A 217,014-nucleotide genomic window follows, 5' to 3' on the forward strand; every position below is an offset into this window, starting at 1 on the left:
AAGTTTGTAAACACTGAAAGCAGTTGAAGAGTAAGAGTTGAGTGCAGTTGAAATGTTAGTGGATGTAATTTGATTTAATATATATCCTATGTGTTTTACTAATCATAAAGTAATTACAAATGTCAAAAGTATTTCCCTTTGAATTGTGGTGGAGTAGAAACACTCGGGTGAAGTGGGCTCCTAGAGCGCATGTTCTTGGTTACTTTCCACCACTGGAAATAAACAATAATAACTGCTGTGATTGGCTGATTGAGCCGAAACACTTCATTGATAGAAGCTCTTTCCCTGTCCAGCAGGACGGCTTGCAGTGGATTTTCAGAGTAAAGCTGCTCCGGGGCCCAGTGGGCGCAGCGGGATGCCGGTGCCGTGCCGTTGTCCCGGTGTTTTTACGCCCCCTTCCTTTTGGTTTCGCCCAAACTGGCCTGAGCAGCGGCTCCTCAGCCTTTATCCCTCTGCTGCTGCTGCTGCTGCTGATGCGGGTGAGGAGGAGGAGGAGGAGGATGCTCTGCAGCGCTGAATGAACCCGCAGTCAGTGGCCGCTGCGGGACGGCTGCGCGATGAACGCATCGGCTCTTTACAGTCAAATGCCGGGAATAACGATGATTATGGATATCTTCTGTTTTCTGTGCATACTGCCGGCGGCGTGGGCTGTCGAAGGTAAGCCGCCGTTTAACCCTAGCTGCCTGGATGGTGGATGTGTGAGGACGCGGAGAGCTCCGTCATTAATGTAAAAGCACAGACTGCATGAGGACTCGCTGGAGGCAGTGTGGTGGCGCTGATGTAGCTCTGGTGAAGCTCCCGGGACTGTGGGACACTGCAGACACGTTAGTAGGGGAGGCTGGAATGAATCGGCTCCTCTGGCTTTATTTGACATCATTAAAGGGAATATTCACCAGTTCAGACGCGCTGTCTCCACTGGCCTGAACACGGCGGGTTATTCTTATTATTCTTATTGTTTTAGCTCTCCGTATTGCTGTTGCTCACTGAACGCCTCTGCAACATGTGTGCTCGTGCACTGTATTACATATGAAACAGGTGTATGTAACTAATTTTAGGGAACGGCACATGAAGTCCGTGTATGCAGCTCTGTAACTGAGTCTGGTGCTCACCAGGATGAAGACAGGGCAAGCTGGAGAATTGATGCTTATTTAACATATCTGTGGATGGTAATCTGCATAACCTCCATTTTTAAAACGATTATGAAATGAAATGTATTATTTAACCTCTTCAGCCTTCCTGACCTGCTGTGGGTCAGCCAGACTTGTTCACACCACAGAACTTGATCTTAAATTCTAGTTTCCAAAGATCCAAAACATGTCAGATGTTTATATAATGATACACAACACTAGAATATTTCCATTTGATGGTGCAGCCATGAAAAACTTCAGGCAGTGGAAACATTATGTAACTCCAGGAAGATACAAATGTGTAGATGTGATGATGGAAACAACCTGAAAGCTTCCTTAAAGGTGATGTTGAGAGGCTAACTATGTGAAGCGGGAGATATTAGACTCAGATGCGTGTGAAGCACCAGAATAAGTCTCAAATCATCGGCTGGATATGCACCGTATAATATCAATATATAATATCAAGTGAAATATTAAAGCAATTCAAACTGGACTTAGAGCTACTACTATATATATATATTGAGTTGCATTGTGGGAAATGTAGGATACAGTGTTTTGGTACTTGACCCACACTAGGGACTGAAAGTCAGGACCTGTGCTGCTGTTGGAATTTCTTTCTGGAGTCTGTCCTAAACTCATGGGAGACCTCGTGATGCTGCAGGGAACTGAGGGTTTAAAAAAGGGGGAAGACCAGGTGTGGACATGTCTGTCACACCGGACATACGTTAACCGGCTCTGCGTCGGTGAACACGCACGGGTCAGAGCTGAATAATAATAACTTTAATAATAAATAAGACTTGACACAGCTGGTAGTGCTGGTTTCGTTCAGAACTGAACTTCATGCATTTACTTTCAGTGACACTTTATCGTCTTACAGAAAATAAAACAATTAAAACATAAAAAAGGAAATGCCTGAATTCGAAGCACAGTTAGGAACTTAAAGCAGGAGTCTGGACGGTTACGTGATTCACAGCTTCTCTCTCAGGCTGGAAGCCAAGTTGTTTATTTGCCATCATCAGGAGGCCGCCGCAGTGATGATGAATCGCTGGAGGGCTGGAAAGTTTTCTCAATCTTTCACAGCCAATGAGTGTCATTTCACAGCCGTGTGGAAGCAGTTAAATGTGCTCATATGCCTGAAACTAGTTCCTGTCACATCGTCATCCTCAAAACTGATCCGCAGTCATCTCCCATCAGCAACGTCTGGTCTGGGTCTAGTTCCAGCGAAGTGAAATCTTCTAACTTTGTGTCAGCGCTTTGTGCTTGTCTCTTTGCTGTTTCAACGTGACACAAAGCAGCTCCATAAAGAAAGGCTTTTCCCAGTTTGGTGTGAAAGAACCTGACTGGCCTGCACAGAGTCCTGACCCCCGCACCTGAAAACTGTGACACACCCAGCAGGAGGTGGCTCTTTACAACAGAGACAGTTTGGGTCGAAATGCTTCTCTTCCAGATTGAGTTGGCTAACATGGAGGTTTGTTTCCAGCCTGTCCGATCGGCTGCCTGCCTGTGTTTCAGACAGGATAAACAGCTAACCTGTCGGAAGGGTTCGTCCTCGCTTTGCTCTGCGGCCATCTTCCCTTCACTGCTTTCACTGCCACGTCACGGGTCATCCAGCCGCCTCTATAGGCGCCGCTCTCCATTCATTGGCTCACCCTGCCTAGTTTTACCTGGCAGGGCACATCTGCAGCAGCGGAGCACAGATGTTTCCATCGTCACCCTCTGCTGTTCACCCAGCGGAGCATCACGCGTCCTCGCTGCCTCGCCGCTGGAGTTGTATTGCACATAATTGCAATGTCTTGTACCAGCCCGTGTTGTTGCTGCCATTCACACATCGCTGTCTGTCCTGGCGGCGCTCGCACAGAGACGGTGCTTCCTTCACCACAGGAAGCCTCGTGATTGGATACAGCACATGGTGCTGAGAGGAAACACTCATCAGCCGGCAGCAGGAACATGAGCCGCTGGATAATTTAGGCCCATTGAATTCCTATTGTGGGGCGGCCCCACTGTTTTTCATTCAAGTTATGACATTATACTATTTTTTCTTATCTTATTTATTTTAGTATTTGAGATTGTTTATGATCAGGGTATCTGCACGTTTTAAGAACAAATTTAATGATTTAAGACCTTTAAATACCTCTAAAAGGATAAAATACCAATACTGTCACAAGAAATCGACAAACTACAGTATACGCACTTACTGAGTTTCATTGAATGTATTGAATGCACATCAGCTACCTTCTCATTAACGAAAATAAAACTGATGAATGGTGGCTGAAGGCTTTGCCAGAGCGGCAGTGGTGGTTTTCATGTCCTTTAAGTGAAAGTACTGATACCACACTGTGAAAATACGCCAGCATTCAGAACTTTACTTAGTTAAAGTGTGTGTTTATAATCAGCTAAATGTACTTACAGTGTGACAGTGAGAGTCGTCCCTGTGCAGTAAAACGCTTCCTGTCAGTGTTTTATTATATCTGATGTTTCTGGATTCATATTCCTGCTGCATTCATGTGTGTGTTGCATTTTACTGCTGCAGATGTTTCAGGCTGAGCTCATTTTAACTGCTTTATATCCTGTTGGGCAGTTTAATCTGCAGCAATGCATCATGGTCTATAAGATCATCACGTGTTTGCAGCGTCACCGTCCTGTGAGAACCACGTATCTCTGAAAAGTCTTCCTGAGCTCAGAGAAACAGCCTGTTTCCAGCTGATCCGAGGGGGGGTTAAAGAGTTTATTCAGCTTCAGGAGGAGGAGAGTTTCCTCAGCACGTGAAGGAAACTCTTCATCCTTCAGCTCGTCACAAACACCTGGAGATACGGGGTTTCCACAGGACAGGAAGGGGATGAAACACTGTGATCTGTAAAGTAACTGAAGCCGTCAAATGCAGTGGAGTGAAAAGTGCAATATTTGTCTGAGATGTAACGTTAGCAGAGTAGAAAGCGGCATGAAAATAAAAGACTCAAGTGAAGTAGAAGTACCTCGAATTTGTAGTTAAGTACAGTACCTGAGTGAACTGAGACTCTCTCCTGAGCACGGTGTTAGCTGCAGCGGTGACGTCAGGACGAGTGTCTCCGTACGTTACTCTAATGCTCCGAGGTCTGAGGTTACAAGAATCGCAACATCTGGACCTGAGAAAGAACCCAGCTAACGCCAGCTGCCCCCTCCACACTGCGCTGAACAGGACAGTCAGTAGGGTTAAACCTCTAATGGCTGATAATCTAAACAGTCTGATGTCTCCTAGCAACGCTGGCTCTCAGCTGTCAGTCAGCCGATGTCACGCAGAGGGAGAAGGACTACACGCTGTTTTCACAAATATGTCTTTCGAATATTAGAATCATTATAAGTGATAGTTCTTTACACAACAAGTGAAGGGAGTTCACATTTCATTATTCAGCCTGACATTTGTCCTCGTTCGTTGCCTGGAGAGAAGCCAGCTCGGCCTCGGTGGCCTTTGCTGACATTTCTCAGAGGAGGTCAGTTATCTAAGCCAATCAATATTCGGGAGTCGGGAGCAGCTCAGCGCTCTTCAGCCTCTGGGCGCGGTGATAGAAACACGAGCATTCGAACAGCCATGACCCAGTTCTTCTCTGGCCGATGGCCGCTTCACCAAACTTTTGGGAATTTGAACTTAATAAGTGGAAGTGTGTTAGCATGGCGGAGAGCCACAGCAGTGTGCAGCTAGCAGCCAGTCGCATTTAACCTACAGTACGTAGCTTTATGTGTTAACTGTGTCTAGTTACCTTTCAGTTCAGAGATAATGACCACATGCCATCTATTGTTGTGTTTTTTCAAACATGGAAGCAGTTTCATGTTATATACAGAGCAACACAAACACTTGCTTATTTACTGGCCACTCTATGTCAAAGTCTAACAGGCATCTTTTCCGTTTGCTCCCAGAGGATCGACCCGTTCGTTCCCCACAACATTATTTGGAAAATGAGCTGAAAAATACACAGAGATTCGGGGGAAGAATTAGAAACCACCCAACTGTAGTCACACCACGACCTGCTTCTGGCGGCGTTACATTTCCCCAAAGGTAAAAGGCTCGAGCACTTCAGTGCAGTCTCCCCAACAAGACTCCGAGACTGTGAAGCCACTGAAGCATAACTTTTAGTAAAGCATAAAGCCACTGAAGCATGTTCTGTTTCCTCGGGAGATCAGTAGATTTAGTCCATGTGACATCTGCTCAATCAATTTCTGCACCGACTGCGTTGTCCAGCAGTCCGAGGCCATGACAGAGAAATGTTATCAGAAGTTAACAGCAGAGGAAACGTAGTGTCGGTGTGATGTGAGTTTCTACAAGCTTTTTCCATTACGTTTCATTTCAACTCAAGGTAGAAAAACAGTCCTGTAGACTCCACCGCTGCTTTCTTTTTAAATGATGGGGACAAGGAAGACATTATTCATTTACAGTCGAAGAAACTATAAAAGCAGGTTGCACACAGGATTCGTCTCTCACGCAGCGCGTCCTCGTCTTTCCTTACAGGAGGGATGTTTATTAGCAGGTAATATTACCTGAAACACTCATTTGATTACACACTCCCAACTCAAGGTCCACTTACTAGCTTTTTCCAGAGTTCCCACACTGTCTTCGTCAGTGGATGTTTGCTCAGTTGTCATGGAGATGGATCTGTCGACATGCGAGCTCAGCAGCTGTTATGATTTCATCCATAATGTTTTCCAGACTCGTCGTCCGTGTTGTTAGTTAAGCTTCAAATATCATTCTTGGTCTTGGAAAATGATTTTGCCAAAACAGTCCCAACTCAAGGTCCACATTTTTCCAGAGCTTTCACCTGTATCACACAGTCTTCATTAGCAGATGGAGTTTTGAATGAACTTTCATGCTTTAATGTGGAGGATAAGACAATAATGTGGCCACGACGCGATGCCGTCCTAACATGTGACACAGGAAGTGATCGTGATGATGAACAGTCTGAGACACGTCGAGCGGGGAGGAAGAGTGATTACAGTAACATATGGCGAGTGTTCACTGTGTTCAAATAGACCAATCCTCTAAAAAGGTGTCACTGTGTCACCTGACTGCACGGCAAGAGCTGATTCAGCTTCATGGTCATTTCAGAGGATGTAGGTTGTTTCTTATGTTTACGTTAATACTTTGTCCAAACTCAATCCAAGAAGCTGGACGGACAGAAACGGACGAGTCAGAAAGGTTTTCTTACCGGAGAGCTCTCAGCTCCAGCTTCCTGTTTCTCACACTGCATGGTAAACCCATGGAGGCCAGCAGGCACACGCTACAGTATCCGTTTGAAGGTGCCGGAGAGGAAAGTACAGCACCGACCGCCTTACGGTCTCCTCAGGGCTGAACGCCCGTCTGGACAAACAGAACTGGCATTATTTTCACTCGAGTCCAGGCCTCAGGTGGCAGACCAGGAGAGAAAGGAAGAATGTCGAGTGTGAGTGGATTCACCTGTTAGGAGACCCTAAAATACGTCCAACCCGTGTGCTTTGTGTACAACAGGACTCTGGTCCTCTGGTCTGGTCTGGAGACGTCTCTGTTATAATAATGTCTTCCACCAGTCCGCTGCTCTTCTGTCACTGAGCTGTCAGCTCCCCACAGAGACCCGAACGTCCTCAGAGTGTCTTTACCGACCAGTTCAGACGGACACGAGTGTAGAAAGATACGACTTTCATAGTAGCATGTAACATTATGCAAGAATATTTCACTTCTAGTATATTTCATTTATTTCAATCACATTTAGGTGGATTGTCATATTTCAGACGTTTTGAGTTATATCACAATCTATTCGCACTATGAGCAACTGGAACCGAACAGGATGAAGAATAATGCGTTTGTCCAGCTGGACTTGGTCTCTTTTCGACCTGCGTGGTCTTGAATTCAGACCTGGTGCATTTACCCACACGGGTTGTGTCACTTAGTTTGAGGCAGTAAGACACAACTTTATTTAAGAATATGCACCATGTGATCACAATATACTGTGAACTACAACGCAGGGCCACAAGATTAATATCTAATATGTGTCAGTTATCCAGAATATCCAGAAATGGAGAAAGTAGCAGAGTGGATGTTTTTTTCCATTAGAGGAAGCCGCTCCTCCCGAGATGACTGGGCGCAGGATGTTCAGCATCTTTAATGTTTGATAGCTGTCTAACCTCCAAAAAACAAATTACAAACATTTCAAAAACAATAAAGCACAACTTTCCTAATTTTAGATTTATAAGAAATCAAATGAGTACAGATGCAGCAGAACTGATATTGTCACATTTTTCATACTGTAACACAACCTGGTCTCAGACAAGCGGGACATTAATGCAACCACTTCATCGTCTGCATAAGCAAGCACTGAAAATCATGGATAAGAAACTGACGCTCATCATTACTGTAATAGTTCAATGCTTCTGTTGTTGTGTTTATTATATAAGCTCCTTCACAGCCTCGAGCCAGCTACGTGTTCTTACAAACTGTTTAAGGTTGTGGTGCTAGACTAAGAGCTTCCTCTCCTCTGTTACGTTACATTTCTGCAACATTTGGGCGAACCGGTCTCAGTTAAGGCCGCCGGACGTGGACCTCTTGGCCGCTGAGTATCAGAGAGGGCAGCATGTTTTCAAACATGGGAAATGTAGTTTGAACACACTGAAGGACAGTCAGGTCACTGTTTGGTTGGTCATTTGTTGCACTGCTGAACTGGCTGCTGTTGATGGTGTTGAGTGCCGATAGATTTGTTCTTCTGTTTCGGCGTGGCTGTTATTTTTGTTTCCTATGTTTTTATATGGTCTGTTTCTCCACCCAGAGACTACAGATGAAAATGAGCTTTTAGCTACAGATATCTGGTACAATACATGTATTGTGCATTGTCCCCAAGATTTGATATTGTATGGAGGTGGCACAAATATCTCATTAATCAAGTTACATTCTACCAGTGGGAAGTAAACACGGGGCTTTCAGGCCCCTGTCTCGTCCTGTGTTAGAGAACGAGACCAGTGAGCGTGTGATGGCAGACTGTGTGTGAATATGAATCAGATCTAAACCTACTATAACATCAGAACTTAAACATTACAGGTCAAGTAAAATAATGTGTAATTAGGAAGAAGGAATAAGAATACAGCAGTCTGAAAGCTGGTGCAGAAAGCAGCATGGCGGCCGGCGCTGTGACATAAAACAAAGTGAATTCCGCTGATGTATCCCTGTGGGTTTAATCCAGCGCGGCGGACAGAGCGTGGCGCAGCCTACAAGGATTATGTGTGCTGGACTTGGCCCACTCTCTCCTCCTCTTTGCCCTACTTTTCATTGAATCATGCAGAGAAAGGCAGAACAAGAGCGCTCTCTCTATATATACTGCAGGAATGCAGGGACAGATGGAGCCAGTGGGAAGGGGAGGGAGCCATTATTGGACAGAGTGAACACTGCATGCAGTGTGAGATGAGAGCAACATCCAACACGGTTTACTGAAATATAAATTCCATCCCTGAAGAAGAAGAAGTGATAAAGATGAAACAGTAAGGATCATGAAGTGTTGGTGCTCTGAGCTCCGGCTTCATGTCGCTAGTGTTCAGTAGTTCCTTCATGTCAAGTCATTTCCAGCAGCATATTGTGTCCAGTCAGTCATGTTCAAACTGCAGAGACTGAGGCGCTGCCATGACGAGTGTCTAGTCACGAAAGGAGGGCAACATATACTAATGCACCCCCGCCCTCGCCAGCCCACGCTGTCCCCATTTCCCTGCTCCAGCTCCCATCAGCAGCTCCAGCCAATCGCAGCATGCCTGCATTTTAGATGCACAACTGCAGCGCTGCTCTTCATTATTAACAAATATATCAACCTGTCTTCCAAGCTCCCCTCGCTCCCCTCGCTGCGATCGTGACACATTTTACGTTCAACACAAACGTGACCTGCGATGTACAGCCAACAGAAGAAGAACCTGTATTTCTGCATCTGTAGTTTGTATCGATCAATGAATATTTTGTAAAAAGATCAGTATCAATATTTATTGAATCAGTCTACCCATATACACTGGAATATCGCAATACACAAATATATACACACACTGCATGCAAGTACAAATACATACCGTACATATATTAACCCAATGCACAGTATATACAGATTGTACCTGTGAATGACTGTTTGTACAATATTGTCCCGGTAGCAGACAACACCAGTTAATGTAAATCCTGAAATCATTGGGTTTTTTAGATATCAGAGTCCTTATTGTGTCATTTTACTTTGGAAAAATGACATTCTTGTATGTTTTGTACATTTATTTTAGTTTATTTGAAGATAGGGCTAGGTATAGAACCTCAGTACTTTTTTCGTACCTCCTGAAATGTGTCTAAAGAAAGCTGGACGTCGAATGTCGGGTCAGATTCAGAACTGTGTGTTCTCCCAACAGACCAGATTCAAAGCTGCATTGTTTTTGGTTTTTTGGCCACTTTTGGGCAAAAGTCTTCAACGAGCTGTAACAAACATCTGGCTCTTTAGCTGCTAGATGCTCCACTATGTTCAGCAGCTGCTCTCTGCCTGCGTCTGGCTGCTGTCTGCTGCTCAGCAGGTCTGTTCAGCGGCTTCTTACAGAAAACGACGCTGTGCGAGCTGAGAGGGAACCAGAACAGGAAAGTCGTGGGCTGTAAAACTGAAACGATGAGCTGAAAGAGGCTAAAAGGCTCCGTAGAGCTGAGGGGAACTGCAGAGTCGGTGCTCACTACGAGGAACCCCTTTCACATTATGGACGCGTGTTTTGGTATCAATACCAAAACTCAAGTTCTGCTCCCATTAATAAAAGGTGTCGCTGTGAGTCACGACTAGAGAAAGATGCCAGCGTGTGTGTCATTTGAAAATGTCTCAGAAACAGACGACCGATGTAGAAAAACACGAGAATAAAACTCTGTTCTCTGTGAGAGAATGATGTTTTAACTCATGCAATCATCTGATCAAAGTGTCTCAGTGCTGGAGCACAGAGACACTTTCTGCTCTTCGGCCTCCTCTGTCCCTCCTGCTTCCTTCTTGGCTGAGTCTGTGGGAATTGGTTTTGGGTCAGTGCTCGTGGCCTCTTTATGCCTGTTTAGCGGCGGCTCTGACACCTGGCTCGCCGCTCCCTCCCAGCTCCTCATTAATCGCTGCTGATACTAACGGGAAGCGAGCAGCCGGAAAAATGGGCCATTTGGATGCAACAGTGGCTGCTCGCATTTCAGCCTGACTCTGAAAACCAGTACAAGACTGACATTAGTAATATAAAGCTAGAATCTTTGTGTTGACACCAAATTTGTACGTTTGTTAGGTGCGATAATACTGCAGCCCTCATGTTACCTTTCTTTGGTAAAGAAAACATTTGCACACATGTATGATTTTTATGTTGAATATAACCTGATATGGTGCCAAGTTATATATATATATATATATATATATATATATATATATATATATATATTAGTGATAACATATTTCAGGACTTGATGATGATTTATTATTCTCTAGTCAGTCGTTATCTATGTTAATATGTTACCGCACTTTATTTGTACCATTGCCTGTTTCAAACCTCTTTTGTGGAGCAGTCCAGACTCGAGAGTCTCCTATGTGCTGACAACCAAGCAGACTCTGTATTTACCTTTCATTATCCTTGATTTAATCCGGGAGGTTTCACTAAGAGCCCGACTGTCTGCAGCAGACAGAGCTGAGCTCACAGGGACCGCCACAGTCCCATCTGAGCCCCTCTGGGGAAGTCAGGGTTAAGGACTGTGCTCAGGGGTCCCACAGTACCTCAGTGATGTCATGAGGGAGGGGCACTTTCCCCGCCCAGCGGCCTTCTGGTCACAAGCCCACGTCTCTAACCTGCCGCGCTGTGAACACATTTCTCAGTTTAGTGTAAGACATTCAACACTTCACCCGTTGTACGCATGAAGATCAGTGTACTCGTCGTGAGGAGCAGTGCTGCCATAATAATATATGTAATGCCTTCATTATATCATCACGGTTATCTAAGCTTGGACATGGGGACCTGCAGCATGTTTCATACGGCTAGTTTGTTTGAAGTGTCTGAATGTCAGCGCCTCCTCCTGTGTCTCTGTGGTCTGGACGCGATGACTCGTACAAACGGAGATAACTTCAGGACACGTTCACGCGGTCTCAAATACTTTCGTTACGTCGCACTCGAGTGTTCAGAAGTAGCTGTGTGAAGAATGACCTGACCAGTCGTTGTTTGGGATGTTTGAGAGGCTGATATGGAACATACTGAGGTCTCTTCCAGGCCGAGAGGCTCTAACAGAAAGATTCTTTTCTGTTGCATTATGGGAAGTGTAGGATCCAGTGTGGGCTAAATGTCTCTGCTGCTTCTTTTTTAATCTCTCCCTTGTGAGTCGAGTCCGTCAGTTTTCTGGAAGTAGAATACTAAATCACTGAAGTGCCTCTCTTAAGGTTTGTTCAGTAGGAAAACTCATGACGCTATGCAAATGTTTACTCTTAAAGGGCGAACATTAGATAGATCATAGCTATAGAGAGATAATTAGAAGAATGCTGCAGTTCTGCTTCTGCCCTTTGCTGGCTAAAGAAAGCAGCATGTCTGAGTGTTCAGTGAATTCCTTCTGCTCTGTTTGTAGGCCAATAGCTGCTTTTATGCATAGACTCATTGAAGTGGGCTAATTGTGTGTGTGTGAGCGTGTGCAGGTGTGTGTATACGGAGTGGATCATACAAGCACCACAATAAACAACAATCACTTAAAAGTCTTTTGTAATGAGATTTGGGAACATGGAGGCAGGCAGTGAGGAGCTGTGATTCAAGGATATATAATATAAACCGTTTCTGACTTCCCTCAAAGCCACTGAAAAGGAAGCGTTACTCAGCAGCAGACTGTCAGGACGATGTGAATAATTGAATATGCGTTGGAGTCCTAGCGCCATGGTTTCTCCTCTCCGTGGCGGGGGGAGGACACGAGATCATGGACCAGATGTCTGCAGGCAGGCAGAGGGGCTGTCAGGGTGCTGTGGTATTTAGCAGGCGCTCAGAATACCATCAGCACGCTGTTTAAAAGCCGCGAGGCGCCGTGTTGCTGTCAGGAGCCGGTGACATGATAAGATACGATCCAGGAAGTCCAGTTTGAGTAACAGAGTCACGAGTTTGAAACCGGTTTAACCGCTCAGGTAAACGTCGGCTGTGTTGTTTCACACAGTTCTGATTCCCTCAGTGAAGTAGTGAAAAGTGAAGCAGGTGCACAGAGTCAACAGGCAACCTGTCCTGGATCTCCACTGTTTTTGATCCACTACAAATCTGTCTGACATCAAATGTCTCTTTCTCTCTCTGCGTCTTTTTCCTGCACACAGGAGAATATATACTATACTATATATACTGGGTGTCTGGCTGCTGTTTATTATCATTAATAAACTTATTAGAACTAAATGATCCGCTTGTCTTCGGAAAAAGTCAGAAGGTTTTCCTGAAATGGCAAAGTGCAGCTCTGATTAATCACTCATTCATTTTATTATAATTTATTTATAATTAATTATTCATGAGCCATCTCATCTCGTAGTTACTAGATGACAGCATTAATAATTGCTTGGTTTAATAACTAGCCTTGGCTGTGTGATCTCTGTCTCCCAGAGGCTTCACGTTTGATTAAGGTTGAATCATTTCTTGATGGTCGTTATTTAGACCAAGTGAGCTGCTTTAAAGACAAGTGATGCCAATCAAAAGGTAGACAAACCCTCAGAAAGGCCTGCTGTGGTATTACTTTAATAGGCCTGAGGTCGCTCTCCCTTTGTGTGACTGAAGATTCAGCTCTGAATTAATCTCAGACAATAATAAATATATTAAATATATTATTCTCAAAAGAACAAGAACAGAAATAGTTTGGATTCTGTCAGATGTAATGGGAGGCCTGCTGTTTTGTGTTACAACACAGTTACTTTGTAAGTAAAATGGGATTTTATTGTTTAATTTGTGAAATTTCATCTTAAAAGCAAGTTATCAGCTCTTTCTAGTGCTGTTGCAGGCTCAGAGTGACACAATGACAGCAGAAAGCAACAACGGGGTTTTTGGAAATTGTGCTCTTAATCTGCCATAAAGATCAACACACAGTATGTCACTGCACTGGGAAATGATTTGGCTAATTTCTATAAATATGTTCTGGTTCTGGTTCTCTAACGTAAACATATATAACTAACATATTTTAATTACTGAAATTATAAACATGAGTTGCCAGTGCAGTAGGAAAAATGATAACTAATAAATACTCTGGATATAAAATCTAAATTTTTTTCTAACTCTGACCTTTTCCTTTGTGTCTTGTGCAGAAGTACTAATGGATTCAACAACAGCAACAGCAGAACTGGGCTGGACCATCCACCCGTCACAGGGGGTGAGTGGAGCAAACCAAGTGTGTGAAACATGCAGCCAGTACACAAACGTTCTGTTGCAGTGTGACAGCAGCTTTTAAAACACTGTCTCTCGCCTCCAGGATGACTCGATTCCTCCATCTTTAATCTCCAGCTTGCATCTGGCTTTTTTAAAAATATATGTGTGTGCGTGATCTATATGTACATAAACAATCAATGTTAAGGCGGCACTGGATGTTTAAATGTTTGTTTACCTGACCTCTTGTGGGTCATACACATGATGACTGGAATTAGAGGGACGTTTTTATAGCTTAAGGTGTGTTCAGACAAAATGTAAAGCAAGTTTCAGCCTCGTGTTGTTCATGCATTCATTCATGTTTGTGCAGCCTGTGTTTATTCGCTCCAAACAGCCAGTGTACCAACTGTACAGACGTTAGCTGTAAGCTAGCTAGCAACTGACACACCAGTCATGTGTGAGTGTGTGTGTGTGAGTGTGTGAGTGTGTGTGTGTGTGTGTGTGTGAGTGTGAGTGTGTGTGTGTGTGTGTGTGTGTGTGTGTGAGAGAGAGAGTTTCATGTTGAAACACTGAACTCATGCAGACGTGCCTTTGACTCAGTTTACACTGCCTTCAGCAAATTTGCATCTTTCACACCCACTTGTGCCTTTCCATTGACTTTGTATGCAGTTGCACCTTGTCAAAAATCGTCTACCTGTTCTGTCTGAGCACACCTTCAGGGAGCAGGTATGGGTGGATACAAACAACAGCCAACATTGGTTTCTTTTAACCATTACCACAACTTTTTCCTAACCTTAACCAAGAACTTTTCTTTGCCTAAACTTAACCACCTCTGGGTGTGTTCACAGGTGTTCTTTGGTGCACCTGTAACCACACCCAACAGTGATGTCACGGTGTACTGACGCACCCTGGGTGAAGGTGGGAAGTTAAACCACTGGAGCTGCTAACTTGCTCTTTAACCACAACACATAATGATCATATAGCTAGTTTTTGAAGGCAGTGATTGTTTTGTTTTTTATTTTGTTGTTTATGTTGCAGCACTGTAGTTTTTACTGTAGGATTTGTAGTTTTTGTACATTCGTTGTGTGTCACTGTATCAGTTGTTTTGTTTGTTGTCTGTCTTCTAGTGGGAAGAAGTTAGCGGCTATGATGAAAACATGAACACCATCCGAACATATCAGGTGTGCAATGTCTTCGACAGCAGCCAGAACAACTGGGTCCGCACTAAATACATCCGCCGCCGTGGTGCTCAGCGCATCCATGTTCAGATGAAGTTCTCAGTGCGCGACTGCAGTTCCATACCCAATGTTCCTGGCTCCTGCAAGGAGACATTCAACCTGTACTACTATGAGACTGACTCGGACACGGCCACTAAATCGTCCCCGCCCTGGATGGAGAACCCCTGGGTGAAAGTGGACACTATAGCGGCTGATGAGAGTTTCTCTCAGGTTGATCTCGGTGGCCGCATCATGAAGATCAACAGTGAAGTCCGGAGTTTTGGACCCGTTTCACGCAATGGCTTCTACCTCGCTTTCCAGGATTATGGCGCTTGCATGTCACTCATCGCCGTTCGAGTCTTCTACAGGAAATGCCCCAGTGTGATCCAGAATGGCGCCGTCTTTCCTGAGACTCTGTCTGGAGCAGAGAGCACCTCTCTGGTGGCAGCCAGAGGGGTGTGCGTTCCCAATGGGGAGGAGGTCGATGTACCCATCAAACTGTACTGTAACGGGGAAGGGGAGTGGATGGTACCCATCGGGCGCTGCATGTGCAAAGCCGGGTACGAGGCGGTGGAGAATGGTACAGTCTGCAGAGGTAAGGAGCCCGTTTAGCGTGACTTAAATTTTGTGTAGCAAGAGTTACGTTATGACATCACAGATATGCAAATTAGCGAGTGACGTAATCTCATGAATTCTTTTCGAGCAGACTTTAGCTACTTTCAGTTCAAAATAGTTGGCAACGTTGTGGGTATTTTCCGAGGTGTGCGATGGTTCTTATCCTGTGTCTGCCAGCTGTGCGCAGTTTCTGGTATTAAAGTCTTCTATCTGATCCGTATCATTAATCCTGATCAGGTCCTTCACTGTGTCTTGGCTGTGTGAGGACTTTACATGTGACCTGATCCTCTTTAACACACAGCGGAGGACAATACTCCGCTCGATGGTCTGCAGATGAAGGTCAAAGGATTTTCTAACTAAACACTCTCAAGCTCCCAGGACTGAATTATTCTTGTGGGATTAAGCTTTGAAGTTGACTCGCATGTGTCCAGTGACCCATGTGGTCCGGGTTGTGATCCTCAGTATAGCTCCATCTTTTTAAGAAGCGTGTGTTTCTAGACTTTGGCACTGACAATGACGACTGTTTTCATTTTCATCGTGCATTTTTAATTTAATGTCATTAAAGCCTTCTGAGGCTACCGGCCACGGTTGCCATCATTGATGTGTACAGTTACTATGGTTACAGGTGTTGTTCTCATCTATCACGAGGTTAGTGGAAAAGGTGCTGTTTTCCTGTTTCTACCAGACTTGGTGAGCAGGGACTTTAAATTTAAATATCCTATAAACATATATACATATATGAACATCAATAAATAGTACAAAGGGTATTTCTTTACTTTGTTTCTGGAGTACGGAAATGAGAAAGGGATGGTGTCAACTGGTAAATACACCATTCATTTCTTATTTTTGCTTAAGGTCATTCCCCATACTACTCTAGTCCACTGAGAGGAAGCATGTCAACCAGCCTTTCATCAGTCAGTACTTGTACTTGTCGTCTCCTCAGAAGTGTCCCTGTAATCTGAATCAGAAATACTCCATTGATCCCCGAGGGGAGCCTCTTTGTTCCAGCTGCTCACTGTCACGTCAGTGCACACAGGAAGAGAAGCACTGAGCAAATCAAACATAATAGTAATAAGTAATAGTGCAATAATGAGTCCTGTCAAGCTAAGTGTAGCTTATTGAGATGATTATGAGACGGTGGATATTGCACAGCAGTAGTTGAAGTATGAACGGTAACTACACTGAAGTCTCCCCAGCAGGCACACACATGAACACCCCCGTACTTTCCACTTGGTTCAGGCTGTCAGCATGTGGTTGTCTCAGAGGTGGGCTGGATGGTGATGTGGCCTGACAGTCCTCCTCATGTGATCAGGTGCCATAGTTTCACTGATGACCCTGGACGAAGGGCAAAACGATTGCTTGTAAATTTAACCATAACTCACCTGGGACACCAAGACCTTATAGGAGACATTTTGTGAAATAAAGCTCTGATTAACTGGACACAGACAGAAAAGTAAAAACAACAGTTCATGCTGGAAGTATTTCTTGGCGAACAGCAGCTGTGTGCAGCTTCCTGAAGTCTTGTCATCAGGTTTGGTTTCATTGTGTCTGTTCCAACATGTAACTCCCCCCTAAAAACCACAAACTGTGTACAGACTGAACAAACCAGATCCAGCATGTAACTCCCCCTAAAAACCACAAACTGTCATTTTGACATTTCTCTGAGTACAGACTGAACAAACCAGATCCAGCATGTAACTCCCCCTAAAAACCACAAACTGTCATTTTGACATTTCTCTGAGTACAGACTGAACAAACCAGATCCAGCATGTAACTCCCTGAGCTTTAGAGGTGCTGGGAGGTGTATTTTTGAACTTTGGACACAGCCAGGCTAGCTGTTTGCCCCTGCTTCCCGTCTTTATGCTAAGCTAGGCTAACCAAGTGCTGAACACACAGACATGATCCATCTGAAATCTGACTCTTAGAAAGAAAGGGAGTATGCATATTTCCCAACATGAACTATTCTCTTAAACCTTTGCCGTGTTATTGAGTGACCTAACGTCAGTCTTACAGTCCTGCCTCAGTCATCTGTGGGGAAAGAAACATAAATCTTTATGTTTATGTTCAACACATTAAAGCCCAGCTTCCCTTTAATGTCTCCTTAAGTAGCTGTAAGGTAACTCTGTCTTACAGTATCATATACTGTATATTCTGTATCATATCATCATCACACCCAAGACTCCAGCTGCAACAATCCATCAGATGGAAATATTTCTATAAGTCTTGTGTGTCATTTTATTCACATTTACCGAGAATTCATTCTGACAGATTTGGCATCTTCAGAAATAAATACATCTTTTAAATTTAAAATAAAGTTCTTATAATAAAGACGTTTGTACTGACTGAGAAGTAATGTAAAGTACCAAACAAGTGCCGAAAACAATCCAGGACAGCCAAGTCAGCCACGGACGCTGCAGGTCCAGCCTGCCGTGTGTCCTCTCTCTGCCACACCAAACAAACAAAATGATGATCTTATCTCATAACTATGACTTATTATAAGTTATTATGATATTGTTATTGACATGCGAGCAGATCAGAGGGCTTCCTTCCCGAATAACCCCAATGTTGACGTACGAATTGTTCTGCTTATCGTATTGTCACTCTTAGTGTCCAGAACATGAACCTGACATGCTCCTGCTTCATCATCCTCACTTACACAGCAACAGGACTTCTGATTGGTTATTCACTTCAGGCACAGAATACCACCCTAACAATAATAATAATGCCTTTCCAGTCGACTCACCGACTGCACCGATTGGCTGTATTGTATCTGCAGTTATATGGTTCCTCTCCCCTTTCCTGAATGGCTGTTTGTCTTTTGATCTATCGCCATTTGTTTGTAGGCATCTCTCTTTCTCTCGCTTGCTGTTGTTTGATCATATCTGTAATATATAAGTAAAGTGCCCGTCAGTTAGAGACCGTTTTCTCATCTTTCACTGTATATCTGTTTATTCACAGTTGTGTTGGGTTCAGCGATGGCTTGTCTTTATCTTTATTTACCTAGATGTCCTCATGCACAAAATACACTGAATCCAGTTATCAGTTTACAGTATATACACATTTACAGGGCAATACAATCCATTATTGCAGTAACCTTGCAATAAATCCTAACCTTTGAAGCTCATAATGTTCTGTTTTTTAATGCTGTGGTGGAGTTAATTCAGCTATAAGGTCGTTTTTAGGCCATATTCATTATCACATTTAAATTCACAGTCAGCATCTGCATTCATACGTTCACACAGAAGATAAAATGGAAAACACTGATGAAGTAGCGAAGCTTTCTTGCTTTCTCCTTTCTTTCTTTCGTGTCTTGTGTAATCGCTGACAGTCTCCACATGTTGAGACATGTTTTGCGACCCTGTGGACAGCAGAGCTGACAGCATCTGAAGGGGTCCCAGTACATGTCACTTCAATGAGCTGACCTTTGGGAGATGCAGACGTCAGGGCTATCATGACTAAATATATGCTCTGAGATGAAACAGTTTGTTCCAGATATGTGGAGCATAAAAACTGAACGCTGCTTCTCCAGGTTTAGTTTTGGCTCTGGGGACAGAAAGCAGACCTGATCCCAGACCACCTGAGAGGTCTGGATGGTTCATAACGTAGCAGAAGATCAGAAATGTACTTTGGCCCTGAACCATCCAGTGCTTTATAAACCAAGATGAAATCAATTCGTTGACAGACAGGAAGCCAGTGTAAAGACCTCAGAACTGGAGGGATGAGATCCACTTTCTTGGTCACAAGAGTCGGCTCCTCTAAATGTAACGTGGCTAGTAATATTTTGCATTAGCCATGTTGATTTTATTATTTGGGATGAAGTGGAGGGGAAACGCACACAAACACAGTTTACCCACCTTTTTCAAATGCAGCATAGGGTTCACTCACCTTTTTATGAGTTTACCTAACATTGGACAGTTTAGCCAGCGAACATTTATAATTTACCCGCCTTTTATTTTACTATTACATCCCCTCTGTCCTTTTGGCCAGTTACTGTTAATGTCTCTAATTTGCTGCCCCGCTCTCTCCCTCGCCCCACACAACAGCAGACTAACCCAGAATAGTCTCCTCCATTAGAGCCTCCATTATTTTATGTTTTGGAAATTATCATCTGTTGTGACCAATAAAGTAACAAATACCAAGTAACAAGTACCAATAATTATCCCCCATTTTAAAACATAGTCAGGCGCCCATGTATGGAGGCACTGACTGCCTGTCTAATTTTGTCAGTGAAGAAGGAGGCAAATTCATTGCAGGCCCTGGTGGATCGAAGTCCAGAGGCTCCCGACACAGCAGGGTTTGTTAGGCGACAGCAGCAAACAAGGCACGGGCATTATGTCAGAGAAGAAGGACCGCCTTGCATTTCTCAGTTCTAAATTATAAATGTGAAGTCTCTCTTTAGAGATGCCATAATGAACCTGGAGATTTGGTTTTCGTTCAGCACTCCAGAGTGGCATTTCTCCATGGAGATCTTTTCTTACCAGACAGCCGTCACCTTAGTGGCTGCAATGGCATCAATAACATTTGTAATGTTAGAAGTGAGATTATCTACAAGCTCATTGACTGAGACCCAAGAGAGGCCGGGTGTGGAAGAGAGAGCCTGAATAAATATATATTATATATATACCGTTTTCTGAACATTCGTGTGCATGGAGATAAAGAAAGAGCGAGCAACATCAGACACCACAGCCGTAGACCTGTTCAGACCGTTGGAGATGATGAAGTCCAGAGAGTGCCCCTTGTTGTGTGTGTGCTGAGTCAGTCCAGTTATCAAGAACACAGCACAGTTGTTTCGCCCCTCGGCCCTGGAGCTTGTCAACGGGGATGTTAAATCACCAACAATGACTACACAGTCAATACAGATCATAGACAGCAGCTCAGTAAAGTTTGCACAGCATGTTTGTGGCCTGTAGATATTTAGAAATATAGCTCGAGAAGAGGAATTCATCTGAAGAGCCACGTATTCAAAAGAAGCTACATTTTTACAAGACATCTTCTTGCATTGGAAGGAATCGTTAAACAAAATGGCAACTCCACCTCCTTTCTTATGCACTCTGGCTTCGCTCATAAAACTGAGGTTGGGAGGGGCAGACTGGATAAGATCAGCTGATTCACCATTCTTCTTCTATTACCCATAAAGACAGGAACTGAGAAAGAAACCATTTTTTTCTCTTGTATGGTGTACCATGCATTTTGTTCCTAAACTCACTCTTCTCATTTCTTCTTTATTTTTTCTGCCCTTCCTCTTTTCTCTGTGCACCTGCACATATCTCCATTACAGCTTGTGTATCAGGCTTCTTCAAGACTGCACAGGGAGACAACAGATGTCTGCAGTGCCCCATTAACAGCAGAACCACCAGCGAGGGAGCTACTAACTGTGTCTGTCGCAACGGCTACTACCGCACTGACTCCGACCCTCCACAGATGCCATGTACAAGTATGTACACCAACTGTCATGACAACACATTCACCGATAGCAAACAGCAAATCATTTGATTTGAGCGCCACCTGCAGAAACTTAAACTTCATCAGAAGAAAATCTGAGGGGAAAAAGAAATCCCAGTATTGGTTTCACGGTTTGCTTGACATGTGAGCTCTTCTCCAACACCACAGCAACGAGATGCCGAGTACCTTACAATGTCTTATTATTGTGCATGTATCGTACCATGTTAAGGGGATTAGCTAAACGACGTGTGTTAAAAATAAACCCAGAAGAGGCAGGCTGTAGTGAGGGAAAGTACAGGCAAATGAAGAATAATGAATTACTGTTGTGAACCTGCCCTACAATTACAAAAGCTTTTTGGAAGCACAGTACTAGTACAGTTTTCTTCTCTTCCAGCTGTTCCATCAGCTCCACAAAATGTCATCTCCATAGTGAATGAGACCTCTCTGAGGCTGGAGTGGAGCCCGCCACAGGAGGGCGGTGGCCGAGAAGATGTTGTCTACAACATCATATGCAAGAGCTGTGGTAGTGGGCGGGGCGGCTGCACCCGCTGTGGAGACAACGTGCAGTTTGTCCCACGTCAGCTGGGACTGACCGACACCCGTGTCCACATCAGCGACCTCCTGGCTCACACCCAGTACACCTTTGAAATACAAGCTGTCAACGGAGTGTCTGACCAGAGCCCTTATTCACCACAGTACACGTCTGTCAACATCACCACCAACCAGGCTGGTGAGGCTAGCCCATCGCTTTACATGCCATGACTTCACTTTAATGACGCCTCAATGATTTGATGAGCAAACATGAGTAGGTCCCATAGTTTCAGTCAGTATTTTCTCTACAGCCTCTAACTTTGCTTCCTCTTGTTTTGTTCTCAGCACCATCAACAGTGTCCATCATCCACCAGGTCAGCAGGACCCCTAACAGCATCACTCTGTCCTGGTCCCAGCCTGATCAGCCCAATGGAGTTATCCTGGACTATGAACTGCAGTACTACGAGAAGGTACATCAGTGCTGATGACGAAGAGTCAGTCACTAATCATGAACACAGGCTTCCTCAGTCTCCCACAGTGACTCATAGATACAGACTCCAGTGCTCTACTGACTCGGTTATAATGCTTTCAGGAATCACCTCAAACAGCATCAGTTTGATTATTTTCTGATTTCTGATGCTTGTGTTTCAGAACCAGGCAGAGTGGAATTCGTCTCTAACGAGGAGTCAGACCAACACTGCAGTAATACGAGGCTTGAAGCCCGGAACTATCTACGTCTTTCAGGTTCGGGCTCGGACTGTCGCTGGATTTGGACGCTTTAGTGGCAAAATGTACTTCCAAACCATGACTGAAGGTAGGGACGACAATCGGATTTACTGGCCAACTACATTTGGGGTTTCCCAACAGGTAATCGAGCCATGGATCAAGGCTGTATTTGAAAATGATTCACATTCTTTGGTTTTCTGTCTTTTGACCTGTAGAGGAATATAACTCCAGCATCCAGGAGAAGCTCCCCCTCATCATTGGTTCAGCTGCTGCAGGGGTAGTCTTCATCATTGCCATCATTGTCTTCATAATTGTCTGCCGCAGGTAAGCCAGTAATGTTATAGGCCAATAAACGATTTAATAATAACATGTGGAACACCATGTACTGTTGTACTGTACATGTACTAAACCACACACTAGTTGTGCCAAATGCAACAAAACATTACATGTAGTCAGTGAGTTAGTGATAAAATAGAAATACTGATGGATGAAGAGCTTCATTCGTATTACATGGTCTTCATCAGTGGATGGAGTTGCTCAGTTCATGGAGATGGATCTGTTGACATGTTTGTCCCCAGCAGGAGAAGTTCAGACAGGCCAGAGTCAGACTACACAGATAAACTCCAACATTACACCAGCGGTCACAGTAAGTAACACTTTCTCCTGCGGACAGTATGCTGTTGTCAGATAGATTGACAGCTGTTAACGCTGATGTTTCATGTGACAGGTTTTGGTTTGGGAGAGTATGTAAACACTGCAGGAACTCTATGTTTTTATAGCTCATGTTTGTGTGTGTATAGCTGTTGCTGTCTCTTCTATCTCTCTGTTGAAGTGTCACCAGGAATGAAGATCTACATCGACCCCTTCACATATGAAGACCCTAATGAAGCAGTCAGAGAGTTTGCCAAGGAGATTGATATTAACTGTGTCAAGATTGAACAAGTTATTGGTGCAGGTAAAGAAAAACAGTGCATGAAAGAGGACATGATGTCAGGTATCAGAGGAGGCAGGTGAGGACTGAACAGAGGTTTTCACAAGGGGACTTTTTACTGGACTTATTGGAAGTCTTCATCAGGGCTCTGAGGGTACTCAATGCCTGGTGCATCAGGACACGCCTTAGTCTAGTTTAGTTACTTTGAATTTCATTCTGGCTTTTAATGACTAAAGCACTAACTACAATGTTTAGATTACGTCATATGATTTGTTTAACTGTGCTTTTTTAAAACCTTCCACTGATGAACCGTCTTCCTGTCAGGAGAGTTTGGGGAGGTGTGCAGTGGAAACCTCCGACAGCCTGGGAAGAGAGAGATCCTGGTGGCAATCAAGACGCTGAAGGCGGGCTACACTGACCGCCAGAGGCGGGACTTCCTGAGCGAGGCATCCATCATGGGCCAGTTCGACCACCCCAACATCATCCATCTGGAGGGGGTGGTGACCAAGAGCAGCCCTGTGATGATCATCACTGAGTTCATGGAGAACGGATCCCTCGACTCATTCCTCAGGGTAAAGACACACTGGTTAATGACAACGTTGCCTCCCAGCCACTGATCATGATCTACTCGTGCATTGCACTGCATCTGCTGCAGTGAAACATCTTTTTCCAAAGCAAAGTAGACTAGAAAGGGAGTTTTGCATAGGTGTTGAATAAGCCCTGCTAGTGGTCCTTAGTGCCTATATTAAACCAGGAGCGGTTCTAGGGTCAGTGGAGATCATTTTAGTTCAGGAGCAGGACCACACCTCAAACACTCTGCTTCCTGTTTTATGTCCATAAACACCTTCCTGCCCAAAAAAACAGGTATGCACCTGTTTGTTCTTGTTTTCTGTGCATGCAACCTCACAACATTCATTTAGCTTGCAGCATTGTTTCTCCAGTAAACTAAGCTCCACCAACAAACTAACCTCCACCAACAAACTAAGCTCCACCAACAAACTAACCTCCACCAACAAACTAAGCTCCACCAACAAACTAACCTCCACCAACAAACTAAGCTCCACCAACAAACTAACCTCCACCAACAAACTAAGCTCCCACCAACAAACTAACCTCCACCAACAAACTAAGCTCCACCAACAAACTAACCTCCACCAACAAACTAAGCTCCCCACCAACAAACTAACCTCCACCAACAAACTAAGCTCCCACCAACAAACTAACCTCCACCAACAAACTAAGCTCCACCAACAAACTAACCTCCACCAACAAACTAAGCTCCACCAACAAACTAACCTCCACCAACAAACTAAGCTCCACCAACAAACTAACCTCCACCAACAAACTAAGCTCCACCAACAAACTAAGCTCCCACCAACAAACTAACCTCCACCAACAAACTAAGCTCCACCAACAAACTAAGCTCCCACCAACAAACTAAGCTCCACCAACAAACTAAGCTCCCACCAACAAACTAACCTCCACCAACAAACTAAGCTCCACCAACAAACTAAGCTCCCACCAACAAACTAACCTCCACCAACAAACTAAGCTCCACCAACAAACTAAGCTCCACCAACAAACTAACCTCCACCAACAAACTAAGCTCCCACCAACAAACTAACCTCCACCAACAAACTAAGCTCCCACCAACAAACTAACCTCCACCAACAAACTAAGCTCCACCAACAAACTAAGCTCCACCAACAAACTAACCTCCACCAACAAACTAAGCTCCACCAACAAACTAACCTCCACCAACAAACTAAGCTCCACCAACAAACTAACCTCCACCAACAAACTAAGCTCCACCAACAAACTAAGCTCCCACCAACAAACTAACCTCCACCAACAAACTAAGCTCCACCAACAAACTAAGCTCCCACCAACAAACTAAGCTCCACCAACAAACTAAGCTCCCACCAACAAACTAACCTCCACCAACAAACTAAGCTCCACCAACAAACTAAGCTCCCACCAACAAACTAACCTCCACCAACAAACTAAGCTCCCACCAACAAACTAAGCTCCACCAACAAACTAAGCTCCCACCAACAAACTAAGCTCCACCAACAAACTAAGCTCCCACCAACAAACTAACCTCCACCAACAAACTAAGCTCCACCAACAAACTAAGCTCCCACCAACAAACTAACCTCCACCAACAAACTAAGCTCCCACCAACAAACTAACCTCCACCAACAAACTAAGCTCCCACCAACAAACTAAGCTCCACCAACACTGGAATGTCTCAAATCTTCAACTGCCAGCCAAGGAGTCACAGATCACTTAATCAAAATCATGGGCTGCCAGCCATCATAAGTCTAGCAACTGTACATCCGCTCTGACGTTCAGCACCTGTGCAGTGGTCAGTTGTCTCTGTATCCTCCAGAAGGCTTTTAGAAGCCACGATAGAGCCTCATCCTGCTCCACCATTCCCATCTGCCAGTCACTACTCATACGTTTCATGATAAACATTTATTCGCAGCTCAGTGGACAGTGTGGTCCTTGCTCGTGAACTGAACAAACTAGAGTTGTCTTTAGTTTTCATTGCCTAAAATAGAGTGTGACTAGCAAAAATTAAATATCTAAAATGTGACTGAAACTAAAATGTTTTTGTCAAAAGACTATCAACATAAAAATTTAACTCTGAATACTGAATTCTGGATAACACTGCCGTAGCCAACGTCACTACTGCAGATCTGGCCTTTAGATTTTTATACGGTACATTTTCTCAGAGTAGTTTGACATAATAGTGGTCCAGGCAAAAAGCTCACTGAGTGTCCAAATTGGAAGTGGCAGCATGAATATGCTCAGTAAATTTCATGGCGATCTGCCCAGTACGTGTACAAGTGAAAAACTTGGTGCTGGAGGAAAGGTCATCTTACATAAATAATCACAGAAAATGTCCAGGCAATTTCAGTTTAGAGGAAAAAGAATTATTTCGTCTATGCAAAATTAAAATGTAAAGGTCAGTTTAAATGGAATTATCCATGAAAGAGTAGCTGTCAAATCCTGTCAAATGAATAACAACCAATGATGCGGACTACACATTAGACAGGAGAGAAATATCCGAGGAGCTCTGATCCCAAGCCAGCAAGGATCCATGTGGTTGATTAGTAGGAATGTGTTCACTCTACAGTCCTATTATCCAGCACAAGCAGTGTTCAGTCATCGTTCACTCATCACAAAAAACAAGCGCTCATTAGTTGTTGTTTTTCTTAAAGCAAAATGACGGGCAGTTCACTGTGATCCAGCTGGTGGGAATGCTGCGCGGCATCGCTGCAGGGATGAAGTACCTGGGCGACATGAACTACGTCCATCGAGACCTGGCAGCAAGGAACATCCTGGTCAACAGCAACCTGGTGTGCAAAGTGTCTGACTTCGGCCTGTCGCGCTTCCTTGAGGACGATACTTCAGACCCAACCTACACCAGCGCTCTGGTGAGTCTTCATCATAAACTGCGGGGGTCCCTCAAAAAGTGGCCCTGGCATAGCAGATATGGACTGATACGGAGCTGTAGAGGACCGCTGGACTGCTGACCCCCACCCACACCTCCCTCACCTGCAGGAGGAGGGAGAAATTAGCCACTACGGCCCACAAGCTAACAGTCCAGAGCGGGTTTATTTGATGGGCGGGAAGAGAAAAGAGGAGGATTTTAATATGAAAATGCCCCAGAATTTCCTTTTTGACACTTTTAAATGGTACTAAAAGTTCCTAGCATAGAGTTTCCTCTTAAGAGCAGCTGAGAGACACTTTTACTAAAGAACTGAGAGAACTCCTCAGCTAAGGGAAGGGACGAGGTCAACCTGTTTCTATGGATGACATCATTTTTGAGTGAAATTTGAATTATAAATCAAATGTTAAAAAAATACATTATGAATTAAATTACTGGAAGTTAAGAGGCAAAACAGGAAATGGAACAAACGAAAAAATGGGCGAGCCAATAGGTCAATAGGTTGCTTAATATGCATCAATAATGGAAAGACTCCTGTCTTTGTCTTTCTGTCCACTGTGCCACTGTCGACACTGTCCACACTTGGTTTTTCCAGGGAGGGAAGATTCCCATCCGGTGGACGGCTCCAGAGGCCATTCAGTACAGGAAGTTCACCTCGTCCAGTGACTGCTGGAGCTATGGCATAGTCATGTGGGAGGTGATGTCATATGGAGAGAGGCCCTACTGGGACATGAGCAATCAAGATGTGAGTAAAGCCCTGTCATAGACAGGCGATAAGCCTGTTTTTAATGATTTGCTCATAGAGTCTAATTCAGTCACATTCAATGGTAGTTTTTAAAGCCCCTGTGTGTGGAATCGTATGCGATTATTATAGAATTAGGTAGGGACATGTCCCTGCCAATATCCAGCGACTACTGAATTGTCCCTGGCAATCATTTTGATAAAAAAAATTAAATATAACCACTGTTGTCCGTCAGTGTCTAGTCAGTGTATTTGGTACACAAACGGTGAACAGTCAGCCGCAAATTAGTGAGAGAATAACATAAACCAAAAGAGTCTAGTCTAACTACGACGCAGTATTAGGGCCACAGTTTCGAGAATTAAGTCATAATGTTAAAAAGAGTTGTAATATTTCAAGGATAAAGTCTTAATAGAGTATGTTGCTCGGTCCGTCTTTCCTCTGAGCAGTAGGTCTGAGTCGCTGTCTCTGCGTCCCCCTCGCTCAGAGACAGACGCCTTTGCTCTGTTTGGGACCGTCTCACCACTCCAGGAAGCTTCCCACTGAAGCGGCTGGGAGCTGCACTTATCGGAGCTGCTGAAGTTAACATTAGTGTGGATTTGTGGTGAGATTTATGCCTGATCGCAAGGGTTTTCCACCTCCGATGAAGAGCAGCTTCTCTAAACTTTGTCTCATCCAGTACAGTCCCCAACGGGGCTCTGCGTCTGTCAGACGGTCTGAAGGGGAGCAATAACGTACAGAGTGTAGGGCAGGTCGATTTACTTTTTTAGTATAATGACTTTATTCTCATTAAATTATGACTTTATTCTCGAAATCACAGACATGTGGGATATATTTTGAATGTGCAGAACGTTTTGAACATGAGCAGAAACACGTGTGAGCTATTAAAGTCCAGGGGTTTATGAATGAATTCAAATGAATGAATTTATCATTGTCGTGAACAGGTGCCACATGAACATTTAAAGGTTACTTTAAAGGGGAGGGAAGAGTAAATCATGCCTACAGGTGTGTTGACTCAGCAGGGACGATATTAACTGAGAAAATACAGGAGAATAAATATTTGAAAGCACTACAGACTGCCTGAGAGCCGAACTGCATTATACTCCATTAGATTAGTCACCTGCCGCCTGACTTCTGTGTTTCCCTTTACATAAATGAAGACATTTGAACCATAGATTGATGCAGAAATTGGTCCAGAAAAATTCACCAGAACGCAGGAAATGAAGCTGGGGGTGGATCACCAAAAACCCAGTGACTCTTGTATGCATTGGTGACTAGCTGGCTTGCTACTACGACATGTAAAGAACTTTTGCCAGTCTCCCCCGGTCTCCAGTCCCAGACCTTCCTCTACCTCTACCTCACTACACAGAGTAGAAACCCCAACAAGCACATTTCCCAAAGTGTCAGTTTTGTCTAATATTAAAGTCACCATATGGCACAAGCTGTACTGTGGTTTATCGCAACAGTCAAACATTGGTTTCATTTCATTTGTGGTTTTGTTTGTGTGTCTTATCTGTTGAGTGTAGTTCTGTACTGAATCAGGTTCTAGCTATGTCCTGAGTCTCCCATCAGTTTTCATGTCAATTCTTGCAGGTTATCAATGCCATAGAGCAGGACTACAGGTTGCCGCCCCCTATGGACTGTCCTAGTGCACTGCATCAGCTGATGCTGGACTGCTGGCAGAAAGACCGCAACAACCGGCCCAAATTCAGCCAGATCGTCAGCACCCTGGACAAGATGATCCGCAACCCCAACAGTCTCAAGGCCATGACACCACTGTCATCAAGGTATGGCAGGAAAGACCTCCATCACTTCACACTGTGAATGAGCTACACCTGTCACAAGTCAGCTGTCTCACAGGCTGTTCTGCTTTTGTCTTCTTTCTGTCCACCAGTGTCCACTTACCTCTGCTGGATCGCAGCACTCCAGACTTCTCCTCTTTCAGCACGGTGGACGAGTGGCTGGACGCCATAAAGATGGGACAGTACAAGGAGAACTTTGCCAACGAAGGCTTCACCAGCTTTGATGTGGTGTCTCAGATGACCATGGAGTATGTTAGATACTTTTGTTGTATCCTCGCTGTAAAGAAGACAGATCGCACAAAGAGCGATGTGGTGATGATACTGATCATCATGTTAGTTAGTTCACTGTGAGTTAAAAGCTAATGCGGGTGCCAGGGCTCCTAGTTTGTAATAAAAAATAAATATCTAATAACTATCTATCTTAACAATAATAATAATAATAATCTTTTTTGACATATATTTGGCATATAACTAATGAAATTAACAAGTAATACAGGATTAGAACTTGGAAAATATATTTATTATTTCACTGTCTTACTGTACTTTTCAAAAATAACTGCTACACCTGCTTAAGATCATATTTAGATTCATTGACAGATAATTAAGAAGAGATAATGATGTTTTTACGTATTTACTACAAAGAGCGCTGTCCTTTATTGCCTTATCCTGGATTGAGGTTCGATACTGATACGTCTTTTTAGGAGACTGTTATCATTACGCACCAACTGTAATTCAAACTTAAGTTAAATATTTTCCCCCAAAACATGCCGATGAGCTTTGACAGTCAGCCCTGAGTAGAGTCTTCATTGTTTCCTTTCAGACTCAAACAACCTGCACCAATCACAGGGTTAGGGCAGCCTGTAAGTAGCCTGAGAGGCAAAACTAAGGGCAGAAAAGCTCCACGCCCACTCGCTGCAGCTCACATCGTGTTATAAAACACACAGAAATGTTCAATTAGACTCGGATTTCAGATCCAGAAAATAGGAAGGATTTCAAGTGTTAGTCTTGTGGTATACCGAGGTGGAACTGACACATGGCTTCTCTTCAGGGACATCCTCAGAGTGGGAGTGACGTTGGCTGGCCACCAGAAGAAGATCCTGAACAGCATCCAGTCCATGAGGGCCCAGATGAACCAGATCACTTCAGTGGAGGTGTGATCTCACAGACCAGGAGCACACAGGCTCTGCTTACTGTAGGGAACCCAGCAGCCACCAACCCTGCATTCTCCAGGAACCTCTGAGGAGGGCTGATGACCTGCACACAGACTGTGACTTCAATCCAACCTCAGCCTCCCCCTCCCCCCTCCCTCCCTCCGTCCAAACGCCATCCATCGGGCTGCAGCACAGCACAGATGTTTGGTAGTTGTCTTGTAGCTGCTGTATGTCCAGGTTAACAGTCATGAACCCAGTCTGCTCAGTCCACGTCTATTTAATGGGACACCTTGTTTTTTTAATGTATTCTAGTAAAAGATAAGACACCACACTTGGCTCCATCACCACCACCACCGAGTTAAAACATTCAGTAAGAAATCAGTTTGCAAAATTGGTCTTGCACTTTTTGACACACTGTTGAAAATGAAAATGAAAAACGTTGTTTTCAGTGGAGAATTTATTTACAAGTGCCACCTTTAGGTGCTCACTGACAGCGGGCTCTTCCTGCTAGCTCTGTCACACAGTGATGCTGGCCTTCTAGATTTTGCCTGGGAGGCAACAGGGCCCAGTGCCGGTGCTGGTTGTTTTAGTTTTCATCACATCAAACTCCATTTTTGGTTATTTTAATGGCACGCAGTTTTGCAGCAATATACACTAAACGTATTTGCAATCTGTAACTGCCTCTCTCTGTATTAGTTTTCATTGTTACTGGCAGAATCCACACAGGCCTACGCACAATGGATTGACAGGAAATGACCCACATACTACTTAAGGTGTCTGATGTGAAAGATAAAGTGCCATGAGTTTGCGAGAGGAAGCGTTGACTGTCTTCTTTAGTCCAGTTTGTTTGGCTGCACTGAAAGCGGATCCTGCTCTTCTTCTGTTGCGTTTCTGACAGAGTAGCTGCAGAAGGTGAGTTTGCTGCCATCAAGAGTTACATCTGGATACACCACAAGGTGCCGCCAAATCAACCAGAACTGAAATCTTAGTGATTATAGCTTTACCTAAACAAATGAACCATAGCCAAAATAGCCATTTGCAAACCTGGGTGCTGCCTGTGTCGGTGGTGGCAGGGCTGCTGTTGGAGGCAGCAGCAGTAAGAGCTCGCTCTTTGAAAGCACCTGATTTGGTTTTTGAGGTCAATAGAAGCAAACAATCTTTGCACTCTACTAAATACAAGCTAAAGTTGTAGGACTGGTTTCTGTTTGGTTCTCCAGCTGCACTCAGTCTGACTCCTGTTAACATTTCATCACTGTTCCTCACAGGGTTGTGTCGGGTTTGGCTCATTGTGTTTATTGGCTCCCAGACTGGGATGAAGTGAAGAGATTTGACCTTTAAAAGGACTCTTTAAAAGGTCACCACATATTTCAAAGCCTGTGCTGCCAGAAGCTGCAGATGTTGTTTTGAATGGTGAATGGACATCTGAGACACACGAAAGAACCACGTAGCTACTGTCAACCCACAGACACTAAAAATGGCCTCCTTAATGAATCCTGTGTGAGCTGGCCATAAAATGGCTTCTGATATTTTTAAAAGCCGATTGGTTAATATTCCTATTTTTTACACACATCTTTTTACCAAGAAAATAACATTTTTAACCTTGAAATACACTCGAGTCACCAGAAACGGACCGTATGTGAATGTTGGTTGGTCATTCACTGTGATTTGTGTTTTGGAGGTAAAGGTACTATGCTTCAGTGTGAAAACACACTCGTCATCTTGCCAATATCTTTATTAGTTTATACACTACCTGATTTTAAGAAAATATCCAATAGTGCCCCAAACTCCAACGTTCCCTCCCAGCTCAATTGTACCTGTGTTTTAAAACTTAACAGTTTATACAGACGTGCTTTACATTCACCAAAATATCTCATAATTAGAGAGATCCGTATCTCACCTAATGCTCAGTGTCAGGACAGATAACACTCACTGCACATTTATTACACTCAACAACAAAGCATAGTCTTCAGCATTTAGCTAAAGCTCTGTGTGTCCCTTCTTAACTGGGACTACCGGTTCCTCCTCCAACATCTGCTCCTAGGGCTACACTGATTAAACAGTCTACTGGTCTCATAATTACAAGATCTGTATCTGGGAATTATGACTGAAAAACTGTATCTTCTTCTTATTTTTTGTAAAAATGCGATCTCGTAATTATGACGTATAGATCTTTTCTCATTCAAAAAATGAGATGTAGGTTATTGTGGTCCCATCAGTGAAGAAGTGGCACACAGTGTATTAAAAAAAGAGACATATCTGTCCTCCACTTTCATACCAGATAATGTCTCCAATTTTTGTCTTTGGTGAATTTAATGTATTTCCACAAAGTTGAGTTTCAAAGCATCAGCAGTGAGCTAAAACTAAATTTCATTAATGTTAGGAGCAACTCCAAAAAGCATCACTACCCCGACCTCTATGGTTTGAAAAGTTCATGTATGTTGCACTTGTCAACGTAGCCACACAACTGGGTGTGGTCTGTTGTACTTGAGAACACATTCATCTTTGATGTATTGTTGCACTGAGGTACACTGTGCAGTGTTGTGCTGGACACAGTCTGGACAGATCCTGTAGGAACCACAATGTGCCAGCACGAGCAGGATTTTAAACCTAGAGGTAGTTACTCCAAACAAAAGCAGGTAATATAACTGTATTTTCATATATATATGTGTTATCTTGACACTTTTTTATTCATTGCTGGCCATGTTCAGACCAAATGATGTCGGTAGAATTCAACCCCTTTTCATTCATCTTTAAAGAGAAGAAATTATTTGCTATATTATATTAACAAATGCACATGTTTGGCAAATTGTTGTGCAATGCTACTAGGCACAGGCCCAGCGGGTCGGAGATGTGTGAAGAAGCTGTACAGTACAGGGAGGGAACAGCCTCAGTATTCAGAACAACGAGTCCGACAAACAACAAAATGCATAATTTGTCATTGCCTTCATTTTCTGATCTGATACCTCGATTAGCAGGACGACACTGTTTGTCAGTAGCTTCCAAAGCCATTACGAATCACTGTTACAACATCCACGTGACTGTCGGCCGCTGTGGCTAAGGTTTGATTGCTTGCTTAGGGGTTAGGGAAAGATTGTGGTATGTTTTTGGTTCGGGTGAGGGTTTGTGGCACAGTGTTATCCTACTTCCACCTTTCCTTCTGACAGACGAGAGTCATAATTCACAGCCATTAGCGCTGGAAACACAGGCTGTATTATGCATTCGAACAAACAGCTGACGCCGTCTTCTTCATGACCGCCTTCAGAATGAGTGTTTACCCTCTCAGGTTTCTGTAAGACGTTCAGGTCCTGGGCTGAAATATGGGCCCCCCCGACTCTGCCCTGATTATCTCTCCATGTGCATAATTCATTTATGGTTGAAAATGATCCAGCTGTATTGTGCCAACAGGTCAGAAACCACTCTGGGTGGGGCTTCTAAAGGGAACATGATTTTTAGACTTCACAGGAACAGTACCCTCTCAGAACTCTATTTTGTTGGTTTTTAAAAATGTGAATTTTGATAAAAGTGTGCTTTTTATAAATGTTATGCAGTTATGTCAATAATTTATACTTCACAGTACAGACAAGTGATTTCTCACCTTGGGTCATGTGATGTCTGAGTGATTCTTTTTTTGGTATTGGGACATTTGCCATGTTAAGCCTCTTCCTTCTACTGTACCAGCACAAAGCACAGGTTTACCCACTCACTGTTAAAGTCCTGTACATGAGTCCTCACACCTCAAAACCCATTGGACTTGTTTGTAAATGTTCAGAATGCGGGCGGTTCGTATGAGGTAGAGTTTTCCTCCCAGCTGACGCTTGATGTTTTGAAATTTAATGATATTTTAAAAATCGGGAGGGAATACATCTCTTCCTTTCATTCTTTACGCGCTAGTTCTTCTTTATCGTCCGCTCGCTAAATCACAGTTTTTGAGGTACCACAACAAAAACCAAGCTCTCACCTGAAATACAATGCAGGTTTGAACTTGTGTTATTGTTCATTTCATGTGTTTGTCACGCTAAAAGGCTGGATTACCAACTGGGCAAAGTGGGAAACTGCACTTTTACCTCCCTGCTCTGATTGTTACATTCAGGTGCACAGTGAGATCATAAACTGGAGTTGGAAGAAATGCACTGAACTGCTTTACTTGTACAATATTTGCTGGTGCATGTTTATGTTTGAACATATTCTCTATGTTTAGTGGCTCATCTCTACACAACACCACACTAACTGCACACTGTGGCTGTGCCCTGTGCTCTGTGTCAGACTTCCTGCAGTCACACAACTCGTTTGGACACTTTTAATGACTGCGGTGTAAAAAACAAAACAAAACAGGTGCTTCCATATCTCTCACTTTGAAGCTCTTCCAACAAATGCTTTTTTTCACATTCCCCTTTTTCCTTTGATATTTAATAAATGTTGTTCAGTCCCATTTTTCAATACCAGTCTGCATTATTTTGTCATACTATGTGTGACATTATTGTAACAATGGCCCTGTATGTTCTACAGACGCACAAAAACACTGTACTGTACCGTACATATGCATGGTATGCACATTTCAGTGTCTGACACGGCACATTCAGACTATGTGATAGCTGCTACAGTTCAAAATGACATTATTTGATGTGTTTCTGTTGGGAAATGTAGTTCTTTAAATTGCAATTCTTCAGAGAAAAACACAGTATGGCTCCAGTTCTTATTCTTCTTACTCTTAAATTATTCAAAGCCCATTTTTACGAATGTGGCAGTTCAGCGGCCAGGATTATAATATTTGTGCTCTTCCATTGGCATAAATTATATATAAGTGAGACACTATATTAGAAACACCCTCTCTTATTGTGGAAGAGTAGCTGAACTATGAGGCTTCCTGGATGAATGTCTGTCATCAACACGGGCTGAAGTGGGTTGCAGCAACAAATCAATTTGGAACAAGAAAGAAAGCAAAGTGAATATTTTTGTAGTTGTTTTATTTGTCAGATTTTCACACTGAACAACTGGATTATTCTGTGAAGAACATTATTATATTCTGTGGCAACTGAAAACACTGAATCTATCTGTTAACTATGTAGCAGTGAGAGACGATACTGCGAGACACATTCACTCATACCAGTGTTACGTTCCCTCCACCTGATGTTATGATGATGTTTATTAGTTTTTTTAGAGTCGAACTACAGAGTCTCTGCTGTGAGCACCGGCTGTCTCGTCTTTGTGTGTGGGGTCATTCACAAACGCAGAGAACAGAAAGGACCTCGCTCTAATATGACCTCTCTATGTACAGTTTAATGAGAACGTTCAATTGTTTTGTAATTGTTTCAGTGTGTGTGCGCCGTGCTCCGTCCATATGCTGGTCCATGTTTGAACTGCACTGCGGCAGCTCCTCAGTACTCACATGGAGCTGAAATGTTCCTGGTTCTGGTTCAGAAGTTTCATTTTCATTTTTCCTGTAAACAAGTTGGAAAAGTTAACACTCTGCACGTACTGGCTCTAAAGGAACATACGGAGAAAAGTACTTGTACTCTTTCTCTCTGAGAGTGAGATGTTCAGGTGGATCTCAATCAGGACGTGGTTAGCCTAGCTTAGCATAAAGACTGGAAGCAGGGGGAAACAGCTAGCCTGGCTCTGTTGGCTGTCAAAGCTCAAAGAACACACCAACGCCTCTAACGTTCACTAATGTTGTATCTCATGTGTTTGTAAGGGGGATTAATGTGCTCAGACTACTTCTCGATGAACAACAGTTTGTCCATCAGTCCAGTTCTTCTTCAGCGTCTCCGCTTAGAGTGCAGCTTTCCTGGTATGGCGACCGATTAGCACACGGTTTTGGTTTTGGTCTCTGTACAGACACGATGGTACAACATAAACAGATTAATGACAGGTGATATCAGTGTCGCCACGTACGTTGGCTGATAAGTAACAAGACGTTAAAGTACAGGCATGCCAAAGATAGTACTACTACTAGGACGTTCATGTTATGATATATCTTTAATATCAAACTGGTATTGGCCCAGTGACTCCAGTATCTGGGCTCCAGTACCGAACCTGGAACCCCCAGTGTGACGATAGGACTGCTGGAAGCTGCACAAAGTCACTGCGTCCGTCTGTTCGTCCAGAAATAGTTCATAGCAATAAACTTAAATTGAGCAAACTGAGATACGACATGTCTTTGGACGTGTTGGTGGATGTTTTTGATTGATTGATATCCATCCTCTCATCTCACTCTCTGAATACTGAAAATGTTGAAGTATTCCTTAAAGACACCGTGTATAATTTGAAAATGCCGAACTATGGCGCCCCCAGTGGTAGAATGAAAAAAGACACACTTCATTTTGAGGGAAGTCAATGAAATTCTGAACAACTGAAGTGAAATCAAATTCTTGATTTCCACAACCTCATATACAGCAGCTGTTTTAACTGTCAAAATGCTTTGGCCAATAATCAGATCCCCTGGAAAATGATAAGTGAATTAAATGAACTGTCAGAATCAAATATTTCAGCTTTATCCGGCACCTGTTCCCTTTACTTCCTTTCTGCCTGACCCGGGTGGCCCCGGAAACGTTTCTACTCTGTGTAGACGGGAGTTTCAAAGATACTCCTGGACCCTTTTTGGTCCAAAGCACATGGGACGCAGGGGTCAATGTTAGAGGGGTCGCCCACAGCCAAACACGCCTCTCTTCTCAGCCTTTACCACTGTGATGGACACTGTCGGACTTTTGTTTTTCTATTTTCTGTTTTTTCTGTATAAATGTATATTTGATGGTATACCTGTGAATGATGTATCAATTTGAATTATTTGTAATACTGTTATTGGTTTATTTTGTAAAAAACAAGAAAATGAAAAGTAAAGAAAGAAAGGAAAACACAACAAGCTGAGTTTTGTAGCAACTGTCTTCAATAAAAAACCAAACAATCAATGGTGACGTGCAGTGAACGCAGCATTTCATTCGCTGACATGAAATACATCATGATCCTTCTTTAATACCCCACAATACAAGATGGCATGTTCCATTCTACGCTATATATCTTCAAATAAATAAAGGCAATTCAAAACCGTCTGTAGAAGAACCGTCAGTGACTCTGTGGTTGTCACGCTGTGATGCAAACTGTGGACACAAGAGGGAAGTAGAGAACCTGCTAAGCTTCAGGAAGCCTGAAGCTGGAAGGACTAAAGAAATACACAGCACTGTACGTTTCGCATTATTATCTGTAAACGTTCAAAATGTGCTTCATTAAGCCTCCTTCTATGTGCTTCTTTAAAAATCTGTTTGTGTACTACTTCCATTTATCAGCCTGTCAAAGTCTTCTTCAGAATAACCAGGACTGTTTGGAAAAGAGCCTTTATTTGATGTTAATCGCTGCATTCAAGATTAATGATGGATTATTTAATACAGAATATAGGGTCAACAAAATGCATTTAATTAGAACTGTGAAGGTATCAAGTATGAGAGCTGATCACAGATCAATAACACAACTACTCGGTGACATCTGAGAGGTTTGTAGCCTCAAAACTAATTCATAACACAGGCGAGAACTGACGAAGTAAAACAACAAATAACCTTTACTCAGGTTTTACTCAAATCAAACATGTCGACTCCTCGAATTAAAAAACAATATTTATAAATAAATAAATGATATACATATTATATAACATCACAAACAACACAAAAAGACACAGACAAGCTCTGAGAAAATATATAGTACTATAATAATAACTTTCATTCAACTTTTCTGAATATTTTTAAATATTTTAAACTACAAACACTGTTTTCTTGCGTAATCTGTCGAATTACTTGATATACGACAGTACGCCGGGTTGAGTTTGTTCTAGTTTGGCACCATTTCAAATGTCCTCCTACCACGTGTCAAAATATGTGCACGAACCGGGCGAGCCGCTCTGTTTTCTGCCGTCATTTTTCAGATTCATCGGATAACGTTTTGAATCTCTTGTTTAACTGGATCGTGTGTCGGCAGTTTTAAGTCTATCTCATCATTGATCATTTGCTGGCTTCTTCAAACCGATTAACACATCATTTATAAAGGATTCGTTTTGTCCTAAAATAATAATTTGCTCCAAATACAATGCTGTTGTGAATATGATTATAATGTTACTATGGCAACACAACAACTTCAGGAGAGCAACTTCTCCACCGTCTGCATCTGTTTGTCTCAAAAGACATGTGCGTTACACTGCTGGGTGTGTCGAGTCCGCTTCAGTTTCTGCTCTGAGTTGTTTTCACACAGATATCTATAAATAGGAAATGCATTAGTGCAGTTGCATTGGGCCACATTGCATGATTGTGTTTGAAAACTGGAGGTTGTGTGTTTGATGAGAGGAAGCCCAGAAGGGAAGGATTTGGTTTGAGGTGGCCACGTTTGTGCCTGATGAAAACAAAGTTAGTTTGAAGAGACAAAAATCCAAAAAGCTCCCATTGGCATGCACTTTTGAGACGGCCCCTAACTTCAGCGCATCGGTTACCTGTCTGCTGTCACACCAGGTACCAGGCTTCAATATCTGAGAGGGGTGAGAGTAACACCTGTGGAACATCAGTCAAACTTCATCTACACTGCAACTAGTGGTGAAAACCGACGAGAAGATATTGAGAGTGAACCTTTCTGATTGTCTGAATATCGCTGCGCTCAGAAATCACCTGATTACTTTTGATGCAGAAGAAAACATCTGAAATCCTAAGAAGCCCCTTTTTGCAGGATTTCTAAACAGATTTACGGATGTCTGTCCTTGATGGAAATGGGACATCCTGACACCACTGTACGGACTGTAGCAAGGTGTTTATCATGTCTGTGTGTTCAGACTGAACTGAATTATGAATTATGACTCTGAGAAGTTCTGTTCTGTTTGTGGTAAATTGTTCTCAGTCGGGTGACAGGCAGGTGGAGGGAATGAACCGGAACTAGTCCGGGAGGTGGAGCGACGTAGAGAAGACGTAGTTGGCCTCACCTCTACACACAGCAGCAGCTCGGGAACCGAAGTCCTCTAGAGGGACGAGGCCGTCTTCAGGTTCAGGTTTATTTTTTGTTGTTCCATCAAGAGAAAATACGGCTAAACTTAAGTGTGTTGCTTTAAACTGGATGGACATTTGTACGTCATTATACACGCTGCCAGAGAAAACACTGATCACAATATGAAATACGGCAGTCGATGTATTCAAAGGGGAAATGAGATTCGAACAGCAGACAGGCTCAATTTCCTTCTGAGCAAACAAACCCTGAAATGTATGTGAGCAAGGAAGCAACTCCTCGTACTTGTAAAACTGAGGGGGGCCAATAGTTAGCAGGCATGGCCTGGTGTCAGGTGTGTGTGAGGAACAAGGAGACGCAGTGTGAGTCACGCTGCTGAGTGTGGTTCATGGAAACACACTACAGCAACAAACACACACGTCAAGTTACCGTTCCTTTTGTTATTACGCTGCAAAACCATTTAGAGACCTTATGGCCCAGGCACATCAGCACTTCAAAACACTGCTGCAAAATCAAGTCCTTTCAGAGGCCTCGCTGCGGTCAGCGGACCTGCAAAGTAAATCTATGCACTTCGCTGAAGGGCACCTGTCCGTGCATTAATAAACAATTTAATTGGTGCTGCTAGGGATTTTTGATTTGTGTGTCAAATCACCTGATAAAGGAAAGTCCTTTAAAAGTCTCCCATCCGCTCTGTGTTTCCTTTCTGAGCAGCTCGAGTTCAGCGGCGTTACGTCTGGAAACCAGGCCGATGAGAGCCGAGAGACTGAACCAAACAATAAATGTGGCCCTTACTTAGACCTTGAATGTTGTGCTGTGTAGGTTTGGTGACCCGCCTCCACGTGTGGTGTTGTGCTGATGCTGTGCTCTGAAAAACAAACTAGAATTTCTCAGAGAAAACCCGCATCACACTGGAGAGCCAGTACGATCACTGGGAGCTCCCAGCTCCCAGCTCCCAGCTCCCAGCTCCCAGCTCCCAGCTCCCAGCGGGGGAGGTGGGAGCTGGGAGGTGGGCCCTATGATGCTTGAGTGAATTGTTCACACTCTAGGACTTGACCCTTGACCCCATGAACGATTAGTAACATGGTTTGATTTGATTAAAACTCCTGTAAAAGTTACTCTGAGTAAATCTTTGTTGTTGTACTTTAGTAGTTGGTAGAAATGCATCACATGGTTTCAAATATTTCATTTTCCAGCTGAGCAGGTTCCCCTTTATGATCTCTCCTGTCTTTCACCTCTGTTGTCTTGGCAGACATAAATCAGTCCTCCACGTTCACACGCCAATCACTGGGCTTAAAATAGCGAACTTTGACGTGTTTACCCTGAGGGGGTTTCAGGTGCACTTACAGAAACCACTTAGTGCAAATGTCGTGCCACAAATACCTTCCTTGGTTTTATTTGTGACCATTTTTTAAATTACTATTTAAACATTTTCTAAATCAACAGAGCAGAGAAAGGGGCCAGTTACAAATACCACTAACAATAATCATAAAAATAACATGTACTGTGCTTTTAACCAGTTCCCCCCTGCTGTGGCTGGACCTGTGTTTCCTCTCACTCTGTCGAACTGGTTCTTCAGGTGCCTTCCTTATACAGAAGGCTGTTTTTAAAACATTCTTTTATTAATTAACTGCTTTCACATCCTTTTTTTAAAAACCTGTTTCTACCTCAGAGGAGTACAGGAAAGGGCCGAACCTAAATACTACTGCTACTAAAAATAACAAGTACTGTACACATAACTCACATCTGGAACATAAATCCAGAGTGTTTTTCATTCATATGCACCTACATGAGAAAAGACCAAATCAAACTCGTAAAATAAATGTTGTGTATGTAGCAGCGTTGGATATAAATGTCCTCTTGTGCCCGTGATAAGATCAGCTTTATTGATCCTCAGAGGAGAAATTCATGTGTTGCAGCAGCACAAGAACACAAATAAGTCCAGATAAATAGAGACACGTATTAAATAGATAATTAGAAGTATATGAAATAAAATAACCATAGAAATAAAAATATAAACTATTAAAGAGCAATTAAACTCAAGTATACAAGGCAAGCTGCACACATACAGTACAGTACCCACGAACAGTGTTGTACTTAAACTAATACTGCAGTACTGTCTCCTCTGTGAGGTGGCACAGTGGTGAGATGAGTAACAGCAAAGTATAGTACATGTTAGAGTAATATGATACCATCTACTGTAACAGCGTGAAGCAGATTAATATATATGATTAGGTAAAAATACTTTTCCTTTTCTCCTGATAGTATTTTCATTTTGAGATTACAGATTTAGATAATTGTATATCAGAACAGACAGATAAACAGGAATGGATAAACAAAATAGCAACGTATCATGCATCACTACCTTAAACCAAAGTAGCATTTCAGTCAGGTGCTCCCCCTGGTCTGGTCTCTTCCTGGCTCCTGGCTCCTGGCTCCTGTAGAAACATGGCGGTGCAACATGGCGGCCTCCGTGGAAGGGGACCCGCTCCCTCTGTAGATATAAAGGATTGATTCTAAGGTAACGAAAACACAATCCGACTTTGAACACTCGTACCAGCAAACCTGACTGGAAAAAGTAAGAGAGGTCATCGCACGCTTTGAAGAGGTATGTCCACGGGAAGAGCAACGTTCAGCAGCTGCACTGAAGATACGGAGCAGTAGCCCACGGTGAGATGCCGGCCAGGCAAGCAGCCAAGATCGGCTACCTTCCGGGCATCCTGCTTACTTCTAACCACCCAAACACCGGGGAGCAGCACCGTCAATGCAGCGGTGACTGACTTGTGCCAAAAGAGAGACCTGCAGTACCTCATCCAAGTGCTCTTGGCTGCCCTTCTTAACACGTGGATGACAGAAGATACAGCAGTGCATGTCTCCCTGTGCATGGAAGGAAGAGCACTGCAGATCCTAACGCCCTCCAGCAGGAAGACTGAAGCAGCTGGCCTACCATCGCGGAGGTGATGCAGCAGCGACTGCATTTATGCTGATGACCCAGAGAAGGGATAGACCCCTGCAGTTCTTTTTGTAATGATTGTGTTGAGAACGGTGTCATGTGACTTGCAATTCTGACTGCAGCCACTACAGCGACGCCACAACACAGCCCGCACTGACGGCTTGCTCGAGCCCGGCTATTAAACAGCAGTCACTGCCATTGGATTGACTTCAGTAGAGGTCGGCTTGGTGCAGTACAACCATGCTGTGCTGCCCTGCCTCTTCCCAATGTGTGACCTACTTTTCTTACACGATCGAGATCAAAGCGGGAGCACTTCGTGCATTTTGTCTTTTTCTCAGAGCAGAGACTTAGTGAGACTCTAGGGATATTCATGTAATATTTCATTTTTTCCTGACCTGACGTCGCTGGCAAACAGAAGATTGAGGGATTTAGGATTAGTAATCCATTGATTCTACACTGACGACACTGACATGCACATTCAAACCAATTTACTGTGAATAGCTAGATGAAATAGTGTCATTGAAACGTTTACATGTTTTATTTCAATTCACACAAGTTTACATGACGTTTCAGGTTTTTGTGTGTGGCAGCCTGCAGGACTGTTTCCCATAGGAAACTGCTTATTACAAAAGAAGCAGCAGTGTAAGATTCACTAGTGTTTATCGTACGAAATCATTTGATTGAGCAAACATTCAGGAGTTATACTTACACCAGTTATAAACGTGTTGTGGTTAAAGTACTCTGATATTAAGACTATACAGATGCACCCAAAAGTTATGTTTCCTCCAGCTAGACGAAGACAAAAATGGAGAGAAATAACAAGTGAATTAACAAAATAAAAATGACACAAAAAACTTTTTTTTTTCCTTTTATCTTTACAACTGTGGTGTTGCCTCTTTGTGATTGTGAACCAATTATCACAGGCCTGTGTGCATTTCAGTCCATCAGATGATATATATCCTTATCGGATAGTTTTTTTATTCCCAAATATGGATATTGATACCTGCCTCAAAAATCCAGTGTTGGTGCTCTAATACGTACAGCGTTGTAATAAACCCACAGCGTCTAAAATGGCCTTTTAACACTACGCTTCGTACGGGCAGTGTTTCATGTCGTGGCTGTTTATATCAGCCCCTGGTGTCTGATACGTGTGAATCAGCCGAGCGACGGCTTCACCTCCACAGTGACACTCCCGAGCTGTGTCTGCACATCCTGCTCCTGGTAAATGTTTTGGAACCGTTGCCATGGAGACAAGCTGCGAAACTACCTCTTTTCCATCCCCATCCAAGAACAAGGGGACTGAAGGAGGAGGCAGGGAGGACGGGGGGAAACGGCGGACTACGTAGGACGCTGCTGTTGGCTGTATTTCACAGCGTCACATGTGAGTCACAGATGGTGTTGGCATCCTCATCTTCACTTCTGCTCTGTCTGTGTGAAGAAGGAGCACTCACATCAAACCACACAGACAGGATTTCAGCTGGCTGTGGTTCTGCTCGACTGAGCCGGCTGATAACAGTTGGTTTACCTCGGTAGCTGACTAATGAGGCGTGGAGGGCTGTCCCTGCTAGTCTACACACACACACACACACACACGTTGCCCCACCACAAACCTCGCCCCCCTCGCCTCTGGTTCGTTAGCCTCTATTTACTTCTGTGTTAATCCTCTCCCCTTTCACAGCCCCCCTCCTGCCCTCCTCCCCTCCTCCCCGCTCTGTTGCACGCTCTCTCTCTTGCTCCTCCCCGCTCTTCCCTCAAAGCCAGCGGGCTTCCGTTCGGTCCAGACTGCTTGTTACATGATGTCCTGGAATGCAACGCTCCCTCGCTACTCCATGGCTTTTTGGGTTGTCCTTGTTTTGCAGTGCAGAGAGCGTGGAAGGATGCCAGCGCCACGCTGAACCTACATCGTCTGACCTCTCCTTCCCCTACCCCTCCTGTGATCTTAACCTGTGTATCCGTCCGTCTCCCTGACCTCCCCTCTCACCCCCTGCCGAGACCTCCTCACCCCCCTGTGTCCTGATTAATGCTGCCGCCCCCTCGACAATGTTACCATGCATTAACTGGCTGCAGCCTTTCCTTGCCTTGATCTCTTCCACCTTGCTTACGCGAGGCCACAACTGTCCATCCAGCTGTTTGTGTCCAGACCACCACACTGTGGACTGCACCGGCCAAGGGCTAACCAGAGTCCCGGACTCCATCCCTCTCGACGTTCGCCGTCTCCTGCTCTCCAACAACTTGATTCCCTGGATCCCCTCCGACTTCCTGGTCCTCTACAGCGATCTGGTCTACCTGGACCTGAGGAATAACTCCCTCTCCCAGCTGGAGCCAGGGACCCTGAGCACCTCTTCTAGATTAGTCTTCTTGGACCTGGGGAGCAACAACCTGACGGAAATCCCGTCCGGGACATTTGGGGAGTCCAGGAGTCTGATCAAACTGCGACTGGGGAACAACCCCTACCTAAACATGGTAGGCAGGGACGCTTTCATGGGGTTGACTTCTTTGAGGGAGCTGGAGCTGGAGAGGAATGGTCTCACAGAGCTGGACATCAGCGTCCTGGAATCCCTGCCCTCCCTCCGGATGCTGCGTCTGGAGGGCAACCCCTGGCTCTGCAACTGCCACTTTGCCAAACTATTTGTATGGCTGACAGAGAACCGCCACAAGCTCCCAAAGGGTAAGACATCAGCTGCTTAATGTACGGACTTGCAGTCTTTGCAGTCCCAGGCCAGAGCAGAGAAAATTCAATCAATTCCCTGAGATACATTTACTCTTAACATTTGATTCATCAGCTGCAGTGCGAACAAAGGAAATCCAACGAAAAACACATCAACACAAAAACAAAACTTGTTGGTTACAGTCTGAGAGCAGGCCTCCATCTTTGTACTCGGAGGTCCACTAAACACTATCTCTGTCGCACTGTTTGTTGGTCTCAAAATGGAAGTGAATTAGACGACAGTTACATCTTGTTTATCTGGTGCTGCAGTTGACGTTTTCTGGTATCATCAGTATCAGGGCAGGACATCAGTGCAGTTTACAGAGTGAACAAGATTTACCTCACTAGTAGTGTTTCTCAGACATACAAAGACTCAACTTACAAGATAAACACAGGATTAAACTTCCTGCATTTCACAGAAATATGTTGAAAAGTCCAACTCTTCCTAGTCAAGGCAAAAATACAAAACACTGACAACAAAAAGAGCCAATGCTCTTATTTTCTCTGGACTGAGAAATGAAAAGGTCCACGTTGCAGACATGAGTCTCAGTCTACCAGTTAAATGAATATATGAGCAAATATACCAGATTATCACAAGTCATTTGAGGTAAACACTGACTTCTCGTGGAAATATTCCTTCTTTTTTTTAAATTAATATTGCTCAAAGTCTCTGCAAGTCGTGTGAGTTACTCACACTGGAGCTCTCCAAATACTGACACATACTGTACTAAACTAGATTTAGTGCTCCTCTGCAAAGCCTCATCGACACCCTAACAGTTAACCTCTGAGGTGCGACTTCTATCGGATGTGCAGTAGATGTTTTTCCCAACAGTCACGTACGTGTGCGTGGCCACGTGGCAGAAACCACGCAGCCACAACGACATGATATTTTGGATATGTTCGGTATTTAAACATAAAGCAACTAGCTGGAAAACAATAAAATTACTTCGACTAGCTTTTATTGGAACTTTCAACTGTATGTCACAGCCTTCATCAGCAGTTGGAGTTTTCTCAGTTGTCATGATGAGACATTTTTGGTAAGAACTTTTAAATATTTTATATGCTAGTATAAAGTAGCATGATATTTAAACACACAGGTAAAGTACCTGAAAACTGTTCATAAGGACAATAGTTCAGTAAACATGCTTAGTTACTTTGAACCACTGGTAACATTCATGCAAACACTTAAATATACATACGTTATCTTAACACTTTGACACACAGTACAATAAAGCCTTTTAACATTGTCTGTTATCAACGTAGTGAAGGTGTTAGCAGGTCACGATTGATTTTGGTGTCAAAGCTCAGTCAGTTTACAGGGAAGTTCACCGACTCCCCCAAAAGTAACTCGTCATGGCCACTTTTGACTTTTAGGCCACTTAAATAGCAATGACTCGCTTCAGTGCGGTGACGGTGGGAATGAGACGCCCTGTTGGTTTCTAACTGGGCCGTCCTGGTTCTTGAGTTTTAAACAAGGATGAGTGAGAGAATCACAAGGCAACCTACAGACTGTAAACACAATCCCCTGCTGTTTGCATCGGCCGGGTCGAAGGTGAACGAGCATCCGGCCTTCTTCAGCACGTCTGATGCCACAACACTGACACCAGCTACCCGTGTCTAGACTCCTTCCTCACAGCGACAGCACACACACGCACACACACACACACACACGCACACACACACACACACACACGCACTGAGCCTCTTTCAGAGGACGCTGTCTTGCAGTCATTTTATATCTATGTGCACACATATCTTTGTTCATGTAATCCTGCAAAATATGCACGTGTGTAATTTGTGTGCACCTGAAAACGTACATTTGCACATTCCATCAAACACGTATTTCTGCATGTGTACACCTGTGCGTGTGTTTGTGAACGCACACTTTTGTGCATGTATGTCTGTGTGCGTTCTGTCCACGTGCACGTGGTGCCCATATGAATGGATATACATGTGTTCTTGTGCCTGTGTGTGTTCCTGCATATGTCTTTGTTCACATATCATTATGAATATATTCCAGTGGCTGTGCTCACGTACTAATGTCTGCACATTTATGATGTCCTATTTGTGTCCCTGTCTATGTGCAGTGTGTGTGTGTGTGTGTGTGTGTGTGTGTCTGCCTCCTGCATGTGTGTGTGAGCATGAGTCTGGCTGCCTGTTGTAACGCCACGTGACTGGACTATAACCAAGCGATGAGGTCACTGAGTCCCTTTTCATGTGGAAAACCCCTTCTGGTCTTACAGTGACTCACACACACATACATGCACACACACAAACATGTGCACGCACACGCATAAACACACACACACACACTTGACGGTGATGCGTAGTGACTCGTGGGTACAGCGGTGCTACAGAGGAATCAGGAGAAAATGGAAGCGCCGCCCTCCACACGGTGACACAGTGTTTTCAGGGTGTTGCACTAAACACTTTGTGTGTATTTGTTTGTATTGCCTGGTTTAGTAAAACAATGTTCATTAACCATGGCTTGCAGAAACTGTAACGAATACACATCTAAAATAAACATGTAATGTTTTGGTGCAGAGTTAATTACTATTTTTGATGTTTAGCCTTTGGGTTAAAATAGTTATATAATAATAATAAGAAGAAGAAGAAGAATATCTCCTGTGGTTCCTAGTATGTGGACACATTCTGGCCTGCAGCATAAATATCGTGTAAAGCTGGATTTCTATTGGTGCGTCAGGGGGTTAAAGCAAAAACAAAAAGTGTAACTTTGCTTTCGGGGGTATCACCATGGCTGGAACTGGGCAAAGCACACAGGGGCCCTGAGAGCTCTATGCTTACTAATATGCACCATTAAAGCACAATATCAAATAACACGAGTCCTTAAACCTGCATTCATTGATTGTTTGGCCACTTGGGTTCAGTGGAAACAAATTGTAAACTGATATTGTATCACCTTATAAAGTTAATATTGCTAACATGTTAGCAAACAGTTAACATCCAGCAGACACAAAGCAACATTAGCCGTTTGTTTGTGTCCACCTGATGAATGTAAGTCCAATATTCACTCTCTTCGTAGCTCTGGTTTGGTCTCCACCAGCTCCTGAGAAAAGCATCTGGCTCTGGGGGGAATGGGTGCCCAGCAGCCGGCTTTATTTTTGTAGCTTTGGCCTTTGGGTTACAGCGATGTCAGTGTGTTACCAGATCTCAGCAGTGACTTTAGTTATGGCTCGGGTTTTCTGCATGTCAAATGCTTTTGGGACTGTGATTGCAGATTGGTTCGGTAATTTGGACCTCTTCAATACAATATCATATACGTGCAGTTTGCTGTCTGCACTGTACTTAATGATACCTTAAAGGCAGCAGGGCACATACACAATGCACAAAGGGTGAAAGGTGGGGGGTTTGGTTGGGGGGTCAATAGTGAGGCACAGCAAACATTCCCATAATCATCGCATATCACAAAGTGAAATAAACAACGTAAGCATGATTACTTTGGGGAATTTAATGGTGCTATCAGTGGGTGAAATCATTGCTGAACTACAATTGAATTCATTTGCCAAAGGAAGCAGAAGCATAAATCAAACGTAAGAGTTGATTAAGTCACATCAAAGTGTCTATACTATAGACTGAGCACACAGATAGTCAACAAACAGAAAAACCATCACATGAAAATCTGCATCTCGTATTCATCACGCAGTGTTTTAATCAGAGCTTTGGAGGAGTATTTTTGAAATTTGGACAGAGCCAGGCTAGCTGTTTCCCTCTGCTTCCAGTCTTTATGCTAAGCTAGGCTAACCACATCCTGACTCCAGCTCTGTGCTGAACACACACAAGATCGATATCCATCAGAACATCTCACTCTCTGAAAGAAAGCACACAAGCATATTTCCCAAAATGTCTCATATAGTACGTATCATTGATTAACTTGGTTGGTGAGGCTTTTTAAACACTGCTCACAGCTGTTGGGTAAAAATATGAAATGTTACAAATTACAAGCTAGGCAGGCTGTTGATGAAGGCATGACTTTGAGAAAGTCCAGTGTCAGCTGGTTCACTTGTTTTCTCTCTGCCCAGGTATGGAGGGGATAGAGTGCTCCCTGCCTCTGGATGGGCGTCGTGTTCCCCTCAGTTTACTCTCTGAAGACAGTTTCCGGGAGTGCCGTGGTAGCCTCACCCTCACCGACTACCTCATCGTCATCTTCTCCGGCATCTCCGTCTCGGTGGCGGCCATCGTGGCCAGCTTCTTCCTCGCCTCCACAGTCCACTGCTTCCAGCGCCTCAGCAAAGGCAGCAAAGGAGACGAGGAGGAAGGGAACGACTGATGGGAGAAGGCAAAGGCGAAATGGATTAAATAAAACGCAAGTGTTTCATACAAAACTCTTGCCCAGAGGTCCTGTTGGTATCCCAGAGAAGGCTCGCCAAAGAGCCAGGAGAGATCGGTGGTGGGGACGGTGGAAAAGCCACACCAAGAAAGCTCCGAACACGTCAACTCCAAGATCACACTGAACTGAGAATCACAGACTGTTTTGGGAAACATCAGATAGGCTTGAATCACTGTGAGCAGGTATTGCATTAACTGAATGTAGCAATTTCTACTACTGACAGTACAGTACTGACTGTAGAGACGCTGGTCAGTGCAGAAGAGCTGTAGCATTTCTCAGCAATTACTAGTTAGTGAAAAATATCTGCAGCTCTCCTCATTAAGACGGGGACTGGGTAAATGTATTCTCATCCATTTAACAAAAAACACGCCGCTGCACCAGTCACAGTCCAAAGCAGCCGACGCAGCTGAGCTTTGCTGGGAAAGTAATTGTAGAAAATGGTTGACGTTTTAAGTCAGACGCTACCCAGATAGCAGGGAACTACGAAGACCTGGTTTGTGTCGGGTCCTCTGGTTTTCTACTGAGGGGGTCCACTGGTACAGCTGGGGGATAAGTGCCTTGCTCAACAGCATCTTGGTTGTTGAAAGACCAGTTGTCAGGATTTGAAAATGAGCTTTCTGAAATATTCATATTATTTAACACTTAGTTTTTATTCTACATGTTTTTATTGTATTTTATTCCAGTAATGCAACAAATGCTTCATTTTGCACCTCAACATATAAAACTGAACCTGGTAACTTTGCACACCGGCAGACCGAACTGCAGTCATTATCGGAGTCCATCGCAGTGCTGGTTCACAGGTGGTAGCAGATGTTCTTGGATTTGGCTTCTAAATGTAACAATTCCTTCGGCTATTGCAGACTTTCGATTAGTCCAGAGGCCTGATGTGATCTTTCCACTGCAGCTAACGGTAGCAGAGAATTTGGACTTTCCCTCCTCACAGAGCCTTACCCACAGAGCCTTCATGCACCGGTTTGCATTAAAGTCAAGCCCGCAGAAGGCAACTGTACGTTATACAGTATGAGTGTCCAACGTCTGTCCACTTTACATACTGTAGTTTTAACAAGCAACAGAAACTCATGCATTAGTTTTATTAACATTTACTGTCTTATTATTCACAAAGACTTCCGGACAGGCAGAGATTCCAGTGGCTGCGTTGGCACTAATCTTGATAGAGCCCAAATAAAGTTTCAACTGCCAGAGCTCAAGTTGGGTCCAGAGCTCACGGTCAGGAAGTACTTGGCTGTCTAGCTTCTATCTACATGCCCATCTGACCTCCTTGGCCTAAAAGCAGCAGTTCATGCCCCCTCTCATTGGGTTTTCTGAAGGCTTTCTGGTAGCCTGAGGGTACACGGACACATTTCTAAATTATGATACTTTATCTGACAAATGAGGTTATTATTTTGGAAGCTGGCTGCAGGGGTTTGCTCCCATTCAGACACCAGAGCGTTAGTGATGTGGGGTGATCAGGTCTGGCTCACAGATCCACATAGAGATGGCCTAACATACGTACACTGGCTGGAGCAAAGCAGCCTCCACCACGGCCAAAAGCTGAAGCCACAAGTGCCTTAACATGACTAACAGTCATCTGTATGTTGGCTTCAACAAATCTCCTCCAGAACTGAAATTAGTCTTTTAATAAAAGTCAGTATGTACATGTTAATAATTTCCTGATAATGTCCCAGGAAGTTTTAATGGACAGAACTACTGGAACTAATTATAGAGACGAGTTTCTTAGTTGTGTTGAGTTTATAAGCAGTAGTTGACTTCAGAAAGACAGCTTTGACCTCAGAGTTTCCAACATTGGCCCTGGTCTCAACAGCCACGCCGTTTCGTCTAATGCGTTTCTTGATAGAGATTTGATACAAGTGCTCCGCTATGCAGAAACAAAGGCTTGAGGGTCTCGTCAAAAAGTTGTGGGTGACATAACAAAGACATAACAAAGACACCACGTCTGTGTTTATTTGTATGGTGGCAGCAAGCATCACACCCTACACAGTGTTATATCTCCACGCATGTCATTATTTTGTATGTTGTCTTCATGAAACCTGTTGTTTCCATCTGATGACACGGAACATCCGACAGTCGCTCTCTGAATTGTCTGTGTCTCATCAGTCGTCCACATTTCCCCTCCGAACATGAACACGTGTTGACAAACTGTGGCTGTTAATCCACTGCTGCTTCGTCCGTTGTCTCGTCTGCACGCCAGGCTTCCTCACTGCCTGCTCACATTATCTCCCCTCTCGAAGGATATGAGGACGTGAACCTCTTCAAAATGACTGAAAGCAGTGGGACGCTGTAAGCGTCAGCACTGGTGTGTACTGGGGGTCGTGGATGGTAGAGCCTCTGTCAGACACACTGCGAGGCTGAGAGCGCCGTTACTTGGGGGCCACCTGGATTTGTAATCTCCAGTTTGAAGGGCTTCACGTGTTGTGATTCCCGAGGATGAACCAGGATCGTCGGGACGTTTCAGTGAGTGTGGGCGACAGAGGAACAGAAAAGAAGTAATAAAGATATTTTGCTTTGAAAAGTTCACTTTGTCTGTCTGATAAAAGCATCTGTGAGTAAAACTCTGAGGCCGTGGTCCTCTGTTGTTCTCTGACAAAACTAATGCACCAGCAGATTCCCTCGCTGACCTTCAGCTGCATCTTTCCGCGCAGAGGCTTTCGTTTTATTTTCATTTAGATTTAGGATTTTTACTGACTCGGGATCATCAGTACAAACAGCATACAGTAATAATGACACAACATTAATTACTTAAACAGAGGTGAAGGCTGAATGTAAATGACCTCAGACCCCCCCGGCATGAGGACTGAACCCTACTGTGACTGATAATATATATTATGTCATATATACAACTTACTTTATGGACGTGGTTGGTATGCACGGTAGAATTTTCGCCGACTACTAATGTTATATTCACATCAAACTGAGCACCGTCACATCGTAGGTGGATGAAAACCAACGTCTTGCTGTGAATGAAGCTTCAACAACCATTTAATCAGGCCATGTGCTATTAGCCTGAAGGCCATGAATAATTCTGAATTGCAATATTGCGTCTTGATAACTCATCCAGTGATTGGTGAAAGCATTTTTAGATTAAATATTGTTAGTATTGGACATATTTTCATTAATTCTTGTGACACTGATTCCTGGAGAGACAAACATCGAGTCCCAGCATCGTTTCATCTCTCGCAGCTCTGAGATTTGTCTCTACATTACATCATCACCACAGTCTGTCGGCTTCAGCTTCAAATCTGTACAAACGTAAAGAAAATCAACACGTAAAGTCCATTTCAGTGTGGAATTCCTCTGTGATGTTGTCTAAAGAAACATTTAACCCTTTCGTTCAGAAATAAGGGAAATAATTGTGTAAATAATGCAATAATAATGATCGTTTTGTTGCTGAGTAAAATTAGCACACAGACGACAACAGCCCAGTGACAAAACTAATCTAACGCACTCACCAGTCATTTCAAAACCTGCGAGCATTTCTGAAGGTAATGTTTGTGTTTACCGGAGTCGCCCACTGCGATGAAACTAAATGAAAGAACTACTGCAACAGGAAGCAACAACTGAAGAAACAATTGAAGAAAACAGATGTGTGCTCCAGTTTCCTGCGGGCTCCACCAATCACGGATCAAGATCTTCACGGTCCTTCTGGTAAACACTTTAGTACCGTGGCGTGTAAAGTGCACATTTTTTAGACTCATTTTAACTTTGGGGCATGCATTCGCCTTTCATTCATCGTGGTGATATTTGGATTACAGCAATAGAATTATTTTTGCCGTTTCATAACATATAAATCCTGCAAATTCCCAGTTCAGTTCTGAACCTGGAAAGACAACAACATGGCGCTCTCCAAGGCCCTCTCAGTGTTTTTCACTCTGAGTGATAGTTCTTAACTGGGTGATGTCTCTTTTATTATTATTTGTTATTTAGGTACGAGGTGCTGAGACATGTCAACCATGAGGGGCCAATATGATAATATCCTATTAATGATGCTAACTGTGCAACTACATTCAAACGCTTTGCCAGATCTGGAGCTCTTGGTGTAATTTCAAGACTCTGCGCCCATATGAATATGAATTTTTACTCAAAGCAGGGCCGTCTGCGTCCAGCGACCAGTGACCCATCACTGATCCCTGCCACAGCCGAGACGCTGCACATGAATATGCTGTTCTGGCATCAAGAAATAGTTCCAGCATGTAATTCTCCCTCAAAACAAACCAGATACAACATGTTAATCAGCGAATTTGAGCTTCGGACAGAGCCAGGCTAGCTGTTTCCGCCTGCTTCCAGTCTTTATGCTAAGCTAGGCTAACCACGTCCCGACTCCGGCTCCGTATTGGACACACAGACATGAGATGAGATCCTCACTCTCAGAGAGAAAGATAATATATGTGTTTCCCATAATGTGGAACTATTCCTTCAAGAAAAAGACGAGCTGTATGATGTATCGCACAGCACTGTTCATGTGCAACAACACAGTTATGACCTATCGCTCTGCTGCTTTCGTAAAACACAAATACTGTTCTCGTTCACTAATTCATTCGCTCATTCATTGGCTGTTAATGAAACTGCCTGCAGATGGTTTACAGTAAAGGTCTACCGGCACACAGGAGGGACGTTATGCCCTCTGGACTGCTGCTGGACTTATTATAAAACATATACAGTGTTAATCCTCTGAAGAAAGAGGATCTGTAATCACATCAAAGAATCTGTGCACATGTACCGTTTAGGGAGAGGCTTCGTTCCAGATGTGCTCTAAGTGAGCGTGCTGATGTCTGAGGCCGGACAGCAGAGCCACGTGTGCTGCCGAGTGAAACTGCAGCCTCTGGAAACAGCGCACAGACAAAGCGCCATGTCAGACTGAGGCGCCCAGCACAGGACAGCACAGGACAGCACAGGACAGCAGTGTGAGCGGAGGGGGGGGGGCGAAGCATTTGTATCCTCACTCTTCATCCTTAGTGCCCAGCTGGAAGGAGGCGATGATGAGAACGTTTCCAGGAAATGAGGATTTTCCCCTCCATCCCATTCGTTCTTATTGTCACCATGGTTACAGGTACCAAGGCGGAGTGAAAGAGTGACCGAGGGAGTGATTTCAGACGCAGACACACGTACTTTTTTCATTTAAAGGCCATGCAGTCGATACATTTACGCACTGCTGTGGTGAAATGGTAAATGTAGCGCATGACACAGTGAGCCGTGACTTTGGACTCAGGCACCTTCTGCAGGTCGGATGCTGAGTCACTGTTCAGCTGTCGCCCTGTCTCCCCAGCCACGCTAACAGCTCCGGGGACGGCTCGCAGAAACCAGCAGTCTACTTATAAGCATTTATGTCACAAGCAATGATGCTGTGTTACTGCATATACATACATATACATACATACATATATATATATATACATATATAGAGAGAGAGATTCAGAGCAGAGCTGCTTTAGTTGAACTGTTGGAGAGCCAGTCGATATTGTCACTGTCTGCAGACGAATGCAATAAACTCCTGTCACGATAAGATGAGAATCACCAGCGAAACATAAAAAGCAAGTGTATTTATAAAGCACCTTTCAGGAGCAGACGTCACAAAGTGCTTCACAATGAAAGAGAGTAACAGACGTGAATGCAGACATCGGAATAAGAAGAATAAAGATGAACTACGAACTAAAACGAAACAAAAGCAAGTCTGAACAAAGAGCTGCTTTTTAAAGGTGAGGTCCAACGTCTCCGTTTGTCCTTTAGTCTTGAGCCTGGAGCGAGGAACGCCCAACACACCCTGATCAGAGGAGCTCAGGGTCCTGACCACGCAAGGCTCTAAACCTGATCACAAGAATCTTGAACCGGATTCTGAATGTGATGGGAAGCCAGTGTAAAGAAATCTAAACATGAGACGTGAGACCTTTTGGAGGCAGCAGCAGAGCTAAAATGCAGTTCGAGGTTGAAACGTAATGTCATTGGATCCCATGTGAACCGGATTGTCACATAGCAGTCTTGGTGGCTGTGGGACCCCACATGCTGGACCATGAAAGAATCCAGGACAGGGCTGTTCTCAGGATGGTCGCTCTGATAAAAAAAATATGACATGGTTCTTAATACTTACAGTGCGGACACTGTGGTGTCTTCCAGCTTCACTGTTCACAGATAGCATCAGTCTGAAGCCAGCAGCAGGAAGCGTGACCTACTGACCTCCTCTTGTTTGTGTGGGCTGCGGTCCCTGCAGCCCCAGGCCCTGACGGTCCCCGCTACAGGTGGTGAACCAACCTGCACGTGTCCTGAAGAACCTGCCTGTCAGACAGTCTCTGGGCTTCAGCCTGCTGGGTGTGACATGTGACCAGATCAAGGGCCGGTGGTGTAGTCCAGTGGGATCGAGGTTTCTACCAGATGCCAGGGTTAGAATAGTAGTTTTTCAGAAAAGGGAGAGGGCTTAGTCATTCTCCTCTTAGCTTAAAGAGGGGTGCTTCATCACTGTCACCATAATATCTCAGTCTGGACCAAAGTGGTGGACTGACTGACGTTTCCGTCCCTAAACGCAGCTAGCTTTAAAGAAATCACATTATCGGCCAGATGATAAGCTCTTTATCAAGATAACTAATGTCAGGATTTCTATCACTGTGATATTCATGATGCCAGATGATGAACCACATCCATTGGGTACCAGCCTTCCATCCAGACTTACTCGTGTGCACGATAAATCACATAATGTTATAGGAAGTCAAGCATTTGTTCTTAGTGAACACCGCCTCTCTCCACGGCCGGAGCTCGTCTGCGCAGGCGGCTCATTACCGTGCTAACGGTTTTTGTTAGGCGGCGACCTCTGGTGGCCGCAGTAATTATGACGGGAACAAAGGAGGAAGTGTGGCGAGGTAGTATAAAGAGCTACAGTCACGGGTGGAGGCCTGGGTGGAGGCCTGGGTGGAGGCCTGGGTGGAGGCCTGGGTGGAGGCCTGGGTGGAGGCCTGGGTGGAGGCCTGGGTGGAGGCCTGGGGTCAAACACAGGACTTTCACGCAGGAGACAGCTGTTCGTGTCCCGTGTGAAACACGGCTACATAAGGTATAAACCTTTTCCTAAACCTAACCAAACTGCAACCGTTTCACACTGTTGTTACCATGACGACGAAAGGTCATATATGTCGTTTTGGGGAGTCACTGACAAACGACCTCTTCTGTCGCGTAGGTGCGAGGACGTGCTGCTCTCGCACGAGCTTAACGGGGCAAATGTTTTACTGTTGTGGCAGGACTTGTGTTGGTTCGGGGGGTTCGTCCACGTGCTGCTGCTGTGACATTAAAAAAGCTTTCTGAGCTCAACGTAACTTGAAATGTAGCAACTATAAATGAACGCCGTAACGCTGGACTCACTGAGCTCTGCCGGGTTTCCCTGCATGTGTCGCTGTGCGGCGGTTTCCTCCTGAGTGTGTGTGATTAGACTGAAAGTGAGTCCGTTCGGGTGTTGGTGGGTGTGCGGGGGCGGCATGCTGCGATGTGATGGCTCATCCAGAGGTAGATGTCTGATAGTGGATCTGTGAGGTGGAACAGATGGCCCCCCTTTCGCTGTGGGCCTGCCCTGGATTATGACATAAGAGCCAGCCAATGGGCTCGGGGGTTTAATAGTGTCAGCAGTAGTGTAGTGAAGGATTTACATCTGCCAGGACTGATGGGGGTGGGGGGCTGGAGTGTGACGCTCATGTTGTTGTGATGCTCTGTGTTTGCAACATGCAGTGGCAAAGGCCAAGGTTAGATACTAAACAGCAGAAACAGAAACAGGAAGAGTGAATGTTTAAAGGAGGGATCACTTTAAACGAACAAGCACGAATCCAGAGGCTGCGGTATTCTTGGGGTTCAAATTCATGTGTATGAATAAATATTAAAAGTAATACATTTTATAAGAGGGCCCTGGCTAACATGTAAGATTAATGGTGGTGGTGGGGGAGGGGGTATCCTGTCCCTCCCAGCTGATCGGACAGATGACACTGAGGTCTGGATGGATTAGTGTTCTCACTGCACTTAGCAGCGCTGATCAGCGGCAGAGAGGAAGCCAGGCCAGTAATCATACATGCAGCTTTGAAATCACGGTTTCATCCGAACCAGCGGCAGCGATGCATCGTTTTCTAGAGTCTGTGGAGATTCGCCTGAGAAACGCTGCAGCTGCGATCAACAATTACTGTTCGCAGCGTGTAGATGCGTCCTGAACGCAGTGTGAAAAGTGCCTTAAACTTCACAAACGACAACGGTTTTATCAAGTGTTTTTTATTTGTTTTCTTTTTTAATTTTAGCGTAGTAGAAAACGTTGCATTGTGTATCTGACGTTTCCTCTAGCGCCACCAGCAGGTCAAAGTGTTCACTCAGCCAGTAAAACATCTCGTTTAGGGATTTGCACTAAATTTTCGCGGCCCCCTGACGATGTAACCTGATCCAATGACCTTCTCTCTAGCGCCACCATCAGGCCGACATGTTAACGTGTCCAACGCTTAGGTTTGATGACGTTCCCATCAGCCTCGGCTGCACTCTGTGTTAGCACGCTAATGTTAGCATGCTAACACCCAAAACTAGCAAACTTGGTAAACATTATAGGCCACCTGCTAAACATTACCATGTCAACATCGTCATTGTGAGCATGTTAGCATGCTGACGTTAGCATTCAGCTCATAGCCGCGCAGAGCTGCTAGCATGAGTGCGTGCGTTTTCACGCTGGCAGTCCTTTTGTCTTTTGTTGCGCCGATCGCAACGTAGACAAAAGATATAGACACGATGCTTTCACACACTCAAAGCGTTTCTCCTACCACTGCCATGATGAAACCAAACTATCCTCTCTTCCCCATCGGACACTCAGGCGGAGGCAGCAGCACCGAGTGGATGTCGAGGCGCCATCTAAAGCTGGACAACACTGAGCACGTGTTCTTCGAGACCCGCCCCTCACCTCTACCGCCGCCTGAAATGTGCATCCAGAACAACCTGGTTCACAAAGATTTGCACCGGGGTCAGAATAAATCAGAGGTCTGTGAATGTTTCGTGAATCAGACTGAGAGTTTTATTTTTAACTATTCAGTTTTTACAGCAGCTCTGAGATATTATTAGGCCAGGTGAGACATCAGAACCTGTGGAGCTGGAGACAAAACCCAGCCCCTCGGACGTTCACCGTGTCCTCTGTCGGGTCGGGAACTGCAGCTGCAGCCACCTCACCGCCCGTCCTCTGAGTCCGCTTCACTCAACATCAAACAAAGCACTTCATGTTCATTTCTTCTGCTTCGGGCAGGAACTCTTCCTTAACTTGTTCGTGCACGACAAGCCGAATGGCCCGTCATCATTTTAACCATCGCACTGGATCCACTGCACATTGTTAGTGATGGAGGAGAGACAGTCTCTGTCTGGAATCACGCCAGCGATGGTGCCCTTACACGGTATGCATCTTAACCACTTGGCCCCCGGGACACCCCACCAGTGGTCTTTAAGCCATTTTGGGGGTAATGAATATTTCTGCTCAGCAAACACTGGAAATACCAAACAGATATTCCTTATTTTAGACGGCGCTCCTCTTATTGAAGCCACACAGCTGAGAAACGTTTCTGAGCCACTTCTCACCCATGTTGTTATTTTACACAGCTGCACCTTGTTATTGGGTCACATTAATATTCACCTCCACTGCAGATCTCTCTGTAATTTGGGTGAACTGACCCTTTAAGTGTTTGCTTTGCTTTTTACTGAATGTAATTAAGCAGCTTTGTGTCCTTGGGGTCACCAGTCCAGCATTTTGGGAGATATTTTTACATCTCAGGTGTCATCTCAGTGCAACAGCGCCCCTCTGCGGAGGAAACGGACACTCGCACTTCCACCTGCCGGAAGTGCTCGTGTTGTGTTTGCGGTCTCTGCGTTTTGTCCCGTGCCCGGCCGCGCACAAGAGTCGGATCACTCAGATGATAACTCAGTTGAAAGTACTGTTCGCAGCAGCTTAACTGCATCAGGGAGATGCGCTCACTGCTATCAGCTAGAAAAACATGCTTGTTTGATCCGTCGGCTGAGTGACAAAGCGCAGCAAAATACGACGCAACCCTGGTTTTGTAAATATCAGTAACACATTACATTACAGTGTTTTCAGCCGGCACAGTTCTCTGCACCAGTGCAGCTTTTAGGTGGTAAAAGCTAACAACAGAGCATTTAAATTCGCAGTTCAAAGTAAAAGTGTCCGTTTGTCCCGGTTCGTCCCGGTTTGTCCCGGTTTGTGTGAACGCAACACGAGAGGAATGGTTTGTTTTCGTCACGTGACCGGAAGTGTGTGTTGGAAGTTCAACGCCAGTAGGAAGTGTGTTTATTTACGATGCAGCGACACACAAGCCTGAAGTGTTGAAAAACAACATTGAGCTCTTTATTGTGGGAGCGGAGACTGTGTTTTCTATGAAAGCCAGCGCGGCTACTGTCCCCCGTGAGTCTGATCTATCGCCAGCTGGTTGTTTTTGGCTGTGAGGACTCAACCTTCGCATGCTAGTGCTAGCTCAGGGGCTAGCTAAGTTGGATCACAACCTTGCCCTGTCCGTCACCACAGCCCCGCGGAGTGTCGTGCTGCCTGCTGATGGTGCACAACTTTCGTTTTCACTTTGTCCTAGTTTAGCTAATGTCGACGCACGGCCTGGCAGTCCACGGTGTGCAGTTAATGTGACGCTAACTGTCCCGCAGTGTGTCCTTAGTTTGTTTTGACAGCCATGACCAGCCGCTGGCAGCGACAGGGACTCCGCAGGGCTGGGTCGATAAGTCCATGAGGAGCTACAGCGGTCGTCTTCGGCGGTGAGTCCGTAGCTCTGCTGGTGTATTACACTGCTAACAGCTAACTTTAGAGGAGTCCCTTAAAGTTACTGTCACTGTGCCAACGTCGGATAAGTGAAGGCAGCCTCGGATAAGCCTCTGCTGACTGCTCTGTTACTGGAGGAGGGCAGACTGGAGGTTTCATTAGGCAGTTGCTTTATTTCTTGTATGCCGAATTTATCTACAGACTAGCTATTCTTTATCGCCTTTAAAGTCGTACTGAAGCAGGTACGTACTTGTGTCTATGAACAAAGTATTATTTTAAAATGCTAGATTTTAGAATGGACTTCGGCAGACTCCTAAACAGGAGAGCAGAATGTATTTGCCTAAAGTTTACTGCCAGTATGAAACCCCTCTGTGTCAACAGATGAGTAAAATGAGTGTCCTGTGTTTATTAGACACTGACCCCCCCCCCCCCTGTGAGGGCTTTTACCTGGAGTAGCTCTCTTCATCCCTGAGCCACCAGGATGTTGGAGGGCCTTGTTGCCTGGGTGCTAAACACATACCTGGGAAAATATGTCAGCAACCTGAACACAGATCAGCTGTCCATCGCCCTTCTGAAAGGTAATTACACACCTGTCTGTTTTTCTGCTCACTTTTAATGGTTCTTTTACAAAGCATGCTGGATGTTCGAACGCCTCCTCCCCCTCCTCCTCCGTATGTATCAGCTTGCATAGACTTGACACTTTGGTTAAGTGATCCATCAAAATGAACTTGATTTCTGCTTTTATTGTTGTGAGGTGGTAATGACACATTAACTCAAGCTGAATTCTGTATGTAAAGACTTAAGGCTGCCACGTTCACTACGGCCGCACTACGAAGCTGTCTGTTTTGCTTTTCTTTGAGCTTCGACAGTTTAACAGTAGTTCAGAGCTGACACATGCCATAGTTCTGTGTCAGCTAGCTAAAGCTAAGTCAGTCTGATGCAGCAGCTCTGTAATAAATCCTCCTTCAGGAAGGTCGTAATGTTCAGCTTGTGCTGAAACTTGTTGCTGATTCGACTGTAGTTTGTGCTGCTGTTGAACTCTGCATGGGTTTGTCTGTTTCCTGTCGTTGCTCAGGCGCAGTGGAGCTGGAGAACCTCCCTCTGAGGAAAGATGCCCTCCGAGAGTTTGACCTGCCGTTTGAAGTCAAAGCAGGTGAGACACACGCACAACACGTACTGCATGTGAGCCTCATTAACCCTTTCTGATTGGCCCGTGTCATTTCCCTCAGATTACTGTGCAGGAGCTGTGCGCTGACGTTCATGTGCTTTGGGGGGTTTTCTGGAAGCAGGTGGATCTCAGTGATGAACTAAAACTTTACTAATGTGAACTAACATGACATCGAACTGCAATAGGGGGGCCATGATATCAGCAGCCAATATGGCGGGTACATGGAGGTTATTTTAATTAGCCTCCAGACTCCGCTGGTGTTGTTTGCACGTGTTGATGTAGTTTAATCCACCAGCAGCAGCGTCAGTGCGTTCTCTCCTTCAGTACAGACCGGCCCTCCCGTCGGGTGACGGGTGCTCTGCTGTAGCGACGGAGGAGCAGCATTCCTCGTGCATGCCTGCTTTCCTGCTGACGTGAAAGGAGTCCGAGGGAGGTTTGAGAGTGCTTCAGAAGGGAAAGTTTCATCGGTGCTAGAGACAAAGCAGGAGCCCTGATCTGTAACTGTTGGAGATCCATACGTTGTGGCTCTAGATGTAAGAGATCATATCTGCGTTTGGACTCACTTCACTCTTTGCCTTATTTATGCATGAATATTCTTTAGAAATTGTCCTTAAAGCTGCGTTATTGTTTAGGTTTCGGCTAGAAGAACAAATACGTCAGAACTATTATCACCTGATGCATTTTCTTTTTCCTCATTTGCACTAATTGTACATTGCCGGAGGATCCCAGGATACAGTTTATGACCATGTTCCAGCCCAAATGGATAAACAACACGGCCAAGTGAAGAAATAATAATCATTACCATATTATGACCGTACTGTAAGTTGTTCAGAGGGATTTTAGTATGAAAATCAACATGAAACTGTAAACGCGAGGAGGACATGCCCCCCCATCGCCAGTGGAAATCCCGCCCTCGTGTATACGGGGTGGTATGCCACCACACTAAATTTCTGTTATCCTGATTATTGTGAAAAACAACTTTTTTCCTGTTGTTCTTTATGTAGACAGCGGGCTCGGGACGTTAAAGGTTGAACTCCGTGTTGCACTTGCAGTCTTACAAGAGGCAGATTGAAAAAGAATCGTCCAATCGTCCATCCTTTTTTGTGCCTAGTATGTGTCAAACTCCAAAACAATGCCTACATTTCCCATAATCACAACCAGAGAACTGAAGCACTAGCAGTGAGTCACGGTTTAACACTAGGGCCGTAACTTAACGAGCAGTTTGGTCAACGCAACGCTTATCCATCACATCTGCGGGAGCTTTACAAAGAGCCTCTCGTTCGGCTCAGAAATACCTGATTTGCATCTTGTTTGAACAAAATGGCCGAACTGCTCTCAGCATAGTCCGAATTATATCTAAACAAAGTGTTTGACTGCAGCGTGATCGTCGTGTTGTCTTTCACCAGGCTTCATTGGAAAGATTACCCTCCAGATCCCTTTCTACCGGCCTCACAGCGACCCCTGGGTCATCTCCATGTCCCAGCTCAACCTCATCATCGGCCCCGCCCAGCTGCAGGAGTACGATGGAGAGAAGGAGCGAGAGGAGGAGAGAGAGCGCAAAAAACGCCTCCTCAAGGCTCTCGAAGACAGATTCAGAGTAGGTGGATCAGCACTACAGACTGTTAGTCCCACTGATGGGCTGCATTTAGTGTCCTGCTCTCTAATGAGCGTTACAGCCTCACAGGGCACGGCAGCAGCTACAGACACTTCTGTCTGTTGCTTATATTCTCCTCCACTAACTCGCACTCTTTGTCTTTAGAGCTGTTTGTTGTTGTTGACTGTGTGTGTGTGTGTGTTTCTGGATATATGATCGTTTGTGTTTGGCTCCTGCAGAGCGAGTGTGAACAGAGGGGAGAGTCTTACTGGTACTCTGCCACGGCCTCCGTGGTCACCAGGATTGTGGAAAACATCGAGGTAAGACATCCAACATTAGAAGCTGGAGCTGACACTATATCATGAACAGTATATATATATATATATATATATATATATATTCAGCAAAGTCATTTATTAAGCAAAACGATCTGATGAAGAACTGAGACATCAGGCTGAACTCTGATGTTCTGGTTTATGTGCAGCTGAATATCCAAGATGTGCATCTGAGATTTGAGGATGACTTCTCCAACCCGGAGAAACCCTTTTCCTTTGGGGTTTGCATCAACAACGTTTCTGCTCAGAACCCCTCCAAAGAGTCGGTAAGTGTTCACTCAGAGCGACTTTAAACTAATCACACTTTGGTCCTTTTCATTCGGGCTTTTAGTGGATCAGGAGAGTTTAAAGATCAGAGGTATCCATGAGAACAGGTGCTGCATTAGTTCATATAGCATGACATTGCATTCACCAGAGTAATAGTTAGTGTCTCGTGTTTACGAGATCCGTGTGTGGTAATAATCAGATCTTTGTGTTGTGATTGGCGGCCTCAGGGGAGTCAGGACTACCACGGGGCTTTGGTGTTGAGGCTAACGGGGATTTTCTTTGTCTTTGCAGGTCCAGAAGCTCCTCCGACAAAAGCAGCTGGAGATAGAAGACTTCAGCGTCTACTGGGATACAGAGTGTGAAATGCTGGGAAAGCTGCCCGTAAACCAGATCCAGGTCAGACACTGGGGACTCCGGCTGCCTCCCTGGAGTTTCCCATTTCACTTTTCCTTTAGACTTTTATCCTGAGCCGTGCAAACACCAGCATGCAGACGCTCCTGCTGCTGAGGACAGTGACTTGTTGATGTGACTGGTTGTTGTACTGCCAGGATATTTACTCATTAAATGAATTTACCCTCCTGACTTTAAGCAGTGTGAAAGAGTCATGATGTCAGTTCAGGTACATTTTAAATGAATGCCTAACCCTACTGATATGAAGCACAAAGTACAAGCTGCTTGCACTGCGAGACCTGTGGAACCTGCCAATTAGAAAGAATGATGTAATGTGATGATGCAAAACCAGACTAGATGTAGATGCATCGTCCGGTCAGACTCGGTCCAGTGGAAGAGGTAAAGGTCCACAGGAGTCTTCTGATGGTTTTGTAACTGTGCAGGAGGCGATGACCCAGTGTATGCAGAGCCGTGAGCATCAGTACATCTTTGAACCAGTGTGCGCCTCCGTGTTGCTCAGAAGAAACGCCTCCAAGGAGCCTCTGAGGTCCCGAAACACCCCACGGATTGAAGGCCAAGTTCAGCTGGAGCCCCTGTCCTTACGCCTGTCACAGGTCTGTATGAACACCTGACGGTAATATCTCTGACACGCTGAAATCCTCAGAGCTCAAAAGAAAAGACAAATGATCTTTTCACTCTTGATTTTGCATCTCTAAACATGTACCTATTTAAACTTTGCTTACTTTATATTTTAATACTTTAAACCATTTAACCTAGTAACGTAACAGCGTCTCTTCATTAGTGCGGGGGTTGTACACAGTTCCGGCTCTTTACAGCACGCTTTAATTTCACATTCCTGTGTTTTAGCCGGCAGATAACTGATTAGCTTAGTGACAGGAGCATGCGGGCCGAGCACTGACTGACTGTGTGTGTTGTCTCTTAGGTCCAGTACCAGCAGATCATGGCGTTCCTCAAAGAGCTGGACCGCCGGGAGAGAGAGATGCTTCACCGACAGTGGAGACCCAAAGTCCCCGTTTCTGGGAAGTAGGTGTATAGTTATAGCCAGCCGACTTTCTCACACTTGCAAACTTCTTTGGACACAAAAACCTGATTCTGACTCTCAAACAGAGTAAAACTGAATTATCCAACAATCTTATTTTTCACACTAGTCTTTTAGCCTCACGTGCACGCCACGACGTCATTTCACCACACACGTTGTTTGCGTAATAAACCTTTGAATCCCTGAGCCTGAAACTGTGATTTTCCCTGCAGCTGCCGTCAGTGGTGGATGTTTGCCATCCAGGCCAACCTGAGTGAAATCAGGGAGCTGCGGCGGCGAGGCAGCTGGGCAGCCTTTGCACTGCAGCGGGCGCGAGACGCCCAGACCTACACCAGCCTCTACTTCAGAAGGCTCAAAGGAGTCCCACTGAGTCCTCAGGAAGAGGTACTAGGCCGCCACACTAACCTCGTTATCCGGCTTTATTCCCTCATGTTTCCATAATGTCTGTAGTGCATTACAACTACACGAATATGCACCCAGCTACATGCGTTCTTCAGCTCTTTCACATGCTGTGAAATCACTGAAACGATGCTTGTGTTTGTCTTTGTCACCTAGACTGAGCTGGAGCGAGTGGAAGAGGAGCAGACGTTAGAGGAGCTGCAGAGTCTCCAAGAAATCGTCCACGACTGGTTTCGAAAGCAGGAAGAGATCGCAGAGGTAAGCTTAGATGATTCACACTGGTGCATAAAATGAGAAGTCCAACACATCAGTGGTCTTTGTGGGAGGAGAAATGCTCTTCTGCCTCAGGTTCAACTCCTGTTAACTACACTTTAAGATGACTTCTCACACTCGCGCCATCAAACTTTCATCGATCGACTAAGTGTGTCTTTGTTAGAGTTTCAGCGTGTGTTCTGCCTCCGTCTCCTCTTGCAGAATGTGCGAGAGCCCAGCAGCGACCCCCAGCCCTGTTCACCCCCGACATCCATCCCCAAGAGCGGGAGCTCGGGGATGATCCAGTACCTGCAGTCTTGGTTCCCGGGCTGGGGAGGCTGGTATGGAGATTCCCAGGACCCAGACAGGCCTGAAGAGCTCCTGCCAAGTCCGTCCTCCTGGGATATTCTAGGTGAGAGACTCACTCCTGTCTGGTGCCAGAAGATTGGTTACATTAGATTATTCTTGAAACTGGTGGAATAAGTCCAGACTCCTGTTTAATAAGTTAGATTTTTGTGTTTTGTATCGTCTGTAATGTTGGTTGAAGTGAAATCTTATAGACCCTGATGATATAATGCTGCTCCAGCAGAGACAGAGGACTTGTTCGACCCGTTGGAGGACTCTCACACTCTGAACACGTTCACCCGGCGAGATCACCTGTTTGCCCGGCTGGAGTTCTTACTTGAGAAGGGCGGAGTCACGCTCTTCCACCAGGACAGGAGGGGGGACGCGCTGCGCGAGAGCGGCGTCATCCAGCTGGAATTCTCAGGTACACAGAAGCAGCGTTTGGACAAACGTCTCAGGGTTCGTTTTGGGTCGAGTTCTTTGCAATGGTGCCGTCATCTTACTATATGTGGCGTCATACTTGTCAATCTTCGTCTGACTGTTTTGATAATCAGTGCAACATGAACTGTTGGCCGGAGAAAACAAGACATCGATGGACATTTATTTTCTATTTTCTGACTGTCCATTTAGAACGTTAATCAATTAACTGTAAAGATAATCAACAGATTAATTGATTACGAAACTAATTGCTGGTTGCAGCCCAAGAGATTTGTTTACAGGTGAAAAACAAATGAAGGGCTAGAGAGTCGTATATCATTGTCAACTCTCCTCTGTTGTTCAAGTTGTTTGTCCCATAAACAGACATAGTTGTTACGATAGAACATGAGCACTGCTGCCTTGCTTTAATTCACTGTTTCCACGTTTCCACAGGGGTGAAGGTGAGTGTGGAGTCTCTCCCTCGCTCCGAGTCCTCCCTGCTGTCTGTTAAGCTGGGCGGTTTGTTCCTGAGAGACTTGACTACTCAGGGCACCATCTTCCCTGTCCTGGTGTCTCCCAAAACGGTGAGCAGTGATGGACAGAGGTGGGCAGGGGCTTCATAATCTCTGCTCCTCAAGTACATGATATTTATATTATTTTCTACTGTGTATTGTATTGTGCTTCTCACGTCTCTAACATCTGTCACTTGTCGTAGGACAAAGTTGTTGTTGCTGTTAACCCGCCGTCCGGCCAGTCCAGCAGTACCTCTGGTAAGGTGTTTGTTTTCTCTTTGAGAAAAGACTTGATTTAATAATTTTAATTTAATACTTTCTCAATTCACACAACTTTAAATAACACTTTCTCTCAGCTTGTGACCATGTGATACTTTCAGTTCAGAAGTGGACTAATCTGGTTTTATATGGGCCATTATATAATTGAGTATAAATAAAGTTGTCTTTGTTTTTTGGCTTGTAAAAGTTTAGAGCGAGCCATGATGTTATCCTGTGTTGCTCTGTGTGTAATGACAAAGAAAAGGCTGATGATTTGTCTGACATTGATTTGAATTGGGGACTGATGATTGAAATCATCGACGGCAGTCCTAATCATCATTGTGTTCAGTCCATCCAAAATGTTCATATTGTGTGGTGTAATGACAATGCCAGCCTCTTGACTCTAGTCTTGCTGGATGTGGGAATAATGAGATTTTGGCGGCAGTGTGAATGGCATCGCACCGTACTCCCACCAGCTTGCACTTTGTCTCTTAACAGATACCATGTTTGTTTTGTGTTTGTGTTGTCAGGATGCAGTGCAGAGTGCTCTTCATCACCAGTGTTTGAGATGATTTATGAGCGTAACCCTGTGAGGTGTAAGTTTGAGAGAAGACTGGAAGTGAACACTAGTCCACTGAACATCATCTACAACCCACAAGCAATCAAAAAAGTGACTGAGTTCTTCTACAAAGGCAGAGTTCATACCTCAGGTAGGTACTGAAACTTGCTGCCCTTTTTTGGTGTGCATACATTTGTTACAATTTCATTGTAGGCAGACAACAGAGTTTTATAGAAATTTCAGTTACGAACAGGAACATTTACTGTTTCCTGTAAACATGTACTCCTTGATTTAAAAAAAAATAAATAAATAAAAATTTAAGACGTAAAGTTTACTTTGTTGTACATGTCTACCAACTGCGTCAGTGCTGTTGTTGAAAGTCAAATTATACAACTGATTTAAAGAAGTAAAAAAAACAAATTTAAGTAATTAAGAAAAATAAGGGATCAGTGAGCAACAATGCAGATAAAGAGAACTGATGAAGCAAGCCACAAAATGACAGTCCAGTCATGATCAACTTAATTAGATGATGGTCTAAACAGTCTAAACCCTCCTTCAATACGTGGCCTTTCCTGAGTTAATTAGTGCCTCTGCTCATTTTTCTTGAAGCTTAATATATCACAGACCCAGATAAACCTGTAAAACCTTTCTTTAATAGAATAACTAACAAAGCCTCTCTAAATGTGATAAAACAAATAACAAACATTATTAACAAATACATTTACTTGTGCGGTCTCCTCTCTGATTATAGAAGTCCATAAACTCTTTCACCATCACTTCAAAGAAATGCAACTCACAACATTACTCACTGAAGTTATTTGAAGCCACATAGTACTAGTATCATTTCTCATTTACTTCTGATACTTTTGAATACCAGCAGATTATTGTATTTTAAACATATGTCTTTGATACCCAGGTTTCGGCTATCAGTCAGAGCTGGAGCTGAGAGTGGCAGAGGCTGCCAGGAGGCAGTACAACAAGTTGAAGATGCAGACCAAGGCAGAGATCCGACAAACCATCGATCAGCTACTTGTGGGAGAGTTTATTGTAAGAGAGAGTCACTGGATGGTGTCATGAAATAATTGGTAGTTGAATCGTTTCTAAATACCACTGCTGTGTTTGCTTTGTAGGAAAACAGTAAGCGTTGGACCATGAAGTTGGACATCTGTGCACCCCAGGTGATTTTCCCAGATGACTTCCAGTCAGAGGACCCAATGCTAGTTGTTGTTGATTTAGGTAGAATTCTCCTCACAAACTCTCAAGGTAAAACAATCAACCATTTTACCAAACAAATAAAAAGGATATAGCCAAATATCCTCATTATTTTGCCTAATGAAGTTTCTAACTGAGCTCATACCTATTGTTATTCATTTTCTTTGAAGATGACACTAAGGCCAGCTCAAAAGCTACTCAACCTGAAAGGGAAGACATGAGTGATGATGAGTACCAGACACCCCTTGCCACCCCTCCGGAGTCTCCACCACCTGAACTAGACATGCCTTTGAAAGAACAGTTCAAAAGCACTGAACTTCCCAGCCTCAGATCCCCTGAAAGTACACAGGCCTACAGCAGAAAGCTTTACGAAAAATACTCCTTGTCCTTTAAGGACCTGCAGATAATGGTTGGTCGCTGTAAGGACAACTGGAAACATCTTCAAGAGAGTGAGGTAGGGCCTACTCATGTGGTGGAGAAGTTTAATGTGCTGCTGCAGCTTGAGCAGAGACTGCGCTACACATCAGACCCCCAGCTCCCTGGGGCCGTGCTGTCAGGAACCCTACCAGACCTCAAGGTCCATATCAACCTTGAGAAGATGACCGCCCTTAGGAGTTGTCTGGCAAGGCTAAGTTCATCTGAAGGGGACAAAAGCCAAGAGAGAAGCCCAAATATAAGGTCTCCTGACCCTCTTACCCTCCGCCATGACAAGATCTTTCAGAGGGAGGACAGCTCCTGGAAGCTGCAAGGTTCAGCCAAGAACCTGACCCAGAGTGTGATGACTTTAGAGCAGCACACACGGGAAGTCCTGGTAGAATCCCGTCTACTGTTAGCTGAATTCAACATTAACTATATGCAGCTTGGTGTAGAGAGTGATGGACGCTACATATCTGTTCTCAAGGTATTTGGCACAAATGCTAATTTTGTCAAGCGGCCTTACGATGCTGAAGTCTCTCTGACTGTCCACGGACTTCTGCTGGTGGACACCTTACAGACCTATGGCTCAGACTTTGACCTCCTTGTGGCTTCTCATAAGCATCTCAGTTTTGACATACCCACGGGCAGCCTCCGAGAGAGCCAGCCTTCGTCCCCTGTGTCATCTGATGGCAGGTCTCCCCAGCATCAGGGCCACCATACTGAGTCATCCTCTGGTATACTCATGGATAGACTCTCCCCCTTCAGTTCCTTTCTCAAAGACCAGGAGGCCCTGATTAAGCTTGAGTACCAGTTTGTGAGCTCAGACTGCCCCTCCATGAACCTGGACAGCTCCCTTCAGGTGACAAGCATGCAGGTCAATAACTTGGACATCATTCTCAACCCTGAGACCATGGTGGAGCTACTGAAGTTCCTCCAGAAGTCTTTCCCCAAAGAAGAAAGCACCTGGACGTCGTCAGCGCAACAACATACACCACAGCCTTATAGTGAGGAAGGGGAGGGGACATATCAGGCCACCTATGACCAGAACAAAGAGCTGACTGTGGAGATCCACCGCCTTAATCTGCTTCTCCTTCGGACCGTGTCCACTGGCACTGTCCTGGGTGCTGAGAAGAAAGGGTTGAAGATTGCCACTGCCAGCATCACTGGCACCAAGGTCAATGTGTCCATGGGCAGTCGGTTGGACATCAATGGTTCACTCGGGTCCATGCAGTTGGTGGACCTGACCCAGGAAGGAGGCCGAAGCCAGTTTGTGGTCAGCATTGGAAGTGTTGAGGACAGCTCCTCAACTCTCGGCGGATTAACATTCCTTGCTGACACAGGAGGTTCTCCCTCAGAAGCTTTAAATTTTCGCCTTATGGAGAAATCCCAAGGGGAGTGTTCCTTGCAACTTCAAATGGCATCCTTGCACTATAACCACTCGGCCAAGTTCCTGAAGGAGCTGAGTTTGTCTGCCAATGAGGTCGAAGACAATTTTCGCTCCATGCTGAAAAGTGCTGCCACCAAAGTGTCAACCGTTCTAGCCACCAAGACGGCGGAGTATAGCGGTATGGTTTCGCTCTTTGAGACACCCTCACGGAGAACTCGAACTCAGAGTCAGAGCTGGGCTTATCCATTTGAGGACGACGAGGATCTTCCTATGGAGGAACCTGAATCCACCCTAGACACATTCTTGGTGAAGCTGACCCTTAATATCAGCATTGAATCCCCAGTTGTGTCCATTCCCCGTAAACCCGGACACCCTGAGCTACTGGTTGGTCATCTGGGAAGCATAACAATCCAGAATTTTGTCACTGGGCAAGACTCTGAAGGGGGGAAGTTGCAGGTGTTGGTGAAGGATATTCGACTGTATTCACTCAACATGAGTCATTTGGTTTTGAAGAGGGCACCCAGAGGGGATAACGCTGGCATGTCACCATCTCACAATGGGAGCATCAATCAGGATGAACCACAGTTCACGCGTCATGACTTCTTTGAATCCCTCAGTCGCGGAAAAGGTGAGAATGTCACAAATTTTAAAGGGATAGTTGTATTCCGAATGCTTGATTCTGTGTAAATGGTAATGCAAGTAAAGCAAGCATACATTTTATGTGCAGTTTGTGACACAAGTTCACATTATTTATTTTCTTCATCAGCCTTCCATATATTGAAAGACACCACTATACAGTTCACCCTGGAGAAAGTTCCCGTCGACGAAGACACCCAATTTACCTTCCTGACCACAGAGGAGCCCTGCGAGAGCACAGGGTTACTGAGAGTTGAGGGCAAATTCGTCAACCCTGTCCAGGTAAACACTATATCAATACTGTCAATTCTAAAATAAAAGCCGGTATTCAAATAATACCATAGTCTCAAATACAGCAGTATTTATACTGTGGCCAGCTTGAACAAAGTAAGACCAGTCCCCAATAAAGGCCTTGTAAAAAAATATAGAGCGGGGATTAGCTTTACTATAATGGCTCACAAAGTAAATTCGGTAAACCAGTCCATCAGTACAACAACAGAGCCATGTCATACTCACCACTCTGCTGCTCACAGTTACTCTTTTTCATCAGAAATACTGTTTACTCATTCACTCATTAATTTCAGCCTCCTCTACTTTGCCATTATTTCCATAACTTTTAAATGACTGTCAATAAAGACACACATCCTGCAGAAGTTTCACAAAGGCTACCAGGAAAGAGATTATATGCATTGGGCTACTGGAAGGTTTTTAATGTGATCAGTGCAGGAAGTGTTGAGTTTAATTTAAGTTAACTTAACACAAAATGGAAAACAGTAAAGTAGAACAACTGGAATCATTTAGTAAGTGAAAACAGGTAATTTTAATTATTTTGGCTCAAAAGAGCTCATCTCAGCATTGTATGTGCGTGTACAGACTTAAATGAAATTTTAGACGTCATATTCACTGACTGGTTATTAATTGTATCAATATTTGGTGATAGGTGTTCCTGTGCAAGCCTGTGTATGAACAAGTCCTCCAGACACTGGACAATTTGTCCCTGATTGAGGAGCAACGTGTCACACCCAGCCAACCGCCCACACCCCCACCACCAACTCCTTCCTCCACCAGGCCTCACCGCTTTCCTGACCCCCAGGGAGGGCTGTTTGCAAGGGACCCTCCCCACATCAGCTTCTCCCACTCGTCACTTTCCTCTCCTTTGCCTCTACAGTCTCACAAACCCGCTCTTCACTCTTCCTCATTCACTCAGCTAAAAGTCACCTTACACGTGGCAGAACTGCAGGTCCAGCTCAGTGCTGACCTGACCCAGGGCTCTCAGGGCTTAGTCAGTCTGCGCTTCCAAGATCTGGAGGGAGACTTTACCAAAGACCACCCTCAGCTACTGGCAATCCAGCTGGCGCTGCGCTCGCTGCTAATGGAGGACCTCCTGGAGCAGAACCCTGAGTCTAAGTACAAACATTTGATGGTGTCTCGCGGAGCTCCCAAGCCATCCACTTTCAGTCCAAAGGAGTACCTTTCCCAAAGCTGTCCATCAGCATCCAATGCCCTGTACCCAGACATGCCCCGCTCACTGCCTGCCCACATGGAGGAGGCCCAGAACGTCTTCCAGCTCTACCAGAGGCATCCTAGCACCCCCTCAGCTAGCAGTCGCAAATCCAAGAGGGACCCAGAATGTCCCAGCACTCCACCTCCCTCTCCGACCCACCACACGCCCTCCCCTCAGCCACCCCCAGACTTTGACGACTCATTAGTTCATATCAATGTGCTGCTGGTGGACCAGAACCACCCGGAGTTCAAAACGCGCTATGGCAGTGTGGGACGAAGCGTAGATGTTGACTTTAACTGCCTGGACGTTTTGATCACACTACAGACCTGGGTGGTTATCCTGGACTTCTTTGGTATTGGCTCCACGGCCAATAATCATGCAGTGAGGGGGAACCCTATGTCACCTCAACCTGTGCCGGGACATCCTCTGTATGAGCCAGACATGAGTGAGGAGGAGACAACAGAGGCCGTCAACACTAGAGTGGACCTAAAGGTGGGTCAATGGTGGGAACGGCTGCAGTTACATGTTCGTGTACATTAGGAACAAATGTTGTTGTGGAATAAATAGTGTTATTACTATTAATAGCCACACTATGCCAGCTGCATTGCTGTAGGGATGACGATGTCGGTCTGTCAGATTGTCTGTCCATCCACCACATAGTTGTTTATGGTTCCCAGAGGATGAATGCTGCTGACTTTGGTGATCCTCTGACGTTTCGTCTAACACTACAGCAAGTGACAGGTTCACTGCTTCTGAGTGAAATATCTCAAAACATTTGGATAGATTCATGAAATATAGAACGGATATTCAAGATGGCCTAATTGACAATAGATTAATCCAGTGGTTCTCAAACTGGGGGGCGGGAATGACCAGGGGAAAAAATACAGAGTGGAACTGAGTTGAATGAACACGATTTATGTAGGGAAATAAAAATAAAAAAACAAGAGTTTGCTGACCTGAATCAATTCTTTTATTTCAATCCAATTCAACTGGGCTCTTTTTTTATTTGTTGCTCCCCCATTATTGTTAATGATTTATAAGAATTCAATCCGTTTACGTGTGGTGGGGGGCCTGAACTTTTTTTTTTTGGCTTCTGAGGGGGGGCATGACAGAAACAGTTTGAGAACCACTGGATTAATCAGTAAACTAATCAATATCCCAGTATATGACTGTGACTTCTTAAATGAAATTTACAAAAACAGCAGCTTAGTATCATTGGTGAAGAATTAGTATTTTATGCCACACCAAGCAGCATTTTAAATGTTCTGATTTGTGTTACGCTCCACTGCTGGGATGGACTGATGTGCTACACTGCACTTTAACAGTGAAACTAAGGTATAAATCGCAGCGCAACACAGTGCTGCTGTCTTTATTACTGTAGCTGCTTTATTTCACAGAGCCATTCTATATCATTTTCAGCTGATTATTATTGGATGGAAATACAACACCCAGTGTGATGGCTAACAACTTTTCTCTCTGTCGTAAGTGAATGCTTCGTGATTAAACCTGTCCATGTTTCATTTTTAGGTTCATGCTTTGTCTCTTGTACTGAACAAGAAACTCAACGAGCTTGCCAGAGCGAGTGTATCCAAATTATCTGCTCATCTGGAAATGTTGGGTGTGTATGAAAAACGTCAGATTCACCTAAGATATAAAACAAACCTTCCACACAACATAATGCTCTTTTACGTAACTGGGTTGACTTGTGAAAATGATGTGATGTTTAATGTTATCACATTATGTCTAATGTTTCAGACGGTGACTTGGCATTACAAGGCAGTTTAGGAAGTTTGTCCCTGAGTGACCTTACCCCACATGGTGATCTCTACCGAGAGCGCTTCACCACACGAGGAGGGGAGGCCCTTATTTTCAACATCCATAAGTATATATCACTAAAGTTCTTCCAACAGACAATTACCCTGCATGATACTGAAGAACTTGGAAGAAGTGGTGTTGTTTTAGTCACCTTTGTATTCTGGTCCATTCAGGTACGGCCTGCCTGATCCTTACCTGGAGCGGGAATGTGACATCAAGGTGTCTTTGCAGATGGCCTCAGTGCAGTACGTCCACACCCAGCGCTTCCAGGCCGAGGTGGTGGCCTTCATCCAACATTTCACCCAGCTGCAGGATGTCCTGGGCAGGCAGAGGGCTGCAATGGAGGGTCAGGCTGTAAGTACTTCACCATGATAGAGTCACATACTGTATAATATTTCTCCTTCCTGCTCAACTTATTGTCTAAATTGAATTTTCTCCTGCTCTTTCCTTATCTCTATCTACCCTTCTCTCGTCCCCTCCCTCCCCTCTGTCTCCTGTCTCTCCCTGCAGGTGCGGGATCATCCTCAGCGGGCATCCAGGGTTCTGCTGGACATTGAGGCCGGCGCCCCGGTTATTCTTATCCCAGAGAGCTCACGGTCGCCAAGGGTCATTGTGGCCAACCTCGGCCAGCTGAAGGTGCAGAACTGCTTCCTGCCAGCTGGGGCTTATGGGACTTTTTCCCTCCGAGACAAGGTAGAGAAACTCACCATGGCTCATGCCTTTTTCCCTTCTCTGGTGAGTCACGCTGCCCGTTCATCCACCCATGCAGTGCTCCCTGACCCTCCGTTCTCTGCCTCCCCTCGTCTCTAATTTCACTGTATTCATTTATGCATTTAATGGTATTACCCGAGTTTTAAGAATTCAGGATTACCTCATGCTACTTGGTTCTTGATACTACCATCATGCTAGCCTGACTCCTGAAAAAGCCATGGAAACCCTGCACTGATGATTTCTCATCATCTTATTATTTTAGTAACTGGCCTTATCATCTGAATCTGATCTGTAATGCTGAATGAATACAGTGTTGCCTGATGGTTTACTGAAGATTGTAAAGTATCTTTCCATAACTAAACCTTGTCAACGTCTTTAACTGTCTTTGGTTTTGTTTAAATGTAATGTTTTTAGAGAAACAGTCCAGCATTTTGGGTGCTATTCTACCTAGCATCGGAGGAAAAGATTTAGATTTAAATCCAGGGCCCCGTTATTCAAACGTGGCTTAACTAATCCAGGCTAATACGATGTTAGCCAGCTAAAACAAACCTTTTAAGTCTCATTTCAGCTGGCTAAAATGATCCTGTTCATTCTCATCCAGCTGGCTCGGTCCTCCCAAACAGTTTAAGCATTGATTTGTTAATCTTGAACAGCAGTGCACTTTTGAACTGAAATAAAGGCAACATGAGTAGAAAGTCGAACTTCAGAGCAGTGCTGATCGTATGATTGTAGTGGCTATAAGTGGCTCAGTGGCTCTTTTAAAGCTCATTTACCACCTTAAACATATTCTAAATATGAAATGAAACCTGACAAAATCTCTCATAAAGAATATTAAACTTCTGAGATTGAATTGTATGAAAATGTTCCAGGAAACTGAATTCAGTAATGATTTTACTTGGATAATTTACCTATAATTTATTAATCTTGCTCAGATGTTTTACATTTAACTGAAATAAATTCATTGTTTCAATGCAACTGTGTACAATTTATACTTATGATGCAACATTTTAAATGTGATTAAATGACAAATCCCCATCAAAAAACTTACTAAATTACATTTATGTTGCTTATAGTACCTCAAACTAAATTTGAAGTAGCTCTTTTTTAAAGTTCATCTTTACTCAAAATGTGTTTAGCTGATTGTTTCTTGATTTGGATGTTTTCACATTCATCTGCTGAAGGACGAAAGTCTGAGCTCACCTCAGTGTCGACGGACGATTTTGTGACAACTTGTTTAAGTCAGTTGTATTTCAATATGCAACGTACACAAGTGAGGTGTGGAAATTGAAGCCTCCAGTGCACAAACACTGAGAATGGACTTTATCTTGAAACGTCTCTAAGTGTACCAATCAGATCCGTTTTTACATCTTATATTTGATGATTTTTCAATACTTGACTTGTTCTTTTCCAAAATCAGAATTACATCAACATTTTTCTAATGGTGCCTATAATGGAAGAAGTTGTTTGTATCTGAAAATGATTTAATGTATAGAGTTGAACTTGTAAAGTCCTGGTCATGACCCAGCTAACTGTGAATAAGATACACTCTGCTGGTTTGTTCTGAAGGCAATGACCACATTTTCAGATACATTTTAAACCAGCTTTGAGGAAAATCCAGGCATCTGATCATCAGCAGTCAAATCAAGTTAACTCGGTCAGGTGTGAAGAACAGGGCCTGTTCACGTCATCAGTAGTTTGGGAGAATAGTGTATTTTGGAAGTAGAACACTAAATAAATTTCATATGCATCTTGTGTTTTTTGTGAAGAATTTTATACTGCATGCACATTCGTACAAGGATCCATCCCATTACAAGGTACACTGGCATGCTTTTGCTTTGGTGTGGGAAAGGGTTGTCACAATATCACAGTTTACCTTTCAATTTTCATCCTACAACAAGTATCAGAAACTATCCCAATAACACACTACAGCTGACAGATGACAGTACATGTCAAGGATTCCTTTGACATAGAAGTTATCACGTGTCACTCTTGAAAGCAGTTCTGAACTCTGTTAGAGCATTTGGTTTGGGGTGTAGATTCACCTGTGGAACCTCTGGTGAAACAGTTTCAGATGATCTGGTGTCACATTGCTTTAGTCGCAATGAAATATTGTCCAGCCCTGGTGTGCAGTTTGTCTGTTTGCGGTTGGTTATGTGATGAGCTGAGCTTTCTGCTGTTGCATGTATTGTTTAAAGGAATACACCAACTTAATACTCCAAGGTCCTTGATCATGTTTGTGTTGTACGATTTGATGTTTTAGATGCCAATGCCTTTTGAAAACACGTTGTTTAGAAAATGTCTTTAAATGAATTTGTAACTAAGATCCCCAGATACCCATCGTAAACCACTTTAAACGGTGAAGAAGAAGATGATAGAGAGTTAATGGGCATGAGTTTATCCTTGTAAAAATAATATTGACTTAGTTATATTAATAACTCTTGCACTGCTGAAACAGATGAGATTGGATTAGAAGTATTTAGAAGACGATCGTCTGCGTATAGTGAAGGTTTCTGAGTTGTTCCAGTCCCGTTAATGCGTTCAGACCCCTTCGACTCCCTAAACCACAACAGCTCAGTAGTGACGGGATGATAAAATGGGAGATGAGGGGCAGCTCTGCCTCGTTCCCATGGTAAAGAGGGAAGGAGCAGGATAACAACGTACCCGTATCCTGATACGATGATGCTCTATCAGACAGTGTCTTCGTAGATCTTTTAAAGAAGTATTACTCCTGGTGCATGATGTCAGTCACGCTTTCAGTTTTAAAAGTCAATCGTGTTTAAAATAATCTTAATGAGAACAGCGACTGGATCAGAAAACAAATCCCATAATACCACACACTAAGATTTTATCTCGTGACTGTCAACACCAAGTGGCCTGTACTTCATCTCTGTACATCTCGGCTGAATCAGTCATGACGACCAAATCAGAACTATAATGGCTCAACAATTGTAAATGTGTCCCTGCCTTAAGTCATGTACTATGTACACTGATCAGAGAACTTACTGGCAAAAGTTGGTGTATTGTTTTGATACAGTTTGATCTTGAAATAGTGTTGGCTGAAATTGACTTTGCTGTCATTCAGAATGTGTTTCCCAGTGTTTGACCCACTGAATCAGAATGTTCAAAAATACAACATTATAGTAATTTCTTTTTAAAAAGGTGGACTTATTGTTGAAGTTACAAACAGTGGAAAAGACAAACTGCTGTGTTGAATTATTCTTTCTGGCTTAGGAGATAATGGTACAATGTCATTGAGTTATTGGGTGAATTCAGTGAGCTTCACCTGTATCAAACAGTGGGAACATTGACAGAAACACCTGTTCTCCAACACTGTCATTAGCACAACTACATGCCGCAGCCCAAGGTTTAGCACTGTCCTCCACTGGTAAGAAGTGGAAAATGCTTTTAAGTGAAGAGGGAGTGGTAACGTCTTTCTAATAGATAAACAAAGTGTGGAAACTGAATCATTAGTATTTATTAAAACCATATCAGATGCTCTTTCTAAATGACGTGTTTATTTTGTGCTTTGGCCCCTTTAAAAAGTATCGTCTGCTTTTGTGTGAAATACATCGCTAACTGGACTTAATGTGTCTCTTCTGTTTCTTTTCTCTTGAAAAAGGAGCGTGTCCGGAGTGCAGCAGGGAGGAGTAGTGAGCAGGAGAAGCCGAGAGCCTCCCCTTCCAGCTCCTCCTCCACCTCCTCCTCCACAGGGTTCACCCTTGGCAGGCCACAGGCCCCAGACACAGGGAGGGCCCCTGAGGAGGATGGCCCTCACAGCTTAGGTTAGTATCGCTGCATGGTTTGAAAGAAAACCATTCAGTGCACCCGCAAGTCCTGAAAATGTGGACCTCAGTATGATATGAGGCTTTGAAGTTCACTTTGAACCCACTATGTTGCAGTTAAATGGTGTTTTCAGCTCTCAAGACTCACTTAACTAAATGAACCCAAGACTAAACGCAGTCTGGACTGATATGGTTCCAGAAAACGCCAGAACCTTTGTTGTGGCTTGTTGTCTCTCTATCACCTGTGTTGTTCTTTTCCCTCTCCACTGTACACTGTAATAAAAAGTCATCTTTAAAATAGCTGGTGTGTTTTTTCCCCATTAGAAGACCACGTGTGCCTGCTGGACTGCATTGCTCTGGACCTGCAGGAGGTGGATATCTTTGCTGCAGAGCGTCTGCCCTGTCAGCCCTGTCAGCCCTGGGACAGCGGTGGTAAACCTCCCGAGTCCTCAGACCTCATCTTTCCTTCGTACTCTGTCCGTCGCACCGGAGACAACCTGCTCAAAGACTGCTGCCGCCTCAAGCTTAAAGTGGAACGCAACCTGGACAAGTACGTCCCGCTTTTTGTTTTTATTGGTGACAAAACTTATGACCTTTTTATAAAGAGATCATGTTGAGGACTGTCCGATCAGTCTTTTTATAAGAAAAAGAATGATAGAAACTTTATACTTACACTTCATACTGTACAACAGTCAGTTTGCACTTGTTATTTCAATGTGTCACATACATATTCAGTCAACATTTAAATAAATAAAAGTACCAGCAGATATCCAATGTTAAAGGACTCGGATCGGGATATGGGTTAAAGAAAAACTTGATCAGGACATCTCTACGTAAATGAATTAAAATAATGCTGAAACAAACACAACATACATCTTGCATCTCCACTGCACCTGTAACACTACAGCGCTGAAACGACGGACCCGTGGATTACGTAATCGTTCACCCCTGCTGTACAAAAAACTGATACGATTAGGAATTAGGAAACTTTTCTTCACTTCACAGACCATATGTTTATTCAGCTGCATCAAGTAATTCTGACCACTAGGGGGCAGAAAGACTTCCAAACACTCTTACAACAATGTGACTTTTTGTTAAGCCATTGGCTTGTGCTTCATCAAACAGCTGCCTTGTTAGACACGCAGCAGAAACAGAGTCCTGTTTCCTAGCGCCTGTCAGATACAAGTCCAGTATTTAATGGCATTATTTGGCTCTGGTCTGGTCCTCCAGCTGTGGTCTCGTTGGCTTGCTACTTGTTTTTTAATACCATCGACTTCTGCGTTCCACTACTTGGCACAGACCTTTAGTACATCGGGCTTATTAGCATTGTGCCTCTTGTTTTAATGTTCTTGTTGGGGATGGCTTATGGAGAGCAGTTGTTCAGAAAGGGACTGGGCCTGGTTTGTTTTTCTGTAAGAAAGCAGTAGGTATGAAAGTACTCACGCTTGTGTTCACTGGCGTCATCAGGGAGCTGAGCCATGCAGTACCTGACATGTCCATCCACGGCAGCCTGTCGTCGGTACACTGCTCTCTGGACCTGGAGCACTACCAGCTGATCAGAGGGCTGCTGGAGAACAACCTGGGAGAGCCTGTTGAAGACTTCCTGCGACCCTACAACCTGCAGGACCCCAGCAGCTATGTGAGAAAGCAGGCAACCGCACGGACACTATGACCAACCAACAGTTTACTGCTGTGAATGATATCCTATAAATATGGCTTAGGCTTGCTGTAAATGACTTAAAATACTCTACAGAACATGCTGCTCATTGTCTGTCAAATTTAGATTTTTTTTTTTAATTTGCAGGGAAATTACAATTATGTTCTTGCCTGTTTTGTTTTTCAACTGCCAACACTGTGATATCAAACAGCTACATCTGCTATTTCCAACGTTTTGTTACAAACAAGCTGCAAAAGGATCCCACAGAGAGCTTATAGTTTACTGTATAATTAACAACTTGTAGGGTATTTTATGCCTCTGTCTCTTTTAATGATCATTTGTCTCGTTTATGATGAAATTGTCACCTTTTGTCATTTCCAAACAGCCCCCTATATGTTCTAGTTTATGAACTGCTGTTGTGTCTCTCTTCAGACGGTGTTAAGTGGAGATGTCTACACCAACTTGTCATTCCTGGTGGACATGATGGATGTCAGTCTGGAGCTCTTGGACAGCCCCAAACGCTCATTAGCAAGGTGGGCCGTTTCTGTCTTCTTACTGCCCGATAAATCTCCAAATCTATCGATATGTATATACATATGATGTGCTGTGAAAGCACCTAAGGTCACAAAATAACCACAGTTCACTTTTCTCACGGAAGTCCAGATGCTAGCATCGCAAATCAATATTGGCACGGAAATAATGCAAATGACCTCATCAAATTCATGAGGTCATAATGCCAGGACCGTGGCACTTTACAGTGTGAAGGCACCAAAGAGCTCACGGCCGTGAACTGTGTGTCTGAGCCAGATGAGCTGTTAAAGAGTAACTTTGATCTTTAACCATCTGAAGCTAAAATGCTACCGAACAGCTTCATCAAAGGAGTGTTCTTTTGTGCTGAATGCTGACAGAGAGTCAATATGGCCGAGGAATGAGACCGGCAGAACAAGTTCAGTATGTCACTGAGTTCATTTAATGATGCCAACATCATCACACGTGCAGCCAAAGCCACACACATATACGTAAAATAATCCATATTGCTGTCGATTCACATCTCGCCTGGCGCTGAGCCCGGAAGGTGCCGCGTCCTGACTAATGAGCTGTCAATCACATATCAAAGGCGATGCCCAAGAGGAGCAGTGGTCCATGTTTAGACCTGTTTCTGTCGCAGACGAAATGTTTCAAAACTGCTTAAAACTCGGACTTTGAGAAATGTTTCAACCAGGAAATAAAAACTACTGGAACGACATAGAAGAGTTATTGATCAATAACTCACCACCTCAATTAACAGCTATTCAGTACCAATGCATCATTTTAAGTATAAATCATGGGAAACGCCAAGAGAGTTTAAGGACACTAAACAGTCACTTTGACTAGAAAGTTGTCAGAAATTGTATTTCTCTGAGAGAGAAACTGCCACTAGTGTCTCTGGTTCAGTCTGACAGCCCTCACAGCTTATAGCTAGCTCATCTAAAACCTTTCATGGACCAGCTGCACATCGGATCACTATGTTGGGTCATAGTGGAGAGTTGTAAAATGTAAAATAGACATTTGTCTACAGGGAAGTTGCCATTTTAATATTATGTTTGGATTTCTCTTGCAAAGGTTTGACTTCATGAAATCCAAGTTGCTCTTTGAGAGTTTCTCCAATGGATCCAAGTCTGTCAACTTGGTGTCTCACTCCCTGCTGGCATATGACACTCGGTACCCCGAGCCCAATAAAAGCACTGGTGGAGCTGATGGGGCAAGGCCCAACGTCTTTGACTGCATCCTCCAGCCCTCCAAAACAGGCACCAACCGGGCGTCGCTGCAGCTGGAACTGCATTACAGGTATGTGGAACACTTCCAAACATAGGAAGAGATAGAGATTTTAGGTAGTGCTGGATCGTAAAGAGTTGTGTTCCACCTTCCTGCAGATCCACACGTGACTCCTCCTGCTTCACGGTGGTCCTCAACAACCTGAGGGTCTTTCTCATCTTCGACTGGCTCCAGCTGGTGCGAGACTTCCTGCGGGTACCGGTGGAGAAGGCGTCGAGTGGCGCTGAGCCACGTCAGCGCTGGCCCAGTAACACCAGCACTGACTCGGGCCCCACCACCAGCACCACCGGAGCCGTCATGCCAAAGACGGTCAAGAGCGGTGTGGTCACCAAGAGGTCCACGGTGCCCGTCACCCAGGACCGCTGCCTGGAGGTCAAGATCAACGTCACAGGTCAGAAAACACTGATCAGACAGTAACTGCTGAACGTTTTGGATTGTTTTTAATGCAATAAATAAAGTACTATAAACACATAGAGGCCACAAATCCCACTCTTGGTAACACTTGAGTAATTAGAAGTGACGCATCATTAAAACATAATAACAAAAGACAAGTGCTTCTATGTGGAAATCTAGTTAAAGTGTCACAGCGCAGCTGGAGTCCCAGATACATACACGTGGACCTCTGTGGCTACTGCTAATTTATTTATTGATCCCCGAGGGGAAACTCTTTCGTTACAGCAGCTCGCCTTTACGTCAGTGCGCACAGGAAGAGAAGTAATACTGCTGTTACTGCCATTAGTGGTACTACGGCTAATACTGCTACTGCTAATACTACGGCTAATACTGCTACTACTACTGCTGCTACTGCTGCTACTGCTGCTACTACTGCTACCACTACTACTGCTGCCGCCGCCGCTACTACTACCACTACACCGCCGCCGCCGCTGCCACCACCGCCACCGCTACCACCACCGCCGCCACCGCCGCCACCGCCAATACCACGGCCGCCACCGCACGCCACCGCCGCCACCGCCACCACCACCGCCACCACCGCCACCACCACCGCCGCCGCCGCCACCGCCACCACCACCACCGCCGCCGCCACCACCACCGCCACCACCACCACCACCACCGCCGCCACCGCCGCCACCGCCGCCACGGCCGCCACCGCGCCACGCCGCCACCGCCACCACCACCGCCGCCACCGCCACCACCACCGCCGCCACCGCCGCCACCGCCGCCACCGCCAACACCACCGCCACCGTTGCCACCGCCACCGCCAACACCGCCACCGCCAACACCACGGCCAACACCGCCACCACCACCGCCGCCACCGCCGCCACCGCTAACACCACCGCCGCCACCGCCAATACCACCGCCACCGTTGCCACCGCCACCGCCAACACCGCCACCGCCAATACCACGCCAACACCGCCACCACCACCGCCGCCACCGCCGCCACCGCCGCCGCCGCCACCACCGCCACCACCACCGCCGCCACCGCCGCCACCGCTGCCACCGCCAATACCACGCCAACACCGCCACCACCACCGCCGCCACCGCCGCCACCGCTGCCACCACCGCCGCCACCGCCGCCACCGCCGCCACCGCTAATACCACCGCCACTGTTGCCACCGCCACCGCTAATACCGCCACCGCTAATACCACGCCAATACTGCTACTACTACTGCTGCTACTGCTGCTACTGCTAATACTACTGCTGCTACTGCTGCTGCTAGTGTCCAACATATTTAATTTCAAGTGTTTTATTAAATATGCCAATGTCTTTGAGCTGTACCTTGACAAAATAAAATGTTGGCATAAATGTTCCTCTCCTGGATTTGTAGCTTATACTTGGACCTGCCCAGAATAAGTTAATATGGTGTAAGTGACGCAGGTCTTTAGATGAGCTCCTCAGTATGAACCTTAATGACCTGGCCTGTGTATTTCACTGAATTTTCCATTTAAAATGTTGCATTGTTATTCGGTCCTCAGGCACAGAGTTTGTGGTTGTGGAGGACTCGTCCTGTCTGGATACCAACGCCATCATTCTGAAAGGCACCACCGTCCTCACCTACAAACCCCGTCTGCTGGACAGACCCTTCTCTGGCAGCCTCGCAGGAATAGAGGTGACATCTCCCCCCGTCATAGCCCCGTGTCGCGGCCCAACATTACCGCTGAGACTACTAGTTCTACCACTGCTCATCTGTGAATCAAAGAATCCCAATCTCAAAGAGACTGCTCTATTAAATAGATGACGAATGAACTGAAATACTGCTGCTGCTGCTGTTGTTGCTCTAGTACTACTTGTACTTTTACTGCCATTGCAAATTCTATTATTGCAAGGGCACTAATTGTGTTACTGTTGCTACTGCTAAAACTGCTACAGGCACTGCCTTACAACTCCATCTCCGACCCTAATGTCCAGAACAGAGTACAGTGAAGCTCAGTACGTAGTGATACTTTTGTTTTGTTTAGTATGTAGCATGTACGCGGCGCATTAGTGCAGGAGTGCCACTAACTACTATCCCAGTATCCAGATCATACTTTTATTAGCGTTGGTTCAGAGGTATCTCGTCACCCCCAGGTGTTCTCGTGTCGGCTGGGCAGTGAGCAGGAGACGGCGCTGTCCATCATCGACCCGGTCAACATCCAGGTGGAGCTGTGTGGGAGCCCCACATACCAAAGCAGCTCAGGTCTACTGGACGCCTTCAATGTGGAGGACATCCCACCGCTGCTGGAGGTCAGGAGTTAGCGCTCAACCACAATAAGATATGCAACATGTAACTGGGGGAGGCACGGGGGTGCAGTGGTTAGCAGCAGGAGGGTTGACTCCAGCACACCGCGACCCTTCAAAGGATAAGCGGGTGTAGCTGATGGATGGATGGACGGAACGTGTAACTGTCACTGTGGGGAAGTGGAGGCACTGCAGAAACAAAAGAATAGCATATCAATGAGAATACTCCTCCAGCATGTCGTCCCCGTTATTGTCTCCAAATGTTTGACACTTTTGGTTTGACAAACAAACAACGTGTTCCTTCTGGTCCTAAATCCAACATCTGCCTGTGTGAAGACTCCATTTATGGTTTGGAGGCCAAACCATAAAATGAGCATTTTGAAACAGTTGTGAGCATGGCTCTTCAAAGAGTACTCCAGGGGTTTGGTATTTTACTTCCATAAAGTTGTTGGACTTACAGGAGACACATTTAAAAAGAATGACCTTTAGTCTCTAGTATGGGTAGTATACGCTGGCTCCTACAATTCCCATAATGCAACTCGATAGCTGAGACACCAGGTGATGTCTCTCAAGTCAGAGACAACTGTTTTCTCCACGTCACTAGTGAAGTGACTTTAATCGTGCATGTGATTCTCTCAGATTCAGTTTCCTGCTCTGGACATCCGTCTGTCCTACAACGACATTCAGCTCTTCTTGGCCATCGCCAAGTCCATCCCTACGGCCAGCGCTCCGCTGCCCTCTGACTCTGACACCGCCGCTGCACCCAGCACCGAGCCCGCTGCTACACCCAAAGAAAGCTTCAGGCAGAAGACCGAGGCCCTCATAGGTGCGTAGAGAGTGATTTTTAGTCTTCCACGGTCTAAATGCTTTTTCAGAAGCTTTTCTCTCGCAAAAAGAGAATCAAATTCAAGTTTTTTGGAACAATTATCATCAGTGTCCAAAAAACATCTTGAATTGTTTTCTTATGTAATATTGCTTAAAGTGGTCACGGCTACAGTTTAGTCCCAGAGATGGCATCCTGTTGTTCTGCGGCTGATTGCTGTTGTCAGAAAGCTGTTTATGGGGTTGTGTCGTGTCTCCACAGAGGGTCAGCTGACCCGTTTACAAGACCTCGGCTTCAGGAAAGATGACTGCAAAAGAGCCCTGATCCACTGTAAAGGTGAGGCAACCTGCCAGTACAACTCACAAAGTCTTGAGCATTATTTAATGGAGACCTATATAAAGACAGAGTAACGCGTCCCTCAGGCCAGCTGGACCAGGCTGCCACCTGGCTGCTGGAGAACGCTGAGAACATGGTGGGCCATCCCAGAGCCAGGGCGGACTCTGGCTCCAGCAGCCACTCGGCTCCTCTGTCTGGGGTGGAGGTGAAGGCGGAGAGCGTCTGCATCTGTTTGATCGATGACTGCCTGGACTGTGACATACCGCTGGCTGAGCTCACCTTCTCCAGTAAGTCTCCTTCACGTCACTGTAAGTGTATGTTTTTAAGATCTAGCTAAGCGTCAGTGACCACACTGAATGAACAACAGAGAGTGAAAAAGAGAAAGAAATAAGTCGAGGATGAAACATGTTGTATCTCAGCCTGACTGGGATGTTTGTTCTTGCAGGACTTTATGTGCTGCAGCGCATCGGTTCCACCCAGGAAGGCAAAGCCAGCTTCACGCTGTCTGGAGACTACTACAACAGAGAGCTGTCGGGTAATAACATTTAACATTGTAGTTTTCGGAGAACCATGAAGGGAGTTCAGCTCCGAGTTTGTTCACAGCTATCGAAACCTAAAACAGTATTTCTGTTAAATCTGAGTTTTGACATCAGTTTAAATGGCAACGTGTTGAAACTGTGGATAGAAATAATAAACAGTATTCTGACATTTATCCAGATGTGATGATGATATTATCCACGGATAGATTAGGATCAGTGATGGCTGATTTATCTGTCGTGTGTGTGTGTGTGTGTGTGTGTGCGTGTGTGCGTGTGTGTGTGCGTGTGTGTGCGCGTCAGGCTGGGAGCCCTTCATCGAGCCCTGGCCCTGCTTCCTGTCCTGGCAGCAGCAGGCCGCCGGCCGTCTCCACCCTCCACGTCTCAAGATGGGGATTCGAGCCAAGCAGAGACTGGACGTCAACGTCACTTCTGTCCTGTTGGGTGCGTGAAGGCCGGAACAGGCGTCTCTGCACATAAACAAACGTCCCACCGGCCAGAAATGTTGAACTTGTCGTTATCTGGTCCTTCCAGAACAATACAACACCACCAAGAGCTCCTGGATAGCTGACTACTGTAACGAGGAGGAGCAGACCCCCCAGTCTCCACCCCCCCAGCCCTGGATGGGCTCCTCGGTCGACCCACCCAGCTTTGGACAGAGTGAGTTCCAGCTACACACAGTACCACAAACAAATCACTGGGCAGTGAAGAACTTCTTCACACAAGTCCGTGTTGAATTGTTTGAATGGATGGCATCCTGGATAACACATTTAATTAAAAAAATCTGAATAAATAAGAAGAATAACCAGGTCACTGTTTCAGATATTTGAGCTTCATCTTTGTGCTAGCAGACTTCACCTTTACTAGCTCTTTGTAGTTGAAGATACCAGTGCTAATCAGAGCTAACATGCTAACGTGGCGACACAATCTGTGTGACATTTCCACTCTTGGAAATTTGCACAGTTAAACACACACTGAAGAAGTAAATTATAAGTCTGGTGATATTCTATATTTGTCTTCATGCACCGACTCAAACCAGCAGTGAAAGTGTGTGTGTGTGTGTGTGTGTGTGTGTGTGTGTGTGTGTGTGTGTGTGTGTGTGTGTGTGGGTGTGTGTGTGTGTGTGTGTGTGTGTGTGTGTGTGTGTGTGTGAGCTCCACTGCTGTTATTAAAACACATCAGCGAGCCGCTCTGTTGCACTGGGTGACAGAATCAGAATCAGAAATACTTTATTGATCCCCGTAGGGAAACTCTTTGTTGCTTCATCACCACGAACACACACACGCGGAAGTTTATTCTGACTCCGCCCCACACACACCGTCCTGCTGCCCCAAACACTCACTACAGCACCACATGTGGATTCATCCGCCGCTGGAAATAGTCCCCAACAGATGCTCTGTTTCCTCCTGTTGGTCTGATAAAAACTACAAAATGGCTGATCCTTTTTAAACATCAAACTATAAATCTGTGTTTTAAAGATTCACGTCTTCAGCAGGAGCCAATGGGCTCGCAGCTGAGAGCCGCAGACAGGAAGTCAGACAGTACTGAGAGACGCACCGACGTGTTGCTGGTTTGAGTCTGAACATGAGATTTGTTGACAATCAGAAAAATACAGAATACCACCAGCCTTGTCCCTAAAGTGCTGGTTTAGGACTGGTGGGGCTTTGGTTGGTGACTTGGTTGATGGGTTGCTTTATTCTGAAGAGTTGTAGGCAGAACAGGAAGTTCTAGCTGCTTTTCTCCAGACTTTTATAATGTTGGGTTTATTTTAGTAGTAGCTAAGTAAGCCAAGTGGCATCAATCAATCAAATGAACCACACAACCTGCCACTCATCAGCCAAGTTCTGCTGGCCCCTCAGTTGAACAGGAAGTGAGCGGACCCGCGCCGCGTCGGCTGCTGTTCTGAACACATGTAAAGAGAAGGGAGACGACTTGAAGTGAAGCGTGATTTGCCAACACAGAGTACAGAGTGAGGATGCTGAACCTCTAACCCTCTTGTGTGTTCCCTCTGCATGTGTCTCTGTAGTAACTGTCTCTCTCTGCTGTCAGGTGCTCCTCTTGCTCACCTTAGAACTAGGAGCACAGCCAGCTTGACCTGCCTCGAGCAGCAGATTCACTCCAGAGGTACAGTTCAGAGTTTAGTCGCCCAGACAGTCTCCTTCAGTATCAAAGCTCTCATTCAGTCATCATGAATTGTTCCTCACGGGTGCTTAGACACCTCGCAGTGCTGTGAGGCAATAAAGGATCAGATGTTTCCAGCAAGCTCTTCAAAAACGATCACAGTAGAAATCACAACTAATGTCAGTGCAGTGCTGTGGTAGGGGGGCCGGCCCTGTGGCTCAGGACCACGAACTCTCTCTCTCCCGGCATCTCTTCTACTGTTGCTATCGAAAGGTTTGAAATAGTTTTTTAAAGACATAAAAATGCAACTATATAAATGTAGAAAAAAGGTTCAAATTAAAAAAAGATGCATATTCATGTATTCACTAACTCGCAGGACGTCCTGCTCGAGGCTTTGCACTAGCTGTAGTTTACTGGAGCAGTTTCAAAGTTAAGAACCAGCTGGCCCAGCTCTCAGTGAACACACGCTGGGTTAGAAAGAGACTGGACCCTGTTCACTTAGACCTGCTGAACGATGACTGACTGTGTGTTCGGTGATGACTGCAGTATTTCAGATCAGGATTATCGCCTGTCCTGTCTCTCCTCCTCTTGCAGACCGGTTTAAGTTTCTTTTAGTATTTTTCTTTTAGTATTTTGCCTGAACAGCATGATGTGTTCGTCATTAGCTTCCCGCTGCATGAATCCGCTGTGACGGTCCACTTGACATCATGGCGCCGTAGTCTTCTGTGTTGCTGATGTCGCTCATTGTGCAGGCTGTAGTGCAGTCGCCCGTTAGTACATGTGATTGTCGTCTGTCAAACTTATCATCTGATCGCACTGTTCGGGCAGTTTCCGTGTGTCCAGTAGCTGTTATACTACTTTGAGTATATAAATAAAGTTTTGCCTAAATATAAAGTAAAGGGTTAGTCTGGACAACTACTGGACACAGGTCAAACTGTGTTTCTGTGCTCGATGGTAAGTTGGCCAAACAGTCGATGTGTTTGCAGGCTGCTTACATTTGTGTGTATTTGTTATTTTTGTTCAATAAGATCGTTTCCTGTGGTATATGATATGAACAGTAATAATACAGTAAGTATAGAGCAAAATGCTGCTTTCAGTGACCTCTAGGAAAATCCTTTTCTCTCTACAAATTGCTGTTTGTGTTTGTGTGCTTTTAGTTTCTAGCTGATTCCACATATTGATCTGTACACACTGTATGTCCATGTGTACAGCGATAGACCAAGCCAAGCCAATTATAACTGTTAGACTGTTATAATTGCACATTTACAAAAAGTTGATTTCATTTCTAAACACGTTGCCTTTTTAAAGGGGCGCTCCAGTGATTTCTATAAAGTTGGGGGCACATTAAATAAAGAGCTGTCATGACTTTTAGTCCCTAGTGTGGCTCAGGCTCCAGAAACTCTGGCTGACGGCCCTAAAAGCGTCTTTTCACACCCCCAGTTCATGATGTACTGAAGGCTTTCTGTTCAGTCTTCAGTTTGTTATCTCCGAGCAGAGATTAATAACATATATATTCTTGTGTCAGAGTCTCCAGAGCCACAGAACATACTTCACAGCTAGTTGTCCCTGTGACTACTAAGTTGATCTTTTTTGATTGATTGATGGAGTGCCCCTTTTTAAGGCGCCTGTGCCTCCGCTGCTTTTAGGTCTCAGCCCGAGAAGAAAGCAAGCGCATGACTGCTAGAACTGAACTAATGCTACTAAAGTCAGTCGTGAATAATGTAAAAGGCATGATTCGCTTTTCATCTCTGTTTCCAGCAGATGTCAAGCTGTCCAAGAGGAGGCAGCCATTCGTGCCGTACGCTCTGCGCAACCACACAGGCTGCACCATGTTGTTTGCCACTCTGACCACGACCCCCACGAGGTAGGTGGATCCATAACCGCCTACATGTACTACAAGCTGGAGATACAGCATGTTTGGCAGGATAGATAAATCACTAGAATACCAGGATCCAAACTGAAGGTGACTGACTTGGGCCAATCAGGAAGCCAGGTGTGTTTGTGTTGTTTGCTGCCATCTGGTGCCCCAGGCTCAAAGAGAACACTAGATGGCAGCATTAGCGTTAGCTTTAACCTGATGGTGCTGAATTTTCTCCACAGTTGGTATGACAGTACTGGGGGGCTTACTACATGTGCAAACCAACTTTGGTGACATATGAAAGATGTACTTGTGAGCTTAGAGCCAAGCTGTGTCATAATGCCACTTGGCACCAAGTTTGTTCATCTGGAGCACATGTGGTACGTGCATACATAATGTGCTATCATTTAAAGTCATATGGCCGAAAACAATATTTTATACAGTAATTATTTGAAATTTTGTGTGACAATACAGGAGGACAAACTGTATATGAAGTCAAATCTGGTGACGTTTGAACAGTGTCATCCTGATGCCGCATGTCTGATTGGTCGGTGCAGCTCGGCATTAAAATCATCCAAATGTCCAACGTAGATTCCTGGATCAGTGCTGCATGCTAATATGTTAGCACACACATGACGAATGTCTGTGCAACACTTATAGATATCTCAACAGCTACTGTGCACGCTGACATGAGATTGAAGGAATTGCGGCCGGCGTTATTGCACTTTATTCATTGTGTTTACTATATTTCAATGTTTGGGACATTTATGTTATTTGTAACATGGCTATATGGAAATAAATAGTGTTTTGAAGTAAAACTCCCAGTAAACAGTCAACAGTTAAACAGTAAACATGGAGACTGCCTGAGTATATCTTTATAAATTGTATCATAAATGTTGTATTTTAGTGTATTTTCATCAAGTTTACATTTGTAATGAAGGAGCAGAAGCCTTTCAGCTGCATTTAGATTTTGTACTAGGCGAGGATGAAAACCTTATTTTTTTTCTTTATTGCATCTCCATTTACTCTGGAATGGTAATAGAAATATGTTTGCTTACAGTGGATTCATATTCTTTAGCTTATGGTCTATCAAAGGAGACCAGATGTGCATATAGGCCTTCTGGTCAGGGAGCTGTTCCTGATTTATTTTGGCTAAGTTATTTTAGGATGTTTCTTCCTTGGTATATGGCTAGGGTTTAAGAGGTTTTTAAAGCTCTGAGTGTTTTTACAAGTAGCTCCTCGCATGAAGGTGTGTTGATAAAGTTAAATGAGACAGTTCTCCCCTGCAGACAGTTTCAACTTGTCTCCAGGTAAAGCTATTCACATGTTCCCCACAGGGTGGCGCTGTCTCACAGCAGCAGTGCGGACTCCATCTCAGATGTCCACGGTCCAGGAACTGACGACACTCACAACGTCAGCCAGTGGAGAGAGGTGCTGCCTGGGGAGGAGATTCCCTTTGAGTTTGAAGCCCGCGAGAAACTCCGCCACCGGTACAGATCTGATTCACTTTACGACACTGGTGACCGGCTTGGCCGTCATTCTTACTGGTTTAACTCTTGCTAGCAGCATTAATTCTACAACTAAGCTGATAAAAAAAAAACGTTGTTATCAAAACCAATAGGAGTGATGACCAAAACTATGAAAATGAATCGCATGTTTTAAAAAATATATCTATGTCTGTATCAGTAAAGCTGAACTCCACTGTGTCTGCGTGTCCATGTTACCTGTCAGAGTGGTGACACGCTCACATCGGCTCTGCTGCAGTTTATCATTGAACATGAACGCCAGCGATGTGGTCTTCAGCAGTCGTTCAGTGCTTGTTGTTAACTGTTGCTTCGTATATAGCATAAATGATGGTGTTATTATGCATCACTGATCTCTCAGACTCCTCCTCCTCCTCTGCAGACACACTCACGAGCTGAAGCTGCACCAGTTGCTGGTTCGGGTGTGTGGATGGGAGCAAGTCAAGCCGGTGTCTGTGGACAAAGTGGGCGTCTTCTTCCGCTACGCAGCTCCGGACAGAAACAACTCTTCCAACACTGTGAGCACAAGTCAGAAACTCATGCTGCTGATGTTTCTAACCTGCAGTTTGATGTTAAGCCTTTGTTTTTCTGCTTTACTCTTCCACAGGTTGGCAGTCCTATTAGCAGAACCAACATCATCCACCCACATGTTTATGTAAGTCTGGAAAGTCTAAATCAGAGAGCAGTCAGTGAAAGTAAGCATGTAGCCAGCTGCTCATGGTACACCAGGAAACGGAATAGGTTCAGGTTCAGGTTACTTTATTTGTACCCGCAGGTACATTTGGTTTGCAGTAGACAAGGAAGATGGAAAGTAAATATAATAATAATAATAACAAGAATAATAATAATAATAATAATAATATAAGTATACAAAACATTTTCAAGTGAAATCCGGTTTTCAGATAGTGGCCAGCATGAACACACAGAGGCTCGGTGTAATACTCTGAGGTGAGGTGGAATGACCTGGATTATCATAGTTTAGCACAAACTCAGCTAACGTACCACCGAGTCATGAGAGTCCACGATCAGGTCCACCGCTGTCAATGAAACTTCACATTTCCTGCAGATGTTTCAAATTAAATGCCAGAAAAGAGACAGATTTAGGAACTAAAGAGTATTTTCATTATCGATTAATCTGCAGATTCACACGGTTTATAAAACATTAGATTATGGGGGAAAAACAAACACAGTTCCTCAGAAAGTGCTTGTTTTGTCCAACCAACAGTCCAGAACCTAAAGATATTTAGGACAAGTAAACGCCGCAAATCTGAGACGATGGAACTAGGGAAAGTTTTTCGCTTGATAAACGTTAGATTCTCAAAATAGTTGCCGATTATTTTTCTGTTGACCGACTAATCGATTAATTGACTAATTGTTTCAGCTCTGGATGGATTGTGTCCTTTTAATATGAAACATCTGTGCAGCTGTGAGTTTCACTGACAGCAGCTTAACAGCAGTGAGACAACAGGTAAACATGGAGGAAACTTCCAACAGGAGCAGATCAGAAACATGGAGGCGTCTTACTAACACATGATGGCACATTAGAAATACAGGCCTGTCTCTAATAAGGATGTGAATAAAGGCCTGTCTCTAATAAGGATGATAATAAAGGCCTGTCTCTAATAAGGATGATAATAAAGGCCTGTCTCTAATAAGGAATCGAATAAAGGCCTGTCTCTAATAAGGATGATAAAGGTTGAGCGTCCTCAGCACTTCATGCTCGTTATGAATTCAAACCCGATGGTGACTTGTTGTTTTTGGCCCCTCAGTTCTCGGCCCTTCCTCCAGTCAGAGTGGTCTTCTCCATCACGATGGAGGGCAGCGCCAGGAAGGTCATCACGGTCCGCTCGGCCCTCATGGTGAAGAACCGGCTGGATGTTCCTATGGAGGTCAGACTGGACAGCCCCTCCGCCCCCGACAGTAAGACACTGCTCCGTTTTATTTCCATTTACTCAATTTCATTATCATATAAACCAAGATTTTTTTGTATTTTATTTTATATTCATGTTATTTTATCTCATTTTATATATTTTAGCTTATTTAGTGTTTTCTATTGTTTTATTTAATTTAATGAAATTTTCTTATTTAATTTCATTTATTTACTTATTTTACTATATTTAAACTTAATTAAATTAATTATATGAAATGTACATTATATTCAGTTTAATTAGGTTTAAATATATACAATTTAATTTGATCTTGTTTTATTTTATATACTTTATTTTATCTTTCTATTTAATTCTTTAATCACATCTTATGTATTTTATTTCATTGCATTTTGTCTATTTTATATATCACATAATATTAATAAAATTGAATATATTCTATTAAATTCCCTTAAAATGTTCATTTTTATATTATTGTATTACATTTAATTAAATTCAATTTATGTTATATAAAATGTAATGATAGATTTAATTATATTAAATTGTAAATACATATTTAAAATATTATAAATATTTTAATATAAATGTTTTGGGTTTTTGTCTTTTATTTTGTTTCATTTTTATTTTGTACATTTTATTTGATTTTATCTTTTTTATTTTGTGTAGTTTTTTTTTTATCCTTTTAATTGAATTGATCTTCTTTCGTGTCGTGTCATTTGAGTGAAGCCGACTGTGTCCCTGTGTTGACAGAACCAGTGGTGCTGCCTCCCATCCTGCCGGGCCAGGCCTTGGCGGTCCCCCTCCACCTGACGTCCTGGCGGCTGCAGGCTCGGCCCAAAGGCCTGGGCTTGTTCTTCTGTAAGGTCCCCATCCACTGGACCAGCGTGGAGCGGCCCGGAGAGATCAGCAGCAGTAAGAGGGAGTGTCAGTCAGCAGACTTTGACGACAACCTCAAGCGTAACTTCAGGTAAATGCAGTCAGTCAGACATCTTGTTCTCGGTTCTTGTCTTCCTCACATCTGGCTCCATTCCCCTCGTTTCTCGCAGGTTTTGTGTGGTCATCAAAAAGGAGAACTACCCAGACCAGCAGCCTGCCAAGAGGGTTTCTGGCGGTGCGAAGCAGATCTATCGACAGCCAGGCCACACCATCTACCTGCTGCCCACCATGGTGCTGGCCAACCTGCTGCCCTGTGACCTCAACTACTACATCAAAGGGTCGTCCATCAAAGGCTCCCTGAAGCCGGGGAAAGAGGCCGTGCTTCACGCTGCCGACACCTCGCAGAACATGGAGCTAGGTCAGGACTTCAGGACCGTCACTCACTGGCTGGCTGCTCTTCATTTCCTCAGCGTTGTCCTTGTTCTCACTCCTGGTGTTCTTGATGTGTGTCCTTCAGGGGTCCTGCTGGAGAACTTCCCTGTGTGCAAAGAGCTGCTGATCCCCCCCGGGACTCAGAACTATGTGGTACGCATGAGGCTGTATGACACCAACAAACAGCTGCTGTGCCTCACCATCCGCATCATCCTGCGGGCGCAGGGGGCGCTGAAGATCCTGATCTCTGCCCCCTACTGGCTCATCAACAAGACCGGTAATGTTTTCTTTGTTGTCCGGTTGTCTTTAAGAACAAGTTTCTTGTTATCATTCTCTAAAGCCATGTTCCTCCTCAGGTCTGCCGTTAATTTTCCGCCAGGACAACAGCAAAGCCGACGCAGCGGGCCAGTTTGAGGAGCACGAGTTGGCCCGAAGCCTCAGTCCGTTGCTGTTCTGCTACACTGACAAGGAGCAGCCTGCTATGTAAGTGTGTCAGAGACCAGACCACTCTGTAGTCCTGAGGACCTGCGTCTGGACTACACATAATGTCTTAGGTGTAGTGAGCGATGTTCTACCCGGCCGACATCCTCCTGGTGTTTTTATTCATCCGTCCTTTCATTCCTTCCTTCCCCGTCTGTCTTGATCCCAGGTGTACTATGCGGATCGGGAAAGGGATCCACCCAGACGGGGTTCCGGGCTGGTGCCAGGGCTTCTCCCTGGACGGAGGGAGTGGAGTCAGAGCAGTGAAGGTCATCCAGCACGGGAACAGGCCCGGCCTCATCTACAACCTAGGCAAGTTGGTACATTCACAATCAGCACAAAGCGATAGCACTAACTGAATCCTGGGACCGTGGGATACACAGGATCGGGATCAGGGCGGATCACTGCATTGAACTGGTGTTGGCTATATGAAGCCCGGAAACTCTACGCTAGAAATATTATGGCACAACCTTTGGGGATTATTTCTGTTGAGATTTAAGGACTGAGCCGTGACATCGATACAACAGCTTGCTTTGCTACGTAGTCCATGACAGCGTGTGTTCAGCATTGTCAGGTTAATTTTCCTGCATACATTAACTCATTTTGCAAAGACGTACGCAGTGAGAAGAAAACTGAGGTGAGCTGACTTGCAGTAGTCCATTACAATGTGTTCATGACCTCCTTGGAGGTTAATTTCATAACTCCCCTATGATTAAAACTAAGAGGTATGAGGTTTTTTTGTCTTTTGTCTTTGATCAGGAGTCCAGTAGTACTTTACTTTAATATTCTCCCTTCTTTCTGAAGGTCTGCTTGGCCATTATTAATAATCACTGAATCGATCGTCCTTTTTCTTGGGTGGACAGTTATTGGCACATAGATGACCTCTCAGCACTCCTTCACTTTCACACCAGGATTTCTTGATGCACGTAGCAAAGATCTGTACTGTGCGACAGACATCTTGACATTTCTTCTCCAGTGGTTGAGCTAAAATGTCTCTGTCTGTTGCTGCTGTCACAATATCAATAAAAATGTTTGTCAGGCGTTCATTGTTCCCTGTCTGATCAACACAGGCATCAGTGTGCGGAAAGGGAAAGGACGCTACAGGGACACTCACATAGTGACCTTTGCCCCACGCTACTTGCTGGACAACCGCTCGACACACAAACTGGCCTTCGCTCAGAGAGAGTTTGCAAGAGGAAAGGTGAGAAGTTAACTCAGAAATGAACTGTTCACCTAGTGGTGAAGCACACCTTATACAGTGATCGCAAACAAACGACCTTTGTTTCATACCTGTCTGCGTCTCTACTGAGATCTATCTAATAAAGAAAGAAACAAAGAAAAGAAAGAGATGAACTGTTCGTCCCTGTGGCCCAGTGGTCTAAAGCATTCAGTTCATTAATGAACACATGTGTCCCAGGGTACGGCCAACCCCGACGGGTACATCTCCACCCTGCCGGGCTCCAGCGTTGTCTTCCACTGGCCCCGTAACGACTACGACCAGCTGCTGTGTGTGCGCCTCATGGACACCCCCGACTGCACCTGGTCTGGAGGCTTCGAGGTCAACAAACCCAAGTCCTTTCACATCAACATGAGGTGAGCTACACACACATACACACTCTCCTGCACCAACACGTTATTTACTCAAACAATGCATCTGTTCAGATCCGTGTTTGCCTTCCTTTACAGATCAGAATGCATTTCAACTGGACAATATGTGCTTTATAACAATCAATATAAAACACACAAATCAAAATAAAAGTTAAAATAAAAATAAGCATCACACAGTAAAATCATTTTTATAAAAATGTGTCCTAAGAAGTGAGATAAAACAGGGGACTGATTGTGCAAGCCGGATCTCCTCTGGCAGGTTGTTCCAGAGTGTGGGGGCCCCGTCTGGTTTTCAGTCTAGACCTTGGGACAGCTAGCAACACCCTGCCAGAGGATCTCAGTCTGCGTCCTGGCTCGTAGGGAGGGCCAGCCCATGCCTGGCCTTAAAAGTACTTAAAAGATTTTTAAAATCAATCCTGAAATAAACAGGCAGCTAAAACAGGGGTGATATGGTCACGTTCTTTGGATTGAGTTAAAAGCCGAGCTGCAGCATTTTGGACTGACTGTAGGCGGTGGATTGATTTCTGACTGAGACAGGTACACAGGGAGTCACAGTAGTTGAGGCAGGAGGAGATCAAATCATGGAGGAGTTTCTGTGGTTGTAATAAAAGTCGTAATCTTGGCTATATTTCTCAAATTATAAAAACATGACTGAACAACTTTCAAGGATACAGGCTTATAGAAAAAATTGTCTCTAGATAACAGCGACAAAATTTAACACTGTTCATTATAAAGTTAAGTCCAGTTTGATTTTCTCATTTCATTTCTAAATGTTGTCTGTCTGTATACTGGATCTGCCCAACTGGTCCATCTGGATCATGAATGTGTCCATAGTTGACCTGCTCTTTGCACTGTGACACATGTGGGCGATCTGGGCGGTTTCTTCCCCGCTGTACCGAAAACAGATTCCACCGACTCGGGTCGGGTGGCCGCCGAGTGAAGTGAAGTATTTGACAGGTTTTAAGTGGATCTTGGTTTGAACAGGGACACGCTGGGGAACTGCTTCTTCCTGCGGACAGAGATCACCCTGAAGGGAGCCACGTACCAGATCTCCTTCACTGACACGGACCAGCTGCCTCCACCTTTCCGCATCGACAACATCTCTGAGGTAAGCCACTGCTGTGACAGCTTCAGCAGCACGAGCTGTTACTAACACTGATCACATCAGGAGGCCTGTGCCCGAATCACTGACTGGACTCTCCAGGTCTGTTGAAGATCCGTTGCCGGAGCCCGTCGCCCCCCTCTGTGTTTTTTAACGCCGTGCTGCTGTCCGCCAGTCAGACAAAAATAAAAGACCAAATAGAATAAACTGAATAGATTCCACTGTTTGAATCCCTTCAGGTGCCTATCCAGGTCTGGCAGCATGGCGTGGCTGACATTAGGCTGCACACTGAGGTGAAGGCGGGCTCGGTGCTGGACTACGCCTGCGACGAGCCCACATTGCCCCCCTACCTCACACTGATTGTGAAGGGAGCTGGATCCTCAGAGGTCACAGCCGACATGAACTTCTTCAGAGAATACAACAAGCTCTACTACGAGAACTTCATCTACATCGCAGCCACACACACCTTCTCACAGTACGGACCGGTGACACGACCGGCTAATAATCTTTTGATATCATTAAGCTTTGTGGTATAGAAAAGTTAAAGTGATAAAGGTAAGCAGCATCATTTTGTTGACGCAGGAATGTTGAGAGGAGACCTGTTGGGAAGAAGCGTCTGGTGAGCTGTGCTGAACTGGTTCTCGATGTGGACACCAAGACTCAGAGGGTCATCCTGAAAAAGAAGGTACTGTTTTTAGTTTAAAGCGACCCAGAATGAACAGACAGACTTTGGGTAAGATGATAAAAAGCACGTGTTTAAATATTAATACTAATAATAATTAATAATATGAGTTATTGTCATGCAAGATTGGAGGGGAAGAGGGGAAAAAGTAGTTCTGAGTTGATCATTTGATTGATTGTCGGTCGATTGCCGGAAAATTAGTCAACAACAATTTTCATAATTGATTCATTAAGATGAATAACGTCAAGCAAAACTGCCAAATATTCTCTGGTTCAAGTTTCCGTAATGTGAGCATGTGTTGCTGTCTGAATACTTGTTGGTCGGACAAAACAAGACTATGGATTGTTGACATTTTATCACTATTTTCGGGCATTTATTTATTTTTTTAATCGAAAAAAGTAAAAACGATTCTGAAAATGAAATAATGAAAACATTCATCAGTTGCAGCCCGTGAAAAGAGCACGGAGACAAAGTCCGTTAATGTGTAGTCCCGTGTGCTGCGATTGTTGTGCAGGAGCCGGGGAAGCGCTCCCAGCTGTGGAGGATGACGGGGAGTGGCATGCTGTGTCACGAAGGCTCGTCTCCACCGCAGAGCAAGCCGGCCCAGCCACGCCCACTGGACTCCTCTAAGGTGCTGGACATCGCCGGGCTGGCAGCCGTTAGCGACAACAGGTTTGTACTGTGTGCAGCGCTCGTGCTTCTGTAAGGCAACAGATTGTTTCTCTCAGGAGTCGCTTAGACTCTGGACCGTAAAGAGGAAGGTGGGATGTACGAGCTGTCTCTCTCTCTCCACCTGTTCCTCTCTCCAGTTTTGAGCCGTTGATGCTGAGGAGGCCGGACTCTCGCCGCAGCACCACCCAGACGTGGTACTTCAGCTCAGGCATGTTGACCTGCGGCCTCCCCCGGCTGGTGGTACAGGTGGGTACACCTAGCTCTGTCTATACGTCTGTGGTGTGGAGAGGAGCTCCTCTCCTCTGCTGCGGAGTTCAGAGTCCTGAGATTTTAGTGTTGGTTGACAGTTTCTTGATTTTCTCCAGTTGTATTTGTGATGTGGGACTTGTACCCTTCAGGTGAAGGGTGGGGTGGCAGGCCTGTATGATGGAGCAGAGGTGGTGCTGGGACCAGACTCGGGGCTGCTGGAGCCTGGCCCCGAGCAGCAGTTCATCAACCAGAAGATGAGACCTGGTTCTGGGGTGCTGTCGGTCCAGGTGCTGCCAGATGGACCCACACGTGTCCTGCAGGTGAGAACAAAACCAGTAAAACCCGAAAGGAATAATAATCTCTCAACACTGAGCAGCTCTTTAAGGCGTCTTGTTATATTTCACCTTTTTAACTCTTCTTTCTCGTTGCCTTGACCTCTCATAGAATTAATGGTGATAAAACACATAATGCTGCTTTTCAAAGGTTTGGCATATTTTACACATCACAGATATTTATCGCAACATACCTGGAAAATATCTTCTTGAGGCCTAAAAGCTGCTTGAGTTAGTGGCAGTTATTCCCAGTTTAGTCCATGCACCACGGCAAAGGCCCTCTGCCTGCCTGCGTTAGGCCTGTAGTCAGAGAGGCTCATGTATGTCTTTAATATACATTTGATTTTTGATCTGTCATTTCAGTAATATTTCCACAATGATTGTATTAAGTGAGCATCTAAATGTATGTAATGATCTAGGATGAGGGGCCTTTATTTGAAAATCAGGCTCTCCTGTGGAGGTTTTGTGGTTCGGTTCAGTTCTCATGTCTAAATGGATGATAACAAGTTGAATTTTAGCAAAATCTATCGGAGCCTGAAGCCTTTAAGTTAAAGGAAAGTCTCAAGTCCATGTGATGAAGCTAAAGTTCACCAGACGTTTCTCACAGAGATACAGACACCGGGAAGCCTGCGTAAACAACAAAGTCACATGGTGCAGGTTGCCATAGCAATACATAAACATGTCACACAGTGTAAATGTAACAGAGGAATCTCACAGAGAGAAACTGAAAACACTGCAGAGCAACTTCATCCAACAGGAAACTGTGCTGAATACACAGAGGATCAATACACTTGACCGGCTTCTGCATCACGTACAGCAACAACCCCACGAGTGACAAACGAGCTGTGTTTCACGAACCGTTAATTGGAGGCTGAAGCTGTTTAACTTCAGAATCAGAATCAGAAATACTTTATTGATCCCTGAAGGGAAACTCTTTGTTACAGTAGCTCGCCTTTACGTCAGTGCACACAGGAGAAGTACTAGAAAGCAATATGATACACTATAAAAACAGGTCAGAAATAAATTAATTATCATGTCGGTATAAGTATAAGATAAACTAAGTGTCGAGTACCAAGTGGGTTTACCGGTTGATGATGAAAGTACAGTATAAAATACAATGTAACTAATTATGTAATAAAAAATAGTAATAAGCGGGGGTGCATGTACTGTCGAAGAGTAATTGAGGTATATAGTATCAGTAACAATAAATAAGAAAAACTAACAAGGGAAAACTAATATTGCACGGGAGTAGTACACAGAATATTGCACAATTATTATTAATTATGGCGGAGATGTAATGCTCAATGTCCAGTTTAGTGACTGGAACCTAACTTGGACCCAGAGCTGCAGCTGTAGCAGTGAAACAGATGTTTCCCACGGCAGCGTCACACTGTATCACACACTGTATCACACACTGTATCACACACTGTATCACACACTGTATCACACACTGTATCACACACTGTATCACACACTGTTTGTTTTGGATCCAGTTCTGCTGAAATGCAAGTTTCATGGTTGGACCCTTGACAGACGTCAGGAAGACGCCTTCTCTCAACGCATCGCACATCAAACAGACGCCCACAGTGTGAAGCAATTACCAGCAACTCATGACATTACTAAGAGCTGCTGGCAACACCACCCACCGACAACTGTGCCATTAAATACTTGAGAATATATCTGTAATATACGGAAGCGTAATGCATTCACCTGAGAAAGAAATTTCTGCTCTGTTTTTCCGAATTAACGAGATAATTATCTCAAAATGCGAACGAGTTTGCTCGAATATTGGTAGGGACAATTCTGTCCTCCCAAAAGGACATGTCCCTACCGTCCATATGCAAACCTGCACCCTTGATGTTACCGAAAGACAGGAGTATCTCATTTCTCTTTGTTTGTTTGTTTGTTTGTTTGTTTGTAGATCAGTGACTTCAACCAGAGGAGGATGATCCGGAGCTCGCCCAGCACAGAGCAGGACCGGAGCAAAGAGGATGTGAAGAAGAGAGAGCCAGAGCAGGAGCTGGAGGTACCAGAAGCATTTTACAGGCACCGTTCACGTCTGGCAAAAAACTCATAATTACTACATGACACATTCATGAATCCCCACTCATTTGTGTCTCTATGAGAAACCTCTCCTGTGACGCCGCCCTTGCTTTCACTCACAGGTGTTGGTGAACTTGGAGGAGGGTCTGGGCGTGTCTCTGGTCAACAAGGTTCCCGAGGAGCTCGTGTTCACTACACTGTCTGGTATCGACGTCCACTTCATCCGCACTGCTACCAACGAGGTGCTGGAGCTCAGCATTCAGAACATCCAGGTGAGCTCAGCCATGAGAACATTCACAGTTCAAACTTTATTTCTATAACACCATCTCATACAAGAGCAGTTCGAGGTGCTGCACATGTTGATAAAACCACAAAACAGAAATATATACGCACTCTGTATTTCATTAGAGGACAGTGCAACGACACAGTGTCGTCGGCATAGCGATGTTTGCTGAATGGGGGTCCAGTGATGGGCCCCTGTGGGACCCCACACAGCCGTGTTTGTTGGAACCACTGAAGAACCGTGTCAGAAAGACCGTGTCAGTTCATCAGCACATCCATGTCTTCTTACTGCACGACTCATCATTCAGACCAGATGAAATGACTTTATAATGCATGGAACCGTTACATCCAGTCGAGACTGTGTTTAGTGTGAACGCTCATGTTGTGGTCGTCAGGTGGACAACCAGCTGCTAGGTACCACCCAGCCCGTGATGCTGTGTGTAACTCCCGGCTCCAGTGACAGCAGTGTCAGCGAGAGCGGCCCGGCGCTGCAGGTCAACGCGGTCAAGGTTCCCAGCAGCCTCATGCTCACCGATCTCTTCAAGGTCAGTTTCTGACACCGAATCACTGCTGGGTTACATTAAATCACTCTGTGCTACAGAAAATGTCACAAAGAGCACCAGATAATTCCTGGTCTCTTGTGCGTCTAGTGCTACTAGAGTCACGTGACTAACGATGTAACCGTGATGTGTTCACAGCACCTGATGGTGACGGCCCGACGCTTCACTGTCATCATCGAGGAGAAACTGCTGCTCAAGCTGCTCAGCTTCTTTGGATACGGGCAGACAGAAGCTGGTGGGTCTTTAGTTGAATGTCATTAATATTTGTGTGATGCTCTGAGTAAGCAGGTCGTTTTTGCCTAAAAGTACAAAAATAAATCCTAATTGTAATGAATGCAGAGCTGGAGAAGTTGGATGAAAACCTGCACGAGAAGCCCAGCGAGGACGCAGGACCTCCCAAACGTTACTACTTTGAGAACCTGAAGATCAGCCTCCCTCAGGTCAAGCTGAGTGTCTTCACCTCTCACAAGCTGCCTCCCGATCTCAAGGTAACACGGCAGGGTCTGGTTCTTTCTCTCATAAATCTGCACTTAGCGGACGCAGAGTGACGCCAACTTTGACAGAGAGCAACATGTCAGCTTTAGAAGGAGACAACAGACTGCTGTCAGACAGAAGAGGCTTCACACGTGCAGTTGGATTGTTTTAATCTCAAAGCAATAGTTAAGCATTTTGGGAAATTAATTTCTTTCTGAGAGTCAGATGTTCAGAAGGATCTCAGTCTCATGTCTGTGTGTTAATACGGAGCTGGAGTCAGGACGTGGTTAGCTTAGCTTAGCATAAAGACTGGAAGCAGGGGGAAACAGCTAGCTTGGCTCTGTCCAGAGTTCAATAATACACCTGCCAGCGCCTCTAAAGCTCTCCGACGAACACGCTGCATCTGTCTGTTTAATCTGGACACAAACAGAAATGTAAAAATGGCGGTGGTGATGGTTTTACGGGGAGTTGCGTGTTGAAGTGTTTCTTGGTGAACAGCTGGGTGCAGCGACTGCGTGCAGCTTCCTATAGTCTTGTCATCACAGTGAGGTTGCCAGGTTTGACTCACAGACTGTATCTGGCAACCTGCAGAGGCTGGAGATGCTGCACAGAAGTTCTGGGGGGGGGCGGGGATGGATAAACTGTTGTTCGTCAAGAAATAGTTCCAGCACGCAACTCCCCCTAAAACCACTCTCCTTCCTTTAATAGGACTCATCAAAGTCATTTGATTTCATACGATTTCAATTAACTTGTTAAACGTGATCATTAATATGTGGTTGCAGATATTCTGTTACGCTGAGAAACACAAGAACAACAATCTACTCATCATTAAAGAAAGCGGTATTTTTGAATGTGAAAAGAATTTACAATAGTTGAAAATGAAAACTTATATCTTACAACACATATGCATCATAGGATCGCTCACCCGTCGGAACAGATTCAAGGATTCGGCAGCATTTAAATCCTCTGCAGTAAAGTCAACATGAATATTCAAACTGTGGTAAACTTTAACTTCACAGAAAATAAAGATTCACAGACAGTCACTTCGTCTTAAATGAGCCGAACGTTGAGAGGCAGACAGGAGTGTTCATTCAAACTAAATGTCTGGACATTTTTAGGGCTCAAAGGATTGAAACACACTGAACTAATACGACTTGGTGGTTAAAAGAGATTTTTAAGATGCACCAGTTTTTAAGTTGCATTAAGTTGTCATGCTGCCACTTCCAGTTACCACACGATGTCACCCTGTTACTTCCTGTTCTTCACGTGGATGCGTTTTGTCACTACAGGTTCTGAAAGGCACCCTGGGCTTTCCTCTGGTTCGCTTTGAGGACGCTGTCATCAACATGTACCCGTTCACCAGAGTGCACCCCTACGAGACCCAGGAGATCATCATCAACGACATCCTCAAGCACTTCAGAGAGGTACGCTGGACACACGCTGTCAAGCATGTGTGGAAGTGCAGCTGTGAACCTATTGGCCACTCGCCACACCGCTTTCAAGAAAAGCTGGAGTAAAAACATGACAACGTGCCCGAACAGTTTCTGCAGATCCCTGATAACAATCCAACAAGTCTCTGTAATGTCTCTTGTGCTGCGGCCTGCTGCCCAGCTCTAAGAAACAAACTGTTCTTCATTTCCACTAAAATAGCTAAGATCAAACATGTCGGGCCCTTTTACTGATCTTTCTTCCCACATTGTCCTGTTTTCATCCCTAAGGCATCCTTTCACAAGCTGGACACGTTCATAGATTAGGAAACGTTTTACTGCAAAGTCCTGAATCATTAGGTGTTAAGGCATTGCCAAATATTCAGTCTTATTGCTGAGCAGCCGACCTGCATGCACTGCAGCGTTGGATCTGACCTAATACTGTATTTTACATCCTCCTCCAGAATGGCTCCAGTTAGAAAATCCTCCTGACATTGTAGTCCAGTCCTGTAGAATAAGAAGAGTTTAAGGAAACACTTTAATCATCATCTTGTCTTTTATATCTGGTCTAACCACGGCAACAACAGGACCTGAACAGCGACGCCACTTTATTATCTTTTCAGCAGTTAGAAGAAACATTTTCAATCCTCCAAAATCATGTTTAGGTTCTCGCTGGTCCGTAGTTTCGCCCACAGTGTGGACGTGTGGCAGGAGGACTGAGGAGGAGTGGGATGATATTCTTCTTCTAAGAGTTCATTCTTCATCCAGCGTTGTGGCTGTCCTCTTTCATTCACATGCCAGTCATCACAGTGTGAAGTCCTCCTTTCTACCGAAGTAACTCCAAATCATTTTTCCAGTGTTGTAGCATTTGTGACGTTGTTGGTCAGACGTCTTGTCGCTCCAAACCCGTTCCTTACGGATTAAAGACGTCATCCACCGTGTTTGAACCACTATGTTTTATTTTGAAAGGTTGAACTGTGTGTGTCGGTGTATATGAGCATATCTCTGAGCATGTCTGGCTAACGGTGGGTCCGCTGTTTCTTACCTGTCTGTTTGAACTGCTGCTGTCGCTGCTTCATGTGGAAATAGATGGAATGATGGCTGCATATTAAAAATGCCCAAAATCCTCAGCTGTAAAGGATATAAATGATGTAAAGTCGGCATATATTTAATAATATTTTTGCAAAGGAAAGATAATTCATTTCCACCAGCTATGAGCTGCTACATGGACAGGTATCACACGCGCAGGTGTGATGTGGTTTGTGTCGGATCGTGACCGTGTAGCGTTTCCTGTCTGTAGGAGCTGATCAGCCAGGCAGCTCAGATCCTGGGCTCTGTGGACTTCCTGGGAAACCCCATGGGCCTCCTGAACGACGTCACTGAGGGCGTGTCTGAGCTCATCAAGTACGGCAACGTGGGCGGCCTCATACGCAATGTGACCCACGGTGTGTCCAACTCTGCTGCCAAGGTATATCGTTCAGGTGTTGCTGTTAATGTGTCCGCCTGCTGAATTAACACGAGCTGTAAAGAAGCGCAGTGTGAACATCCTCCTGGTCTCTCTGTGTCAGTTTGCAGGGACACTGTCCGACGGGCTGGGGAAGACCATGGACAACCGGCACCAGAGTGAGCGAGAGTACATCAGATACCACGGAGCCACCAGCGGAGAGCACCTGGTAGCAGGGATCCATGGCCTGGCTCATGGTACGTCTGGGAAACATCTCTGTCTGCTTACAGTTACAGCTAGTGGGCAAAAGAATCACTTAGTGGGGGTCTAAACTGACACCTAGGGCCCCTGCACACCCAAACATCGCATTTTTGGGGGAGTTTTAAAAATCAGGCCAGGTATTTTTTCCGCACAGATACTATACATTTATTTGCCTGTTGAAATGTGAGGAGCAGCACTCTGAAGCCACTGCCGCTCTGCCTCAAATATAGAAAAAACAAACAAAGACAAGTTAATGAGATGCATGGTGGGAACCAAAAAGTTGTTTTAGTGCCATAAACTGTACAAACTGCAAAGGTAATGTGTGGAAAATGTTTAGCACCCCAAGAAAGAAACCTCCCTGTGAGCATCGAGTGGTCTGGTCAAGATAAACGTAGTGTCTAAGTATGTTTTGACGGCAAACAGCCGGAGGTTCAAACGTGCTAGCGTTACTTGTGTAAGGGGGGGGGCTTCTGTGCCTTTAATCCGTGCTGTCTGTTGATGGTCTGGGAGACACCTGCAAGCACTAACTCTACTGTCGTGTAATGTCATAAAGGTGGTGTGCTGTGTAGTTAAAAGCTTTGGAAATGCAAGAGAACAAGAACAAGTGCAGCACACAAATTCACCAGTAAAATGTCGTTTTACTGGTTTCCAGCAAGTTGCTTTATTTCAACATACTAAAATGTCTATGAATAAGCTCACATTGCTGTGAGTTCAAGGAGAGGAGGAAATCTGACCCAAAGCATCATGGGAAAACATGTCTGAAGTCTTACACAGTGTAATGTGCGGAGCTGCAGAACAGTGGCGTCAGTGGATCTCGCTGGATTCCAGCTGCGTCCGAGCTGCATGTTCGGGGATCGGTCAGATGCTCCACAGTGATCCCGCTGTGTGACCCGTTGCTGGTCTAAATCTGTAACTACAGCACGCGGTCCGGTAACTGCCGAACCTTAGATATCCTCGTGTACGCTCTAATGTTGGCAGAGCTGGGTTCAGGTACTGTGCACCTCTTAAAACGAAGGATCAGTCCCACATCCCCGGGAGGTTTTAAAGCTTTACTATCTGAAGGTTTCACTGATTATGGTAACAGTTTTAATGAATTACCTTGTTACTGTGTCTTTTGAATGCTCTTGTTCTCAATGAGACAGCCTGATTAAATAAAATAAAAGAAGCATCTGGACCCCTCAGTGATCCCAGTCTTCTCCCCCCCCAAAAGGTATCATCGGAGGCATGACGAGCATCATCACCTCCACAGTGGAAGGGGTGAAGACGGAGGGCGGAGTCAGCGGCTTCTTCTCGGGCCTGGGTAAAGGTCTGGTCGGCACTGTGACCAAACCGGTGGCTGGAGCTCTGGACTTTGCCTCGGAGACGGCCCAGACGGTCCGGGACATGGCTAGTCTCAGTAACCACAGGTCAGCTTCAGACTCCCGTCGAGGCGTTTCATGTCTGTGCTGCTAAATGTTGTCTGACGCGTCCACAGGGCAACACTTTACCTTAAGTCCCGTATTTACAATTTCTAAGCAGCAAACCTTTAATTTATAACTCACTATAATGTATTGTAAGCAGGTGTGTGTGTGTGTGTGTGTGTGTGTGTGTGTGTATTAATGTACAGTATTTGTCAACAATACTAATACTACTATAATACAAATACATACAAAGCTCTGATCCTGGTTCAGGTCCGTGTCCCACCTGATGTCAGGTTTAGTGGCTGTAATCAGTGTTTTTATAATAGCGATGTATGAGCTGACGATGTGAGAACAGCGTGTTGATGTTAGTGATGTAATGATGTAGTGATGTAGTGATGTAGTGATGTAATGATGTAATGATGTAGTGATGTAGTGATGTAGTGATGTAATGATGTAGTGATGTAGTGATGTAGTGATGTAATGATGTAGTGATGTAGTGATGTAGTGATGTAATGATGTAATGATGTAGTGATGTAGTGATGTAGTGATGTAATGATGTAATCACTGACGATGAACATTTTACAACTGTTTACATGTTCATTCAAAATGTTTCCTCATTACGTTGAGAAACATAGTTCTAATTATTTCAGGATAAAGTAACGTCTCAAAACACAAACTCATCGTGTCGACATGGACAGAAAAGTCAGAGCTCCGGACATTATATCGTGTTATTAACGCTTTATTACATGTTTATACACTGATTATAAATGCTAAATAGGGCCGACTTATAAAGTGTTAATAATACTTCAGAGTACTATCGACCTGACTGGTGCTTAAACAGGAAGTGTGTGTGTGTGTGTGTGTGTGCGTCCTGTGTCCGTCCTCTGTGTGTGTGTGTGTGTGTGTGTGTGTGTGTGTGTGTGTGTGTGTGTGTGTGTGTGTGTGCGTGTGTGCGTCCTGTGTGCGTCCTGTGTGTGTGTGTGTGTGTGTGCGCGTCCTGTGTGTGTGCGTCCTGTGTGTGTGTGTGTGTGTGCGTGCTGTGTGTGTCCTGTGTGTGTGTGTGTGTGTGTGCGTGCTGTGTGTGTGTGTGTGTGTGTGCGTCCTGTGTGTGTCCTGTGTGTGTGTGTGTGTGTGCGTGCTGTGTGTGTGTGTGTGTGTGTGTGTGCGTCCCGCAAAGCGTCCCTGTGTGCGTCCTGTGTGTGCGTCCTGTGTGTGCGTCCTGTGTGTGTGTGTGTGTGCGTCCTGTGTGTGTGTGTGTGTGTGTGTGTGTGTGTGTGTGTGTGTGTGCGTCCTGTGTGTGTGTGTGTGTGTGTGTGCGTCCTGTGTGTGCGTCCTGTGTGTGTGTGTGTGTGTGTGTGCGTCCTGTGTGTGTGCAGGCTCGGCGTGCAGCGGGTCAGGAAGCCTCGCTGCTGTAAGGGTCCTCAGGGTCTGCTGCCTCGCCACTCGAGCACCCAGGCCGACGGTCAGGAGCAGCTCTTCCGCCTGACGGACAGCATCCAGTCTGAGTTGTGAGTCTCGCTCGTTTCCACTCTGAGTCGAGCGCCCTGATGTCCTGCAGCTCCGTCACACTGACCCTCCACTGTTTCTCACACCAGCTTCATCGCCGTGGAGCCCATCGACAGCTACTGCGTCCTCATCTCCTCCAAAGCGGTCTACTTCCTGAAGCCGGGGGACTACGTGGACCGCGAGGCCATCTTCCTAGAGGTCAAGTACGACGACCTCTACCACTGCCTGGTCTCTAAGGATCACGGGAAGGTTTATGTGCAGCTCACCAAGAAGGCTGAGAGCACCAGCAGCGGTGTGGCCATGCCCGGCCCCTCCCACCAGAAACCCATGGTGAGACCCCCCTTTCACTGGCAGTCTCTGCAGGTCCATGTGTCCCACCCCCCTCTTCTTCTGTCTCTGTCTCTTTAAACACAGCACAGCTGAGTGGAGTTTAGGTTCTGCTACTAATTACTAAAAGCTAGTAATTTAGTTTCTGTAGTAGCTAATGGTGTAACGTCCTCTCTGCAGGTCCATGTGAAGAGTGAGAGTCTCGCCATCAAAATCTCTCAAGAAATCAACTACGCCAAGAGTCTGTACTACGAGCAGCAGCTCATGCTGCCTGCCACTGAGAACGAGGACTACTTACTGCTCGAGTCCTGATCAACAACCGTTACTAACTCTTCTTCGGTCCTTTTATTGACCTTCGTAGGCCTCCGTATTTTAAAGTGTTTGACAGACTGCAGTAAAGGGAAGAGTCAGACACGCCCGTGCACCTGGTTTAGTCACATGACCTGATGTTTGGCAAAGCACATACATGTAGGTGACATGAAACACATATGCAAGGCGGCGTTAGTGTGTATATGTAGAGACACACTGGTTCTGTGTTTACATGTCGGCTGATGGCCGCCGGAGTTCTTTATGTTTGTGAATAGACAGAAATGTAAATAGAGTATAATACGTACCAGTACAACAAAGCAGTGTACATACTGTATTAATTATGAAGTATGGAGAGTAACAACACAAGCTGATATAATGTGAAATGTAACAAACTGCCTTTACAACTCTATTTTGTGTATAAGAGACTATTAGTTTTTTGGGGGGGGTCCTGCAGCCCCCCTGCCTCACACACTGGAGCTGCCTGTCTCTCTGCCTTTTCCGGTCGCACCCCTCCAGGTCTGACGTGTCTACTTATCGTTAACGACCCTTTTTTTAATGAGCCTGGTGTTGTTTCTAACCGCAGTCGTCCTCTACAGGACGACGTGTCCTCTCTGAGCTGTGTGAGGCTCAGAGCTTTGGGTTTGGTGTCAGGTGAGATTTTCTTGAGCTGAGTTTGAGTTGTTGTGTGTTGAGAGGAGGAGTGGAGGTCAGGACAGGCCTGTCGGGGGGCGGGGAGCCTGTAAAATACCGTTCACATGGACACCGCTTCAAATAAAGCACCTGCAGCACTCTCTGCGTGGGACCTGTTATTTCCTCACAGGTGTGCACTGTTTCCTGTTTCCTGTCATTGCATACACACACCTGTCTGAGTCATGAGGTTAAAAAGCACCTGAGATTGTTTTGGGGGGGGGTTTAGCACCGACTGTTCATCAAAACTGCGTCTACAGAACGAGACAACGGCCATTTTCTGCAACATGTATCGAGCCGCAGGAAGGAGTTAGCGTGTTTCAAGTCTTTGGGCTTCCGGTATTTCAGACGCCTGAATAACGTCTGTGGGGAACACAAGCTTATGAGATTTTCAGTAAATGCCCCACTGGGGAATTTTGAAGCTTTTACATGTCTTAAAGAGGCGGTTGCTGACAAGTGGCTCGTGACCTCCGTTATTTAAATCATTTTCACTGACGTCGAGAACAAAACAGAATAAATACACAAAAAATAAATACCGAGAAAAGAAACAGCAACAGAACAGTTACAAACTGTTACATTCACGTGCGGAGTGGTTCGTAATCCTGGTTTTAAATTGACCTACAGGTACAAATGTGCTGAGTTTCAGTGTGTGTTGTAAAATGTTCCAAGTGTGTGTTCAGCACAGAAACCTGCTGCAGTTTCCACATCGAGCATCAACCAACCACTAGATGGAGTCAGATACTGACTGTGGGACCAGTTTAATAAGGAGGTGATATATTGTGGCAAGTTGTCTCATCAAGTAGAGACAAGATGCAGTGATGAGCAGAATAAATGTCACCGGTTGATAAATCTCAGGGCGGAGTGAAGAACTGAATCCAGAGGTTTAAGAGTGGAGGCAGAGGCGCGTCTATAGATAGCATCACCACAGTCCGAGTCAGACAAGAAGGCGGCCTCGGTTATCCGCTTCCTACTGAACTCGTAGCTTGTGTCAATGTGAAACTGAAATGAAGATCTTTGTACTCTGAAACCCTCTCGATACTTTCCATTCATAGTGGTAATAAACAAACTATCGTCCACAATATCTCTGGCTCTAGAGAATAACATGTATTTAGTCTTGCTTGCATTCAGGACTCATTTCAAATTAAAAAGTGCATCTTGCAATTTGTCAAAGACTTGTTGTAGTATCTCAGTGGCTGAGTGTGCAGAACTGTATCATCATTAGCAATACAGTTTGTTACGGATGTAATACTGTTTATATAAAGTGTGAACAAGACAGGACCCAACACTGCACCCTGTGGAACCCCCCTTTGGCAGGTAGTGCTGAAACCATTTACAGGACTTATAATCAAAACCAGTATCACGCAGACTCTGTAGGAGCGTAGCGTGGTCAACAGTGTCAGATGCTTCTGATAAATCAACAGAGGGCAGCACAATGTTTCCCTTCGTCAACAGCAGATACAATATAATGTTTAACCAAAGTAATAGCAGTGACAGTACCGTGTTGGGCTCTGAAACCAGGTCGGAGTGGACCGCACACCGAATTTCTTGAGAGGAAAGATGAGCTGATGATTAACTAATGACTCCAGGACTTTAGCGAGACAGGGCAGTTTGGAAACTGGCCGAAAGTTCTGAAGATCACTTTTATCACCACCCTCATGCAGTGGGACTACTGCAGGTTTCCAGACCTGAGGTTAAAGAGATTTGTAATTTGTTCAGCAATATTTGGGGCGCAGAGTTTTAAAAAGTAAGGGTGCAGTTTATCTTCCCAGCTGCTTTCCTGCAGTCGATATCTTGAAGTGCCTCCTTAACGACAGAGGAGGTGAAGGCCTGGAGGGTGCAGCAGATCCTGAGTACACCACATCAAACGGATATCCAGCAGCAGCGAAATGTGTGTTGAAAGCATGTCTTATTTATTTGGCAGTCATTAAACGCAACATGAGAGCTAATAGATATTGAGGATTTGTTTTATTTTTATTTACTTCTTTCCAACATTTTGACGGGTTTGTAAAAGAATCAGAGATTAATTCTGTGATAATTTGCTTCGGCCTTTCTCAGGGAGGATGTGCATTTATTTCGGAGTTGCCTAAAAGTCAGCCAATGGGCTGCTTCGCCAGTCCGCCGCGCTAGAGCCCGGGCTTTGTCCCTTGCCTTGAACACTGCTGCTTCTGTGGAGGACCAGGGGCTTGATCTCTCTTTAACCCTGAGCTTTTTAAAAGGTGCATGTTTATCAGTGATAGCAAGTAATGAATTTGTGAAATATTCCAATGCCAGAGGTTTGACGTATATTACCGTCAGCAAGGTTGTCAGGACATTAAACGTCATCACGCCGAACACGGAAACTCATCTAGTGCAGTACTATGAGTCTAGTACTCATTTCCCCAGCCGTGACCGCTAGCTGTCAGTGATAATAGATACGTGACTTTTTCCAATAATTTTGCAATCAACCTGCAATAATCGCTCCATGATAACGCAAGATCGCGCTGATCGACTGGTGGGGCAGCCTTCGTCTAGCGCCACCATCAGGTCGACATGTTAACGTGTCCGACACTTTGGTTTCTGACCTGCAGAGCTGCTGACGCTCCCATCAGCCTCAGCTGCGCTCTGTGCTTTGGGTTAATTAGCAAACATGCTAACACGCGGGACTAAATTAAGATGGTGAACATCAGCATATTAGCATTTTCACATGTTAGCATGCTGATGTTAGCATTTAGCTCATAGCACTGCTGTGCCTGAGTACAGCAAGAGAGTCCAACTGCCGACCTCTCACCTGTGGTGACCTCCAGCTCTGCCAGCCAATGGGAAGAGGGTACGGTCCCGACGCGTGAGTGTGAGAGAACATTAGATTACTACTTTTACAATGAATTCATTTTGGCTCAGAATGAGACGCTAACAGGATCTTCAGCTGTGAGTGAAATAAAAACACACAAAGAGTGAAATGTTCAGGTGTTACTGTGCAGACGTGAGGCCCCAGCCGGGCCCTTGGCCCCTTGACTCTCAGTTCAGTTCGGAAACAAATGTTTTACTAAGAATTATACACTCGAACAAACAGGTGAAGATGAAGGAGAGCTCCATCATTTAAACAAGGAAACACTGCCGGTAACGTCAACAACAGAGGGTGAAAGAAGCATTTTCAGGAATAATAGTTTGTGATGTGGTCTGCGGAGACCCTGTGGGAGGGGAGCAAAGACGGGACCCAAAGAAACCAGCTCAGTCAGCCTGGAGCTACAGGTGAGCAGCTTTAAGGTGTTGATTTCGGAGAAGTCACCAGATCCCACAGAATAACGGCCCCTTTTTGTAACTTTGCTTCTTGCAGTGTCCCATAAGGAGATGAAGTCTTATCTGGCCGGGTGTCTGCGGGCGAGCTGGCTGTGCAGACCGGCCTATCGGGACTACCATTCTCCAGTGCCGTTATTCCCTGGGATCTGGTGTGGACCCTGCAGACAGGTGAGCCTCAGTATGATGCAGTTAGAGCCTCTAACGTACTCATAATCAGTCCGAGCAGAGGAACCCCTCAGCAGCTCACAGAGTGACGGCGTGCTGTAGCATCTGGACCTGATGCTGCATCAGTATCTGTCCTGCTGCACCTTTAGTGTTGCGGCTGGGTGGAGGTTTAGCTACTGCCGGGGGGTCATTAAAGAGCAGGTGCCTCAGGTAGACGTGGGTGGTGGTGTGTGGAGGAGCAGCAGAGCCTCGGGTCACGTCAGCTCGCAGGTGAAGCTCAGCAGCAGCAACATGGAGGTTAATGTGAGGCAGCGCTGACTGACCGCTGCGTCGATGGCTGCACACAAACAAGACGGTTCATTCAGTCTTTACACATTACAGCTTAATTACACCTTAATTACACCTTAATTACACATTACACCATGACTGTGACATATTGACAGTAACTGTTTCAACTTCACATAACTTTTTAATTAAAGGATAAATCTATATTCTTTATTTGTATCATCAACAAATCTCATGTACGGAGCTGAAAATACAACAAATGCACTGTTTATACATATCATGAGTGACGTTTGATAAAAACTACTGTTTGAGGAAATCACTGAGACTTTGTATTTGTGAGGTGTTTGCATCGTTTGATCTGTAAACTTTGGGACTTTGCACCACTGATGTACATTATCAGCTTAGGCAGGCGGCATTATTACTTAAAGGTTCCCCTGGGAGGCGCTATGGAGCGACGTCTTCATGAGCGGCTCCCCGTTTTGTTTGTATGCTGCACGAACACGATTCGCATTCTGCTGGTGGTGTCACGCTGTTCCACTGATCTACAGTTTGTCGGCAGTAAATATTTATAAATATGATAATGCGCCTGACGTGGATGTAAATAACGCTGGATTAAAGCAATTTTAATGAATTAATGAATTACATTTTTTTAGAAACACTGAATGAAAACAGAAACTTTGTTTACAGAAACTGTTAATCTTGAGGCTGAGCTTTAACGCCTTTATTATTCTACGTAGGGTTCGTGGTCAACGTTAAGTCAGTCTTTTCCAAGAAGGCCGTACACCTGGTGGCCCAATCTGCAAAGGGTTTGTACAGCTTGGGGGAGGGCCATAGTTCAAATGCAGCCAATCAAAGTGGGAATCCAGTGACCAATAGGACGGCCCAGTAGACTTTCACTAAGGTGTAATGGGAATGTCTCACACACACACAGAAATGGTGCCTATTACTAAAATAGTTTCTGGTGGGAAAAAGTCTGCAAAGATCCCAAAGTCTGGCATCTCCTGCTGTTTCCTGTCCGGATTTGACTCATACACTGACAGCGAATCTGTAAGCGCAACTAGTTAAATCACCATGGTAACAGTCAAAAAGAGAAAAGGCTCTCCTTTAACCTCCATCCCAACTGAGACACTGCCATGGTAACTGACTTCATTGGATTCATGTGAAACGGCTCTGACGCTGACTGCAGAGTAATGTGTTCCTGCTGTATTAGAGAGAAGCACCATCCTTTCCACTGCAGCAGCCGTCAGCCGTCAGCCGTCAGCCATCAGCCTCGCTGCTGAGCAGACTGCAGGCCGTCAGAAGGAAAACAGCTGCTGAACTGAATCTACTGTTCGACTTCTATCTTGAGCTGCATGGCAACACGGTTCGAAGCTCTCTGATTGGATGTTTCCGTAAGTTGCTATGGACACAGTTTTTTACCTTTGACTTTGACTTGACTTTTCTTCAAGGAAGCATATTTTTTCCAACTTATTGTTTGTACTAATGGTTCAACCAGGAGAGATTCATGTCCAAAGTCTCTCGACTGATGTGAGTTGCAACAGTCTGGTTTTAGGTCTGAGCATAGCCTCCACCTAGCAGCTGATACTGGCCTTTGCTCCATGTTTGTCTTGCTTAAACTCACAGCAGCATTCAACACTATCAATCATAACATCACCTTCCTCAGCCCCCCCTCAAGGCTCGATCCTGGGTCCTATTGTTTTGTCTGTTTACATGCTTCCTCTTGGTCACATAATTAGTAGACATAATAAATCTTGTTATTTTTATGCAGATGATACACAGTTATATCTTCTGCTCTTCATTTTGATGCTGATTAACAAACCAAGCTCACAACCCCACTTACTACATACTACAGGCGAACGCAGTATGCAGCATGTACTTCTGCATACTGCTTTTCATAGTAACATTTTATTCAAATTGAATCTTGTGTAAGAACAATTCCCAACTGTGACTCGACTGCAGCCGATCTGTTACGAACGCATCGCTACATTTGTCCTACTAATGTTACTCATAACAACGCCATTAAAGTTAAGCCTGCTAAGCTAACGTTTGATATTACGAAGACAACAACATTGACCTCAGCGAGTTGTCAATAAGAAAACAACACGACATACAAACGTAAATCTAACGTTGAGTTATATTTTTTGTTTTTAGGGACAGAGCCGTTATATTCCTGTTTGTGCACCACTGACGCTGGGTGACCGGTTGTTGAGACTGTCTGGTTAAATAAAGATTACATTTTTGAAAAAAAAAAAACCCTTGTTGTGAGCGTTGCACCAGCACTTTGCATGGTGGGACACAGTACTTGAGGTAGACTGGTCTGATGCATACTGGAGATTTTTTCCGAATCAGTACGACATCCGGGTATTTTTGATATACTGTAGATTTTGCTTTTGGTTGCATGCTACATGCTACATGCTACATTCTGGCCAAATCAGTACGTACTGCTGGTATCGTAGGTGGTTTCGAATACAGCCTGTGTTTATTTTTACAGCAGCAGCTAGCTGGTTGATTCAGAATTACACTGTTGTTGCTTTAGCTAATAGGTGCTAACTGGCTAAATCTGGTTAGCAGTTGCTGAGCATGTGATTGGCTGAAATGAAACTTGACATGAAATAAAAGTGTTATTGGGAAAAATGCTACCATAAAATATAAACAGACTTTCAGCCATTTTGAAATAAAGGTTTAATTAAAGTTAAAGTTTATAAAAATGAAGAATGATGACATTTTATAGTAATTAGTTGAGTTTTAACAATTTCTTAAATTATTTCACAAATTGTTGTTTCATGTATATATTTTTACACAGTTTATTCATATGATTATTTATTTCATAATTATTTATTCAATATACTTACCAATAAAATGTTCCTTTTCTTTCTTCAGTCTTGGGTTGTCTGTAAAGACACACAAAATAAAAGACATTTACTGTGAGCGCAGCGAACAAGTGATGCACAGACGGCAGACTGACAGACTGACCAAACACGATGAGGCGGGTGTGTGTGTCCGTGGAGCCCAGAGGATTCTGGGCCGTGCAGCGGAACATGGACCCGTTGAGTTCAGCAGGAACTCTCTCCAGGATGAGTTCCCGACCATTGTGCTCCTCGCTGCCGTCCAGCAGACGCCCTCCGACCCTGGTCCAGGTGTAAATGGGCTCAGGGAAGACCTCGCTCTGTGGTCACACACACACACACACACACACACACACTGAACTAGAACAACAATCAATCTGCTGAGGAACAAGTGAGACAAGTTCTGATTTCATATCAGAAGCTTTTATAATGAAATCTTGCGTATTGTGGCACAGCCGTCTTACTTTGACTGATGAGATGTGTCATGTGTCTGAGTGTGAGATTTAACCTAACAAAGAGAATAATCAAGTGTTGCAATTGGTGACTTTTACTAAACATCACCCACATATCCAAGAAATGGACCTTGTAGTACAGAATGATGATTTTTATGCTTTTATGAGAGCATAAATGATGAACTGCAGCCTGAGGCTCTCAGACAGGGGCCTGTGGGCCTGGGGCTCTCAGACAGGGGCCTGTGGGCCTGAGGCTCTCAGACAGGGGCCTGTGGGCCTGGGGCTCTCAGACAGGGGCCTGTGGCCCTGAGGCTCTCAGACAGGGGCCTGTGGGCCTGAGGCTCTCAGACAGGGGCCTGTGGGCCTGGGGCTCTCAGACAGGGGCCTGTGGCCCTGAGGCTCTCAGACAGGGGCCTGTGGGCCTGGGGCTCTCAGACAGGGGCCTGTGGGCCTGGGGCTCTCAGACAGGGGCCTGTGGGCCTGGGGCTCTCAGACAGGGGCCTGTGGGCCTGAGGCTCTCAGACAGGGGCCTGTGGGCCTGAGGCTCTCAGACAGGGGCCTGTGGGCCTGGGGCTCAGGGGGACCAGCGCTCTGCAAACTGACTCTCAAACTACCAGGCAGATGGTGTCGGGAATCGAAAATGCGGGAGATACTTTATTGTAGAAGTCTGACTTTAAGACATTTGTGATTATTGTGCAGCTCTTTGGCCACAGGCAGCTTCTGTTGGGAAATACAGGTCAGAATAGTTCATTGAGCCATTTTTCTTTAAAAGCTGGAAGTCGGAATGGGAGGAGGAATGAAAGTAAAGTTGGTTTGAACTAACTCCAGCTCATCAGCTCCTCTGTTCTGCCGTTCACGAGGGAAACTGACTCCTACGTCAGTGAAGCTTCATCCTGCACTGCCTGATCAACTAACTGTTGATCTTGTTCAGACGTTATTAGTGATCAGCCACACCGACTCTGATAAGCTAACAACATATATATTATATCAAACTTCAAACTATCTACATGTATTTCGAGCTGCTTTAGCTGCTAGCTGTTCCTGGAACCGTGAGAACAGACAATCCCCTGGATTACCTCAATACTGAGGAAAAGTACTGAATTGAATTACTGTCGGGCAAAATCTGTAGTTGCTGTATGTGGAGCGTCTTTTCATAGATTAGATTGTATTTCTGTACGTTTGTTTCTTGAGCGGCTGAGACACTGATATCTCAGGTTAACCTCGTGAATATACAGGAATCTAATGTGCACTGATATCATGCACACAGTCCAGCAGGTCGGTGACGAGGTTTGTCACCAAAAATCTGCCTAATGTTTATGAACCGGGATCTTTCCAGGAAAGACCTGGAACCAGTGACAGGAAGAGCCTATCATCAGGAATATTCCAGGATTTCGGAAACAGATGTATTTGTTATGCAGGGAAATCATTTGCATCTAAATGTGTTGATAAACAGCATCATTATCATAACAGTGTTGATCCATCTAAAGTGTCCTTGGGTAAACCCCCCCGCCCCTCCAGGAGCTCTGCTGCAGGCTGCTGCCCCACTCCGCTCTCTTCACAAGGCAACAACACGTCTGTTTACACTGTGCAAACTGTGAATAACATCACATCTGCTCAGCTCTCAAGGTTAATGGAAAAACTCCGGAGAAGTGACGAGTGAGCCTCATGACGTGTTGAGTTTAGCACTCTGTGTTCCAGACAGACGTCCATCCAAACACACGTGTAGTAACATACAGTTCAGATGGGACCGAATGTCTCGTGCTTGATAATGTAAATACGACTGCACTCACACGTTGTAATATAACAGCACGTCACAAAGCCTTTTGTTTGAGAGCTTTAACATTGTCCATGCTTCCAACAGCTCCACTGTGTCACATGACAAACTCAAAGTGGACAGACAGGAACTGAAACCAATTGCTGCCTGGAAGGAAGGAACTCAATTCAAAAACTTGTGGTACGCTTTGAAAACTGGCCTTTTTTATTCTGTCCACGTCTTTGACGCTGTCCCCCACCCGCTGGTGACATTGTTTGCATTTCACAGAGCTTCCCCTGTTCAAAGAGGCACTTTGTTGGACACTCACTGCAGAAGGTCCCAGCTGGAAGCCCTGGACAGTGATCCGCACCGTGTCTCCCACCTTGGCCTTACCGGGACTCATGGACAGCTTGGGTCCTCTGGGAGCAGCTGATAGAAAAGTAAAATACCACGTTGGACTGTTGTACAGTAAGACAACACTCAGCTCTCAGATGTCTGAATGATAAAGTCATAATAGTACATTGGTTACCTAACTGTGGCTGCCCACATTTCCAGGATGTACTCACTTTCTGTTTATTGTTCTCAGTTCACTTTGAATGAATGAAAGCAGTGACTTGCGCCAGTTCATTCTTCGTAGCCCTGAATTCGTCCTCCAACAAATGTGATTGTGTGACGTTTGAATCTGAACAGCTCTCATTATACATCTCATTAGCTCTTAACTGTGTCAGGACTCCTGGGGTGCGTCTGACTTGAATTGATGCTGCGTTGAAAAAGGGAACTGACTGACCCTAAACCCCGCCCCTTTCCTTCACTGGTCCAATCACAAGAACTCAGACAACCTTTCTGGAGAAGTACGTCCCCAAATTAATGCCAGGAGGTTGAGTCTTATTCAGTATATTGCTTTGGTAAATCTACAGTTGTACAGATGTGTAACTTTAGAGTTTAGAGAACATTGTGCATCTTTTGGGCTGCAGGAGTGCAAAGCACGCTAACAGGTGCTTCGGTATCCTGCAGTATGTTGTAGGCTACATTTATCTAATGACTTGTGAAATTTTACTCACCCTGATAATTATGTTGTACTTGTGTTGTACTTTTACAGTAAATACAAAAAAACTGCCAACATGTAATTATGTTGTACAATGACAGTAGCAGAAATTAAGTGATGATTAAAGTATTTAAATCAATATGCAAAACAATTATTAACACTAACTAATGAACAATGAGTCTCTCACCGTGTGGGCAGATTTTCCAGGGACCTCTACAATCGGCAAGGTGAGGGTCACATGACTGTCCGGTGTAGCCGAGCAAGCACTACTGCCACCGAGCTAATATGGGGAGTTTATCTATGTTCCCAGGGTCCTAAGTTCCCTAACCCCCTAACCCTAGAACTGGGGAACATAGGACCCTTTGTCATGTTCCCATTATGTGCCACATCAATCTGGGAAACAACTAGCATATTCTGCCGGTCTTGCGTCAAAGTCCCCTTCTTAGTTAGGTCTTAGTTTATGGTTATGGTTAGGCATCGCAGAGATAACTGGTTGGGGCTGCGGATCATTAAATGTTTTCAAAATCTGATTAAGTTATGTTTGCATGAATATTCATGAAGGATATCATGTTATATTACATGTTATATTGATAAACAAGCGATGCCCCTTTTTCCCTTTGCTGAAGAGAACTGAACTGATTATCGTCTTAGAGTACAAGCTAGTAGATAAGAAAGCAAGGCTACCGAAAAGTGGGCTACTGACACCTTTGGAAGTTTCCATCTGTCACATCACAGCAGTCCCTCGAGGGTCTCTCGTACCGTCTGATACTAGAACAAGAACAAACCTAGCGGCCCTCGAGGCTCGCAAGCAGTATCGTATCCTATGCAACTTGAGTTTATTGGGAGCAAAGGGTGCATGAGGGCTTGTACGGCAACAGCAAGGCATGATGGGAAAATGTGTCATTCACCACCGTTACAGTAAGCTACACTTTTTCACAATACTGGAGTGAGTTTGTACGAGCGTTTAAGGTCTTAATGCTTCCATCTCAGTAGCTGGCAGTTAGCTTGGTGATATATTAAGCCAAGTCAGCAGGAGGTGAGAGGTTTTGTCAGGTAGTAAGTAGTAAGCACCAGGTCTGCACTCAGACACATGAACACATTTGAAGTAAAAGGATTTGGTTCTCTTCTGTATTCATATAAAACCTGACCTTACAACCAGATGATCTGAGTCACTGGATTCAGAGAGGACTCTGTGTCCTGCATGTTAGCCCAGCCAGAGTGTGTTGGTGCGTGACTCACTCAGTGTGACCTCGGCCTGCATGGGCATGGACAGAGCTGGGTGGTTGACCTCACAGCTGAACAGGGCCTCGTTGTCCAGCTGGGGGTTGAGGCTCCAGGTCAGCATGGCTCTCACCTCCATGGTGCCATCACCTGCCGCCTGCTGCTGGTGCTGGAAGTAGTAGAGCGGGTCGCTGCTCTGGACCCACCGGGGAAACTCGCGGCTCACCACCGTCTCGGGGATCACCTCGGTGGTTGGCTCGGGGTCCGACTCGGACACTTGCTCTTGGCCCTGTTCGGGGCCGTCTTGGCCCAGCCGAGCCAGCTTCCCGTCTTGTTCCAGCAGGGACAGGGACTTCTGGAGTTTGGTGTCGTCGAGGTCTCGACTGGTGAGAACCTGGGAGCTCCAGAGCCCCGCCTGGCTCCTGGCCCCGCTTTTTTTTTTACCTGGGCCCTTGCTTTGGTCTCCCTCTGAGGGGGAAGACTGGGCACTTGGCACCACATCAATAAGCTCACCATCCCGCTTGAAGTACACCTGAGAGGCAGGGACAAAGGCAGGTGAGCGCAACAGGAACAGCGGAAGTATTTCAAATCAAAACCCCTGCCGAAGGGGCAGGACAAGCATTTCCTGAGTCAAATACTTTGTCACAATAATAGCTGGTTAAAGGAGATGCTAAGACGTCAACGATGGTGTTCAACAGGAACGTGTGGTTGTAACACATGGTGGGTATCAGTGTCGCTGTTCCTCATTTCTCATGTTGGAAAACATCAGTTATGATCAGAGCCAGTGTTCCCACCAACCATGTATGTAAAACATGATTATATTTTATGCTTAACATTTTTATTACATTGTAAGTAGATTTTACATTATGTGTTTCTACACAACCTCTGGCCCACTTCAAGGTCATCTAAAACAAATTATATATATATATATATACTTAATCTCTAATACTACAGCTGTAGTCGTGCCGTACATGCTGCTGTATTTATAGATATGTGTGCATCAGTGGGAAGCTTACAGCTGGATGCTGCTGTGTTTATCTTGTTTATTGCTCAGAGTACGTGGTCATGTGACCCGGGAGATTTGTGTCTGCCATCATCACTACAATAACCCAGTGTGAGGCAGAGGTGACCTTGGTTAAACAAAGAGAGCTGTTGAACAGCACGTCCAGTTCAGTAGATAAACACAGAAATTGGAAAATCGAAAATTAAATAAAGTGGTGTTCTATCACGGTTATGATTTCATGTAGTATTGCTCCTCTTCATCTTGCTGATGTGTTTGTCTCATTCAGGACATGTGAAGCCACTCTTCACTGGACTTTTACTGTTTCACATATGCAGCTGTCCTCTAATCCCCTGAGATCAATCCCCAATACATTTTCTAAAGAGGTCATTGCTTTAAACATTTCAAATCCAGCGGTGCTCCCGATTTCATTCTACAGTGAAAGTACCGGCATCCTCTTTTACTGCATCAGGATTTGTTTGCCAGGATCATAAACGGACGGAAGGTTCACGAAGCTTTCCTTCATAGCACACAAAGCACTGACGCAAATTCGATTATGGAGACTGAGTCCTTGAAGAGAGATAAAGATTAAAAAGGCTCCATCTCACCATGGGAGCTGGCTTTGCTCCTGTAACAATGCAAACCAGAGTGAAGTTCTGGGCCTCGTAGCGGCTGAAAGGAGCCGGGCTGTTGGCTGCTACCACAGAGATAGACTTGGGAGGTACTGCAGAGAAAATACAAAGAAGACTGAGCCACTCAAACATGGACATGCTTTCCAGTCATTGAAAGAAAATATATATACAATACAAGTTATGAGGTCTGTGAAAATCTGGGTTAAGTGATGAGTCAGTGTGCTGGTGATGAAGCTGAGCAAGTGTGAACATTTCAAATCAATCTTTTCATTTTGGGATATACGCTGATTCTCTTTCTTTCTGAGAGTCAGATGTTCAGATGGATCTCAGTCTGTGTGTTCAGTACAGAGCTGGAGTCAGGACGTGGTTAGCCTAGCTTAGCATAAAGACTGGAAGCAGGGGGCAAACAGCTAGCCTGGCTCTGTCCAAAGTTCAAAAATGCACCTACCAGCACCTCTGAAGCTCAGGGAGTTACATGTTGTTTAACTTGTTGAAGTGTAAAAACAACAGTTTGTGGTTTTAAGGGGAGTCACGTGCTGGAACTATTTTGTTTATCCATCCACCCAGCACTTCTTCTCCAGCTACAGCGCAGGTTATCAGATACAGTCAGTCAGCACGGGTTTTGGATTTGGTCCAAACCTGACAACCAAACTGTGACGACAAGAAGCTGCACGCGGTCACTGCACCCAGCTGCTGTTCACCAAGAAATACTTCCAGCATGTAACCACAAACTTTCATTTCTACATTTCTGTTCATATGTTAAACCATCACGAGACACCGTGTTGATCAGTGAGCTTCAGAGGTGTTGCTAGGTGTGTTTTTAGCCATGCTAGTGTTGTTAACAGCTGCATGGATTGCCATGAAATTTGGTTCAGACATTCATGGTCTTTAGAGGATCGATCCTGTGTACTTTGGTGATCCTCTGACTTTTCCTCTAGCACCACTGGCAGGCTTAAATGGTTGGCTTTAGTATATGAATGGATTGCCATGAAATCTGTTAGATATATCCACGGTGCCCACAGGACCAATCCTAACGAGCCTGGTGATCCTCTGAAGTTACCGTCTTTATTCAAATTCATGAGACAACCCCAGAAATGAATACTTACCAATGACAGAGAGGATGATGCTGCCGGAGGCTAGAATCACTTTGTCTCTGGAGCTCCTGTCATAGATCCCCACATGGCACTCGTAGAGACCGTCGTCCTCCATCTGGACCTCAGGAAGCCTGTTCATTCACACAGTAACAAAGATTACAGGACGTTTTTTCAACTATATCTTTCATTTATCTCCGGTTCTTGAGATTAAGGATCCCACTACCAATACACCTCCACCGTCAAACGAAAGAATGCTACAGGTGTGAACGTCCCCCCAAACGTCTCTGTGTTTCAAAGGATACGAGTTATTAGAAGAACAACTTGTCCAGTGGTAGGAGCCCGTCTTACCGCACAGTTGACTGGTAGACCAGGTCCTCCCATCTGCGGTTGTCCTCCATGTGGGAGTAGCTGGTGTTGAACATGGCATCATAGGTGAAAATCTTCTGCTTGGCACTGCCTCCTTCAATCACCTGAGAGGAGAAAGAACATTGTTGTATTCATTATCCAAGCTGGCGGCGTGGCCCTCTGGGCTGGGACCGTCGGTCAGTCTGTCAGTCCTCCACTGTTGTAATAACTTTGTTGACCCTCTGGCTTTTTATCTCGCGGCGTCATCTGGTCAAAACTTCACTTTGTCCAACACTTCGGTTTATGAATAAAAACCTAAAGCACGCTCTACAAAGGTTTTCTCTCTTTGTGGTTTGCTTCTGCTCGTGTCAGAGGCGTGTCCCCGGCCCGGCCCGCCACGCCTTTAGACTTTACACTGCGATGCAAATACAGCTTTTAAAATTCATGAACTAAAAGTGAAGTAAGTGACTGTTGTTGCAGCCGGAGACGATTCTTTTGTAACGGGGGTCTACGGGGAAAACGCTTCATGTTACTGCAGTCCAGCAGCGAGGCCGACTCAGCCAGCTCACTTTCTACAGTTTAGTGATAGTTATGGCTGCAACTAGCGATTAACATGCAGATTATTGATTTGATTAATTAAGAAATCTTTTGATCTATGAAAATGTCAGAAAAGTGAAAAGTAGATTTAGACCAAGTAGACGTCTTCAGATAACCTGTTTTGAAGAAACTGTCTGTCAACAGTAATAGTTTACTCACTAATTAGTTTTTTTAATAAAAACAAACTTATAATTCCCGGCTTTTTGAGGCCCCTCCCCATGTTGGGGCCCCCGAGCTCTTTACCCCTCACTATGACCCCCCTACTCTTCACACTCACTTGGTTTATATACGGTTTGGTTTTGGGCTGAGACATGTGGACATACTTCAGGTTAAAGTCAACGTTTTCTTTGCGATCCTTTAGACTTATTTGAGATAATGAACAGTTTCGCATGATGCTGCAGATGTCATCCAGTTCTGGTCCTGGAGACTTCATAAATATCTTCTTTTTAGTAATTTGTGCACACTAATCATTAAATTTGGTGCAAATTATTCATTGAGAGCAGAAATGGTTAATCATGCTCACAAATGAATTGTTTTCCTTCATGACAGCTCCGCAGATTATCAACATAGTTGGTGAACATGCTGAACACTTCCTGCTAAACATCATTGTGTTAGCATCGTCATTAGCATGCACGTTAGCATGCTTATCCTGTGAGTGCAGCCTCACCGCTGGCGTGACGTTACCCATCGAGGAGAACACATGCAGATGTTGCTGTGCTGGAAATCTAAATCTACAGAACATCTAACACACGGGGCCGGTGGTTCTTCAGAACAGGAGAAGGAGAAACCCACTGAGCTGTACGACTAAACATGAACATTTTCACTGAGGCAGACGATGACATACACATGCAGACAGAAGCTGGCAAACAGCTGCATGAAGTTCACCTGTGTGCTCACCCGAAACCACACAATCTCCCGGAGGTTTCCGTCTGTTTGGAAGTTGCACTTGAGTGTGACTGTGTCTCCAATGACAGCGGGAGGAAGAGGCTCGATGGAAACGGTTAAATAACCTGCCAAAGAGAGAAGAATGGAGAGGAAATGACATTCAGCTTTATTCCTGCACACACTGACGTCTTTTGCAGGAGGTCAACAGAAAATGAACACTTTGCAATATGTAAAGTGTTGCAGCAGCACCTCTCTCACCCCTCTCACCCTGCAGAAGCTGAACCAAACGCAGCGAGTCATTGTCACGGGTTGTTCTGAGTTCATGGAGCTAGATTTGGGCTCTGCTCTGGAGCAGACACTAAATCCAAGTTCGAATCCAAAAATAGAGGATCACAAACTGAAGTGAAAAACTACGTGTGTGTTTGGACTCGCTGGAGGTTGATTTGGGCCTCTGGCTGGCCGGTGCCAGCAGTCACCTGCAGCCAACATGAAGGTGGAAGAAACGACAATATCAGCAACATTTCTTCCAGTGTTGTCTGTCCCACTGCCAGCTCCATCACTTCTTTACCGTAGTGTAACACACAGTGTAGTCCTGCTGCTGCCTGTTCACTGTTAGTCCAGTTAGTGAAATACAGCGGAAACACAAGGAAGAACCTGGAACCAGGCTCAGGTCATGTGACAGGATGTTAAACTGATGAAGGGCTCAGCACAGTCTCATCATGAAGGACTGCTGCATTTTCACGCTGACTGTGTAACACAGAGACGCAGCTCAAGGCGAGAGGAAAGCATAACGCGTGAAGCTGTGGACAGTGAGGAGGACAAACGTTACAAAGAGAGCCGCTGCACGACGAGGGAGCATCCAGAAGGCTGAACAGGACGCGTCTGCTGAAAGACTGATCCAGCGGGGGGGCGCTCGTTACTAAGCCAAACTTTGCTCTTTTAAACTGAATTTTGGTGAAATGTGTATAAAAAACGATTCTCGAGACATTTAGAATATTTCCATTTGATGGAGTAGTGCAGCCATAAAACTTTGAATATTTAATTCAGTGTAAAGTCATATAGCTCCAAGGAAGAGCTGCAACATCATACCGAATATAAATGATCCAGTCAGGGGGGAATAAAAAGACTCTGACAACCGTAAAGATACTTAGGAGCAAACAAAAAGGGAGAAACTGGGCTTTACAAGTTCACTCCGATGTGTTCTTTTATCTGCGTAGTCGTACAATAATGACACAATCAAAACTTTCAGCAAATAAAAGCGTAGCTTGCTGTGTTTACAGCAGCAGTGCAGTTTTTGGTACAGTGCTCCAGATTTCTTTCCTGACACTTGAATATTTAATATGGACTCGATCCCTCAGAGAGGATTCAGTTTAGCAGGAACGTACAGCTGCTGCTGCGGTGCTTTAGGACACTGTTAGATTCTGCTTCATACGCTAATCCCCGGGGGCCGCCGTCTTTACAGCGGGCTGAGAGTTATGTGTTGCTGTGCTGCGGCCGGTGGGATTATTAATGCAAGAGTCTTCAGCGGCACATGACGTAATAAACACACGCCGCGTTCGTTACGTGAAGAACGCCACTGCACGTGTTCGTACAGGTACATGTGATCTGGGAACAAACATTTCACACGTGGGCCCGTGCTTTTTGGACGTGTTGCACTTTCATATAGACGCGTTTGACTTTATGTGTTTTTGTGATAAATGCACATTTGATTGGCACATTGTTAGATTCTGTATGTTCACATTGTGAAAACACAACTTAAACTGTAATATCGCACGTTATATCAAATGGGTTTCAAATGTGATAAATGGGATTTTCAGATTCCTCCCTTATGAAATGTTAGTCTTTGCATACAGAATCGATGAATTCACATAAAGGCATCAGTGTCTTTTGGACATTTCACAGTCGCAGTGTCGTTTTCAGATATTTCACATGTGAAAACATCCGTTTCATATGTCGGCAAATGAAACATTATTTCACATAAAGACTTCTAATATTTCACATGTGAAAAGATGAATTTCACATGTGCTTTCATGTGTGAAGGACTGAAACAAAGCCTGATGTAGTCTCGGTGTGTGTGTGTGTGTGTGTGTGTGTGTGTGTGTGTGTGTGTGTGTGTGTGTAGGCGGCGGCGGCCCCCTGACTGGGACCAAAGGCACCTTGCAGTGCAGCCGCCTGGCGGTGCCTGGCGGTGCCTGGCGGTGCCTGGCGGTGCCTGGCGGTGCCTGGCGGTGCCTGGAGGAGCAGCGGTGCCCTCTGCCATCACAGTCCGCCTCACCTCCACTACACCCGCCGGCACTGCGTGACGTCAGCCTGCCTACAGATTATTTTTCCCATGTTTTTCCTCTTAATCCTCCCTCCAGCTTTTCATCCAAAGAGCCAGCCATTCGCCAAGCTGCGGTCTCTCCACACACAAACAATGTGGCAGAGAGATTAACGCGTATCAGAATAACGCTGAAATGAAAAACAAAAAAAACAGAACTTGCACATGATAACTGATCCATAATGTCCTCTGTAAACACCAATCATTTAACTGAGGGAAATCATATTTTGGAATGAGATTAGGGTTAGTGAAATGAGATATCGAGGAGTGATATCACCGCTCAGCTGTGTTGGGATGCGGACTGTGGCTGCTTTTGCCCTACTTCAACGTGACAAACATAGAAAGGACAATTCAGCAGCTTAGCCTGTGCAGAGGGCCGTGCGCTGTACAGCGCCTGATATTCCTTGATATTCGTGTGTTGTCCTTGCTGGAGGAGATAAAGCTGGCTGATCCAGCCAAGGCGCCCCTCTTTGTAAAATCTTCCCAGTATAGAAGGCAGAGCGTCTGTCCTGCTGTCAGATGAAAGACTCCGAGCACTCAAACACATCAGCAGCAAGTTGAAAGACTCCGAGAAGTGTTGGACTGCCGCTGCGCTGTGCGTTAGGAACGCAGGACGGCAGGAGAAACAAAAGCTGCTTCGAATGGAAACACAGGAGGTTCGCCTCGTGTCAATACTCTGATCACAGAGCTCGCTCCCACATTCAGGGCAACCACATCTGTCCTCTGGCCAACAAGATGCCAAACTTCAGGCCAAAGCCAGAACTCACATGTGACGTCCTTTCATCCTCCCAACATAAGAACGAAAAAAGAAACGTCGCTGAGCGGACACACGGTGCAGCTGACATGTTAGTATTAGATAAGAGTTTCTATCGTTCCACGTTTCGTTTGTGATGAACACAGCCGACGAGGACTGGACGGACAGAAATGCACATTACTAATAAGATCAGGTCAAAAGAAAAGTTTAACGCAGCTCAGAACAAAGCCCTTTGATTCAGAAGGCGTGGGGATGTTAGAGGATCATTATGGATTTGAAAGGGTGGAGAAGAATAATAAATCATCCCCAACTGAAAATGAACTGGAGCAAATAATGTGGCTCAGTGTGGATTAATCAGAGTGTTTTAGAATTAGAATTAAACTTCAGTCGCAGTGAAATAAAGTCAAAAGCTCGGCCTGTAGTGACGACGGCAAAGATGTATTCAGAATGTATATTTTTCATCGTCAAACTAAACTTTTTGGCTTCTGTTTGCAGTTTTTCTTCTTATTGTGGTTGCAGAAGTCTGGCCCGGCTGAGGACGCCCCCCCTGGATCCCGACCCTGAGCTCCACATCGAGGCTCTGCGGTTCAGGGGGAAGAAGATTCATTCGTAATCCAAAATCTAGACAGAGGCTCCCAAGACAGGAAATCTGTGAGTTCTGCTGCAGGATTAGCATGCGTGCAGTTTGAGGTTTGAACCGCCGCGAGCGTTTAATCATTATAAAGTACAGATTACCTTGTGCAATATGGGTCAGAGTCAGACAACGGGCTTTTATCCCCGAGAGCAACAGTCTGCAAACAGCGTTAGGTAACTTATCAGCCCTCTGCCGCGCTCAGGCCGCGACTCAGTGCACTTTGACTGTCACCAGCAGAGAGACTGTGGGACCTGGACTCTCAGCCGGTCTGCAGTCTGCAGGTTTTCTCACGGTGTCTGTCTGTCCTACAGTGTTTAAGGTCAGGCAGCCGTGGTGGTCCTGGGTTAGTTTTGTGTAAGCTGAAAGACTCATTAGGGTTAGAGAGTTCTGGATCATGATTACGGCGAACGTTCGGAGCAGCTTCTTCATGGTCCATGAGCTAAAGTTAGTCAAAAACCCTAATCACACAGTGAACCTGCAGCTGTTGTGGCCCCTGGAGGTCTGGGCCCCTGGAGCAGTTACAGTAATCCAGCCTCAGTCTCGAATATGAAGATCTACACGCAGAGACTTAAAACTTTCATGTGCGCTATCATCCCAGTGAGCATCACGTCTGCGTTTACTGCGTCACACTTGTCATCCGCACAACGCTAACACGCAGTAACCATGGCAACGGTACAGCCAGACGTGACGGTCACTGTGACGAAACGCTCGTGTCAAGTCTCTGCGAGTTCACTTCGACCTGAGCGGAAACCAGAAGAAACCTCCAGCCACGTGCAGGTCTCCATCAGCTGTTCACTGACTGGTCAGGTGATGACAACTGAGCAAACTCCATTTGCTGATGAAGACCATCAGATGCGCTCGAAAGACCTGCAGAAAGCTAGTAAGTGGAACTTGAGTTCAAATTAACATCTTTTTTTTCCCTTTTTGTCAAACTACTTTTCCAGAAGTCAAAAATGATCATTTGTATTAAATATAATATGCAAAAACACACACGCACACACGCGCGCACACACACGCACGCACACGCACACCATAGGAATAATGAAAGCGAGGAGCTGCTCTCAGCCAGGCGGGGTCGCGTCCATCGCCCTGCGGGTCCAGATGCAAACATTATTTCTTTGCTCACACCAGAGAAAGAGTCTTCCAGTCCAGGAACAAACGCTTCAAACACAAGTCAACTTGTTTAAGAGTCTTGAACCATAAGGGAGGAATAAACACTGCAATGGATGGAAATCTAATGTGATTTTTGGAAATAGTAGAGATATTCTTCGTGCACCGACAGGCTGTCTGCTGTGACCGCTGTTGGAATGATAAATAAAAAGCGATCATCTGCAAACATCAACTCTATCAAACTAACAAAGAATGTGAAAGCCAGCGCGCCACGGTCTGCCCGAAAGCGCTCCGTGCAGCCGGACTCCGGACTTCGTGCAGCCGGACGTGGAGGAGCACTTACCGGCTGTGAGGCGGAGGCAGTGAGCGGAGAGGAGCAGGCAGCAGAGCGCGAGGGGACGGGTCATCCTGCCGGGTGGTGCCGCTCAGAGAGCGATGCTCCATCTGTCGTCAGAGCGGAGGACCACGGCAGCGTCTCACCGCCCATCCTTCACACTGAGGCTGCCTCCCTCTGCTGCTGGGGTGCACTCCGAGGATTACAGCAGCTCCACCTCTCTGCCTCTGTGCCTCCACCTCTGTGCCTCTGTCTCTCCACCTCTCTGTCTCTGTCTCTCCACCTCTCTGTCTCTGTCCCTCCACCTCTCTGTCTGTCTGTTCCTCCACCTCTGTGCCTCTGCCTCTGTTCCTCCACCTCTCTGCCTCTGTCCCTCCACCTCTCTGTCTCTGTCCCTCCACCTCTCTGTCTCTGTCCCTCCACCTCTCTGTCTCTGTCCCTCCACCTCTCTGTCTGTCTGTTCCTCCACCTCTGTGCCTCTGTCTCTGTCCCTCCACCTCTCTGTCTCTGTTCCTCCACCTCTCTGTCTCTCCACCTCTCTCTGTCTCTGTCTCTCCTCCTCTCTCTCCACCTCTCTGTCTCTCCACCTCTCTGTCTCTCCATCTCTCTCTCCACCTCTCTGTCTCTCTCTCTCCTCCTCTCTCTGTCTCTCTCTCTCCACCTCTCTGTCTCTGTTTCTCCACCTCTCTCTGTCTCTGTTTCTCCACCTCTCTCCATCTCTCTCTCCACCTCTCTCTGTCTCTCTCTCTCCTCCTCTCTCTCCACCTCTCTGTCTCTCTCTCTCCACCTCTCTCTGTCTCTGTTTCTCCACCTCTCTCCATCTCTCTCTCCACCTCTCTGTCTCTGTCTCTCCACCTCTCTGTCTCTGTCTCTCCTCCTCTCTCTCCACCTCTCTGTCTCTGTTTCTCCACCTCTCTCCGTCTCTCTCTCTCCACCTCTCTGTCTCTGTCTCTCCACCTCTCTGTCTCTGTCTCTCCTCCTCTCTCTCCACCTCTCTGTCTCTGTTTCTCCACCTCTCTGTCTGTCTGTTCCTCCACCTCTGTGCCTCTGCCTCTGTTCCTCCACCTCTCTGCCTCTGTCTCTCCACCTCTCTCTGTCTCTGTCTCTCCTCCTCTCTCTCCACCTCTCTGTCTCTGTCTCTCCACCTCTCTGTCTCTGTCTCTCCTCCTCTCTCTCCACCTCTCTCTGTCTCTGTTCCTCCACTCTCTCTCTCCTCTGTCTCTCCACCTCTCTCTGTCTCTGTCTCCTCCTCCTCACCTCTCTGTCTCTCCACCTCTCTCTGTCTCTCCACCTCTCTGTCTCTCCACCTCTCTCTGTCTCTGTCTCTCCTCCTCTCTCTCCACCTCTCTGTCTCTGTTCCTCCACCTCTCTGTCTGTCTCTCCACCTCTCTGTCTGTCTGTTCCTCCATCTCTCTGTCTCTCCACCTCTCTGCCTCTGTCTCTCCTCCTCTCTCTCCACCTCTCTGTCTCTCCACCTCTCTGTCTCCTCTCCACCTCTCTCTGTCTCTCCACCTCTCTGTCTCTCCACCTCTCTCTGTCTCTGTCTCTCCTCCTCTCTCTCTCCACCTCTCTGTCTCTGTTTCTCCACCTCTCTGTCTGTCTGTTCCTCCACCTCTGTGCCTCTGCCTCTGTTCCTCCACCTCTCTGCCTCTGTCTCTCCACCTCTCTGTCTCTGTCCCTCCACCTCTCTGTCTCTGTCTCTCCACCTCTCTGTCTCTGTCCCTCCACCTCTCTGTCTGTCTGTTCCTCCACCTCTGTGCCTCTGTCTCTGTCCCTCCACCTCTCTGTCTCTGTTCCTCCACCTCTCTGTCTCTGTTCCTCCACCTCTCTGTCTCTCCACCTCTCTCTGTCTCTGTCTCTCCTCCTCTCTCTCCACCTCTCTGTCTCTCCACCTCTCTGTCTCTGTCTCTCCATCTCTCTCTCCACCTCTGTCTCTCCACCTCTCTGTCTCTCCACCTCTCTGTCTCTCCATCTCTCTCTCCACCTCTCTGTCTCTCTCTCTCCTCCTCTCTCTGTCTCTCTCTCTCCACCTCTCTGTCTCTGTTTCTCCACCTCTCTCTGTCTCTGTTTCTCCACCTCTCTCCATCTCTCTCTCTCCACCTCTCTGTCTCTGTCTCTCCACCTCTCTCTGTCTCTCTCTCTCCTCCTCTCTCTCCACCTCTCTCTGTCTCTCCACCTCTCTCTGTCTCTGTCTCTCCTCCTCTCTCTCCACCTCTCTCTGTCTCTCCACCTCTCTCTGTCTCTGTCTCTCCTCCTCTCTCTCCACCTCTCTGTCTCTGTTTCTCCACCTCTCTCTGTCTCTGTTCCTCCACCTCTCTCTCCACCTCTCTGTCTCTCCACCTCTCTCTGTCTCTCCACCTCTCTGTCTCTCCACCTCTCTGTCTCTGTCTCTCCTCCTCTCTCTCCACCTCTCTGTCTCTGTTTCTCCACCTCTCTGTCTCTGTTCCTCCACCTCTCTCTCCACCTCTCTGCCTCTGTCTCTCCACCTCTCTGTCTCTGTCTCTCCACCTCTCTCTCCACCTCTCTGCCTCTGTCTCTCCACCTCTCTGTCTCTGTCTCTCCATCTCTCTCTCCACCTCTCTGCCTCTGTTCCTCCACCTCTCTGTTTCTGTTTCTCCACCTCTCTCTCCACCTCTCTCTGTCTCTCCACCTCTCTCTGTCTCTCCTCCTCTCTCTCCACCTCTCTGTCTCTGTCTCTCCTCCTCTCTCTCCACCTCTCTCTGTCTCTGCTCCTCTCTCTCCACCTCTCTGTCTCTGTTTCTCCACCTCTCTGTCTCTGTTTCTCCACCTCTCTGTCTCTCCACCTCTCTCTGTCTCTCCTCCTCTCTCTCCACCTCTCTCTGTCTCTCCTCCTCTCTCTCCACCTCTCTGTCTCTGTCTCTCCTCCTCTCTCTCCACCTCTCTCTGTCTCTCCTCCTCTCTCTCCACCTCTCTGTCTCTGTTTCTCCACCTCTCTGTCTCTGTTCCTCCACCTCTCTCTCCACCTCTCTGCCTCTGTCTCTCCACCTCTCTGTCTCTGTCTCTCCACCTCTCTCTCCACCTCTCTGCCTCTGTCTCTCCACCTCTCTGTCTCTCCATCTCTCTCTCCACCTCTCTGCCTCTGTTCCTCCACCTCTCTGTTTCTGTTTCTCCACCTCTCTCTCCACCTCTCTCTGTCTCTCCACCTCTCTCTGTCTCTCCTCCTCTCTCTCCACCTCTCTGTCTCTGTCTCTCCTCCTCTCTCTCCACCTCTCTCTGTCTCTGCTCCTCTCTCTCCACCTCTCTGTCTCTGTTTCTCCACCTCTCTGTCTCTGTTTCTCCACCTCTCTGTCTCTCCACCTCTCTCTGTCTCTCCTCCTCTCTCTCCACCTCTCTGTCTCTGTCTCTCCTCCTCTCTCTCCACCTCTCTCTGTCTCTGTCTCTCCACCTCTCTGTCTCTCCACCTCTCTGTCTCTGTCTCTCCTCCTCTCTCTCCACCTCTCTGTCTCTGTTTCTCCACCTCTCTGTCTCTGTTCCTCCACCTCTCTCTCCACCTCTCTGTCTCTGTTCCTCCACCTCTCTGTCTCTCCACCTCTCTCTGTCTCTGTCTCTGCTCCTCTCTCTCCACCTCTGTCTCTGTCTCTCCACCTCTCTGTCTCTCCACCTCTCTCTGTCTCTGTCTCTCCACCTCTCTCTGTCTCTGTTCCTCCACCTCTCTGTCTTCCACAGTGAAACAGCGTTGGATGAAACAAACTGATGATGTGTGGAGTTCAGACTCCCTGCTGTTTGTTTTGATTATTCGGTCAGAACTGTGTTATAGATGTCATATAAGATAACCGTTGTGTTTCTACCGGGACAGCGCCCCCTGCGTTCTGACTGTCCTGTGACCAGAGCTGCGTGGACGGGAACCCCAAACACTTTGTTACATCGCTTCCATCATCCTGAAGCTCCGCTCAGAGAAAGGTGCAGCGCTTCTCCGAGGAGGTTCAAATACATCTCCCAGCATTTCCAAAGCTCTCATTTACACATTTACCTTGTTATTTATTTAAGTGAGGTAGGAACTTCTAAATCGTGGTTTATTGGTGTTATCTCCTGTGAAGCGCTGAGCTCCAGGCTTCAGCTACAGGTGGAGACTGAGATGGAGTCCCGTGCTGAAAGGCCGGCAGAGGACCAGGAGCGGATCCGCAGGCTGGGGGCTGAGCAGGAGACCGAAGCCCTGCAGCTTTAGGCCTCCGAGGAGGATCACTGATGCACCTGGAGGTGGGCCTGCGCTGCATGCCGCGTTCAGCCGGGTCCGGTCCAGCTGTGCAGGGTCGATCGGCACCACGACGAGGACACGAGAGAGGAGCGATGCCTGCAGGTGTGTTGACTCAGCAGGGACGATATCAAATGAGAAAAGTGGATCTACAGGAGAATAAATATTTGAAAGCGCTGCAGACTGCCCGAGAGCCGAACTGCATTACACTCCTTCAGTTATCCTTCGAATTCACCTGCCGCCTGAATTCTGTGTTTCTTGAGACAAATAAAGACAACTGATGCAGAAAAATGTACCATAATGCAGGAAATTAAGTGTTTGATGCTCAAAATTTGCCCCCCCCCAAACGAACGCTACGCCCTTGAGTGTCACTGAAGACACTGTGGCAGACAGAAATGGCTGCTGCAACGGACGATTCTGCAAAACCCAGGAATCCAGTGGCAGCGTTTCTAAGCGCTCTTCCTTTCCTGTGCAGCTTCGGTCGGGCCGATCGCGGTTCCAGGTTTTTAAAAAGCCAACATGTTGAGTATAGTTCTGTATTTTCCTGTTTGTACCGTAATGTTTTAAATACTCCACTACTGGATACTGTGAGATGCAAAACATCACAAACGACACAAAAAGTGATGCAGTCGGTTCCAGAAATGGAAAAACATCTGTAATTTTATTGTATTTAAAAGTGCCGGTGTAAAATGTACCACTAAACTCTGAGACCGGCTGCGTCCAACATGGCTGCAACGTTTCTGCCATGCAGGTGAAGCAACGCAGGTGAAAATGAAGAATCGACCTGACTCTGGCAACTTCTTCACAGTAATATTACCACTCCTGTAGTTTCACAACCTGTCCAGTAGAGGCACCGAGCACAGCAGGAGGACAAAGAGCTGTGGACGTACCGTGGACATACAACATGTAGTAATACAATCTGTAAACAAACTGTAAAATAACTCTTTTAAGAGTGTAAAGTATCAAATACATGCTGACAAAAACAAGTAAAATATTAAAATTACAATATTACATCATTTGATAACAAAATAAATACATTTTGTAATACAGACATGTTGTGTTTGTGTCTCAGTTCGGGCTGAAAGGACTCTGCAGAGGAGGACTCGCGAGTCCAGCCGGGTTCGGTGCTTTCGGTCAGATTTCTACGACGGAGCAGAAAGGAAAGTCATAATGTTACAAATATTTGAAATAAATTGTGTTTTTATGACTAAAATCAGAACTTAGCAGAACTCCATTTTAAGAAAAACTGCAATATTATGACTTTCTCTTAAAATTACAACTTTATTCTGACAACCTTCGGCGTTGTCCTCAGAATATTCGGATTGGTTCACATTGATCCTAAAATGGGACACGCGGCAGCGTCTCTGCACGTATTATCGCTGTCTACACGTCCGTTTCTGCACAGGGTTATGTAAAGAGTCAAGGTGCGCACATCAATAATGTAATGTCTGTTAATCACTGTAACAGATTTAAACATGGACACTGAAGTTCTACAACAACTGAGTTCACGTAGACGTTTTAAATAACTGCCATGAATCTGAAACCGAAATGTTCAAAGTGCTGTTGTTAGGACTCACAGACCCCAGGTCAGTGCTGCAGCAGCTGTTTTAAAGAGAAAGCAGCAGAGCAGGATGTTGAGCCGCGAGGAGGAACACATCACACCCTCACAGGAAGCAAAAGACTCAGTTAGCCTAGCTTAGCATAAGGACTGGAAGCAGGGGGAACAGCTAGCCTTGCTAATACACTTTCTGACACCTCTACAGCTCTCTGACTAACATCTTGTATCTGTTTGTTTAATCCGGACGCACACTGAAATGTAAAAACCGTTTGTGGCTTTAGGGGCGTTGTGGGCCGGAGCTACAGGGTTTCTTGACAAACGGCAGTTTAATCATCCGCCAGCACTTCTGCGCAGCGTGTCTGCGATGGTGCTGGAAACCTCACCGAGGCTGCACGCAGTCACTGCGCCGGCTGTTGTTCGTCAAGAAATAGTTCCAGCATGTAGCTGACCCCAGCGCTGCACTGAACCAGGGCTCCCACAGCTTAAGGCAAGGTAGATTTAAGACTTTTCAAGGATCCGTGGGAGCCCTGAGAATGATTCTCATCGTGCTCAGAAAAAGGAGAATAATCCTGCGTCCCAGAAGGTTGCCGTGTTCCTTTAAATGACACAAACTACGAGCCTGTTTGTGAATTCCCGCCAGGTGTCGTGGTCCGAATAAGTAACGGTTGAACACGCAGCCCCGAGAGGATGTGAGGAGCTGATACAGATTCATGCCGTGGTGTTTGATCACATGTGGACAAAGAGCTGAACAATGTTGGTCTCCATGATGTCCAACATTACTGGTGTAATGCTACCTGTGGCGTTAGCGTGCTGACATCACCTGTCCACCTGAAGAGGAAACCGGAGGAACACGAAGCCGCCAGAGGCTCCTTTGACTTCAGAGTCCAGCTGACATGTTCGGGGGTGAGCTGGTGTTGGCGTCCACAGACTGGGACCACAGGTGACATGCTCGTCCGTCACTGGCTGAGAGTCAGAGGGAGCTGCCACACCAGCAGAGTGTTTTCAGTGGCGTCTGAGCCGGTCTCCGCTGAGGCCGTCGGGCCGATCCTGCGGTGGCCTCTGCCCCCGGAGAAGATGGCCGTTGAGGTGACCTTGCTGCGCCTGGCCTCCCCCTCCTTCCCCCAGTCCACGGGCCGCCCCCTCACCCACACATCGGGGTCCTCGCTCACTTCATAGATGGAGCCGTCCTCTGGGCTGTGCTCCAGGGAGTCTGGGGGGGCCCTCGGGTTTCCCTGTTCGAGCTGCGCTGTCAGCAGCTTCCCGGGCAGCTGGCAGGTGGAGTGGAGGCGGTACTGCAGCAGGAGACGCTTGGGCTTCTCCTCCCTCAGTGGAGGAGCGCCGGAGTCCTGGGGGTAGCTGCTCTGCTCCAACCTCTGCCCTCCTTCATCTCCTCCCACATCACCTTTACCTCCCCCTCCTCCTCCGTTAACACCGCCCTCGCCGCCGTTGAGGATGGAGTCCCGTCTGAGCAAGTCGGAGGCCAGCGTGCTGGAGGTCGACACCAGGAAGTCCACCGGACCACAGTGAGCGTTCAGAGACGTCATCCCTTTACCTGGGGGGCAGCAGGATAAAGTGCTTAAAATCAGAGTCTTAATGTGTCGGAGCAACTAATCATCATACGATAATGTTAGAGCTGCTGCAGCAGCCAGAGCTCAGAGAATCAGTTATTCAGAAGCACCTTGATTTTCATTCCTTCTGCGTCTCAGTGCTCAAACATTAAAAAAGGGTCCAAATGTGGCCTTTTTTCAACCCAATCAACGTCTGGGAGCTTTAATCCAGCGTCAAGACACTAAAGGACCTCCAGCAGGCTGATCAGAGGTCAGTGCTCACTGCACAGGGAACACACTGGCTTCAGGTTCGCCATTGTCTTCAATGTGTGACAAATGCAGTAAAATATATTACTGGCAAAATAAATCTACTGTTTTGGTTCCTGTCTTGAACTGGCTGCTGTTGGGGCTCAGTTCCCCGTTTTAGTCGCTTCGGTGCCTTATTCAACACGGACACGCCATGTGCTCGTGATGTCACGCTGCAGAGGTTTTAAATGAACCGCCTTCAGGGAATAACGAGCACATGCAGCACCAGGAGGATGTGGGGAGCTGCCGGACTCAGCACTGACCTGTGATCTTGGGGATGCCCTCCAGCGTGGGCACAGGGAAGGCGAGGATGATGCCCTGGCTGGTCCCCACCCACAGCAGGCCCTGGCAGATCAGCAGGCTGGACACACAAACCTGACCTGCAGCACAAACAGACATTCAACCATTAACATGACCACAGTCCATGTTTTGTGTTGTCTAGTCCTGATCCAGGACCCTCAGAGTACGTGTCAAAGTCCTGGATCTCCACCCCCCAGAACCTGGACGTTTCAGTCACTGAGCAAAGTGTTCGCTCTCTGTATTTCCATCCGGCTCGGGTGCTAACGTGTTGTTTGGCCTTGCCTGGTGTCAGATGGGTGGTGCGGGTGGAGATGTTGACTTCCTGCAGTGGTTCCAAGGTCTCTGTGTGAAACAGGTGGATGGAGGAGCCCTGGGTGAAGGCCATCCAAACCCCCCCGCCTGAGCGAACCATGTGGCTAACACTGCAGCCTGGATCGGCGTGGGCTTCGAAACCCTACAGCAGAGACAGAGACAGAGACAGAGACAGACAGGGGGACGGCCTCACTCAGAGGTATGAATATTAAAGCAGGTGGACTGAAGACAACTGAGCTCTTTTATAATGAGGTGTGAGCGGAGAGACGTGAGCAGCGAGGCGGCGAGGGTTACAGCGGGCCAGCAGGATAACCGGTCAGTGGGGGGGGGGGACGCAGCGTGGACGTCACTGAAAGCCGCATGTAAGTAGTTTATACAGTTTTTATCTTTTTAAAATCCCCTTGGTACATGAGTCTGCCCGTTAGTAGCTTGCAGACGACAGCTAGCTACCAGTTTAGGACGAGTGAGTGCAGGAACATAACACCCCCACACCGAGACTCTGTGAGTGGGTGCTCAGGGGTCTGAGAGCCGTCGGGTTCCAACCATGGCGGTTTTCCATGACCAGCACTAACACAGACGAGGACAGCGCGCCACTCGCTCGTTCTGCGCAGCTGTTTGGTTCAGATCGTCAAATCTGACTCTGCACCATAAACTGTACGTGTGGCAAAAAGCCAGTAATGACCTTCTACGTAATCAGACATGTCAGTGAAAGGTGTTTGTTCTTTCTTTTCTTCACATTCACCCACTCAACAGCTTTTCTTTAGGCAGTTTCACAGAGACTAACAGTAGTCACATTAAAGGTCTTGTGTTCAGCAAAAGCACGAGTGCAAACGCTCACACAAACACCAGCGAGCGATCAAAATATCACGTTCCTCGATTCAGTTTCCCAGCCTTCCCCGCGGAGCCCGAGCTGCAGCCTCCGGTGCGGCAGCCTGTTAGCTGCAGACACGCCCGTCTGTCAGTCAGGCTCACACACAGCAAGTGCAGCACACACACCATCCGTGTACACCAGCCGCCGACACGGGGCCGCCAGCGACAGGAAGTGACCTGACTGACGGAGGGGGAGGGGAAACGTAGAAACCGCCATGGAGATGGAAAAGGAAACTACACACTGAGTTGATCACTACTGTGGCAAATGAAAGATTTGACTTAACGAAATGATTTGAATTTATTTGAATTTTTCACACAAGCTAAACAGATTTTCAGCTTGTGTGGAAAACTAGGGCAGCAGTGCTGCGCTGTGAGCCAGCAGCCGGGAGGCTCTGGCACACGGAGCTGCACAGTACGAGCTTCCTTCACTGCCGTGCCCTCTGCACGTGTGAAACACTGGTAACATCAACAGAGTGCATCAGATCTCCAGGCCACACGGAGGTGTGACAGGTGGGGGGGCTCAGGGGAACTGGCCTACCTGTGTGCAGAGGCTGGATCCTTGGATGACGGTGACTTGGTTGGCACAGCTGGCCCATACAGCGTCTTCAAGTGTCAGCAGACTGCAGACCGGCTGAGAGCCCAGAGGCACCAGCCTGCACGAGTCCAGGTCCCACAGTCTCTCTGAGGGGAAGAACGGTTCAGAACTACTGCAGCGTAATCTGCACTCTGACGTGTAAACCAGCAGAGAGCGCTCACCTCCGGTCTTTCTGTGGTACACGGCTACTTTGCCGTTGGCCAGTCCAGCGAAGAGGAAAGACAGCGAGTGTCTGAGGCTGAGGACCGGACTGCGGTCAGGGTTCACCAAGGTCAGCAGGCACTGAACAGCTGTGTCCACGCTGCTGTACACGTGGATGCTGCAAAACAAGGAGACACATTACACTGCAGTAGTTCAACACTTCTTATCTCTCTTTGTGAGAGTCAGATGTTCAGATGGCTCTCAGTCTGTGTTCAGTACAAGGCTGGACTCAGGACGTGGTTAGCCTAGCTTAGCATAAAGACTGGAGGGGGGGCAGCTAGCCTGGCTCTGTCCAAAGTTCGAAAATACACCCACCAACACCTCCAAAGCTCTCTGATGAACATGCTGCATGTGTTTGTTTAAGCTGGACACTGACTGGAGCAGATGAGATCCGTTAGTGTCTGCGGACACGGAGCTGGCAGAGGGACTGACCTGCCGTCCTGCAGGCCGGCACAGATGATGTTTCCTATCTTGGCTGCGGTCTGGGTCTTCTCAGCCTCCTTCTCCTCTGTGCTGGGACACGGCTCCTTCACATACTCCAGACAGAGGACTGGGACCCTCAGTGGGACGGTCTTGACCAGGCGAGGAGTGGCTCGGTTCAGGGAGAAGATCTCCACTTGGCCATGGTTGGAGCTGCCTCCTCCACCAGCCACCTGAACACCATGGCAACAGAAAGGGGGCCGGCTTATCTCAGGGTAAATAAAGGTTCAAACCAGCAGACAACTGTCATGTAAAATGGCACAAATACACATATAAAAGAAAAGAGTTTGACCTCATGAAATAAACGTGATGACAAAGACTTCGACAGATAACGACGATAACGTGTCCTTCGGTATTCCAGAGGAAGATGGCCGACCTGTCTGGTATTATAGGAATGAATCTGAATCTGAAGGAGTTACTAAAATATGATGTACATATATTTATATATAAACCAACATATGTGATGAATATTCATATTAGATTCTGAAAGAAAGTTATGTCTTCTGAACAGGGGGACAGACGCCTCCTTAGTTTGGTGATTCGATATTCAAACTACAGTTCAAACGTGATAAAAGGGAAATACTCGATGCGCACTGAAAATTCAATTCCCATTCAAAATGTGCAGTCTACAGGCCACGCCTTGTACTGCTTCCAGGAAAATATTTGTTCTTTGTTTACAAAAAAGGGAGGAAACTAGTGAGTTGTGCTAAACTAATAATTATGAAACTATAGATGCAAAAATCATGAAGAAAGGTGAGACTGTAACTTCACTACCACAAATCTGAAATCAACTGGGGCAGCAGAGGCGAATGACCAGAACTACTGCTGGCCGTTAGCAGTGCTGTAGCTAACGGTACTCACCCAGAGGTAACCCTGTGGTAAGGACGTACTGGCAGTGCAGAAACCGAGCAGGCTGGACTGAGACGGACTGTGAAGAGCTGCCTCCAGCTACACAAACAGAAACAGACATGCTTCATTACTGCGGGACTCCTGGACACCAGAAATACGAGCAGGACAGGAGAAGCTCATTTTCACACATGTGCAGAAAGAGGCATCAAATATGCTGCGAGCCCAGATGGAGACCTTTTTCATCAATCACAACTTTCATGGTTGTGATCGCAAAATTACCGCACAGAAAATAGGACAAAGAGACGGGAAGGAAGTGCAGCAGTGATCCCGGGAGGGATTCGAATGAATTGAATTGAACCCCACAGTCACCCCCATAGAGTCAATTAAACTACATGTATTTATTTCTAAATTTCTGTGTCTAAATCTTTTTGAGGTAGGAAGTAATAACCTCACTGTAGGAACAATGAATACATACATTTATTTACACAAAACTCCTACCTTTATTTATGATTTGATTGATGACCAGCATGTATTTGTGCATTTAATTATTTATTTCTGCATTTATTTATATATTTATTCTTTTATTAATTAATTATTTTTTTAAATACTGTATTACTTCTAGCTTTAATTTCTGTATTAATTACAGTATCTGTTTATTTCTATATTTGTTTTAGCATTTATTTATGCATGTATTTGTTTGTTTGTTTGTTTCATTTAAACACAGCTTAAGCTGAACAAAGTGCTGTACAAAAGAACGTTAAAATCTAAAGTACAGAAGGACAAAATACAGAGTTAGAGACATGACAACCGATTAAAAGATTAGTGGGCCAAAAAGGCCAATGAATAACACCGAGCCTAGATTTAAAAACAGAGATGGAGGGGGCACAACTAATATCTAACGGCAGCTGGTTCCACAATTTTGGAGCAGCAACCGCAAATTCTCTGTCACCTTTTAGTTTAAGTCGAAACCGTGGGACATACAAGAGAGACTTGTTGACAGATGTAAGAGACTTCGGCGCTGAGTGCCAGTGAATACGGTCTGTGATATAAAATGAACAGGAAGCTAATGAAGAGAGGCTAGGACTGGAGTGATTTTTGACACCAGTCAACATCCTTACAGCTGCATTTTGGACCAACTGTAGGCGAGTTAATGAAGACTGGGGAAGGGAATTACAATAATCCAGTCGTGATGTAATGAAAGCGTGGATTACTTTTTCCATATCATGGAAAGACAGAAGAGGCTTAAGTTGGGAAATGGTTCTTAGCTGGTAGTAACTATTTTTAACAACATAACTGATCTGTTTATCTTTTCTGCATGCGACTTTACATATTGTGTGAGGTATAGCTTACTGGTGAGGTGGTTTCTGGGCTTAGATGGACTAAAGATAATTGCTTCAGTTTTATTACTGTTTAGCTGAAGAAAATGATTTGCCATCCAGCCTTTAATGTCCTCGAAACAGTCCAGGAGAGGTTGTAGGGAATCCCTAGATTTCAGGGAGGTACAGCTGACATTCATCAGCGTAAAAGTGACAGGAGAGGCTATGCATCCTAATAATGTTTCCAAGAGGGAGCACGTACGGGCAGAAAAGAAGCGGCCCCAGGATGGATCCCTGAGGGACCCCATGGGTGACCGGCCATAGCCGCAGAGAATGTCCTACGTTTAAGATAAGATTTAAACCGGTTTAGTGCTTTACCCTTAATACCAACCCACTGTTCGAGACGTGTCAAAAGGATGTCATGGTCCACAGTATCGAAGGCAGCACTAAGATCTAGTAAATCCAGGATGGCCTTTTCCCCAGAGTCAACAGAGAGTAGATCAGCAGATCATTTGTCACCTTTAACAGAGCTGTTTCAGTGCTGCGGAGGGCTTTGAACCCTGACTGATGGATCAGGCATCTTGTTGGTATGCAGGAATTGTTGCAGTTGTGACAGGACAATATTTTGCTTCAACATCGTGAGAGATACAGGGATTGAGTTTATAGTGCTGAACAGAATTTTAGGTCTGTGAGAGTGTTTACTGATTATCTCTTTTTTGGCTGCTGCTTTGAAATTAGCCAGACAGTTTTTAAATATTTCAAATGAAAGTGAGAGGTGATCTTTTTTCCATCTCCGCTCAGCTCTCCGACAAGCCTGCCGAAGAGCACGGGTTGAATCGTCCAACTACTGATGGGATTTAACTTTGGGATGTCTATATTTGAGGGGGGCTACAGAGTCCAGGATAGCTGAGCAGGAGGAGTGGAAGAGGGAAACTAATTTATCTGGGCTCGAAAGAAGCTCAGCAGCAGAAGAAATAGAGGTTGCAAGGCATCGCACTCACCAGAGAGGTTCACCTGGCTGCTCAGGCAGCAGGAACAAACAATGGTTTTACTGGTGACGCATCTCTGTGTGATCGCCCCTCCGTTAAAACATGGGCACAGCCTCAAACACAGACGGATCTGGTCCTGGAGAGTTTCATCATCTTCTAATGCTTTTTCACGGTTTGTTTTGCTAAAATGAATTTTGATGTTGAAAGGCTGGAACCTCCTCTGCATTCAGCCTCAGTCTGATGTAAACCTCAGTTCTTCACAGGCGTGTGTTTGGCTGAGTGATGCACACTGAGCAAACACAGTACTAACAGGGCCTCATATTTATACATACACACATGTTTATATCAGTGACCAGCAGCAGCTCTCACCTTCAGGGTGTGTGTTTTGGAGGAGGACACAGGAAGTTTGCAGGTCAACAGTGGACAACTAAATGGAGCTTTTGTCTTCCCATCTTCTTCAGCACTTTCCCAGCCCGGAGTGTTTTCCTGTCCTGAGCAGACAAACCACACACAGGTTTTTAAATACTGGACCATGGTTTGATCACTGAACAGGCCCAGGGGCCCAAGGGATCGGGGGGGGGGCCCTAAGCCAGAGACTCTGCTGGATTTTTTGCTTGGTTGGAAAGCAAAAGTAGGGATTAAAGCGCGACTGGTGCCGGTGTTTGAGATCGATACTGGCATCAATCATTTGAGTTTTAAAACAATCAGATAATGATAAATCAGCTGATATTATATATATTTATGTATTTTATATCATAAACACATAACATAACAAGGATCACTTCTAAGTGGTTATTAAAGAAAATACAACTGTACAACGAGCAACTAGAGGTTTTGTCCAGTAACTGTAATATGCAGTAAATTAGAAAATCATATTCTGTACGCAGCTTTAACAGAGCAGGCTGCTGATGTTCTCCACAGTCCAGCTGTGCTGTATAAACGACGTGATGTGGGCATGCACCATAGCATCAAAACCTTACTGATGTAGATTTGACTCAGTCTGACCACGTTTCACAAAGCAAAGCTGCCTACATCCTCTAAATAAAGCTGAGGACAAATCTGCAGCGACTGAGAGGCAGACATCGTTTTCTAACGTAACTCACTATTTCAACCAAAAGGGAAAACAGAAAGCAGAAAGCAGCCAGTGGTTCACTGGACAATAACTTCAAAACCACAAGACGTCCAACACGAGGCTCAGCACAAACGAGCTGCATGTTTCACTTCTGGCACACAGCGCACGTGGGATCGCTTTAGTGTCCTGTGGTCTAAATGCAGCAGCAGTGGCTTTTCACAATAAAAGTCTCTTTTGAAAAAAAGTCAGAAAAATCAAAAATGTACACGAAATCTACAATCTTCTAAGAATTAAAGAGTGGATTCGTTTCACTGTGAGAACGTCAGTGACGGCGACGGATGTTAGCTAACTGATGTTAGCTGAACTTACTCTGAGCTATCTTGGCGAGGTGGAGCCGGTTCACCCAGGAGATCTTACTGAGGGGGCTGGGAGTGTTGAAGACCACCATGATGCTCACTGGACGACCAGACCTGGGAGCAAAAAGTATAATGGACATGAAAAAATCCACGGCTGACTACAGCTGAACCCGAGCCTGCCCCGCATCAACCTGCTGACACTCACTTGTCAGGTTTTCCTGGTACAGACAGACGCAGGCGACACTTGTTGGCGTTCTGGATCTCCTCCTCCTTCAGACGGATGAGCCTCTGCAGAGCCAGACACCAGTCCTGAGACACCGTGGTGTTCAGATTCTGACACAGCGACACGAGAGGGGAAGGGAAGGATGGAGCGGTCAGACTGCTGCAGTTTGAAGAATGGCTATCAAGGTGTTTTATAGAGAGCAGGAAGCGCTGTTACCTGGTAGGTTCCATGGAGCGTGCCCACCAGCAGAGACACCTCCTCCACCACAGCCAGGTCGTGCTGCAGCTCCTCCAGCTCCTGGTACAGTCTGGGGGGGCCCAGGAACACTTTACCTGAGACACAGGGAGCCGCATTCAGCGTTACACCTAAACGCTGACGCCGTCTGACGCCGTCCACTGTGCTGATTCAGCCACAAGTGCAAGTGAACATCGGTACTGACACCGTCAGTAATGGACAGAAAACTACGTCAGTGGCAATTTTGAATGGCTACAATAAGCATGTCCTGCATTTCAGGCCTTCAGGGACCGAACAGAAGCAAATAATAATAATAATCAGTCACCTGCGCTCAGTTTATCTACGTAATAGCAATGTTTTAGTTTGTAGACCTTCATCAGCTCAGATTAGCTCTAAATGTGAAAGAGCCAAATGATGAACCCACTTCAGGCTTTTAAAATTCATCATTTAAAGACACAGTAAGGAAATGTAACAATCACCTTTTTAAATGTCTCAGTTGGTTAGAGTTGAACTGTTTAAGTGAAAACTGAATTATATATTATATATATACCGAATATGCAACAAACAAGAAAAACAAAAAGATGCAAATAAATACATGTTTGCATGAACTCTGTGAGTTATTGTGCACGCATTGTATTTACAGTGTGTGTGTGTGTGTGTGTGTGTGTGTGTGTGTGTGTGTGTGTGTGTGCTGACAGGCCAGATGTCGGGCTGTGGGTGTACCTGAGGTGCTGGAGGTGGAGCTGTGGCGTCGGGCTGCGATGACACTGTCCCGGCTCTGCAGACTGTCCTGTCCCACCTCCACCACCTGAGTCTGCAGCAGAGGGCAAGACCACTTCACCGAGTACTTGGGACCAACAGGAACCAGGCTGCTGATGTCAGGGGGACCCCTGGTGGACAAACATGTTCACTACATGGCAGTTGCTCTGTCTCATCATGTAAAGCCCCCGCCCCTCGCCCCTCGCCCCCACTGACTCCCCGTAACTTCACAGCGGTTTTTGTTCAGTGCTGCGACAGAGCTGAAACCTCGTAACTCATTCTGTGAGACGCATCACAACTGTAAAGCTCCAGAAGCAGCTGCGTCTCATGTCCACATGTAGATTTGAATTACAATAATTAACATGTAAATAACAAGCTTTGGAGTTTGACTTTTGACGGAGCAAGGCTAGCACTTTCCCCCTTCTTCCATTCTTTGTGCTAAGCTAGGCTAAGCATGTATTTGACCGACCTCTGTGCAGGACATGAGACAAACTGCTTGACTGTTTCTTTCCATGACATCGATCACACATTCTTCTAAACCTAAACTCTTCTCATATCAGCCGGACACACTGTGAAGAGACAGCGGGAGGGATCAGAGCTTCAGGTTCAGCAGAGACGTACTTCAGGTTGACGTTGGCACAGATCAGGCTGTCGTTGAGGAGGAAGAGCTTTCGCTCCTTCGACTTGAGAACTTGACCTTTGTCGCCATAAACAATTTCCGTCAGCAGTTCGCACTGAATCAGCCGCCTCTGCTCCGAGTTCAGCAGCTGGAAACACAGAGCAGTTCACTGATTACAGCAGATCCTCAGTCAAGCTTTAGAAACCAGTAGGTGAGCTTCTGTAGAGCCTGTTTGGAGTGGAAACTGATGTTCTGCTGAACGGCAGCTCTGTAACAACCCAACTCCAACAATTGACAAAATGCAGCTTTAAGTCTGCAGGCAAGTTAACGCTTTGATAGATGTGGCTCAATATGAAACTGAGGATATTCATGGCCACCGGAGGCTGATCTATCCTCTGGCACCATCAACACAAAACAGTTCATGTGAACACAAGAAATATGTAAATGTAACAGACACGCTGTCGTGATGGACCCTGTTCATTCAGAAATCTCGTGCGTGTGCATTATAGCGCATCACGTGTCACCTTGTTGAGGCTGCGGTCCCCCGCGCTGTGGGCTAGCTGCTGGATCTCGGCCTCCTGATCGGCCAGACGCTTCTGTTCATTGAGCTTCTCGGCCAGAGTCTCCAGCTCGGTGAGAGCCAGCTGCAGGGGCAGCCGGTCGGGGTGGGACTTCGGAGTGTTCTTCAGCATGTCCTGAAACGACAACAGCAACAGCAAAGAGTGTGAACTCACCCGAAGGTGGCAGGGAACGTACAGAGAGTCCCTCTCACATCCCCTGTATATCAGCGCCCATACATAAAGAACAGATCATTTAACAATCATCTCTCAAATCTTTCATTTGAACTCATCAGTGGGCAGAAAGGTTGAACTCTAAGAGAAATGGCATTTTGTACGACGGCGATGATGATGTGTACGTGGTATGTGTGGCGAGTCATTAACTGGAAACTAAAGCACGTGGTGAATGAAGCAGAGTGGTGCGCCGCATGTCTATAAATAAACCTTAAGTGAATTGAACGTGACGAACGTCGGCCTGTTTCTATCTTCCAAACACTGCAGCAGACGGGAGCGACTGCCTCTTACTTCCTCTTGTCAGAAACTCCAGCACAAAGTTTCAGGCCTCAAAATGAAACCAAATATTCCACTCGACCGCTCCCCACCTTCCTGAAAGACTTCCTGTCTGAAAATACGCCACTGTCAGTGCGAAAATAACCACAGAGCCAAGTCAGCACTGATCTGCAGCGGAGCAGACCTGCAGGTTAAACGCTGTCTGTCCGTCCAGGAGACGGATCCCTCCTCTGCTGCTCTTCCTGAGCTTTCTACCACTGGTTCCCTGTTAAAGGGTTCCTGGGGAGTTTTTCCTCACCTCTGAGGACAGAGGGCGTGGTCAGCTGTAGAGACTGCCATCTGAGAAATAAAACTGACTTGACTCCACCTGAAACTCGGTGACTGGATTTAAAGTTTGGCTGGTTTAGTGACGGACCTGCGTGATGTCATCAAACAGTGGTTCTAAGTCATTTATACATAAAAGAATGATTCATTGATAAACGTCCAGGTGACGTCCCACCTGCCTCCCGTCCACCTGGCTGCAGCTGAATTACAACAGAATGGCAGGGACTGGACGTCATGTGTGCAGCAGAGAGACGTGCTGATGTGCGACGGCCATCACAGGTGTGTCGGGCCCCCACAGGTGTGTCGGGCCCCCACAGGTGTGTCGGGCCCCCACAGGTGTGTCGGGCCCCCACAGGTGTGTCGGACCCCCACAGGTGTGTCGGCCACTCACCTGCAGCAGCAGGATGAACTGAGGGAAGCGCTGGATGGGTTTGACCATCAGGCCGTACAGAGTGATCCGGTCTGGACTGGACGCCTGCTTCTTCTGAAAGTCACATCAGAATCAGAGTCAGAAATACTTTATTGATCCTGAAGGGAAACTCTTTGTTACAGCAGCTCGCCTTTATGTCAGTGCACACAGGAGGAAGTACTAGCAAAAATACAATACACTATAAAACAGGTCAGAAAATAAATGAAGTACCAGGTTTAGTGTTTTCGCAGGAAGCATGCGGGGTGTTACAGTATATTTCCAGATCTAACGTGGATGTGCACGTGTGTTTTGGAAAACACTGCGACATGTCCGTGTGTTTGTTGTTCTTTTAGTTACCGCGAGCAGCGTGAGTCCGACAGCTTCATTAACCGGGTTTCTAACATTTTTCAGTTCTGCAACACTTATTTTTGCCCTTCCTGGTCCAGCTCTGTGTGCATACACAGCCCACAGTGCACACTCGATATCTGAATCAGTAACGCGTTCAGTCATTTCTGTAGTTCTGTAACTGTCTGCGTCTGAATCTCAGGACGGAAACCTCAGCTGAAGTTCCTGTTAAAAAGCTCCACACCTCGTCCTTATGTCCACTGGTGCTCAGCCTTATTCGGATGATGACGGCGGTGAAAGTGGTTATGATCATTATTATTACTCTTGTACTTCACTACATTTTCTAATAGATTATTTTCACAGACATGTTGACAGCTGTTTAAATTGTCTGCTCTGATTCTTCTTTATTTTGCTGCATTTTGCGTATGGAAGGTGCTATTTAAATAGTTTCTATATTATATTATTATTATTTTGGCGTGTTTAGCAGCTGAACGTCTTGTTTTAAGCACCTTCCTGTAATGTGTTTACTCTCTTCAGCACTGTTTAATCTTTTATTGCTTTCATAGATTCAATGCTGCTGTAAGAGCTGATACTATGTGACACTCACTGAAACAGCCGATACAAGTTCATCAAATGCAGAAACGAATGCTGCGTTGTTTAAACGTTTGTTTAGTGCAGACTGGAATACACAGCATCGGATAAAATCGCCGTGTTTCAGTTCCGTCAGACAGAAAACCGAAAAGCTCAACTGAAAGCGTCCAGAGCAGACGGCGTGGACGCGTCGCTGGACGGCGTGTTTTAAACGTTTAAAAGACAGAGTGTGAGCACCTTAAGAAAGTCCAGGAAAGCAGGTTTAGACATGCAGGCCTTCTTGATCAGTGTCATGGCGTGGGTGAAGTTGTTGATGTAGTCACTGTACACGTTCAGCACCATGGACTTGGAAAACTGTGGAGGACAGAGCGCGACATCGTAATGATCACAGTGACAGTTTCTCTCACACACTGATCCCACGCTGGTTCGTCTTCCTGCTGGAGGCAGCAGTACGGCTCTGCGTTTCAAATCCACGACTCAAACACGACGATCAGCTCACTCCGCGTGCTTCGGACCGCACAAACAGCTGATTAATATCTCTGTCGAGTGTCAGGTCAGTGTGATGTCATCAGGGTTGGGCTCGGAGGGATCTGCTGGAAGGAAGGAAGGAAGGAAGGAAGGAAGGAAGGATAAAGGAAGAAAGAGGAAGAGAGAGAAGAGAGAAAGAAGGAAGGAAAGCCAAAAGGAAGGAAGGAAGGAAGGAAGGAAAGATAAAGGAGAGAAGAAGGAAGGAAGGAAGGAAGGAAGGAAGGAAGGAAGGAAGGAAGGAAGGAAAGATAAAGGAGAGAAGGAAGGAGAGAAGAAGGAAGGAAAGCCAAAAGGAAGGAAGGAAGGAAGGAAGGAAGGAAGGAAAGATAAAGGAGAGAGAAGAAGGAAGGAAGGAAGGAAGGAAGGAAGGAAAAATAAAGGAGAGAGGGAAGGAAGGAAGGAAGGAAAAAGGAAGGAGAGAGGAAGGAAGGAAGGAAGGAAGGAAGGAAGAGGGAAGGAAGGAAGATAAAGGAGAGAAGAAGGAAGAGAGAGAAGAAGGAAGGAAAGAAGAAGGAAGGAAGGAAGCCAAAAGGAAGGAAGGAAGGAAGGAAAGAGAGAAGGAAGGAAGGAAGGAAGGAAAGAAGGAAAGATAAAGGAGAGAAGGAAGGAAGGAAAGCCAAAAGGAAGGAAGGAAGGAAGGAAGGAAGGAAAGATAAAGGAGAGAAGGAAGGAAGGAAGGAAGGAAGGAAGGAAAGAAGGAAAGATAAAGGAGAGAAGGAAGGAGAGAAGAAGGAAGGAAAGCCAAAAGGAAGGAAGGAAGGAAGGAAGGAAAGAAAGAAAGAAAGATAAAGGAGGGAAGGGAGGAAGGAAGGAAAGAAGGAAAGATAAAGAGAGAAGAAGGAAGGAAGGAAGAGAGGAAGGAAGGAAGGAAAGCCAAAAGGAAGGAAGGAAGGAAGGAAGGAAGGAAGGAAGGAAAGAAAAGAAAGATAAAGGAGGGAAGGGAGGAAAGGTCTGTGTGACTGACCGAGGCGACGAACAGGTCTCCGATCTTCTCGCTGTGATCCCACTCGGCCACGCGGGACGCCAGGGCGATCTGGAACATGGAGTGGCACTGATGGATCTCCTGCAGGCGGTAGAAGACCTGACGCACCTTCTTGGGGTTCAGGATGCAGCTCTGTGCCTCCAGCAGCGGCTGCTGGTACTCCTGACAGACAAAGAGAGGTCAGCGAGGCGTCCTGCAGGTCTGTTCCTCATTTAATCATTTCTTCACAGCTAAATAATGATTTCAGACGTCACTTGTAAAAGATTATTAGCACCATAAATCACAGAGTGAGGGTTTCTGGTGTCGCTGGCCTCAGATCAGTGAGTTCCACCGTCCATGCAGTGTGTTACCTGAGCAGAGCTGGGACTCACCTGGAGGATCCTCTTGAGAGAGTCCAGGTAGCTGCTCTCGCTCTGCACAATGGAGCTGAGGATGAGACGTCTGACCACCTGAAGGGGGCGCAGAGAAATGTACCAAGACGCTGTTTTAACACCACCGCGCTGCGTACTGTGCTTTAAATATCTGATAAAAGCTGAAGTTAAAATAAGAAACGCATCTCAAACAAACAAACAAAAGCTGGTCACTAACAGAGGAACTAGCTGCTCTGTCATGTTTGTTTCACTCGTGTGGGACTCAGCTCTCTCTCCTGCTAACACTAATCTGTGTTCCATCGCTAATTAATGCGCGATCTACTTTGCTTTGTTGTTTCGATCAATGGTAAGTTTCCATCTATCAACTTCAACACTTGCTGCAGTTTTAGTGCTACGAAGAGAGAGTGAGAGCAGCAGAGAGACATCATACGGACTTTAACAGACAGCAGGTGAACGACAGGAAGTGTCTGGACTGACGGGGTCTTCTTACTAAACGGGATCAACATTTAGAAAACACACCTTCCTGTGAACTGCTGCTATTTACGCTGACTGCATCAACGTTACAGATACTCAGGTTAATTACTGCCATGTCACTGTGATACACACACACACACACACACACACACACACCTGCTGACTGCTGAGCCCCTCTGGCATGGGGCAGAGTTGTGGTGGAGGGTGCTTTAACTCACACACAGACACGTCCAGGTAACCTGCATCATCCTTTCCCTCACCTGCAACGCAAACACACACACACACACACACACACACACACACACACACACACACACACACACTCAAACCAATAAATGACTCATAAAAACAGGAACTGAGAAACTGAGGAAACACCAGACAGGATTAGAAATAGACAAAAACTCATAATAATAAAAGTCCTTATCCAGAAATAGACCAAATAATAACATCTTCCATCTAGCAACAGATAAAAACTTTAAATAATAAAATGATACGGTAGTAAACAGATAAATAAATCAGGTGTTCAGGTAGGCGTGGGTTTTCGTTCTGACTTTAGCGACCATGAAAAGGCTTCTGAGACAACACGGGCCAACTCGTGCCGCAGCACAGTGACTGTAACACGGCTACAGTCTTCTTTACAACAGCAGGTTCAAAACTAAGATCTGAGTCAAATACAACTCGAGGAGGCTGATGCCAGTGCTTCCAGTTTTCTCTCTGAGCTTCAGGACGATAACCAAGACTTCTGGTTTGTCCTGGTCGAGCTGATGTGAGAAAATCCTCTCCATCCATAACTTGATGTCTAAAATACAATTAAAAGGACATCTACTGGCCCTGATATATATACATATATATCTATCCTGTACTGATATATGTACTGTATATGTTCGGCTGTTGTTTTTGTGCCTGTAAATCCTTTTACCCACAGTTCCGCCTGTCGGCCACCAGGGCTTTGCGCTCACGCTGGCCAGAACTGGCTCTGAATGTCTGAAAAGAGACCATGAATCTGATTTTCCACAAACTGAACATGTCATGTGAGCTTGTTCCAGTCCTTGTACCTGCGGAGTCTTTTCTGTGCAGGAACGACACTTTGCGAATCATGGCTAACTTTGTCTTTTCTAAGCCGTCCTTGGTGCCGTTCCTCGCTGCTTTCATCAACTGCTGCACCTGGAAAACACAACGTGAGCACGGATATATAACCAGGGTGGCTGCAGATAATAACATCTGGAACAAAAGTGGAAAAAATACAATTTGTTAAGATTTAAATGATTCTATCAGACTTTTTTTCAAAACTAAAACCAGCCCTCATTTGTATCTCTGACGGGGGATCCCCGGTTCTCCATTAAGATCATTCCAGTTCATCAGATCTTTAAAGGGCCAAAGACCAAGTCCTCCCTCCCGCAGAGACGCAGGTGGATCCACGAGAAAGAGGAGGAGGAGGGAGCGAAACGCGACCTACCTTAGTGTCGCAGCTCTGCCTGATGTGGGCAACATGAGGCGCACTGAGACGCACCGCCAACTCCCTCCTGGTGACGGCACAACGCTCCTTCAGCCTCAGCACGTCTGCAGGCAGCTGGCAGCAGAAACACAGAAACACAGCGGCAGCAGCATGTACTGAGGTCAGCTCTGCTCCCCAGCCTCTTACACCAAGAATACAAACGTTTGTCTGACGTCAAATGGCAGAAGGAGCGGCAAGATTTTGGAACATTAAACAGAAGTGAATTGTTATTGTGTTTATGTCACTGGAGACCTGCTGATATTTTGGGACAATAAGACGATTCAGATGCTGTTTGCAGCTGAACGTCTACCTGTGAAGTCTGGGACACGGTATCAGTGCAGTACACACTGTTACTGTGGAGATCTGGTACAGAAGGGTTAATACACAACATGTATCTGCTCATTTTATGACTTTAAGGTGGGAACAGACCTTCAGATACATCCCCAACAACGTACACAGATTTCCAGTCTTTCGTTCAGAAAGAAGCATCATTAACGACTGAACACAAAACAGCGGCCGTCTGTGGTTAGAGTCACGCCGCTAGGCAAGAACACAGATCCTGCAGAAGAAGAAACGGACCGCCGTGAAAAACAGATTGTTTCGCTACGTGATGCTGCGATTTGCAGGCAAAGGGAGGAAACGTGCTAAATCTGCGTCAGACTGTGAACGAGAAGACGAGGACAGGAAACTGGACGGAGCCGGAGGAGAGACAACTTCAACACGATGAACTGGATCCCTCAAAACGATTCTCGTCCACTGTGCTGCTACGTGATGTCAGCAGTCCCAAATCCAGGCGTACAGATTAAAGGTTTAAAATAACTGTAAAGAGAACGATGGTCAGCTATTTAATAAGCAATAAACACCACGAGGTCCAAAATGAATTTAAACTAAATCTTGAATTCTACCACATGTGTGTTGAAACTGAAACTCACTGACCGAAGTCTGTTCCGGAGGGATAAACCTGTTAAACACACTCGGAGCTGAGAAGAGAAAGCAGCATCCCCTCTGTGACTTCTACATGTGTCCACTTGCAGCTGGCACTTATACACCACACACTGACAGACACACTTCTCCAGATCATTCATGTTCAGTGTCTTAGGAATTCACACACACACACATTGAGTATAAACGTTAAAATCAGGACAAATCTAATGAAATCAAAAGTCACCAAGACTCAGAATCTGCTCAAACACTAATACGAATGTGACTCAATACCCAGCTCTGATATTACTAACTCTGATTATAGAAGACGAGACACCTACCTCCTACCAGCGAATGTCTTTCATTCAGATAAACCGCTCATACAAACAAAACACAGCAGAGAGACAGCAGCTGACGAACTGCTTATTCCGTGTGATCCGCTTCATAACACTGAAACTGCAGTTGCACCGTGTCCTTTTCAAAACTCTGACACACGAGCGGAGCGGGGAAAGTCCACCAGCAGGAGTAACTCACGGGGGCAGAAGCAGAAGACAGAAGTGCTGACTTAGCGAGGGCCTGCCAGAGAGAATTCACTTCCTCTTTTCATCACCAGCTTTCATTCACACTGTACATTAACTTTAAATGAACTAACTGGTTTTTCCCCCGCCAACGTGATTTCTGGGTTGGACCCATATGGACTTTTTAAAGTGGATACCCACAGACCGACGGATGTTTCATTTCAACATTCAGTACCTGTAAATGCTAAAAATAAGTTCTGGATCAGCCGTCCACTGATCTTAAAGCGGCACTAATCAATATTCTTACAGCAACAGGAAAGGAGTCGCTTGTAGTGACGAACCTGCAGAGATTTAGCACCCGGTCTGCGGTTCCTCTCAGCCGCAGAGCGCTCTGCCGTGCTTCGGCTCAGTGTTTAGGTTTTACAGACGCCATGTTGCCGCTCTGGTTCGCTCTCAGAGCGTCGCTGCCAGAGAAGAAGAAGCTGCAAGAAGCCGCCGAGCTGCTGCCCAAACATTCATTAATGCTGCTTTAAATCTTTGCTAAATTGGTTTTCAATTTATATTCTTTTGCCATCATGTTTATCATTTGTTCTACAACATACGAATATATATATAATATAAATATAATATATATAATGACCTCATAAAACAGTTACTGCGTTAGTATTTGTGACCTGTATCTGTGAAGCACTTTGCAAACCTGTTTTTTAAAGGTGTGACGATGTTATTATACTGCATATTGATCACCTATCAGTCGAATCCATGTTTTCAGCGTATGTGCAGTAATGTTATCTTATCCAACAGGCTGAATGTGCATATTAGGTCCACCATAACCCCACATTCTCACAGTGAGGGGTGTCGGGCGCTTACAACAACGGAGCTAGCAGCAGTTAGCTTAGCTTCAGTTAAGCTTTTGAAACAAGTCAGGAACAACGAAGGAATCAAAGAGAAGCGGTAAGCCGGGAAATAAAACTACAACGAAACAGAAAAAAGTGAATCCTGAAATGATACAGAAAGCAAAACTAACTGGAAAATGTGGAACTAAAATAACTTTGATGAGCAGGCATTCTGCATGTGGACCAAAATATCACATCCTCTCCAGTGTGGCACTGAATGACGCAAACCTCTTCAACCCGATTCACAACAGGCATCGATTCCTCAGCACACGGCTGACGCACACACATCGAGTTAATGGTGACACACGGCTCCAACTCTACTAAATGGAAAATGGAAGCATAACTCGAAGTATTTTCACACCAGAGAAACATCATGAGGAACTCTTCATCTAAATGTATAGGCCCCCGTTTCTGCCAGGACTCGGACTGTTCCACGTCAGCCCTAGCAGTGGCAGCGAACGGACTGGACCTTCTTGCCTGTACGAGCAGGATCACAGTGCTGAACTGACTCTGGACTCGGTGCTGGTTCTTCTGTTTGTGAAACTGTATGTTGGCACTCATCATTGTTGTTAATGTGGTTAAGTGGTCGGACGGTTGTGTCCCAAACACCGCTGTTACTACAGAAGGTTAATCCAGCTAACAGTTAGCTATATTTTAAGCTAGCACTGGATACCGCGAGGCAGCACGCTGCATTTCTCAGTCTGTGTGGTCGCGTCACGTGTTAATATACTCTGAAGTACGGGACCGACTCGTGTTGTAAATATTCAGTATTTGCTGTTCATATCAAGGCTATTAGTTATATAAATAAATAATAAATGGTGATTATTGCGTCAGTATTTTGCCATTCATCCTGCCCAGATGTTGACGTGGAGAGGCCAGAACCTTACTGTTTTAATATTCCTTCATTACATAATATTCCTGTATTATTTTTGTTGTGTATTTCCAGATGGCACATGTTCTGCTGAAACTGGAATAAAGTCCCGGACAGTGTCTAACAGAGGACGGGAGCTTCAGCACACCTGTGATGTACACAGTGTCCCTAACACTGAAGGTTGTTCACGTTTAAAAGAAAATGATGTAAATGTGTTTATTATATATCTAGAAGTTACCTTGCTGCCGCTGCGGGCCGGAGGAGCAGTCTCACTGTCAGACTCATCGTAGCTCTCAAACTCACTGGAGCTCCAGCCGCTGGAGCCGCGGCGACCGGGTCTCTGGATGTCCTCATAGATGTCTTCAACATCTACACAAGGGAGCCAACAGATGAACAAAACACACTGTGCAGCTTCATATAACTCAGATGTGTCTCTGTAGTTTCAGTCAGTCTGTGTTAGATACTGCAGGACGCTCCTGTGTGGACTGTCTGTAATGTGAAGACGGAGGCTCACCGTCCACTGGGTGCAGGTTCTCAGCAGGTACGTCATCATACACGACCTCTGGGTCTCTGCCCACGCTGTCTGGGCCGCAGGTCTCTGCGCTCTGATTGGATGGCGCGTCTACAGCAGCTGAGCGATGTTCAGTCTGTGGACTGGCTGAAGAAGACACCTCGTCCTCAGCAGTGTCCTGCTGTGTTACTGCACTGCTGGACTCATCCCGACCGCCTTCCGGCATTACGGACGGTTTTCCTACAAAACACTGAATTTGTCACTTTGAGCAGACGCCTGGAACCCCTTCAGGGACCGTGGGGTAAGTCATGTGATTTGGCTTTTACCCTTATGAGGAGTGTGTGTGAGTGTGTTTCTGGAGTTCACGTGTTGCTGTCTTTAGCAGAGCACCCACTTCACTCAAAGGAAGCACACCTGTCTTGCATGTGATTTCTATAAAGACCGATTTATTCTCTGATAGGAGGTTTACTGCCTTCAGGGAAGTTCACTAATTTAATTCATGACGCAGGACTGAAGAACGGGTTCAACAGCCACATTACTGCGACCTGTCAAGACTGGCATAATACAGTTAAACATGACTTCCCACTACATGTACAGTCTAATGACTGAATTCCCTGTAAACACACACATGCACAGACAGATGTGTTTATGTACAGGTACGTTACAGGGGGCAGAGGACAGCTAGCTCTTGCTAATGCTAACAGCTAGGTGACTGGCTGTGTTTCACTGGAAGCAGGAAACACAGTCTGAACAGGACTTTGCTCTCTGTTCCAACTCGACAGGGAACTCGTTTACATTTTTAAAATGAAAACGCAGCATCTTACCTTTGCTACAAGCTAGCTACTACCAAAGCTAACACTACAGGCAGGTTGTGTACCTTTGTTTAATCGCAGCGTGAGCTCTGAAAGCACACTGAGCCACTCCTTGGCTCGATGTGATGTCTGGGCTGTCCGCATGCAAGCAAACACAAAAACATCCTCCCTTTGGTGAGAGTACGGACACAGACCTGCTCAGCCTCGGAGCCAGAGCCCCGGTCCAGAGCCAGAGATCCAGTCCAGAGCCAAAGATCTGGTCCAGAGCCAGAGCCCCGGTCCAGAGCCAGAGCCCCGGTCCAGAGCCAGAGCCCCGGTCCAGAGCCAGAGATCTGGTCCAGAGCCAGAGATCTGGTGTGTGGGGCCAGATGTGGCTGTTATATGAGATACTGCTGTTACCTTCATTAATGCTGCTCGCTGTCCAGAAAGCCGCTGCCTCTTCAGTCGCTCCCAGATCAGAGGAGGTGGAACGTCTGCAACAAGCATTTTAATCTCAAAGAACTTTTCATATTTATCATGTTAAAATGTCAGCTGATTCTTGTGGCAACATATTTTATCAATCTCTCTCGAGACGAATGTCACTCCAGAACTCAAACAGATAAAAACATGAAACCTGGTTAACAAAAAAAAACAAACTCAACTTCAGTCTCAAGATAACAGGCGGGCAGATCGTAACCCCTGTCTCTGTTGAGACACAATCCGCATTCGCTGATGAAGACCATGCAGTGTGCTTTAAAGCTCTGGAATAAAGCTACAGTGGGACCAATCAGAGCCTGCTGACAGTAAAAGAGGGAAGACGGGGACCTTTGTCGGCCACAGAAACCGACCAGGCTGCTGGATCGGTCTTGTGTTGCCATGAAATGTGTTGAGCTCTGTTAAATGTTGGACCGTCTGTACCCATTATCACCACCCCCAGCCAAAGTCTCAGTCCAGGATAACACCAGATGCATGTCACTGCTCGGTAACACAACATGCTGATTACTTTCCCAAAAACCTTGAAGGACTTGTGGATCTCACGGCTCCGTTCAGGCATTTTGCAGTTGCACTGATTCTCCAATAGGGGGGCGGCCTCTCACTGGTGTCTGAACTGCTTTCTCTTTAACTACACAGCTTCACACTGTGGAGGTCATTTTGTGATTTTGCTCACAGCTGGATTTGGTACATGTTTACCACCGAAAACCCCTTTACAGCATTAATACGAGCATGTTTCTTCAGTTCCATCCATTTGGGACAAGATGCTACACGCTACACTGGCTTTAAATGGTATTTCAGAGACGACTGGTTTTGGTTTACGGATGTCGTTGTGGCGGATTAAATGTTTGCTTTAGTTACAGGCTTTAATTTGTTCCATCACAACTTACCCCTCCGGTGACTCCCTGACCTCCATATCTGGTGAGAAAGAAAACGACATTATAATGCGGTCGACACGCAGACAAGCCCTCATCTTAATGCATCCGCAGCTGCTGTTTTACACGCTTCATTCACCTGAGCAGTGCTGGTGCATCAGCGGGGGGTTCTGGTCCTTCTGCCCGGCGCTGGTGGCCCCTGCTGTCCCCTGGCCGGTGTTTGTCTGGGCACCGAGGTTTGACCCCGCTGTGTCTGTGGTCCACTCACTCTTCGTCAAAGGGCCACAGCTCACCTGTGGGGGTCTGACGTCGTCCCCGTCATCAAACTCAAACTTCTCCCCCTGCTCATCTTCATCCTCATCTTCCTCTATGTGTGGCGCCCCGTTAGATATAGGCACTGAGGAAAGAAGCAAGTGATTTAGTGCTAAACGCTACTTTTACATTACATTTTTACATTTCCAGCTTTCCTGGAGCTTTACACAGAGCGTATTTATTGCAGCACTGTTGTATTTAAGTGCAAATAAACGAAGAGTAATTACTGCTGAATACAGGGGAGAAAGAAAGCCCACACAAACATGGAGATCCTGTAAACTCCAGACTCTCCGGGCAGTGTCAACAGATCCAAGACTTCTTTGCTGTGAGAAGAACGTGCTGCTACTGAGCCGCGGTGCCTCTTTGTTTAGGCCAGAAGTAACAAACTGTCTCAATAAATTCAAAACAGAGGAAGGCTGTGTTTTTGCAGCCCGGTTCCAGACCTCTGAGTCACCGCACGCACGTCTAATTAGCTCTGCGATAGGCCTGTTCACTGACCGCTGTTCGACCAATCAACGCTCTGCAAGTTGGACTGAGAACACGGATGTCATCTTCCTGCATCCTGTAGCTACCTGGCAACATCCATCATAAAAAGGGGAGGAGCCTGGATGAGATCAACACACCTGTGCAGGTTGTTGTAAGCTGACTTACAGAAATAACAACTCTGAAACCGACATGTTTCTTCTGTGTCAGCTGAAAACTAACGAACAGAAACACCAGCTGCTCCTGATTGGTTAGGGAGAGACGAACAACAAAGTTTCATCTCACATGAACCTGATGTCAGACTGAATGACTGACGCGAAACAAAATGGTGGTTCAGTCTGATGAGCATGCTAATGTGATTTACTGTGGATATCAGTGCGTTCAGCACGGAGCTGGAGTCCGGATGAGAGTTGGCCTAGCTTAGCATAAAGACTGGAAGCAGGGGGAAACAGCTAGCCTGCTTCTGCCAACACCTCTAAAGCTCCCTATCCCGTCTGTTTACCCCGTACCCGGATGTCTTGTTGCAGTGACGCCACCTCAGCGAGGCTGTCAGGTACAGCACCATCAGGAGACCGAAACCTGCTCCCTGACTGCGTCACTTGACTGAATTCTGTCTGTCAACAGCAGCGTCTCGATGATATACGATCACTGACCTGCCATGTGTCTAAATCTCCTTTTCATCAGCCAGCTAATATCTTCATCTCGTGTTACATTTACACTGTGAATTTTGCCGCAGTAAGCTGCCCGAGCAGGTGTTCCCACGCCTCCACAGGTGGAAGCCAACAAAGCGACGCCGCAGGTGCGTCCACCGTGCGACTCGCTTGTGGATCTGAAGCTCCTCGGTGCTTCTGGAGTCCTCTCTGTACCTCTGGGTGCAACAGACCAGCCTAAGAGTTAGAGGCCAGACCGCGCGGCCCACAGGTGGTCGACCAGTGAGCTGAGCATCATGGGAAACGGAGGATTAGTAGCCGTTGGTAGGAGAGATTACACTCTAAACATATGGCTTTAAGCACCAACCTGTCACTCCTCATTTGCACCACAACTTAAACACCCAAACAACAACAAGGCTGAACTGGGCAAAGAGAGCAATTGTTTCAGGGCTCCAGACCCCCAGGGGCCCCCGACAGCCCCGGGTTTTCACCTCTCAGGCTCCAGCACAGGCTGCCCCAAACAGCTGATGGGTGGAGTTTTTTAAAGAAGCTCTGCAGACAAAAAACTACAGCTACTACTACTACTACCACAATGTGGTGCTGGAGGAAAAACGTCTTCTTTAAAATGACATTTATACTTTGATTTACAGGAGACAGTGTGTAATTATAAAATGCACCTTAAAAGACGCTGAAATCAGTCAGTCACAGAAAAGGCAGTCGAAAACAACACTGTCGATAATAAGCTGCTGACGCTGCCCGACAGAAACACTGTCTCCATTACATCGTTTGTTTATGGTATGTGCTTATATATCATTTTCAGATTTGTCTAAACTCTTATATGCAGTATGCATATCGGCCCTCAAAAATCCAGACTATAATAATATATATGTCGTTTTAACTTGTGTTCAATAGATTTATCACACAGCTAACCTGGGGCCAGGTAGTGTGTGGGACAACAGGGGTCAGTGGGGGCCCAGGAGCTCGTGTCCACCGTGGGAACCTCAAGCAGGTCAGTGAGGCCGTGAAGGATAAATCTTCAGGTCGGCCGTACAGAAACCTGTGAGTATAGTGCTTCCTGGACTGCAGTTTATTTACAGCACTTTGCTCCGTTGGGAGGCATCCAGAGTTCACTGTGCCAAACCGCCTCCACCTCCTCACAGGTAGCTCTGGCTCCAGGTGATGTCACATGACCTGCAGAGGCTTGCTCCCTCTTGCACAACTTATGGTAACCAGAACAGCAGGGGATTAATGAGTCAGGCTTCACCTACAGGCCCTGAGCCTGACTGCTCGTGCTCAGTTCAGAACGCACTTTTCGTTGCTGCAGGACGTCATTACGAAACAATAAGAGGTCAGAACTGAGTTCACGATAGAATCGACATTTTCTAATATTAACGGGGATTTCACGTGGAAACAACCGGTTTTCACGTCGAGCCGAGTGCTTCTCGAACAGAAAACTGTTGTATGACATCATCTGTGGCTCTGGAGACGGTGACCCTGATGATGTCATCAGGGTTGAGACTTCGAGGTCAGAGAGACGTCGACATTTAGAAAACAGAAAGCCTGCATTACAAGTAACGTGGGCATTTAGCAGGCAGGGAGAGTCTAATGAAAGAACTATTGAGCTGCATTATGGGAAATGTAGGATCCACGGTTTTTGACGTACTTGGCACTAAAAGTCAGGATATCTCTGCCTCTGCTGTTTCCAACATCTGTCTCTTTGCAAGGTCCCCGACTTTATGGAAGTGCAATACTAAATCGTCACAGCACAGACGAAACCAGACACGCTACATACGTCATGTGACGAAGTTCTGCACCTGGTGCTATTTAATGTCACACTCTGGAAATGATGTCTTATAAACTTACCATCGTTCATTTATTCATCAGTAGGATTAATGAGAACACAGTCTCACATATACATTATACATTATATACATCTCATATATATCTATATTTGCTGAAAAGCAGAAACTGCGGCCTGACAAATAAGACAACAGTACGCTTCAGAGGCGCTGCCTGGCTTAACGGCAGACCTACTGGATCAACGAGTGAAGGATATTACAGAAGCTACGGGTCCAATCAGGGCTCAGCACAGGCCAGGACCTGCGACAGGAAGAATTCAACCGGAGACATCTAAATGATTCAGATCATCAGTATGGCGGCTGAATGACTCACCCAACGGGTGACAGAGAAGTGGCTGTGGGGAGGTCATGCTGGCTCCGTCTCAATGGGCACATCAGCTCCTGTGAACACACAAACCACCTCATTAAAGAGCGTTTCAGTTGACACTTACAGTTCAAACTGGAACTAATTAAACTCAGAGTCAGGTGTGTCCAGCTGTGGGCTATCCATGTGAGTTAGCATTAAACAGCCGCTGCAGGCTAACCGGCTAACGACGGCTTTACACTTCAAGCTGCCCTCCGCGAACCAAACGTCACATGATCTGATGGATCTCTGCAGAGCAGGAACATGTGAAGTCATCACAGCTAAAATACTGATATAAAGAAAACCTCAGCGTCTGTCTCCAGGTGTCTCCAGGTGTCTTCAGGTGTCTCCAGGTGTCGGGCAGTTCTGCTGCAGATGTTTTAAAGCGGTATAAGGCCTTTAGTGTCTCAGAGGGAGCTGAGTGAAGTCTGATAAATGTCCTCAGATGTCTCTGGTTCTGCTGCAGCGATTTGATCCTTTTTGTTTGAAACTGTCCGCCGTGCGTCTGGCAGAGTTACAGGCCTGAGATGATCAATCTGTGGAGGAATCTTTTGAAATCACGCATTCCAAACAAATACTCGTGTCTATGAACAAATACCAAGTCCAGAAATGAGCATTCGGAGAAAATGACTAAGATTCCAAATAATGTCTGACTCTCACGCCTGCCTGAATAAACACACAGCGAAATGTGAGATGGATCGAATACGATTCAACACAGAGAATGTGATGTGTCCAAAACAGAACTGTAAAGGATTTCCTAACTTTGGAAGAGTCACCTTCCTCCCACACACACACATGGTGACGCACAGGTACGATGAAGAGCGGAGCTTTGGGAAACCAGTGTTTATCCACATGGACGACCGGCTACAGTTGTGTTTTTCTGTGTTTTGCCAAAGGCAGCATGAGCGCGTTACATTCCTCTACAGCGAATCCAGACGTGTCCTTTCTCAGACTGTTACTCAACCAGATGACGAGCCACTAAAACATGAGACCGAGGCTTCAAACGATTCTCCAAACCAGGCAGCTGGACATAAAATGGTGCTCTCTCGTGTCTTCACTAAGGCCAGGTCCTGTTCTAACACGAACGCTGACCTTTGAGTTTTATGTTATTAGCATCTGCATATGTAAATACTCAGATAAGAGACTCTGAGAAGAACCATCTCTTGTGCCAAGTTGAATTAAGAGAAAAATAGATGAATAATTCAGCAGGCTGTATGGAAAGAAGACGCCGTGGGCCTGGCAGCTGAATGGACAATAGCAGAGAGAGAGGGGGCTCTGCCGTCAGCTGTGAGGAGGAAACAGCCTCTGGATTGTCCGGACGAGGTGGTCCACCGACTCCCACTGCCATGGCAGCATTCAGTTAAAGCCCAAAGCCAAACAGGGAAACAAGACGAAGGCGCATTCTTGCATAATGTTTCACTGAAAGCTGATGAATTCTGTTGCGTGAGATGAGAGTGTTTAGCCCCATCGAGGCCTGAGGAAGACGACGCCACGACGAGTCAGGCCAACACAAAACATGTTAACAACTACACTGACCGGACATTTAGGTATTCATGGCACCCAGAGGACGATTCCTCGTGATTCTGGCGCCACCGTCAGTTACAAGGTTTCCCCTTGGCCAGCACTTTGGTCCAGGAGAAGCTCTCGACAGCTGCTGGATGGATTTCACGATATTAGCTTCGAGCACTGGTTGTGTTAGTGAGGTGTGGCTCCGCCGCGAGGGAGCGCTGCCTAGCACATCGCCCCAAACTCTCCCACAGGTGTTCAGCTGGGCTGAGATCAGTACTCAGTCTCTGTTTGAGTGCAGACATTCGTGGTCCCCAGAAGACCAGTACTACTGACTCTGGTGGTCCCCTGACTTTTATTCTAGCACCAGCAGCTGGTTAAAGTTTTATCTTGTGAAATATCTCGAGCAGTGTGTGCAGACTTTCATGGTCCCCAGAAGACGTAGCTTCCTCACTTTGGTGGACTCCTGACTTTTCGTCCAGCGCCACAATGAGGTCGAAATGTGTGGATCTGAGTGAAACATCTACAAAGTCAGTCCACCGCTTTTGATCCAGAAACACCGGCAGCTGCTGGACTGTGATGAGACGTGCTTCATCGTTCACGCTCCCCTCAGGATGAACTGTAATAACTCTGCTGATCCTCTGACTTTCCATCTAGCGCCACCATCAGGTCGACATGTTGACGCGTCCATGGTGAACATTACACCTGCTAAACATCAGCATGTTAGCATTGCCGCTGTGAGCTTGTTAGCGTGCTAACATCAGCACCACCGAGGCTACGGAGCTGCAGCCTCCTGCTGCTGCCCTCTAGCTCCCCCTTCAGGACAGCGTCCATGTACAACATGTAACAGCAGATCACATGAGGCTGAACACAGGACACCGAAAACTAAGCAAGGATGGAATAAAGATGTTTTATTTATTGGCCTCGGGGGCTTGAGTCCCTCGACTCAAAAAGACAAAAATCAATTATAAATATATATTGTGGATTGTAATAACCATCGTGTGACTACAGTTGGTTGGTTAGTCTCAGTCAAACAGTCCTGAACGTGTATTATAAGCTCAGGATGGGATACAGGGATCATATATGAGTCCCTGACAGAAAGAGCTGCAGCAGGCTGACAGTACAGTGTGTCATCTGTATACATCATACTGCTGCTGCCTCATCTACAGATACAGCTGTACAGTATTATCTTTATAGAACATTATTATCTTAGTGTACATGTCTGTTTTTCTTTCATTATGTGTGTTATGCAGAATAATGTAGCTGCGTCCTGTATATAGTGTACTATTATACCTATTAATTATAAGCGCTGTGCCAACACAGTGCAGGCTCCAGGCTCCAGGCTGCAGGCTCCAGGCTCCAGGCTGCAGGCTCCAGGCTCCAGGCCAACACTAAGCCGTGAGCAGTGACGGGGCTCCGGCCCGCTGCTCTTATTGGTCTTCACTGCCGCTTCCTGACTAATAATCCACTCACCTGCCGTCCGGAGGTCACCGGGTTTATTAATACGCTCAACACAGATTTATATCTCCGCGTGTGCGTCCAGAGACGGGAGGTGTGTGGCGGTCTGTCCCCCCCTCCTCCCCCCCGGTGAAGACCTGGCTCACCTCTGGTCCTGCTCGTGCAGTCCACCGGCGGCTTCTCGCGCTCCTACTCCAGAAACATGGCTGCGGGTGAACGCAGGCTTCCCAAGAAACTCTTCTTTCCAGGGTTTTCCTGTCGTGTTTCCCTCCTCCTCCTCCTCCTCCTCTTCCTCTCTGTGTCCCGCTCTCCCGCTGCAGACAGACCAGACCGTACTAGCGTTACGTTAACGTTACTCACGTTAATAACGTAACTGCTGCCAGAACCGGCTGCGGTCTGGGCCGGAGATTAGCTTCACACACTCCCCGCAGATTGTGTCTGTGTGTCGGCTATAAATATATGTATATACATATATAAACTAACTTTGAAGCATTAGATATTTCCGTGTATTCGGCAGGAACAGAATCAGTCTGTCTGGTTACTTGTGGATGTAAAGGAGCAGGCGAACCGGTTCTAAAAAGTTGACATTTTATTGAAATGAATTGCTCCTTGGTGTGTTAGATTTATGCCGAATTGTATCTTTTGACAGCTCGTTTGGAATAAAAGTCCCACTCAGTATACCTTTTTGGATTATACTTGGTCGAAAACTAAATCACGCTTAAATGCCAGGTTTTGTAAAGGGGGGTTGGTGCGGTGGGTTTTCACTACATAAGAACGAACGCCAGATGTCGCCGTTGGGTCTAGCTGGATATGGGAGCGGCACAGGCTGACCCTGAAGTATTCAGGTCCAGTACAAATCCTCCATTAGGGCGGATATTTGTGTCTCTTCTCCGACTATATCACAGAGTTAATGAATTGATGTGACCCTGGCCCACTCCCGGGGTGAGAGAGAAGAATTACCAACTGAGACCACATCTACAGAAGTTCATTGCACACGTGTCAACACAACAAAAAGAACTCCCCACTGATTTTAAATCACTTACAGAATGACTGTAATGCACAATAATGAGCTGCTGCTGATCCAGAAGGACTTTCCTCAGGAACATGTGCACCAGGCTAATCAAGACCCCTCCTCGAAGACTTTTGGGCGGCTGTGATAGGCCACACAGGTCCGTCCCCTCTCTGAGCTTTTGTTGCAGTTCCTGCTAAATGTCACGCGGCAGACAGAGTGTTCTTGTACTGTCTGTCCGAGTGAGCCCGAGCTGCAGGTCTGGCTGCAGGTCTGGTTTCTGCAACACCTCGCTGTGCTGTGCAGAGGAAAAACATTCGCAGCCTGCCGCCGCGGCTCGACAGCGACGCTCATATGAACAGCAGCTGTGCTGTGGTTACATGTGGAAAGATACAAAGTGCACGAGTGGAACGGTTCCAGCCACCAGTTACAGAACAGAAGAGCCACAACGCAAAGGCCAAACACCACACCATACTAACGCAAAGGCCAAACGCCATACCATACCAACGCAAAGGCCAAACGCCATACCATACCAACGCAAAGGCCAAACGCCATACCATACCAACGCAAAGGCCAAACGCCATACCATACCAACGCAAAGGCCAAACGCCATTCCAACGCAAAGGCCAAACGCCATACCATACCAACTCAAAGGCCAAACGCCATACCATACCAACGCAAAGGCCAAACGCCATACCAACGCAAAGGCCAAACGCCATACCATACCAACGCAAAGGCCAAACGCCATACCAACGCAAAGGCCAAACGCCATACCATACCAACGCAAAGGCCAAACGCCATACCATATCAACGCAAAGGCCAAACGCCATACCAACACAAAGGCCAAACGTCATACCATACCAACGCAAAGGCCAAACGCCATACCATACCAACGCAAAGGCCAAACGCCATACCATACCAACGCAAAGGCCAAACGCCATACCAACGCAAAGGCCAAACGCCATACCAACGCAAAGGCCAAACGCCATACCATACCAACGCAAAGGCCAAACGCCATACCATACCAACGCGAAGGCCAAACGCCATACCATACCAACGCGAAGGCCAAACGCCACACCATACCAACGCAAAGGCCAAACGCCATACCAACGCAAAGGCCAAACGCCATACCATACCAACGCAAAGGCCAAACGCCATACCAACGCAAAGGCCAAACGCCATACCATACCAACGCAAAGGCCAAACGCCATACCAACGCAAAGGCCAAACGCCATACGCTGTGTGGGAAGCAGCACGTTGCCTGAACTGACCGACTGTCAGAACAGCGCTGACCAACTCAACTGTTTCATCAAAAGTCATTTTAAATTCTGCGCTGGGACAGAGTTTAAAGTCCAACTGGAGTTAAATTACATTTCTTTTGTCTGCTACAGCAACGTGTATCTGAAAATCACTTCCTGTGTCCTCCTCCGAGAAAACATCAGAAACCAAAAGGGAGAAATCTATATTTTATATAGTTTGGTGTCATGATGCCGCCCCTGGTTGTTTTTACAGTTCTGTCCGCCTTCGTAGATAGAGACCTCATTTCCATACAGCCAATCAGATCTTGCATAAAGCAGTGATGACCTTTTTTCTTCCTTATAAAAACATGTTGACTACGAGACGGGATGACTAAATGTGATTTCAGTCTCACTACAGAGACGCCGACACACTGTTCTCACATTTCCATTCGATATATTGTTCTTAATATATTGATTAGTGTTGCTTTCACTTTTTTATTATTTTTCATCTTAATCTGATTTATTTTATGATTTACTTATTAAATTTTATTGAATTTTTCTGTTTAATTTAATTTAAATTTCTTATTTAAATGTATTAAAATTTAAATTTTTGTGTTTAGTTGATATTCATTTCTTTGTAGATTTAATTTTAAATTACACCTCAGCAGCATTTTGGTTTTACAGATGTTCAACACTACTGATGACTAGATGACTGGTTGTAATTATAAAATAATAATGTAGACAAAAAATGTGATAAATAATAACCTGACAATGAAATAAATAAATAACTTTAATACATATAACTAAAAAATACATAAATATTAGTGTTCTCTTTATTACATTTATAAAGCTGATTTAATACATATCTATAATAAAATATAATAATAAATGTGTTTTAACTGGCTTAAGAGGTAGGGGGCACGTGATTGGCTGAAAGGTGAAAAGTGACATTTTGAAATAAAAAGGAGAGAAATGCCATCGTGGAATAAAAACAGACCTTTAAAATGTTTAGAAACGAGTCAAACTGACATCAAATCAAATTCAGTTATTATGAAAATGAATCTGAAACGCTCCACGAGAGGGCGCTCTGGGACAAAACGTCTTCAAGTGTGAACTAAAGAGAATCCCAGTCACAAACCTTGTAGTGTCATTTATTTAGTAATGCTCCCTCACTGCAGGCAGAGGTGCATGCTGGGCTTCTGCTGCCACAGAGCTCTAGTTTTCCACATTAGTGCGGCTCGTTGAGAAGTCAGAGATCAGGTCAGGCGGCTCCGCGGTGGAAAGAAAGCCTGCACCTGTCCTTATCACCTGGATCACACTGTGTGAACGCTGGCTGGTTGGCTGCTGCCAGCAGCTGAAACGCTTCACTGGTGTGTCACCGGACTTTAAACGATCTCCATGATCTGAGCGGACAGGAGCGAGTGACGGCTCCTTCCTTTCAGACGCCAAGCCATGTTTCCTGCATGAATCACTTCCTCTCTCTGCACTAGCTGTGTTCACTTGACAGCAAGCTGGAAGAAGTAAAAGAGATCAGTCTCCATCCATCCTTTTTCTGATCAGAATCAGAAATCCTTTATTGATCCTGAGAGGAAACTCTTTGTTACAGCTGCTCGCTGTCACGTCAGTCACACAGGAAGAGAAGCACTGAGCAAATCAAATATCATACACTGTAATACAGGCAAGATAGATTAATTACAAGGTGGGTATAAGTATAAAATTAAAATAAGTGTAAAGTACAAAGTGGATTTAGAGGTTGATGAGTATGTACGGTGTAATAATACAATAATGAGTCCTGTGAAGTGCAGCTTATTAAGATTATAATGAGACGGAGGATGTTGCACAGCAGTGATAGATGTATGAATAAATATCAGTAAATTAAACTGAAACAGTATATTGCACCGGAGTATTAAACAGGGAATATTGCACAGTTATCTCAAGTATTGCAGAGATGTTAACGATCAGTGTCCAGTTTAGTGACTTCGGGTCAAACAGACTGACACTTAGAGGGAGGAGTTAAAGAGTCTGATGGCCACAGGCAGGAGTGACTTCCTGTGGCGCTCTGTGGTGCATTGTGGGGGGATGAGTCTTCCGCTGAAGGTGCTCCTTTGTTTGACCAGCGCGTCATGGAGCGGGTGGGAGATGCTGTCCAAGATGGCGTGTAGTTTACCCAGCATCCTCCTCTCTGACGCCACCGCACCATTTCCTGTACCCGATCTATCCCAGCATGCTTTGCGAGAGAGGTGGGCTTTAAAGGGTGAAAATATAAAAAACACTCAAATGTAATCTGACGTCGTTGTAAGTGAGAATTCACTCTCTATAATTTGGTCCACACTGTAATTGTGGTTGGTTTATTGTGTGCACACGACGTCTGTCTGCTGGGTGCCCCCCCCCGCTGCTGCTCTTCCTGAGCTTTCGGCCATTTTTTCCCTGTTGAAGGGTTTTTGGGGAGTTTTCCTCATTGGAATCGAGTGTCTGAGGATCCTAAAGCCCCTCGAGGCAAACTTGTGATTTATGATAGTGGGCTATGTAAATAAAATGTACATGATCTGACTGCATGGAGGCATGTAACACCCTGCTCCTGAACCAGGATCAAACAGGTCTGATAAACGGGACCTGCTGACTGCACAGCTCGCCGCATGAACACGAAATGTCCTGTAGCACCCGAGGGACTGGGGTGTCAAGCTCTTCCAGTAGGACAACAGGGGAACCACAGCATGTAGCTAATCTGCGTTGAGTTTAAGAATATTTTACTGGCTGTATCATGATATGCCACCGTGTGACACTGTCGCCCCTGAAACAACAAGGCTCCAGCATAGCGAAGCTGATATCTTGTCGCACGTTACACAACAACACGAGCTGAGTGTCCTCTCAACATGTCGGATACAGTGATGCTGTAGCTGATGCCACAGTGACTTTGACTCAAATAAAAGCAGAAAAGGCCAGACACAGGAGGATGTGGATCTGGTGCGGCACAGGTTTTCTCAGGTCCTGGTTTCAGACTGCTGGTGTGCAGAGGTGAAGAGAGGCAACTGTGAGTACCTGCTATACTGTAATGGTGCACGCTTAAAAAAACACTGAGCCCCTCATATGAAAAAAAGAGTTTATTTGTCCTTGTTAACAACCCACATGCAGTTCTGTAGTTAACTCCTTTTGCTCTGCGTGTTTGTTACACAGTGAATAATGCAGAACTCACTACACAGCTGACACACAGAGCATTCGTCACTGCAAACAGAGAAATACACACAAGAGATACACACAGTTCAACTAATGCAAAATCATACAAATCCACTCTCTGCGGCCGTGTCTTCAGTTGGAGATAACGCTATAATCCAACATGTGTCCCAGGAACCTGTCAGACTACCCTGAGGGGAAAGTGACACAAACACAAAAGAGGAATGATAATTAATTATTATTAATAATAATTATAAATCAACACTCGATTGTATTTATGCATATTTATTTCCTGTTAGTCGCCTCTAGAGGCTGCAGAGTTCTTCACATCCCACAACAAGAGACATTAGTAGTAGGTCTAGTCCACAGCGAAGGTCACTGTGTCAGTAAAGACAGTTTAGGTTAGCCTAGCTTAGCATAAAGACTGGAAGCAGGGGGAAGCAGCTAGCCTGGCTCTGTGACAGTTTGAGTTACATGTTTTAGTGTTGCCACTGTGGGTGCACAGATGCACTGGGTGGATGGATAACATGCAGTGTAATTAGAGCTAATCGCTTCCTGACTCCAGCTCCTTACTGAAGTCACAGACTTGAGTTTGATATCTATCTTCTCATCAGAAGTGAAAGGGTTTATCATCTGGGAGCGTGAATGTCAGCTACTCCCGTCATGAGATATCTTGAGTGAGTGTTGCACTAGAGGAAATGTCTTGGACACCTTTTTACTTTTAGTTGTTACAGAGCTGCTGAGGAGGAACTTAAGAAATCATCCTCTGGGGACCTTTAATAACCGGACTGCATGTACGGTCATCAATATTCATGTTGTCTCTGCATGCGAACTCCTCTCTGATTAAAACTATTTGTATATGAACTAATACATATACATGTCTGACTTCCAAGCTATGACCACCCACCCAGCACAGACCTTTGGCCCTCACGCTTCAGTACCCTTTATCTCAACCCTCATTGGATTTCCTCCTGCCGTGCTCAGCTGCAGTCTCACCTCGTCCACTGTTGCATCCCAGACCGCTGGCGTTTCCTATTCGGTCCATCCTGGCTCCAAAGCAGCCAGAGGCCCGTTTCCTGGCGCTCATCAGCAGCTCCTGCAGGCGGCTCCTCTGACTCGCGGCCCTGCTGTGGCCCTCAGCTGGCGATTGAGATCTTTCTGCTATCAAAGGTTCTTGGTCCCCCTCCTGGTCCGGGCTCCACCCTCGGCTGGCCTGGCTGTGCTCAGGCTCTTGGTTTGTCCCTTCATAATCAGCTTCAGAGTCCTCCTCCCGGGCTGCTTCAGCCAGAGTCTCCTCAAAGCGCTCCAGTAAAGACTGGTGTGAGAGGTGAAGACGGGTTTACACTCAAAACCCACACTGGTTACACTCCGTCAGTATGTTTTAGACACATAACACATGCTGACTGAACAACATAAGCCTTCTAGTGAGTCTGTAACCACAGGAGGCCCAGAACGTGGTCTTGGGCTTGTGGGAGATGGTGTTAGTTAAAGGCCGCTGGAACAAAAAAAACTATGGTATCAAAGTTTAATGTTTTAAACGTTAAACTAGACTTGCAAGTATTACGGAGTCCAAGCACCCTGACACAATGTGGACTTTGAGGTTCACTGGTCCAAGGCTATCTGTTAGCTGAGAGCATCGCTGAACGAGGGCTTCAACACGCGGATCTGGATCTTGGACCACAAGGATCGCTGAGTCCGTGTCCGATCCAAAACTATTCTCAGTAAATAATGTTGTGCCATGTCTACGAGCGATGAAGTGTCTCTTAGTTTAAGTAATGTTCTCTCAAAAACCCAATGAAGTATTACTGTATCCCCAATGGCTGAATGGCACCGACTGGAGAATTAGCGCCACCAGCTGTTTATCTCGATGCATTCACATGTGGATGGAAACGCACATTCATGCGCCTTTTCTTTGGCTGTTTTTCTAGCAGTTCTGTTGTTACTGCCGACTGGAGCGGATAAATGTTGTTTAGTAGCCCTGTCAATGGAAATAGTTTTATTTCCATTGTTACACAACTTTTAGATGATATGCTTTTCTTACTTGGCGGATGAATTGTGAATTTATGATCTTGATTCCCTGAGAAATATCATCCAGATGTCTTCATGTTTCATGTCTTCTCAGGCAAACTGGAAGAGAAATGACATGAAACCCTTGTTTTTGACTAAAATGTGTTAACTAACACTAATGAGACCTCACAGGTTTTATCAGGACAGCTTCTGTGGCAGGAAGTGTTTCTACAGACGCCTCTGACCTATAATTAGTGCCAGATTACATATTGTACTGTCGTTCTTTCCGAGAAGCTTCAAATGAAACTATTAGGACATTACAGACCCAGAAAATAAAACGTTACCATTTTACTCCCCAGGACGAAGCTCTAAATGTTGACGCCCTCTCCAACACACCCGGATACATTCTGGTGGAACAGTACTGGGCAATACTGTAATCAGCCTCAGCCTCGTGGAAGTTATTAACTGTATAATGTAAAAGGTCCAGACATGATCACATGACCTCAGCATCCTCAGTGGTAGCTACAGCCCTGACTCACCTCCAGCGTGTTCAATAAAACCAAAACGATCTGCGTAACTAGAGACCGCTGAAGTTCAGTAAGAAAGCGTGCAGCGGTCAGACAGACAGGTGTGATCAGCAGAGGGGTGACGTGGTTTCTTACCTTGAGCTGAGCCAGGTCGCTGGTAGAAGAGGGCCTTCCCAGTACGTGGCTGCTAACCAGTGTGTGCTGACACAGCAGGGCCAGCAGGCCCCACAGGACCGCAGTCCTCATGTTATCCTTCTGCTGCTACTACTGACACCACAGCCTGCGCTGCAAGATTTTATATACATGCCAACACACACACACACACACACACACACACTCACCATGCAACAGACAGTCAGTGTCAGTGGCTCATCATTTTGTAGATCACCTCAAGTGCATTCTGACACCTCTGCATGATAAGGCAGCTGGTCAGATGTCCCTTTAAGTGGCGCTTGGTGGTAGGTGATGTGTGTGTGTGTGTGTGTGTGTGTGTGTGTGTGTGTGTGTGTGTGTGTGTGTGTGTGTGTGTGTGTGTGTGTGTGTGTGTGTGTGTGTGTGTGTGTGTTTGTACAGTATACGTGCCTGTGTATCATCACGCTTCCCGTCCAGCAGTGGCATGACCTCAGGAGCCGTGTTGGAGCTCTGAGCTCAGGCGTGGTGTGTATCGACAGGAATGCAGCATTCACTATGCAAATACTTCACACCGTCTGAGCCTGAAAAACACCATAGTAGGTTAAAGCTGCTGCTCCGGGTCACAGGGAGGTCTTTAGATTAGGAAGGAAGGAAACACTGTCGTCAGCATAACACATTTATAGAACATAATGTTTGTTGTTTCTTTCCGCTTCAGTTTGTCAGGTGGGCTCAAGAAGGTTTTAGCTGTTTGTGGTTAAAGCTTCAACTGAAAGCTGCACCAAAACGTTACCGGGCTGCTCCGACACGACGCCGGGACGACGGATTAGTAACGGACGATTCGAACACTCAGTCACTAGCGTGAAGACTGACAGCACTCTTGTGTCTGTAGTTAGCATGGAGCTACAGCTTAACTTAACTCGGGGCTCTCGTTCGTTTAATCCACAAACAGAAATGTAAAAACAAAAAGACAATTTGTGGTTTTACGTGCTGGAACTCTTTCCTAATATAATAATAATAATATTAATAAACTTTATTTATACAGCACAAAGTTACAAAGTGCTTTACATGGTGGAACCAGGATTAAAACATTTCAGGACTGAGGCAAATAAGATTAGGGAAATAAAATAAAATAAACCCCCAACAATAAAGATAATTACTGATAATGAAACAGATACCGTATGTCGAGTACTAGAATGAATAAAAGATACGTTTTGAGAAGTGATTTAAAAGAAGTCACTGACTCAGCAGACTCAGATCCTCGGGCAGAGAGATCCAGAGCCGAGAGGCCCGATCGCCTGATCACCTTTAGTCCTGAACCAGGACTCAGGAACAGCCAGCAGAGTCCTGCCCGAGGGTCTGAGGCTCTGGCTCATAGGGGGGCAGCAGTTCAGCTGGTAGCTGAACCATGAAGAGCGTTAAAGGTGATCGGTAAAACCTTAAAATCAGTTCTAAAGCGAACTGGTGACCAGTGACGAGGCTGAAACAGGTCTGATACGATCTGGTCTTCGAGTGCTGCGTTTTGTACCAGCTGAAGGCGCGAGGCGGTTTTGTGGCTCAAACCAAAATACCACGAATAACAATGATCTAACCGAGAAGAAATGAAAGCATGAATGAGACCAGGCCGAGCGCTCTGAGCGGCTCCTTCGCTGATAAACACGATCATCTGGGATTTGTTTTTCAAATGAAAGTTCACCGTCTGACATTTGAAGACAGGGATCCAACAGGTTTCTGTATGACAGGGACGGACTTTGGAGACCGAGGAGAATTATTTCTGATTATTTTTATTATTTTATTATATTTATTAATTATTATTTTTGTTTAGCGATCAGGCGCAAAGAGTCCAAGCTAAGCTAATCAGCTCCTGGCTGTAGCTTCGTACTTAACACACAGACATGAGACTGATAACGATCTTCCCAAAATGCTGAACGATTCATTTCACAGCTCTCATAATGACAAGCGAGTAAGTGGACCTTGAGTAGAGACTGTTTTCCTGTCATGGAACGTTTGAACATCCATAGTTCTAAACTCAATCTGCTGATGAAGATGGTGCGATAAAGTCAAAAGCTCCAGAACAAGTGCATGAATGGACCTTGAGTGTTTTCACTGATATATTCACGCACACCGTCCAGCTTTATGGCAGTTTTACTCGTAGAACACATGCTCGGCAGACTTTTATTGACCATGAGACAAAATTATTGGAAATTCTTAACTCAAGGTCCACTTACTAGATTACTAGATACTAGTCGTGGCCTTCATCAGCTGATGCAGTTTGCTCAGTTGTCTTTCATTGTCTCAACTGATGACAGCAGAATCATCTCCATGACAACTGAGCAAACTCAAACAGCTGAAAGCACCAGAAGACATCTAGTAAGTGGACCTTGAGTTGAGAATTGAGATCGTGGGTCTCACTGTGCTGCTGGAGTATACTGACTGACGGCAGCAAGTCACTGGACAAAAATATCATTTATTGATTCCTTGGCTTTAGTTCTCTGTCTCTGCCTATAGTGTAACTGGGGGCCTTGATCAATCATGATAGATACCGTTAATAAGGTCACAACATGTGAACAGCAGCAGGTGTGTGTGATTGTGACTGCTGCCAGTGCAGACTGCTCTTCACGCCAGAGAGAAAACAGTAGACTCGGAGCTTAAACCAGCTGGCGGGTCCCGCAGTGACGCGTGTGTGTTGGATTATTACATGTGATTAATAAATGGAGGCGTATCTGCTCCGTGAGACAGGCGAGTGATGGACGTCAAAAAACGCTTCGAAGAACACTTTCTCTCGCTCCTTAATATCGCGGCACAGGGAGGACCGGAGACACGTGGAGTGAAGTCTAAGCCTCGCAGCTCAGCCAGCGACTCACAAGCCACAACACATACTGTCTGCTGATGGTGGCTGGTGCCACCTGAAGTCCCCGACCTGAAGTCCCCGACCTGAAGTCCCCGACCTGAAGTCCCCGACCTGAAGTCCCCGACCTGAAGTCCCCGACCTGAAGTCCCCGACCTCAAGTCCCCGACCTGAAGTCCCCGACCTGAAGTCCCCGACCTGAAGTCCCCGACCTCGACTGGGTGGTGGGGGCCGGGCCTGGTCACAGCTTGCCGCTGGTTTCAGTTGGTTTCGATGAACAAATAGACACAGACAGAAACTAAACCAGTTTGAGGGTCATTAACGTCCATCGCAGTCTGTCTCCGTCAGCCTCACGTTAGACAGACAGACAACCAATCACAGGACAAGGACACCCATGTGACTTTGACACTCACTGCCAGCAGCAGACATGAAGGGCTGCAGGGGTTATTACCCAGGATGCAACAGTGAAGCCAGCTCAGCGCCGTTGACGTGACTGGATGGCTGCGTGTGCTCTCCATGGTGCTGAAAACTGAGCGTTTTACATTCGTTCAAACAGAAATACCAACAACTGTTAAAGAAATGCTGTCTGACCGCTCATCAGTCATATTTATCCTGCTTTGGATTAATATTATTGAACTGATCGGTCACAGCAGTCATCTCCTGCGCTCTGCCCCCACCATGTTTACCCCGTGGCTTTGTGTTGGGAAACGTGATCCTGCGAGTGATTCAATCTGGCAGACATTCAGTCTTCATGATGAAAATACGGTTTGAAAATAACCGTAATTATCCTCTAATCTAAATGTGCCTTTTCTTCTGTTATGTCTATTTATTCATGATGTGCTGCAACTGCCGGTGTCTTCTGTCATTGTCAGATGTCACTGTGTTGAATGTAAGAAGTGACCATTTGTTGAAGGTCATTTCAGGAATGTTGCATGATTATATTCATTAGCATTATTATCTGTGTGTGTGTGTGTGTGTGTGGTGATGCTGAAACAACACTGGCTCAATGATGTGCAGTTGTAAACATTTATTAAAACAGTCAACAGTATATAAAGAACAGTCTTACATCCATTTTAAATAAATATGCTTGTAAGCCGGAAATAATTTTCAATAAATATTAGTAAATAAATAGGATTCAAATAAAAATATCTTTTGGTAGAGACGTTGCAGTTCCAGAAATTAGATGGTAAGACTTCATCTTCACTTTGGATCTGCAAGAGAAGAAGAAAACAACAACATCAACTGTGTTATTAGGACTATTCAGATGTTCTCATTAATTTCATTAATGGTACATTTGTATGATTTAAATTCATGTGACACTAAACTATATAATTCTGCATGAAGGTGGAAATCCATGTGGAGCTATCTGCGGTATATTATTATATTATTATAAAGACCTTCCGACACCAGCGGAGCCTACAGCTGCTGTGACCGTAACGTACTGTATCTGCCGACGGTGTTGCACCCCAGGGAGCTCATGGAGCCGATTCTGTCCATCCGCCGGCCGAAGCAGCCAGAGGACTTCCTGGACGAGTCGTTGCGGACGCTCTTCAGGTTCTTGGCTGAGAGAAGCTCCCGGATCGCCGCCTCGTCCAGTCCAGTTTGGGGCTGCGGTCCTGCTGCCTCCTCTGTGTTCAGGCTGTCCAGACCGTCCCTCTCTGCAGGGACTGTCTGGTCCACCTCCGTCTGCTCTGAAACAGACTCCTCTAGTCTCTGAAGGAGCACCTGCAACGTCCACATAAACATTAGGCTACGTCTTACATATTAAAAATAAACATTTAATTATTGCATTGAGGACATACATTTACAGAAGGGACGCTCAGACATGTCTGGTAGCACTTTGTGATGCATCAGAAGCAGACTGTACGACCATCAGAAGCGTCCTTGATCTTTTCTTACAGTTTAGGCCCCAAATAAACATTGTCAGGCAAAATGTTAACGTTGTTTACTGCAGCATTAATGATTTATTACGTACTCAGCACAGTTATTATTATTCGCGTAGAGCACCAATTTAACTTCAGTAACCACAGATCAGATCACAGAGTCCCGCTGGATCACATAAGGTCCCAAAGGTCCAGACAGGAAGCTGCTTTATACAAAACAATCCCAACTAAAGTTAGATACTGCAAATGAAATGAGACGTTTGTCCTGTCTTGCTGCTCCACATTGCTTAAAATGGCAGACCCATGGTGGAGCCCTGGATCTCCAACTTTCCCAAGCCAAGTTTCAGATTCACTCACCTTTAAGATGTCCATGTCAGTGTCAGTCAAGCTGATGGGATATGTGCTGAACAGCTGCAGGTTCAGGATGAGGAGGAGGCCGCAGAGGGGAAGGGAAGACCGATGCATGATTCTCTGAGTTCCTGCTGCTCGTGGATGGTTGGATGCTCTTTGGCGTCTTTGCCTGGTAGCTGTTTGGATGCTGGAACCCACAGCAGGACCTTCTGCTCTTTTATACTTCAGCTTGACACACGTAGGTATGCCAGGAATTGGACTGGCATTCCTGACACCTGATTCTGATAACAGGAGCTGTCGGAAACTGCTCCTTTTAAAGCGTTGTCTCTTAGATATGGGTCATTCGTTTGACATAGCTGCTTCCATATGCTACTTTGTTTGAGAAACATACTCCAACCCCCCTCACCACACATTGTTGTCACTGAGCTACAGGAAGTAGTAACCTAACAGACAGTCTGACAGTGTTACTAAATCGAGGTGTGTACGTGATGGTGGTAGGGTAGCCGGCTGCTTAGAGAGACCAGTCTTCAGTGGGAGGAGCCAAATTCAGACTGCCACTCCAGTGAAGACGTGGACGCTTGCATCTTTCTCGAGGACTCTGCAGTCCTCAGCACCAGCTCTCAGCTCTATTATAGTCTGTCTTACATATCAATTGTAAAAATATGAAAGCAGCACTAATCAATATTCATATATTAGCAATGAATCAAATGACTAATGTCTATAATGTGGAAGGTGACAAACACACAGAGAGTTATCACTAAACTCCTCTCAGCTCCACGGAGCGCTTTAGCCTCTTTCAGCTCCTTGTTTTGGTTCAGTCCTCGGCTCTCATCGCCCGGTTTCCAGCAGCTGTTTCCAGACGTAACGCGGCTGAACTCGAGCCGCTCGGCAGCAAACAGCAAAGTCAGAGCAGCTGCTGAACATAGCGGAGCATCTAGCTGCTAAAAAGCCAGATGTTTCCCTCAGCAGCTGCTGGAGACCAAACACAGAGCTGACAGAGAGAAGAGACTGACGTCCATCTGAGACACAGACACGCCTCCTGATGAGCGTCATGTGACTCTGACACGCCTCCTGATGAAGCGACTCTGTAGCTGCTACAACTGTTTGCCAACACATTCAGCTTAGCAACTGTATGAGGTGGTTATATGTCGCTGATATGATACAGCTTCTTCTGCTGCCACCAAGTGGCCAAAGATCAGTGACTGCAGGTGTGAAAGAGGTTGTATTTAGTCCTGTTTCACAGATATTCAGCTCCAGAAATGTCATCGTCACTTCATGCATCTGTCTGTCTGTCTTTCACAGTGAAATATCTACACCAACATGGAGGAGTGCTGTGAATTTTGAATCTAACTCATGGTGCCCAGAGGATGATCCTGATGTTGGTGATCCCCTGATTTTTCAGCTAGCGCCACCATCAGGTTTCCACCAGTTCTACACTTAGAGTCGTGGTCAACATGTTTTTATAAGGAAGAAAAAAGGTCTTAATGTCAGAAATATCAGAAATATGAGAAATGCTCCTTTTCCTTGAGGGGCGTGTCCCGGTCTGTGTTTGATTGACAGCAGCTGGCAGCCATAGGGAGCGAGAGACAAAGTAAACAAACGTGTAGCTACATGTCATGTGCAGCTAATTAGCCAACTAGCCTGCAAACTGACGTTAGCAGTTCACTCCAGACGTGCGTTCACGTCTGTAAGTCAGATAAGAAGGAGACGTTAGCATGAAGCTAATGAGGTTGTTGCTCAGAGTCTGTGGCTCTTGTGTAGCAGGCTGCTGATTGGCTCAGTCTGACAACAATGCTGACATCACTGCTTTATGCAAGATCTGATTGGCTGTATGGAAATGAGGTCTCTATCTACGAAGGCGGATAGAACTGTAAAAACAACCAGGGGCGCCATCATGACACCAAACTATAGAAAATATAGATTTCTCCCTTTTGGTTTCTGATATTTTCTCGGAGGAGGACACAGGAAGTGATTTTCAGATACACGTTGCTGTAGCAGACAGAACACAGCGTATGGCGTTTGGCCTTTGCGTTGATATGGCGTTTGGCCTTTGCGTTGGTATGGTATGGCGTTTGGCCTTTGCATTGGTATGGTATGGCGTTTGGCCTTTGCATTGGTATGGTATGGCGTTTGGCCTTTGCATTGGTATGGCGTTTGGCCTTTGCGTTGGTATGGTATGGCGTTTGGCCTTTGCATTGGTATGGCGTTTGGCCTTTGCGTTGGTATGGCGTTTGGCCTTTGCATTGGTATGGCGTTTGGCCTTTGCGTTGGTATGGTATGGCGTTTGGCGCTGCGTTGGTATGGCGTTTTGGCGCTGCGTTGGTATGGCGTTTGGCCTTTGCATTGGTATGGTATGGCGTTTGGCCTTTGCGTTGATATGGCGTTTGGCCTTTGCGTTGGTATGGTATGGCGTTTGGCCTTTGCATTGGTATGGTATGGCGTTTGGCCTTTGCATTGGTATGGCGTTTGGCCTTTGCGTTGGTATGGTATGGCGTTTGGCCTTTGCATTGGTATGGCGTTTGGCCTTTGCGTTGGTATGGTATGGCGTTTGGCCTTTGCATTGGTATGGCGTTTGGCCTTTGCGTTGGTATGGTATGGCGTTTGGCCTTTGCGTTGGTATGGCGTTTGGCCTTTGCGTTGGTATGGCGTTTGGCCTTTGCGTTGGTATGGCGTTTGGCCTTTGCGTTGGTATGGCGTTTGCGTTGCGGCTCTTCTGCTGTTCATATGAGCGTCGCTGTCGAGCCGCGGCGGCAGGCTGCGAATGTTTTTCCTCTGCACAGCACAGCGAGGTGAAGTTGCTTACCTTGATAACATGTTGGCGCGCTTGCCGAAAACCACAGTAGGAGTGTGGGGCTGGCAGGGCGTGGTTATCCCCTGCTGTAGTGGAAACACGTCATCGACCCGGGCCCAGGGAAACACCCGATCTGAACAGATCTTCATGTCAGACGGAGTGACCCTTTAATACCTCAGGAGCAGCCCACCAGCTAAATGTTAGCTAAATATACAGTGTGTAGCTAAACCTGACTTGAATGCACTATAATTGCATGTTACATTACATGCATGAGACTTAATACCTACAACCTAAAGAGTTCTAATGTTTGTCAGTGCATCCGGATTCATTTCATAGGCAGATCCAACATGTTACCCACCTGCTTTATTTGAGACATCAGTGTAAACAGTGATGTCTAAGCTGCAGGTGGGAGAAGTACTCACGCCATTTACTTAAGTACTAATACCACAACGTAAAAATACTCCACTGGTCCAGCTAGTTTGAACTACTTAAATACACATATGTGTTCCAGTGATGGCGACAAAGTGCTGCAGCACACATCTGCTTTCATCTTTTGGATATTTCTCTAATCTTTGCTGTTATAACCTCAATAAATCAGATTAAACCTGGTGAGAAGTTTAGAGGGGAAATGTCTCTTCGGTGGAAATAACTGCGACGTCTGAAACATGACAGGACACACACACAGGTTGGGAGCCACTGGTTCAATCTAACTGTATTTTACAAGCTTGTCATATGTTATCTAACCAGTAAGTAACCAGATGAATGCACTGCCATACAGCATTTCCCTCTGAGATGTAAAGAGTAAAAGTGTAAAGTAGCATGAAATGGAAGCACTTAAGTAAAGTACAAGTACCTCAGATTTGTACTTCAGTTCAGTAAATGAGTAAATGTCCTTTTGAAAGGTAAGAAAGTTGCTTTGGAAACCTTTTTTCCTCTGATTCATTGTACGCTTTGCCATTATGAAGTGATTTTTATAATGCAGAATGAGTTTAAAGCTTATTTTTGTAACCAGCTGGTGGGAAGAGTGATGCTGCAACTGAACCAGACATCCTCGCACGTTTGGACCTGAGCCGAGCTTTACGCGCAGATCTGTGCGTAAAGCTCGGGCTGTTTGGTTCAGCAGCCTTTTCCTACAGGACAGTAAATCCCAGTTAGAGCCGAAGACACGCTGCTGGCGGGTCCCGTGCTCCTGCAGAACCAGATCCCGCACGTGCCGCGTCTCTGCAACATGAAGACTTGACGGTGCCGGTGTTAGCTGGCACCGGAGGCTCGTTATGTTTACTAACCCCGGGGCAGATCATCTGCTTGCTGTGCCCGCGGACACACCGTGTGAGCATGAGTAAACACACTGGACGGTAACGTGTCAAAATTAAATAATAATAAACTCCATTGGAGTTAAATGTTCCCGTCCAACACACCGGTTTATTTAACGTCCCCTCTGAACGGGAGCCGATTCAACCACAGACTCAGCTGTTGTGCAAAATCATTATTTTACTACAATACAAACAATTACAAGGCAGCTCTACGTCATCCAACAAGAACATAATAAATAATAAATACATTTACAATCGTTTATTATTGAACAGCTCACATGTGAAAAAGGAAACCAGAGTTCTGAGAACAGCAGAGAGGAGGGACCGCCTTAGCGCTTGTGACTGAGGAGCTCGGTGCCGGTTCCGGTAACAGGGACGTGCAGAGACCCGGAGCCGTCCCGCCTGCTGACACAACAACAACAACACATCAGCATCACGTGACATCAGCACCACATTCAGCCGCCCCCACTTCTCTCTTAATAACAGAACATTACAACGCATCTTCATGTCAGTGCAGTTACAGTGGGTCATCAGTGAAAACGGGTTTGTGCAGTTTTACAGTAAGTCCTCTGTCACTGTGCTGCTTCATGTTGAATGCAGGAGAAGAAGATTTCCACTATAAGTTGGTGTCTCCTGGTCTGTACATGGACCAACCAGACCAGGCTGCGTATGAATATGATCCTGCAAAGCATCATCTAACTGTCTGTCCTGCGCTTCATAAACAGCTGAGAGAAAAGGGAAACTGAGCATGTAGAAACGGTCTCGGTCATCAAGAAAAGAATATAGTAAGTACAGTTTTTAAACTGGCATCTTTCCCCCTTGTCCCCCCGGTCCCCTGGTCCCCCGGTCCCCCGGTCCCCCTTGTCCCCCCGGTCCCCCGGTCCCCTGCTCCCCCGGTCCTTACCTTCAGCAGCCCAGCCCGCTGAAGGAGCCGATCCTCTCTAACCGGACGCCGAAGCAGCTCCTCAGCCCGCCCTTCTTGTACCGGCTCCACGAGCGCTTGGAGGTCCTCGTGAGGTCTTTGAAGAGACGCGCGAGGACGTTTTCTTTGGCCGCCAGAGCCGAGTTGCTGCGGTCGGAGGAGTCCCACGGCTGCTCCTCTGCAGCTCCGAACAGAGACTTGTCTGAGAGTCCATCCTTCCCCTCCGCCTCCGCCTCCTCCGAGGAGAAGTACGGCGCGTTGACCTCCTCCTCTAACAGCTGCTTCAGACTCTGCGGGGAAAACCAAACACAGAAGCTTTAACTCAGACACCCAGCGAGGTCACGGGGCTCCGCGTGCACAGGCCCAGTCGGACCCGGCCCTCTCACCTGTAGCTCAGAGACCGGCTTGGCTCCCACCACGCTCAGCAGTAGAAGCAGAGCTGCGCAGCAGACCCAGAGGTTTGGGTTCATTGTCTCTTCGGGTTGTTCGATCTTTCTCTGTGAGGGCTCGTTGGCGCGCGACTCTGTCCGTCCCTGCTCCTGTGTCTCGCGCTCGCCGGTTCTCTGCCGGTGGCCAGGTGCCGCCTTTATACGAGACCTGATTCCGTCACGAGGCCTGGGAAAATTAACGAGGTGTGACTAATGCTGCTGCACGTGGGAGTGCAGGCTGGAAAATGGGACTGGAAGTGTTTTCAGGTCCAAACTCCTCCGCAGCTGTCGGACTGAAGACTCTCGGCGCTTCGTTGCTTCTGTTTGGAATAACTTCATCATTAGCTCTCAACTTATTGGAAAGCACGGCAGCTGGGTCCACGTGCCAGATAATGTGCCCCCCCCCACAGGCGTTTACACAAAACAGTATAATATAATGAGTTAATGTAAGTGAAATATCACCTGAGGAAGCTGTATCTTGTCTGCAGCTGTTGTTTGCTCTTGATTTCACTGCATGTTTGGTTTTAAAACTGCTTCATAAAATAGTTTCAGTTTACAGTAAATAGCATCCTCTTACACCACCGGACATAATGTTAGCACTGGACAATTCTGCAAAATCATTTCTTTCTACAATAACAGAAACCACGCTCAGGATCAGGGAAGGCTCTGGTTATAGCTCAATAAAAACAAATGTTAATGGCAGGTCTGTAATGAGACGTGAACTTCAGTCTACTGCATGAAGGTGGGACGAGCTACACGCCCAGACTTTCCTCTAAAGGGAACACTGTAGGTCTCAGCACTGGACATTGGCTGTGCACTGGGGTTGCTGGTGTCACATGGTGGGACACTGAAGCACCGAAACTGAAGTGAGCTGCTGGTTGTTCCACAAAATGATGAATGAAACAATAACTGATTAAACTACAGAATGTGGCACTGCAAATGGTCTTTAACTGTAAAATCACGTGTATAAAGTGCTGAAGTTTTAGCTTTGGCAGGTTCCCCTCAGCTCTCTGTCCTGTCCTCTGTATCTCTGAGGTGAACAGTCAAATAAAAGTCTACTTCCTGCTGAGCTGCTGAGTGTAAACATGAGCCGTGTTGGTGTCGATTTTCTCTGTCTCCTACCTCACAAACATGCAGAGGCGGGATTCAGCGAAGGTGGACATTAAGATTCATTAGGAGTATGTCTGATTGGTGTGTGTGTGTGTGTGTGTGTGTGTGTGTGTGTGTGCCTCTATGCGTTTGTTTGTACTCTTGTTACCACCCCCACCCCCCCCCCTCCTCCTCCTCCTCCACCTGACTGCCCTGCCACCATCAGACAGGTACCGGGGGTAAATGATGAGCGATTAGCCCTGGACCCTGGGAAGCAGAGCGCACTGTGTGGAGGAGGACGGCGGCTAATTGACATTTCAGCAGCGTCTCGACTGGAGGGCTATCATGGCAAACTGACTCAGGCCTCAGGGCGGCACTAAACGTCCCACGTGTTTGTGACAGATGTGATGCTGTCAGACAGATGTGATGCTGATGACAGATGTGATGCTGATGACAGATGTGATGCTGTCAGACAGATGTGACGCTGTCAGACAGATGTGATGCTGATGACAGATGTGATGCTGATGACAGATGTGATGCTGTCAGACAGATGTGACGCTGTCAGACAGATGTGACGCTGTCAGACAGATGTGATGCTGATGACAGATGTGATGCTGTCAGACAGATGTGATGCTGATGACAGATGTGATGCTGATGACAGATGTGATGCTGTCAGACAGATGTGACGCTGTCAGACAGATGTGACGCTGATGACAGATGTGATGCTGTCAGACAGATGTGATGCTGATGACAGATGTGATGCTGTCAGACAGATGTGACGCTGTCAGACAGATGTGATGCTGTCAGACAGATGTGACGCTGATGACAGATGTGATGCTGTCAGACAGATGTGACGCTGATGACAGATGTGATGCTGATGACAGACGTGATGCTGATGACAGATGTGATGCTGATGACAGATGTGATGCTGTCAGACAGATGTGATGCTGATGACAGATGTGATGCTGTCAGACAGATGTGACGCTGATGACAGATGTGATGCTGATGACAGATGTGATGCTGTCAGACAGACGTGATGCTGATGACAGATGTGACGCTGATGACAGACGTGATGCTGTCAGACAGACGTGATGCTGTCAGACAGATGTGACGCTGATAACAGATGTGATGCTGATGACAGACGTGATGCTGATGACAGATGTGACGCTGATGACAGACGTGATGCTGTCAGACAGACGTGATGCTGTCAGACAGATGTGATGCTGTCAGACAGATGTGATGCTGATGACAGATGTGATGCTGTCAGACAGATGTGACGCTGTCAGACAGATGTGACGCTGTCAGACAGATGTGATGCTGATGACAGATGTGATGCTGTCAGACAGATGTGATGCTGATGACAGATGTGATGCTGATGACAGATGTGATGCTGTCAGACAGATGTGACGCTGTCAGGCAGATGTGACGCTGATGACAGATGTGATGCTGTCAGACAGATGTGATGCTGATGACAGATGTGATGCTGATGACAGATGTGATGCTGTCAGACAGATGTGACGCTGTCAGACAGATGTGATGCTGTCAGACAGATGTGACGCTGATGACAGATGTGATGCTGTCAGACAGATGTGACGCTGATAACAGATGTGATGCTGATGACAGACGTGATGCTGATGACAGATGTGATGCTGATGACAGATGTGATGCTGTCAGACAGATGTGATGCTGATGACAGATGTGATGCTGTCAGACAGATGTGATGCTGTCAGACAGATGTGATGCTGTCAGACAGATGTGACGCTGATGACAGATGTGATGCTGATGACAGATGTGATGCTGATGACAGATGTGATGCTGTCAGACAGACGTGATGCTGATGACAGATGTGATGCTGATGACAGATGTGATGCTGATGACAGATGTGATGCTGTCAGACAGACGTGATGCTGATGACAGATGTGATGCTGATGACAGACGTGATGCTGATGACAGATGTGACGCTGATGACAGATGTGATGCTGATGACAGATGTGATGCTGTCAGACAGATGTGATGCTGATGACAGATGTGATGCTGATGACAGATGTGATGCTGATGACAGATGTGATGCTGTCAGACAGATGTGACGCTGATGACAGATGTGATGCTGTCAGACAGATGTGATGCTGTCAGACAGATGTGACGCTGATGACAGATGTGATGCTGATGACAGATGTGATGCTGATGACAGATGTGATGCTGTCAGACAGATGTGATGCTGATGACAGATGTGATGCTGTCAGACAGACGTGATGCTGATGACAGATGTGATGCTGATGACAGATGTGATGCTGTCAGACAGATGTGACGCTGTCAGACAGATGTGACGCTGTCAGACAGATGTGATGCTGTCAGACAGATGTGACGCTGATGACAGACGTGATGCTGATGACAGACGTGATGCTGATGACAGACGTGACGCTGATGACAGATGTGACGCTGTCAGACAGATGTGACGCTGTCAGACAGATGTGACGCTGATGACAGACGTGATGCTGATGACAGATGTGACGCTGATGACAGATGTGACGCTGATGACAGATGTGATGCTGATGACAGATGTGACGCTGATGACAGATGTGACGCTGATGACAGACGTGATGCTGACGACAGATGTGATGCTGTCAGACAGATGTGATGCTGATGACAGATGTGACGCTGTCAGACAGATGTGATGCTGATGACAGATGTGATGCTGATGACAGATGTGATGCTGATGACAGATGTGATGCTGATGACAGACGTGATGCTGACGACAGATGTGATGCTGTCAGACAGATGTGATGCTGATGACAGATGTGACGCTGTCAGACAGATGTGACGCTGATGACAGATGTGACGCTGTCAGACAGACGTGATGCTGATGACAGATGTGATGCTGATGACAGATGTGATGCTGATGACAGACGTGATGCTGTCAGACAGACGTGATGCTGATGACAGATGTGACGCTGATGACAGATGTGACGCTGATGACAGATGTGACGCTGATGACAGACGTGACGCTGATGACAGACATGATGCTGATGACAGATGTGATGCTGATGACAGATGTGATGCTGACGACAGATGTGATGCTGATGACAGATGTGATGCTGATGACAGACGTGATGCTGACGACAGATGTGATGCTGTCAGACAGATGTGATGCTGATGACAGATGTGATGCTGTCAGACAGATGTGACGCTGATGACAGATGTGACGCTGTCAGACAGACGTGATGCTGATGACAGATGTGATGCTGATGACAGATGTGACGCTGATGACAGATGTGACGCTGATGACAGATGTGACGCTGATGACAGATGTGATGCTGATGACAGACGTGATGCTGTCAGACAGACGTGATGCTGATGACAGATGTGATGCTGATGACAGATGTGACGCTGATGACAGATGTGATGCTGATGACAGACGTGATGCTGATGACAGATGTGACGCTGATGACAGATGTGACGCTGATGACAGACGTGACGCTGATGACAGACGTGATGCTGATGACAGATGTGATGCTGTCAGACAGATGTGATGCTGATGACAGATGTGATGCTGATGACAGACGTGATGCTGTCAGACAGACGTGATGCTGATGACAGATGTGACGCTGATGACAGATGTGACGCTGATGACAGATGTGACGCTGATGACAGATGTGATGCTGTCAGACAGATGTGATGCTGATGACAGATGTGATGCTGATGACAGACGTGATGCTGTCAGACAGACGTGATGCTGATGACAGATGTGATGCTGATGACAGATGTGACGCTGATGACAGATGTGATGCTGATGACAGACGTGATGCTGATGACAGATGTGATGCTGATGACAGATGTGACGCTGATGACAGACGTGACGCTGATGACAGACGTGATGCTGATGACAGACGTGATGCTGATGACAGATGTGATGCTGTCAGACAGACGTGATGCTGATGACAGATGTGACGCTGATGACAGACGTGATGCTGACGACAGATGTGATGCTGTCAGACAGACGTGATGCTGATGACAGATGTGATGCTGATGACAGACGTGATGCTGTCAGACAGACGTGATGCTGATGACAGATGTGATGCTGATGACAGACGTGATGCTGACGACAGATGTGATGCTGTCAGACAGACGTGATGCTGATGACAGACGTGATGCTGACGACAGATGTGATGCTGTCAGACAGACGTGATGCTGATGACAGATGTGACGCTGATGACAGATGTGATGCTGATGACAGACGTGATGCTGACGACAGATGTGATGCTGTCAGACAGATGTGACGCTGATGACAGATGTGACGCTGTCAGACAGATGTGACGCTGATGACAGATGTGACGCTGATGACAGATGTGACGCTGATGACAGATGTGATGCTGATGACAGATGTGATGCTGATGACAGACGTGATGCTGATGACAGACGTGATGCTGACGACAGATGTGATGCTGTCAGACAGACGTGATGCTGATGACAGATGTGACGCTGATGACAGATGTGATGCTGATGACAGACGTGATGCTGACGACAGATGTGATGCTGTCAGACAGATGTGACGCTGATGACAGATGTGACGCTGTCAGACAGATGTGACGCTGATGACAGATGTGACGCTGATGACAGACGTGATGCTGATGACAGATGTGATGCTGATGACAGATGTGACGCTGATGACAGATGTGATGCTGTCAGACAGATGTGACGCTGATGACAGATGTGACGCTGTCAGACAGATGTGACGCTGATGACAGATGTGATGCTTATGACAGATGTGACGCTGATGACAGATGTGACGCTGATGACAGATGTGATGCTGATGACAGATGTGACGCTGATGACAGATGTGACGCTGTCAGACAGATGTGATGCTGATGACAGATGTGACGCTGATGACAGATGTGATGCTGATGACAGATGTGATGCTGATGACAGATGTGATGCTGATGACAGATGTGACGCTGTCAGACAGATGTGATGCTGATGACAGATGTGACGCTGATGACAGATGTGATGCTGATGACAGATGTGACGCTGTCAGACAGATGTGATGCTGATGACAGATGTGACGCTGTCAGACAGATGTGATGCTGATGACAGATGTGACGCTGATGACAGATGTGATGCTGATGACAGATGTGATGCTGATGACAGATGTGACGCTGTCAGACAGATGTGATGCTGATGACAGATGTGACGCTGATGACAGATGTGATGCTGATGACAGATGTGACGCTGATGACAGATGTGACGCTGTCAGACAGATGTGATGCTGATGACAGATGTGACGCTGGTGACAGATGTGATGCTGATGACAGATGTGACGCTGATGACAGATGTGATGCTGATGACAGATGTGACGCTGATGACAGATGTGACGCTGTCAGACAGATGTGACGCTGATGACAGATGTGACGCTGATGACAGATGTGACGCTGATGACAGATGTGACGCTGATGACAGACGTGATGCTGATGACAGATGTGACGCTGTCAGACAGATGTGACGCTGATGACAGATGTGATGCTGATGACAGATGTGACGCTGATGACAGATGTGACGCTGATGACAGACGTGATGCTGATGACAGACGTGATGCTGATGACAGATGTGACGCTGTCAGACAGATGTGACGCTGATGACAGACGTGACGCTGATGACAGACGTGACGCTGATGACAGATGTGACGCTGTCAGACAGATGTGACGCTGATGACAGATGTGACGCTGATGACAGATGTGATGCTGATGACAGATGTGACGCTGATGACAGATGTGACGCTGATGACAGACGTGATGCTGATGACAGATGTGATGCTGATGACAGATGTGATGCTGATGACAGACGTGATGCTGATGACAGATGTGACGCTGATGACAGATGTGACGCTGATGACAGACGTGATGCTGATGACAGACGTGATGCTGATGACAGATGTGATGCTGATGACAGATGTGACGCTGTCAGACAGATGTGATGCTGATGACAGATGTGACGCTGATGACAGATGTGATGCTGATGACAGATGTGACGCTGATGACAGATGTGACGCTGTCAGACAGATGTGATGCTGATGACAGATGTGACGCTGGTGACAGATGTGATGCTGATGACAGATGTGACGCTGATGACAGATGTGATGCTGATGACAGATGTGGCGCTGATGACAGATGTGGACGCTGTCAGACAGATGTGACGCTGATGACAGATGTGGCGCTGATGACAGATGTGGCGCTGATGACAGATGTGACGCTGATGACAGATGTGGCGCTGATGATGACGTGATGCTGATGACAGATGTGGCGCTGTCAGACAGATGTGACGCTGATGACAGATGTGACGCTGATGACAGATGTGATGCTGATGACAGATGTGACGCTGATGACAGATGTGACGCTGATGACAGATGTGACGCTGATGACAGATGTGACGCTGATGACAGATGTGATGCTGATGACAGATGTGACGCTGATGACAGACGTGATGCTGATGACAGACGTGATGCTGATGACAGATGTGACGCTGTCAGACAGATGTGACGCTGATGACAGACGTGACGCTGATGACAGATGTGACGCTGATGACAGATGTGACGCTGTCAGACAGATGTGACGCTGATGACAGATGTGACGCTGATGACAGATGTGACGCTGATGACAGATGTGATGCTGATGACAGATGTGACGCTGATGACAGATGTGACGCTGATGACAGATGTGATGCTGATGACAGATGTGACGCTGATGACAGATGTGACGCTGATGACAGACGTGATGCTGATGACAGATGTGATGCTGATGACAGATGTGATGCTGATGACAGACGTGATGCTGATGACAGATGTGACGCTGATGACAGATGTGACGCTGATGACAGACGTGATGCTGATGACAGACGTGATGCTGATGACAGATGTGACGCTGATGACAGATGTGATGCTGTCAGACAGATCAGAATCAGAATCAGAATCAGAAATACTTTATTGATCCCCGTAGGGAAACTCTTTGTTCCAGTAGCTCTTCTTTACGTCAGTGCACACAGGAGAAAACGATATTATACACTATAAACAGGTCAGAAATAAATTAAGTAACATGTTGGTATAAGTATAAGATAAACTAAGTGTCGAGTACCAAGTGGGTTTACTGGTAGATGGTGAAGTACAGTATAAATACAATGTCACTAATTATGTAATAAATAATAGTAAAAGCGGAGGTGCATGTACTGTCGAGAGTAATTGAGGTATATCCGTAACAGTAATAAGAAAAACTAACAAGGGAAAACTAATATTGCACTTGAGTAGTAAACAGAATATTGCACAATTATTATTAAGATGTAATGCTCAATGTCCAGTTTAGTGACCTAGGGTCAAACAGACTAATCCTTAGAGGGAGGAGTTAAATAGTTTGATGGCCACAGGCAGGAATGACTTCCTGTGGCGCTCTGTGGTGCTCTTTGGTGGGATGAGTCTTCCGCTGAAGGTGCTCCTTTGTTTAGCCAGCACGTCATGGAGCGGGTGGGAGACACTGTCCAAGCTGGCGTGTAGTTTGGCCAGCATCCTCCTCTCTGACACCACCGCCAGAGAGTCCAGCTCCACCCCCACAATGTTACTGGCCTTACAGATCAGTTTGTTCAGTCTGTTTGCGTCCGCTACCTTTAACCTGCTGCCCCAGCATGCAACAGCATACAGGATAGCACTGGCCACCACAGACTCATAGAACATCTTCAGCATTGTCCGGCAGATGTTGAAGGACCTCAGCCTCCTCAGAAAATAGAGGCGGCTCTGGCCCTTCCTGTAAACAGCCTGAGTGTTCTTGGTCCAGTCCAGTTTATTATCCAAGTGTACTCCCAGGTACTTGTAGTCCTCCACAATGTCCACACTGACCCCTGGATGGAAACCGGGGTCACTGGTGCCTTGGCCCTCCGTAGATCCACAATCAGCTCCTTTGACTTTGTCGCATTGAGCTGCAGATGGTTCTGCTCGCACCATGAAACAAAGTTACCCACCACAGCCCTGTACTCCGTCTCATCACCACCGCTGACACATCCCACCACAGCAGAGTCATCAGAAAACTTCTGAAGGTGGCAGGACTCTGTGTGGTAGCTGAAGTCTGTGGTGTAGATGGTGAAGAGGAAGGGAGAGAGGACAGTCCCCTGAGGGGCCCCAGTGTTGCTGACCACGCTGTCCGACACACAGTGCTGCAGCCGCACATGCTGTGGTCTGCCAGTCAGGTAGTCCACAATCCAGGACACAAGGGGGGCGTCCACCTGCATCGCTGCCAGCTTCTCTCCCAGCAGGGCAGGCCGGATGGTGTTAAAAGCACTGGAGAAGTCAAAAAACATGATCCTCACCGTGCTTGCCGGCCTGTCCAGGTGGGTGTGGATGCGGTTAAGCAGGTAGATGATGGCGTCCTCAACTCCCAGTCGGGGCTGGTAGGCGAACTGAAGGGGATCCAGGAGGGGTCTGACCATGGGCCGCAGCTGTACCAGCACTAGTCTCTCCAGGGTCTTCATTATGTGGGAGGTCAGTGCCACCGGTCTGTAGTCCTTGGAGCCACTGGGACGTGGCGTCTTCGGCACAGGAACGAGGCAAGATGTCTTCCACAGAATGGGGACCCTTTGAAGACTCAGGCTCAGGTTAAAGACGTGTTGAAGGACTCCACAAAGCTGGGGGGCACAGGCTTTTAGCACCCGGGGCTCACGCCATCGGGGCCTGCAGCCTTGTTCGAGTGGAGCCTCATCAGCTGTCCTCTCACCTGGTCAGCAGTCAGGCACACAGCAGAAGTTACAGGTGGGGAGGGGTCGTCGGTCTGGAGAGGGCCGTTAGCCTGATGGGGAGGGGGAGCAGAGTACTCAGAGGAGCTTGAGGGCCGACAGCAGCTGAGTTAGAGGGGATGACCAGGAGCCGGTGTGTCGAATCTGTTAAAGAACAGATTCAGTTCGTTGGCCCTGTCCAAGCTGCCTTCAACTCCTCTGCTGCCAGTCGGTCTGAAGCCAGTGATGGTCTTCATGCCGCTCCAGACCTCCCTCATATTGTTCTGCTGGAGTTTCCGCTCCAGCTTCCTCCTGTACTTCTCTTTGGCCTCCCTGATTTTCACCTTCAGGTCGGCCTGGATTGCCCTCACCTCCTCCCTATTACCATCAGTAAGGCCCTCCTCTTGGCATTTAGAATGTCCTTGATGTCTTTTGTTACCCACGGTTTGTTATTTGGGTAACAATGGACCGTCTTAGTTGGGACATTGCAGTCCACACAGAAGTTAATGTAGCCAGTGATGCACTCAGTGAGCCCGTCAATGTCCTCTCCATGAGGCTCACAGAGTGCATCCCAATTTGTCACTTGAAACATTCCTGCAGTGTCTCATAGGCCTCCCCTGACCATCTCCTCACTGTCCTTGTGGTCACAGGCTGCCTTTTAACCAGAGGCACATAGCAGGGTTTAAGATGAACCAGGTTGTGGTCTGACCTACCCAGAGGGGGGAGGGGGGAAGAGCTGTATGCGTCCTTAACGTTGGCATACAGCAGGTCCAGTGTCCTCTCCTCCCTAGTAGGACAGCTCACATACTGGGTGAAATTAGTCAGTGTTGTTGAAACACTGACATGGTTGAAGTCAGATGTGACGCTGATGACAGATGTGACGCTGATGACAGATGTGATGCTGATGACAGATGTGACGCTGATGACAGATGTGATGCTGATGACAGATGTGATGCTGATGACAGATGTGACGCTGTCAGACAGATGTGATGCTGATGACAGATGTGATGCTGATGACAGATGTGATGCTGATGACAGATGTGACGCTGTCAGACAGATGTGATGCTGATGACAGATGTGATGCTGATGACAGATGTGATGCTGATGACAGATGTGACGCTGTCAGACAGATGTGATGCTGATGACAGATGTGATGCTGATGACAGATGTGGCGCTGATGACAGATGTGGCGCTGATGACAGATGTGGCGCTGATGACAGATGTGGCGCTGATGACAGATGTGATGCTGGCGACAGATGTGATGCTGATGACAGATGTGATGCTGATGACAGATGTGACGCTGTCAGACAGATGTGATGCTGATGACAGATGTGATGCTGATGACAGATGTGATGCTGATGACAGATGTGATGCTGTCAGACAGATGTGATGCTGATGACAGACGTGATGCTGATGACAGATGTGGCGCTGTCAGACAGATGTGGCGCTGATGACAGATGTGACGCTGATGACAGATGTGATGCTGATGACAGATGTGGCGCTGATGACAGATGTGACGCTGATGACAGATGTGATGCTGATGACAGGCGTGATGCTGATGACAGATGTGATGCTGATGACAGGCGTGATGCTGATGACAGATGTGATGCTGATGACAGATGTGATGCTGATGACAGATGTGGCGCTGATGACAGGCGTGATGCTGATGACAGATGTGACGCTGTCAGACAGATGTGATGCTGATGACAGATGTGACGCTGATGACAGATGTGACGCTGTCAGACAGATGTGATGCTGATGACAGATGTGATGCTGATGACAGATGTGACGCTGATGACAGACGTGATGCTGATGACAGATGTGACGCTGTCAGACAGATGTGACGCTGATGACAGATGTGATGCTGATGACAGATGTGACGCTGATGACAGATGTGATGCTGATGACAGACGTGATGCTGATGACAGACGTGATGCTGATGACAGATGTGACGCTGATGACAGATGTGACGCTGTCAGACAGATGTGACGCTGATGACAGATGTGACGCTGATGACAGATGTGATGCTGATGACAGATGTGATGCTGATGACAGATGTGACGCTGTCAGACAGATGTGATGCTGATGACAGATGTGATGCTGATGACAGATGTGATGCTGATGACAGATGTGACGCTGTCAGACAGATGTGATGCTGATGACAGATGTGATGCTGATGACAGATGTGATGCTGATGACAGATGTGACGCTGTCAGACAGATGTGATGCTGATGACAGATGTGATGCTGATGACAGATGTGATGCTGATGACAGATGTGACGCTGATGACAGATGTGACGCTGATGACAGATGTGACGCTGATGACAGATGTGATGCTGACGACAGATGTGATGCTGATGACAGATGTGATGCTGATGACAGATGTGACGCTGTCAGACAGATGTGATGCTGATGACAGATGTGATGCTGATGACAGATGTGATGCTGATGACAGATGTGATGCTGTCAGACAGATGTGATGCTGATGACAGACGTGATGCTGATGACAGATGTGACGCTGTCAGACAGATGTGACGCTGATGACAGATGTGACGCTGATGACAGATGTGATGCTGATGACAGATGTGACGCTGATGACAGATGTGACGCTGATGACAGATGTGATGCTGATGACAGACGTGATGCTGATGACAGATGTGATGCTGATGACAGACGTGATGCTGATGACAGATGTGATGCTGATGACAGATGTGATGCTGATGACAGATGTGACGCTGATGACAGACGTGATGCTGATGACAGATGTGACGCTGTCAGACAGATGTGATGCTGATGACAGATGTGACGCTGATGACAGATGTGACGCTGTCAGACAGATGTGATGCTGATGACAGATGTGATGCTGATGACAGATGTGGCGCTGATGACAGGCGTGATGCTGATGACAGATGTGACGCTGTCAGACAGATGTGGCGCTGATGACAGATGTGATGCTGATGACAGATGTGGCGCTGATGACAGATGTGATGCTGATGACAGGCGTGATGCTGATGACAGGCGTGATGCTGATGACAGATGTGGCGCTGATGACAGATGTGGCGCTGTCAGACAGATGTGGCGCTGATGACAGATGTGGCGCTGATGACAGATGTGGCGCTGATGACAGGCGTGGCGCTGATGACAGGCGTGGCGCTGATGACAGGCGTGGCGCTGATGACAGACGTGATGCTGATGACAGATGTGGCGCTGATGACAGATGTGGCGCTGATGACAGATGTGGCGCTGATGACAGATGTGGCGCTGATGACAGGCGTGATGCTGATGACAGGCGTGATGCTGATGACAGGCGTGGCGCTGATGACAGGCGTGGCGCTGATGACAGACGTGGCGCTGATGACAGATGTGGCGCTGATGACAGATGTGACGCTGATGACAGATGTGATGCTGATGACAGATGTGGCGCTGATGACAGATGTGACGCTGATGACAGATGTGATGCTGTCAGACAGATGTGACGCTGATGACAGATGTGATGCTGATGACAGATGTGGCGCTGATGACAGATGTGGCGCTGATGACAGATGTGATGCTGTCAGACAGATGTGACGCTGATGACAGATGTGGCGCTGATGACAGATGTGATGCTGATGACAGATGTGGCGCTGATGACAGATGTGGCGCTGATGACAGATGTGATGCTGATGACAGATGTGGCGCTGTCAGACAGATGTGGCGCTGTCAGACAGATGTGGCGCTGATGACAGATGTGACGCTGATGACAGATGTGATGCTGATGACAGATGTGATGCTGATGACAGATGTGATGCTGTCAGACAGATGTGACGCTGTCAGACAGATGTGATGCTGATGACAGATGTGATGCTGATGACAGATGTGACGCTGGCGACAGATGTGATGCTGATGACAGATGTGGCGCTGTCAGACAGATGTGACGCTGTCAGACAGATGTGATGCTGATGACAGATGTGACGCTGTCAGACAGATGTGATGCTGATGACAGATGTGACGCTGATGACAGATGTGACGCTGATGACAGACGTGATGCTGATGACAGACGTGACGCTGATGACAGACGTGACGCTGATGACAGACGTGACGCTGATGACAGATGTGACGCTGATGACAGATGTGACGCTGATGACAGATGTGATGCTGATGACAGATGTGACGCTGATGACAGATGTGACGCTGATGACAGATGTGATGCTGTCAGACAGATGTGACGCTGATGACAGATGTGATGCTGATGACAGATGTGACGCTGATGACAGATGTGACGCTGATGACAGATGTGACGCTGATGACAGATGTGATGCTGTCAGACAGATGTGACGCTGATGACAGATGTGACGCTGATGACAGATGTGATGCTGATGACAGATGTGACGCTGATGACAGATGTGACGCTGATGACAGATGTGATGCTGATGACAGATGTGACGCTGTCAGACAGATGTGACGCTGTCAGACAGATGTGACGCTGATGACAGATGTGACGCTGATGACAGATGTGATGCTGATGACAGATGTGATGCTGATGACAGATGTGATGCTGTCAGACAGATGTGACGCTGTCAGACAGATGTGATGCTGATGACAGATGTGATGCTGATGACAGATGTGACGCTGACGACAGATGTGATGCTGATGACAGATGTGACGCTGTCAGACAGATGTGACGCTGTCAGACAGATGTGATGCTGATGACAGATGTGACGCTGTCAGACAGATGTGATGCTGATGACAGATGTGACGCTGATGACAGATGTGACGCTGATGACAGACGTGATGCTGATGACAGATGTGACGCTGTCAGACAGATGTGACGCTGATGACAGATGTGACGCTGATGACAGATGTGATGCTGATGACAGATGTGACGCTGATGACAGATGTGATGCTGATGACAGACGTGATGCTGATGACAGACGTGATGCTGATGACAGATGTGACGCTGTCAGACAGATGTGACGCTGATGACAGACGTGACGCTGATGACAGATGTGACGCTGATGACAGATGTGACGCTGTCAGACAGATGTGACGCTGATGACAGATGTGACGCTGATGACAGATGTGACGCTGATGACAGACGTGACGCTGATGACAGATGTGATGCTGATGACAGACGTGATGCTGATGACAGACGTGACGCTGATGACAGACGTGACGCTGATGACAGACGTGATGCTGATGACAGATGTGACGCTGATGACAGATGTGACGCTGATGACAGATGTGATGCTGATGACAGATGTGATGCTGATGACAGATGTGACGCTGATGACAGATGTGACGCTGATGACAGATGTGATGCTGTCAGACAGATGTGACGCTGATGACAGATGTGATGCTGATGACAGATGTGATGCTGATGACAGATGTGACGCTGATGACAGATGTGACGCTGATGACAGATGTGACGCTGATGACAGATGTGATGCTGTCAGACAGATGTGACGCTGATGACAGATGTGACGCTGATGACAGATGTGATGCTGATGACAGATGTGACGCTGATGACAGATGTGACGCTGATGACAGATGTGATGCTGATGACAGATGTGACGCTGTCAGACAGATGTGACGCTGTCAGACAGATGTGACGCTGATGACAGATGTGATGCTGATGACAGATGTGATGCTGATGACAGATGTGATGCTGATGACAGATGTGACGCTGTCAGACAGATGTGACGCTGTCAGACAGATGTGATGCTGATGACAGATGTGATGCTGATGACAGATGTGACGCTGACGACAGATGTGATGCTGATGACAGATGTGACGCTGTCAGACAGATGTGACGCTGTCAGACAGATGTGATGCTGATGACAGATGTGATGCTGATGACAGACGTGATGCTGATGACAGACGTGATGCTGATGACAGACGTGATGCTGATGACAGACGTGATGCTGATGACAGACGTGACGCTGATGACAGATGTGACGCTGATGACAGATGTGACGCTGATGACAGATGTGACGCTGATGACAGATGTGATGCTGATGACAGATGTGACGCTGATGACAGATGTGACGCTGATGACAGATGTGACGCTGATGACAGACGTGACGCTGATGACAGACGTGATGCTGATGACAGATGTGACGCTGATGACAGATGTGACGCTGATGACAGATGTGACGCTGATGACAGATGTGACGCTGATGACAGATGTGATGCTGATGACAGACGTGATGCTGATGACAGATGTGACGCTGATGACAGATGTGATGCTGATGACAGATGTGATGCTGATGACAGACGTGATGCTGATGACAGATGTGATGCTGATGACAGACGTGACGCTGATGACAGACGTGATGCTGATGACAGATGTGACGCTGATGACAGATGTGACGCTGATGACAGACGTGATGCTGATGACAGACGTGACGCTGTCAGACAGATGTGACGCTGATGACAGATGTGACGCTGATGACAGATGTGACGCTGATGACAGATGTGACGCTGATGACAGATGTGATGCTGATGACAGATGTGACGCTGGCGACAGATGTGACGCTGACGACAGATGTGACGCTGGCGACAGATGTGACGCTGATGACAGATGTGATGCTGATGACAGATGTGACGCTGATGACAGATGTGATGCTGATGACAGATGTGATGCTGTCAGACAGATGTGACGCTGATGACAGATGTGACGCTGATGACAGATGTGATGCTGACGACAGATGTGATGCTGACGACAGATGTGATGCTGACGACAGATGTGATGCTGATGACAGATGTGACGCTGATGACAGATGTGACGCTGTCAGACAGATGTGACGCTGATGACAGATGTGACGCTGATGACAGAGGTGACGCTGATGACAGACGTGATGCTGATGACAGACGTGATGCTGATGACAGATGTGATGCTGTCAGACAGATGTGACGCTGATGACAGATGTGACGCTGATGACAGACGTGACGCTGATGACAGACGTGATGCTGATGACAGATGTGATGCTGTCAGACAGATGTGACGCTGATGACAGACGTGATGCTGATGACAGATGTGACGCTGATGACAGATGTGACGCTGATGACAGATGTGACGCTGATGACAGATGTGATGCTGATGACAGATGTGACGCTGTCAGACAGACGTGACGCTGATGACAGACGTGATGCTGATGACAGATGTGACGCTGATGACAGATGTGACGCTGATGACAGATGTGACGCTGATGACAGATGTGATGCTGATGACAGATGTGACGCTGTCAGACAGATGTGATGCTGTCAGACAGATGTGATGCTGATGACAGATGTGATGCTGATGACAGATGTGATGCTGTCAGACAGATGTGATGCTGTCAGACAGATGTGACGCTGATGACAGATGTGACGCTGTCAGACAGGCGTGGCGCTGATGACAGATGTGATGCTGATGACAGATGTGATGCTGATGACAGACGTGATGCTGATGACAGATGTGGACGCTGTCAGACAGACGTGACGCTGATGACAGATGTGACGCTGATGACAGATGTGATGCTGATGACAGATGTGATGCTGATGACAGATGTGACGCTGATGACAGATGTGATGCTGGACGACAGATGTGATGCTGTCAGACAGGCGTGATGCTGATGACAGATGTGATGCTGTCAGACAGATGTGACGCTGATGACAGATGTGGCGCTGATGACACGTGGACGCTGATGGCGTGATGCTGATGACAGATGTGATGCTGTGACAGATGTGATGCTGATGACAGACGTGATGCTGATGACAGATGTGACGCTGATGACAGATGTGACGCTGATGACAGATGTGATGCTGATGACAGATGTGACGCTGATGACAGATGTGACGCTGATGACAGATGTGATGCTGACGACAGATGTGATGCTGTGACAGATGTGATGCTGATGACAGATGTGACGCTGTCAGACAGATGTGATGCTGATGACAGATGTGATGCTGATGACAGATGTGACGCTGATGACAGATGTGACGCTGATGACAGATGTGACGCTGATGACAGATGTGATGCTGATGACAGATGTGACGCTGTCAGACAGATGTGATGCTGTCAGACAGATGTGATGCTGATGACAGATGTGATGCTGATGACAGATGTGATGCTGTCAGACAGATGTGATGCTGTCAGACAGATGTGACGCTGATGACAGATGTGACGCTGTCAGACAGACGTGACGCTGATGACAGATGTGATGCTGATGACAGATGTGATGCTGATGACAGACGTGATGCTGATGACAGATGTGACGCTGTCAGACAGACGTGACGCTGATGACAGATGTGACGCTGATGACAGATGTGATGCTGATGACAGATGTGATGCTGATGACAGATGTGACGCTGATGACAGATGTGATGCTGACGACAGATGTGATGCTGTCAGACAGACGTGATGCTGATGACAGATGTGATGCTGTCAGACAGACGTGATGCTGATGACAGACGTGATGCTGATGACAGATGTGATGCTGATGACAGATGTGACGCTGATGACAGATGTGATGCTGACGACAGATGTGATGCTGTCAGACAGATGTGATGCTGATGACAGATGTGATGCTGATGACAGATGTGACGCTGTCAGACAGATGTGATGCTGTCAGACAGATGTGACGCTGATGACAGATGTGACGCTGTCAGACAGATGTGATGCTGTCAGACAGATGTGACGCTGATGACAGATGTGATGCTGTCAGACAGACGTGATGCTGATGACAGACGTGATGCTGATGACAGATGTGATGCTGTCAGACAGACGTGATGCTGATGACAGATGTGATGCTGTCAGACAGATGTGACGCTGATGACAGATGTGACGCTGTCAGACAGATGTGATGCTGTCAGACAGATGTGACGCTGTCAGACAGATGTGACGCTGATGACAGATGTGATGCTGATGACAGATGTGATGCTGATGACAGACGTGATGCTGTCAGACAGACGTGATGCTGATGACAGATGTGATGCTGATGACAGACGTGATGCTGATGACAGATGTGATGCTGATGACAGATGTGACGCTGTCAGACAGATGTGATGCTGTCAGACAGATGTGATGCTGTCAGACAGATGTGATGCTGATGACAGCTTGTGCAGTAAAAAGTGTAATATTTCCCTCTGACATGTAGAGGAGTAGAAATATAAAGTAGTGTGAAATGGAAATACTCAAGTAAAAACTGTACTTAAGTAGAGTTCAGTAATTGCAAACGTGTCTGCATTACGTTTTGACCAATATGTGGTTTTTAAAGTCAGACGTGGTCCACTGTGTGGCAGTCTCATAACCAACACTGGTGGAGCATGCATGACCATGACATGAGTTGAATTATTATTTATTCTGTTTCAGGCCAAAACATTGATATCAGCATGAATCTCAAAACTCACAGTCGTTTGTTGGAACATTTCAGTTTGAGATGAAATGAGTGTGTTTTTGGATAACGTGCCGTTGCTCCATGCTGTTGCTCTGTTACACGAGGACAGGAAGTGACGGTATTTATCTGTTGTAAGTTTCCCTGTAGATCTCCACAGCTTCAGAAGGACGGAGCCGTGCTGGCCGACCTTTAGCCTCTTAACTGTCACTCAGATGAAGAATGTGTGGGCCGCTTTCGCACCGGTTCCCCTCCATTAGAGGCCTTAATTAGAACATGGACGCCTCATCGTCTGAACGATGCAGCGGCATGAACAGAGGTGAGGAACTCTGAAATGAGAGGCACACGTCCTGACGTCAGTACTGTATGTCAGACAGCACAGCAGTGTTTCCCAGAGGCTCGTCCTTCAGGAGGAACTCCCCACTTTGATAGAACTGTTACTCCTTCGACTAGAAATGATTGAACTGGCAGATTGTAGCATGTTCTTCCACCACTGTAGAATACAGAGTAAACATGGTTAATGTGCCAATTGATCGGTACTTTGGTCCAGACTGAAATATCACAACAAATACTGTATGTGATGAAATTGATTTTCTGCATGTTCTGCATGTTCTGCAGAAGAGGGATTATAATGACTTCTGTGATCTCCTGACTTTTCATCTAGTGCCACCATTTTCCCAACTCTTTGGTTTATGACCAAATACCTGCGAAACTAAACACATTCCCATCAGCCTCAGCTGTACTTTGTGTTTAGCTATAATTAGAAAATATTAGCATGCTAACACACTAAAACAAGCAATTTCTCACAAGAAATGATTAAAATTTTAAAAAGAAAACATTAAACTTCTGGCAGAAAGAGCCACTACATCACACAACATTTAGCTCAAAGCACCACTGTGCCAAGCACGACCTCACAGAGCTGCTAGCATGCAGCACAGGTCGTACTGGAGAACTGATTTGTTGTTGCATCAAGGGGAATTGCTGAAACACTGAGCTTTACTAGCTACTAACAGGCCAAACACATACTGAGTACTGATGGTTGCCGACGACCTAGAAAGGGCGCAAGGCTACCTGAACCCCGGTGGGCTCGACTCGTCTCCGTCACTGTTTCCTTGAGCTGGGTGGTGGGCCCCCGGCCTCTTCTGGCCCATCAACAAACCATGAACTGACTGCTCACAGCTCAGCGTTGGTTTCAGTTCACTAAGAATAATATACTGTATAAGCACAGATGGACAGTAAACCAAACACCTCAGGGATGAGGGTTATTATTCATTGTCCATCAGCGTGTCAACAAAGGAGATTCCAGCTACTCAGCAGCACGCCGACTGTCTTGTGTTTGTCTGACATGCCCTAATTAATAAAAGGTATTTTACTGCATCCTTTATCTGGGTTACTGAGAGATATGAAGAGATTTATTATTGAGTCACATAACTTCATAATTTTGTGTCACTGATGTTTGATATGAGCGGAGCATCGTCTCGCCTCACGAGAACACTTCACCACGAGAGATGAGGATCATCATTTTATCCTAATGAAATATTGCTGCATGTCAGTATCGACTTAGTGTGTTTCTGTAAAATGATTGAATATGTCTTGTAATGTCAGTGTAACAGACTTGATGCGTGATGTGTATGTGAGTATAATATTTACCATCAGGATTCTATGATACGTTGTGAAAACGTCTTGCAGACCGACTCGGCGTCAGTCGGACACATACAGTATAGTTTATGAAGCTGTTCATCTAGATGTATGATGTGTGTTTGCTGGATTTCTTTGTGTACTGAATGTAACGTGTCGATCGTAGCTCTTTCATTGGTGTCACAACATTAACCACAGGTGGAGCTTTCAGTCAAATTAAAGGGGCGCTCTGTTGATATCTTTTTGCAGGCCAATCTCCTCCAAACATCAAAGGAAGAGAGCGAGACACTTGCATGAACTTAACTCTGGTACTTCACTGCTTCTTCTTCTCTCAGTCTCTTTTAGAAACGTGCAGTACAACATCCTGAGTCCCATTATCTCTAATCAGTTCTGGGGGGTTGCCAAAGCGGGCGAAGGCTGTAGACAGGAAGGTGCTGGTCGGTGAGGTTGTGATGGAGGGAGCAAAGGCGACCAGCCGCTTTGTGTGAGAGTCAGTCAGTGTCGCCGCATAGCAGCAGTCGCAGTTTGTTGACTCGAACGGTACGAAGATGTCGATTCCCACTTTGTGCCACGGGCCATTTGGCAGCGGGACCGGCTGAAGTGCGGCAGCGTGCGTCTTCTTCTGAAATAGCCCTGAGGTGATCTTTTGTCCGGCAGCAAACCCCGGGCTGAGGTGGTGTGCCCACGGAAACGTAGGCGACCACGATTGTTCCCCAATCTTACTTTACTTTAGTAGCTACTTTACTTTACTTACTTCTGTTGTGAATTGGCGCTACATAAATGAACTGAAACCTTAAACAAACAACACAGGTGGAGTGAGGGGTGAAGTCAGGAGGATCAGGTCGTAACCTACAGTCTCCTGCTTTTATGTACTAAGAGTTCAATCTCCTTTGTATTAAATCTTCTTTTTATGGAAGAAACAAAGCACATACCAAGTCAGTTCTATGAATTCAGGTTCTTGAAACAGAACAAGACTTAAAGAGAAAAAAACATTAATAATTTAATGATTAATTATTTAGTGGCTTTCTTACTGGACATCATCGTTTACTCTGCCACTACAATATCCTCTCATACCATTACATCAGTCAATAACGAGAGCTCGGTTATGCCAATGCGTTTTGTTTGGCATGAGAAAAGGTCAATGCATCACTTGAGGTGGACACACGGCTAACATGCTAATGGAAACACCATGGATGGCAATAGCTCTCTCGTGGCTATGACACATTTTCTGACACCGTCTGAACCCAGCGTCCAGTGCTGTGTGGTGTAAGCAGGGAATGTGGCACCTGATAAATGATGGGACAGAGAGACAGTCAGTCAGTCGTGGATGCTCATCTGAACCGTCCTGTCAACACTGTTCGGCCACTTCCTCCTCTTAACAGATTAGCTTATCACCGACACGCTGCTGGAAGAATCCTCAGCTGTCTGCCCTCGACCACAGCGTTCTGCTTTTCACTGAAACATTAAGAGTTTCACTGAAAAGTTTACCTTTTACCCACTGATAGTTTCATGTGTGTAACTCATTAGCTCGTATTGAGTTGTTAGATTGAAGAATGGCTGAATCGAACAGTTTAATGGAGCACCCCTGGGATCTGTTCAAGAGCATCTGCTTTTGTGGAGCAGATAATGTTGATCTTCTACACTCTGAATATTATTAACCAATGATTGTGATGTGTTTTGAATGTTGGAATTAAGAAATAGTCTGTTGACGGCTCTTTCTTTTTCTTTTCATTCTCACGTTTTTCTTCCTGTCTGACCTTCCTCCGGCCCTCGGCTTACTCATTTCCACCCACGGGTAATCATTGACCGCCTTGCCAAAAATAGCAGTCAAAACTTGCCTCTTTAAACAAAAAGGCACATCTGATTTCTTGTGAACTCGTCGGCAGAGATGAAATGTTTGAAACATTACAGGCTTGTGGTTATTTCTGAATTGCACCTTTCGAGGGTATTCCACGTAGGCCTAATGATTTTCCTGTAACAAGACCATTTATTAGTCGTAGAATGAGAAGATCAGAGGAAGGTGCGGAGCCACTGAAGCTTGTGTGGAGCTCATACTGAAGTGACATTTGGAAGGGTCAGTGCAGAAATGATGGCACTCTGACATTTGGCCTGTACTGCCTTCCTCTCTCCCCATTTATGTCTTTCCACCTCTGTTTAATATCCGTGGATCTATCCATTTATCCCCGCCTGTAACCTCTGATCCAATATTCAGTCGATCACAACACAAACACATTCACACCTGCAGGCAATTTAGAGTTTTCACTTCACTCCTGTGGGAGGAAACCCACATGGACACGGGGAGAACATTAACTTCACACGGAAAGCACTCAGACAGCCTGGTCCACGTACAGCAAAGCATATTATAGAAATGCATTTAAATGATTTGGATTATGTATACAGTCATTTACATAAACATACTACAACAGCAACTATAACTGGTTATGAAACAGTCTCAATTCAGTACAGATGCCTCTATATGACCTACATAAGCAAACGAGACCATCAGCGAGAAGACTGGCTGTAGTTGCATACAGTTTTCTGAATGCCTGTCACCTGTTAGCCAGTTAAAAGGAAGCAGGAGGAGATTTTGCTTTAGAGAATTTTATTCTGATGTTATATTTTGTGGTTATGGCTGATACTGGGGCAGGGTCGAGATAGAGCACGGGCGAAAACACGAGTCAACCTTGGTCGGTCATTCAACAAAAAGCATTCAAAACTGTATGTAATATGTCCATTTTATTTGGCTGTGCAGTCCACGGAGTCCATCACCGTACTACAGCTGGCTTGTAACGTAACATTTCATGTTGGCCTTGCTACCGAGCCGTATCTTGCTGTTGGCTTATTATTATGAAGACATAACATTACGAGGGAATGTTGACAACTTTAGCTTTCTCAACAAAATGACTCTCACCGAGCAAGTTAGTTGTAGGCTGACATGTAACCTCGGTGTATGAACAGTACTAAAACAAAGTTTGCTTTGTTTCACCATCGTCATATTACAGTAATTAATCTTACATAGCCACAAATAGATGCATTACCTCGTCGCTGTGCATCCTGCAAACAGCTGTGTTTAAAAGAAGAAAAACAGTATTAAAAGTAAGTTGCGTCTTTCACTCGCTTCTAAAACTAATGCACGTGCTAGCCAGATCAAGATCTTTACGACACGAGGCGGTGGAAACACTACCGCTTTTGTCCACAGGGGCCGCCAGAATCAGCACAAAAGGAAAGTTCCTTGTAGTTGCTTTAACTTGCAGTCAGAAAACGTTTTTGTTAGTATCGAGCCACGCTGTCAGGCTTCATTTCAAACAGGGACCACAAAGCCTCTACTACTAGAGCTGCTGTACATTCACCGTAGATTTACCATACTGTACTTTCTGAAATAAAAACAATAAAACACTATTTACAGTGGCCCTGAGAGCTCAGCGCGCTAAAACAAAAGCAAATTAAGAAAATCAGGTTCATCAAATTGAGGACACAGGTAGAGCATTTAGAAAACAAACGCTGCAAAGTGAGAAAACACGACCAAATACAATACAACGTTATTAGCCTTTTGCTGATTACTAGCTTACCAATTCGAATAACAGTACATAATAAATCATGCAATAAAATTTGTTTTTTAAAAACGTACATCATTAGCTCATTTCCATTGAGTTTTCTGTATTCTGTTGTGTTTTCTCACTTTGCAGTGTTTCTTTCTAAATGCTGTGCATGTGTTGTCAGACTGATGAAGCTGTTTAAACCAGAAGTCCTTACATGCTCAGAAAAATGTAAATTTACAATTCAATGACTCCATCTGCTGATGAAGATATATGATCAAAAGTTCCAGAACAGCTACTAAAAGGACCTTGAGGTGAGATTGCCTCGTCACCTAGGTCTGCAGTGTTCGTACTGTAAGAAGGTAATCGGCGCCAGCCTGCCTCCCTCGCCTGTCCCTCGGTGTCCCGAAGCGACGCTGCTGCCTGGACTCTGCTCGTCGGCAGCTGTTCGACGGCTCTCGGCTGTCAGGTGACCTTTCAACATGTTGGACTCTGCCTGCGAATGTCATTTACACCTGCTGAGATCCGAGTCAGACCGCCTCCAGGTGTGTTCTGGCTGATTGGATCACATTCATATTACAGTGAGTTTCTCCTGATACAGACGTCCAGGTGCAGATCACATGTCAGCACACTGAACCTCACCAAGTGTCCACAATCACTCCTCTGTTCACTCCTTCACTCCCCCCTAAATAATAAACACTCGGAGAAAGGAGTGACCAAACAAACACACTCCCCGTTGACACATTTACACCTGCACGGTAGAATTATTGATCACTACTTAAAAGAGGGCCAAGTGCCTCAGGTCGTCTCAGTCTGTGACCTCCCAGCGGCCATTTTAAACAGTAAACCGCACAGTTTTCAGAGAATCGTAGTTGGAGGTGCTTTGTGCTGTTACTTCAGTGTCACTCCAGTCCACCTTGCTCATGGCTGAAGCTGCAGCAGGACAACATTTTAACCTTCATGCGGTCCGGCAGCCCTGCTGTCTATTCCTGTCCCAGCCCGATCCCAGACTCCCACGCCGTTACATCATGCCTTCCCCTTCCCGCCAGCTGTGGAAAGACAGCATACACATGTCGTAAATGTGACCCCTCTAGTGCCACCTCTACACAGATAAGGATAGTTTCACACAACAAGGATGGTGTCGCATATATTTAGCATTACTTCATGCTATTTTTAACACAGATCACCTAAATAAACCACGGAAGTACTTGTTTCCGTCACTCTTGCTCTCCGTCACTGCTCATTGGACCGGGTGTTTTTTTACTGTAAGAAATAGTGTAATACATCGCACGATAAACACATTTGATCCCGACACGGATCGCTGCTGCAGATCTCCACTCTCACGTTATTAAAACGAGTCATCCAGCGCTGTCAGCTGGAATGGCGTCTAATTAACTCTGGGCTTCTGTTAGCTGACGGGTTTGATAGGTGTGTCGGAGGCCTTCCTTCTCATTAGCTGTGCCTCCAGTCCACCGCACTGGGAATAAGACGCCCTTTATTCATTTCACACTTTCCTTTGTGACATTTAATTAGTTTCAGCTGTGTTACAGCTGGAGTCACTGAGCCGGACTGGGGGGGTTTGTTTTTTCGCTGTCACTTAATCCAAAAAAGACAACAGTGTAGCTGTAAACATCATGAGGACGATGCATCATCAATACATAAACTCACACCAGCCAATAGGGGCCCTTTACTTCACCCGTGGATGGAAGTGAGGATCGATATTAGATCCAAACTATAAGTGACCGTATGGAACTAATCAAATATGACAGAGAGTTTATTTCAGGTCATTTTTTATTACTTTGACTTGCATTTAATTATCGAAAGCCATTATTCACATTCACTGTTTCCTTTTCACGGCCATTTTATTTCATAAAGGCACTTCTCACAACGGCAGAGCCAGTTATGCGACTGGCTGTTGCTTTCGTCTTATTTCACATTTTCCTGGTTATTATGTATTTTGTCTGTATGTATACATATGATTATTTATTTCTATATGCTAATGTTCTTTCATTGTCTTTTTTATTTTCTTAATTTTGAACCCTCCATAGTAAAGCCAGTGATTTTAATAATGTGGAAGCTATTTAATGTGTTAAGAGCATAAAATATATATAAATATAATACAGGATGATGACTGGAATCAGTGTAAGTCTCTGTGCTCTGTTCAAAAACTGTTTCCCCAAAGCAACAAGACAACATCAAAATATGTTCCAGTGTTTAACTCTACATTTGCCTCCAGGTATAGTTCTCACAGAGACGCAGAGAGCTGCTCGCAATGTCATTAAAACCTCTTTAGCGCCCCCCTTCCCCCACCGCTGACCTCCTACTGCGTCCTGACAGATATCAATGGCCTTACCTCGGGCTGCCGGGACCCCCACAGTCCCTCCTGCCCTGGCAACAACACTGGAAGAACACCGTCTGCAGGAAGAGGCTGCTCACACTCACAAATACCCTGCATTCATAAAGGTGAAACACTAATCTGAACACAACGAGGCCCCGGGAAGCCATTTGCACACAAACCTGATGGCTGCCACACCTCCCACAGTCCACCTGTGAATAATTATCTGCTCATTTGAATAGTCATGAAAAGCACATTGGGTTTCTTATTACTCATTTGTCATTAAACCTAATATTGCATAACGCGATGTGCCAAAGAAGCACCGGCGGTTAAGTGACAGCGCCACGGTCACACCTTTATTAGAGTGTTCTGTGAGGAAGACAGTGAGAGAAAGCGTCCTCGGCTGGATTCACAACCAGACAAAATGGCCGATGGCCTCCAGCGGCCCCAAAAGCTCCAAGCTGATTGTGTGTCGACTGGTTTGTGCTACAGTCGTTCAATTCAAAATCTGTGAGCATATTAACCATAAAGCACGAAGTCAACCGACATGACAAGTGTCAAACAGGGCCTCGAGATGAATGTGTCAAAATCCTGTTGTTATAGATTATTATATTATATTAGATTAGACATATTACAGCATGTTAGACTGTTTGTTCCCGCTGTGAGCTTTACATTTAGGACTCTACGCAGGTAAAGCGGCGGCTGCCTCCTCTGGGTTTGCTTCTGCCAGTTAAGCAGCTCAGGTTTGATTTTAACTTTAAGACTACACAGGTAGTGTGTGTGTGTGTGGGGGGGGGTAACAGGGGCCCCCCAGCGGGTTAATGCGGCCCTGACAGTGTCCGGCGACCCCTCCTACAAAGATCTGGCCTGCAGAGGGCTGAAATCTAGTGGACTGACTGCAGCTCCTCCCAAAACAACATGTCTGCAGTGTTCCTGCCCCCGGCAGCAGAGACCGAAGTTAATGGTGCATTCAGGTGCTCCTCATCAACTCAAAACCCCCACTGAAGACAGAAATGTGCGGTGTACTTAGGAAGTTCAGGAAGCTGCAGTCAAACAATAAACTCAGAGCGCACAATGTTCAGGTTTGTGTTTCTCTTCAACACAGCAGCGTTACGGTCGTGTAGTGATGAGCTTCATGACTGGCTTCCTTATTTACATCTTGCATTTATATCTTTTTCATCCAGTTATGAAACACCAGGATGCGTTCAGCACAGCGAAATCTGACAGTCGGTTCCACGATGTATGAAAAAGGGACTCGGTCACAAACAGAACGGCTGACTGTGGACGTGTTGTCGTCAAGAGCACCAGAGTTAAAGGCAGGCAGAGAAGAGCCGCTTTGTCGTCAAGCCGCCATTTTAGAAGCTTTCTTTCTCTCCGAGAGCGAGATGAGAGTCTCACGTCTGTGAGTTCAGTACAGAGCTGGAGCTAGGGGGTAATTAGCGTAGCTTAGCATAAAGACTCGGCTAGCAGAAGTGTTGGAACGTTTTCTGGACGAATAACAGTGTATCCTTCCGCTCCTGTGCAGCTTCTCCAACCTCAACCGCGTCTACGAGCCCGGCGCCTGGCTGTCGTTCTTCCAACACATAACTCCCTCTGAAACTACAATCTGTTGTTGCTACATTTCTGTTTGTGCGCACATTAAACAACATGCGAGTCAGATGCTGGTAGGTGATGCTGGCTGTTTCATCCTGCTTCCACAATAGTTAGCAGCGTAAAACGGAAGAAAGACAACTGAAGCACCTGCATTACGCGACCTGTGTAGACGCACCGTTAGTCTCGTTTCCACTGTGATCAGGCTGCACCAACAGATCTGAATTAGGATGGGTTCACGTTGAAACTGTTTCTGGTCACTACAATTCTTCCTTCTGTCCACGCGGCACTGAAGACATCCATTTAAAAAGCCATTTTAACGTGCAGAAATGCATTTCAAAGTTAATCTGAAGCTACTGTGAGGCTAAACGAAGCGGTTACTGCGTTTTCAGTGTGAGATTCTCTCTGTGTGTTTTCCTGCTGATCTGAACACCGAAGCCTCTCGGTAGCTTGGTTTTACACAGAGAGAGGACTGTGGATTTTGTTTCCCATCACTTACATTGGAAGCACATATAGGAAGAGGTCTCTGTTCATACTGACCAGGAGGAACAATCACAGCGACCACAAACTGCCTCAGTGTACATGTGGGCTTGTGAGTATTGTTTTAAGACGGACTTGCTAAAATGTGAACTTGTCCTTTAATGGATGCTGATCAGAGGGCCTAAGGGACCCAAGGGTGTCACAGGAGGAGCCACAGTCGTAAATATAGTGAGGCGAGGATCACGCAGAACTTCCTAGACCAACAGCACGATGTACAAGTGGATTCTGCAGTAAGTCCATCAGCCAGTGAGGGACACCCGCAGACTGATGGGTGCTGTATGTTGAATTAGCATAAACAGGCTAAATGGCTGATTAGCCTGCTCCTCCTCTGTGCCTCGCATTTGTTGAAAAATTAACCAAGTTACAGCTGCTGTAATATAGACATCCAAACATCATTAAAAGGCGATATAACCAAAGAAGGCAAGCGAGCGGACTGAGGAGACGGCAGAGCGGTGGAGTCAGACAGAAAGTGTGTTCTCTGTAATCACTGCAGCGCTGCAGTCATCACGCTGTCCCCCCTTGTGACAGTTTTATTATCAGAGCTGGTATGCAACACAAGAGTAATTTCCCCTAATGATCTCAGCCGCCTTCCACACCTCAGGACAAGTGAGTGTGGCTGACATGAGTGGAGAGGGGGAGGGACGGAGGCGGGAGGACGGGGGAGAAAGATAATAAATATAGGAAGGAAAGAACAAAAGAAGAAAAAAGCAGCTGACTGAACTGAAGCAGAAACTTCTGATCTGGCAGATTAAACATCAACACTGATGAGATTACACCTGATTTAGTAAAGCAGCATGGGCGGGGCTAGCAGCATGGGCGGGGCTAACCGGGACAGACTGATTCATCATCTCACTCCTGTAACCGTCAGACTCACGACAGACGGTTCAAGACTAAAAGGATCAAATCGATGAACCAGACGTCGTCTTTTTTATTCCACACATTCTTCTTCAAAACCTGGCGCCTACATTACCCACAGTGCACCTCTTCATCTGACAGTTTTATGGTAGATTCAGGTGTATTATGCTAGCAGCAGCTAATGTAGCAGCAGTTGCAGAGCTCTGCTGAGCTCGCTGCTTTCTGACTCCACACCAACACTTTGGTTTCATCTTCAGACTTGTAGTCTTCAGCCCCGACCGACGCCGACTCGAGTGACATCACTTGAGTACATTTATCTGACTTCACACAGCTCCCTCTGAGACACTAAAGGCTTTATACTGCTTTAAAACATCTGCAGCAGAACTGCCCAACACCTGGAAACACCTGGAGACACCTGGAGACACCTGGAGACGCTGAGGTGGAAAATCGGTCAATCAAGCAGTTTATTTAAAACATCGTCCAGGAGCCAAAGAATCCGTTTTTCATGCAGATCCAAAAAATTTGTAAATGATTTCTTAACATTGCGAGATAATGCCATTTTTTAATGACAACAGACAAGTTTCCATCGAAATGTAGCGCAAATTTTAACCGAATTTCAAGAAAATCTGCAAAAGAAAATGCGAATGAATGTGTTTCCATCGACTCCTGTTGGGCGGATATTAGGAGCTGGTGGAGCCGATCCTCCAGCCGCTGGTCTGGTTCTGGAATTAGTCTGGTTCTGGTTCCATCCACAAACAACTTTTGCAATATTTTCGAGATTTGTTCGTATTTTCGGCGTTTCCACTCCGGTGGGTGGAAACACACCGATGTCTTTGTCAATCAAGACAAACAGGGCAGAGCCAATCATGTGACGTGTGTCCGCTCTGTCAGAGCGAAGC

The 217,014-nt window shown here is 46.0% G+C and overlaps 8 protein-coding genes and 2 long non-coding RNA genes across 34 annotated transcripts; 5 read left to right on the top strand and 5 right to left on the bottom strand.

Moving 5' to 3' along the window:
- The first annotated feature begins 310 nt into the window (after nt 1–310).
- Nucleotides 311–36,958, top strand: ephb2a (eph receptor B2a). Of its 6 annotated transcripts, none has more exons than XM_044212776.1 (16): nt 311–657; nt 13,379–13,443; nt 14,564–15,248; nt 20,547–20,702; nt 21,105–21,440; nt 21,587–21,711; nt 21,893–22,055; nt 22,183–22,291; nt 22,549–22,613; nt 22,797–22,922; nt 23,223–23,470; nt 26,126–26,341; nt 26,951–27,100; nt 28,688–28,881; nt 28,989–29,144; nt 29,945–36,958. In XM_044212776.1, the coding sequence occupies exons 1-16, from the start codon at nt 558–560 to the stop codon at nt 30,051–30,053; spliced, it is 3,003 nt and encodes a 1,000-aa protein (XP_044068711.1). In that variant the 5' UTR covers nt 311–557; the 3' UTR covers nt 30,054–36,958. The 6 variants fall into 6 exon arrangements, with proteins under 6 accessions (XP_044068711.1, XP_044068712.1, XP_044068709.1 ...); XM_044212777.1 differs by having other exon boundaries at nt 22,800–22,922; XM_044212774.1 differs by having other exon boundaries at nt 312–657; nt 22,546–22,613.
- Nucleotides 36,959–43,215: 6,257 nt separating this feature from the next.
- lrrc38a (leucine rich repeat containing 38a) lies at nt 43,216–49,761 on the top strand. Its single transcript, XM_044212780.1, has 2 exons — nt 43,216–44,632; nt 48,712–49,761. The coding sequence occupies exons 1-2, from the start codon at nt 44,005–44,007 to the stop codon at nt 48,957–48,959; spliced, it is 876 nt and encodes a 291-aa protein (XP_044068715.1). The 5' UTR covers nt 43,216–44,004; the 3' UTR covers nt 48,960–49,761.
- A 9,511-nt stretch (nt 49,762–59,272) lies between these two features.
- Nucleotides 59,273–111,307, top strand: vps13d (vacuolar protein sorting 13 homolog D). 8 transcript variants are annotated; one of them, XM_044212781.1, is made up of 70 exons: nt 59,273–59,792; nt 60,209–60,374; nt 60,872–60,949; nt 62,371–62,561; nt 62,798–62,878; nt 63,043–63,159; nt 63,452–63,556; nt 63,994–64,164; nt 64,494–64,594; nt 64,823–64,994; nt 65,166–65,267; nt 65,484–65,673; nt 65,848–66,030; nt 66,477–66,607; nt 66,739–66,793; nt 67,324–67,503; nt 68,269–68,399; nt 68,483–68,615; nt 68,735–70,996; nt 71,135–71,286; nt 71,945–73,000; nt 74,036–74,126; nt 74,264–74,390; nt 74,497–74,677; nt 74,834–75,058; nt 78,654–78,816; nt 79,141–79,366; nt 80,284–80,455; nt 80,906–81,006; nt 82,076–82,300; nt 82,387–82,679; nt 84,224–84,357; nt 84,816–84,971; nt 85,605–85,791; nt 86,050–86,124; nt 86,211–86,411; nt 86,570–86,659; nt 86,964–87,104; nt 87,195–87,320; nt 88,710–88,784; nt 90,540–90,645; nt 91,977–92,129; nt 92,545–92,680; nt 92,770–92,817; nt 93,932–94,082; nt 94,799–95,015; nt 95,095–95,342; nt 95,442–95,633; nt 95,713–95,839; nt 96,006–96,148; nt 96,907–97,037; nt 97,254–97,429; nt 98,429–98,552; nt 98,786–99,021; nt 99,129–99,231; nt 99,743–99,900; nt 100,038–100,146; nt 100,299–100,469; nt 102,403–102,507; nt 102,647–102,796; nt 103,202–103,351; nt 103,505–103,601; nt 103,706–103,854; nt 105,130–105,264; nt 106,568–106,735; nt 106,836–106,968; nt 108,183–108,378; nt 109,749–109,880; nt 109,968–110,208; nt 110,386–111,307. In XM_044212781.1, the coding sequence occupies exons 2-70, from the start codon at nt 60,278–60,280 to the stop codon at nt 110,515–110,517; spliced, it is 13,194 nt and encodes a 4,397-aa protein (XP_044068716.1). In that variant the 5' UTR covers nt 59,273–59,792; nt 60,209–60,277; the 3' UTR covers nt 110,518–111,307. The 8 variants fall into 8 exon arrangements, with proteins under 8 accessions (XP_044068716.1, XP_044068717.1, XP_044068719.1 ...); XM_044212782.1 differs by having other exon boundaries at nt 90,543–90,645; XM_044212784.1 differs by having other exon boundaries at nt 74,834–75,016.
- A 1,844-nt stretch (nt 111,308–113,151) lies between these two features.
- On the bottom strand, nt 113,152–132,277 carry LOC122883717 (immunoglobulin superfamily member 21-like). 6 transcript variants are annotated; one of them, XM_044212797.1, is made up of 10 exons: nt 131,959–132,277; nt 126,810–126,922; nt 125,319–125,440; nt 124,983–125,101; nt 123,853–123,968; nt 122,263–122,776; nt 120,307–120,407; nt 117,901–118,093; nt 117,780–117,818; nt 113,152–114,979 (listed from the first exon to the last, which is right to left on the bottom strand). In XM_044212797.1, the coding sequence occupies exons 1-10, from the start codon at nt 132,020–132,022 to the stop codon at nt 114,897–114,899; spliced, it is 1,464 nt and encodes a 487-aa protein (XP_044068732.1). In that variant the 5' UTR covers nt 132,023–132,277; the 3' UTR covers nt 113,152–114,896. The 6 variants fall into 6 exon arrangements, with proteins under 6 accessions (XP_044068732.1, XP_044068731.1, XP_044068735.1 ...); XM_044212796.1 differs by having other exon boundaries at nt 126,798–126,922; XM_044212800.1 differs by lacking the exon at nt 131,959–132,277 and adding an exon at nt 127,065–128,877 and having other exon boundaries at nt 126,798–126,922.
- LOC122883719 lies at nt 118,101–121,421 on the top strand. The gene is made up of 3 exons (XR_006379701.1): nt 118,101–119,995; nt 120,087–120,179; nt 120,267–121,421. It is a non-coding gene; the product is annotated as an uncharacterized LOC122883719 (long non-coding RNA).
- LOC122883718 lies at nt 130,529–136,976 on the top strand. Of its 2 annotated transcripts, XR_006379699.1 has the most exons (3): nt 130,529–131,385; nt 135,767–135,870; nt 136,008–136,976. It is a non-coding gene; the product is annotated as an uncharacterized LOC122883718 (long non-coding RNA). The 2 variants fall into 2 exon arrangements; XR_006379700.1 differs by lacking the exon at nt 130,529–131,385 and having other exon boundaries at nt 135,565–135,870.
- LOC122883716 (rho guanine nucleotide exchange factor 10-like protein) lies at nt 136,805–168,109 on the bottom strand. 5 transcript variants are annotated; one of them, XM_044212790.1, is made up of 28 exons: nt 167,967–168,098; nt 164,827–164,894; nt 161,349–161,606; nt 161,225–161,252; nt 160,263–160,336; nt 159,055–159,291; nt 158,779–158,909; nt 155,296–155,409; nt 154,895–155,003; nt 153,996–154,099; nt 153,366–153,443; nt 152,977–153,156; nt 151,722–151,838; nt 150,531–150,623; nt 149,273–149,443; nt 148,751–148,896; nt 148,094–148,260; nt 147,353–147,468; nt 147,119–147,246; nt 146,927–147,027; nt 145,855–145,976; nt 143,193–143,279; nt 142,284–142,504; nt 141,812–141,969; nt 141,594–141,736; nt 140,156–140,327; nt 139,837–139,953; nt 136,805–139,272 (listed from the first exon to the last, which is right to left on the bottom strand). In XM_044212790.1, exons 2-28 carry the CDS (start codon nt 164,861–164,863, stop codon nt 138,677–138,679), a joined length of 4,005 nt encoding a protein of 1,334 aa, XP_044068725.1. In that variant the 5' UTR covers nt 164,864–164,894; nt 167,967–168,098; the 3' UTR covers nt 136,805–138,676. The 5 variants fall into 5 exon arrangements, with proteins under 5 accessions (XP_044068725.1, XP_044068727.1, XP_044068726.1 ...); XM_044212792.1 differs by lacking the exon at nt 167,967–168,098 and adding an exon at nt 167,656–167,930; XM_044212791.1 differs by lacking the exon at nt 167,967–168,098 and adding an exon at nt 165,162–165,621.
- Nucleotides 168,110–173,153: 5,044 nt separating this feature from the next.
- On the bottom strand, nt 173,154–176,079 carry nppa (natriuretic peptide A). 2 transcript variants are annotated; one of them, XM_044212803.1, is made up of 3 exons: nt 175,908–176,079; nt 174,235–174,553; nt 173,154–173,424 (listed from the first exon to the last, which is right to left on the bottom strand). In XM_044212803.1, the coding sequence occupies exons 1-3, from the start codon at nt 176,016–176,018 to the stop codon at nt 173,420–173,422; spliced, it is 435 nt and encodes a 144-aa protein (XP_044068738.1). In that variant the 5' UTR covers nt 176,019–176,079; the 3' UTR covers nt 173,154–173,419. The 2 variants fall into 2 exon arrangements, with proteins under 2 accessions (XP_044068738.1, XP_044068737.1); XM_044212802.1 differs by having other exon boundaries at nt 173,154–173,429; nt 175,908–176,076.
- Nucleotides 176,080–179,904: 3,825 nt separating this feature from the next.
- nppb (natriuretic peptide B) lies at nt 179,905–181,185 on the bottom strand. Its single transcript, XM_044212804.1, has 3 exons — nt 180,990–181,185; nt 180,192–180,474; nt 179,905–179,960 (listed from the first exon to the last, which is right to left on the bottom strand). The coding sequence occupies exons 1-3, from the start codon at nt 181,095–181,097 to the stop codon at nt 179,950–179,952; spliced, it is 402 nt and encodes a 133-aa protein (XP_044068739.1). The 5' UTR covers nt 181,098–181,185; the 3' UTR covers nt 179,905–179,949.
- Nucleotides 181,186–185,247: 4,062 nt separating this feature from the next.
- Nucleotides 185,248–186,717, bottom strand: nppal (natriuretic peptide A-like). 2 transcript variants are annotated; one of them, XM_044212806.1, is made up of 3 exons: nt 186,396–186,717; nt 185,992–186,299; nt 185,248–185,489 (listed from the first exon to the last, which is right to left on the bottom strand). In XM_044212806.1, the coding sequence occupies exons 1-2, from the start codon at nt 186,477–186,479 to the stop codon at nt 185,994–185,996; spliced, it is 390 nt and encodes a 129-aa protein (XP_044068741.1). In that variant the 5' UTR covers nt 186,480–186,717; the 3' UTR covers nt 185,248–185,489; nt 185,992–185,993. The 2 variants fall into 2 exon arrangements, with proteins under 2 accessions (XP_044068741.1, XP_044068740.1); XM_044212805.1 differs by having other exon boundaries at nt 185,248–185,492; nt 186,396–186,703.
- Between the last annotated feature and the right edge of the window lie 30,297 nt (nt 186,718–217,014).

Source organism: Siniperca chuatsi, linkage group LG10, assembly GCF_020085105.1.
Source record: "Siniperca chuatsi isolate FFG_IHB_CAS linkage group LG10, ASM2008510v1, whole genome shotgun sequence".
NCBI lineage: Eukaryota > Metazoa > Chordata > Actinopteri > Centrarchiformes > Sinipercidae > Siniperca > Siniperca chuatsi.

Excerpts from the sequence above, each read along its gene's own strand:
- lrrc38a (XM_044212780.1), top strand. The coding sequence starts at position 44,005 with ATGTTACCATGCATTAACTGGCTGCAGCCTTTCCTTGCCTTGATCTCT. Across the intron at positions 44,633-48,711 it reads CCGCCACAAGCTCCCAAAGG|GTATGGAGGGGATAGAGTGC; the intron begins GTAAGACATCAG and ends CTCTCTGCCCAG.
- nppa (XM_044212803.1), bottom strand. The coding sequence starts at position 176,018 with ATGAGGACTGCGGTCCTGTGGGGCCTGCTGGCCCTGCTGTGTCAGCAC. Across the intron at positions 174,554-175,907 it reads GCGACCTGGCTCAGCTCAAG|TCTTTACTGGAGCGCTTTGA; the intron begins GTAAGAAACCAC and ends CTCTCACACCAG.
- LOC122883716 (XM_044212790.1), bottom strand. The coding sequence starts at position 164,863 with ATGACCTCCCCACAGCCACTTCTCTGTCACCCGTTGG. Across the intron at positions 151,839-152,976 it reads GAGACCTGTTCGTCGCCTCG|TTTTCCAAGTCCATGGTGCT; the intron begins GTCAGTCACACA and ends TGTCCTCCACAG. Across the intron at positions 148,897-149,272 it reads GGGACCGCAGCCTCAACAAG|CTGCTGAACTCGGAGCAGAG; the intron begins GTGACACGTGAT and ends CTGTGTTTCCAG.
- nppal (XM_044212806.1), bottom strand. The coding sequence starts at position 186,479 with ATGAACCCAAACCTCTGGGTCTGCTGCGCAGCTCTGCTTCTACTGCTG. Across the intron at positions 186,300-186,395 it reads AGCCGGTCTCTGAGCTACAG|AGTCTGAAGCAGCTGTTAGA; the intron begins GTGAGAGGGCCG and ends TTTTCCCCGCAG.
- LOC122883717 (XM_044212796.1), bottom strand. The coding sequence starts at position 132,022 with ATGACCCGTCCCCTCGCGCTCTGCTGCCTGCTCCTCTCCGCTCACTGC. Across the intron at positions 122,777-123,852 it reads GAGCAAAGCCAGCTCCCATG|GTGTACTTCAAGCGGGATGG; the intron begins GTGAGATGGAGC and ends CCTGCCTCTCAG. Across the intron at positions 114,980-117,779 it reads AGAAAAGGAACATTTTATTG|CCATCGACGCAGCGGTCAGT; the intron begins GTAAGTATATTG and ends GTTTGTGTGCAG.
- nppb (XM_044212804.1), bottom strand. The coding sequence starts at position 181,097 with ATGCATCGGTCTTCCCTTCCCCTCTGCGGCCTCCTCCTCATCCTGAAC. Across the intron at positions 180,475-180,989 it reads CTGACATGGACATCTTAAAG|GTGCTCCTTCAGAGACTAGA; the intron begins GTGAGTGAATCT and ends TGGACGTTGCAG.
- vps13d (XM_044212781.1), top strand. The coding sequence starts at position 60,278 with ATGTTGGAGGGCCTTGTTGCCTGGGTGCTAAACACATACCTGGGAAAA. Across the intron at positions 92,818-93,931 it reads TCATCCACCCACATGTTTAT|TTCTCGGCCCTTCCTCCAGT; the intron begins GTAAGTCTGGAA and ends TTGGCCCCTCAG. Across the intron at positions 106,969-108,182 it reads GATCCATGGCCTGGCTCATG|GTATCATCGGAGGCATGACG; the intron begins GTACGTCTGGGA and ends CCCCCCCAAAAG.
- ephb2a (XM_044212774.1), top strand. The coding sequence starts at position 558 with ATGAACGCATCGGCTCTTTACAGTCAAATGCCGGGAATAACGATGATT. Across the intron at positions 13,444-14,563 it reads CCATCCACCCGTCACAGGGG|TGGGAAGAAGTTAGCGGCTA; the intron begins GTGAGTGGAGCA and ends TCTGTCTTCTAG. Across the intron at positions 26,342-26,950 it reads CAACCTACACCAGCGCTCTG|GGAGGGAAGATTCCCATCCG; the intron begins GTGAGTCTTCAT and ends TGGTTTTTCCAG.